Here is a 288,358-nt window from a genome sequence, read left to right on the forward strand (position 1 = left end):
AGATTCCAGATGGTGGGGTGACACATTTCCTCTAGTGTCTTAGCCTCCTAGGGCTGCTATACCAGACGCACCGCAAGTAGGTGGTTTTAAAGAGCAGAAATGTGTTTTCTCGCCATTCAAGATGCTGCAAGTCTGAATTCAGGGCTTCGGCTCTAGGGGAAGTCTCTCTCTGTCCATTCTGGGGGAAGATCCTTGTTTCTTTTTGGCCTCTGTTCCTCAGTTCTATGTGGCCTCAGTATTTCTCCATTTGTGCTTCCTTCTCTGTGCCTGATCTGTTCTTTTTATATCTCAAAGGTGATTGGCTACACTGAGGCAGTCTCATTAGCATCCCAAATGGGATCACATCCACAGGTGTAGAGGTTTAGGATTTACGACACATATTTTGGGGGGACTCAATTCAATCCATAACGTCTGTAAAGGGAGAATAGGTTGCTGAGCAAAGGGGAAGTAGGCCGGGGACCACCAGCCATGAATGGGATCCTGGGAACATCCCTGGTTAAGGAAGAGGACACGTGGAAGATGAGCGTCGGCAAAGTTAGCACCTCACGCCCCTGTTCTCTGTGTCCCTTCCAAAGTCTCGGTGTAACTTGAAGACTGCTGTGCTGCGGCACATCCATTTACACTGGATTTGACTATTTACCAAGCAAGTTTGCAACCGAAGTAACGCTGGGAAGGGCATAGTAAACTGAGCCACCCTCCTTGGCCTCTGTGGATGGAAGGGGGCTGCCTGCTGGGGGGAGGCTGAAGACGACGGAAATGGTGTCCCTGAGGCGGGCTGTTTGGGCTCCAGTTGAGAAGTAACTCTTCTTACCTCCAGAAGCCCAAAGTCGTTGCCATTGGGTCAATTCCGACTCCTAAGCAGTCTTTACAGAAGCCGACTACCACACCTTTCTCCTGCGGAGCAGCCAGTGGATTCAAACCATCAGCTTTCAGTTAGTAGCTGAGCACTTAACCACTGCACCACCAGGGCTCCTTCTTACCACCCGTTGCCATCAAGTTAATTCCGACTCACAGCCACCTATAGGACAGAGTGGAACTGCCCCATAGAGATTCCGAAGAGTGCCTGGTGGATTCAAACTGCCAACCTTTTGGCTAGCAGCCGTAGGACTTAACCACTATGGCACCAGGGTTCTAAGCACAAGAGGTGGAAAACGTCTCTTCCGTTGTCCCTGCCTGCTGAGTCCTGAGCACAGAGGGAATGCAGCAGGTGGAACATCGGGAGGTGAGCGTGTGGCCAGGGACGCCATTCCTGGTCTAACTAAAACGGGCAACCAGTGTTGGGCAAAATGTATTAAAGGGTGCAAACCGGAAGGACCAGCAGTTGAGGGGGCAAAGCATGCATCTGCGCTCTCCTGGTTGGTTGAGCCCTGGCCACCTGAATTCCCGTGGCAACTGCACCCAAGGGCCAGCAGCTTCCCAGGCCAGGCGCCCTCTCTGCCACTGCCAGGCCGGCCCTGCGGGGAGGGGCAGCACCGTGCGGAGTGGTTCGCTCTAACTTCTCCACCTGGGCAGCCAACAGTCTTTTTTTTTTTTTTTTTTTTCTTTTACTCACTGGCTTCAAAATCTTATGAAATCCGAGCTAATTTGAGCCCATGTTACAAGTGTATCTTTTTTTTTTTTTTTACAAGTATATCTTGCTGTGTTTCATTCATCAGAACCCTTGCCAAGGTTTTTATTTTTAAGTGCAGAACTTAAAGTCTTTTCTCCGTGGAGAGCCAACCAGTGGAAGCCAAAGTAAAATCAGGCTTCTCCAGAATGTATGGAAAGTCACCGCAGCCAGAACGGGGGAGGAATCAGAAAAAGAACGTTCTAGTACAAAAGTGAAAAACGCATCGATCACGTGGAACTAGGCAAGCTTCATGACACCATAGGCTATTTTCAGGAAGAGAATTTTTACACCGTGGAGAAAAGACAGAGAGAAAGGGAAAAAACGGCATTCGTGAAAATGGACCAACTGCCATGAGAGTCGGCCCGGACTCATGAGGGCCCCCTGCACGATGGAACGAAATGCTACCTGGTCCTGCACCATCTCACGATCAGTTGGGGATTTGGACCTTCTTGATCCACGGAATTTTCATTGGCTGATTTTCAGAAGGAGATTGCCAGGCCTTTCTTCCTAGTCCGTCTCAGTCCGGAAGCTCCGCTGAAAGCTGTTCAGTATCACAGCAACGCACAAGCCTCCACTTACGGACGGGTGGTGGCTTTGCATGAGGTACATTGGCCGGGAATTGAAGCCAGGTCACCTGCACAGAAGGCGAGAATTCTGCCGCTGAGCCCCCACCGTCTCCAGCCATAATTAGCATGTAGCATTTATGTGCTGCTGTCATGAGAAGGCCGCTGCATGAATGAGCCCTGGCCCGGCCCTAAACGGCACTTTAAAGGAGTTCATTTTCTTTCTTGCGTGCTTGCAGTTTCCACCCTTCCTCCCTTTTCATGAGGCCACTGGGTCCTTTAAAAATTCTGATTTTATCACCAGACAGGGTATTGTCAACTAAGGTCACCTACATGCAAGGGCTTGGTTAGAGAGCTGAAGAGGCTTGAAAGATTTGTATTGTTCAGCGTCTTTCAACATTCTCTTTGTTTTTTCAATCTTTTGATTATTTAACCTAAAACACAACTTTACACGATTTCAGCATTCTCTTTTGCCCGTTCAGTGAATGTCGTGTTCGTTGTTATAATTATTAAAGATTTGACAACATATAGAATGACAAATTTTATGTAATGTTACTGGATGTTCAAATTTTTAGATGTATAATTTTGTTATTGTAGTTAGAGTGTCGTTTGAAAAAATATATATAAACAGGAGACCATTGGTCGTGTAGCTGGAGAGGTCCTAGATGAATATACAGTGCAGAAGTCTGTGTAATGGATAATTTTTATTCATCATAAAATTTTCAAATGCCTCCCAGACGTATTGCCAGCGCAGCTGGTCCGGACTAGGTAATGGCGCTCGGCTCTGACTCAGGGAGAGATTTTGTGCCAAGGAATTCTGGCAGTGACTGCAGTCCCCATGATATTCCCAGAGAGGAGATCATTCATCCCCCACAGGGGAGATGATGACAAACCAATAAAGGGCTGAACCAGGAGGAGGCTGGTGAAGAAAGAAGGCTCCACCCCGAGCACAGCGAGAAGGCTGTTTTCGGAGCTGCCTTTGAAAAGAAATGCATTGCCCTCAAAATTCTCAGCAACCATCACTTAAATCCGTTTCTGTTTACAAGGTCTGTTTCTCTCGAGGCAAATCAGAGTGCCGGTGGGCCCAAGTTCTCAGGTAGAACCGCAGTTTGGAGGAGTGCTCCTCCAGCCAGGGGTCCCCAACGCCCTCCCTGCTGATACAGAAAGGGGCTGTCTGAGATTCAACTGTGCGCCCATAAGATGGTCTGTCAGAACTCTGAGCATCAGAATCACCCAAGGGTGCTCGTTAAACTGCGGATTCCTGAGTCAGTTGGCCTGGGAGAAGGCTGTCACCTAACAAGCAAGGAGGCGTGTCTCACTCTCCCTGTTTCTGTAGGGAGAGCACCCCAGATCCAGGACCGGCTTCTCAGCAGGGTGGTTTCACCCTGGATTTTTCTAGGTGGTGTAGACTAGGCATGTTTTGTTGCTAGCTGCTATCTAGTCAGCTCTGACTCATGGTGACCCCGTACACGACGGGATGAAATGCTGCCCACTTCGGCACCATCCCTGTCATCTGTTTCAAATTGGCTATTGTGATCCCTAGAGTTTTTGTTGGCTGAATTTCAGAAGAAGATCACCAGGCCTTTCTTCCTACCCTTAGTCTGGAACCTCCACTGAAACCCATTCAGCACTGTAGCAACAAACAAGCCTCCACTGAGAGGTGGAAGCTGCACATGAGGTGTATTGGCTGGGAATCAAACCCAGGTCTCCCACATGGAAGGCGAGAATTCTACCACTGAAGCACCAATGCATCATAGACAAGGTATAGATGGGATAATTGTACGGTAGGGGTTGTTTTTGCAATTGGCGAGGGGGTCTCAGTCAACTGAGCAGCAAATGTTTATCTCTATGTCTAGCTAGTCTCAAGGGGACAAAGTCCTAATCTCAGCTAATCATTCATGAGATAACACCTGGAAGCTGGAGGGTCTGTGTCTGGCCTTGTGAACAGAGTCAGGCAAAAGGGGAATGGTTTGTGTCTGGTCTTGTCACAGGAAACGAGAAAGCATTCCTGAGTCTTCTGAGTGTCCTAAGAAAGAGTGGGCACCAACTGTTATCTAAGTCACATGGGGAAGAAAACCAAAACCAACCCCCTGCTGTGGAGCCAGTTCGAACTCATGACGGCCCCAGGTATTACAGAGTAGAACTGCTCCACAGGGTTTTCATGGCTGTAACCTTTATGGAAAAGAACGAACAAATCTGTCTTGGAAGAAGTACAACCGGAATGCTCCTTAGAAGCAGGGATAGCGAGACTGCATCTGACGTATTTTGGACATGTTGTCAGAAGGGATCAGTCCCTAGAGAAGGACATCATGCTTGGTAAAGTACAGGGTCAGTGGAAAAAGAGGAAGACCCTCAATGAGATGGATTGATACAGTGTCTGTAACAATGGGCTTAAGCATAACAATGATTGTGAGCATGGCGCAGGCCCAGGCAGTGTTTCATTCTGCGGTACACAGGGTCTCTATGAGTCGGAACTGACTCGACGGCACCTAATAACAACAACAACAACAACGATGTTTATGGAAGCAGATGTCTAGGTGTCTCTTCTGTGGTGCCCCTGTGTAGGTCTGAACCACCAATCTTTAGGTTAGTATTCCAGCTCTAGCTGCTTGTGCCACCCAGGGGCCTTCATCGGGGGAAGGGTGGAACACAAAAGGGTGGGGAATCTTGTTCTGTAGAAGAATCCTGATCAAAAAGAGGGCAATGAAGAACAGAATTTAAAATTTTCCCAGAATCCAGACGTTATGAATCCACAGATGCCGGACGACATCCCCAAACTATTGCCCTCAGATAACCTTTAAGCCTTAAATCAGGAATATCCCCTGCCACTTTGAAATGTGGCGTCTGGGGTCTTAAATGCTAACAAGCGGCCATCTGAGATGCATCAATTGGTCTCAACTCACCTGGATCGAAGGAGAATGAAGAACACCAAGGTCACACGATAACTATGAGCCCAAGAGACAAAAAGGGCCACATGAACCAGAGACTTACATCATCCTGAGACCAGAAGAACTAGATGGTGCCCGGCCACAACAGATGACTGCCCTGACAGGGAGCACAACAGAGAACCCCTGAGGGAGCAGGAGATCAGTGGGATGCAGACCCCAAATTCTCATAAAAAAGACCAGACTTAATGGTCTGACTGAGACTAGAAGAATCCCGACGGTCATGGTCCCCAAACCTTCTGTTGGCCCAGGACAGGAACCATTCCCGAAGACAACTCATCAGACATGGAAGGGACTGGACAATGGGTTGGAGAGAGATGCTGACGAAGAGTGAGCTACTTGTATCAGGTGGGCACTTGAGACTGTGTTGGCATCTCCTGTCTGGAGGGGAGATAAGAGGGTAGAGAAGTTTAGAAACTGGCAAAATCGTCACAAAAGGAGAGACTGGAAGGAGGGAGCGGGCTGACTCATTAGGGGGAGAGTAAGTGGGAGTATGTAGTAAGGTGTATATAAGCTTATGTGTGACAGACTGACTTGATTTGTAAACTTTCACCTAAAGCACAATAAAAATTACTAAAAAAAAAAAAAAAAAGAAAATCCCCTGAAGTCACCTGAAAACTGAACAACAATTTAACTGAACTAGTGGAGAACGTCAGCCTTGAGCATCGTGCTCTTTTAAGATCTTTCTATAGGGATCAGATTAACAACATCAACTCAAAAGATTAGATAGAAACCTTAGGGGGAAGTGAGTTTGTGTTAACTGGGGAGGAACAACTCAGAAACGGAGGGTGAGAATGGCTGCCCAACTCCAAGAATTTAGTCAATGTCACTGAGTTGTACATGTAGAAATTTTAATTGGGGTATATTTTTGCTGGGTATATTCTCAACAACTAAAACAAAATTTTTGAAAAGGATGGAGAATCTTAGAAAATGAAGGATTCGAGGTTTTTATTAAGTATTTGCTGTTTTCTGGGAGCACGAGGCTCCAGAAACGTTCAACAACATCTGCCAATAATCTGCACTTTTGACAAATACCCCAGTGACCCAGGAGGAGGTAGAACTGGGCCACTCTGCTTTCGGGTACCCCAAGAGGTGCAGGCCCTGACCATGTTACCCCAGGTAGCATTGTTGGCATTTCCAGTTGACGTCAGGTAGATCACCATAGATGCCAAGTGTGGCCCGGGTATGACCAGGATGCCTGGACATCACTGATCCTTCTGCAGGAAGTCACGATATTAATTTTTCATGTTGTAAACCTTGACCCTATGATGGATGAAGAGCCTGGCGATCCCAGGACATAAAGGGTCCACAGAGGGTATTGTTCCCCTGCCCAGCAGCCTCAGCCTTCCTTCCTCAGTGACCTCTCCTGGCCTAATCCCCTTCACCTGGAGTTGGTCTGACTAGAACCAGCTTGGGGGTGGAGGAGGGTATCCCTGTGACAACCATCAGTGCTGGGCAGGCAGCAGCGGCTCCCAGGCCCGGCCGCCTTCCTGGTGCCCTGGCTACTTCCCTCTCTGCCATCCTGTGCATCAGTCAGGGGCCCCATGACACAGCAGGCACATGCAGGCCAAGCAGTCTGAGGGCACTTCAATCAGGAGCTGCTTCCAAGGTGGGCGGAAGGAGGCTGAGGTTTCCTGGGTCAGGAAGAGCAGAGGTCACCTGCTGAACCTGGAGAGGAGGGTGTGAGTGCCCTGGGGGTGCCTTAACAAAGGGCCACACCATGGGAGCCTATAAGAACAGAAAGTGTCTCACAGTCCAGGAGGCTAGGAGTCTGAGATCAGGGCGTTACCATGTGGATTCCTTCCAAGGCTCTGGGGGAAAACCTGTTCATGCCTCTCTCCCAGCTTCTGGTAGCTCCAGGCATTCCTTGGCTGTGACAGCATCACCTGGCATCCTTCTTCTGTCTCTCTGTCTGTGTCTCATCTCCTCTTCTATAGGGACACCGGTCATATAGGATTAAGACCCATCCTGCTCCAGTATGACCTCATGTTAACTGATCACATCTTCAAAGACCCTATTTCCGTCACGATTGTAGTGAGCAAGACTTCAACATATCTTTTGCGGGGACACAACTGAATCCATGTTGTTGTTGTTAGGTGCTGTTGAATTGATTCCAGCTCATAACAACCCCATGTGACAGAGTAGAACTGCCCACAGGGTTTTCTAGGCTGTAATCTTTGTTTTTTTTTCAATCTTTGTGGGAGCAGATCGCCAAGTCTTTCTCCCGCAGAGCTTCTGGGTGAAACTTTCAACCTTTCTGTTTAACTGTTGTGCTACCAAGGTGGGAACAGTTACTAGAACTCAGGGAGATAGCTGAGGGACACTGCACCCATGGGGCGCTGGGGATAAACCCCTGCCCTCACTTTCCTCCCACCCTCTGAATTCTTATAAGCGCCTCCCATCAGCCAAACTGGACTGGAAGACAGAAAGAGAGGGGCCCAGGGGACAGCCCCTCAGGGCACAAAGCAAGAGGAAGAAGGGCTAAGGTGGGCCTAGAGCATGGGCTTTTCCTGTGGAAATCAGTGCCAGCCTTGCTCCTTCACCTCAAACTGATTTAAAAAAAAAAAAGACCAACTGCCATCAAGCCAACTCACGGTACCTTCGTGTGTGTCACAGTAGAACCGTGCTCCATACGGTTTTCAAAGATTGACCCTTCAGAAGCAGATTGCCAGGCCTTTCTTCAGAGGTGCCTCTGGCTGGACTCAAACCTCCATCCTTTTGATTAACTGCCGAGCGTGTTCACTGTTTACGTCACCCAGGGTCTCTGCCCAAAAGTCAGAGCACCTTAAAAGTGAGACTGAGGGGGTGTTCACATATTGGCATCTATATGTGAACTTTTCATTTATTTACTTGTGCATATTTACTTGCTTCTATATTTGAACTTTTAGCAATCAGTGTATTATTGGACAATAAAATCTAATAAGGCTGTTTTAGAATATAAATACATAAAAGTGGTAATAAAGGGGGAAACGCAAGAACGGCTGATGGTCTGTGTCTCACTCAGGGCTTGCTGGCATTCAGGTGCATCCAAAGGGGAAGAGCTCAGCACCCTGATTCACGCACTGCTTGTCCGAGTTTGAGGAAGAGTCCCCTCAGTCCCCAGTCTCCCCTAGAAGGGTAGCTGGGGATTCTGCATTGCCTGCATGATCAAGGGGAGGGAACCTAAGGGCCCCTGGAGACTGTGGTGAGACCAGGGGGCCCTGTTGTAGGACTGAGAGTGACCAGGTAACTCTGGGCTAAACACGCTTGGGTCCCTCAGCCTTCCCTGAGGTCCTCACAGACCCAGGGAAATCCCCAGTCTTAGTCACCCAGTGCTGCTGCAACAGAAATACAACAAGTGGGTAGCTCTAAAGAGCAGAATTTTTTTTTTCACAGTTCTGAAGGCTAAAAGTCCAAATCATCTCTCAGACATTGCTGTTTCCTTCCTTGTCAGTAGCCCCAGGTGTTCCTTGGTTCCTTGGAAATCCCCACATGGCATCTGTCTCTCTTCCCCCATGTGTACATCCCTGTGACTATTCTGCTGTTTTCGTAACTCAGAAGTGATTATATTTAGAGTCCACCCTACTCGGTATGGTCTAATTAACATAGTAAAGAAAACCCTATTTCTAAACAGGATCATATTTGCAGGATTTCAATATAGGCAACCCTGGGATTATGATGGAGCTCCACTCCTTTTGAACGCAAGTTGGAATACTTAGTTACCGTTTGTATCTAACAGTTAGTCAAATGTTTATCTTAGTATATAGTATACAGTGTACCTTTCTATGCATAAAATACATTACAGAAACATTTTCAGATACATTAAAACATCTTTAACATAATAATATATTAATAATAATAACGTTTTGGTGAGAGTCACAAAGTAGCGCCCATCTGTTACTATGAACTGTCTTAGTCATCTAGTGCTGCTATAACAGAAATACCGCAAGTGGATGGCTTCAACAAAGAGAAACTTATTTTCGCACAGTCCAGTAGGCCAGAAGTCCAAATTCAGGGGGTCAGCTCCAGGGGAAGGCTTTCTCTCTCTGTCAGCTCTGGAGGAAGGTCTTGGTCATCAATCTTCCCCTGGACTAGGAGCTTCTCTGCGCAGGAGCCCAGGGTCCAAAGGACAAGCTCTGCTCCCAGCGCTGCTTTCTTGGTGGTATGAGGTTCCCATCTCTCTTTGCTGCTTCTTTCTTTTATATCTCAAAAGAGATTGGCTTAAGACACTATCTAATCTTGTACATCTCATCAATATAACTGCTGCTAATCCATCTTATTAACATCATAATGATAGGATTTACAACACATAGGGAAATCACATCAGATGACAAAATGATAGACAATCAAACAATACTGGGAATCATGACCTAGCCAAGTTGACAGGTATTTTGGGGGGCACAATTCAATCCATGATATTAACCAAAATGTCGACGGTCCAAACCCACCAGGGGCTCTGTGGAAGAAAAAACCTAGCAACCTGCTCCACTAAAGATTTCAGCCTAGGGAACCCTATGGGGCAGTTCTATTCTGTCCTATAGGGTCCCCATGAGTCAGAATCAACCTGACAGGACACAACAACAAACAACACCAGCAACAATTTCCGTACAAAATGGAATTAAAACATTTACCCCAACTGAAGTGAAATAACATGGTATCTGGGATTTGCCTTAAAATACTTAACCTGGGGGGGAAAAAACTGGGAAATAGATGAAATAAGATTGGCAATGTGTTAATAATTGTACAGCTGAATGATGGGCACACAGAGGTTCATTATACTCCTCTCTCTACTTTTCTGAGTGTGAAAATTTCCAAAATAAAAAGTTTTTTTGAAAATACCAATAATACCTGCCCCCACCTACCTCCCAAGAAAGCAGTCACGTTAAGTGCTGTCCTTGGAACACCTTTTGGTCCTTGGAGAAGGAGGCGACATAAATATAAAATATCATTACTCTGTGGCCCCAGAACTATTGCATCACACCTTGAGGTATTGTTGACAAGGAGACAGAAAATAGATTAGAACCCATGGGAAGAAACAGCTATGAAAGAGAAAGATAAGACTTCCAAAGCATGGGATGCTGCACTGAGAATTTAATCTGGGTATGAAAAGCTGGAAGTCCATCTGGGTAAATGGGTGAGGTAGGAAATAAATTTGCAATATATCAAAAATATGTTGCCCCATAGCTGACAATTTATTTCTGGAGTTCCATATGTGTAATATTTTCAGTCTCGTAAATGATAAATAATAAATTTTTATTTATAAATCACTGGTTTCCAGAGGCAGAGAAGAGCACAGAATGAAAATAAGCTCTTGACTCACGTTAACATGTTTCGGCTTACTGGGTTAGGGAATTAGTGAGTCAATGATAGAAGCCAACAAATTTAGGAAGCTGTGCCTAGTACACTGTGAACTCTATACTGTAAAAGGCAGAGTGCGAGTTGTATTGAATGCTAGAGCATCTAAATATGTTTTGTAATGGTGTGCCAGTTATTACAAAATAATAACCACGGTCTTGTCCTTACTTGGAAGAGAGTATATTTGAGAATAGATTACTGTTGGCTCTTTGCAAACCACTGAGCTGTCTGTAATCATGTAAAGAGGATTATTTGAAGACCAGTCAACAAATCTGCAGTAAAAAGCCAACGTCTGAGTCATCTACTGCTGCGATAACTGAAATAGCCCAAGTGGAGGGCTTTAACGGAGAGAAATTTATTTCCTCACAATAAAGTAGGTAAAAGTCCAAATTCAGGGCTTCAGCTCCAGGGGAAGTCTTTCTCTCTCTGTCAGCGCTGGAGGAAACTCTTTGTCCTCGATCTTCCCATTGTTGAGGAGCTTCTCAGGTGCGGGGACTCTGGGACCAAAGGATGCGCTCTGCTCCCCGTGCTGCTTTCTTAGTGGTATGAGGCTCCCCACTCTCTGCTTGCTTCCCTTTCCTTTTATCTCTTGAGAGATAAAAGGTGGTGCAGGCCACACCCCGGGGAATCTCCCTTTGCATCTGACCTGCATAAGGGTGGTGTTATAATCCCACCCTCATCCTTTTAACATAAAATTACAATCACAAAATGGAGGACAAGCACAGGATACTGGGAAGCATGGCCTAACCAAGTTGACACATATTTTGGGGGGACACAGTTCAATCTACGACTACCAAGAAAGGGAAAGGAGGTTTCCTCGCCATGTCAATGACGTTTTCTGGAAGAAGACCCTCAGAAATGTGGCTGTGTGGTGGGCTGCATAAGCATGGGGACTGGCTAAGAGTGGAAGGAGAAGAAAGTTTCAGTCCTTTGTGCCTCTTTTAGGAAACCACAATTGTTTAGAGACGCAATAATCATTAAAAAAAAAAAAAAAAAAAAGGCAATATAGATCTTGCTGCAATTGAAAAAAAAAAAATACCAAAAATTATTCTGTAGCTCACTGACCCCCATTTTCTTTTTCTAAATGTAGAACATGCATATTTGGAAGTCCTTGTTAATTCAGGAAACCCTGGTTAAGTGCTACAGCTGCTAACCAAAAAGGTCAGCAGTTTGAATCCACCAGGTGCTCCTTGGAAACCCTATGGGGCAGTTCTGCTCTGTCCTGTAGGGTCCCTATGAGTCGGTTTGGTTTTTGGTTTTGTTAATTCAGGACTGGCAATGATTGAAACAAGACAGCCACTGGTGTTCATCTTTGCTTAGTAAACTCTTTGGTTATGTGATAATAACCAACCAAAAAACCAAACCCCCTGCCGTCGAGTTCATTCTGGCTCATAGCAACACTATAGGACAGAGTAGAACTGCCCCATAGAATTTCCAAGGAGCTCCTGGTGGATCCGAACTGCTGACCTGGTTAGCAGCTGTAGCTCTTAACCACTATGCCACCAGGTTTTCCTTGGGATAATAAAGATGGTGTAAATCTTTATTTACTCTCAACAGTAAGAAAATACTTTTCAAAGGTCTTTGCCAACTTTTTACAAATAATTAGTAAGTGCTAAGCTTTTTTTGCAATGGGTTTTTAAGCTAATTATAAATTATATTCACCTTGTCATTTGTTATGGATGGAATTATGCTCCCCAAAAAGACACATTGAAGTCCTAAACCTCAGTACCTGTAAACATGACTTTGTTTGGTAATAGGGTCTTTGGAGATATTTTCGGTTAGGATGAGGTCATACTGGAGTAGGGTGAGTCCTAATCCTACGTGACTGGTGTCCAGAGAAAAGAAAAGAGACAGAGAGGGAAGATGGCCATGTGATGACAAAGGCAGTCATTGGAACGATGCCGTAACCGCAAGCCAAGGAACCAGAAGCTGGGAGAGCCAAGAAAGGACCTTCCCCTGGAGTCTTCAGAGGGAGTGTGGCTCTGCAGACACACTCATGTGGAGTCCCAGCCTCCAGAGCTGTGAGAGAATAAAGTTCTGCTGTTATAAGTCATCCAGCCTCTGGGATTTTGTTACGGCAGCCCGAGGGAATGAATACAGCCTTAAACAAGCCTCCTTGTTCATACTGCAAGTAATAAACCCATTACCTGGTGAAGTGTGAAGGGCACTAGCCTGGAGCAAGGGGGACCTTGTGGGTCTGAGCTAGTCTTGCACATGTTTGCATCAGTTCTTCCCTCTGTAAAAGGACCTGCAGAGGTTCCCTTCAGCTCTATAACCCCTGAACGCTTCTGTTTTCCATTCACGATTCTGTTCTTTAATCTTTCCACAGATCCTGACTAATATTTGCACACATAAAAAGTGCATTTATTTGTAAATACCTGAGCATACATGAAAGCAGGGACGGCGCATACTGTCCTGAGCGGCAGGCAGGAAGTGTGATGGACAGCAGGTGGCCACCAGAGGGGGGCGCTGCCCTCAGCAAGTCCCCCAGGCCCACCCGGACTGTTGCTTTTTTTTTTTTCTCCTTGAAAAAAAATGTTACAGACAGAGAAACTCTGTTCTTTGATGTCTGGAGAGATGACAAACATTCGTTTCAGCAAGATCAGGAAAACAGCCAAGAATGAGAGGGCAAGGAGAGGGAAAGGTTTTGGCTTTACGCTCCCATTTTGTGCTCATTCTGTGCGTTTCCAGAGCTCAGGAAGGATCCGTGCCAGCTCCACCTCCCTCTCCCCACGGCTGAGCATCCCTGTCCAGCCACCTCCCTGGAGGACCAGAGCAGGTCTGAATCCCTGGGCAGGCCTGGTGGCCAGGTGGAGGGCAGGTGGGTGGGGAAAGGGGCCTGCAGCCAGGCCCTGGCTCTCCCTTAGGGAAACTATCTCCACCCCTGCACCCCTCCCCATCTTTTCCACTCCTCCCTTCTCCAACCTATGCCTCCTCATCCTCCCCACCCCTCCCCACCTCTCCTCATCCCTCCCCATCCCTCCTCATCCCTCTCCATCCCCCCTCATCCCTCTCCATCCCCCCTCATCCCTCCCCATCCCTCCACATCTCTCCTCATGCCTCCCCAACCCTCTCCATCCCTCCTCAGCCCTCTCCACCCCTCCCCAACTCTCCTCATCCCTCCCCATCCCTCCTCATCCCTCCCCACCCCTCACCCCTCCCCTCCCCTCCTCATCCCTCCTCATCTCTCCCCATCCCCCCATCCCTCCCCATCCCCCATCCCTCCCCATCCCCCCATCCCTCCCCATCCTCCATCCCTCCCCACCCCTCCCTATCCCCATCCCTTCTCATCCCTCGCCATCCCCTTTATCCCTCCCCTGCCCTCCCTACCCCCCCTCATCCCTTCCCATCCCTCCTCACCCTCCCCATCCCTCCTAAGCCAGACCTGGGTCAGAGCCCTTCCAGGTCAGAGTGTCCAGGCCCTAGGGCCCTGTGGGGTCAGGCAGGTAACCTTCCCCAAGGATGCGGACTGCTGTGGGCAGATGGAAATTGGAAACCATGTTTAAGTGGCCCATCCTCACCTGCACAATCCCTTAGGAAGAAGCATGGGCATGTGGCCAGCCTGGACCATGGTCTTCCACGGTCTTTCTGAGGTAGCTTGGCTGTGCACAGCAGGGAAGGAGCAGTTGGATCATATATAAAGGGTTCATAGCCATTCTCGTGACCACCTTACTATGCCGTTCTAAGAGCTTACACAGAGACCAAAGCTCAGGAAATCTCATCCTGCCAGCGCTACCATGGCTGTGTCCAGGGCCTGCTGTACACCCTCATGCCACCTCATAGTTCTTGCTTGTTGTGCCTCTTTTAACATGGCTGAGTATCAGCTTAGCACCCATCCTCAAAGTGGAAAATGTACTCGCCAGGTTCAAGTCCCGTTGTCTCTCTGTTGCGAACCTCAAGCCTCTGTTTGAGTGTCCTGGGGCTGCCATGACCAAGGACCACACACCAGGTGGCTTAGAAACAGGAAAAATTTATTCTCTCACAGTTCTGGAGGCCAGAAGATTGAATTCGGAGTATTGGCAGGGCCATGCTCTCTCTTTGTAGGCTCTAGGGGAGGGTCCTTCCCTGTCTCTCCAGGTTTCTGGTAGCCCCGGGCATTCCTTGGCTTGTGGCTGCAGCAATGCCCCTCTGCTCCATCTTCATGTGGTTGTCCTTCCTCTGTGTGTCTATGTGTCTCTTCATTAATAAGGACACACGCCATAGAGTTAGGAACCCGCCTACTCCAGTAAGACCTCATGCTGATTTAGCTGATAATATCTTCAAAGGCCTTGATTCCAAACAAGGTCATCATCACAGGTACTCGGGGTAAGGACTTCAACATGTTCTTTTGGGGAAACACGACTCAAGCCTTCTTTTCTTTGTTTCTGCACTGTCCCCTGGCCCTTTGTGCTATAGCTTGTTCTCCACGGCTGACTTCCTGTCCCACGTTAGTTGTCAGGTTTCCACTGCTCATTGACCTTGTCAAGAAATTTTATCTGTAAGGACCTGCCTTTTATCAGAGTAGAGAATTGAGTAATTTAGTGAATTGGTGGAGTGTTCACTATATTACAATATTTGAACAGCTTCTGGTACATGGTGTGCATGAAACTTCGGAGGAGTGTGTAAAATTGAACTCCACTTAACATGAAAAACAGAAGGCGGCTCAGGCAAGTGTGCACTGAACACAGTACAGGACCCTGCACCTCACTGGCTCTCAATAACAAATTAATGAATCAATTAATGATGTAAGGAAGAAAATAAGACTCTAAAAAGAGATCCTGCAGAATAACTAACCAGGAATCAACCCAAAGAGCTTCATTCTTCTGTATAATATTAAGGCCTCAACCAACTACTCTGAAAGCGTGGTCCAAGCCCCTGAGGGTTCTCAAGACCCTTTCAGGGAGTCCTCAAGGTCAAAGCTCTTTCCCTAATATGGTTGTTACTGTTGTCAGCTGCTGTGGAGTTGGCCCCTGACTCGTGGGGACCCCATGCATGACAGGGTTTTCATTGGCTGATTTTCAGAAGTGGATTACCAGAACGTTCTTCCTAGTCCGTTTTAGTCTGAAACCTGCTCCGCATCACAACAACGTGCAAACCTCCAACAACAGACGGGCGGTAGTTGCCCATAAGGTGCACTGGCCTGGAAGCGAACCTGGGTCTTCCACACAGAAGGCAAGAATTCCACCACTGAAACACTAGAGTCCTCCTTCACAGTAATACCAAGGTGTTATCCGCCTTCCTCACTGTGCTGGCATGTGCTGTGATGGTCTGAAAGCAACGGAGGATAAAACTGCCGGTATCAGCACATACAAAGCAAGGCAGTGATAGCAGACCACCAGGCGCCACTGTGCTCTTCCTCTTTATGCTGTTAAAAAAAAAAAAGGGACAGTTTCACTGGAGAATGTCCTCCATGAAGCATTAAAGCTTACTAATTTTATTAAATTTTGGCTATTGGCTACGCAGCTTTTTAATATTCCATAGAGTCCTTCTGCTGCCTACCAAAGTATGACGGACGCTCAAGGAGAAGGCCTTGGGCCCCTGTGAGAACTGCGGGCGGAACTAGCTGTTGGTTTTTTCCGTCTTTACCAGGAAGAACAACAGACAGACAAACTATGTATATCCAGACGTGGGTGCTGGCAGCTACTTCTCAAAAATGAACAAAGCGAGCCTGTCACTTTAAGGAAAACAACTGACAACACTTGCTGTCAATGATAACATTTGAACTTTCAAGTGAAAATGAGAATTCTGGAAGACTTGTGTCTGTCACTGTGAGACTGACAGCTTCCCAAACTTAAAGACCTCTCTGAGGAGGCAGGCGGTGACATTAACAAATGTGATCTTCTCTAATGAAATGTGTCAGCACTTGCCAGATCTGTATAACTTGGTGAATCCGTACTTCCCAAATGACCAAGCAGCCGTGTTACAAAATTAGGTGTGGGTAAAAGATCCATTCAAAGCGCCAGTTAGGCCAGTGGGTGTCATATAATTGAGTGAAGGAAGTTCGCCCACATGGGGGCAGAGTCCACATTGCAACAAACCTTTAAGAAGTATCCACGTGTTGAGTTGTGGTGAAGTATCTAATTATGTGAAAAAATGGTTCCAACTCATAACGACCCTATAGCACAGAACAGAACTGCCCCATAGGGTTTCCAAGGAGCGCCTGATGGATTCAAACAGCCGACCTCTTGGTTAGCAGCCAAATGCTTAACCACTGGCCCCACGAAGGCTCCAAATTCTGTGAAGGCCTGTGTAAATACTTCTCCCTTCTCCAAGTGTACAGTCCCCTGGGTGGCACAAACAGTTAAGAGTTTAGCTGCTAACTGAAAGGCTGGAGGTTCCAGTCCACCCAGAGGTGCCTCAGAAGAAAGGCCTGGCCATCTACTTCCAAAAAATCAGCCATCGAAAACCCTATGGAGCACAGTTCTACTTTGACACTCATGGGGTCACCACAAGTCAGAGATGGCTCACTGGCATTTTTTTTTCTTTTTTAATGTAGGTATCTCTGAGAAGCCAAATTTATTATGTATCATCCAAAACAACAGATCACAGCAGACTGAAGGCAGAAGCAGATATGAGAATCCAGCCATCTTTTATTCAGTTGGACATTAGAGAGATCTGCAAACATGTGAACGATGCCCGTTTTCTCACTATTTTTTTTTTTTTTTTTTTTTTTTAGAAAATGGCTATTTTTCTTTAACTATGTTATTCCTGTTATCATGAACATGGAGTGGGTTTGTGATTCTAATTTTTAAATGAATAAAACAAATCAGAATTTTTTTAAATTTATAATATCATAAATATCAACAGATAATACAACTCACATAAACAAAAGCTCTTTGGGGTCCCAATAATTTTTAAGAGTGCAAAGGGGTCTCGAGACCAAAAAGTTTGAGAATGGCTGGCCTGCACAGTAAAGTAAGACGCAGTGAACAAGAAAAATAAGGCATAAAAGCACAGAACAGTAGAAGGATGTCTACCTGTGTTCTATCAACTGTGCAAAGGCATTTGCTGTGTGGATCATAACAAATTGTGGATAACATTATGAAACATGAGAATTCTAGAACACTTGATTGTGCTCAAGCTGAACCTGTGGGAAAAAAAATTTTTTTTTGGAACCTGTACATGGATCAAAAGGCAGTTGTTCGAATAGAGCAAGGGGATACTGTGTGGGTCAGCATTGGCAAAAGTGTACAACAGGGTGGTATCCTTCCACCTTAATTATCCATTCTGTATGCTGAGCAAATAATCCGAGAAGCTGGACTATATGAAGAAGAACGGGGCATCAGGATTGGAGGGGGGTTGATTAAAAACCTGCATTATGCAGATGACACAATCTTCCTTGCTGAAGGTGAAGAGGACTTGAAGCACTTGCTAATGAAAATGAAAGACCACAGTCTTCAGTATGGATTACACCTCAACATAAGGAAAACAAAAATCCTCACAACTGGACCAATAAGTAACATCATGATAAACGGAGAAAAGATTGAAGTTATCAAGGACTTCATTTTACTTGGATCTGCCATCAACACTCATGGATGCAGCAGTCAAGAAATCAAACAAGGCATCGCATTGGGCAAATCTGACAAAAAAAAAAAAACCTCTTTAAAGTTTTTAACAGCAATGAAATGAAAGTCACATTTCACGCAAAGATGTCACTTTGATGACTAAGGTGCACTTGAACCAAACCATGGTCTTTTCAAATTGCCTGATACGCATGCCAAAACTGGATGATGGAAAAGGAAGACAGGAAGAAAGGCCTGGTGATCTGCTTCTGGAAAGTCAACCATTGAAAACTCTATGGAGCACAGTTCTATTTTGATACACATGGGGTCACCATGAATTGGAATCAATGCCACGGCAGCTGGTGTTTAAAAAAAAAAATTCCTTATTGTGACAGGCTATCCTGTGCATTGTAGGAATGTTTAGGGCACTCCTGGCCTCTACTCACAAGAGCTGTGACAACAGAAATTTCTCCAGACATTGCCAAATGTCTTCTGGGGAGAAAAGCTGCCCTCTCAGTTGAAAACCAGTGCTATAGGGTGATTTTCTAGCTGCCTTTGACTTGTTTCATAAATATCGTTCCTTAACAAACTAGGATATTGTTGTTGTTAGGTGCCATCAGGTTGGTTCTGACTTATAGCGACCCTGTAAGACAGAGTAGAACCCATAGGGTTTCCAAGGAACGGCTGGTGGATTTGAACTGCCAACCTTTTGGTTAGCAGCCAAGCTCTTAACCACTGTGCCACCAGGGCTCCAAACAAGGATGTAGTTGCTTAAAAAATATTGCTCACAGAAAAATGTATGACCTCATTTACATCTAATTGTGTGGAGTAGTTTTCACTTGTTACTGAGCAGGAGACAGAGTGAGTGTAAGACTACAGAGATTTGTACCTTCAAAATTACACCTTTCTATAATTTTTAAACAATTCATATGCACTACTGTATAAAACAAAAAGACATTGCAATAAAAAATAGTAACAAATTGCTTAGAAAAAGGAAGACAGAAGGAAAAATTGATGCATTTGAACTGTGGTGTTGGCAAAGAATTTTGAATAAACCATAGAATTTCAGGAGACAGAACAAATCAGTCTTAGGATAAACGCGATCAAAATGCTCCTTAAGAGTGAGAATGGCGACGCTTCAGCTTGCTTACTGTGACAGCTAATGTTATGTGCCAACTTGGCTAAGCTCTGATTATCAGGTTTGCCAGGCACTGGACTGGTTGCTCTTACATAGTGTAATACAATGTAATCACTTTCCATGATGTGATCAGCCAATCAGTGGAAAGGGGTGTGGCCTGTCTCCCGTATATAAACGGATGTTCTGGCCAAGCTCTCTCTTCCTCCCCCCAGCTGCCCTATGCTCTTTTTATCCACCTGACCTCTGGTTCCTGGGAAGTAAGCCTGTGGAAATTTCTGGTGGCAACCTGACCTTCAGATTTTGGAGTCACCAGCCTCTACAATCCCATGAGCCAGCAGAGGTCTCTGGCCTGCTGCCTGACCTACAGATTTGGGACTTGTCAGCTTCCACAATTGTATGAGCCATTTCCTTGAAATAAATCTCTTTTTCTCTCTCTGTGTGTGTGTGTGTGTATATCCCACTGGTTTTGCTCCTCTTGGGAACCTAGATGTACTTCAGACATGTCATCAGGAAAGACCAATTGCTAGAAATGGACATAATGCTTGGTAAAGTAGGGGGTCAGCAAAATGATGGAAACCCTCAACAGCTGCAGCAAAGGACTCGAACATACCAATGATAATGAAGATGGCGTGAGACTGGACAACATTTCATTCTGTTAAACATAAGGTCACCACGGGCTAGAGACAACTTGATGGCAAGTAACAACAACAATCCACGTGGGCCCAATGTAATCACAGGGTCCTTAAATGGAGAAGAGAAGGAAGTAGAGTCAGGATCAGGATGATGTGAGGTGAGGTCTCGGTCACCATTGTTGGCTCTGAAGAGGGAAGGGACTACCAGTCAAGGAATGCGGGTGCATCTGGAATCTGGAAAAGACAAGGAAACGGAATCTAGAGCCTCCAGAAAGGAACATAGCCCTGCCCACCCCTTGATTTTAGCCCAGTGGGACTCATTTTGGAGCCCCGGTGGCTCAGTGGTTAAGAGCTCCGCTACTAACCCAAAGGTTGGCAATTCGAATCCACCAGCTGCTCCTTGGAAAGCCTATGGGGCAGTTCTACTCTGTTCTATAGGGTTGTTATGAGCTGGAATCAACTCTATGACAGCGGGCTTGGTTTTCTTTGTTGTTTGTTTTGGAGACCTATTTAAGACTTCTTACCTCCAGAACTGTACAAGAATAAATTTGTGTTGTTCTGAGCTGCTGAGTTTTGATAATTTGTTCCAGGAGCCATAAGAAACTAATACAATGTTCAACAAATGATTTTTTTTTTTTTTCTGAGTGAAGGATAAGATACAGTAGTAGTGCATAGTTTCAGGAATATTACAGATGGACTTTTTAAGTAAGCCTTTCTTCTGCATTTAAAATACTGCAAGCTTTTTTTTTTTTTTTTTTTTTAAGCTTATTGGCTACTAACAGCCATGGGATTTATGAACTGCTTTGCCAATTTTTGCAGATGTTTCTAGTTTCCTCAGCCATCAGCACTCGAGGCCTTTTGATGAGAGAGGAGGGCTTCATGGACCATCTCTGCTTCTGATTCTCTTAGAGCACACTGGAGCCTCCCACGTCCTCTTTAGCGGTCAGCACAGAGCCAGGTGACAGGCTGTGGGAGGCTGTTGTTAAGGAGAGGGGCACTCTGAGCCACGCGGCTGCCAAGTGACTCCAGCAGCTGGGCCCCAGCATTTCCACACGCCAGAGCCAGCGGGGAAGTGTGACAGCGGGGTGTTGCGGAGGGACTTGTTTCAGCCCTCTGGGGAATTTCAGTCTGAGCTTCACGGTTCTTCATAGTTAGGAAATTCCTTACCTTATAAATTTAACCTCTTGAGTGTTTCAGGAGGTGACAGAGGGAAGAGAGAGAGAGAGAGCTAAAGGAATTTGGAATCAAAAGGGATCTTAAAGGCCGTTGACTAGCTCTGTGGTTTGATTTTACTGAGAAAACAGAGGTCAGGGGGGTGAGGTGGCTTGGTCGAGTCACATGGGATGAACTGGGCAATCCAAGTCTGAGGCTGTCGATCTCAAGCCCAGGCCTCTTTCCTTGATATTTTTAGTGAGTGACTGTGGGTTTCTGGCATGTGGAGGTGCCCCACAGCTGGTGTGGGGTGCTGCCTGTTTCCTAATACAGTCTGCCATGACGAAGCACCACACACTGGAGGCTTACGGCCACACAAATTTATTTTCTCACAGTTCTGGAGGCCAGAAGTCTGCAATCAAGGTGTGGTCAGGGCTGGGCTACGTCTGAAGCCTCTAGGGTAGGGTGCTTTCCTTGTCCCTTCTAGCTTGTAGTGCTCCTAACATTCATTCTTCGGCTTGCGGCCACATCACTCCAATCTCTGCCTCCATTTCTACATGGCCATCTTCTGTCTGTGTCTCTGTGTCCTCCTCTCCTTTTCTTACAAAGACATCAGTCATTGGATTAGGGCCCACCCTACCTCAGTATGACCTTAAGTAATTACATATGCAAAGGCTCTTATTTCCAAAGAAGGTTACATTCTGAGGCTCCTGGTGGATGTGAATTTTGGAGGGACACTATTCAACCCATTACTCTGACCATTTATTAAGTTACTTTTTTTTTTTTTTAGCATCTTGGGTTATCACATTACAAGCAGCGATCAGTGACTTTGTTTGTTTGTTTGTTTTTAGCTTCTTGGACCCTGGAGCCCATCCTGCCCCTAGCTCCTACCCTCTTCCCTCTCTTGATCGTCTTCTTTCTTTCCTTCTGTGTAGAAATCCTTTTCTAGAAGGGGGTCTTCAGCAATGTTTAAAATGCATTGCTTATAGTAGCAAACAACAAAGACTGGCTCAACTCTTTGCTTATTGATTTCTTTTCTCAGATCAGTAAGTGGGAGCACACACAGGCTGGAGCGACTGCTCAGAGCTTCCGGGAGAGAAGGGCTCTGTCTACCGACCTCCCTGACTCCCTGTGCTGGTCTGCGGGATGTAGAAAAAAGCTGGCTTGGCCCTGCAAAGGCTTTTGTTGTTGTTACTTTTGTAGCTTCAGAGGGAAAAAGATTTTTACAAAGAGGACAGGATAGACAACGTGCATTGACTATGAGTGTAGTTAAGAACTGAGCTAACCATAAGGAAATTGAAACAGCAACTCGTTTCAAAACGTTGCTGATTGCAACACAGCAGTGAGGTCGCTCTGCTGTTCGCAGCTCCTGGAGCCCAGGGAGGTCTGCTCTGGTCTGGCCCCATTCTCCTCGGGGGCAGTACTGACCTCATGGGCCTGTCCTTTAACTGTGGTTTGAACAGCCATTGGGGTGCGGCTTGGTGGCCGAAGGCAGGAAGAAACAACTGCTGTGTAACCGGAGATGCAGGCAGGCACTTCTCCCCATCAAAGCAGCTGTTCTGGGGCAGGGGGATGGGTCCAACTGCAAAAATCATCCAAAGTCCTGTGCAGTCAGGGATCACAACTCCATGATGTGAGCACTGGGGACAAGGGGCCACCTCAGTGCCCTTTCCAAAGTAAACCCACTGCCAGTGAATCGATTCCAACTCACAGCAACCCTACAAGACAGAGCAGAACTGCCCCATAGGGTTTCCAATGAGCAGCTGGTAGATTTGAACTGCTGGCCTTTTGATTAGCAGCCAAGCTCTTAATCATTGTGCCACCAGGGCTCCCTTTCCAGAGTACACCCTCAATAAACATATTGTTGATGAACAGATTTTAAATTAATGGCTGTCTTAGTTACCTAGTGCTGCTGTAATAGAAATACCACATGTGGCTGGCTTTAAAGAACAGAATTTTTTTTTTTTTTTCTCACAGTTTGGGAGGCTAGAAGTTCGAATTCAGAGCACCGGCTCTACAGGAAGTCTTTTTCTGTTGGCTCTAGGAGAAGATCTTTGTCTCCTTCAGCTTCTGTAGCCCTGGTTCCGTGGCAATCCTCACGTGGTCTCTATGTCCCCCATTTGTGCTTCCTTGTCTCTGTGTGTACGCTGTTCTATCACTCAGAAGTGATTAGGTTTTAGACACACCCTGTACTGGTATGGCCTCATTAACTTGACATATAGGATCGCATCCACAGGTATAGGGGCTCAGATCCTAACACATATTTTGGGGAGCGGGGACACAATCCAATCCTTAACAACGACTCTCTGCTAACAAGTATTTATCAAACACACAGAGGATTAGACAACCCCTCTCTCTTAATAAGAAAGATAAAACCTGCTGCCTTTTTTTCAAGTAGATTCCAACTCATAGCGACCCTATGGGACAGAGCAGAACTGTCCCATAGGGTTTCCAAGGAATGCCTGGTGGATATGAACTGCCGACCTTTAGGTTAGCAGCCGTACCTCTTAACCACTGCACCACCAGGGTTTGTAAAGCAAAAGTTAGAAAAACCAAAAAAAAAAGATAAATTTAAGGAGAGCAATGGCTTAGGTTTTCATCTCTAAATGAGATCATGCCCATGTGCTTTGTAAACAGTAAAAGCACTCTGCAAATCCCAAGGCCATTCTCTTAACCCCATGAGCTGTACCCAGTATAACCGACAGCAGCTCTGGGACATGGGTGGAACGTGGCAACCAGTCATGAAGCACAGCTTCCCAGTGGACTGAGGACCATCCCTTGGTGTGGGTGCACATGAGTGGAACGTGGCGACCAGTCATGAAGCACAGCTCCCCAGTGGACTGAGGACCATCCCTTGGTGTGGGTGGACATGGGTGGAACGTGGCGACCAGCCATGAAGGACAGCTCCCTAGTGGACTGAGGACCATCCCTTGGAGTGGGTGGACATGGGTGGAACGTGGCGACCAGTCATGAAGCACAGCTCCCCAGTGGACTGAGGACCATCCCTTGGTGTGGGTGGACATGGGTGGAACATGGCGACCAGCCATGAAGCACAGCTCCCCAGTGGACTGAGGACCATTCCTTGGTGTGGGTGCACATGGGTGAAATGTGGCAACCAGTCATGAAGCACAGCTCCCCAGTGGACTGAGGACCATCCCTTGGTGTGGGTGGACATGGGTGGAACATGGCAACCAGCTATGAAGCACAGCTCCCCAGAGGACTGAGGAACATCCCTTGGTGTCAGTAGAAACGGGTGGAACGTGGCGACCAGCTATGGAGCAGATCTTGCCAGTGGACTGAGGACCATCCCTTGGTGTGGGTGGACATGGGTGGAACATGGCAACCGGCCATGAAGCACAGCTCCCCAGTGGATTAAGGACCATTCCTTGGTGTGGGTGGACATGGGTGGAATGTGGCAACCAGCCATGAAGCACAGCTCCCCAGTGGACTGAGGACCATGCCCTGGTGTGGGTGGACATGGGTGGAACGTGGCAACCAGCCATGAAGCACAGCTCCCCAGTGGACTGAGGACCATGCCCTGGTGTGGGTGGACATGGGTGGAACGTGGTGACCAGCCATGAAGCACAGCTCGCCAGTGGACTGACGATCATCCCTTGGTATGGAAGGACATGGGAAGAACGTGGCGACCAGTCATGAAGCACAGCTTCCCAGTGGACTGAGGACCATCCCTTGGAGTGGGTCGACATGGGTGGAACGTGGCGACCAGCCACGAAGCACAGCTCCCCAGTGGACTGAGGACCATCCCTTGGTGTGGGTGGACATGGGTGGAACGTGGCAACCGGCCATGAAGCACAGCTCCCCAGTGGACTAAGGACCATTCCTTGGTGTGGGTGGACATGGGTGGAATGTGGCAACCAGCCATGAAGCACAGCTCCCCAGTGGACTGAGGACCATGCCCTGGTGTGGGTGGACATGGGTGGAACGTGGCAACCAGCCATGAAGCACAGCTCCCCAGTGGACTGAGGACCATGCCCTGGTGTGGGTGGACATGGGTGGAACGTGGTGACCAGCCATGAAGCACAGCTCGCCAGTGGACTGAGGACCATCCCTTGGTGTGGGTGGACATGGGTGGAACGTGGCGACCGCCACGAAGCACAGCGCCCCAGTGGACTGAGAAGCATTCCTTTGTGTGGGTGGACATGGGTGGAAAGTAGCCACCAGCCATGAAGCACAGCTCCCCAGTGGACTGAGGACCATCCCTTGGTGTGTGTGGACATGGGTGGAACGTGGCAACCAGCCATGAAGCACAGCTCCCCAGTGGACTGAGGACCATCCCTTGGTGTGGGTGGACATGGGTGGACTGTGGCAACCAGCCAAGAAGCACAGCTCCCCAGTGGACTGAGGACCATCCCTTGGTTTGGGTGGACATGGGTGGAACATAGCCACCAGACATGAAGTACAGCTCCCCAGTGGACTGAGGACCATCCCTTAGTGTGGGTGAACATGCGTGGAACGTGGCAACCAGTCATGAAGCACAGGTCCCCAGTGGACTGAGGACCATCCCTTGGTGTGGGTGGACATGGGTGGAACATGGCGACCAGTCATGAAGCACAGCTCCCCAGTGGACTGAGGACCATCCCTTGGTGTGGGTGGACATGGGTGGAACATGGTGACCAGTCATGAAGCACAGCTCCCCAGTGGACTGAGGACCATCCTCACCTGTGGGTGAGTAAGGAGCACAATGAGAATTCTTGAACCACAGGATCCGGGCCATTTGACTGGACCAGAGCTCAGGCCCTATGATTCCCCTGACAATTCCTCCAGCCAGCTGTGCTTCTAGGTTAGGATTTTCTCAACAATTAAACCCAGATTTCACAGTGTAAGGAAATTTAGGACAAGCAAAAAGGAATACTGAGCATCTCCAATGGGAAACTATACATTCTTGAGAACTTGCCCTTTTAGGTTATCTGATTCGAACTTTTCATTAACTTTGAGCTATTGTACAATCTATGAATTGTAGAGAACTGCCTTAGTCATCTTAATCATCTAGTGCTGCTATAACAGAAATACCACAGGTGGATGGCTTTACCAAAGAGAAATTTATTCTCTTAGAGTTTAGGAGGCTAGAAGTCCAAATTCAGGATACCAGCTCCAGAGCAAGGTCCTCGTCATCAATCTTCCCTTGGTCTAGGAGCTTATCCATGCAGAAACTCCAGGTCCAAAAGATGCATTCTGCTCCCAGAGCTGCTTTCTTGGTGGTATGAGGTCTCCCTGTCTCTCTGCTCACTCCTCTCTTTAATATCTCAAAAGAGATTGACTTAAGACACAACCTAATCATGTAGATTGGGTCCTGCCTCATTAACATAACTGCCGCTAATCCCACCTCATTAACGTCATAGTGGTAGGATTTACAACAGGTAGGAAAATCACATCAGACGACAAAACGGTAGACAATCACACAATACTGGGAATCACGGACTAGCCAAGTTGACACTTATTTTGGGGGGACACAATCCAATCCGTAACAAGAACTAAGTGCAGCCACCGCCCATCTGTTAGTGGAGGCTTGTGTGTTGCTACGATGCTCAACCAGTTTCAGAGGAGCTTCCAGACTAAAATGGACTAGGAAGAAAGACCTGCTGATCTGCCTCCAAAAATCAGTCAGTGAAAACCGTGTGGGGCACAATGGTCCAATCCTGCTGTGCATGGGGTCACCATGAGTAAGTGGTCTACCTGGGGGCAGCTAACAATAACAATGACAATGCAAATGATTTTTTCCTATGGACATGTAAATGGATTCTGCACAGGGTAAGGACAACCTTCCCCACACCCTCCACTAGCTAGTTTTGCACAATTTGCAAGTTAGTTCCAGTACTCTGTTCTTTGCATTTTCCTTCGAACTGGCTCTAACATCTTACCAGTTTTCCCACGTAAAGAATGAGTTCAATAAAACATTTGCCACATGTTCATCAGTGAATGACAGTAAAATTCCTACTCATGTGATGAGTAAAGTCTAGTGTTTATGCGTGCTTGCCTGCGTGTGTGTGCTGTTTCGGACAACAGACGGAACAAATAAGTTAGTTATACAGCGTTATAGATTGAATTGTATCCCCCAAGAAGATATGCTGAAGTCCTGATCTCCAGTACCTATGAATGTGACCCTATTTGGAATTAGGGTCTTCGAAGATGTCATCAGTTACGTTAACATGAAGTCATACCGGAGTAAGGTGGGTCCTAATCCTCTATGAGTGATGCCCTTATAAAAGAATAGTAGAGACAGAAAGAAAGACACAAGAAGGATGGCCATGTGAAGACGGAGGCAGACATTTGGAGTGCTGCATCTATAAGCCAAGGAGTGCCTGGAGCTAACAGAAGTTAGGAAACCCTGGTGGGATAGTGGAAACCCTGTGGTACAGTGGTTAGGAGCTTGGCTGCTAACCTAAAGGTTGGCAGTTTGAATCCACCAGGCACTCCTTGGAAACTCTATGGGGCAGTACTACTCTGTCCTATAGGGTCGCTACGAGTCTGAATCAGCTCAATGGCAATGGGTTTGGGTTTTTTTTTTTTTTTTTGGTGGTATAGTAGCTAAGAGCTACAATTGCTAACCAAAAGGTCAGCAGTTCAAATCTACCAGGTGACCTGTGGAACCCCTATGGGGCTGTCCTATAGGGTCATTATGACTCAGAATCCATTTGACGGCAATGGGTTTAACAGAAGTTGGGAGAGAGGTACGGAATAGATTCTTGCTCAGAGCCTCTGAGGAAACAACATGGCAGACACAGTGACTTGGACTTCAAGGCTTCAGAACTGAGATAATAAATTTCCGTTCCTACAAGCCACCCAGTTTGTGGTACTTGCTAAGGCAGCCCGAGAAAACGAATACATATAATAATTACACAGTATGTCAGAAGTACCTGTACAAACCCCATGGAGAAGAAAGCAGGCTGAGGGAATGTTACGGATTGAATTGTGTCATTCCCCCCCCCCCCCCCCCGCATTTGTGCTGTGAACCCTTAACCCTGTAGTGGTCCTACTTTGTTCTATAGCATTGCTATGAGTCAGAATCCACTTGACCACACGGGTTTGATTTGGTTTTTGTAGTGGTTATAATCCCATTTAGGAATGGACTTTCTTTGTTATGTTAATGAGGAAGTATTAGTGTAGGGCATGTCTTAAATCAATCTCTTTGGAGATATAAAAGAGATTAAACAAGCAATCAAGAAATGGAGAGTGAAAGAGAATCTCAAAATAGACAAGGGACTTCCCCAAGCGCTGACAGAAAGCCTTGCTCTAAAGCCAGCCCTCCCCCGCCCCCAAATTCAGACTACTAACCTCCTAAACTGTGAGAGAATAAATTTCTGTTTGTGAAAGCCATCCATCTGTGATATTTCTGTTATGGCAGCACTAGATGACTAAGACAGGGAGATAGGATTTATACTGGGGACTTACAATTTTAAACCTGAGAAACTGATATTGAAGCAAAGGCTTCAGGGAGGTGAGAGAGAGAACCATGTGGATATGTCTGGGAAGAGTGCTTCAGGCAGAGGGAACATGCAGTGCCAAGGTCCTGAGGCAAAGCAGGTCTGGTGTGATCAAGGAGCAGCAGGGGGACTGATTTGATGCGAGCCGGTGAATGAGGAAGGTAGTGTGGGCACTGGGGTCAGACAGGCATGGTGGCAGGGAAAGATCACATAGGGTTTGGGGGTTACTGTGAAGACTCTGGAAACCTTGGTGGCATTGTAGTTAAGAGCTACTGCTGCTAACCAAAAGGTCTGCAGTTCAAATCCACCAGGTGCTCCTTGGAAACTCTGTGGGGCAGCTCTACTCTATAGGGTCGCTATGAGTCGGAATCAACTCGACGGCAATGGGTTAATGGTGAAGAGATGGGAGCTCTGCCTGGGGGGGAGGAGGGTTGTTGAGAGGAGTGGGATAGTCTAAGACGTTTTTAAAAGGATCATCCCCTACTAATTGCTGGTGCTCCCCAACTGACCCAGGCGAACTGAAGCAGTTTAAACATCAGCCAAACTGGCCATCTTGATAAGCAGAAACCTAGCCCTTATTTTTAAGAGGCTTTCTCATTCATTTTTCTTCCCTAAGCCTCTCCAAAAGGTCCCCAGGTGGGGCAAATGGTTTTCCCTCAACTGCTAACTTCAAGGTTGGTGGTTCAAACCCACCCAGTGCCACTGTGGAAGAAAGGGCTGGTGATCTGCTTCTGGAAAGATTACAGCCAAGAAAACCCTACGGGGCAGTTCTACTCTGTAACACACAGGGTCACCATGAGCTGGAATTGACTCTATGGCAATGGGTTTGTTTTTTGTGGTTGTTTTTAAGCCTCTGCAGATCCTAAGCATCTGTTAAGGACAAGCCATGCCCTTATTCCTGGAACTCTGCTAGGCCATCAACCTTGTGATGCAGCACATGGGGGTACTGGGCCTTGCTGGGGTCGCGGATGGCGCTTGCACTGGATTTTCAGCTCTGCACAGGGCCCGAGTCTTACCTCTCTTTTATGTCCTTACCAGCCTGAGGCAGGGTTGGGCAGTCAGTAAGGCTGGCACATTCCTGTGGTTTCCCTCAAAGTGCTCACCAGTGTTCCTGTCGGCTCTCACCTAGCATGCCACCTCCCCCACCATCTCTGGGGCCACATCTGCAGGAGATGATGGGGAGAAAAGAAAAGACGCAGCAGCCAGAGAAGGCTCCTGCTGGACATACCAGAGAGCTCTGAGGCCAGACGGTGGGGTGGACTGGGCCTGGGCCTCAGTTGGCCCCTGGGCTTTCCAGCAATAGTTTGTACTGGGTTCTGGGTGACTGAAGACACCCAGGTCCTGCGGTTCTGAAGCCCCCACTGCCTTAAAGGCTTGATGGGAACCAAATAAAAGCTACTGACGAGGGTGAGGCAGGTGATGGCAAGGCTGGGCTCACAGCACAAGGCCCCTTGCTTATGCAATGCTCTGCTGTTGCCATCTTGGAATTCATACTAATTTTCTGAACAAGGGACCTTGAATTTCCATTTTACGCTGCACCTTGACAGTTATGCCACCAGTCTTGACTACTGAGTTTTCGGGGGGCCTCTTTGCGTATTCCACCTGCCTCACTCACCCTGGCCCCTGCTCTGCTACACTTTGTCCCTGAAAAATGCATTCTGCATGTGGTTTCATGGTGTCTGTGGACCCATGCAGCCATATTAAGAATCTTATCCCTGCTGTTCATGCCTGGTCCACCTCAGTCATCCTCCAGCAAGTTCCCCATTCTGGGCCCTGGAGGAGGTGGGTGCAAGCTGAGCTGCCCTTCTTTACCGCTGTGTGTGGACTTAATATCGAGGTCCGTCCTGGGTGGGCCGTTCTAGAAAACGTTCATAGTCAGACAAACAATGTGCATTCGCACTGGGGAAGGAGCTGCCCTTTCCTTAGGCTCCTGGAGTGCTGCGGCCCGTGGGAATGGTCGGTACCTTGTAAACAGGCTATGCTGGGAGGCTGGCCCCTGACAGTACAGGCGTCCTCTGCCAGCGGAGCTCCGATGTTACCTTGACACAAGGGCCTGCTGGGGTCTTCTGGGCGGAAAGGTACGCTGACACCATGTGGACGGGAGACCCGGCGGACCCGGGGGCGTGCCTGCAGTTTTCACCCAGCCCACGCCGCCAGTCTCGTGGCCGGAAGGAAGCCCTCGGCCGAGGGTCGATGGGGGCCACCCATGCCGCAGGTCCCATCGACAGCGACCCCAGACGCTGAGCACAGCCTGCTGCCACGGGTTTGGGGCGAAGCGGGGCGCGCGCAAGTGCGCTCCGCGGTCTCATCCTAGCCTGGTAGAGGGGCGCACCGCAGACAAAGGGGGAGCCGCGCACCCTGGGCGGGCCCGGTGCCTGCAGGCCGAGGGGGCCGGCGGCTGCATCCTCGGATAGTACAGCCCGGGCCTCCCTGCCTGACCGCGGAACATGGTCTCGCCCAGCCCGGAGCTGCGATCCCAGAGCCTCTTCCAGTGGCAGGGACGGCGCGGCGGGGGCGTGGCGCGCGCACGAGGCCACGCCTATCGCTGCATAGTCATAAGGCCAGGAATCCCTGCCTGCGGGGCGGGCCGCTCCTCGCGCCCGGGCGCGGCCAGCTGGGGGCGTAGCCGGGCTGGGCGCGAGGCGGGGCGGAGCCGGCAGCTGGCCCACCCCCGCGCCGGGCCCCGCCCCCAGCCCCCGCCTCGCAGGCCGCGGGGCGGGGCCCGTGGCCGGCAGGCTCCGCCCCCGCGCTGAATATTGATGTGGCGCGCGTCGGCGTCGCCCTCCTCCCATTGAGCGAGGCTGTGTCGCGTGGCCCAGCGTCGGCGTGACGGTTGGACGCGGGCGCGGCACTGCGGGTCCCGATTGCTGCAGCCGCTTGTCAGTGTGATGAAGATTGGCACCCAGGTAAGCTGTCACTCAACCGCTCCGCCGCCGCCGCCGCAGCTCTCCGCCGCCGCCATCCCTATCAATCACGCCGGCCGAGCCGCCGCAGCCGCCACCCCAGCGCCGCCGCCCGGGTAGCGGCGGGCCGGCGGCGCCGAGGGGAGCCCACCCTTGACCCGCCACCCCGGGCAGGGGGCGGGAGGGGGCGCGCGGGCAGCGGGTGGGGGAGGGGAGCTGGCGGCTGCCGGGGCGGGGGCGCTGTCCGTCCGGAGCCGACGCGGGGTCGCGCCGAGTTTGTTTTTGAGTGTCGGTTTAGGCAGAAGGAAATTTCTGGAAGGCGCCGCCGCCGCCTCGCTGGGCCCGCTGCGAGGCGCGCGCTCTTAACCGTCCCTTTCGGAGCGCGGCGCGCGCCCCTGCGCGGGGCGGGGGCGGCAGTGGGGGGAGGGGAGCGGGCCGCGGGGGCGCGCGGGGGCGGGGCTGAGCGCGAGGCCGCGGGCGCGCGCGTGCCGGGAGGGGCGGGGCTGGAAACCGGAGGCGCGCTGGGCGGGGCGGGGCTTGAGGTCGCGGGGGCGCGCGCACCGGAAGAGTGGGGGGGCTAGGGCCGCGGGGGCGCGCGCCGGGCGCGGGCGGAAACGGGCTGCGAGGTCCCCGGTTTCTGTCGCGGTCGCGGGGGGACAGGTGCACCAGGCGGCGGGTCTCCGGGGCTGCCGGCGGCGGGGCTCGCGCGGTCCGGGAGGCGGGAAAATGGCGGCTGCGCGCAGGCCCGGCTTGAGGCGGGGTCGGGCCGCTCTGAGGGGGCGTCCCAGCCGCGCGGCGCTCGGCGGCGCCCTGGCCTCGTGGAGCTGCTCCGGGCTCGCGGGGCGCAGGCCGAGCCCTGCCGACCCGGGGTCCCACACGCCGGCCCCGCCGCGGGACCCGTGCTTCCGCGCCCCGCGACCGCGCAGCTGGTGAAGGGGCGACCCCAGGGTGACCGGGGGACCCGAGCGCCCACTTCCGAGGGGCCGGCGCGGCGTTCAGACGGCCTGCGCCTGGGCTGTTTGCGGAGGGCTGGGGTTCCCGTTTGTAGGGAATTAGTTAAAAGTGTATTGTTTATACTAAATGGCAATTTTGAAATAGATGGCTTTGGAAGTCTTTGGCGTGGTCTGGCCGCTCGCAGGATTTTCACATTCCTTTAGAGAAAATGAGTCACTTAAGAAAAATCAAGTCTGCTTTCTTTCCTCCTAGTGGCTCTGGAAATGCCCTATTTTGACAGTGGCTCTGAGACTTGACCCGTTAGGCCCTTCATTTGTCATGGTTGACTCATAAAATACGACTTAGAATTTATTGATAGAAGCGATGAGGGCAGAAGTTACAGATACTTCGGGGCTGTGTGTGCGCGCACCAGCTTGTACATAAGTGGACATTCGATACATTTGATGGTGGACTTGCAACAATCCAGGCTATATTGGACATGTTAGGGCGTGAAGAGGAACTCTGGTTGTGCAGTGGTTAAGCGCTAGGCTGCTAACTGAAAGATTGGAGGTTCAAACCTACCGGAACCCACCATCCGCTCTGCGGGAGAAAGATGTGGCAGTCTGCTTCTGCAAAGATTACAGCCTGGGAGACCCTATGGGGCGGCTCTTCTCTGTCCCATAGGGTCCCTGTGAGTCAAAATCAATTGGATGGCAACTTTTTTTTTTTTTTCTTAAGGGCGTGATAATTTAGTTTTTTAGATAGTAAGAATTGGCTTTATGTAAAATTGACTTTCCTTAGGAAGTAGATACATTCCACTTTAGTGTGGGAAAAACAACAACGCATCTTAAGTTAAGCATCATTTCATAGTTTTCCCTGGTATGTTGGAAAAGTGGACTTCACTAAGTATTACAGGGAAGCATTGAGGTGAAATGTAAAACTCTTTGGCAGAATAGTTATTGGTGATATTCTCGAGTTGTAGATACATTGGTTTGGAAGACAGCTGACAGACTACTCAACCTTGCCTTTCATTGTTTTCCTTTCCCGTAATTTACTCCTCTGGCTGCCAGCTTGTAGCAGCACATCTAATTAGCATGGAGAATGGTACCTGGATCATCTAGTTACAGTGTTTCATTGAATCTAAAATGTACCTTTTGATATGCCACTCAAAGTGCTCACACTTTTAACCCACACAGTGCTGTTTTAGCATAGCAATGGACTGAGGCTTCCCGGGTCACATTTAAAGTGTGCTCGGGTTGATGGGCGGGGAAATGCTACGGGCTTGAAACAGTAACGTTTTATGCCGATGACTTAAGTGTGGAACAAGCTACACTGTTGACGACACAGGGTGCAAAAGTATCTAGTCGGGAATTGTGTCGTCTGGTTCAGTGTACACATTTCTGTGGCCGTGGATTATACTTCTTAAGGGAAGTACTGCACGTGAATACCGTGGTAGCTGTTCACAGCATTCACATGTGTTACAACTGTAAACGGGGTGCAGCTGTTGAGGAGAAAAGGCAGCAAACTGCCGAAGTGTATGCCCTGGGGGAGTCTTAACCTTTCTTGTGCCCTCTGACCTCTGCAATCATAAAAATGTTTGTAATAAAAATAGAATCAAGGAGGAAGCTAACTGTATTGAAATAGTTATCGAAATATCAGAAAACAAATTGGTGATAAAATAGTATAATGGTGCTCTTTATTAACTGAGTAACCTGAGCTAGCTAACAGCGGGTCTAATAGTTACTGTACTTTTGAAGTAGTGATGAGAATAACTGATATTTTGAGATTTCTGTAACAACTGTAATGTTTTGTGAAAATATGTGTGATGCCCATTGGGGAAAAGGTCACCGGTACTGATAAGATAAAATTCCAGTACTGACAAGCCGGGGTTTATTGCCTGCATTCATACTGGTAGAAATGCTGAATTTTGGCTAGAGGGTATTGCAGATACAGAGCCGATGTTTTTTTTCTCATTCAGTTTCACAGATACCGAGTTAAGAACCTGCACTAGAAGTCAGATTACTCTCAGCCCACGGGTTATTAGGAATACGTGTGTGCCCTGCTTTTTCCCTCCTTCAGATGATTATATCGATTGCAAAGCGGGCAGAATTGACAGGAAGTAGGAACCAAGCATATGTGAAACTTAAGCTTAGCAAGTCAGGTCGTCGTTGGGTGAGGTGGACAGCGGCGGCTGCTTCCAGAGCACACCACTGGTGACCGACCACACATCAAGGTTATGTTTTGTATAAAGTGTTTAAGAAGCCACGCAAAGTGGTGATATATTTTAGGGAGTTCCTGGGTGGTGCAAAGGGTTAAGTGCTCAGCTACTGGCTGAAAAGGTTGGAGGTTGAAGTCCACCCAGAGGCAGCTTGGAAGACAGGCCTGGTAATTAGCTTCTGAATGGTAACAGTCTTGAAAACTCTATGGATCTTAATTCTACTCTGCACACATAGGGTCACGATGAGTCAGAATTGACTCAGTGGCAACTAACAGCAATATATTTTAGGAACTGTTCAATCTGGAAATTGTTAAAACACTTAAGGGCTGGCTGCAAATGCAACCCTGGGCCTTGGTTTTCTTGTTTGTTAAATGGGGCTAATTATACCTGCCCTTCTGTCCTGGTGGTGGAGTGGTTAAGCACTTGGCTGCTGACCAAAAGGTCGGCGATTGGAACCTACCAACTCCTCGGTGGGAGAAAGGATCTGGCAGCCTGCTTTGCTAAAGATTTACAGCCTTAGAAACCGCGTGGGACAGTTCTGCCCTGACCTGTAGAGTCACTATGAGACGGGATTGACTCGATGGCAGTGCGTTTTCTCTGTTGTCATCTGTCATCAATGTATGCAGAGTACTGAGCCAGCTGCCTGGCCCTCAGCAAACATTAGTCCCTTGTTTGGGATTGGCACTGGTTTAACGTCATTGTTGCTGGAAAATTCATACCAAAGGCAACGTGATATTACGGCAGACATCGGACGCTGTGGTTTAAAACTTTCTCTGAAGCTCTGAGGAAGACTTGCGTTAGGGACTTGGCAAGGGGACAGATCAGTCTCCTCGCTCAGGTCCATTTTATATCTATGAGGGTCCACATTAAGAGTTTGCAGGGAAAAGGTTCTACAGCTTTTTAAAAACTTGAAAACCACTGATGTAGCAGGTCAGGAGATTGATGGCCTTTGAGTTAGTAAAAATGCTGGGTCCATCTTACTGTCGTGGCCTTTCTAGGGTGATAACGCTGTGGTTGGCCCACCAGGTCCAGCCTCTAGGCCCCCTGCCTTCTTCCTGGGATGAGCTCTTCAGTGGGAGTGTTGGTGTCCCTTTCTGTGCCATTATTTGTGCCCTGTGATCCTGCCGCCTTTCAGGCCTCGTCATTTACAGAGCAAACCTCCATTCAGGCAAGCCGCAGAGGGCAGGGTTAGAAATGCTGCTCTGGCTGCAGTCTGACCAGAACTGAGCGGCCAGGAGTGGTGTCTCTTTTCTTCAGGCTCACTTCAGATACCGAGTAGGGATCACACAGGAATAAGGACAATGGGAATCTAGTGGGCTCTCGGAGACAGCCACGTCGCTGGGCCTTGTGCAGAGGTTTGGGCTCTGGAAGGACCCAGCTGCCCACCAGGGTCTTGGTCTTCATTGTTAAAGTGAACTATTCTCCACAGCTCAGCTTGCATGTTCTCTGCCTCCTCACAGCCCTGTCCCTGCTTCTGCCTTGAAGCCCTTTCCTAGTCCCCTCAGTCCTCCTGCCTGCTCCTCTGCGTTCAGTGCAGAGAGAGTGAGTGACTAAGCTTGCGGTCCCTCCACTCTCCTCCCAGGTGCTGCCTGTGGGCTGGGACCTGGCCTGGCCAACGAGCTGTGCCCCAGAGGGTGGACACCTGCCACCTGCACCACGCCCTCTCAGCAGTGGGCCAGTCTCTGTGGGTTGGTAGGCACTGTGATTGACATTACCAGAACAACCTGACCAGACTTTTCTAAAAATAATGCCTTAATAATGGTAAGAGCTTGGTAAGCACTCTGTATATTTTGTTACATGTAGTGTGATATATTTTATCAAAGTTTTTTTTTTTTTTTTTGAGTTTAAAAATTAGGAATTTAACTTTATAGGAAAAATGAATGTAATAAACATTAAATTGTGCTAAATTTTAATTTTTTCTAAATTTGTAAGTACTGAGGCCTACATTTTTACGCATATAATTAGTAAGCTGTTTTGGGTTGTATTTTTATATTACACTTTATATATATTTCATGTATTTACATAGTCCACACATTTCTCATTTTAAAAATATCTCTAAGCTCTCTCCTCACACCACCGTTGTGATTCTGTTCTTTTGTATTATGTTGTGGCTATGCCAGAGGCTGCAGACAGCCTTTGAACACTTGGATTTTGACTTTTTCTGTTTATTTTTCATCCGAAGGCTGGTCTCCTCTGGCCTCCCAGGCTCCACGCTAGCTAATTAGGTGGGGTGTTTGGACAGGAAACCCTGGTGGTGTAGTGGTTAAGCATTGGGCTGCTAACCAAAAGGTCGGCAGTTCAAATCCACCAGGTGCTCCTTGGAAGCCCTATGGGGCAGTTATACCTTACCTTACAGGGTCTCTATGACTTGGAATCCACTTGACCGCAACGGGGTTTTTTTTTGGTAGTAGATAGGAAAAGTCTGAGCTGCTGGGTGGAGAGAGGGCTTGGCGGTGTCAATTTCTGCAGACAGTGCTAGAAACAAAAATTGTCGGTGAACAGGCCTTATTCTGGAAGGCTTGAGGTTCCTGTTTTTCCATACAACGTGAGCATTGACCTTGGATAACAAGTGCATCCGGAAAGTTTTGAGTGTCAGATTTTAATGATGCCTTTACCTGTGAGGGAAACCCTGGTGGCGTAGTGCTATGGCTGCTAACCAAAGGGTCAGCAGTTTGAATCCGCCAGGCGCTCCTTGGAAACTCTATAGGGCAGTTCTGCTCTGTCCTATAGGGTCGCTATGAGTCGGAATCGACTCGACGGCCCTGGGTTTGGTTTTGGTTTGGTTACCTTTGAGTTACTGAGAGAGGTCTTCAACGTGGGAATTTAAATTCTAGCAGCTGTAACAGACCGTCCAGCTCAGAGGTTGTTAAGACAGGTTCTAAAACCCTTAAAATACCCTTGTTACTAGAATTTTACTTTGTCATTAGTGGATGTGTGCAACCTTTGGGCTTGGAATTTTTTTTTTTTCTTGTACAGAAATTTTGTTTTAACAGGATTTAGTATCTGTGATTTTATTTAAAATACTAAGCTTCAGGTGGCACCCTTTTCCTCCGAAACTTGTTTAAAAAATAAAGTGATTTCTTGACCAATCATTTCCTCGGGATGAATTACTGGCTTAGTCTCTCTGGGGCAGGGGGTGGGCAGGTGGATAGAAGACAATTAAGATGCTGAGGTTCCTGAGAGCAGAGCCGGGGATATCGCACCCCCGGTGACAACTCTGTGAACTGTGGTGATGTGTACCTAGTGACCTGAAGGGTATCTTGGAGAAGGTCTCTTTTTTGAATATAGAATTTTAAGAGGCTTTTTTCAATACTTTAACAGTTTCCTCAGGTTTATTAATAAACAGTTTTAGTTTGGGAAAGAATCTTCAAGTGTTCCCTTTTTAGGAGGATTAGTGACCCCCATTCCTCTCCTTGCCTTCCCAAGTCTAGAGGTAAGGGTTTGCAGTGTCTGCTGACCTGTCTTGCAATTTCTTGTCTCCAGTCCTTCTTCTGGCTTCAAAACTGTCTCTTGATGCTACTTGTTGCCCTACAGATGCTAAAATTACCCTAAATTTTCCTGCATTTCTGTCTTAGTGGAATTGTGAACACTCGTTAGAGCAGATTTTGATAGCAATGAGGAAGTTATTCTGCTGGGAAAATCAACCTTTTATGAGGTGTGGCAGCTTGATAGTTGGATGGAACTGTTAGTACTGTTATCAGCAGACAAGGCAGCATTTAATATATTAAACTAAAAATGTAGATGACTTGATAGCACCAAAATTGGGTCAGAGAACAAATTTTAAGTGGACTAAAAGAAGTACAGTTATGTTTTTGAAGTATAACATGTCTCTTTAAACAGCCATACTTTAGGCCAGGGGTTGGCAAACTACAGGCCTACGGGCCAAATCCCACTGCTGCCTGGTTTTGTGTGGTCTTCCAGCAGAGAATGCTTTATACATTTTTAAAGCTTTTTTGTTTTTATAGGATAGTATGCAATAGACAGTATATGGCCTGCAGAACCTAAACTGTTTACTCTCTGGCCCCTGCTCAGATCTTAAACGAATTGAAGTAGATCTGGAACCTAAATGGGATCAAATACGCAGAGCTCTGTTGGGAGAATGATATGAATAATACATGGAGAATAGGTAAGGTTTTCCCTCAGTGAATGAATAATACATGGGGAATAGGTAAGGTTTTCCCTCAGTGAACTCAGACCTTGCCGTGTTGGGCTTGTAGAGCTTGTACATAACCATTAAAAAGCATAAGTAGAATTACAAAGGAGTATCTGTGAATAAACGCTAAAACTTAAACCCGGAAATCTTTGCTGTAGTGCATGCGTGGTTCCCATTGGCTCATTGTTCTTTTGTTTTTTGCTTTTTCTTGGCATTGGAGCAGAGCTCTGGCAAGCTCTGCTTTGCTGCTGGAGTCCGCAGTAGGGTTAGATTTTTTCGTAGGGGTTACACCTCACCCAGGGGGACTTATTCTGGACACCCCAGATGCCGCTGCGTAAGCAAGGAGGGCCGGGGCCTGCAGCTGCTCTTCCCAAGCTTCCCGTGGGCTCCCTGCCTGGGGCTGGGGGCGGGGGGGGGGGGGATAAGGTGAAGAAGTGGGGGGAGGGGAGAGTGGGAGGGCTGCATTCTTTAGTTCTAGAATCTCCTGTTCCCTCCCACCAACCTCAGCATTTCTTCAGTAAAAGGAATAAAATAAAAAAAAAGACTGCTCACTTTTTCAGTATTCTTTTTGAGACTCTTGTTCTCTCCTGAGCCCTTTGGCTTTTCAGGATAATGTTTTAGTTAACTTGCCTGGGGATAGACTTCTTGTTTATTTAAATATTCATTTCTCTGTTTCAATTTTAATGTCACTTCAATACATCCTAAGAATATAACCTGTAACTATTTTAAACTTTGAAAAGGCCTCCAGTTTTATGTATATTATTTTTCCTTTATTTAAAAAAAGATATTTTATGTCAGTTACGTTCACATTTGTTTTCATGGAGTAGAATACATACCATGGAATCTTCCCAGTATCTCTGCCTTCGAAACTTAAAAATTCTTTCTAATGAAATTTTCTCATATATTAGATAATACTGAAAATGACGACTGTGGTACAAATAGACCATTTTAATGATTTCCCTGTTTAGCTGTATTCCTGATAGGATATTATTAAAATTATCCAAATTCTTTTCTAGACTAATCAAAATAATCGGATGCTAAAAAACAACTTGGTTAGTTGGACACAGACCCCTGTTAGAGGGAGGAGTCATACTAATGTGTGGGTGGGATGGGTGTATTGGGTATCAAATGTGTACAGTGTGTGGTACTTCACAGGCTGTATGCTGTCATTGGGAGTGAAGCATTACAGCTAAGTGAACGCACAGATACTAATGCTTAACCCTTAAATGCCCTAAAATTAAATTTTTTTTATTGTGGTAAAATATATGAATTATAAAATCTTCTATTCTTTTTTATTCTAGCCATTGTTAAGTGTACAATTCAGTGGCATAAGTTATATTTACAATCTTGTGCAACCATACCCGCTGTTCATTTCTGAAAGTTTTATCATCGTCGCAAACAAACTACCCATCAAAGTCACTCATTGCTCCCTTTCCTCAGCTCCTGATAACCACTGATCTACTTTCTGTCTTCATGTAATTTTTGCCTATTCTGTATAAGTGAGATCACATAATATGCGTCCTTTTCTGTCTGGCTAACTTCACGTAACGTAGTGTCCTGAAATTCATTTTAAGGATTTAAAAAATTTTCTAAAATGACCCTAGATGTGTTTGCCTTCCCAAATTGTTGTGCACTATTAGCACTTAACATAGAAAGATGAATAAATTACGGTTCCTGCTGTTCAGGAGCTCAAATTCAAGTTCAGGAGTATAATACATGTGATTTGATGTTTAATTGAACATTTAGGGATTGTTATGGAAACTGCTTTGGATATAGGCATTGTGTCAATTTTAGGTAGTGTCAGTAAACACTACAGTGAAGATAGGATATGTAATTCCCAAAGAACCAGAGGGAGGAAAATGGAACAAAGAAAAAGTTAATCATTTCAGCAAAAGGGAGGTAAGCAAAAAGAAGAAAACTGTAGGTTTGACATAGACATTAAGTAGATAATTTTTTTTTTTTTTTTTTTAAGGCCTGGATAAGCCCAGCTGTGTCAGTAACCACAATAAACATGAAAAGGCTAAATCTCCTAGGTAATACAAATTTCCAGATTTAGTAGAAAAACAGTCTAGCTAAATGTTATGCATAAGAGATAACATCTGAAACACAAGAAGGTGCAAAACAAAAAGGAATGGAAAAATGTATCAGTCCTAACAACCACAAAAAAAATGTTTAGTAATATTATCTGACAAAGCAGAATTCAAGGTTAAGAGCATTAAGTAAAATAGAGAGGTGTTTCATATTACTCAAAGGTACAGTTAATCATGAACTTTTATATACCTAACAATAAAACTTAGAAATACATACAAAAACACTGATAGACATAAGAGAAATTGACAGTTTAGTACATATAAAAGCCCAGTGCCATCGAGCTGATTCCGACTTAACTTTAATGTGACTCTCAGTGATATACGAACCGTGTAGACCAAAAAGAAGTAAAGGCATAGAGCAGCATTTCTCGGTTCTGTCACTGTTGACGTTTGGGATCAGTCCTCTCACTACTGATCGTTTGGTGTCATTTGTGAAGAGTTACCCTGCGCAGTGTAAGATCTGGACCAGCGTCCCCAGCCTCTACCCACTAGATGCCAGTAGCTACCCATCTCCCTTACTGTGATAACCAAAAACGTCTCCAGACACTGCCGCATGTACCCTGGGGGACAAAATTTGTTCCATTTGAGAACCACTAAATATAGAGGATTTAAATAACATGGTTAATATGTTGGACATGATGGACTAAAATTTGTGTACCAAATTTGTGCTCAGCAAACCTAAAATGTTTCAGTTCCATGACATGGAACAACATATAACAGAAACTGGCCATATATTAGGCCACAAAGAAAACCTCAGGTTCCAAAAGGTACATCTTGTCAGCTAGAGTCTCAGACCACAGTGCAACGAAGTTAGAACTTAAGAGCAAAAGGATAGGTAAAAAGATAAACCCGTAAATTTTAAGACCCCCTTCTCTGTATCTTTGAGTTAAAGAGGAGATCAAAATGCATATATAGATTGTGTTATTGTTAGGTGCCATTGAGTTGGTTCCGACGAGTTGGTTCCGATTCATAGCAACCCTATCCATGTGCAACAGAACGAAACACTGCTCAGTCCGGCACCATCCTCACTATTGTTGCCATGTTTGAGCCTATTGTTGGAGCCGCTGTGTCAGTCCATTGCATTGAGGGTCTTCCTCTTTTTCGCTGACACACTACCAAGCATGATGTCCTTCTCCAGAAACTGGTCCCTCCTGACATGTCCAAAGTACATGAGACGAAGTCTCACCATCCTTGCTTCCAAGGAGCATGCTGGCTGTACTCCTTCCAAGACATTGTTCGTTCTTCTGGCAGGCGTGGTATGTTCAGTATTCTTTGCCAACACTATAATTCAAATGAATCAATTCTTCAGTCTTCCTTATTCATTGTCCAGCTTTCACATGCACATGAGGCAATTAAAAATGCCATGGCTTGTCAGGCACACCTTAGTCCTCAAGGTGACATTTTTGCTTTTTAACACTTTAGTGAGGCCTTTTGCAACAGATTTGCCCAATGTGGTGTATATAGGCACTGTAAATGGAAGACAGTAAGAGAGCCACACATCACAATTCTTGGGATGGCATAAAGAAGGTTCTCAGAAGAAAGTGTATGGTCTGAAATATACTTAAAAGAGCATAAGAAAAAGAAATGAATTCAACTCAAGAAATCAGAAAAATAACCCAAAGGAAATGGAGCCAAATCTTTTAGATTTTGGCAAATCTGATTAAGAAGAAATAAGAACACAGTTGTTTGTTTTTTTTTTTTAAGTGAAAGTTTACAAACGAAGTCAGTTTCTCATGTATAAACTTATATACACCTTACTACATACTCCCATTTACTCTCCCCCTAATGAGCCAGCCCGCTCCCTCCTTCCAGTCTCTCCTTTCGTGACGATTTTGCCAGTTTCTAACCCCCTTTACCCTCCCATCTCCCCTCCAGACAGGAGATGCCAACATAGTCTCAAGTGTCCACCTGAACCAAGTAGCTCACTCCTCGCCATCATCCCTCTCCAACCCATTGTCCGGTCCAATCCATGTCTGACAAGTTGGCTTCAGGAATGGTTCCTGTCCTGGGCCAACAGAAGGTTTGGGGACCATGACTGCGGGGTCCTTCTAGTCTCAGCCAGACCATTAAGTCTGGTCTTTTTATGAGAATTTGGGGTCGGCATCCCACTGCTCTCCTGCTCCCTCAGGGGTTCTCTCTTGTGTTCCCTGTCAGGGCAGTCATCGGTTGTAGCTGGGCACCATCTAGTTCTTCTGGTCTCAGGATGATGTAGTCTCTGGTTCATGTAGCCCTTTCTGTCTCTTGGGCTCATAATTACCTTGTGAGCTTGGTGTTCTTCATTCTCCTTTGATCCAGGTGGGTTGAGACTCAATGATGCATCTTAGATGGCCGCTTGTTAGCATTTAAGACCCCAGACGCCACACTTCAAAGTGGCATGCAGAAATGTTTTCTTAGTAGATTTTATTTTGCCAGTTGACTTAGATGTCGCCCGAAGCCATTGTCCCCAAACCCCTGCCCCTGCTTTGCTGACCTTCGAAGCATTCACTTTATTCGGAAACTTCTTTGCTTTTGGTTTAGTCCGGTTGTCCTGACCTCCCCTGTATTGAGTCTTGTCCTTCCTTTCACCTAAAGTAGTTCTTATCTACTATCTAATCAGTAAATAACCTCCCACCCTCCCTCCCTCCCTCAGAACACAGTATTTTAAAAGAAGAATTTAACTACAGTTATGAAGATTCTAAAAATAAGAACACACCAAGTACAGCTTACTGTAATTTGAGAATGTATGGAAAGTTTATGAAGCAAATACAAACGACCAAAATTGATCTGTAAGGTAGAAAACCTATATAGACCAGTAACTTTAGGTGAAATTGAGAAAGAAGTCTAAGATTTATCTCAGAAAAGGCACTAATCACAGATGAGTGAGCTAGGTCAAACTTTCATGGAACAAGTAACTGCTGTGTTTTATAAATTATGGCAGCCATTTATTAAGCAAAACATTCCTGAGCTCTGCTGTACCAGGCATTGTGATAACTGCTGAGAAGATAATAGTGAATAAAACCAGGCAGGGCTCTTGCCTGCCAAGAAGTAGGAAAGGAAACAGGTTAATAAGATACCCATCAGAGTAGATGTAAAATGACAGCTGTACCAAGGACTATAAAAGGGAAGAAGCTTTTGCTTTGAGAATGTAGATCAGAGGTCAGGAAAAGCTCTCTTTAGACATGGATGGCTGGCTGATGTCAACTCTAGAGGGGGAGTGAGAGTTTTCTAGGCCATGAAATGCAGGAATGCCATCCTAGATACAGGTGGGCTCAGTGTGTTCCAAGGCTTTGTGGGGGCAGAGAGCACAGAGCTCGGGAGGAACCAGAGAGGTATGGGTGCAGTGTAGAGAATGGGGGAGAGGGAAGGGCCCAGTCATGACACTGTGAGCATCCTGGGCTCTAGGAAGATTACAGTCTTTATCTTGAAAGCAATAGGAAGCCCTGAAGGGCTTTAATCAGGAATGTGGCAGGTTCAGGTTTCCAGAAAGTCACTTGAAAGACAGGAAACAAGTCCATGTTCATCAGCAGGGGACTGGTTGGATAAACTGTACATCCAGAAAGTGGAGAACCGTGCAGCTTTAGACAGAAGCGATGGTGTTCTCTCAGCCCTGCTGTAGAGTGTCTCTGGGGTAAAATACATCAACAAAGTAAGGTTCAGAACTGTGGGTGAAGTGTGCCACTTTAAGAAAACCATAGGAATATTTGCTTATGAAAAAAAAAGGAAGGCTAAACCCGAAACCAGCAGAAATGGTTCCCTGTGAGGGACAGGTTGTGTCCAGTAGAAGTGGTTCTCTGGGAGGGACACACGTCATCTGCATATCACAGGTTGTTAACGAGTCTTCCCCCAATCCTGATGCCTCATTTTTTCATATACTCCAGTTTCTCAGATAATTTACTCAGCATACAGATTAAATAAGTATGGTGAAAGAATACAACCCTGATGCACACCTGTCCTGATTTTAAACCATGCAGTGTCCCCTTCTTCTGTTGGAACAACTGCCTCTTGGTCAGTGTTCAGGTTCCTCATGAGCACAATTAAGTGCTCTGGAATGTTATCCATAATTTGTTATGATCCACCCAGTCCAATAACTTGGCATTGTCAATAAAACACAAGTAAACAACTTCCTGGTATTCTCTGCTTTCATCCAAATCCACTTGTCATCAGCAGTGGTAACCCTCGTTCCATGTCCTCTTCTGAATCCGGCTTGAATTTCTGGCAGTCTGTTTTGAATCATCTTCAGCATAAATTTTATTTGTATGTGATATTAACGATATTGTTCCATACTTTCCACTTTCCATTGGGACACCTCTCTTTGGAATGGGCACAAATACGGATCTCTTCCAGTGGGTTGTCCAGGTAGCTGTCTTCCAAATTTCTTGGCATAGATAAGTGAGGGCCTCCAGCGTTGCATCTTTTTTGTTGAAATATCTCAGTTGGTTTTGCATCAATTCCTGGAGCCTTGCTTTCACCAATGCCCTGGTTCTTGTAATGTGACCTTGTTTGGAAATAGTTTTTGAAATTAAGCTAACATAGGGCCACACTGGAGTAGGTTGAGTCCTAATCCAATATGAGTGGTGTTCTTATAAAAGGAGAAGAGACACAGATTGCAGTGATCCTGCCCCCAGTGTAGCTTGGACTTCTCCTCAGCACCATAGGTTCTTGCCCATATGCTACCTCTTAAAATGGTTGGACAGCAACCAGTTCTTTTTGATATAGTGACTGTGTATTCCTTCCATCTTCTCTTGATGCTTCTGCATTGTTCAATTTTTTGCCCGTAGAATTCTTTGATACTGCAACTCAAGGCTTCAAGTTTTCTTCAGTTCTTTCAGCTTGAGAAATGCCAAGTGTGTTTTTCCCTTTTGGTTTTTTAACTCCAGGTCCTTGCACATTTCATTATAATACTTCTAGTTTGTCTTCTGGAGCCACTCTTTGAAATCTTCTGCTCAGCTCTTTTACTTCATCATTTCTTCCTTTTGTTTTAGCTACTCTACATTCAAGAGCAATTTTAGAGTCTCTTCTGACATCCATTTTGTTCTTTTTTTTTTTCTTTTTAATGATCTTTTGCTTTCTTCATGTATGATGCCCTTGATGTCATCCCACAGCTCTTCTGGTCTTGGGTTGTTAGTGTTCACTGTGTAAATATATTCTTGAGATGGTCTCTAAATTCAGGTGGGATATACTCAAGGTCATACTTTGATTTCATGGACTTATTTTAATTTTCTTCAGCTTCAACTTGAGCTTGCATATAAGCAATTTATGCTGTTCCACAGTCGGCCCCTGGCATTGTTCTGACCGATGATATTGAGCTTTTCCATCTTCTCTTTCTACAGATGTAGTTGATTTGATTTTATGTATTCCATCTGGTGAGGTCCATGTGTATAGTCACCAATTATGCTGTTGAAAAAATGTACTTCCAAAGAATAAGTCATTGTTCTTGGACAGTTCTATCATGCATTCTCCTGTATTGTTTCTATCGCTAAGGCTAACCTTGCTTGCTGAAAGTGAAGAGGACTTGAAGCACTTACTGATGAAGATCAAAGACTACAGCCTCTGGTATGGATTACACCTTAACATAAAGAAATCCTCACAACTGGAGCAATAAGCAACATCACGATAAACGGAGAAAAGATTGAAGTTGTCAAGGATTTTCATTTTACTTGGATCCACAGTCAACACCCATGGAAGCAGTAGTTAAGAAATCAAATAACGTATTGAATTAGGCAAATCTGCAAAAGACCTCTTTGCTTTTTAAAGTGTTAAGGTGACCCATTGGAGACTAAAGTGTGCCTGACCCAAGCCATGGTATTTTCAGTCACGTCCTGTGCATGTGAAAGCAGGACAGTGAATAAGGAAGACTGAAGAAGAATTGATGCCTTTGACTTGTGGTGTTGGAGAATAATATTGAATATACTATGGACTGCCAAAAGAACGAACAAATCTGTCTTAGAAGAAGTACAGCCAGAATACCCCTTAAACGTGAGGATGGTGAGACTTCATCTCACACACTTTGGACATGTAATCAGGAGGGATCAGTCCCTGAGAAAGGACTTCATACTGGGTGAAGTAGAGGGTCAGCAAAAAGGAGGAAGACCCTCAGTGAGGTAGATTTACACAGTGGTTCCAACAGCATGCTGAACATGACAATGACTGTGAGGATGGTGCAGGCCTGGGCACTGTTTTGCTTCTGTTGTACCTGAGGTGGCTATGAGTTGAAACCGACTCGACAGCATCTAACAAGAAGGACATGAGGGGCAGAGGGGATAGTGTTACAGGCTAGACTTATGAATGTGCCTTATATAGTGTTGATCACGGAACCGTGTGAATGTTTTATATGCTTTAAATATGCAGCTAGATCAGAACAGAGTAAAAAAGTAGTCCATAAAAATTGAAAGCAAAATGAAACCAAAAAATATAACTTGGTATTGAGTTGGTGGCTTCAGTACCCAAAAGAATTGTACATCCTATTGGGATACATCTTAAAGATGAAGGAACTACAGGGAAATCTAGTCAGTTTTTAGTACTTATGGTATGAGTACTAATATTCGTATTATTATTTTTAAGCTATTATGTAATATTTAGTAATAAGTTATTATCTTACTGTCTTTAGGAAGGAAGATTTTCAGGGTAAGAGAAAAGATGCACAAATATGAAATCAAAACAGTTAGGTAAATTCCCCGTAATCCTAAATGTGAATTGGAAATATCAGTGGTTAACTTATATTTTAAGATTTTTTAATGAGAAACTATTTCCTACCTTAGTTTACTGTAAAGACATAGAAATAGTGATCAACTAGTAGTACTGAGCATCCATGGCACCTGGATTATGGTTTCTAAATACCATTTCATACCGAAAGGAATCCGAGCTTGAATAAATGGCCATTTCCAGGTTTGGGGCAGGTAATGAACAGACAATGAACAGAGTTGAAATATCTCATTTTACCTGAAAGCAAGGAAGCTGTGAAGAATTACTAGGGTTATGTTAAAAGAATATAGAAGCTAGCTGAAGAAGCTTTCGTTGGCCAAAGATAGGATAATTTTGAGCATTAAAAAATATATATATACATATGTATAGAACCATGCTTATTTAAAAAAAGTTCAAATCCATGAGATTGTAATGTGCTGCTCTCTACAGGAGAACCCTAGGGAACCAGCATGTTATTCTGACCACTGGCAAACAAAGGGTAGAAGCAGGCATTAACAAAACAAGTCATTGGGGCTGCCTTTGTGGTGAGTGGGTTTGCTGGGTGGGTGGTTGGGAAGAGAGGCTGTAGGAGAAAGATCAGGAGGTGATGCTGGGGTGCAGGAGAGGGAGACTTGATCCACTCTTCCATGATGCAGTGGAGTCTTTCTGCAAAATCAATTGTTAAAACTTAGATGACTGTTCTCCAAAGCGTAATTGTGGAAAATACTCTTCACTACTGCAGTCAGTGTCTTTGTTGCCTAGTATTTTAACCCTTATATACTCATGGGTGGTATCAGAAGTTCTTAATATACTATCAGTATTCATTTGCTACTTCATGTATTTCTTATACTTGTTCATGGGACATGAAGGAAGATGACTCCTTTCCTTTTCACTAAGTTGTGGTATGGTATTTTGGAGAGATGCCTGACTTCTAAACCTTCATCATTGTTTTCGGTTGATGTTTGTGTCCCCCTGAAAAGATATGTTGAAGTCCTAACCCCTGGTTCTTGTAATGTGACTTTGTTTGGAAATAGTTTTTGAAATTAAGCTAACATAGGGCCACACTGGAGTAGGTTGGGTCCTAATCCAATATGAATAGTGTTCTTATAAAAGGAGAAGAGACACAGACACAGAAGGAATACAATCAAGTGAAGACAAGCAGAGACTGGAGTGATGCTGCCACAGGCCAAAGTATGGGCTACCAAAAACTGTAGGAGATAAGACAAAATTCTCTACTAGTGCCTTCAGAGAGTGCGGGGCCTTACTGACACCTTGAATTTGGACTCCCAGCCTCCAGAACTGTGACAGAATAAATTTCTGTTGTTTTAAGCTACCAGGTTTGTGGTCATTTGTTATGGGAGTCATAAAAAACTCATATATCTATAACCAGGAGATGCCACTTGTGCAAATAAGCACCAGGCCATCATTTTCTGTAGATTCTTGTTAATGTTTATATAGCAGAATTACACATTTGTGCAACAAAAGCTACATTTGTCCTTTTCATGACTGAAAGTCACTCATGGTGTTTCCTTGATGGATCACATTGCTCCTCACCATCTCTTAAACGATGTTTCACGTTTTGCATAACACCATAATTCAACTGAATGGATGAAATTGACATTTTTAGGCGCCAATACTTCTGAGTTCTACAGTTATCTTAGAAATAGTAACAACATTCTCAGAGATAGTGTTGTATACAAGAAATGTCAGGGCTTTGGAGCCAGACAGACTGACCTCACAAAGTCCTTTTACCTTTGTTTCCTCATCAGTAAAATGAAGAGAATGAACCCAACCTCATTGTTACAAAGCACCTGCTGTGCTGTCCTGCTTACTACTGGTGTAAACCGAACTACCCCAACGTTAGTGGTGTAAACCGAACTACCTCAGCCTTAGTGGTGTAAAGCAACCATTTTATCATGCCCACAGATTCTGTAGATCGGGGACTTGGAAAGGGCGCAGTGGAATGGCCTGTCTCTGCTCCACAGTGTTTGGGTCCTCAGCTGGGAAGTCTTGGAGACTGGGGTGGCTTGTGGCTGAGGACTGCCACCCACTGGAGGCATTTTCTCAAATCTGGTGGTGGATGCTGTCAGCTGGGACGTCATCTGGGGCTGTTGAACAGACACCTATGTGTCGGCTTTCCATGTGGCTTGGACTTCCTCACAGCATGGCAGCTTCCTGGTAGGCAGACGTCATAGGCAGGGTCAGGGCTCCAAAAGTGAGTGTCCCTGCAGACAGGAGAGAGGCAGCACCATGGAGTCACACACCATCACTACCACTGCATTCTGTTGGTTCCAAGTGAGTCAGGAAGGTCACCCCAGATTCAAGAAGAGGGACAATGACCCACATCTTGATGGGAGGCATGCCAAGGAATTTCTGGACATGTTTTCAAAGTGCCCCAAATTATTGGTCTAGAAGACTCTGAAGCCATTTCTCCCCTCAATTTCTCTTCCCTCCCCTCAGTAAGTCCTGAGTTTCTGCTGGCAGCATGAAATGAAGCCTGAACCACTGAGAAGAAACTTCTTTCCATAGCTCTGCATTAGCGTGGGCTACATGAATAAAACTATGACACAGAGCTTTGAAACAATGTTATTTCCAAATCTCTAAAGATTTTATTTTCCAAGTGCTCTTTGCTATACCTAGCCCAGTTTATGAAGAATTCATTTATCCCTGTGGACCACAGAGAACATGACTGATGGCACCGACAGTGTGGTGGTGAAGCAGCCCCCAAATACCAGGCTCTCCAGGAATTGATTGTGTTCTGAAATATATTTTTGTAGAAGTATCAAAATTCCATAGCTTCATGAATTTTTGGCATGTTTTTCAAGTCCTAGCAAGTCTATAATGTCTTATGTTTTCTGTTTCATTGGTCTGCTTATCTGTTGTTGTGCCAGTACCCACTTTTTTGTTACTGTGGACTTGTAGACTATTCTGAAATTTTTATTTCTTGACAGTTTTAAGAGTACTTTTGCTGTTCATGGACCTTTATTCCTCCATAAACATTTTAGACTAGGTTTTTTGAGTTTCTCAAAAAACAGGGTAATTTTAGTAGGAATTACATTTGCATGATTTGTAGACAATGACTGATAATCTACTGAGAACCCCAGTAGAATCTTCCTAAGCTCTTAAGAACTATGTGAAGGTCCATCGAAGTTGGCAGGTGCAAGGGCAGTCTGCACAAACCAGTGGCATTTCTTATACCAGCAGTCCACCAGAAAGTGTAATTACAATACGATACCTTTGACAGCAACAATAAAAACCGTAAAACATTTAGGTATTAACCAAGAATGCAGAAGGGCTCCATGAAGAAGACCATCGAATTTAATAAAGGATGTAGGAAAGGATCTGAACAAACGAGGATCCCAGGCTCTTGGATGGGAGGCCCAGGTTTTGTAATGATGCCTCTTCTCCCCAAATTCATCCACAGATACTTTTAAAAAACTATTATAAAGTTGTTTCTTGACAGCAGGGACTTCGGCTTGTTTGCTGCTCCACCTTCAGCGCTTAGAGCCAAGCCTGGCCGAGAGAAGACCTTCAATAAATATTTGTGGGATGGATGGAGGGATGGAGGGATGGCTCAGTCAAATGCATATAGAGTTGTGTGTCTTGCCTTCCTACATGACATGTTACCGTGAACTCTTATGCTGTTTTTGGATTTAACCTTTGTGTTTAGTGATCGCATGGTAGATGGTTGTCATTGATTTCACTGGTCCCTTGTTTCTATAGCTAGTTTCTGTTTCCGTTTTTTATTATTGTAGATAAAAGGCAGCTTTAGCATCTAGCTTTTCTTGCCATGAGCTTTTAATACCCTTTGAAGGGAGGCTTATGAGCACAGAAGATATTACTTGAGGTGATTACTTTTTAAATTGACATTAAGGCTACAAATTCTAGGCCTGGTTTTTCTCTATTTTTATGTAAGATTTATAAATCTTATTATTTTTGTAAATTTAGTAAATTTTAATCCTCACCTTTAAGACAAACTTTGATCACCTGAAGTTGACCAGACTAAATGTACTATCTTTTCTGATCAATTTCATTTACAACTTAAATTCACTTACATATTGTGAACCATGGTTTTAAATATAGTAGATTTGGTTTTCTTTCTAAGCACTTTAAGTATCTGACCAAAAAACTAAAACCTTCTCAAGTAGTTAAATAATTAGTATATCTAACAAGTTAAGATTATAGGGATAGTGAATCTCAAATTCTTAAACCTTCCAAACCTGTCTACCAGGAAGTGAGCTTTGTGGGGTCAGGAAACATGGCTTTTTGCTCACTGCCTGTTCCCAGCACCTAGAATGGTGTCTGGCAGTCAGTAAACTTGAATAAATGAAGGAATGATTGCAATCTTAGTAGACTTCTCTTAACTCCTTTCAACTTAGAAAAAAATATACCTAAAATCAGTAACTCAATTCCAAACCCAAACTCACTGCCATCAAGCCAGTGCTGACTCATAGCAACCCTGCAGGACAGAGTAGAACTGCCCCCCAGGATTTCCAAGGCTGTAGTCTTTACGGAAGCAGACGGCCACATCTTTATCCTGCAGGGTGGCTGGGGGGCTCAAACCGCAGACCTTTCAGTTACCAACCAAGCACTTAACCACTGCATAACCAGGGCTCCATAGTAGCTCAGTTAGACATTTTCAATCAGAATCAAGACTAAAATCAAAAATTAACTTGCCAAATTTTCTTAAATATTACATACACCTTAAATGCCAAGTACATAAATTATTCTGAAGCTAAACACACACACAAAATTAAACTCTAGACCCCAGAGGGGTAAACACACCACTAAGGCAATGATTAAATCATCTCCGACAAGGAAGGGTTCCCGTGTCGGGTGCACACGTTGGCTGGAGGTCTGCGTCGGGCGAGAGGAGCCTTGGCCCTGTGGACCTGGGACTGGCATCATGCCTGCTTCCTGCCTCAGGCCTGTACTGCGCCTACTGGGGCTTTACAGCCAGCTCAACATCCCGGAGTTAAGTTGAACCTTTCCCAGGTTCATCCATCTGATCTGAATAAAGGAAAGACTTTACCGCCTAAGGGATTCAAACAGTCTGTTTGTATCTGGTTCTTCACTGAAAAAAAACTTCTGTTCTTCCAGTCTGCCAGGACTAGAATGCTTAAGAATATTAAAGTGCCAGCCTGCTCAATTCTGCCCATATTTTGTGCCTTTGACTTTAAGGTCATAGCATTAAAGTTAAATTCTTAGGTTGATTTTGAGAGAGTATAACATTTTTTTGTCCCGAGGTGGCAAGAACAGTTAAGCTCTGGGCCACTAACTGAAAAGTTGGCATTTTCAATCCACACAGGCCTGGTGCAGAAGAAAGGCTTGGTGATCTGATTTGGAAAGGTCCCAGCCCTGAAAACCCTGTGGAGCACAGTTCCACTCTGACATACAGGAGGTTGCCATAAGTCAACTCTGACAACTGGCTTAAAACATTTTTCATGGCTAACAGTACATATTGCTAAAGTGCCTTCCAAACCAGTTATATGGTTTACAAGTCATAGTAATCCTACAAAGAGTTCTAGTTTTTACTTCATCTCTGCTAGTAAAGTACCTTACCATTGTTTCAAATTTTATAATTGCTAGATGAAAAAGGAAAACCCGGTGGCATAGTGGTTAAGTGCTACGGCTGCTAACCAAAAGGTCGGCAGTTCAAGTCCACCAGGCGCTCCTTGGAAACTCTATGGGGCAGTTCTGCTCTGTCTTATAGGGTCTTAATGAGTCGGGATCGACTCGACAGCAGTGGGTATTTGGTTTTGGAGGTGAAAAAGGATATCTTAAAATTTGTATTTCTTTAATTGCTAGTGAGTTTGTGTACATGGAGGCTGGAAAGTTGTGTTTTCTTCATTTGTATTAATCTGGATAGAACTCTTGAAAGGATACCGAAGTGACAAAGAACGTCAATAAATGATGCATCCTTTCCATTATTGGGTGGAACTGTAGAATTAAAGTAAACAAAAACTATGCCTCACACTTAAACACCACAGTATACATTGGGTTGGTAATTATCCACCTTGGATTTTAGAGCCCCATGTGATGTTAAGAAATTAACACCCTGTTCTTGCTTTTGAACGTAATACCAAAAAAGACCAAACTCATTGCCATTGAGTCAATATTGACCCGTGGCGACCCCAAGTGTTACCGAGTGGAACTGCTCTTTAGGGTTTTCTTGGCTGTGATCTTTATGGAAGCAGATTGCCAGGCCTTTCTTCTGCAGTGCCACTGGGTGGGTTCAAACTGCCGATCTTTAGGTTAGTAGTTGAGCACAAAAACTTTGCACTACCCAGGGAACTTTGAATAGATGCTTACTTTTGGTGTAGTGGGGAAAAAATAGGGATTGTCTCTCGCTCTCAATTGAACCTTTGGTTTTTATATAATACCTAATAAAACAGTTTTTGATAAACAAAAATGAGCCTGCTGATCATTCCCCCTTGAGCTGGATGCTTTTACCTGTTTCCCAATTAATGATAAAAATTGTACTTAATTATTCACATTCTATCTTGGGCTTACCTGTGGCCGGAGACCTGAGATCACCTAGACCCGAGCTGATGGACCAGGCCTTGGCCAGAACACACATTATCTCCAGTAAACCTGAGAAGTCATACCAGGATGGCAGCTGCAGGAGTGTGCGGTTTGCCTGCCACAAAACGTTGTAGCATTTTGCTGGAGAGTGGAATTCAGAGAGGACCTCTGCAGTATGAGCAGCGAATTGGCCGGTGGCCCGTCCCCGCTGGTACCCTTCCATGTCTGTACCCTACCCCGCCTGTACCCACTCCGTGCCACTCCTTCAGCCGTCTTGAGTGGACAACAGCATTTACTCGCGCATTTCTCCATCTCTGTGTAGAAATGGTGGCCACCCTGGTTCTCTGCCCCTCCCCTTTTTAAAGGTACTGATATATGTGAGTCATATACAGTTGCCTCTTTTTTAATTAAATTTAATTCCCTGCACAGTGTTCCATTGGATGGAGACACGTTTTCAAGGGTTTTGACACAGATTTCAGATTTTTCCTTTAGAAAGATTGTACCAATTTACATCAGCTATTGAAGCCTTAAGGAGCCCTGGTGGTGCAGTGGTTAAGCACTTGGCTGCTAACTGAAAGGTCAAGACCTGGCGATCTGCTTCTGGAAAGATTACAGCCTAGGAAAACCCAGTGTCCTATAGGGCCTCTGCGTTGGAATCTGCTCAGCAGCACACGACAGCAGCATAGAAGCCTTAGCCAGCTTGGGTAGAGGGAAGGACTGTATGTAGAAGTATTTGAAACAAAATTTTTGACTTTTCCCTAGTTCTTTATTATGAACATTTTAAAACACGGAAAAGTTGAAAGAGTAGAACGGTGATTAGCTACTACCTAGATTCCACAGTTGTTGACACCTGGCCACTGTTGAGCCGTGTGTGGTTTTGTTGACCCATCTTAAAGCAAGTTGTTTAAGTCACGATCTTACCCCTAAAATTCTCAACAGGTGCTCCTCAAAATGACAATATAGCCCACAAGTGTAACATTATAAAAAATACACCGTAAAAATTGCACTTGTTTTTGTTGTTAGTTGCTGTCAAGTTGGTTCCGACCATGGCGCCCCCACACGTGCAGAGTAGAACTGCCCCACAGGGTTTTCAAGGCTCTCACCTTTCAGAAGCAGATCCCCAGGCTAGTCTCTGATGCACCTCTGGGTGGATTCAAACTGCTAACCTTTCGGTTAGTAGCCCAGAGCTTAACAGTTTGTGCCACCTAGGGGCTCCTGTATCTCTAATATTACCTAACGTCAACCTTATGTTCATGTCTCCCCAGATTTCCCTAATCTGCCTTTTCCAGCCTTTTTATTTTTAAACCTGTATGTAATCGAAGGTCACATGTTACATTTGGTTGTTGTCTCTTTAGCCTTTTTTAACGCAAAGCAGTTTCCTCACCTTTCTTTTTAATTCTAAACATTTTAAATTTCAAGGTGCTTTTCACTTTGAATTTCAGACTTACAGAAAAGTTGCAAAAATTGTACAGATACTTCCCCAAATGCTAGCATTTTATCAAACTTGCTTTATTACCCAAGATTTTATGTTCTCTTTCCATATATATCTTTTTTTTTTTTAACATTTGTGAGAGTAAGTTGGAGACATGATGGCCCTTTTTGGCTAAATACTTCAGTATGTGCTTCAAAGCGAGGACTCTCTCTCAGTTAACAGTAGCACAATTACCAAATCAGGGAACTGACGTTGGTAACGTTCATACAGTATTACTGTCCATCTTCTGATCCTCTTTAAATCGTGACAGTTGTGTCTCTTCTCTCTTTCTCTCTCTCTCTCACGCACACACACAGACACACAGACACACACACAGACACACAAAACCCTTGCTGTGGAGTCGATTCCAACTCATAACAACCCTATGGGACAGAGTAGAACAGCTCCATAGGGTTTCCAAGACTATAATCTCCATGGAAGCAGACTGCCACATCCTTCTCCTGCAGAGCAGCTGTGGGTCAGAACCGGATGGCAGCCCAGAGTTAACCACTGCACCACCAGGGCTCCAGTAGTCTCACTAATGAGCTTTATAGAGAAAGAAACAGTCACGTGTTTGGGGTCTAGAACCCACTTCAGGATCACGCACTGTTCACTCATCATTTCTCTTGAATCTGGAAAGGTTCATTAGCTTACTTTTGTCTTGATCTTGACACTCATGGGGAGGACTGGCCAGTTATTTTGTAGCACGCCCCTCCATTTGGGGTCATTGGCTGCATCTTCAGGATTAGATTGATGTTCTGTGTTTTTGGCAGGACGGCACTGAGGCGATGCCGTGTCCTTTTCAGTGGATCAGATTGGGAGACCCAAGATGGGAGTTTGTCTCCTTACTGGTGCGGATGTTCATCTTTAACCTTTGGGTAATGTGTTTTCTGCCTGCCTGGTTTCTCCACTGTAATGTTACAGGTTCCCTTTGTGATTAATAGGTATCTGTGGGGAGATATTTTGAGACTATGTACATTTCCTGTTTCTCATCATACTTTGACCCCCTGCTTCCAGCCTCCCTTGAGGAATCTTGCCTGAAGCGGTCATTCCCGTGGTGGTTGCAAAGGGTCGCGTTCCTTGGACTTCCAGCATTCCTTCTCTGCATATCGGTTCCCCTCATGTGTTTTTTCATTTATATATGTATAAATCAGTATGAACACATGGATTCTTATTTTATTCCCAGTTACTGTTATTTACTTATTGTTCAAATTGTCCCAGAATTGGTCAGTGAGAGCCACTGCAAGCTGGTTCTTCTGTCCTTTTAACAAGCCCCTGTTGTCTTCTGAGTACTTCTTTACTTTCTGACACAACAAGTTTCAGGCTCATCTTGTACTTTCTGTGCCTAGCCCTGGAATCAAACTGGCCATTTCTCTAAGGAGCCTTAATTCCTTTTATTGGAGAACGATATTTAGAACCAAGATTTAGGTGCAGGGTGCTCACTGCTAATGGATGTCATTGCTTCTAGGCCCTCTCAGTGGGCAGAGCTGGGAAATTGTGTGCACTCGCATGTGTGTGTGTGTTTTCACACAGTATATATGTGTGTGTTCGTATATGTGAAATGTACACATGTATCTGTCTCTGTGTCTCTATGTATTAAAACCACGAATTCCTGCTGACATCTTCATTCCAACACCCAGGATTAGTTCTAACCTTTGCTCTCGCATATTTGTTAACTCCCTTCTCTGTCACTGAGAGCCCTGGCCCTCACTATCCACTACATACTTAGGTATTAAGCTGGAACAACTCTCCCAGTCTTCAAAAAATCTGCATATTTTAACCTTTAAAAAACTAAAAACAAAACTCAAGGAAATACCCTTTTTTAATCTACAAGTCTCTTGATTGTTGTAGGAAGATCTCTGTAGGTGTTCTTGCCAGGACACACCTGGGTAGAATGTTCTGTCCATCAGGCATATTTGTGATTCAGTGCCTGCAGGAAATGACGAACCTGTTCACTTTAAGAAGGAAGGATGTCAGAGTGGAGCTTGACGTGCCCTGCGTGTGTGTCGGGGGATGACATAGAATCGAAGCAGTGCTGTCTAGGTTCCTCCGTGCTTTCACTTTGCCGTTGAACATCACGTCTGCCTCCAGTATAATAGTGGATATGTGTCTGGGGTCTGTGTGGGGTGCGGTGTGGATGTGTGCCTGTACAGGTGACTTTGTGCCCTGACAGGGCACACGAGCTGTCTGCATCAGCGCTGGTTCCTCATGCCCCAGTCCCCCGTGGGGCGACGCGCTCGGGGCCAGAGGTTCACCTGCACTTGAACCACAGGAGAAGGATCTGAAAAGAGGAGACTTGGAGCTTGTACAGGACAGCTGATTGTGGGCCCATCTTCCCCTTTGGAGAGAAAGAGTCCTTTAGTCTGGAATGGAAACAGGTCTTCTCTAGCTTCCCTGCTGCGTGTGGACATGTGGTTGGGGGTGGTCTCTCCATCGCTCCTGAGCAGTCCACTAGCTCTGGCTTCCCAGGCATGTTGCTGCTCAGTCATCCTCTAACCCAGTTTGGTCAGAAAGCCGGGCAGTGAGAGACTTGAAGATATTTATAGAGAATTGTCTTCCAACAGAGGGACTCTGACTTTATTGTGGCTCTGTCTTCTCCATCTAGGCTGCCCAGGTGCTTATGCTCCCAGTCTACTTTAGTTGCAGCTGCTTGGGATACAGCACAGCTGCAAAGAAACCAATATAAGCGTTTGAAACCAGAAAGCCAGCAGATGTTGACTTCTTCAGCCACTGGTGTTGCTAGGCAGCATGACCTCTGGTGTGGACCTGTGCACCGTAGAGGTGAAGTCAGTGCCGGGCCGTGTCTTAGAAGATGACATCAGTGGGGTTAATAGAAGGCACTCATCACTTGGACTCTGTTCAGCATTGTCTGGGAAGGGGCTGCTCCACATGAGTAAATTTGTGCGTTTTGTTGTTGTTTAGTGTAGCCATTTCTTGAATGAAAATTTTTAAAAATATTTTTCTTTGCCATCTTGAAGAGCCTCTAGACTTTTCCTAAGATTTGCCCGGATAGCTGATGGACAGAAACCGCCATTTTCCGCCGTGCAGCTTTGGAAAGGCCAGTCCTTTGGTGGCCGAGAGCACCAGGATCTGTTTTGGTGCCATCATTTTCCTGGCGGGTTGGCCTGGCCTGGGCTGCCTGCTTTGTAAAATGGAGTTAAAAATATCTATTACGAGGATAACAAAGCAGCATAAAAGCCCTCCTTTTACTTCTCTGTTCAGTCCTAACACCAGCTGCCCATGTGGCGCTTCTTTCTCTGACCCTAGCCACCTGGAGCTAGGGTAGATCTCACAAGGTAAGAGGACCCTGAACAGGCAGATGCCGGTCAGAAGTTTGGGGAGCCCACAGGACACCCTCACTCTGCCCTGCTGGCTTTCACTGCTCCCTCAGGGTCAATTCGCTAGAATGGCTCACAGAGGGAAAGTACTCTACCTACGATTACAGCTGTATCGTAAAGAACACCTGTCAGGGACCGCAGAAGGAAGAGACACGTAGGGTGAGCTCTGGGAGGGCTCCCGACACGGAGCTTCCATATCCCAAAGAGAGTGCATCACCCTCCCGAGAAACAGGTGTTTTCACCAACTAGGAAATTTGGTGGCGATTTGGTATCCAGAGTTTTATTAGAGGTCTTCATTACATAATGTGGACTCTAGCCCCTCTCCCCTGAGGTGGGCTGATGTCACGAGGTAATCACGAGATGGCCTTCACTGCCCTGGCCACCAGAGTTAATCATCACTAGGTACCCCTGAGGTCAGTGGTTATCATGAGGTGATCTGAAGGCATCCTAGGTGGGGTTGTCTGCCCTGGCCACCAGAGTTAATCATTGCTAGGTACCCCTGAGGTCAGTGGTTATCATGAGGTGATCTGAAGGCGTCCTAGATGGGGCTCTCTGCCCCGGTCACCATGGTAATCATCATGAATTTGGTCCCTCTGGCCTGGCCAGCTGAAAGCCCAGAGGCGCTTCTTTAGCATAACCTGTCAGATTTGGAGTCCTTATCAAATTCCCAGAGCTCTAGGGATTATCTCTTAGGAACTGAAGACAAAGACCAGATTTCTTTGGGTTAAGTTAAATTCTAAAACTCCACACCTACTTATTGCCTTTCTGCAAGATTAAATAGCAGGTATAAAAGAGCCCATCCAGCACAGAGGGGCTGGAGAAACCTCACTTTTCCTGTCCTCTGCCCTGGTTCAGGTGTGAAAGCAAAGCTAGGAGGTCAGTGAGGTATTTTGAATGTCTGCTTATTATTCAAATGTTTACTTAGAGGAAAAGATGCCTTTTTTTTTTTTAACTTCGTTTTTTATTTTTTGCTTAAATAGACTGAGGACTTGCAGATTATTCCACAAGCCTCTTCTGACTATTTTTCAGTAACTAAAAATTTTTTTTATTGGGCTAGTGTTCTGAGCAAGCTGCAGAACCTCTCTGTGGAGATACGTGGTTGGGTCAGGCACAGACCCTGGCTTCAAGAGGCTTCCATTCCAGCAACCATTTAAATACAATAATAAAAATTAGAAAATGCTGTAAGTGGCACAAGGAGATGTGGGTGTCAAGGCAAGCAGAGCTGTCATAATTCATGTGTCTGAAAATCTGATACATCAGTGGTTAGTTTCAGGTCAAGCTTATGATTCATTCTTTTAAAGCCATTCTTATTTAGTGCCTACTAGACATCAGGGGTGGTTCAGTGGTGGAACTCTTGCCTTTATGCAGGAGACTGGGTTCCATTCGCAGCCAGGGCACCTCATGTACAGCCACCACCTGTCTGCCCGTGGAGACTTGCATGTTGAACAAGCTTCAGTGGAGCTTCCAGACTAAGATGGGCTAGGAGGAAAGACCTGGCGATCTGTTTCCAAAATCAGCTAATGAAAACCCTATAGATCCCAATGGTCTGATCCACAGCTGATCATGGAGATGACACAGGACAGGCAGCACTTCGTTCCGTTGTACGTGGAGTTGTCATGAGTTGGGGACCATTCATCATCACCTGATGACAGCAGACATCAAATACTCCACTAGTTGTTGGAGATGCAACCAGACGGGCCCTTGGCCCTTGAGGAACATCTAGTCTAAATAAGCACTTAAGGTGCTGCAGGGCTAAGTAAGTACAGGGTGCTATGTGAAGGCAGGGGAGACATGCTTAACCTGGGTGCGGGTGAAATGTGGGTATATCTCTAGGATCAGTTCCTGCAGGTGGAAATGTTGAGTCAAGGAAGTTCTCTCCTGCATCTGCCAACACCACTCCAAGTCACCAGCAGGCGGCGCTCAAACTCCTCTTGCTTGACCCTCATCAGCATTTACATGGCGGACCACTCCTTCCTCCAATGGCTTCAGTGGCACCACTTGGTTCTACCCTTGTCCAACTGGCCATTGCTGCCAATTCTTTGCCAGACCCTCCAATCTTCCTGACCTTCAGGCTGCCTTCCTGCGTGGTCTACCTCCTGTCTCCTGGGTGATCTCGTTGAGGTTTGGGCCTTTACACACTGTGTGAGTTCGCTGTGGCTGCCATACAGAAGGGTGGCTTAAAACAACAGAAATTTATTCTCTCACAGCTCTGGAGTCCAGAAGTCTGAAAGCAAGGTGTCGGCAAGGTTGGTTCTTTCTGGAGGCTCTGAGGAAAAACCTGTTCCACATCTGTCTCCTGGCCCCTGCTAATCCCAAACGTTCCTTGGCTTGTGGCTTCAGCTGCGTCACCCCAACATCTGCCTCCATTGTCACATGGTTGTCTTCCCTTTGTGTGTCTCAGACCTACCCTTCCTTTCTCATGTGAGGACACCAGTCATTGGGTTTAGGGTCCGCCCTAAGCCCTTGACGATCTCATCTCAAGGTCTTTAATGTGATTACATCCTCAAAGACCCTGTTTCCAAGTAAGGTCACGTTCATAGCTGCTGAGGGTCAGAACTTGGACGTATCTTTTCTTGAGACAAAGTTCAACCCACCACATGTGGTAAGAACACTCAGCTGATTAAAAGAATAATAGCAGGTTTATATTCCTAAAATGTCCTGACTCCTGCCTTCTCCCCAGGCCACAGAGTCTCTCTTTGCCAGTCTGCTCTTCTTTGAGAAACCCAACTCTACCCTGATGCTTGATGGGACCCGTGGAGCCCTCCTGACTCTTCCCACAGCCCACTTCCAGTCCCTCTGCAAATCCTGGTGGCTCTGCCTCTGGGCAGTGACTCCCTCATTCGTGTGACATCCATCCACAGCCTCCCCTGCTCCCCATTCTCAGCCCCACCCCCCAGTCATGCTGTCTGTTCTTCAGACAACAGCCAGGGAATCTCCCAAAGCATAGGCCTGTCAGTGCTGTGCTTACAGTCTCTCCAACTCAGAGGCTCCCACAGTCTTCAGTACGGTCCCCACTGTCACCCCTGCAACTCCTGCCACCCATGTCCCCCTACCTGTCTGCTCCACCTCACTGGTCTCCAAGCTGTGCCTCAGCTGCATTGCCCCCCTTCCCCTGGGCCTATACCAGCCCTCCTGCCCACAGCGTCCCTTCTCACAGGCCCCTTGGCCCTGCCCTCCAGTTATCCTCTCTCCTTGCTGCGTTGGCTACCTCATCTCATCACCTTCTCACTTGATTATCGTTGACAGGTTTGCGTCTGTCTCCCCACTTGAATCTAAGCTCTGTCAGGCCTAGGATTGTGTTTTTCTGCTGTGTTCCCAGGGTTTGGGACCACACCTGACACCTCAAACATTTGCTGAACAAAGGCAGGCATGAGTTTATTCCTCCATGTCTTTTTGTGAAGTTTCATGGCTATCCCTCCAACGTCCTAGCTCCTCAGAGGTGGGGCAGTGCTCGACCCCGGTGGGCGGTGGGGGCTCCGGAATGACACCTAGGTCAAAGCTGCTCTGCTCTCTTTAGCTCTGCAGCCCTGGCCTGTCCCTCAGGCTCTGCAGTCTGAAATGGGCTTATAAGAGAACATCCTTACTGGGCTGTCTGAGGAGGGCCCGAGTTAGGATGTAACATAATCAGACAACACCCCAGCATTTGCTGCCATTGTCACCCGCTGCTGTTAGTAGCCTGGATAACCCCGGTCCTGGGAGCTGTTTTGCCTGTGATGAGCTTCCAGTTCCTTCCCCGTCTGCTCACCGTGGGTTGGGTGTGCTTCAGAGAAGCATGGTCTCTAGGGTGACAGTTGGTGATCTTGCTGGTGCAGAGCAGGTAGGCAGTGTCCTGGGCCTGCACAGGCCTCTCAGCACAGCCCAGATGTATCACTCATGGTGGGTCACCCTTCTCGGTCTGGGCCTGGTATGGTCAGGCTGGACCTCTCCTGCCCCGTGCCAGCACTGTGCTCACACGGCGACAGTGTGTGCCCTGCCCGCATCCGCACCGCAGGAGTGTCTGTCATCCCTGCCGTTTTAGCTTCTGCCTGTCATCGGCCCATTAAAGCTAATGGAAGTGTTGTGTTGCCGCTAAGCAAATAAGCCATTGTGTGCATATTTATACTATGTTGAGGTGCTGTGAGTGTGCCTGCCTCAGCTACCATGAGCATACCCATCATCCTTCTCGTCCCAGGCCTCTGCACTGACCACTGTCTCTCTGTGGATACCGGCTTACCTGGTCTCAGCCTGACCCAGGCCCCAGCCCAACCCTGGTCTCAGTGTCACCCAGCCCCGGCCTAACCCTGGTTTCAGCCTCACCCAGGCCTCAGCCTAACTCTAGTCTCAGCCTCACCCAGGCCTCAGCCTAACCCTGGTCTCAGCCTCACCCAGGCCCCAGCCTGACTCTAGTCTCAGCCTCACGCAGGCCCCAGCCTGACTCTAGTCTCAGCCTCACCCAGGCCCCAGCCTAACCCTGGTCTCAGCCTCACCCAGGCCCCAGCTTAACCTCCATCTCAGCCTTACCCAGGCCCCAGCCTAACTCTAGTCTCAGCCTTGCCCAGGTCTCAGCCTCACCCAGGCCCCAGCTTAACCTCCGTTTCAGCCTCACCCAAGCCCCAGCCTAACCGAAGCCTGCCCTGACCACACAGCCCGGGAGGCCACCCTGTCACCCCTGTTGCGGCACTCCCTAGCATCTCCCTGGTTGTCTCGCTCCCCCTTCCCCTGTCTACTCCAGAAAGCAGAGGCCTCACTGTGTCCCAGGGCCCAGGTGGTCACTTGCAGGTGATGGTCATTTACTGTACTGTGGCGTCCTGAAGGCTGGACCAGCACAGTGCCCATCAGTGAGGTACTGTGGATTGGGGTTTGATTTATCAACGTGTTTTAAGGATGGCTTATTCTCTCCATATGACAATGTGTGTTTTTTTTTTTAATTGTGTGGATGCTGTGGAGTAGTAAGGGGGACAAAAAATGCTCTACAACTATTAACTGATGTTTTTCTGCTTTTGTTTTCCCAGACCGCATTTGCTTTTGACTCAAGATGATTTGATGTCTTGTAATAACACTCTCATTAACCATGATGGCTACACAGACATTAAGTATAGACAGCTATCAAGATGGGCAACAAGTGAGAGCCTTAACTTTATTCTTAATTGTAATCACAGTTAATAGACATAGTAATAAGACATGAAAAATGCTTCGTATGTTTATACTTCAGTTTCCTTGAGACTGGAGGTTCAGTTTAAAGTGTATTAAACATGTATGTGGGTGTTCAGAAAGATAAGCTATAGGATTGTTCAGATTGTTTTCTTAAGCAATATCACAATTGCCACTAATTTTGACTCCTCTAATTATGTGACAGTTTCCTGGGAATTTATCTTTTTAATGTCAGCGTTAATGAGGACTGTTGCTTTTAAGGGAAAGCTGCATGTTTTGCTAACCACGATTTTCACATTGACCAGCTGCTAGCCTGAGTGTCCTCCTTGATCATGTTCTGGCGAGAGTCCTGAGGTTTCCTGTGTTCCCTGGTGAGCACAAGGGAACCACGGTGGGGAGGGTACAGCCACACGCCTCCTTCGTCCACAGCCGAGTGCTTTCCATCTAGGGTGGTAGGGAAGGATGGAATTGTTCTTACCTGTTTGGATGGAGTTCAAGCCTAGAGAATTTTGGTTCCTGTTTTTGTTTTTGGCTAGCATAATTTAAGAAATAGAGCTATCGTTTGTTTTCATACCTTAGGCAAATAACTTCTTGTTTTCTCTTCTTTCAGTAACTGTGCCAGGCACTGTGTGGGGTATATTACATATGTTTCTTTTCATGAATAAGGTGCTCAGACAGCTGCCCAAGGGCCCAGAGCCTTGCCAGGGTGAAGTTGGGGTCAGAGCCCCTCTACCGGACACTACTTTGGGGTTCTGGGACAGGCATCAGGCCTGGAGGAGTAGTTGCCATCTAGAGAACTTTGTCTGCCCTTGAACAAAACAAGTCACACAGAGATCCCGTGTCGTACAATAGTAGCTAGTCATCTGTAAAAATTAATTTTGTTTACCGTATTTTCTGGCTGAAGCCAGAAAACTGAGTTATGTTTGTTCCTGCGGAGGAAGACCTTTCTATTAAAACTGAGTTAAATTTTTTTTTGATATGGGCAGCATTGTAGTCTTGTAGTGTGCTGAGCATCTAGTGGTAGAGAGCTGCTGGTGCCCCATTTACAGAGAAATAGACAATCGCAGAAAAAGGAGTTTTCTCCGTTGTGTTTGCCTTTTGGTTTAATATTATTTCAGTTTGTTCATTGATTCATCCAGCAGAGATGCTTTATTTCTCCTAATGTGTGGGACTTTGTGTTGAAGGTGAAGACACAGCCCTCAACCCAGGGGAGACAGACAAGCAGATAGTGTGATAATGACAGTGCAGACAGGGGCAGGGGGACCCCTGATCCAGCCTGAGGGGAGTGGGTTAGCTAAGGGGGGCAGTAGTAGTCAGAGAAGCTCTCCAGAAAGTTAGATTAGTTAAGGGGGGGGGACAGTATTAGTCAGGGAAGCTTGCCAGAAAGTTGGGTTACTTAAGGTGGGGGGGGGGGGTGGGTGATACTTAGGGAAGTTTCCCGGGATGTTGTCCTGGAGACTAGGCTTAAGGTAGAGGAGGGTCAGGTGAGGCACTGCTGACCACTCAGGGCGAGGGGACAGCACATCCAAAGGTCCAGAGCAGTAAAAATCATGTTGCATTCTGGGATTTATAGACAGATCAGCCTGAGTCATGACGAGCTGCTGGTTGCCCAGCTCTGGGAGGTGCACTGTGGTCTTTGTTAGTGGTGCCTTGTGGGTTTACCCAGACACTGGGGCGTGGTGGTGCCCCTTGGTTAGAAAGGCCCCAAAGGATCTGTGAGCTCAGCATCCCCACTCAGTTCAGGGTCCCCCTGGAGCATCCTTGACAGCCAGTATCTAGACAGTGCTCTCCATGGTCCAATAAGAGGGTAGAAAGACGAGGCTAGCTGGGTGTTGTTATCAAATAATGTTCTTCAAGGGGGCCTCATGGGTACCATATTCCTTGAGTTCTTTCATGTTTAAAAATGTCTTCCTGTTGCTTTTTTACATGACTGACATCTTGACTGAGGGTAACTTGCTGACATTAAACTTTTCCGTGAAACCATTGCAGACATCTCTCATCGTCGCCTGGCAAAGCTGCCATGGGAGAGTTTAGGCCAAACTGAGTTCTCCCTCAAAATATTAGTTTTGTCTGAGTGGGTGCCTAAGGAATTTTTTAATCCTTTAAGTTTAGTATGGAGCCGGGCTGTGCCCCACGTTGTACTTTCTGTATCAGATTACCTTGGAGCGTGGCACGCGTTTGATCCATAGACTTAATTCTTTCTCCATTTCAGGAAGCTTCTGCACTGTATCTCTGAAACTGCTGTGTTCTCTGCCTTAGACGTAGCTGTCCTGAGGTCCGATGTGTTTGTTTTCTATATCAGCTACCTTTTCTTTAATTGCCTTGATTTCTTTGACTTTTTCATCTCTGGATTGTATCAGATTTTTCCTCTGCGTGAGTAATTTAATTTTCACTGGTATCTCTTCTGTTTTTCCTGTGTCTGATTTATCTGTTAGTTCTAGAATGATGTTTGGACTTCATTTTTTCCATAGGACCATAAATTGTTAACCTCCCCCCTTTAAATCTCAATCAGTTCTTTTATCAATTTAACATGGATACCGATAGTATGAGGCAATTATGAGGAATTTTCTTTTGCTTTTTCATGTATGGTTTCTTCAACGTTGTTTTGTGTTTGTCTTTTGCTAGCTATGTCCTTGTCCCTCCAGTAATACAGGTAGCATCTTTTCACTACTCTGTCCTTTTACCTTGCTGGTGCCTGGGCCTGGGCAGTCTGTTTTCTCTGATGTCATGGGGGTGGCTCCTTGACTATCTTCCCACCAGATCTGAGACTTTGTTTTCCTTGATGCCACTGTGGCAGCCTGAGTGTTTTGTGTTATGTGACCTAGAGGAGTTGGGGAGCAGGGGAGGCCACAAGGGAAGCCTAGCGGAGGCACCACACAGACTTTCTTAGACCACCAAGGTTTTGGTGAATGCTCCAGGAAATTCTTAGTCGGGGTTCATTCCCCAGCAGGGGGTTTGGCTCATTACCCCTCTTGCCTAGAGTCCCATTCCTATTGGGAGATTCGCCACCCACTGTTTGTTTCCCGTGGACCAGGGTTGATTACATAGTCAGAAGGGGGATGGGATGAAAGGGTGCCCACACAATTTTCTTCTCCATACTTGAGGGTTTTTGTGAGAATGGTCAGGATTGGGGCTGATGCACTGGCTCTGACCGGCATACCATTCCTGTGTGGTCCTGGGGTGGTGCGCCAGGAGCCAGCCAGGCCTCCCCGCCTCCCAACTCTTCTTTCTTTCCTGGCTTGCCAGTTTTATACCTTCCCTGTGGCACAGATTTTTGATGACTTTGTGTTTTTTTTTGCTTCTTTTGCTAAAAATTGAGGGAAGGAGATTCTTTGACATTGTTTCAACCCCTCTTATCCAAGGGATTTTTTTTTAAATGCAAATCTAATGATGTCCTCCCTCCTTGAACCCCCCAGTGGTTCCGCATAGATCTCAGGGAAAGTCCAGACACTACCCTGCAGGGCCCCTGCTGACCACCCACAGCTCAGCACTCACCACTCCTAAGCCTATTCAGTCCTGTGACTTTCCCGGAGTCCCTGGAGCTCTGCCCTCCTCCCTCTTCCAGCCGTTGGTGTGCCCCCACCTCTCCTGGGTGTGCCCCCACCTCTCCTGGGTGTGCCCCCACCTCTCCTGGGTGTGCAGCCTCAGCCCTGGCTGCTCCCTCTGCTCGTCTTTGCCCAGCATTAACTCGGCCTTCAGGTCTTTGCTTAGCTCCTACCTTCCAGTGAAGACTCCACCACTCCCTCTCCTTCCCCCGCAGTTCACCCTACAGCCTGCATCCCATCCCCCTCCTCAGGTCCTGATTCTCTGTCACAGCAAGGACCACCTTGTGATGTGTTCCATCTCAGGCTCATCTTCTGTGCTTACTGGTTTTGGCATCTTCTTTGGGGACATCAGCTCCCCAGGGCAGGGCTGTGGCCAAGCTGGTCTCTGGTTTGGCTGAGTGCCCCCTGCAGTGTCAAGCACGAGAAAAATGCATCTTTATATAGTTAAATGCTTTCCCATGACATGGAAAACTTTTTCTGAGCATTATTTTGAATAAACATTTAACATTCTACAGTATAGATATATTTACTTACCCATTCCTCTGAGGTTGAATATTTTTTCACGATCATTAAAAAAATACTGACATAAATCTTTCAAGGCTGTTTTATACATGTGGTCAGATCGCCCTCCAGAAAGGTTGTGTTTGATGGGCTTTAGGTTTTTTTGTTTGTTTTTTAAGAGAGAGAAAAACAGTTTCCCAAGTACATTATACAGTTTAAAGGAGACACCTCCTCCACCACAGAATGGAAGTCGTCTTGGCTACTCTAGAGGTTAGGGAGAAGAGAACAGATGGCTGGAGTGAGGCCCTCCCCCTGCCCCCACCACATTGAGCTCCCCTAAAAGGCTGCTTTCCTGAGGGCAGGAGCCTGGCCGCCTGGGTGCCTGACACCCTCGCAGGCAGTGAGGCACCTCCCTAGAGAAACGAGTGGGGAGTCTCTGCTTGCCGATGATTAGAAGCTCACTGTAGCAGCTTTGTTTTTTATGAGCCTAAACATCCTCTTCATGTTTAAGGATTTGACTAATTTTTAACCTCAGTAGCAAAGAGCTTATTTAAAGCTGTTTAAGTGATCATATCTCTAAGGCTTTGTCTTACGTTAACTTTAACAAATACTGCTTCTTTAGACACAGCTGCCCTTTACTTTCTGAACCCAGAACTTTTCTTACCCTTTTTATAGATGTGTATTCCTGAGGTTTGAGAGTAGGTAAGAGAATTCCAGCCCTGTCACCAGTATGCAGCATATTGACTTTGAAAACTGTGTGACGAGATAGGAAAAGCTCAGGTCGTTTATCTTTCCATTGTTATATCACGAAATGAGAAGACATATGGCAAGAGGAGACAGGAGCAAGATTGCGTATGTGCAGATCCCTCAAATAGTGCATAGTTATTATGATTTTAAAATTCATAAACATTTCACTGATTCTGGTTATCTCAGTTCTTAGATGGTTCAGAGTTTGACCTTTATTTTATCCACTTTAAAAGCGTATTCAATTCTGCTGGCAGTGTTCTTTCTGTATAGTTACCAGTCACACAGTTGTCTGTCAAGTTACCATTTCTGTTGCATTTCTCTTTGAAAATAGGATGCTCAGTAGCAGCTTATCTTATGTTTGGTAACAAAAATTATCCCCCTCCTTTTACAGATGCAAGTAATAACAGAGTTAAAAACAGAGCAAGATCCTAACTGCTCTGAGCCTGATGCAGAAGGAGTGAGCCCGCCTCCCGTGGAATCTCAGACGCCGATGGACGCAGACAAGCAGGCCATTTATAGGTAGCTCTCGAGACATGGCGCGGTGGGACTTTAAGGGGAGCGAAGAGAATAGAAGACGTTGTTAACTGCAACACTAGAGCTGTTAACTGGAGTCCCTGGGTGGTGCAAATGGTAACACACTCGGCTGCTGACCGAAAGGTTGGAGGTACCAGCCCACCCAGAGGCACCTCGGAAGAAAGACCTGGTGATCTACGTCTGAAAAATCAGCCATTGAAAACCCTATGGAGCACAGTTCTTCTCTGACACACATGGGGTCACCATGAGTTGGAGTCGACTCGATAGCAACTAGGAAAGAAAGCTATTAACTAGGCAGGAGTGGTAAGGGACTGTTATGTGATAACTGTGCTTGGATAAAAATTTGCTCAGAGCAGATATTATCTCTAATTTTTTTTTTTTTAAGTTTTGGAATATAAATCTGTATTTTAGATAACACTGTGAAAAAGAAATCTTCAGGCCTGGATTGTTTTACTGAAGAATTCCACCAAACATGTAAAGAAGACTAAAACAGCAAGTTAGCACAACCTCCTCCAGAAAAGAGAAGAGGAGGGAGCTCCCAACTCATTTTATGAACCCAATGTCTCTTGGATACTAAAACCAGGCAGACAATACAAAAAAAGACAACCATAGACAAATATCACTCATGAACATAGTCATAAAGATCCTCAATAAAATATTAACAAATGAAATCCAAGAATATATAACAAGATAATACATGAGAACAAATGGAGTTTATCCCAGGAATGCAAAGCTGGTTCGGTCCTTGAAAATCAGTCAGTGATTATATCAGTTGGTACAGAAAAGTCTTTGAAAATTCAACATCCAGTTGTATTAAAAACTGTCAACAAAGTAGTAATAGAAGGGAGCTTTCTTCACTTGTTAAAGGACACCTACAAAAACCAAAGCTAACATCATACTTAGTGGTGGAAGCCTGATTGCTTTCCCCCTGAGAAATGGGGGCATTGCTGATCAATAAATAGGTAGAAGACAATCTAGGCAATACATGCTGTGGGTACTGCTGGCTGTTTGGGAAGAAAGGATGGTGATAGGCTTACCTCATTGTGCTCACAAAAATGAATTCCAGTTAGATTCAAGATCTAAATGTTTATAGGATTAAAAGTATATAAGTGATCTGAAGAAGATAAATACACACAACTCTGAGTTGCGGAGGCATTCTTAAATTAAAAAAAAAAAAAAAAACCAACAAAAAATACTGATGAATTTAAGTAACTCAAAACAAGCAAAAAACAACTAAGAAAAGCAAAAAACAAAGCCCACCACTTTTATAAGACGAAATACCATAAAACAAGTTAAAAGACAAGTGACGACGGACTGGGAGGAAAACTGAGTAACAAACAACATATTAACACTCTGAATGTTTAACATGGTCAGTAAGAGAAGAGAAGCAGCCCCAAGTAAGAGTGGACTAAGGATAGCAATAGGCAAGCCCTTGAAGAGAGCATTAAATGATGAAGCGCATGAAAAAACCCAGAAGTGAGATCCATTTTTTGGCCATCAGCACGCCCAGAGTTAAGATGAGTCACAGCAGTGCTGGCCAGAGTACATTCCTTTTCGGAGAGCAATTTGGCCCTCTAAGAAATTTTATAATATTCCTGCAGTTGTTTCTGGGTATATCTCCCAGCAGGTAATTGCATATATACGTATGCTAAGGCTCTCGGCATAATATACACATAAATATTGTAGATGTTAAGAGTAGGGAGAGGCTGCCCTGCTGACACTTTCATACTGTGGTGTACCATGCAGCAGTAGAGAACGACAGACTTCTGGGAACTGATATGGTCAAACTCTTAAGCAGTACTGACTGCATAATTTATGGGACCCAGTGCAAAAAGAAAATGCAGGACTCCTTGTGCAAAAAGTATGAAGAATTTTAAGATGACATTAAACCAGGTGTGGGGCTCTGTGCAACTGCCCAGGTCCTGTACTCTTGAAGCCAGCCCTGCTTCTATGACGCATTTGGAAGAGCAAAGCAAAGTATGGAACCATGTGAGTCTACAGTGTTCTCTGGAAGGGAATACACTCCAAGGTATTAACAGTGATCACCTTTAGGGGAGAAGAGAGGATTGAGGGGGGAGTGCAGAGTGGTATCCCAGAGGACTTATGCTTAATCTGTATGGTCTTAATTTTTTGCAAGAGGATTGTATTCTTTTATTTGTGTAATTGATAATAAATACCAGAGATACTACTTCATACCCACTAGGATGGCTGTTATCAAAAGGACAGAAAATAACAAGTGTTGGCAAGGTTGTGGAGAAACTGGAGCCCACCAACACTGCTGGTGGGAATGTAAAACAGTGCAACCGCTTTGGAAAACAGTCTGGCAGTTCCTCAAAACGTTAAACATATGATCCAGCAATTCTTGTAGGTATAAACTAGAGATGATTGAAAACATATGTCCACACAAAGACTTGTACATGCATGTTGATAGCACTGTTCATAGTAACCACAACGCAGACCAAATATTCACCAGCAGGAGAATGGATAAATAAAATGTGCTATGTGCATGCAATGGACTATTATTTGGCAATAAAAAGGAATGTTATAATGTGGATGAACCTTGAAAACATGCCGAGTGAAAGAAGACAGACACACAAGACCACATATTGTATGATTCCATTTGTATGAAAATATCCAGAATAGGGAAATCTATAGAGACAGACAGTTGATTAGCGGTTGCCTGGGCCAGGAGGAATGGGAAGACTGGCGTTCACGGCTCAGAGGTACAGGGTTTCTTTTTGGGATGATGCAAATGTTCTGGAATTAGACAGTGGTGGTGATCGCCCAACTCTGGGAACATACTGAAATCCCTGGACTTGTACACTTTGAACGGGCGAATTATACGGTATGCAAGTTTTATCTCAACAGGGCTGTCGAGTAAAACTATAAACATGTACATGCATATGTGTATTCACATGTACCGGAATGTTCTCGTGGAAAGGCGAAACATTCGTTCTTTCTTCTCCTCCCCACCCCCCAGGCACCCCCTGTTCCCACTGTTAGCTTTGTTGTTTGAAAAATGCGAGCAGTCTACCCAGGGCTCCGAAGGCACAACTTCGGCCAGTTTTGATGTGGATATTGAAAACTTCGTAAGGAAGCAAGAGAAGGAAGGAAAACCGTTCTTTTGTGAAGATCCGGAAACTGACAATTTAGTAAGTAAAGGAAATGTTTTATTTTTTATTTCTTCTACACTTTAAAACCTGCTCATGAAATTTGAGACTTTTCATTAGACTTCAGATGGTAGTTCTCTAGAAGGAAGAATGGTGCTGTTGCTGCGCAGCTTACGGGATCGAGGGTAACCGGACTGTCTCAAGTCTTCCCACTCTCTCTAGTTACCCTGCCTTTAATATGCAAATGAAGTGATGCATGCCTCCTTCCCAGGTGGACTCTGGGAAATCCAGCTCCCCCCTGAACTCCTAAAGGTTTGTTGGGGCTGGGTGCCACAGGCCCTGCCTCCCTCTTGTCATGTCTGTGACAAACTAGGCTTATCCCTAGACCTGGACACAAAACTGTGATTTATTCTCCGAGAGAGCACACTGTCTCTAGGTGGCCCCTGTATATGGGGGTTGACGAAGCTTTCCTGAAGACTTGGGGGCAGGAGGGTGCTCAGCGTAACTGAGCATGCGCGGGCACTGAGCAGGAGGTGGCTGGCAGCGCTCTCCAGAGGAAACAGAAGATTCTTGAAAGTTAGATCATGATGCCCTTCACAGGAGCCGTCCCCTTGGTCAGCCGCACAGCGCAGCACAGTGAGCCCCTTGTCTGGAGGCGCTGGCTTACATTGGGCTCTACCTGGTGTGACCATGTGTCCTCCTCCAGGTCCAGGTCAACACCCTTGACAACATGAGGAGCCACGTTAGGCTCCTTCACCAGCTTGCCTCTGAGGGCCTTCCTTAGTAGTCCTCAGTCAAAATCTTAGCCAGGGCCCTTATCAGCAGAGAAATGTCAGAAAATCTCATGCATGTATTCTAAAACCCCACAGCATTTGTCAGGTCATTAGGGATGGGAGGACGGAGAGTGTTTCCCGATAGCAGTATGTCTTAAGGCCACTGGGAAGTCACAAACCTGTTGCCATCACGTCAAGTCCAACTCATCGTGACTCTATAGAGGGAAGAGGCTCTTGTCAGGTGTGGGTGTAATGGCAGAGTGGTAGCGTGTTGTTCCCACTTAGCAACATTGTAAAACTTCTGTTATTAAACACTGTTACTGTTAACAGTATTACTCTTACGAACGACTTTGAAGTTTTCATAAAATCTAAGTTGCGTTTACTTTGTGGCAATTTAGGATGTAAAATATTTTTTGTCTTCAATAGATGAGTGATTTAGTTGTGATTAATAAGAAACATAACTGATAGTAACAGAGTAAAATTATCATAGACGACAAGCGTGCACAAGGTGCCCCGTGACAGCGAGAGTGGGTGAGCAGCATGGAGTGGGGGAGGGTGTCTAGATCCTGAGTACAATTTAAACACAAAACAACCTGAACTTACACATTGGCATAGTAAATATGCTGATTTTGTTTCATTTTATGATTCATTTTCCACAATAGTTGATCTGACCATTCGTTATTTAGGAATTCACACTGGGAATTAAAAACAAGCAGCTGTGGCCCTGCCCCTGTCTACGCTCTTCATGTTATGCTCTGTGAGACCTTGTGACAAGTGTAGACCCGTTAGGTGTAGGGGGTTTTGTGCCTTTCTCTAAGGAAACTTTTAAATATTTATTATTAAACTTTTAAGTATTTATTTTAAAAATATTTATTAAATATTTAATCTGCTTTATTGGGACTATAAGCAGGAGTTTGGTTTATTTTGACTTGTAGGGATTGGCACGTCTGCTTTAAACAATTACTAGTTCTCCCCCCAACTCTGGGTAAAATGGGAGAAGAGCTTCAAGGCCCTTGGGACCAGGTGGAGCAGGGCTCTACCCTTCTTAGCAGGAGGCTGTGGAGCCACAAAAAGGTCTGCAGTTGGGAAGGGGGCTTGTGGTGACACAGTCACTCTCTGCTCATGTCGTTCTTACCACCACTCCCCACCCTGCACAGCCAGAGCTCACAGAGACCAAGTGGGTGCTCCCTGCGGGCTCCTTTTTCAGCGCTGTACCTGTCCCAGCATGCTAATCCACACCACACCCCAGAAGGTGGCAACAGACTGACCCCTGGTTATAGAGAAGGAAACAAGAGCAGAGCGAGGCTGCATAACTTGTCCAAGGCATTGGATCTGGGGTGGAGCTGGGCTCGAGCCTAGGGCTTCATCCCTGACCTTTGAGTAGTGTGTTTCCAGCACGCCAGACGGGGCCACATGCAGGCGTATGCAAACGAGGAACCAGACCACATGTTGGCTTGTCTGATCTTAGATGTCACTCTGCATCTGTTGGTGGCAGTGAAGAGGGCATGGCTGTGTAGATTTCAGCTAAGAATAGTGATGTGGAGGTAAGTGTAACCCGGATAATACTGTATTTTTCTTGTCTGAAAGTCTTCATTTTCTCTGCTTCCAGATGGTAAAAGCAATCCAGGTTTTGCGTATTCATCTTCTCGAGCTGGAAAAGGTTAATGAACTCTGCAAAGATTTCTGCAGCCGATACATTGCTTGTCTAAAAACGAAAATGAACAGTGAAACTCTGTTGAGTGGAGAACCCGGAAGTCCATATTCCCCTGTACAATCCCAGGTATTTATGTTTGGGGTCTGCCCTGCTTCCCAGTTACTGTAGCTCTGATTCCTGGGACCGGCAGCCATGCAGCTATAAGAAATAATGCAGAGAGATCCCGTGTACTCTTTACCCAGTTTCCCCCAAAAGTCACATCTTGCAAAACTGTAGTCAGTGTCATACCAGGATATCGATGGTGACACCGTCACAGAGCAGTTGCATCCTCACAGGATGCCTCTCGTTGCCCTTTTACAGCCACATCCACTTCCCTTCTGTCTCCCCCTCCTTAGTCCCTGGGTCACTGTCTGATCTCCTTTTCTATAATGTTGTCCTTTCAAGAGCTTTATATAAATGGAATCATACAGTATGTGACCTTTTGAGATTGGCTTTTTCGCTCAGCTTAATTCTCTGGAGATCCATCTCGGTCATTTTCGTGTATCAATAGTTCCTTCCTTTTTATTGCTGAGTAGTAGTCTGTGGTGTGGATGGACCATAGTTTGTTTAACATTCACTTATTGAAGGACGTCTAGGTAGTTTGCAGTTTATGGACTGTTAGAAATAAAGCTGCTATGAACGTACATCATGGTTGCATGTTCAACTTTGTAAGAAACTGCCTGGCTGTTTTCCAGAGAGTCAGCACCATTACACATCCCACCAGCAATGTCTGTCTGACCCAGTTCCTCCACAGCCTTGTCAGCATTTGTGTTATAGCCGTTCTGATGGTGTGTAGTGAGCTCTCACTGTGGTTTTAATATGCATTTCCCTGGTGGCTAATGATGTTGAACATCCTTTTATATGCTCTTTTGCCATCTGTATCTCCTTTTTTGGTGAAATGTCTGTTCATGTCTTTTGCCCATTTTCTAATTGGATTGCTTATTTTTTTTTGCTGTTAAATTTTGACAGTTTTTTGTATAATCTAGATTATTAGTCATTTGTTGGATATATGGTTTGCAGGGAGTCCCTGGGAGGTAGGTGCAAACAGTTAATGTGCTCGAGTACCAACTGAAAAGTTGGAGGTTCAAGTCTACCAAGAAGTGCCTTGGAAGAAAGGCCTGGAGACCTACTTCTGAAAAATCAGCCCTTGAAAACCCTGTGAAGCACAATTCTACTCTGACAAACATGGGGTTACAATGAGTTGGAGTCAACTAGGCAGCAGCTAATTTTATGGCTTGTGAATATTTCCTCCAAGCCTATGCGTGTCTTTTCATCCTCTTAACAGGGTCTTTCACATAGCAGATGTTTTTTATTTTGATAAAATCCAATTTATCAACTTTTCCTTTCCTGAATTGTGCTTTCATTGTCAAGAATTCTTTCTCTAACCCTAGATCCCAAAGATTTTCTCCTGTGTTTATTTTCTAAAAGTTTTATAGTTTCACATTTAAATCCGTGATCTATTTTGGGTTAATTTTTGTAGGAAAGTGTGAGGTTTAGGTTGAGGTTCATTTTTTTGTCTTTGACTGTCCATTTGCTCCAGTACCATTTGTTGAAAAAGCTATCCTTCCTCCATTGAATTGCTTTTGCACCTTTGTTAAAAATAAATTTGGCTTATGACATTTCTGATCAGCATCTGATCTCTAAAATCTACATGATATTGCAAAAACTCAACTACAAAAAGACAAATAAACCAATTAAAAAATGGGCAAAAGATAGGAATAGACACTTCACTAAAGGAGACATTCAGGTAGGAAAAGTTCACGATCATTAGCCATTAGAGAAATGCAGATCAAAACTACAAAGAGATTTCATCTCACTGCAACAAGGCTGGCATTAATCCAAAAAACACAAAATAATAAATGTTGGAGAGGCTGTGGAGAGATTGGAACACTACTACACTGCTGGTGGGAATGTAAAATGGTACAACCACTTTGGAATACATTTGGCACTTCCTTAAAAAGCTAGAAATAGAGCTACCATACGATCCAGCAATCCCACTCCTTGGAATATATCCCAGAAAAATAATAAGAGCCTTTTTTACACGAACAGATATATGCACACCCTTGTTTATTGCAGCACTGTTTACAATAGCAAAAACATGGAAGCAACCAAGGTGCCCATCAATGGATGAATGGATAAATAAATTATGGTATATTCACACAATGGAATACTACGCATCAATAAAGAACAGTGAGGAATCTGTGAAACATTTCATAACATGGAGGAACCTGGAAGGCATTACGCTGAGTGAAATTAGTCAGTTGGAAAAGGACAAATATTGTTTAAGACCACTATTATAAGAACTTGAGAAATAGTTTAAACCGAGAAGAAAACATTCTTTTGTGGTTAAGGGTTGGGGAGCTGGGAGAGGGGCATTCACTAATTAGACAGAACTACTTTAGGTGAAGGGAAAGACAGCACACAGTACAGGGGAAGTCAGCACAACTGGGCTAAACCAAAAGCAAAGAAGTTTCCAGAATAACGTGAATGCTTTGAAGGCCAGCGTAGCAGGGGCAGGGGTCTGGGGACCATGGTTTCAGGGGACATCTAAGTCAACTGGCATAATAAAATCTATTAAGAAAACATTCTGCATCCCACTTTGAAGAGTGGCATCTGGGGTCTTAAACGCTAGCAAGCAGCCATCTAAGATGCATCAATTGGTCTCAACCCACCTGGATCAAAGGAGAATGAAGAACCCCAAGGACATAAGGTGATTACAAGCCCAAAAGACAGAAAGGGCCACATGAACCAGTGACTACATCAGCCTGAGACCAAAAGAACTAGATGGTGCCTGGCTACAACCAATGACTGCCCTGACAGGGAACACAACAGAGAACCCCTGAGGGAGCGGGAGAGCAGTGAGATGCAGACCCCAAATTCTCATAAAAAGACCAGACTTAATGGTCTGACTGAGACTAGAAGGACCCCGGTGGTCATGGCCCCCAGACCTTCTGTTGGCCCAGGACAGGAACCATTCCTGAAGCCAACTCTTCAGACCTGGATTGGACTGGACAATGGGTTGGAGAGGGATGCTGGTGAGGAGTGAGCTTCTTGGATCAGGTGGACACTTGAGACTATGTTGGCATCTCCTGCCTGGAGGGGAGATGAGAGGTGAGGGGTTAGAAGCTGGCGAAATGGACACGACAAGAGAGGTGGAGGGAGAGAGTGGGTTGTCTCATTAGGGGGAGAGTAATTGGGAGTGTGTACCAAGGTGTATAAGGGTTTTTGTGTGAGAGACTGACTTGATTTGTAAACTTTCACTTAAAGCACAATAAATATTATAAAAAAAATAAATTTGGCTTGTTTGTGGGGTCTACTCTGGTTTCTCATTTCTGTTCCATTGACCTGTGTGTCTGTCCCTCTGCTAATACCATACAGTCTTGATTGTTGTACCTATATAATAAGTCTTCAAGTTGGGTGGACTGATTCCTCCCACTTATTTTTTATTTTCAAAATTGTTTTAGCTGTTTTGTTTTTCAAAATTGTTTTCCTTTGTCTTTCCATATAAGTTTTAGAATAGTCTTGCTTATATTTACAAAAATATCTCTGGGATTTAGGAATTGTATTAACCCTGTATATCAATTTGGGAAGAATTGATGTCTTTATTGTGTTGTCTTATAATTCATGAACATGGTATGTCTCTCCATGTATTTAGATCTCTGATTTCTTTCATTAGTATTTTCTGGTTTTCATCATATAAGTCTGCATGTGTGTTTTTGAGATTTATAGCTAAGTATTTCATTTTTTTTTGAGTGATTGAAAATGGTATTGTATTTTAAATTTCAGTTTCCAAGTGTTCATTGGACATGATATACAATAATTGTACATAGAAATCGTTTTTATATATTTGTCTTGTATTCTGTGACCTTGCTGAACTCATTTATTCTAGTAATTTATTTGTAGATTCCTTGGAATTTTCTACCTAGATAAACATGTCATCTGCAAATAGGGACATTTTCATTTCTTCCTTTCTGATCTGTATGCTTCCTGTTTCCTTTTATTGCCTTATTTCACTGGCTAGAACGTTCAGTACTATGTTGAGTAAGAGTGCTAAGTCGAGATCCTTCCCTAGCTCCATATCTTAGGGGGAAGACATTCAGTCTTTCACCATTAATTATGATGTTTTTGTAGGTGCTCTTTTCAAATGCAGGAAGTTCCTTTCTATTCCTATTTTTCTGAGAGTTTTTTTTTTTTCGTCATAAATGGGTGTTGAAGTTTGCCAAGTGCTTTTTTTGCATTGATTGATACGATCGTGTGATTTTTCTTCTTTAACTTGTTAACATTGCTTGATTTTTTTTCTTTCGATTTTGAATCAGCCTTATATTCCTGGAGTAGGCTCCACCTGGTCATGGTATGGAGCCCTGGTGGCACAGTGATTAAGAACTTGGCAGCTAACTAAAAGTTCAGCAGTTCAAATCCACCAGCTGCTCCGTGGAAACGCTATAGGGCAGTTCTACTCTCTCCTGTAGGGTTGCTATGAGTCGGAATCAACTCAGTGGCAACAGGTTTGGTTTTTTTTTGGTTTGGTCATGGTACATAATTCTTTTTATGTATTACTGAGTTCTATTTTTTTATTTGTTAATATTTTATTGAACATTTTTGTATCTAATTTATGAGGTATATTGGTCTGTAGTTTTCTTTTTTGTATTGTCTTTGTCTGGTTTTGGCATCAGGTCATATTAGCTTCATAAAATGAATTAGAAAGTATTCCCTCCTCTTCTGTTTTTTGGAAGCAATTAATGTTAATTCTTCTTTAAACATTTGGTAGAATTTCCCAGTGAAACTATCTGGGCATGGAGATTTCTTTTGGGGTAGCTTTTAAATTACGAATTCAATTTTCTTATTAGTTATAGGGATAGTCAAATTTTTTCATATTGCATGAATTATGGTAGTTTATGTTTTTCAAGAAATTGGTCCATTGTATCTAAGATATCAAATTTATGTGTATAGAGTTGTTCTTACTATTTCCCTTCTTATCCTTTTGATGTCTGCAGGATCTGTAGTGATATCTCCTGTGTCATTCCTGATACTGGTAATTTGTGTCTTATCTTTTTCTCTGTCAGTCTTAGGGGAGAGGCGTGTTATTTTTATTGACCTTTTCTAAGAGCCAACTCTTTGTTTTGTTGATTTTCTCTGTTTTCAGTTTCATCAGTTTCTGCTCTTTATTATTTCCTTCCTTCCTTCTTACTTTGGGTTCATTTACTCTTTTTTTCCCCCTAGGTTCTTCATGAGGGAGTTAAGATCGTTGATTTGAATGGCTTAACTTTTAATATGACCAAATTAATGTAGCTGATTTAAAACATAGCTATCAAAACTCAAACATCCAGCATGATGTTGTGGCCAGCAGAGTACTCATGTCCAGTTACAGCATTTAAGCGTTTAACCGCTCAGAGTGCCTGCAGTGTGCCAGGCCTCTGCTGATTGCCCCCTCCCCCAGCAGTAACAATAAATAGATGACTCAAGCCCGTTTGGGCCTAACTTAAGGTGGGTAGAATCTCCAGTGTTAAATTTACAAACACCGACATGGAGCTTGCTGCAGGCCAGGCCCTGTTTCAGCCTCTCCACCGATGTGAACATGCAGGTGGTCCACATGTGGGCACGACACGCGGTAGAGGGGAGGGCAGACACAAAGGGCCGGGACAGTGGGAATGACCTTCCAACACCGCTCTGAATGTCTTTGGATCTGGTGGCTTTTGGTTGCCTCCCGAGCCTTTGAATGTGCTCAGTGGTTGTCTTTACCCTGCCTGTAAAGGAAGATGTGGTTCATGAGAATTCCGGAGTCCCTGGAGCCAAATCTAATGAAAAAGGTGGCTGATCAAATTGGGCAGTTTTGGTCAGATAGCAGCATCTTCATGGTTACATCTCCCAGGCTTTGAGATGTTCTTACCATGGTGATGAAGTAAGAGATAATCTTTTGAAAGCCACATCACAAACTAACCTTTTAGTATTGACTGTTGCGTTTAATACACAGTGAAGTTTGCATCTCTCCATTTTCATATCTGCAATGTATGCTTTATGATGAATGTTACCTTTTCTTTATTAATGACATCATCATGTCCCTTACTTTGAAGTTTAAGCCTGGGTTTTCTTTAGTCTAATAACGACTTGTATTTGCGTGCTTCACCTTACAGCAGATCCCGAGTGCCATCACGGGTACGCTCAGCCCCCAGGGAATCGTGGTGCCCGCGTCCGCCCTGCAGCAGGGAAACGTAACCATGGCAACAGTGGCAGGTATGTATGAAAAAAAAGTAGACAGCTTTTCCTTGAGTTTTTGCAGGGAAAAGTCCTTTCCCTTAGAACTAAGAAGTGCATGAACATAATTTTTAGTTGCTGCCTTGATCTTCAGTTCCTGATATGGCAGTACCAGAATCCCAGACTCTTTGAGTGCCTGTTTCTTGTTAATTTTCCCTAACAAATATTTTATGCCCGTTGTTTTTTCTTACCAAAGAAATGTTGAGGGGAGGAGGTTTTATGCAAGAGTGGAAAGTATATAGCAAAAACCAATTGTAATTTTCAATTTACGTATTTTAGTTGTGCTGGTAATAGCCCCTGGAAAATCTCAAGCTGTGTCATTCACTGATGGCCCTCACGTAAAACTGCAGTCTTAGTATTCCAATTGTTGTTAACACTTAAAGAGCACGGCCCAGGGAGAGATACTCCGTGGGATTCCAGGCTGTCCCTGTGGTTTGGAATATTTGTGTTGTGTCTTTATCTCCTGAGCCACCTCTCCTCTTGGGTGGGCTCACCTCCCCAGCCCCAAAAGTGTGCTGGGGTTCCTCTGCCAAAATGATCAAGAAACGGGGACTCTGTGAAGGAGGGGGAGGAAGAAATGGGGTGGCAACGCTGGAGAGAGGTGTGCCTGGCCGAGGGGTCTGCCTGGGGTAGCTGAGATACTGGGTAAGAAAGCATGGGCTCTTAGAGGGCTTGGCCAAAGGCGCTGGACAAAAAATGCTTTTATTATAATTATCTTTTCCGATCAGCTGGACTTTCTTCTTCCTGTGGAGTTTCCCTTTTTGCTATTATGTTTTTTTAATGTAAATTTCTGTCCCTCCTTCCATCCCTCATTTCATTTTCATGGTGGTTTTATATTTGCAACGTTCTAGATGCACCAGGGAGCCCTGGTGATGCAGCAGTTAAGAGCTCGACTGCTAAGCACAAGATTGGCAGTTCGAATCCACCAGCTGCTCTCTGGAACCCTATGGAGCAGTTCTACTCTGTCCTATAGCGTCGCTATGTGTCGGAATCAACTCGATGGCGACGGGTTAATGGGTAGATGCACCAGCTCTCAGCTGCCATTGAGTTGATTCTGACTCCTAGCCACCCTATAGGACAGAGTAGAACTGCCCCACAGAGTTTCCAAGAAGAGCCTAGTAGATTCGAACTGCTGACCTTTTGGTTAGTAGCCGTAGCACTTAACCACTACGCCACCAGGGAACTCTGGAATCCATCCCTTTCATGTAATTGTTTGTGTTAACACATGATATGTGCCCACTGTAGGAAAAATAGAAAACAGAGGCGAGCAAAAGGAAGGAAATTCCAAAACCCCGTGTAAATCAGCGGCTCCCTGTGTTGCATGTTATGTAAAGGACTCCATGAGGAGTGATGTGTGCTGCCATGGCCATCGTAGGCACTTGAGCGCTGCTTGTCAAACGTGCTTGTTTAGTAGCCTACAGTGACGAGCCAAATAGCAAAGAGGGTTGTCGGTCATGTCAGATGATTAAGAAAGCTCATCAAACTAGAGATTTTATTTCTTCCATAAGCATATCGAGAAGAATGGTTTTAAGTAGTTAAGACTGTAGCTTAAAAGTAATTTAGTTTGTCTCTGCTTTCTTTTTGAGGTGGCACAGTTTACCAGCCTGTCACAGTGGTCACTCCACAAGGTCAAGTAGTGACACAGGCGCTGTCGCCAGGAACGGTTAGGATCCAGAATTCACAGGTGTGTGCTCCATCTTTATGGGCTCGTGTCTGGGCGCATGTATGTGTACCTGAGGGTGTGAGCATGCACAGGTATGGGGTCTGCAGCCATGTCCTCCTCATGATGGTCACGTATCTCAGACTGGGCTGCCGTGTAGCAGTTTTCCATTGATCTAAATGTTAACGTTTCCCTCCCTTTTTCATTTTTACTCTTCATCTTCCTCATTGTAGAAATTTACAGAGTTCAGAAAAGCCTGAATAAGCAGGAACAAAATCACCACTACCCAGCAGCAACCGCTGTTATAAAACATCCCTGTCTGCGTTGGGTGGTTATTTAGATTGAGGTCTGTCAGGATGTTGAAGGTCATGTGAATGGGCTCTTTATGGGGCCCACCTGGAGGCTTGCAGAGAACCACCTCGGAAAGTTGTCCAATCGTGCCAGGCCCCACCCACACCTACGGGTTGAGAATATGGGTGGGCATAGTCCTGCATGCCTTGCAAAGCTTCCCAAGGCCATTCTGATGTGACCCTCCTGAGCCAGAGCTGCCTAGGGGCTGGCCCTAGGTATCTTCCAGAACACGTCACTTAAAGCGCTTACAGACTCTCATCAAGAAGTCTGAAGGGAGGTTTAAAGTAGTAACTCTCAGCCTTCCCCTTTCATGTGGCCGGGTGTGGAGCCCTGCTCCAGGGGGCTGCGGCCCAGGGTCTCATCCCTCCACCCTGTGGCTGATGTCAGGCACCAGTAAGAGAAGGGCACCCATGGGAAGAGTCTCACACGACAAAGAGGCAGCCCCACCAGCAGAAGGGACAGGGCTAGAAAAGCCTGTGGCCTTGGGGTTGTCCTGCCCTCTCTGAGTGCCTTTGTGGTCAGATGAGGAGGTGCACTCAAGGTCTCTAAGACCCCTTTACATTCTGGTTTATGTGTGTGTATGTATGTATATATATATATATATATATATATATATATATATATAAAACGTGTGAATGTGTGCGTGTGTGTACATATATACGTGTATACTTTGAGGCTCACATCAGGAAGACAATGTTTATGTTGCATGTTCTTGTTCTAAGAATCTGTCTTCCTTCTGTATGCTAGTTCTTTGTCTTTGACCCACACGGATCTTTCTGCATCCTTACTGCAGGTTTTGGGAATGTTGGCATTGTACTCAATAAGGTAATAGAGAAAATAACGTAACAGGCAGACTGGTGACCGTCTTTGATCTTACCACAGGTTGAGCTGGACAAAGTCTCCTGAAAGAACACTGGAGCTGGGGCAGGGCCAGGTCTGCTGATGGGGTGGGGGACCTCATAGATCATTTAAGGGCTGCAATGTGAAGTGACTTCCTCCTCCTTCTTCCCCTCCTTCCCTTCCGCTCCTCTTCCTCTTCCCCTTTCTGCCTAAGGTTTGAGTTCTTGATGTGTTGTTTTAGATAATGAGAGCTTTCTATGTTTTTGTGTCAGAAACTATTAGGGTTGGATTTTGACAAAGAAATTGGTGGTGCTCCATTATGGATTACACTGTCAGTTTTTCTTTAACTTAGAGCACTGTCACGGGTGACTCTCATCATCACTGTAGGTGTAGGTGGTGGTGGAAGTATGGGTAGTGGTGATGGAGGTGTGGGTGGAGGTGGAGGCGGCGGTGCTGGTAGTGGTGATGGAGGTGTGGGTGGAGGTGGAGGCGGCGGTGCTGGTAGTGGTGATGGAGGTGTGGGTGGAGGTGGAGGCGGCGATGCTGGTAGTGGTGATGGAGGTGTGGGTGGAGGTGGAGGCGGCGGTGCTGGTAGTGGTGATGGAGGTGTGGGTGGAGGTGGAGGCGGCGTGCTGGTAGTGGTGATGGACGTGTGGGTGGAGGTGGAGGTGGCGGTGGTGGCAGTGGTGGTGGAGGTGTGGGTGGAGGTGGAGGTGGCGGTGGTGGTGATGGTAGAGGTGGAGGCAGCGATGGTGGTAGTGGTGATGGAGGTGTGGGTGGAGGTGGAGGCAGCGGTGGTGGTAGTGGTGATGGAGGTGTGGGTGGAGGTGGAGGCGGCGGTGGTGGCAGTGGTGATGGAGGTGTGGGTGGAGGTGGAGGTGGCGGTGGTGGTGATGGTAGAGGTGGAGGCAGCGATGGTGGTAGTGGTGATGGAGGTGTGGGTGGAGGTGGTGGTGGTGGTGGTGATGGAGGTGGAGGCAGCGGTGGTGGTGGTAGTGGAGGTGTGGGTGGAGGTGGAGGCGGCGTGCTGGTAGTGGTAATGGAGGTGTGGGTGGAGGTGGAGGCGGCGGTGGTGGTAGCGGTGATGGAGGTGTGGGTGGAGGTGGAGGCGGCGTGCTGGTAGTGGTGATGGAGGTGTGGGTGGAGGTGGAGGCGGCGGTGGTGGTAGCGGTGATGGAGGTGTGGGTGGAGGTGGAGGTGGCGGTGGTGGCAGTGGTGATGGAGGTGTGGGTGGAGGTGGAGGTGGCGGTGGTGGCAGTGGTGATGGAGGTGTGGGTGGAGGTGGAGGTGGCGGTGGTGGTGATGGTAGAGGTGGAGGCAGCGATGGTGGTAGTGGTGATGGAGGTGTGGGTGGAGGTGGAGGCAGCGGTGGTGGTAGTGGTGATGGAGGTGTGGGTGGAGGTGGTGGTGGTGGTGGTGATGGAGGTGGAGGCAGCGGTGGTGGTGATGGAGGTGGAGGCGGCGGTGGTGGTAGTGGTGATGGAGGTGTGGGTGGAGGTGGTGGTGGTGGTGGTGATAGAGGTGGAGGCAGCGGTGGTGGTGGTAGTGGAGGTGTGGGTGGAGGTGGCGGTGGTGGTGACGGTAGAGGTGGAGGTAGCGATGGTGGTGGTGGGGATGAAGGTGTGTAGGTGGAGGCGGCGGTAATGGTGGCAGTGATGATGGAAGTGTGGGTGGAAGTACTGGTGGCGGCAGTGGCCTGGGTGGCAGCCATAAAGAAACCTGGGTAGCTGGGGCCCTGTACCATTTCTCATCCTGCCGCACAGGGTGGGGCCCTGCCTAGTGTCTTGCCAGGTCACATGGAGTCACATGGACTGGGGTGCTTCCATGGGGTGCTTCTAGCCCAGCGTTGTCATGCTCCCACAGGAGAGAACCACGTAGTACATCTTTATTGCAGAGTGTTTCATTCTACTTCTAGTACAAACCCATTAAATTTGGGGGGGGGGGGGAGGTGAGATTTCATTGATTTCCTTTCCTACCACCCCTTTCCCAGTGGTCTTATTTAAAATACCTAACTGTTACTTAGGTATTTTAGTTTTTGCCATGGTTTTGGCTGGTGACATAAGGTTTTTGCCTCCATTTTACTTTTTACAGTAATTGTTATCTTTTGATCAAGTTGATAAATGTCATAACTCAAAACTGCCAATAGTGCTGAAAGGCGTATAACAAATGATTACCGCTCTCTGCCCCACCCTTCACGCCCCCTCCCCCGCCCTGAGGTGAGCACTCTCAAATCTTCCAGCCTTTCCTTCTGCTGATGACCTCCATGTTTCTAAGTATAAATGGCGTTGTTAGGTGCCATGGATTCTGACTCGCAGTGACCCCATGTAACAGGGTTTTCTAGGCTGCAGTGTTTATGGGAACTGATCGCCAGGTCTTTTCCTTTCCAAATAGGATTGACAGCATGTAATCTAGTTTTTTTTATTGACTTGAAGGAGTCCATATCTTTAGTGGCTACTGAGGTAGTCAGCCTTAGCCCTTCTGCCTTTTAACCCCTTTTTGTCTGCTTTTGTAGTTTTTCTATTTCTCTCCTCCCTGTCAACTGGCAGGTCTTAGTCTAATTAGTGCTACTTTCCAGCTTCCCTCGCATTGCCCGTTTGTTGCGTGGAGTCTGTTGGAGGCTAGGAATTGAGAGGCTATCATGTATGTCCCTAAAGGAAGCACAGGTCAGAGTAGCCAGTCAATGGCAGGACCAGGGATGCACCTGTCTGCTTGGGGCCTGGCCTCTGTCTGTGGGGCCCCAAGACTTTCCCGCGCTCCCTTGGCTCCATCCCCTTCCATTGCCCTCGCCAGATGGGGTTATCGTTTGTTATACGCCTTTCAGTACTATTTGCAGTTTTGAGTTGTGGCATATATCAACTTGATCAAAAGATAATAATTACTGTAAAGAGTAAAGTGGAGGCAAAAACCTTGCATCTTCAGCCAGAGGTTTTAATGCTGAAACTAGCCTGGACAGGGTCCCAGCGTATGTGCCGTGAACGTGGGCAGTCATTTAAGCCTGAGGTACTTGTCATTGGCTCCAGCTAAAGTCAAAAGCTGCTTGGACATGTAGTGATGCTCGGTTGCTTCCTAACAGTATTTTTCCATTGTTTAACAGCTCCAGCTGCAGTTAAACCAAGATCTCAGCATCTTGCATCCAGACGACGGCTCGTCTAAGAATAAGCGGGGTGTCCTGCCAAAGCACGCCACAAACGTGATGCGGTCGTGGCTCTTCCAGCACATCGGGGTAGGAGTGCACGCAGCCTCTGCTGAGGACCTGCGAGGCTGCTCTTGGGCTCATGCACCATGGGAAACTCTCACGAAGATGGCCCTCAGTGATCTTAGCACCAGTGTGTTCTTGCATGTCCATAGTTTGTGGAGCAAGATCAGAGGGAGGGTCATCAAAAATGAGGACATTGTCTCAAGAAACTTGAAATATATAGCAAGGAAGACCACTAGTGAGCAGGGAATGAATATCTCCTATTAATGCATAAACACTTGTGAGAGAAACCCTGGCGTGAGAGGGGCGGGGGCGAGGAGAGGCGGACTAGTGAGGTGGAAACAGAAAAGAAGCATTTGACCAAAGTCTTGAAAATGTTAACGGTAAGAAAAGAAGCTGCTATGGCGTTGAGGACTGAGATGTAGAGTTGGGACATTGAGGGTCAGCAGATGATTTGATAACTTGAAACTTACTCTGGCCCAGAAGGTCATACCAATGACTGGTTCAGTGGGTACGTCTGTGTGCACCTGATCTTACCTGGGCTGTAAGCTGCTTACGGAGGAGGAGTCACAGCTCCCACACGTACAGAGGAGTCTCCGAAGGCCCAGGGAGGTGGCAGCACCAGGCTTCTCTCCTCTCCCTACTCTGGTCTTTTGTTCTTTCCTCTCCTCTCCATCAGCTAAGGCAGTCACAGTGCGTGCCAAGAGAAGGACCAGTGTTCTCTCTGAGCCAGTGCGACCCTTCTACGGATGTGCCCTCAGAGGCAGTTCACCAGGAGACAAAAAGCACTGTGTGTTATAATGATGGAAAACGAATTGGTCAGTGAGTTAGGGCATCTCAGCTTGATGGACTATTAGACAGCTGTCTAAAATGATAGACGACGGCTGCCAGCACCAGGGCACTTCAGGAAATGATATTAAGTGAAAAAAGTAGAGTATGTGTGTTTTCAAATATATATGTTGGTTACAACCAATGAATGTATCTTAATAGAATGATTAGAATGCAACACAAGTAAGTGGTGAAATTGTTGTTCTTAGGTGCTGTCCAGTTGGTCCTGACTCATAGCAATCTTGTGTACAACAGAATGAAACACAGTCTGATCCTGCACCATCCTCAAAATCATTGTTATGCTTGAGCCCATTGTTGCAGCCACTGTGTCAATCCATCTCATTGAGGGTCTTCCTCTTTTTCACTGACCCTCTACATTTCCAAGCATGATATCTTTCTTCAGGGACTGGCCCCTCCTGAGGACATGTCCAAAGTATGTGAGATGAAGTCTTGACATCCTTGCTTCTAATGGACATTCTGGCTGTACTTCTTCCGAGACAAATTTGTTCATTCTTTTGTCAGTCCATGGTATATTCAATATTCTTCACCAACACCATAATTCAAAGGCATCAATTCTTCTTCAGTCTTCCTTATTCATTTCCCAGCTTTCATGTGCATATAAGACAATTGAAAACACCATGGCTTGGGTCAGGTGGACCTTAGTCCTTAAAGTGGCGTCTTTGCTTTTCAACACTTTAAAGAGATCCTCCTTTGCGCAGACTTGCCCAGTGCAATGCATCTTTTGATTTCTTGACTGCTGCTTCTATGGTGTTGATTGTGGATCCAGGTAAAATGAAATCTTTGACAACTTCAGTCTTTTCTCTGTTTATCATGATGTTGCTTATTGGTCCAGTCGTGAGGGTTTTTTTTTTCTTCTTTTTTGTGCTTTAAGTGAAAGTTTATAAATCAAGTCAGTCCCTCATACAAAAATTTATATACAGCTTGCTATATACTCTTAGTTGCTCTTCCCCTAATGAGACAGCACACTCCTTCTCTCTACCCTCTGTTTTCATGTCCTGTCGAGGTGTAATACATCCAGAAGTGGTCTTTGATCTTCATCAGTAAGTGCATCAAGTCCTGTTCACTTTCAGCGAGCAAGGTTGTGTCATCTGCATAACGCAGGTTGTTAATGAGTCTTCCTCCAATCCTGATGCCTTGTTCTTCTTCATATAGTCCAGCTTCTTGGATTATTTGCTCAGCATACAGGTCGAATAGGTATGGTGAAAGGATACAACCCTGACACACACCTTCCTTGACTTTAAACCACACAGTAGCCCCTTGTTTTGTTCAAACAACTGCCTCTTGGTCTAAGTACAGGCTCCTCATGAGCACAATTAAGTGTCCTGGAATTCCCGTTCTTCACAATGTTACCCATAATTAGTTGTGATCCACGCAGTCGAACGCCTTTGCAAAGTCAATAAAACACGGGTAAACATCCTTCTGGCATTCTCTGCTTTAAGCCAAGATCCATCTGACATCAGCAGTGATATCACTCGTTCCACATCCTCTTCTGTGTCCAGCTTGGATTTCTGGCAGTTCCCTGTCGAGGCACATACTGCTGCAACTGCTTTTGAATGATCTTCAGCAAAATTTTACTTGTATATGGTATTAATGATAGTGTCCAATAATTTCTGCATTCGGTTGGATCACCTCTCTTTGGAATGGGTACAAATATGGATCTCTTCCAGTTGATTGGTTGGCCAGGTAGCTGTCTTCCAAATTTCTTGGCATAGACAAGTGAGCACTTCCAGCGCTGCATCGGTTTGTTGAAGCATCTCAGTTGATAGTCTGTCAATTCCTGGAGCCTTGTTTTTCTCCAGTGCCTTCAGTGCAGCTTGGACTTCTTCCTTCAGTGCCATAGATTCTTGATCATATGCTTCCTCCTGAAATGGTTGAATGTTGGTTGGGACAGTGACTCTGTATATTCCTTCCATCTCCTTTTGATTCTTTCAGCATCATCTAGTATTTTCCCCACAGAATCCTTGAGAATTGCAACTTGAGGCTTGAATTTTTTCTGCAGTTCTTTCAGCTTGAGAAATGCTAAGCATGTTCTTCCCTTTTGGTTTTCTATCTCCAAGTCTTTGTACATTTCATTATACTTTGTCTTCTCAAGCCAGCCTTTGAAATCTGTTCAGTTATTTTACTTCATCATTTCTTCCTTTTGCTTTAGCTACTCTGTGTTCAAGAGCATTTTTCAGAGTCTCTTCTGACATCCATTTTGGCCCTTTCTTTCTTTCCTGTCTTTTTAATGACCTCTTGCTTTCTTCATGTTTGATGTCCTTGATGTGATTTCACAACTTGTCTGATCTTCGGTCATTAGGGTTCAGTGTACTAAATCTATTCTTGAGATGGTCTCAATTCAGGTGGAATATACTCAAGGTCATACCTTGGCTCTCATGGACTTGTTCTAATTTTCTTCAACTTCATATTGAACTTGTATATGAGCAATTGATGGTCTGTTCCACAGTCAGCCCCTTGTCTCATCCTGATTGATAATGTTGAGCTTTTCCACAGATGTAGTCAGTTTGATTCCTGTGTATTCCATCTGGTGAGGTCTACATGTATAGTCTCCATTTATGTTGTTGAAGAAGGGTATTTGCAATGAAGAAGTCATTGGTCTTGTAAAATTTTGTCATGTGATCTCCAGTATCATTTCTATCACCAAGGCCATATTTTCTAACTACCAGTCCTTCTTCTTTATTTCCAACTTTCATGTTCCAGTCACCAGTAATTATCAACGTGTTCTGATTGCATGTTTTGTCAATTTCAGATTGCAGAAGTTGGTAAAAATCTTCAATTTCTTCATCCTTGGCCTTCGTGGTTGGTGTATAAATTTGAATAATAGTCATACTAACTGGTTTTCCTTGGAGGCATATGAGTATTACTCTAGCAACGTCAGCATTGTACTTCGGGATAGATCTTGAAATGTTCTTTTTGACGATGAACACAATGCCATTCATTTCAATTTGTCATTTCCACCATAGTAGATCATATGATTGTCTGATTCAAAATCACCAGTACCAGTCCATTTCAGCTCACTAATGCCTAGGGTATCGATGCTTATGCATGATGTTTCAGTTTTGAAATTGGGTGAATCTTTTTCCTTTTAAGTTTCCTTTAGTGTTGTATTAATTTCTAGAACAATAAACCCTGCTCATGAGGTTCTATTAAAACGCCGCATTTTCTCTCTCTTCTTGACCTCATTTCTTTGAAATAATATCCCTGCTTGTATTTTTTCTAACACCCTAGGACAGCATTTATCATGCTGTTCTGTTTTCCCTGGGCTGTGTGCTTATGCTTCCCCGTCTTTAGTTTGATGAGCTTTTTAAGGGGCAGGAACAATATTTATATTTCCATATTGTCCAGTTTGGGACCACGCACCTATCTGTTGAATCAAATTGAATTACAGTTTGAAAGGAAAAATAGATTGGTGCTGAGATAAATCCAGTGCTAATCCAGGTTTACCACGGTACATGCAGTGACTTTTTCTGGACATACTGAGTGTTCACTTAAAGACAAACCCAGCTCCTCCTTATTTTGTCAGGAGCCCTGATAGGACAGTGGTTAGTGCTTGGCTGCTAACCAAAAGGTCTGCGGTTCAAGCCCACCAGCCACAGAGAAAGATGTGACAGTCTGCTCCTGTAATGATTACAGCCTTGGAGACCCTATGGGGCAGTTCTACTGTCCTGTAGGGTCGCTATGAGTTGAAATCGACTTGAAGACAGTGGGTTTATTTTGTTGATGAGCTCACTCTCTGGGGTCCAGGTGGTCCAAAGCAAGGAACTTTGGTGCATGTGGGTGTTAGAGTCAATGTCTTACTGCTGGCTACATGTAGGCAAGAATAAAGCTTGGCAAAACTGTTTATTACCATAGGTAGACTTTATTTTCCATTGGTAATATTTTGAATCATATATAAAAGAGAAAGTAACGTATGCACACCCTGTCCCAGCCCTCAGCTTGGCTTTTTACTGACAGCCACGCTAACCTATCAGAGACTTGTTCCAGAGAGCACACTTAGGGGTCAATTTATTCTTGTTGTACCGATGATAGGAATGTGGCACCCGCCTGTGACAGGCCCGAAGCAGCTGCCTCGTGTGTTTACCACCTCCACCCATTTCACCAGCTGTGGGACAGGGGAAAGTCTGCAAACTCTCTGTGCCTCAGTTTCCTCATCTGTGAAACGGTGCCTGCATCTGCTGCAGGGGGTGACTATGAGGAACCTGTGGGTCAGTGTGGAGGGCACCCATCTGCTGCAGGGGTGACTGTGAGGGTCCAGTGGGTCAGTGTGGAGGGCCCGCATCTGCCGCAGTGGTGACTGTGAGGATCCAGGGGGGTGACTGTGAGGGTCCAGTGGGTCAGTGTGGAGGGCCCACGTCTGCCACAGGGGGTGACTGTGAGGAACCTGTGGGTCAGTGTGGAGGGCCCGCATCTGCCGCAGGGGCGACTGTGAGGAACCTGTGGGTCAGTGTGGAGGGCCCACGTCTGCCGCAGGGGTTGACTGTGAGGAACCAGTGGGTCAGTGTGGAGGGCCCACATCTGCCGCAGGGGTGACTGTGAGGATCCAGGGGGGTGACTGTGAGGGTCCAGGGGGTCAGTGTGGAGGGCCCGCGTCTGCCGCAGGGGGTGACTGTGAGGAACCTGTGGGTCAGTGTGGAGGGCCCGCATCTGCCGCAGGGGCGACTGTGAGGGTCCAGTGGGTCAGTGTGGAGGGCCCACGTCTGCCGCAGGGGGTGACTGTGAGGAACCAGTGGGTCAGTGTGGAGGGCCCACATCTGCCGCAGGGGTGACTGTGAGGATCCAGGGGGGTGACTGTGAGGATCCAGGGGGGTGACTGTGAGGGTCCAGGGGGTCAGTGTGGAGGGCCCGCGTCTGCCGCAGGGGGTGACTGTGAGGAACCTGTGGGTCAGTGTGGAGGGCCTGCATCTGCCGCGGGGGTGACTGTGAGGGTCCAGTGGGTCAGTGTGGAGGGCCCGCATCTGCCGCAGGGGTGACTGTGAGGAACCTGTGGGTCAGTGTGGAGGGCCCGCATCTGCTGCAGGAGTGACTGTGAGGAACCAATGGGTCAGTGTGGAGGGCCCGCATCTGCCACAGAGGTGACTGTGAGGATCCAGGGGGGTGACTGTGAGGAACCTGTGGGTCAGTGTGGAGGGCCCGCATCTGCCGCAGGGGTGACTGTGAGGATCTAGTGGGTCAGTGTGGAGGGCCTGCATCTGCCGCAGGGGTGACTGTGAGGATCCAGGGGGGTGACTGTGAGGGTCCAGGGGTTCAGTGTGGAGGGCCCGCATCTGCCGCAGGGGTGACTGTGAGGATCCAGGGGGGTGACTGTGTGGATCCAGGGGGGTGACTGTGAGGAACCTGTGGGTCAGTGTGGTGGGCCCGGGGCTGGTAGAAGTGGGCTGTGTCTTGATGTGGTGGAGGTTTCACGAGTAGAAACTCATCCATTTGTATACTTGAAGTGGAGGCAGTTTGTTAACAAATTATAGCTTAATAAAAGTGATACACAAAGTATAGATGCAATAGAGGGTCCCAGATAGAGCTGGAGAAAAATGTAGAACAAAATTCTAACTCACAGAAGAAGACCAGACTTACTGGCCTTACAGAGACGGGAGAAACCTGGAGATATGGCCCCTGGACACCCTTTTAGCTCAGTAATGAGGTCCCCAGGTTCACCTTTCAACCAAAGATTAGACAGACCCATAAAACAAAATGAGACTAACGGGGCTTTAAGGCAGGAGGGGACAGGAAGCCTGGTAATAAGGAACCCAGAGTCAAGAAGGGAGAGTGTTGACATATCGTGGGGTGGCTAACCAATGTCATAAAACATTATGTGTGCTAAGTGTTTAATGAGAAAGTAGTTTGTCCTATAAACCTTCATCTACAGTAGTATATATGTGTGTGTGTGTGTGTGTGTGTGTGTGTGTGTATACAGTCTAGCTGGTTTCAAGAGCTCAGACCAGTGCCTGGCACAGAGTCAGCCCTCAGGGGTTAGCAATGCAATCGCCATTGTCACCACCGAGGAGCCTTCAGACGTTGTGTGATGGACCTCATCTCAACCTTAACGGTTCCTACACCATGAGTGTGTTCTGTAGGATACCCTTTTGCCTGGATAATTGTGATTCCCTTTTTAAAACCTGAAGCCCATAGTGACCCTTCTTCTTCTTCTTCTTTTTTTTTTTTTAGCATCCCTATCCTACAGAGGATGAGAAAAAACAGATTGCTGCTCAGACCAATTTGACACTACTCCAAGTTAACAACTGGTAAGACGCCCAGCTCTCTTGATAGCAGAGCACTTGGAAATATTGACGCTAATTGTCTTAGTGCTACTGTAACAGAAGTACCACAAAAACCACAAGGAGGCTAGAAATCTGAATTCAGGGCGCTGGCTCTAAGGGAAGGCTTTCTCTGTGTTGGCTGTAGGGGAAGGTCCTTGTGTCTTTTCAGCTGCCGTGCCTTGGCTTCTTGGCGATCTTCATGTGGCCTGGCATCTGTCTTCCCCCATCTCTGCTTTTTTCCTTCCTTGTTTTATCTACTCTTTTATATCTCAAAAGAGATTGATTAAAGGCACACCCTATACTAATACTGTCTTATTAACATAACAAAACCTGTTCCCAAATGGGATCATAACCACAGGGATAGGGGTGAGGATTTACAACACATCTTCTGGGGGACACAGCTCAATCCATTACACTAATTAAACAGTAAGACATGGTAGAAAGTGTGTGAGTTCTTTTAACTAGCAACACTCAGGAATTGGTGCCAAGATACCTAAGAATAAACCAACACACACTTTGAACTTGCATTGTCCACTGTCAGCACCTCACTATGGACCTTTCATCTGCATGCCACTTGCCTGCTTAGGAAGGCATCTGTGGCCTTTTACAGCCAGGCCCCATGGTCACACAAACACGGGCTGTCTTGTGGGTGCACATTGGGTGGTGGGCCTTGAGTGCTGTGCCCTGACCGCCCCGGGACCTCTGCTGCCCCCCGCTTTTTGAAACCTAGCATGGGGGAGGGAGGGGCAGTGCCTCTGCCATTTGTGCAGGGCTCCTGCTCGCGGCAGGGCATGGGAGCCTATGGGGAAGTGCCCAGGGGACAGTCACTCCATGAGAAATCGTCTTGGCCTAGTTCTGGGGTCCAACATTGCTGTGGACTCTTTGACTGTGACCACGTGGTTTTTTCCTTAAATAAGAGTTTATAACCATCATGACTGGCATTCAGGTTTGGAGATGGATCTACACTTTTTTCTTTGACCACTTGTCTCATTTTTATTATTATTCAGATGTAGAAAGCTTAATAAAATTGACATGCCTGAAAGAAAAGGAAGGTACAAATTGTACCACTTTTAAGCATTATCATCTTTTTATTTTAACTGTGTTAAAATGTGAACTTACTGAAGGTGGAGTAAGTTCTGATAGAAATGATAAAACCTATGCTTTGTGCAGTTAAAAGTGTCGGCCGAGGTGTGCTTTGGCATTGCATTAAAACTTCCTGTTAGCTGATGTCAGGGCCACTGTTTGTTATTTGAGTAGCAATAATGGGCCATACTGCTGAACCGTTTCCTGTGAAATCTTTAAATAGAGTATTAACAAACATGTACAGGTTTCCAGTCTATTGTGGTATGATAAAAATACTGGTGATATATTGAGCATGTCCTTGGATGTTTTCGTGTGGTCTTATGCTGACACTTCATGTTTTGGTTTAGTCAGAATCATGATTGATGGACTGCTTGGGGGGTTGAATGAAGATACAGAGGGATGTCTTTGGTCGTTCTGATGCCACTGTTCAGCATTGTCTTTACCTTTCCTCCTTTATGACATCTTTGTTGTGTTAACAGAACTGTCTCATCTAGAAGATATGTTAACTTTTAAAATTACTAACAATTTAGTGACATTCCTTTATTTTAATTACAAAATTCTAAAATCTTTTAATTAATATTTGCAGCAACTTTTATCCTTTGTGGCCTTCTTTCCTTTTATATTCACAAAAATTACATCTTGAAATGAGACCGAACCCACCATCATGAGCTGTGCCTTTGCTAGTAGCAGCTTGAACGAGGGAAAAAGACACAGATACTGAAACCAGCAGTGGGACTCGCCTTCCAGACTCTCACTGGCAGAAGATGGAGGCACTGTGACTTTTTTCATCCAGAGTCTGTTCTCCACTGCAGACCTGCGCTCCAGGGACCAAATGTTTACACTACATGAAGCATCGTGACATCAGTTTAGTTCGTTTATATTATGAGAGTGCATCCTACTAAAATCTTAGATGTTCTTGAATCTTTGAACTTGAAAGTTGAGCAGCCTTAGAGTTGACTTGGTCCTGGTTCTGGATCTTCACTTTGCTGAGGAGGGCACTAAGGATGGAGAAGTTGTCCACCTGTGACCAAACCTAGAGTAGAACTGAGTCTAAAGCAACACTTTTATTTCCACTGTACCATAAACATGGCTACTCAGTGTTCCACTAAGACCCAGCTTTTGATAGTTTTGGCATGTGGTCAGCTAGCAAGCAGTTAGCTGGCTTACCACTAGTACTACTGAACAAAGAACATAGCAATAACGTCTTAAGCTGGGTTGGTAAAGCTCTTTCTTCACTGGGTTAGGAATAATGTATGCATATGAACAGGTTTGATTTGACTGGAGCTTTTATGGGGTGACTGTTGTTTTTCCTTCCATCAGAGTTCACCTGTATAGCAAAGTAGCCTTCTGGTGTGGATCAAGTGGGCACAGTGAGTGTGCAGGTCTAGAACTTTCTCTGGTGCTCTGTAGCTGCAGGAACATTTGGGCCTCCCTTGTTGCCTCCCCTGTCCTTCACGTCCTCATAGTCAGAGGCGGCAGCTGGTGACTCAGGGAGGGATGGAAGCTGAAGAAAGCAGTCTTCTCTCAACGTGCTGTAAGGTTATTATCTGCATTTATGTTTATACAGAACTACGTCCAGCCTAAGCCAGTATCTTGTCCTTTTCCCTGCTGTCTTTGTATATGGGTTCATATCACAGAAGTGAGTTTCTAGTCCTTGAAAACAGCTACAACCAGTGAAGGATCTTATTACTGCCAGGTGCACAAGTACACCTGCTGCTAGCCAGGTATCTGTGGCAGTTGACTAACTAACAACTTGGGTGTCCAAGAGCCAGCTAATCATTTTGGAATAGGTTTTTGAGAAGGTGAAACTCTTAACTCAGATCCCTGCTTTGGGGCGAACCCCCACCTGGAGGTAGCCATCAGACATTGCTGTGGCAGGCTTGGGTGTACCCTGGTAGTGCTTTTCAGAGAAATGCCACTTAAAAAATACTCAGTCAGACCTGATGAGACTACATACAGTTTTTCTATTTGGATGTTTTTCTCCTTAGAAGCTTCTAAGAAATTCACAGTCATGGAATAAATCAGTTGAGGTTTAAAAAAAAGGTACCATGGAAGAGTTGGTCCTTATTTAAATGAATTATTTTAAAAACAACACGGCCTTGTTTTTCTGGACATTTAGATTATATGCTTGTCTTTACTCAGAAATGCTCATGCTGGAGAATTGGAGTTACCCTTATTGTTTTTAGTATGGTTTATTAAGCTTGTTTCTGGTATGTATTTGTGATCCTGCGGCGGGCCATGTAAAAGGCCACTTTAATGTAAAGTTTTCCTTGTCGGTGCTCAGGTTCATCAATGCTAGACGACGGATTCTTCAGCCAATGTTGGATTCCAGCTGTTCAGAAACTCCAAAAACAAAGAAAAAAACTGCTCAGAACAGACCAGTCCAGAGGTTCTGGCCTGACTCCATTGCGTCAGGAGTTGCCCAGGCACCACCGAGTGAGCTCACCATGTCAGAAGGTACGGGCTAGGACGCACAGGGCTGAGACCCAGTTTCAGGAGTCACGTCACGTAGTGAAAGCACATGGGGAAAGGGGACACGTCCCGTCACGTAGTGAAAGCATGAGGGTGCAAGGGGACACGTCCCATCAAGTAGTAAAAGCACACGGGTGAGAGGGGACACGCCCCGTCACGTAGTGAAAGCACAGGGTGGGGGGACACATAACATCACGTAGTGAAGGCACATGGGTGAGATGGGACATGTCCTGTCATGTAATGAAAGCACACAGGGAAGGGAGACACATAACACCATGTAGTGAAAGCACATGAGTGAAAGGGGACATGTCCTGTCACATAGTGAAAGCACACGGGTGAGGGGGACACATCCTGTCACGTAGTGAAAGCAGACAAGGGTGAGAGGGGACACAGCCTGTCACATGGTGAAAGCACACGGTGAGAGGGGACATGTCACATCACGTAGTGAAAGAGCACAGATGAGAGGGGACATGTCCCGTCACGTGGTGAAAGCACACAAGGGTGAGAGGGGACACATCACGTCACGTGGTAGAAGCACATGGTGAGAGGGGACACGTCATGTCACGTGGTGGAAGCACACGGTGAGAGGGGCACGTCACATCACGTAGTGAAAGCGCACAGGTGAGAAGGGATACATCCCATCACGTGGTGGAAGCGCACAAGGGTGAAACATTTTCTGACACTCCCCTCCCCCCGCCCCCGCCTTCCAGAAAGTTTTCACACAGTTCACTGGTCTTCTCTCATTTTTTAAGATTCTTTTCTGTCCGTTTGATCGTGGATAGTTTTTGTTGCTGTTCTTTCCGCTTCACTAGCCTTTCCTCCTTCAGTGTTTACTCTCTTAACCCATCCAGTCTGTTTTTCATCTCAGCCATTGTAGTTTTCATCGCTAGAAATTCCATTTGGGTCTTTCTTATATCTTTAAGTCTCCATAAGTTTTTGAACAGATAGGATTTGGTTGTAATAACTGTCTTCTGTCCTTTGCTGCTGCTTCTGTCGCTTCTGGATAGGTTTCAGTTGACTGATCTTTTCGTCTTCAGCATGGGGTGTGCTTTCCTGCCTCTTTCTATGCCCGGTTAAACCTTGGTTCTGTCCCAGACACTGGGGGTTGACCTGGTTGGGTGCTGGCTATTTTTGTATTCCCGTGTCTTGATCTTTGTTCTGGGATGCAGGTAAGTTACTCAGAAACCATCTGATCGTTTCGGGTCTTGCTTTTATGATGTGTTGGGCTGCAGTGCTCCCTCGGGAATGGATGCTTCCCCATAGCCGAGGTGAGACTTCCTGAGTCCTCCCCCAAAGGCTTGTGAGTTTTGAGTTTTCCCATCTCATTGTGAGCACCAGACAGCTCTCTCTGATGCTCTGGGATGCCTCCCTCCCGCCGCAGGCAGCGTCCTTCCAGCGCGTGCTGGTCAGTCCTGATCCCCCCTACACTTGGCGGAGACCTTTCCGGGGAGGTGCTGGCTGTGACGGGAGGATGGGCCTGGCTCACGGTGGGCTGTGAGTCCCAGTCATCTTGTTTCATTTAATCTCCCTGCATGAGCTAAGTTTTCTCAAATACTACTTTGGCCTCTTCATTTGGGTTTTGAGATGTAATAGTCTCGTGTCCATGTTTAAATAAATTATATTCTCAGTGTTTGTTTTCTCTTTTAATCCAATTATTTAGAAAGGCGTTATTTTTTCTCTCTTGGAAAAGGCAATGCCTATTGACTGGGGAAAGAATTTCAAACAAGAATAACTAGTGAAATGTAAATCCTGACTTCTAGTTATTGCTGCCAGTTTCTAGAATGTCCTTCCAGTGAAATTCTCGGCAGAGCTCTCTCAAAAATTTACCCAAATAGTAGCATATGACAGTGTCTCCTTTCATCATGTTAGTATGCAGTGAAGGCTTTCACAAACTAACGTGCAGATCTGCCTACCATATTGCGCTTAATAGCTGCATAGTGTTCCCATTGTTAAAAGCATATTTAATTTGTGCTCTGTTCATGGAGAGTTAGTTACTTTTTAGTCTTCTGCTGTTATACATTGTTTCCATTTTTTGCAGGCCTGGAAGAACATTTTAAAATTTCCAAGTAGACGTGTGTTTTTTGGTGACAGAGGGATGATTTAGTTTGTTTAGTTTTCGTTTAACTATCCTTTTATTAATTTCTGGAGCTGTGGTGGTGCAGTGGTTAAGAGCTTGGCTGCTAACCAAAAGGTTGGCAGTTCAAATCCACCAGCCACTCTTGGAAACCCTATGGTGCAATTTTTCTCTGTCTTATAGTGTTGCTATGACAATGGGTTTTTTTAATTTCTGATTTTATTGCATTATAGCCCATATGATTTTCATTTTTTAGAATTTGCTAAAATTCTGCAACTTGTAGTACATTTTGTGCAGGTTGCACGTACGTTTTAGAAGACCACATGTTCTGCTCCCGAGTACCGTGGCCTGTTTCTGTCAGGAGCCTCGCTAAATCCTCATTTCTTTAATCCGTGACCCATTTCTCAGACGTGTGTCATTTCCTCCCATTGTAGTGGCACATATCTGTGTTTTTCCAGTTTTACCTTCTGTATTTAGAGATTTTATTGTGAAGTGCATAAAGATTTGTGACCGTATTGGCATAAAATTTCCATCTTTGCCCCTTTTAGTGCTTGTCATCTGGAGTTGCCTTTTCTCTGAGGTTGTTATTTCTCACCTGCTTCAGTGGGCTCAAGCGTTTTAACAACGATTGTAAGGATGGCACAGGACTGGGCAGTGTTTCGTTCTGTGGTACACGAGGTCACTATGAGTCAGAACCAACTCGATGGCACCTCACTTCTCTATGTCAGCATTTCCTGGCGTACCTTTTTTTTTTCATCTTTTATTTTTAACCAAGATTCTTAATCTGTCATTTAATTGGGGTGTGTTTTTTGGTAACAACTTTAGTAAATTTTTAACTCAAATCATGAGGCCATTGAGCTAATATAAGAATTTGATCTTTTCACAAGTGTTATAATTATTGATTTAGCCTTTCCTGATACCGCTATCTTTCCCCCTATATTTTCTACTTATGCATTTAGTTGAGAACACTACAGAAGTTTTGACCCTGCCTGGTTGATGCCATTCCCAAGATCAGTATCACCTGGGTCCCCCTCACACCTCTGATAGCTCCAGGCGTCTCTGCTCTCCCTGGCAGGCACCCCTCTGTCACGCCCACTGTACCAGCTGCAGGACTGGCTGCAAGGAGTACAGTTTAGATTCTGAAAAAAGAGGCAGAAAAAGTCAGATTGATTAGACAAGGCTTTATTAGGGAACTTACATACAGAGGTTGGTTCCAGGATTCTTGCAGTGGACATCAGAGGCAGAAAAAGCTAGGTTGATGAGATTTAGCTTTATTAAGGAGCTTATGGACAGAGTTCAGCCTAAGATTCTCGTGACAGTGACGTGCAAAGAGACGTAGCCATCTGGTGGGGTGCGATGCCCTCCCTCTGCTGAGCAGAGCCCCAGCCCCAAGGCTGCATCCACTTCTTTGGCCTCCCTGCTGGTTGAGAATGTTGATGGTCCTCTTTTTGGTCTTATGGGAAACGTTTCTGAATCAGTCTTGCATGTGTGGAGCTTTTTTCAGTGCATCTAGCTGGCATCCGTCTCCTCCCTAAAGAAAGGTGGGGGGATTCAGGCAGCCCCTCCATCAGTGACCGATAGAGCAGCATTGCTGAGACGCTCCTGGTACTTGACTGAAAACTGACAGCATGGGGTCTTGTGGTCAAAATTGGCATGAGAAACCCTTTGTCCAAAGTCAGACCAGGGGCAAGACGGGAATTGGCACGTTCCAAGGTTTTAACCCTTGTCCTGTCTGACTCTGTCCTCCTTACTCCTTCATTGTCCCCTTTCTGCTCCCAGTGTCCCCTCTCTCATCACCCTGTGTGTCTTTCTCCTGTGTGCACTGCTTTCCTTTGTCCTCCTTGAAGGCTTCTACGTTTGTTTGCCAACCACACCCTCCCCCAAAAGGTATTTTCATAAGTGCCACTATGCCAGTTTTTTTTACATGTCAATGTAAAAAGATTAGTATAGAACACTTACAAATACACTGGGAGGGGGGCAGGGGGAGGGAGGGAGGGATTTTGATTGGCAAACGAATGTAGAAGGAACACATTTTTTGTATAAAAAGACAGTGTTCATTGCTGGTGGGAATGTAAAATGGTACAATCACTTTGGAAATCAATTTGGCGTGTCCTTAAAAAGGTAGAAATAGAAGTACCATACATATGATCCAGCAATCCCACTCCTTGGAATATATCCTAGAGGAATCAGAGCCCTCACATGAATAGATATATGCACACCCATGTTCATTGCAGCACTGTTCACAACAGCAAACAGATGGAAGCAACCTAGGTGCCTGCCCATCAGCAGGTGGATGGATAAATGCATTATGGTGTATTTACACAGTGGAATACTGTGCAATGATAAAGAACAAAAATGAATCCATGAAACATCTCATAACATAGATGAATATGGAAGGCATTATGCTGAGTGAAATTAGTCTCAAAAGAAGACATATTGTTTAAGACCGCTATTATAAGAACTCAAGAAAAGGTTTAAACACAGAAGAAAATATTCTTTGATGGTTACAAAGGCGGGGAGGGAGGGAGAGGTGTATTCACTAACTAGTTAGCAGAAAAGAATTATTTTAGGTGAAAGGAAGGACAACACACAATACAGGGGAAGCCAGCACAATTGAACTAAACTAAAAGCTAAGAAGTTTCCTGAATACAACCAAACATTTTGAGGGACAGAGTAGCAAGGGCAGGGACCTGGGGACCATGGTTTCGGGGGACATCTAGGTCAATTGGCATAATAATGTTTAATAAGAAAATGTTCTATATCCCATTTTGGTTGTGTGGAGGCTGCTGTCTTAAAAGCTAGCAAGTGACCATCTAAGATACATCAATTGGTCCCAACCCACCTGGAGCAAAGGAGAATGAAGGACACCAAAGACACAAGGAAAATATTAGTCCAAGAGACAGAAAGGGCCACTTAAACCAGAGACTCCATCAGCCTGAGACCAGAAGAACTAGATGGTGCCTGGTTACCACCAATGATGGCCCTGACAGGGAACACAACAGAGAGTCCCTGACAGAATAGGAGAAAAGTGGGGTGCAGAACTCAAAATCTAGTAAAAAGACCAGACTTGATGGTCTGACTGAGACTGGAAGGACCCAGGAAGACATGGCCCCCAGAACTGAAATCATTCCCAAAGCCCACTCTTCAGACGAAGATTAGAGTGGACTATAAGACATAAAATGATACTCACGAAGAGAGTGCTTCTTAGCTCAAGTAGATGCATGAGACTAAATGGGCAGCTCCTGTGCTGAGGCAAGATGAGAAGGCAGAAAGGGATAGGAGCTGGGTGAATGGACACGGGAAACCAGGGGTGGAAATGAGAAGTGTGCTGTCACGTTATAGGGAGAGCAACTAGGGTCACATAACAATGTGTGTATAAATTTTTGTATGAGAAACTAACTTGAGCTGTAAACTTTCACTTAAAGCACAATAAAATAAAGACAGTGTCAGACCTAGACCTTATTTCCATGGGCTGAGCTTGGTCTGAGGCAAATTCTAGAGCTAGTTTCTTAAATGCCTGTTGAGCATCCTTGGTGATAGCTCAGGTAAGCAGACAGCACCAGGGCAGTCACGTCACGTTTTTCTCTGCGAGTATGTGTGCCAGTGATGCCATCCTATATTCTACCAGGAGCCGTTGTCACGATCACCACGCCCGTGAACATGAACGTGGACAGCCTGCAGTCCCTGTCCTCGGACGGGGCCACCCTGGCGGTGCAGCAGGTCATGATGGCGGGCCAGAGCGAGGACGAGTCTGTGGACAGCGCGGAGGACGATGGGGGCGAGCTCAGCACCACTCACATCAGTGGCCTGGTCTTGGAGAACAGCGACTCCCTGCAGTAGGGCCGGCGGGGGCGGGGGGGCACACGGCAGCCAGGACAAGGAGCAGACTTGCCTGACTTTTTATAGTTTGCACAGCAAACGTTTTACACAAGTTTTATTTCTAATATGTTTTATATGTAGATATAGAAGAGTGCACTTTTGTATTTCATAGTAAGCTTAAAGAGCGTCTTTGCTGGTTCAGCGACTTCTTTCAAACGTGTGTGTGTGAGTGCGGGTGCGTGTGTGTGTTTAATTTTAAGAAAATTCTTTAAAGGTTTAACGCTAGGAACGCGGTGAATGAGACACCCCGGGCCCGTAGATTAAGGAAGTGCCGCCACGTCCTAAGCTGCGCAGCCTGGCCCGGGCCGTGTGCTGACCTGTGTGCCCACCTGTGTGAAAGAAGCCCCTGCACCTGAACGGCCAGCGAGGTGGGTGGCGACCCAGCAACCAGCAGCGCCTGAGCGCGCAGTGAACGCGTGGTGGTCGGCCTAAGTTTAATTTCTCTCGCATTCACTGAGCCTGTTTCCTTTGGTATATATGAAAAGAAACGCCTATTTTTACCTTGCTGGAATTATTGGATAAAAAAAGCTATTTTTATAAATTCGCTTTGAATTGGATTATGACTATACTGAGGATGAAATTTCTAGAGAAGAAACAATACACGTGTAGTACTTCAATTTGGACCAAATTTGATGGACCTGCCTAAAGTTAGCTAGCATTCCACGGTTCTCCGCTCTCCCTGGCAGTGACGTACATTTACTGCCAGAAAAGAAACCGCTCTTCGGTGCAGTTGCGGTCTCTCCCAATTTCGGTTTGTACGCAGCGCTCAGACTGCATCTTTCACTTGATGTAATCACATTTCTGAAGGTATTTGCTAATAGGACTGCAGGTAAGGTAAGTGAAAATGGCAGCCAGTAATCAGTTCAAAGCTCTTACCATTCATACGCTTTCAGTCTAATTTAAATCTGACCACAGTTAATGGTCATCTTTAACTGCGTGTGGTTTGAGAGTTTTTAAGTCAATCATACGTTACGCGTAGAATGTTTATAATCAGTAACAGGAAATGTCCTCTACTCAGAGCTGGTGTAAGTAACAAATGTCCAAACTGTCACACAATCACAGACACCCAGGAAGTGACAGGGATGAATTGAGCTGTGACAACGGGGTGACGAAGATGCCCCTCTGCTGGACGGGGTGACGAAGATGCCCCTCCACTGTGGGCTCACGCACACATGCTGCTGGCCTTGATGTCACTATTTCCTTGCGTTTTTTGCTTTGGAATTTCCAGGGTCCCCTGCTCTGACACGACCATGCGGGATTTGGAGTAATCTCACAGCCATGTTTTCCTGGTAACAAAACCAAAGGAAACCCGCTGCCGTCAAGTCGGTTTCACCTCCTACTGACCCTGTAGGACAGAGCTGAACTGCCCTACAGGGTTTCCAAGGCTGTCACCTTGACAGAAGCGGGCTGCTGCGTCTTTCTCCCGCGGAGTGGCTGGTGAGTTCGAACCACTGACCTCATGGTCGGCGGCTGAGCACTTAACCACTGCTCCACCAGAGCAAGACAAATCAAAAGAGTGCTGGGTTTTGTTTTCCTTGGCTTGCTTCTGTTTGTTTACTGGGGAGTGGAGCTTCTCTCTGCGAGAAAATAAACAGGCCGCCTTGTTTCACAGAGAATTTCCTTCTGGAATCTTAAGTGGAATGCCCCAACTTCAGTTTGTTTATAAATGATGGTTTTATGGTTGGAAGGTCATGAGTTCTTGAGATTCAGCAATAGTAACTGACTATTGGACCAAGTTTACATGGAAGGAGTATTTTGGGCTAGCGCAGATTTTTTTCCGGAAATGATTTTTTTTTTCCCCAAAAGACATATTAATTAAAATTAGTCATAGGACATTACTTCTTAGATAACTTAGATGGGGCAAGAAATACATAGAAAGTTGTTTTTAAAAATTTCAGGAGCTTTAACTACAAGAGATACTTGGCTCTAACTCTTTGGGGGAAGAATAACATTTTTAACCAGCCATTGCATTCCTTATTTATAATGTTTTTACTGTTTTAAGTCGGGCCTACACAAGTCTAAAAGGTGATGTTTCATTTTAACTTAAATTCCACTTTGTTAGGCTTCTTATAACTAGCAGCTGTGGGTGCCAGCCCGCCCTCCCTTCCTTCCTTGCTCCCTCTGTCCCCTTTTCACTGCCCTGCCCACTTGTTTGGATGAGTGAAAACGTGACTGGACTGGCACCCATGTACAGGCCACTCACCTCCCCCACCAGGAATCATGTTCGCAGACTGCTGTTCCCCAGGGCGCCCTGCGGCGCCGGCGGCAGTGAGGCCTGTGCTGTGTGCACGTTCTGGCCCCCTGCTGAATGACAGGCGTGTGCTGGGGACAGCTGACGGCAGCCTCCTGGCGCCATCAGTTCTTACTTGCTAAATTCAGAGGACTAGGAGAAAGATCATGTAGAGAAGTCACGGTGGACGAAGCCCGAGGTTCCTGTAACCTCCCCCAGTGGAGAACTAGGTGCTTTAAGTAAGCTCTCCCTGGCAAGCCCTTTTTGATTCACGAAACCATTCCTGGCATGCTTGCTGCCAGGCTTGCACCTTAAAGACGCTGATTTTCCAGTCCTCAGACCGTCAAGAGAATTTGTGAAAGTACATTCCCATTGGGCTCGCATTTTTAAATCGTCAAATTAAATCCCAGCTTTGTTCTTATTAAATTCTTTCCTTATGAAGGATCCTTTTGAATGTGTCTTGAGACCCATATTAAGCATGTTGCTATTTTTTCTTCTGCTCAGTGGTGGAGCAGATCACTAGACTGGCTAGACAAGCTCCAGCCAGTGGACTAACTCAGCTTTCGATTTGTTGATTCCAGATAGTAAAATCAATTTAAATATTTATCCAGTTGGCAAAGTAAAGTACGAAGCCAGCAGGCTCACAGATTGCAAAGCAATGTTGCTAAAACATGATACCTAAGGGTTGGGTGAATAATTTCCGTGTTGCCTGTTGAATGATCTGTTTCTTGTGCATCAGAGCACTTTTCCCTTTGAAATGAACTCCAAGGTCCCGGTAAGGTGATCTACCCGAGCTGCGGAAGGCCGTCTCTGGCAGTTGGTGACGGCAGTAATTCCACCATCCTCCTTTGCTTTAGTTACATTTGGTCAATGAAACTGACAATCTTTAAAATGTGAATACTGTAACAATATGTTTTTCTTGGATTGTTGTCTTTAAAAGGGATTTTTGTGAAGCAATTGATTTATCAAAGCAAAAAAAAAAAAACAAATTAAAAATAGAAACATGCTTTATGGATGTTGTATTTTATAAGTCATGTCACGGAAAGCGCCCCTTTTCCCTTCATCACACTGGTCCCTTGGCCCACGTCCTGCCTCTGCAGTGAGGAAGACAGACTGTCTTGACGCAGCTCTTCAGGACTCAGTGTTACTGAATTAAATGATTTAGTAAGCATTTCCTATGTAAACAGTGTTTAGGAGGCATTGTGGTTAAGAGCTACGGCTGCTGACCAAAAGGTCGGCAGTTCGAATCCACCAGCTGCTACTCTGTACTATAGAGTCACTACAAGGTGTTATCCACTTGATGGCAGGGGGGTTTTTGGTCTAACACAAATGTTTCCTCTGTTATGTTATTATTTAAATTAACTCAAGACTTCAGCTCTTTGTTTTTATTGTGGTATGTGTGAATTTGAACTACGCCATAGGGTTTCCTGGGCTGAAATCTTTAGGGAAACAAATTGCCAGGTCTTTTCTCCTGTGGAGTGGCTGGTGGGTTCCAACCACCAACCTTTCCCTTAGCAGCCAGATGCTTAACCGTTGTGCTACCAGGCCTCCTCTTTAAAAGCCATCATATCAGGAATTCTTCTATCCCAGTATGTTTGATATAGAGTATTTTAATGATGTTGATGGCCTTAATCACATAGACATTTTTAGAAAATGACTTTTAGAAAAAAATGAGGTACATTTTAAAATATTTTGCTTTATATGAACTTAATTTTTTTTTCCCCATATTATCTTAACGCAGCAATCCATGTCCAGAATAAGTTGTGGAGCCCTAAATAGTTGGTGCTATTTTTTTTTTATCTTATATGTTAATGTAGACTCGAGTTTTCAAAACCATAGCTCTTTCCACCTTGTGTGTTAGAGTCACAATTGTTACTGACCCCCGTCCTCTTGAATCAGCTGATTACTCCCAGGATGATACATTCATTAGCTTGGATGACAAGGGTACCAAATACACTTAACTGATCATTTCTTTAACAGGCCCTGGCGGTGCACACAGCCCACTGTTTCTTTCCTCCTTGTAGCTGTGTTTTCCTTTACATGCTTAAGTCTATGAGATTCATGATACCTGTCTTAGGATCTTTGCCTACTACTTCCATGATCTCTGCCATAGCCAGGCTTGTTTCTTTTGCCTGCTTTTTCTCCTGGTTTTGGGTCATAGTGTTTCTTTGTATGGTTGGTAATTTTTGATTGAAAGCTAGACATTGTGGATTTTACATTGTTGCCTTCCTTTACAGTGCTGGATTTACTCTGGCATACAGTCAAGTGTCTTGTGGGTAAATTGGATCTCTCTTAGTCTTTGCAGAGCAGTTTTATCCTGAGACTTAATATAGCCACCCCACCAGTAAGTGTGATCCTTCTGAGGACTCTACCATGTGTCCCTTACAAGGTCTCCCACTCTGGCTGGTGGGAACACGACCTATTCCCAGCCCTGAGTGAACTCTGGAAATTCTTGGGCTACTGCTTTTTGGTGCAGCTTCCTCAGCCTGGAGGAGTTTGCTGTCAAGCTTGCACAGATCAGCCGCTCAGCCAGACTCACGTGGACACCATTGCAAACCTCTGAAGCTATTCTCTGGCCAGCTCCTCCCTCTATAGGACTCTGCCTCCCCAGAACCCTCTGGAACTCAAATTCGAGGCATCCCAGGCTCCAGGAACTCCAGTCTCTTTCCCCTCAACTCAGTGAGCTGTGCACTCTGCTTGGGTCCCCCTCCCTGAGCTGCAGCCTAGCGATGCCTCCAGCAGTGCACTGGGCAGCGGCAGGGCTCCCCTCACTGCTTCCTGCATGGGTCCACTCTCCTGCTTGTTTAATTCTGAGAAAAGCTTCATGTGTTTGTCCATTTTTCTAATTTATGGCAGGTGGGCAAAGCCCATAGAGGCTAGTCCTTCATGCAGGAATCAAAGCTTACGTAGCCTGCCTCCATATTTTAAGAGTTCTGTATGTTAAGGAAAATGTACACAATGAGAAACACAGTTTTAGCCTAACAGTACTGAGGGTAGTGGCGAGTTATTAAAGCATCTCACGTTTATCTTGTAAGTTAGACTGGTAACTCCATTTAACAAAATGTGAAAGCTGGAGTCTCAATGATGCTTAATTTTGGGATGTCTGAAAACTTGGGAACCCTGACCTTACCTTATACTAGTCCTTATAAATGGGTAAGTACTATTAATATGCTAATGCAAAATCTCAGAATTATACTTTACATAATTTGAGTTACAAGAGCTTTGTGCCTTTATGATGACTAGTGAGCAGGATCCTCTGATACAGTGGTAGCCATGGAGTGGAGAGGAGCAGATAGAATTTAGCTAAACTTTGGAGGTGAGTTAACAGGATTTGTTGATTGATTGGATTAAGATAAATGGTGGAATCAAAGATGTCCCTTAGGTGATGGGCTTGAGCATCTGTGTGGACTGTGTGTCATTAACTCATTAGCTGATAAGGAGATGACTGAATGATTGGGGTGGCGTAGGGAGTAGGGAGCGTGTCTGGAAGGAAAAAAAAATTACAAGTAAACACTGAATTTGTGATGCTATGCGGGAGAGAGGTATAGGCTGGATATAATATGAGCATCCTCACCATAAATTAAATCCATGAGAATGGGTGAGATTGCCTTGGGAGGAAGAAAGTGGCTCAGGTGTGAGCCACAAGGACCACTAATATGTAGAGTTCTGTTAGAGGTGAGCAGCCAGTGGAGTTGGAGAAAATGCTCAACTGGACTGTACCAGATAAGCCAAGAAAGGAGTGTTTCTAGGAAAAGGGAGCAATTGAGCGTGAGGATTGCTGCTGAGAGGTCAGATAAGATTGGACACTGGATCAGGCAACCAGGAAATCTATAATTCGTGGCTTTGCTAAGAGCAATTTCAGAGAAGTGGTAAGGGGAGAAGCTCACAGGGGGAATGACTCTGAAGCTGGTAGAAGGTGATAGGGGAACTTCTCGTTGTTACCTTGGGGTGAGAACAACCTTCTTTTAAGACCCCAAAGGCATAAATCATAGGACAAAAGATTGGTGGATTTGACCTAATCAAAATTAAGGATTTCTATTCAATGAAGGACACCATGGACTATTAACAGAGAGAGAAGTGTTTGCTTTTTTAAGAAACATCTGAAGCTGACAAAGAGTGTTTAGAATTAAGGAGCGGGAGGGAATCCTGCACTTCAACAAGAAAAAGACTGGAAATCAATGGGAAAGCGACAATATTACTAGGTAGTTCACTCCAAGGGAAAATGAAATGGCCAATACGCACATGAAGAGGTGCTCAGCTTCACTATGAACAGAGATATATAAATTAAAACCACATTTTGTCCAGTAGGCAAAAATTAGAAAGGGGATATTGAAGATTTGTAGAAGTGGGAACTCTCATACTGCTGAAGTATTACAGGCTACAGCCATTTTGGAGTACATATAATAGTACTTAATGAAATTAAGTATTCTTATACTCTGTGGCCCTAAAATCTCACCCCAGAGAAATTCTTTTACAGGGTCACGTGAGGACTTGTATGCATCATCAGGAAAGACTAGTCACTAGAAAAGGACGTCGTGGTTGGCAGAGGGTCAGCAAAAATGAGGGAAGCCCTCAATGAGGTGGATTGACACAATGGACTCGAACATACCAATTATCATGAAGATGGCACAGGACTGGGCAACATTTTGTTCTGTTGTACATGGGGTCGCTGTGAGTTGGAGCAAACTCGACGGCAACTAACAACAGCAACAAAGATATTCACTGCAGTGTTGTTTGTGATAGCTTGGAGATACAAAAGCAACCTAAGTTTCCATGACTAGGGAAATGGATAAGCAATGCGGTAGATGCATTGGTCTCGATTACTGTGCAGCATTTGGACACAATGAACTAGATGACATGCGGGTCTGGTTTTGTTGACTGCTTTATCTCTTGACAGTAGGTTGTTTTTTTCTTTGTTGTGTGTCTCATAGTTTTTGATTGAATGCCAGATATGTGTAGAATAGTAGAGACCAAGGTTAATAGTATCTGTGTCCAGAAATGGGCACACCCCTCTGATGGGCCATTAGTGTGGGGGGTGAGACAGTCTGTTCAAAAGATGAGCTGGGTTTAGTTCTGTTGTTGCTGTCATTACTTTCAGCACACCACAGGCTTACCATTTTTCCAGCCGTGGCAGCTGCTACCTTGTGCTTACTGTGATGGGTCAGAGAGTTCTCCACATCCCTCCACCTCCAGCTTTCAGGAGGCCCTGCACACTTGTGCCACAGAAGCCATGAAGCCATCTCTCTCTGGGCTCCTACCTCCTCCCCAGCAGGAGATTGCTGTTGCTGGTTCTCCCGGACCTCAGAGGCCAAGCCTTCTCAGTGCTTCTGCCCATCCCAACCCCCTGCTGCTGCAGCCAAACTATGCCTTAATTCTATGTAGGGTCTTGGTTAGGAGTGTGCTTGGGATCAGCGCAGGATCCTGGGCTCTGAAAGGTTTTCTGCCCCTCCCTCTGGGGAAATGACTTTTGCTTCTACCCCTTCCATGGAAGCAGTGGATCTTCACCTGCGGCGGGGCGGGAGGGCGGGGGGGAGCGGACAGGAGGTCCACTGTGGAGGCTCTCCATCTTCCTCATGAGCATCCAGAGAGGCCTATGGAAAGAGGCTGGGCCAGAACGCGGCTTCCACACTAGGCTGCTAATAATTGGTGAACATTTTACCTATGCTGTGGCCACTGCTCATCCTCCTGTGCTCTGCCAAAGGTGAAGCAGTTTGCACGCCCCTCCTTGGAGGGCATTATGGATTGGATTGTGTCCCCCCAAAATACATGTTGTAAATCCTAACCTCTATGCCTGTGGTTATAATCCCATTTGGGAGGAGCAGATTGTCTCTGTTAAATGCTAATGAAGCAGGGTTAGTGGAGGGTGTATCTTGAGTCAATCTCTATTGAGATACAAAAGATTATTAAACAAGCAAGCCAGCAGAGGTGGGAGAAAATAGACGACACAGCACATGAAGATGGCTCAGTGGCAGAAGCTCAAAGAGATAAGGATCTTCCTCCAGAGCCAGCAGAGAGAAAGCCTTACCCTGGAGCTGGCACCCTGAATTCAGACATCTAGCCTCCTAGATTGTGAGAATAAATTTCTCTTTGTTAAAGCCATCCACTTGTGATATTTCTGCTACAGCAACACTAGATGACTAAGACAGAAGGCTTGTCCCTCTTTGGAAGAATTCTGTTCACCTGGTTCCCTTGCAACCTCAGCTATCTGATGAGTTCAGGAACAGTTAGGATTTTTTGTTTGTTTTTAAATAATACTGTGTTTTCAGTGAAAGTACACAGCAAATTAGGTTCCCATTTGACAATTTCTGCATAAATTGTTCAGTGACATTAGTTACATTTTTCACAGTGTGTCATTCATTTTGTTTATTGTTTTCTGAGTGCCTTATATCTTCCTTGACTTTTTATTCTGTTTTTAGCTGCTTTTTTGCGATAAGCTTTATTGATTTCTTCCTTCTGAGTGTTTTTTTTAGGTGTTTTCTTAGTGGTTACCACAAATATTACACAACTTGAAATTGCAACAACATTTAACATACAAACAACAAGTAACAGACAATATTAACATACTAAAGCTGTCCCTGTTCTGCTCCTCCCACCACCTTTCTGTTGGTGGGTCTCCGCTGACAACACCGTACATCCGGTATCTGATAGGTTTCATTTGTCCTTATTTCTCCTGTTACTTGATGTTGTATTGAGGAACAGTGAAGGCTTTGTAGACCGTCCAGCTTTCTCTCTGTTAGTGGGGCAGCAGTGTTCCGGCTTTCTACATCCTAAACGGAAGCTAAATCCTAGAGTGACTGTTACAAACAAGATTTTAAAATAGGTTTGAGTGGAGAAAAAAAGAAGCGGGGCCTGATCTACAGCCTTGTCCCGTCCAGGTAAATGAGAGATGCACAGTACACTTCCTTGGTCCAGGACAGATTTATACGTCCAAGGGTGGAGGCCTCTGGGGGCAAGGCCACTAAGAGTGGGGAACAAGAGGGAATCTTAACCAAGAACGGAGCCTCGTCCACACCAGTGCCGGTGGTGGGTCCTGAGCCCCAGAGAATGCGTAACTGAGCTCTTAGCTGAGTGCCAAAGGGGCACCCGTTTGACTGGGGTGGGAAGATGTGAGAAAAGTTAGGCTTGAGAGAGAGCTTTGAGAAATTGGGCAATGGGAAGGATGCAGGTGAAAGACAAAGGCCATCACTAGACTAGGTGTTCTGGGAAGGGAAAGGGTCTGAGCTCAGAAGATGGACATCACCATTGTAAGTGGAGGTCAAGGTAAACTTAGATCAGCTTGTGGGTGTGGGGCTGGGAAGATGAGGTATTTCAGAAAGGCCTGGTGATCTGTTTCTAAAAATTAGCCAGTGAAAACCTTATGGATCACAACAACATTGTCCAACTGGCTTGCTTTGGGCACGTCATCAGGAGGAATCATTAGAGGAGAACATCATGTTCGGTGAAGTAGAGGGCCAGTGAGGGTGACGGAGACCCTCAGTGGGATGGATTGGCTCAATAGCTGCAGTAATGAACTTGCCAGCGACCATGAGGAAGACACATGACCAGGCAGCATTTCATTCTGTTGTACACAAGGTCACTGTGGGTCGAAGTTGGCTCAACGGCATCTAACAACAATAAGATACTCAGGGCCCAGGAGCCCAGAGCTGGCCAGGCACTGGCATTTGGTGGAGATCCTTCAAGGTGGGGGTGGGGTCAATTGTGGGGTTTCCTGTTCTCCAATAAGCCACAGCCAAGGGGTGCAAAGTCACAAATGCTGCAGAGGTTTGGGAAAGACATGTTGAGCAGGCACAGGAGGGTTTTGTCTGTGCCCACCCTGGCTCCGTCTGGAATCAAGGCCGTTATGGATGGATGTGTGAGATGTGGACTGCACAAACTCAGACACCACACCCATGAGAGTCTACCACCTGGGGGCCCACACATACAGTGCCCCAGGGTGGACATATTCAGCTTCCCCTGCTTTCAACATTCCCAGACTGCCAGGGCCAAGGACCCCAGACACTGTGGGAAAAGCTTCCTAGGATCTGGGTGCTTCCATCTGCTCTGTCAACCTCACCTGGTGCCGGAGCTTTTCCCACCTGCACTCCTGCTTCCACCAAGCCACCTGGGTGGTCCTTTGAAAATGTGCTCAGTGTATAAGCGAGTCCTGACAATGGCCCATGAGGCCCTGCTGTCTTCCCCTCCCCTCCTACCCCATTGTTGTTGTTCAGGTGCCATCGAAGTCGGTTCCAACTCATAGTGACCCCATGGGACAGAGTAGAACTGCCTCGTAGGATTTTGTAGGCTGTGGTCTTTACAGGAGCAGATCGCTAGGTCTTTCTCCTGTAGAGCCACTGGGTAGGTTTAAACCGTCAACCTTTTGGTTAGCAGCCGAGCACCGCCAGGGCTCCTTCCCCACTCCATTATCCACTGTTATGGGTTGAATTGTGTCCCCCAAACAGAATGTGGCCTTGTCTGGAAGTAGGGTCTTTGCAGATGTGACTGCTTCCCCCAGGGCTGGCCTAACCTCTCTGGGCACAGAACTCTTCCCGCTGAGCAGCCGTTCATGCCTTAGGAGCCCCTCTGTTCGTAGGAGCAGTGTATTTGGGCGGCTGCTTCACACAGATGGAAATTATTGCTCTTAACGGTGATCACGTTTTAAAGCAGGCTTTCTCTAAGAACTTAATCCATCGTGATTGGGTTAGAACATTCTGGGTTCCTGGGTTCCCATTTGTTAATGATGAGTGGGAGCAGTGAACACAGTAAGTTGTCTTAGGAATAGATACTTTGAAATCTCAGGCTCCAGAGTTTAAGGAAATCTTTCCTCAAACAACAAGCTTTTGGAACTGCTCCCGGTGGAGGCTGAATTGAGTTCAATATGTGAGATGACATTTTGATGTAAGTCTAAATGGCATGTAGGTCCTGGGAGCAAGCACATGTGTGGGTACGTGTGTACATGTGTCTACACACATGCATGTGTTCACGCTTGTGCGTGTGCGTGTGTGTGTGCTGTGAAGCCTGGAAGGAGGGGCAGATGGGGAGAATGTGACAACACTAGTTACAGAGACTGGTGGGGTCCAAGTCTAGTTCTTTTTGAGCTTCCTTGTCTGGAAGGAGGTAAGGCCTGGCCATCTAATTCCAAGAAAATCAGTCATTGAAAACCCTATGGAGCACAGGTCTACTCTGACATACATGGGTCACCATGAGTCAGAGTCGACTCAACAACTGATAACTTATAGCCATGGAGTTGGAGATAGATTGCCCAAGGGCACCGGCTAGCGTGTGGCAGAGTGAGGACTCACGTCCAGGGGGAGCTGGGCCAGGAACAGTGCCTTTGGCCAATAAGGACACAGACGCTAGCTAGTGCTGAAGGGCTGAGACATGGACGGTGATCCTAACCCTGCTCCACGCTTGGGGATCCTGAGGCGTTTCATGGAAGCGACGACCCACTGTATTCATTCATCCCTTTAATAAATACTTCTTACCGAGTACCAAACGCATGCCAAATGTGTGTTGCAGGCACTGGGGCTGCAGCAGTGGACAAAACAGGTGAAGTCTAAGGGGCTTATCTTCCAGCACTATATTAGACAACATTCTCTTGTGATCCCTAAGGTTTTCATCGGCTACTTTGTAGAAGTAGATCCCCAGGCCTTTCTTCAGCCTGCTAGCTCCACTGAAACCTGTCCACCATGGGTGACCCTGCTGGTATTTGAAATACTGGTGGCATAGCTTCCAGCATCACAGCAAGACAGAAGCCACCACTGTATGACAAACTGACAGATGGGTGGTAAATGAAATAAACCCACGTTATTTATGCAGCAGTGTTATATGTGAGGTGCCGGGGGGTAGGCGAGCTGCACAATGACTCCAGATTGTGACCCCTGCCTTGGGGAATCAGTGTCTGTGCAGGAGCCGTTCAGGAAGGAGGTCTGTCCCACTTGCTACCAGGGGCACCAGGGACACTTGGAAAGTGGGAAGTAAGGTCACATGTGCTGAAGCCCTCCTAGGGTCCCGTCATCCTCCTACGGTCTGGCCCTCACCTAGCTCTTGCCACTCCTCATCTCACTCTCTTAGATCCAGACGTAAATGATTCTGAATCAAATTTTGTGGAAAGACAGCTATCTTAGGGCTTTCTAGAGAAATAGTACCAATGAGGCATACATGTATATTACAGAGATTTACTTTCATAGGTCAGGTGACAGGCTGAAGACTCCTGCAGCCTTGCATCCCAATTCTGGAGACAGGAATAGTGCAGAGTAAAGTTCCTCCAAAATAGCTACTTATATTCTGGAGGCAGAACACACCCTAAGGAAACTCCCTAATTAACTGATTGGTTTATACTAAATTACGTTACGGAAAGTGATTACATTGCCTTTAGATTACATTACGGAACAGCAACTAGAGTAGTGTTTGGCCAAACCACTAGGAACCATAGCCTAGCCAAGCTGACACATAAAATTAACCATCACACCAGCAGCCCACAGTTGAGTTCTGCCAACACCTCCCTGAGGCACAACGGCCCACCAAGTGACACCGATGGAGCCTCCATGGGCCATGTGCCATCCCCCCCGCCACCGGCCATCACTGTAACTGTGAAACTTTCTACTCAAATCCAGAGGAGGGAAAGAGCTGGGGGTTGGGGAGACCATGGGAAGTAACTCACTTGGAATTTCAAGGTTAAGAAGGTTCCTCTCATCACGCCTGGAAGGCAACTGTCCACATTCTGTCCAATGGCTTCTGCCCCATTCCCTTCTTCCCCATGCCCTGTGTACCCAGGTTTGTTTGCTTCTCTTTGTATTGCCCCTCCTTCCCCCATCATGAAGCAGCTACAGAGACTGACCCGTTTCTAGGGATCTGGTTCTGAAGTCAGGCCTGGTCACAGCTGGCAGCCATTTTGAGAGCATGAGGCTGGTCCCAGTCTGGAGCTGGCTGAGGCTGATGTTTCCAATGATGGCTATCTACAGTTCTTCCTCTACCTGTCTGTGTGCAGCTCCTCCCACAATGAGGCAGAGCCTACTTCCCCCTGGATCTAGGCCAAGAGTCCCTGGGTGGTGCAAACGGTTAGCTTGGTTAACTCAGTTACTTGCTTGGCTGTGAACTGATCAGTTTTAGGAACGTGCACCACCTCTTGGCCTCTCTTCTTTGGACAAATTCTACTGTGAGGATAACCCTTTTAGCAGCTGGCAGCTAAGACTGGACACAGTGCCTGCCCCGTCACCTCGCATGCTATGGACTCGCTATTTCTACAGGTGAGGATAAAGTGGGGTCTGCTTTAGGAGCTGGGTCACATGGTCAGCCCGGAATGACCTTGTGAGTACTGTAACCCTTCCAGGGTTTTCTCAGAAATGGTTGCAGACAAGGTCCTGGCGATTTACCATTTAACACTAGATGAACTTCACAGTGATCTCTGGTCCACCCTGCTATTGGCGTGGCCTGCCACTGCCGTCTTTGAGGTCCATCTGAACTTTTTGTGTGTCCTGCATGGTGTCAGCAATTGCTCCCAGCTTTGTGCTTCCTCAAGTCTGATTGGCAGACATTTACCTGAGCTGTTGACAAAAAAGATAAACGTCATGGAAACCAAGACCTCAGCCTTTGGTGTACAGAGACCCTTCCAGGTGTTCCTGAAAGTCCCACTGAATGCTTCATCTGCCACCTGAGCCCCCAAGCCAACCTCGATGAGTGAAGAGAATGGTGTCAGAGGAGACAAGAGGGGGAGGAGGAGACAGCAGTGTGCGGACCAGATCCTTACAAGGAACTGGAGGAAGGGGAGGCAAGAGGCAGCTACTGAGTGTCCCACATCAGGGTATGGACCTGGGTTCCTCCTCATGTTCTCAATGACCACTTATCCCAGAAATTGACTGGAGTATAAGAATGATTTATGGAAGCAGGTCCCCCACCTCACAATGGAGGAGCAACACGCTCCTACCCCTGCCCAAACTTTGTTGTTTTTTCTGTTGCCGTCAAGTTGACTCCAACTCATGGCGACCCCATGTGTGTCAGAGTAGAACTGTGCTCCATAGTGCTTTCAATGACTGATTTTTCACAAGTGGATCTCCAGGCCTTTCTTCCAAGGCAGCTCGGGATAGACTTGAATCTCCAACTTTCCGGTTAGCAGCCAAGTGTGGTACCACCCAGGGACTCCAACCCTAACCTTGCCCGTCCAAAAAATTACCCAAACCAAACTCAGAGAATCTGCACAGCAGGTCTGATGCTTCACTACAAACTCAGGCGTGCAAGAAAGGGCTCCTCCTTCTTCTTCATTAAACAAACTTAATTTCCCCTCTGAGCACTCACTGTGCACATTCTCTCAGGAACACAGTCGGGTTCCGAGATCTCCAAGGGCTCTGAGAAGGCCCCGGCTCCTCAGCCCCCAGCTGTATGTAACTCTGCAGGCCCTGCCCCTGAAGCCCTCTCAGCTCTGGGCCCTGCTGCCCTTTGCCTGGGCTGGGGTGATGCAGCCTTCCTGTGGGGTCTGCCTCTTGGTGTGACAACCCAGGCCTCAGGATCCACCTCTACCTCCAGGACCTTTGGCCATAGTGGGCTTGGGTTTGTGGAAACCACTGTTGGCTTCTGCCTGGCCTCGAACCTTCCCAGGGGTGAGGAGGCATGGAGCAGCTGCCCACTTGCAAAAGCCTGGGGAAGGGGCACATGGAGAAGCAAAGCAAACAGTTCTCTGGAAGAGTCTCCCTCGGGCAAGCTCACTCCTGGGAGAACCACATTTTCCCCTCTGCCTGCCACTGGCCCCCCATGGCACCATCCTTCTGTGATGGCGTTCCCGACATGCCCTAAACCAAGACCCACTGAGGAAGGTCACAGGACCCGTGTGTTTATTTTTTTCTCTGTCCTTTGAGGTCAGGGTCTGGCGTCCAGAGGGTCAGTCCTTCTGGGTGGGGACCTGGGAGGAGAAGGGGGTGTCTGGCCCAGGCGAGGTGCCAGGCATGGACTCCACATGTAGACGGTGCTGGCTGCCCTGCCCAGCACCTGGGGGCTCTGTGGACTCACCGGACCCTGCCTCTCTGCATTTCCTGCTCTGGGAAGCGGGACCTGAGCTCCCAGCAGCCCTGCCCTCCCTCCTGCCCCTCTTCCTCAATCCAGCCCATGACTCTGGACTGTTAAAATGTGCCGATTGCTGGCTGTCCAGACGCCAGCTCCAAAGACAGGCACTGGGCTCCTTGCCTGCCTCCTAGGGCCACCTCAGCACTTGACATGCAGTGGGCACCACATAACCACCGCCAATGGCTCAGGGAAGAGACCCCAAACCCTCTGCGCAGGCAGTTGGACCTCCCACCTCAAGTGCTCACAGACCTGATGCTGTGTGTGATGGTTAATTTCATGTGTCAATTTTGCTAGGCTGTGGAGTCCGGCATTTTGTCAAACGCTAGATGTCATTATGAAGTACTTTACTTACCAGTTGCTATCGAGTCGATTTCAAGTCATGGTGACACTGTGTCAGAGCAGAACTGTGCTCTGGAGGGTTTTCAATGGCTGATTTTTGAGAAATAAATCACCAGACCTTTCTTTCGAGGCACTTCTAGGTGGGCTCCCACATCCAACCTTTTGGTTTGCAGCGAGCAAGTTAACCGTCTGCACGGCCCGAATCAGTTGGCCTCAAGCAAAGCAGATCACCCTCCACAGTGCGGGTGGGCCTCAGCCAATCAGTTGAAGGTTTTAAGAGCAAAAAGAGAGTTTCCCTATGGTATGCTCTGCCTCCAGGCTATAGACATTTTGCCGTTACTCCCTTGTTTTTCCTATTGCCAGACCTCTGGATTTTGGGACACAAGCCTGCAGGAGTCTCCGGCCTTTTGCCTGACCTACAGATTTTAAACTAACCAGTCCCCCACAACTGTGTGAGTCAATTCCTTGAAGTAATCACTCTCTCCCTCCCCCCAATATGAACTTGTTGCCATTGAGTTGACCCCAACACATGGCAACCCCAAGTATGTCAAAGCAGAGCTGTGTGCCATAGGGTTTTCAATGGGTGGTTTTTCCAAAATAAATCATCAGGCGTTTCTGGGCAGACTCAGTCAACCTTTTGGTTAGCAGCCAAGCTTGTTAACCATCTGCATTGCCTAGGGTCTCTCTCTGTATATATATCGTGGGTTCTGTTTCTTTAGAGATTCCTAGGACAGTGTCTTTCAATGCCATCCTGGCCAGTGGGCAGGGCACCTGTCACCTTCTTTGTGTAGAACAAGGACTAGCAGCTGGTGGCTAGTGGGCAGGCTGACTTAGCGGCCTGAAGGAGCAAGATTAGAAGATTGGATGAGGCCCGGGCTGAGCGATGTGGCCAGAGTGCTGAATGAACACAGATGTGAGGACCTTTGTAACACATACTGACACCCACCAGAGGGCACCTTGTCCTGCCAGCCATCAGATCCTGAAGCCACATTTCAGTTGGGGAAGCCACAGTGCCCCATTGTGGGTTGAATTGTTTAACCTCCCTCTCCACCACCATCAAGGAAAAAAAAAAAAATACGTTCAGGTCCTAATCCCTGTACCTGTGAATGTGACCTTGCTTGGAGATAGGGTCTTCACGGTTGTACTTAGTCAACACGAGGTAACACCAGCGTGGGGTGGGTTCTAATGCTAGATGAATGATGTCCTTACAGTAGAAGGAGAGACAGACACAAAGGAGAAGGTGACATGAAGACAGGCAGAGCTGGGGTGATGCAGCCACCAGCCAAGGAACACCAGGAGCCACTAGAAACTGAGACAAGAAAGCGTCTTCCCCTAGAGCCTTTGGAGGGCACATGGCCCTGTGGACACCCTGAATTTGGATTTCTGGCTTCAAGAATTGTGAGACAATGAATGTCCGTTGTTTAAAGCCACCTAATTTGTGGCACTTTGTCACAGTGGTCCTGGGAAACCAGTACACCACCAAATAGGGACTCCAGTTCATAAGCACATTCAATCAGGTGTTTTTTAGGCAGAACGAAACCCGCTCCTAAAGGCCACCACCTCCCAGTCTCCGTGAAGACTAACAGAAAGCATGACTGGTGGCCTGGGAAGCCAGAGGTCCTTCCTGGCTGGCATGTTTCCCCAAACCCTGGGCAGTTCAAGAAAAGTCCTGCACTGACGGTCCCCTCCAGCCCCACTCCTGAGAGCCTGACACTGACATTGGGGGCAGATCAGCACACGAGTCCCCTTAAAAATTACAGCTAAATCAAAATGACCCATGGCATATCAGAAACACATTGCCTGCCCGCCTGCCAGCCCTGGAGTAGACACCACAAACATCTCAGTCTCCGATGGCCCACCGCCTTCAGAGACGGACACCAACTCCATCACCCCTTCGCTTGATGTCTGAGATCATTTTCGCTCATGGTGCAGTTTTCTTTCATTTCCTGTTTATTTTTGTTAACAGAAATTACAAGTAAGAAGCAGTTCCCTGTTCACAAAATGTGTGACAACAGACTCCACCACCGTCCCCTCACCCTCAGGCTAATTTCTGTTTGTGTTCATCCGAAGCACGGCCACCTGCCCTCGGAACAGGAAGGAGGGCATTCAAAGGAAACACTTAAATTAAAAAATCCCTCAGTGTGGCCCAGTTCTGCTGCTGCTTCCCCAGGAGAACTCAGACGGTGCAGGGAAGGCTTTGGGGGTCAGCTGGACTCCAGACTCGCCCCCCAGAACAACACAACAGCCAGGTGTCCACCCCAGGACTGAGGCAAGGCGGTACTGAGGCAAAGGTCTTCGCATTCAGGGAGTGAACGCGCTGCAAGAGCAGCCTGTGGGATTTTATACCTGTCAGCTCTCAGGACTCCCTTACCCTCCTGGTTCTGAACTTTCCAGAAAGTGATTCCTTGGTCTCTCCCTTCTTCTGCCATTCTCAGGAGTTCTTATCCAGGACCAGTGGTGCTCTCTGGCCAAGGTGATGGCCCATTCCTTCTCATAATGCTGAGCGGCCCTTTTCCCCTTCCCCACCACCCCCCGGCACAGACTCCAGAGCCCCTCATGGATCTGCATTCACGGCCCAGATCTTTACCCTCACCTTGCTGGGGCACAGCAGGGGGCCTCACACCTGGGGGGCGCCCCACCCACCCACGGCCAAGACTCTAGACCATCTGTCAGTAAATCACGGCCATGAACCCAATCCAGCCCAACGCTTGCTTATCTGTAGCCCACAAGCTTACATTTTTAAGTGGTTTAAAAAAAAAAAAAATTTACGTGGAATTCATATTTCAGTGTCCATTAATAAAAGTCATTGGACCATCACCACACCTGCTCACATGTTGTCAGGGCTGCTGTCAGGCTACGTCAGCAGAGCTGAGTGGTAAAGCCTAAAATATCTACTAAACAGTTGCCATCAAGTTGATTCCGACTCACGGCAACCGCTTGTGTGTCATGGTAGAACTGCACTCCCCTGGGTTTTCAATGGCTGGTTTTTCGGATGTAGATGGCCAGGTCTTTCTTACGAGGCACCTCTGGGTGAACTCAAACCTCCAACCTTTCGGTTAGCAGCTGAGTGCGTTAGCCATTTGCACCACCCAAAAACCTGTTGACATTGAGTCGTGTCCGATTCACAGGGACCCTACAGGACAGAGTAGAACTGCCCCCATATGGTTTCCAGAGAGTGGCTAGTGGATTTGAATTGCTGACCTTTTGGTTAGCAGCTGAGCTCTTAACCACTGCGCCACCAAGCACTGACATGAAGGTCCTAATTCCAACACCACGACATCACTGAAGCTTGCAGTATGAACCAAGGCAATGCCTACTTCTAAGCTTAAAGAGAGAAAAAGTGTCACAGGAAACTGATAGGAGCCATTGGCTTTAAGAACAGGGTGGACGGAAGTTCCTATGGAAAGGGTTTCTGGGCACGGCACCCAGATGGCCGTAGCACTGTCCAGGGTAGTGTTTTGTGGGCACGGAGACACCCAGGGGTTACCATTATGATGGGCATGACTGACATGGTTTGATGAGAAAGAAGAAACAGAGTTGGGGTATTATGGATTGAACTGTGTCCCTGTGAAACATGAGTTGGAATCCTGACCCCTTTTTCCTAAAAGGGTTTTCTTTGTTATGTTTATGAAACCATGTCAGTGCAGGTGTGTCCAAAACCTAATCACTTCCGAGTTATCAAAAGAGCAGATGAGACACATAGACAAGCTCAAACAGGGGAGACAGAGGCCAGGTGAGGATTGCCCAGGAACCAAGGATGCAGAGACAAGGACCGTCCCCCAGCACCAACAGACAGCCTTCTACTAGAGCTGGTGCCCTGAATTTGGACTTCCAGCCTCAACTGTGAGAAAATAAATTTCTGTTTGCTAAAGGCACCCACCTGTGGTATTTCAGTGAGAGCAACAATGGGAGACAAAGGCACTGGGTGTGGAAGCATGGCGGGGAGGCACTCGTTGTAGCTCCACAATGAGCAAGGGTCAAAACCCACGAACCAACCCCACCCCAAGGGAGATGCTGCCCATGAGAAAGGGCATGAACCGGTCCACATTTCCCCAGCCTCCCTTCTATTGTCCCCTGTCTCCATTCTTCTCCGGAAAAAGCACTTTCTTCTTCCTCGATCCTTCTGCCCCAATCTTTGTATGTGTTCACCCACTTGACTATCTTCTCTTCTAATACAACTTCCTTGTTAAATCGTTTTTAAGAGAAAGTCAAAGAAAAACGCCTTTCAGTGATTAAGACATAAAATAGATTCATTTCAGTCACAAGCACTGACAAAGGGAAGCAGCAACGTTTCTGCTGGCCTGACTCGGCTCCGGGCTACCTGTCGTTGATAAGCAATGAGAAATCATGGATTTGCCTAGTGTTTACGAAAGCAAGAGAATGGACCCTGAGTAGGAAGAGGGCTAAGAGTGGAGAATTCACTGCTGGCCTGGCAATCCTGGGTTTAGCTTTGTCTTCTGGTTCCGTTCACGGGCAGCCACAAAGTTCAGCAAGTCAATGGCAGTGACGACCCCAAACACCATCTGCTTCTTACCGGACTTCTCCTGGCTGTGATCTGAAGAGAGAACAGCGAGGCAGGCCGTGAAAAGGTGCCTCCGCTGGGAGCTGACCTGAGATGGTCGTGCCCACTCCCAGAGCCCCTTCCCTGCTGAGCCCCCCCGGGTGCCCACAAGCACCGGGGACCACAGAACAACAGGGCAACTCCTCAGGGAACTCAACAGTAAACGTGGTCTTCTCCTGACAGGGGCTGCCCCGGCATCTGGGCCAAGCTGCAGAGCAGAGCCTACACCAGGACGAGGCAGCATCCTGCTCCAAGCCCACTCCCCCCAGTGAGAGAGACATCCAGGACATCACCCTGGAACAAGCCCGTGGGGCATCTCTGTGCCCAAGGATGAAATTCAAACACTGCCCCATGGGCAAAATGCAACTCAAAGTTCTGCCCTACGATTCTGCCCTCCAAGGCCAAGTCCTCCCAGATGACTCGAGTTTAGAACAACGCCTGCCCTGGCCTCCATGCCCTGGAGCAGAGAGCGTGGTTAGAACCCCAGGCCTGGGGCAAACAGTGGCTAGGACCCTACCCCCCCCCCCCTTCGGGGCAGAGAAGCAAATGAGAAATACCCAGGTCAACCCGTGGGATCCCTTTTCCCAGCACTGTGACCATTCCTGCACCCCCACTCCTATCTTTGCTAGCAGAGGTCAGTTGGGCATGGGTGGTGTGGGGTGGGCAGAGGCAGGCTCCCCCCACCCCACTTGGGAGACTGCACTTCCCGTTGGGAAAAAGCAGGGAGCAGAGAGATCAGGACACTGAGGGCAACGTTGGCGACTCCAGGGCTGAGATGCTCAACCTCAAGTCAGTGTGAGGCTAAGGGAGCAGGGATGGGTTACCCAGTAAGCAAGGTACCCACAGGCTTACCTGTGCATACTTACTAATCTGTAGGGCACAATTTCACCTGTTTTTCACCGCGTCAACGGTGTGACACCCATGTGAAACTGTGCACTACAGATTAGTAGGTAAACACATTAAGGACCTACCCTGCTCACTGGTTAATCTACCCCTGAAGGGGAGGGATGCCTCCCTCCCTCCTTCCCCACCCCCTCCCTGACCCCTACCCCAGGGGAGCTCACAACTGCCCAGTGGTGAGGGTCAGCCACAGAAGCTGGGGAGCCCAGACACCCTCCTTGGTCCTCAGCAGCCATGTCTAAGTGTGGGCGAGGTCACGTACGTACCTGCAGGCCCCCCCACTACGCCTGACAAGGCCTGGTCCTGCGCTGCGGAGCCAAGGGCAGGAGAGGGGGTTAGAGGGAGACCAGCCCTCAGCGGGGCTGAGCCACCGCACCCACCATGCCCACTGTGCACAAGGCCGGGGTGGGGGCTAGGGTGGGTGGGCTCCAGGGCCCCCCAATTCCTTACCATGGGCCCAAGGGCAGAGGCTGTTTGTTCCACTCTCAGAAAATGAGAATCCTGCCTACGGAGAGGCTCTGAGGATGACTGAGAGGGGTGACTTCATGAGCACAAGTTGGTTACAAGCCCCAGGAGCACTCTGAGATTGGGTGGGCCCTCTGAGACCTACCCAGCCCAGGAGTCCCTTGAGAGACAGCCTGGAGCCCTGACCATGGGGTAGTAGGGAGGAGGCCAGTAGTCTGGGAGCTGCTGAAGGACATGCAACCTTGATGATGATACAGGGACATCACCAGTGTCCAGACTTGTGACTATTCCAGTGCCAGAGGCTAAGGGCCTCAACACCTGGAAGCTAAGGGCCTCAACACCTGAGTCTGTGCACTCTGCACAATAAGTCCCACCCAGAGCAGAAGACCCTCCCTCCTCGGTGTGACCTGAGCCCCTGCCCCATGCACAGCCCAGCCTCCGAACCTCCCAAGAGCTCAGGCTGCCTCTTCATTACAAAGGTGCATCAACCCAGGGCCTGGGGTCGGAGATCAAAGGAGAAGGTTGAGCTCAGTGACAGATGGAGGGGCCTCACTGCTGTGCAGACCTTACATCTGCTGGAGGCGCTGCCCACATCATGGGGGCTGGTATACGGGAGGCAAGCGTGCCCAGCTGCCGCGGCCTTGCCTCTACCGGCCAGCAGTGCCCCCCTGCTCCCTTGAACTCCCCACCAGCCTGGGCCTGCACCGGAGCCCCACTCACACTGAATCTGCTCATGCACCACCAGGGCAAAGTGGTCCATCTCCAGGATGTGTGAGAGCTGGCCCAGCGGGTCTGTCAGGCGAATCTGCAAAAGAAGCGGCAGCCAGGCTCACTCACCTGCCCCAGGGGAGAACCAGGCCTCTGCTCCTGAGCCTGAGGTCTGCTGCCCCTGGTGGCCGCCGCCTGCCACTGCACTGGAGGCCCGGGGAGGGAAGAGGGGGTGAGGAGGAGGAACTTCCAAGGGGAAACAGCCCCACCGCAATGCCCCAGGAGACTCCTCCTTCAGCCTTTTGCTCTGATTTAGAAGCTGAAAGTAAGAATCGAGATAATACCACCCAGGTAGAAAGACAAACCTTAAATAATAAAAAGAAAAAGGAAGAAGCCAGCCTGAAAAAGCTAATACTGTAGCTTCCAACTACCACTGTACGCGTTGGGGAAAAGGGAAAATGTTAGGGACAGTGAAAAGATGGGTGGTTTTCAGGGGCTCGGGGGAGGGATGAATGGGGGGGGTACAGGGCATGTTCAGGGCAGTGGAACTGTTCTGTAGGATGCTGCGATGGTGGACACAGGGCATTGTGGTTTTGTCAAAACTCACAGGACTGTACCGCCCAAAGAGTGAACCTTAATGTGAACATGGAGTGTAGTGAATAACAACGTATCAATATTAGTTCATGAGCTGTAACAAATGTACCACAAGAGGGCAAGACGTTAATAATAGCGCCAACAGTGTGCAGGGTTTAGGGGAGGGAAAAGGGGTATGTGGGAACCCTCTATACTGTCTGCTCAATAGAAAAATTATTATAATTTCTAAGGAAAAAGAAGACACTTAGGGTCCATCTTTGCAAGTCAGATACAGCTGGACTCTGCTGCAGCCTCACATAAAGGACTTTTGAATGGCTCCCCAGAAGGAGAGGAAACCTCGGGCAGTACAGAACGGTCAGAGAAAATTAGGAAAGGGAGAAGAGGAAAGACCAGCCAAGACCGGGGACCTTGACCTTCACTGAGAGGTGAGGAGGAGGAGGGGGGCCAAGTAACCTGCCCTGGCTGAACCTTCGTGTGAACACTGGTCCCGTCACCCCACTCCATCACTAAATCCACAAGCCTGTCATGAGGATGGACAAAGAGAAGACAAAGGCGGCGGGACAGAAAATGAGGCAGGCAGAATGGAAAAGGGGGCCCAATCCAGGACCTCACTGTTGCCCAGTTGCATGGAGATAGGATGCCTGGGGAAAATGTTTGCTAGTGGCAAGAGGCTTAACCTGCTCCAGTCTTCAAGTCTCCGTATTCTTAAAAATGCCGTCAAGTTGACTCCAGCTCATGGCAACTCCATGTGTACCAGAGTAGGGTTTTCAATGGCTGATCTTTCATAAGTAGACAGCCAGGCCTTTCTTCCAAGGCACCTCTGGGTGGACTCAAACCTCCAACCTTTCAGTTAGCAGCCGAGTGCTTACCCATTTGCACCACCCAGAGACTCTCCATATTCTTCTGGAAATCTTATTTAAGGAGCTTTCCCAATGATTTTGGGGGAGCCCTGCTGGAGGCAGACACAGCCTCCCTGACCCACGGGGAGTTGTTAGCATATTTCCAGCACTCCAGGTGTCAGATGGCTCGATGTCAGGTGAGTCCAGGGAGGAAGAAACTGTCCCCTCCTTGGGGAAATCAGATTGGAGGAGACAGGAGGTGATGCCTCTGTAAATCAGTCTCATTTGAAGCCCTAATTTCATTAATAAAGATCTTTCTAGTTTTAAATGATCCAGGCATTTCAAAAGAAAAGGGAGAGAAAAACAGTAAGGTAAGGAGGTATGGGGGGGGCAAGGTAAGCTTACCTACTCTTAGCAATTTAAAAAAAAAAAAAAACATTTGAGCCACCTAGAACCTACCCATAGGACTTTCTTACCACCTGGTTAAATCAAGAGGTTAATTACAGACAGGTGTTAGCAGCCCGGGGGCCAGGTGTTACTTGGTGTTAGTTAATAAGCGTGGGGTTCTCTGTTTACTGCCTGCCTGGGCCTGGGGACAGGGGTCATCCAGCCTCAGCCTCCATCAGCTCTGAGAACGGGAAGTCTCTCCCTCACCTGAAGCCCTTTCCACCTCTGGAAGTTCCCCCCACACACACCCTGAGGCAACACCAGCCCTTGTGACTTCACCTGGGGTGAGCATGTTTCCAAGGCACTCCCAGGATAAGGGATCCTGTTCTAGGAAACCACTTTGGAGTCCACCTGCAGCCTCCTCATCCTCAGTTCCCTGGAGGGGGTTACTTATCAGACACAAGTACCAAGCCCAAAGGTGATCTCTAAACCAGACGTTTGCTGGTGCCCAGCAACACCCAGACCCAAGCCAGACAACAGGCAGCCCTCCCAGCGACCCCTCAGGCCCATGCCAGGAGGCCCTCCCAGTGACTGCCCAGGTCCGTGCCGGGCGGCCCTCCCAGTGACTGCCTAGGCCCACGCCGGGTGGCCCTCTAGGTTGACTCTGGCAGTAGAGGCCATTTTCCCTTTGAAAAACGTGAGTTCAAAGGTCCAAGAGGAAAAGCTCTAGCATTGCTCTCCATTGCATAACTGTGCAAACTGGACTCAGATCGGGTGCAGACACAGGTGTCAGGGTCATTCAGAGAAAGCCAAATGCAGTTAGAAGACCAAAGGAGGGTGTACTTCGTCCCTGGGACTCAGGTGGCCAGAAAATCCCCAGCGAGCACCGAAGTGTCTGGACCTCCCTAGGCTGGAGAAGGGCTGCTTTATGGCAGGGCAGTACGTGTGTACAGCAGAGGGGAGCCACCACGTTTGTCATCGTTGTCATTATTATTTGCATCCATCACCACCATTTATTTCCAAAAACTTTAGATCACCCCAAACAAGAAACTCGACACCTATTAAGCCATTAGTCCCCATTCCTTCCCACCCCCAGCCCCTGGAAACTACTAATCTTTCTATCTCTAGGCATTTGCCTACCTTGGAAATCCCATATAAGAGGGATCACACAATACTTCTTTTATGGCTGCCTTCTTTCACTCAGCATGATGTTTTCAAGGTTCGTCCATGTTGCGGCAAGCATCAGGACCTCATTTTTCTTTATGGCTGAGTCATATTCCATTGTATGTATGTACCCTGTTTTGTTTATCCATCTGTCTGTTGATGGGCACGTGGGCTGTCTCCACCTTCCGGCTATCGTGAACAGTGCTACAATGAACACTGCTATACAAGTATGTTTGCTCCCCTGCTTACAAGTCGTTTGGGTACAAACCTAGGAGTGGACGTGCTGCGTCATTTGGTAATTCTGTTTAACTTCTTGAGGACCCAGTTGACAATTTTTAGGCGGTGGTGCCCTACATTCTCCTCAGGACAGGCTGGCATCTGATCTGGCCCCAGGGAGGGATAGGAGGCCTTCAGGAGAAGGGTGTCCTGCCTTCTGCCACACTCATGTGATGCCCTGCTCCTGCCAGCCTGGCCCAGAAGCTTTGTCGAGAAGCCACAACCAGCAGGAAGCGGGGCCACGGGTCCCCACTGCCTTTGGAGTGGGGGTGTCACTGGGGCCTGAGTGGACTCTAAAGGACAGAACAGGGCACAGAGTCAGGCATTGCACTGGCGGTCCCCTTCAGCTCCCCCAGATTCTGCCAAAGCCACACCGACAGCAGACTCAGTGTGTTAACGCGGCAGGAGAGCTGGTGGGAGCCTCCGGGAGTCCACGCAGGAGCTGTGTGTGTGTGTGAGGCTATGTGTGAGCGTGAGTGTGCATGTGCATGTGTGTGTGTGTGACGGGAAAGAGAAATTCTAATTCTTAGATTTGGGCTCAACCCTCAAACATTGATGTGTGTCGTGGATTGAATTATGTCCCCCCTAAAATGTGTGTATCAGTTTGGCTGGGCCACGATTCTGGGTATTGTGTGATTTTCCTATGTGTTGTAAATCCTGCCTCTGTGATGTTAATGAGGAAGGATGGGTAGTAGTTGTGTTAGTGAGGCAGGACTCAGTCTACAAGATTGGATTGTGTCTTAAGGCAATCTCTTGGGATATAAAAGAGAGAAGCGAGCAGAGAGACAGGGGGACCTCATACCACCAAGAAAGCAGCACCAGGAGCAGAGTGTGTCCTTTGGACCTGCGGTCCCTGCAAGGAGAAGCTCCTAGTCCAGGGGATGATTGAAGAAAAGGCCAACAGAGAGAGAAAGCCCTCCCCTGGAGCTGACGCCCTGAATTTGGACTTTTAGCCTACTTTATGTGAAAGAATAAAGTTCTTTTTGTTAAAGCCATCCACTTGTGGTATTTCTGTTATAGCAGCGCTACATGACCAAGAGAATACGTAAAGCAGCATGTGTGGACGCCATTCCCATGCACTGGAAGGTTGGGATGAGGATGTGCTGTGAAATGTCAGCTGCTCCAGGACCACCTGAGACGTGGGTACCCTGACTCTACCCCCCTGCAGGGACACCACGCAGGCCCCGGCTCATGGGAGGGTGGCAGTGTTCTTCACTGGGGCTAGAAGCCTCAGGACAACTGCTGGGGCTGACTAGCCAAAGAGCCACGTGGGTGTCTCCCAGACCGTTCTAGTCCTTTTAAAATAAGTAAACACACTAGGCATTCTTAAACAAACACACCCACAGGAAGAAATCAGGCTGATGATTACCAGAATGACCAGATTCCCCTGCACGCCTGAGCCACGTGCTGCCTAAGGGGGCTGCTAATGACTCCAGGTCGTGCCATCATCTGGTTACCGTTGGGTAGCCCTCCCCAGCGACGGCTCCTCACTTGTGGAGGAAGCGAACCTCAGCTTCCCAGGGCCCACAGTGATGTCAGCATTGGCCTGGCTGACACCGAATGGCCAATGAGACAAGGACCCACCTGGCCTCACTGCTCGCAGCCCACCACACGTGCCTCACCTGTTTGAACTGCTTGTAGATGACCTTGCGGACTTGGTCTGAAGGCTGCACCTTCCCGGCCAGCAGGGATGACAGCATGTTCCCTAGAGTGACCATCCCCAGGATCATCCTGGAAGAAGACGGGGAGTAGGTGTCAGAGGTCTGAGCATATATCTCACCACCTCCCCCAGACCACAGAATATGCCCAGAGCCACCTTTAACGCCACAGAGTTGGCCCTTGGGCCAAACACTGAATTCCTCTTAGAATTGAACAAGCATTTGCCCACGATGTCAAGGGAATACAGCAGGTGACCTGCTCGGAGCTGACCTTTCTGTCCTGAAAACCTCCTGAAAGAAGGTTCAAGACAGGTATTTAGGGCAACCAGCCACTTGGTTTCCCGGGCTGTGGGACGGGTAGCCACCTTGGTGTCTGACGTGAATCTGCCTGGGCTGTGGGACGGGTGGCCGCCTTGGTGTCTGACGTGAATCCCCTTGGCAGACACATCCTCAGCCAGATGTTGGTTATTGTGGGTTGAATGTGCCCCCACAATAGATATGTGGAAGTCCTAACCCCTGTACCTGTGAATGGGACCTTACCCAGCTTGGAAATCTGGTTTTTCTTTGTTATTAGTTAATTAATGAGGTCATACTGGAGTAGGGTGGGTCCTGATCCTAACTGAGTGGTGTCTTAATGGGAAACAGGCACAGATAGACAGGGGAAGACAGACACCATGTAAAGAGGCATCTACAAGCCAAGAAATGCCTGGGGCTAAGGAGCCCTGGTGTAGAATGGTTAAGCGCTCTGCTATCTGAAAGGATGGTGGTTCAAACCCACCGAGCAGTGCCAAGGGAGAAAGACCTGGCCATCTGCTTCCGTAAAAATGACAGCCTAGAAACCCCGTGGGGCAGTTCTACTCTATCACATGGGGTTGCCATGAGTTGAAAATCACCTGCAGCTGAAAAAGATAAGGGGAGACCCTTCCTCTAGAGTGGACTTCCAGCCTCTAGAGCTGTGAGGCAATAGATTCCGGTTCTTTAAAGCCCTCCACTTTGTGGTGCTTGGTTCTGGCACCCCTGGGAGTCTAAGACAGTTATCTCTAATTGCCTCCCAGACAGGGGCCAAAGATAGCCTGGGTGCAATGGAAATGGGGGGTGGATGGGTGGGTCATAGGGTCTAAGGCCCAGAGAGCCAATATGCCTAGCCCACTGCTCCAGCCAGGGTCAGGGAAAAGACTTCCAATGGGTGGGTCAAGCTCTGGACATCATATGCAAAGTGACCAAGGGTCAGAGGTCAGCCATCAGCTATAGGTCCTCAAGGCTGCACCACCCAGTGCCTCTGAGGAGGGAGAGGGGGAGGAATGTGAGGCTGGTGCAGAGTCTGATGGTGGGGGGGCGCCAGCTGAGACTGACCCCGCCTCATCGACCACGGGTGCCTGGTCGAAGCCCTTCTCCCGAAGGATCTCAATGGTATGCTCGCAGGTGACCGTCGGCAGCACAGTCAGTGGGGCCGACAGGCTCAGTTCCTGGACTCTGAGGTGCCACCACCTGAGGGGAAAGCAGGCGTGGTAGCTCTGAGTCAGGGACATCCCAGGCAAGGTCCAGGGGGTCCTACTTGAGGCCACACCACACAAGAAGGCCCACAGGGCAGTGCCCACCAAGGCTGCCCTCCCTGCCCTGTCCCCGTCAGGTGTGGATGGGCCCCGGGGAGGCCCCACAGGCCACGGGAGGTGGCTGTGCTGGAGTCGGCCTCTCTGCCGGGAGGCCCTTACCATGGCTTCTTCACCACCATGTCCTCCTCCTTCATGAAGCCCTTCTGCAGCATCCAGCGGTCGCTCAGGAACTTAGACCTGAAACCCCAAGGGGCAGTCACCAAGGTGTCGGCCCTTATCATTGTCTCTGCCCCCATGCCCCCCTGTCAGCAATGTGGCTGTGCTCAGAGAGGGCCCAGCACCATCTCCCAGACCCCTGGGATACACTGCATCCAGGCTCCAGGGGAGAGGCTGAGGGCCAGGCTTCAGAAAGCTCGTTGAGAACTGTGGACTGATAGGGCATCAGGTCAACCAAGGAACATGTGTCTGAGGCACAGGTGTCAATCTGAGTACATGTGTCTGGGGCACAGATGTCAACCTGGGTTTATGTGTCTGGGGCAGAATGAGCTCAGAGCTCAGGACATCCTCTCTGGAAACCTCTGTGATCAAGCCCCTTTGTGGGCTCCCCTATGGCCTCTCTTCCACCCAGAATGAACAAGAGTATGCCCCTGGGACTGCTGGGAACCTGCCTTAAAGTAACAGACCAGGGACAGAGGATGGGGGGAGGAAAGAGTGACCCACCACCCGCTGCCAACACACACTCACTCATACTCACACATACACACAACACACACATTCATGCACACACACGTACATACGCATAGCAGGCAGCCCAGTGGATGGAGACAGACATTTCTCACCCTCAGCCAGGGGAGGGGCAAGCTGTACTCAGGTCATTGGCAGTGAGCACCCAGACGTGAGTCACCCCATGCCTGAATCCAGCTTTGAGCTCCCACAGCCATGCCTGGCATCAAGGGCAGCTGAGGTCACCACAAATATGCACACCCCAGGTGGGGCCTCATGAATGTGGGATGGGGGGTGTGAGCCCTGGAAAGAAATCATAGCTGGAGGCTTGGACCTGCCATGTGGGAGCCAGGGCTGTCTGTGTGTCCCAACACAAACACACACACATTGAGCCACACCAGAGCTGAGGAGGGGCCAGAGAGGCTGCTGGTCAAACATCTCATGGCCCAAGAAACCCAAGTTTGAAGAGTTGTGCAGTCACACTGTGCTGAGCCCACTGACCTGGGCCACTAGCTCCAGCCAGGGCTCTGTCCCTGGTCTACACCTGCTGAGGGCCAGCAAACTGCAAGTGCAGTAAGGGGGTAGGGTAGGGGTGGGGCATCACTTAGGCCCAAGGAGGGAGCAGGAATGGGGTGGCCAGGGAGGAACCCAGGGTGGGAGGGAGAGGCCCCCTGCAGGAAGAGCTCATTGGTCATGTGGGGGCTGTCACTGTGTCTAGAAGGCCCAAGATGGGGACCAGGCAGCCAAGGAAGCAGGAGTTCCCAAGACCTGGAAGAGGACCCTGAAGGCCAGGAGGGTGAAGGCAGAGCTTGTGGGGCCCCTTGACCCTTCTCTCTGCTGTCAGAACCTCAAGTGACAGCACCCAAAGAAAGAGAAGGGTTCATGGAAGGAGGAGGAGGACCCGAGAGGAAGAAGGAACCTCAGCTCACATGTAGTTCCTCACAGAGTCAGGCAGGATGACCACACAGCGCTGGCCCTCCTGCAGCTCCTGGGCAGCCTTCACAGCGATGGACATGGTACTGCCCGCACTGCCACCTGCCAGACAGATGGCCTTCTGAGACCCCTGGGCAGCTCATGCACGCCCGTGCCTGTGTGTGTGCACATGTGCATTATGCACGTGTGTGTGTGCGTGCAGATTCGGACATGCTCTGGAAGGACCTGCGGGAAACTGCCAGCTGTGATGGCCTCTGGGGAGAGCAGCTGGGCTCCGAGTACTGAGAGGACCCTCAGGGGTACCGGCAGGACAAGCTGAGGCTGGACAAGGCTGGTTTTGTGCTTGCTAATCCAGTGTTCTTGGGGACTTTACAGAACGTAACTGCCGTGGACTAGGAGAATTGGCTGTAACATAAAGTGCGTGGGGCTGCAAGGGCACTGTAAGGACAAGGACATGATGTGACGGAGGGTCTGGGGGGTCAAGAGGTACCCTCGGTGCACACCGTCCAGCTGTCTCACATCTGAATGAGTCTCTGTGTGTGCTAGGACTGCAACAGGCAGAGGGCAGGGACTTCATCTGTCCTCCACCGCTGACCCTGCACGACCACTCACCACACAGGAGCCCCTCCTGGGCGATCAGCATGCGGGCAAAAGCGAAGGAGTCCTCGTCGTTGCTTTTGAACCACTTGTCCACCACCTGCGGGGGACAACAGACTGACCACTAGTTATCATGGAGGGGCTACCTGGCACAAAGCTGCGTCAGTACTCAGACCCCATAGCACCCTCATGGGGCAACCTCCTATCTGGGGGCAAGGACCCCCAATAGACAAGGGCAACCTCCAGCAGGCAAGGATCTCCAATGGACACTGGGCTAACTCTCATCCCGGGATCTAGGACCCATGTCAACCAGCCTGGAACTCTCTGTCCTTCCCCTGCTTCAATGGATTCTGTGCATAGCAGCGAAACCCACCCCATAAGCTCCCGCTATGCAGCCCTATGTCCCTGCAGTGGTCTCTTTAGACTCTAGTCTCTACCCTAGGTCCCTTGGGGTCTGCTGAACTGAGTCCCCCTAACCCCGGTACCTGTGAATGTGACCTCATTTGGAAACAGGATCTTTGAAAATGTAATTAGTTAACATAAGTCATACTGCAGTAGGGTGAATCCTAACTCAGTGTGAATGGTATCCTTATAAAAAAAAGAGACACAGAGAAACGGAGGGAAGACAGACACGTGAAGACAGAGGCAAAGACTGGAGTGATGCATGCACAAGCCAAGAGAACGCCAAGGGCTGCCGGCAACATCAGCAGCTGGAAGACACAAGGAGGGATCTTCCCCTAGGGCCTCAGAGAGAGCGTGGCCCCGGGGACACCCTGATTTTTACGTGAGAGGATAAATCTGTGGTGTCCTAAGCCATGTACTTTGTGGCAATTTGTTACAGCAGCCCTAGGAAGCTAATATAGAATTCTTTAAAGAGAGAGCAAGTTTTCTGGGGCTCTGGACTTCCCTGCGTTTGCCTTGTGGTCACCTGCACCCCAGGCCCCCCAGCTGCCTTCCTCTGCAGGTGCCAAAATACCATCCTTGCTGAAGTCCAAACTGTGCCACCAACCTCCTCAGGTGCTGGGACACGATGCCGCATTTGTCTCTCCTGAGACCTGCTCAGACCACGGCCAGTTTCCCACTCAGGGGCTGGCAAGGTAAGGAGGAGGCCCAGCCCTATCCAGGAGTTCCAGCCCACACCCACCGTTCGGTCCAACACCGTGGGCAGGAAGTCATAGCCAATACCCTCCACTTCATAGGCTGTTTGGTCCGTTTGATTGAGTTCCTCCGGCTCGGCGAGAATGGAGCCCTCAGGGTCCACCCCGATGATCTGCACAGAGGGATGTCCTAGGGCTCACACCTGGGCAGTCCCACCTGGACACCCTAGACATGAGCAGTGCGCCCAGACCATGCTGACCTGCCCACAAGTACACAGGCCTTGTCCCAGGCCTCAGGGGCAAGACCAGGAACCTGGAAACCAGGCCAGAGTGTGCGATGAACACAAAGTACAGTAAGTGCCATGCCCAGCCCAGAGTACCCCAAGGAAGCAAGCCCCCTGAGGAGTTCCGCATGAGCAGGGCACCCCAGGACAGCCCCAGACCAAGGCAGTGGGGAGCAGTGACCATGTCCTGGAGGGCAGAGGGAGAAAAGGGCACTAGCCACTACCAGCTGGGTATTTACCATGAGCCCCTCCCCAGACCCCAAGTAACACCATGTCCTGGCTCACTTAAACCCGTCAATGCTGCACCTTGAAGCAAGCTGGGAAATACTAAGCAGGGTGTGGACTCGGTATAGAATGTTCTGTAATGACTCAGAGGCCACCCAAAGCAATCCCCCAGCCCCCCCTCCCCTTTAGCACAGGAAGCTCCTCTAGGACATGGGCCAGGAGTGGCCCCCAGCCCCAGCTCATCAGGTCACTGGGTCAGAGGTGGCTGGTTCCAAAGCATCTCTGGTCATCAGACAGACACAGACACCTGGGCCTCACACCTCATTAAGACAGTCATACTGCTGTGTATGCAGGGATCAAAATGAGAACGTTCAGCTCTAAGGCAAAAAGGCCACTCTGCAGGCTTTAACACCAAGGGGCTTGAAGATCATACTCCAGCTGGGATTCAGGCCCCACAGGTGAGAGATGCCAGCACACTAGGCCCAGGGCTCTGAGGGACGCCAGAAGGAGCAGGGTGGCAGGTGGCCTGGTGTGCCTCCCCTGCCCCTGGTGGCACCAGCAGGTCACAGTCACCTTGCACCCTGGACACTTCTCCTTGAGCTTCCTGGCGATGCCTGTGATGGTGCCACCTGTGCCAGCTGAGGCCACCAGCATGTCCAGTTTCCCTGTGGGGGGAGAAGGTGGGGTCAGTGGGGGAACACGCTTGGGCCACAGTGCTTCCAGTCTACACTCTTCTTTAAATAATAACAGGTGAAAACATAACTCAGCTAAAATTCAAGCAGGTGATCCAAAAATTCAAAAGAAAAACATTTTAACAACAACAACAAAAAAAAACCCAAGCCCATTGCCATCAAGTCGATTCTGACCCATAGTGACCCTATAGGACAGAGTAGAACAGCCCCATAGAGTTTCCAAGGACAGCCTGGTGGATTTGAACTGCCGACCTTGAGGTTAGCAGCCATAGCTCTTAACCACTATGTCACGAGGGCTCCACAATTTTAACAGAGAGTCTCAAATTTTGAAGGCTCTAATCATGGTCCCTTTTCTTTAAAAAGGCATTCACAGGAGCGGGGCCAAGATGGCGGACTAGGTGGACGCTACCGCGGATCCCTCTTGCAACAAAGACTCGGAAAAACAAGGGGATCGATCACATACATAACAATCTACGAACTCTGAACAACAAGCACAGACTTAGAGACGGAAAACGAACAAATACGGGCAGACAGAGACCGTTTTCAGAACCAGGAGCCAGCATACCAGTTTCCCAGTGATGGCTCGGAGACAGCAGTCCATATCAAACCACATAAAGAAACAGACCATGACAGCTTCTCCAACCCCCCAAACAAAAGAATCAAAATCTTTCCCAAATGAAGATACAATCCTGGAATTATCAGATACAGAATATAAAAAACTAATTTACAGAATGCTTCAAGATATCACAAATGAAATTAGGATAAATGCAGAAAAAGCCAAGGAACACACTGATAAAACTGTTGAAGAACTCAAAAAGATTATTCAAGAACATAGTGGAAAAATTAACAAGTTGCAAGAATCCATAGAGAGACAGCATGTAGAAATCCAAAAGATTAACAATAAAATTACAGAATTTGACAACGCAATAGAAAGTCAGAGGAGCAGACTCGAGCAATTAGAATGTAGACTGGGACTTCTGGAGGACCAGGGAAACAACACCAACATAGCTGAAAAAAAATCAGATAAAAGAATTAAAAAAAATGAAGAAACCCTAAGAATCATGTGGGACTCTATCAAGAAGGATAACTTGTGAGTGATTGGAGTCCCAGAACAGGGAGGGGGGACAGAAAACACAGAGAAAATAGTTGAAGAAATCCTGACACAAAACTTCCCTGACATCATGAAAGACGAAAGGATATCTATCCAAGATGCTCATCGAACCCCATTTAAGATTGATCCAAAAAGAAAAACACCAAGACATATTATCATCAAACTTGCCAAAACCAAAGACAAACAGAAAATTTTAGAAGCAGCCAGGGAGAAAAGAAAGGTTTCCTTCAAGGTAGAATCAATAAGAATACGTTCAGACTACTCAGCAGAAACCATGCAGGCAAGAAGGGAATGGGACAACGTATACAGAGCACTGAACGAGAAAAACTGCCAACCAAGGATCATATACCCAGCAAAACTCTCTCTGAAATATGGAGGAGAAATTAAGATATTTACAGATAAACACAAGTTTAGAGAATTTGCAAAAACTAAACCAAGACTGCAAGAAATGCTAAAGGAGATTGTTTGGCCGGATGACCAATAATATCAGGTACCAGCACAATACAAGGTCACAAAACAGAACGTCCTGATATCAACACAACTCAAATAGGGAAAGCACAAAAACAAACAAATTAAGATTAATTCTAAAAAATAAATAAATAAACAAAATAATACACACAACAGGGAATCATGGAAATCAATAGATAAACGATCACAATAATCAAAAAGAGGGACTAAATATAGGAGGCATTGAACTGCCAGATGGAGAGTGATACAAGGTGATATAGAAGGATACAAGTTAGGTTTTCACTTAGAAAAATAGGGGTAAATAAAAAGGTAACCACAAAAAGGAATATCAATTCCATAACTCAAGAAAAAAGCCAAGAAAAACGTAACGACTCAATAAACACAAAGTTAAACATTATGAAAATGAGGATCTCACAAGCTACTAAGAAAAACGTCTCAGCACAAAAAAGCATGTGAAAAAATGAAATGGCCAACAACACACATGAAAAGGCATCAAAATGACAGCACTAAAAACTTACTTAGCTATAATTACGCTGAATGTAAATGGACTAAATGCACCAATAAAGAGAGAGTCACGGACTGGATAAAGAAACACGATCCATCTATATGCTGCCTACAAGAGACACACCTTAGACTTAGAGACACAAACAAACTAAAACTCAAAGGATGGAAAAAAATATATCAAGCAAACAATAAGCAAAAAAGAAGAGGAGTAGCAATATTAATTTCTGACAAAATAGACTTTGGACTTAAATCCGCCACAAAGGATAAAGAAGGACACTATATAATGATAAAAGGGACAATTGATCAGGAAGACATAACCATATTAAATATTTACGCACCTAATGACAGGGCTGCAAGATACATAAATCAAATTTTAACAGAATTGAAAAGTGAGATAGACACCTCCACATATATAGTAGGAGACTTCAACACACCACTTTCGGAGAAGGACAGGACATCCAGTAAGAAGCTCAATAGAGACACGGAAGACCTACTTACAACAATCAACCAACTTGACCTCATTGACTTATACAGAACTCTCCACCCAATTGCTGCAAAATATACTTTTTTTTCTAGTGCACATGGAACATTCTCTAGAATAGACCACATATTAGGTCATAAAACAAATCTTTCCAGAATCCAAAACATTGAAATATTACAAAGCATCTTCTCAGATCACAAGGCAATGAAGCTAGAAATCAATAACAGAAAAACTAGGGAAAAGAAATCAAATACTTGGAAAATGAACAATACCCTCCTGAAAAAAGACTGGGTTATAAAAGACATCAAGGAGGGAATAAGGAAATTCTCAGAAAGCAACGAGAATGAAAATACTTCCTATCAAAACCTCTGGGACACAGCAAAAGCAGTGCTCAGAGGCCAATTTATATCGATAAATGCACACATACAAAAAGAAGAAAGAGCCAAAATCAGAGAACTGTCCCAACAACTTGAACAAATAGAAAGTGAGCAACAAAAGAACCCATCAGGCACCAGAAGAAAACAAATAATAAAAATTAGAGCTGAACTAAATGAATTAGAGAACAGAAAAACAATTGAAAGAATTAACAAAGCCAAAAGCTGGTTCTTTGAAAAAATTAACAAAATTGATAAACCACTGGCTAGATTGACTAAAGAAAAACAGGAAAGGAAACAAATAACCCGAATAAGAAACGAGAAGGACCACATCACAACAGAACCAAATGAAATCAAAAGAATCATTGCAGATTACTACATAAAATTGTACTCTAACAAATTTGAAAACCTAGAAGAAATGGATAAATTCTTGGAACAATACTACCTACCTAAACTAACACATTCAGAAGTAGAACAACTAAATAGACCCATAACAAAAAAAGAGATTGAAAAGGTAACCAAAAAACTTCCAACAAAAAAAAGTCCTGGCCCAGATGGCTTCACTGCAGAGTTCTACCAAACCTTCAGAGAAGATTTAACACCATTACTATTGAAGGTATTTCAAAGTATAGAAAAAGACGGAATACTACCCAACTCATTCTATGAAGCTACCATCTCCCTGATACCAAAACCAGGTAAAGACATTACAAAAAAAGAAAATTATAGACCTATATCCCTCATGAACATAGATGCAAAAATCCTCAACAAAATTCTAGCCAATAGAATCCAACAACACATCAAAAAAATAATACACCCTGATCAAGTGGGATTTATACCAGGTATGCAAGGCTGGTTTAATATCAGAAAAACCATTAATGTAATCCATCACATAAATAAAACAAAAGATAAAAACCACATGATCTTATCAATAGATGCAGAAAAGGCATTTGACAAAGTTCAACACCCATTTATGATAAAAACTCTAACCAAAATAGGAATTGAAGGAAAATTCCTCAACATAATAAAGGGCATATATGCAAAGCCAACGGCCAGTATCACTCTAAATGGAGAGAACCTGAAAGCATTTCCCTTGAGAACGGGAACCAGACAAGGATGCCCTTTATCACCACTCTTATTCAACATCGTACTTGAAGTCCTAGCCAGGGCAATTAGGCTAGACAAAGAAATAAAGGGTATCCAGATTGGCAAGGAGGAAGTAAAGCTATCACTATTTGCAGATGACATGATCGTATACATGGAAAACCCTAAGGAATCCTCCAGAAAACTACTGAAACTAATAGAAGAGTTTGGAAGAGTCTCAGGATATAAAATAAACGTACAAAAATCACTTGGATTCCTCTACATCAACAAAAAGAACACCGAAGAGGAAATAACCAAATCAATACCATTCACAGTAGCCCCCAAGAAGATAAAATACTTAGGAATAAATCTTACCAAGGATGTAAAAGACCTATACAAAGAAAACTATAAAACTCTGCTACAAGAAATTCAAAAGGACATACTTAAGTGGAAAAACATACCCTGCTCATGGATAGGAAGACTTAACATAGTAAAAATGTCTATTCTACCAAAACCCATTTATACATATAACGCACTTCCAATCCAAATACCAATGTCATACTTTAAGGGGATAGAGAAACAAACCACAAATTTCATATGGAAAGGAAAGAACCCCCAGATAAGCAAAACATTACTGAAAAAGAAGAAGAAAGTGGGAGGCCTCACCTTACCTGATTTCAGAACCTATTATACAGCCACAGTAGTCAAAACAGCCTGGTACTGGTACAACAACAGGCACATAGACCAATGGAACAGAATTGAGAATCCAGATATAAATCCATCCACGTATGAGCAGCTGATATTTGACAAAGGACCAGTGTCAGTCAATTGGGGAAATAATAGTCTTTTTAACAAATGGTGCTGGCATACCTGGATATCCATTTGCAAAAGAATGAAACAGGACCCATACCTCACACCATGCACAAAAACTAACTCCAAGTGGATCAAAGACCTAAACATAAAGACTAAAACGATAAAGATCATGGAAGAAAAAATAGGATCAACCCTAGGAGCCCTAATACAGGGCATAAACAGAATACAAAACATTACCAAAAATGATGAAGAGAAACCCGATAACTGGGAGCTCCTAAAAATCAAACACCTATGCTCATCTAAAGACTTCACCAAAAGAGTAAAAAGACCACCTACAGACTGGGAAAGAATATTCGGCTATGACATCTCAGACCAGCGCCTGATCTCTAAAATCTACATGACTCTGTCAAAACTCAACCACAAAAAGACAAACAACCCAATCAAGAAGTGGGCAAAGGATATGAACACACATTTCACTAAGGAAGATATTCAGGCAGCCAACAGATACATGAGAAAATGCTCTCGATCATTAGCCATTAGAGAAATGCAAATTAAAACTACGATGAGATTCCATCTCCACACCAACTAGGCTGGCATTAATTCAAAAAACACAAAATAATAAATGTTGGAGAGGCTGCGGAGAGATTGGAACTCTCATACACTGCTGGTGGGATTGTAAAATGGTACAACCACTTTGGAAATCCATCTGGCGTTATCTTAAACAGTTAGAAATAGAACTACCATACAACCCAGAAATCTCACTCCTCGGAATATACCCTAAAGATACAAGAGCCTTCACACAAACAGACATATGCACACCCATGTTTATTGCAGCTCTGTTTACAATAGCAAAAAGCTGGAAGCAACCAAGATGTCCATCAACGGACGAATGGGTAAATAAATTGTGGTATATTCACACAATGGAATACTATGCATCGATAAAGAACAGTGACGAATCTCTGAAACATTTCATAACATGGAGGAATCTGGAAGGCATTATGCTGAGCGAAATGAGTCAGTTGCAAAAGGACAAATATTGTATAAGACCACTAGTATAAGATCTTGAGAAATAGAAAAAACGGAGAAGAACACATACTTATGTGGTTACAAAGGGGGGAGGGAGGGAGGGAGGGAGAGGGCTTTTTATTGATCAATCTGTAGATAAGAACTGCTTTAGGTGAAGGGAAAGACAACACTCAAAACAAGGAAGGTCAGCCTAATTGGACTGGATTAAAAGTAAAGAGGTTTCCGGGATAAAATGAAAGCTTCAAAGCTCAGCGAAGCAGGGGCTGGGGTCTGGGGAACTTGGTTTGAGGGGACTTCTAAGTCAATGGGCAAAACAATTCTATTATGAAAACACTCTGCATCCCACTTTGAAATGTGGCGCCTGGGGTCCTAAATGCCAACAAGCGGACATCTAAAATACATTAATTGGTTTCAATCCACCTGGAGCAAAGGCAAAGGAAGAACACCAAGGTCACACGACAACTAAGAGCCCAAGAGACAGAAAGGGCCACATGAACCAGAGACCTACATTATCCTGAGACCAGAAGAACTAGTTGGTGCCCGGCCACAATCGATGTCTGTCCTGTCAGGGAGCACAACAGACAACTCCTGAGGGAGCAGGAGACCAATGGGATACAGACCCCAAATTCTCACTAAAAGACCACACCTAATGGTATGATTGCGACTAGAGGAATCCCAGAGACAATGCTCCCCAGAACTTCTGATGGCACAGGACAGGAACCATCCCCGAAGACAAATCATCAGGCATGAAAAGGACTGGTCAGTGGGGGGGAGAGAGATGCTGATGAAGAGTGAGCTAATTAAATCAGGTGGACACGGGAGAGTGTGTTGGCAACTCTTGACTGGAGGGGGGATGGGAAGATAGAGAGAGAGGGAAGATGGCAAAATTGGCACGAAACAAGAGACTGTAAGGGCTGACTCAATAGGGGGAGAGCAAGTGGGAGAAGGGAGTAAGATGTATGTAAACCTACATGTGACAGACTGATTGGAATGGTAAATGTTCACTTGAAGCTTAATAAAAACTAAAAAAAAAAAAGGCATTCACAGCTCGGTGGCTCCTCGAAAAGTTAAATACAGAATTATCATGTGACCCCAAAGAATTAAAAGCAGAGGTTCAAACTGAAACCTGTACACTAAGGTTTCCAGCAGCATTTGGAAACAACCCAAGTGTCCACCACCAGATAAATGGACAAATAACACGTGGTCTAGCCACACAAGGGAACTTCACTCAGCCATGAAGAGACACGAAGCCCTGCTGCAGACTACGACATGGAAGAACCTTGAAAACGTCATGCTGAGTGAAATAAGCCAGTCACAAAAGACAAACATTATATGATCCCGTTTGCATGAAATGTCTAGAATAGGCAAATACACACAGACCAAAGTTTATTAGCGGTTACCAGGGGCTGAGGGTTAAGTAGAGAGGGGAAGTTATTGTTTAAGGAGGAAACCCTGGTGGTGTAGTGGTTAAGAGCTACTGCCGCTAACCAAAAGGTCAGCAGTTTGAATCCACCAGGTGCTCCTTGGAAACCGTACAGAGCAGTTCTACTCTGTCCTATAGGGTCGCTATGAGTCGGAATTGACTTGATGGTAATAGCATTGGGTCCAGGAGTTACTGTTTTTTAAAAAAAAAACAACCCATAGCCATGGACTCCATTCCAACTCGTAGTGACTCTATAATAGGACACAGTAGAGCTGCCCCAGAGGGTTTCCAAGGAGTGCTGGTGGATTTGAACCACTGACCTTTTGGTTAGCAACCAAGCTCTTGATGAAAAACTTTCAGAAATGAATAGTGGTGATGGTTGCATTAAACATGGTGAACATAACTGATGTCACTGAATTATATTATAAAAATGACAAAATTTTGATACTGGTGAGGAGTGAGCTTCTTGGATCAAGTAGACACATGAGACTATGTGGGCAGCTCCTGTCTGGATGGGAGATGAGAGGGCAGAGAGGATCAGAAGCTGTCCGAAGGGACACGAAAATACAGAGTGGAAAGGAGTGTGTTGTCTCATTAGCGGGAGAGCAACTAGGAGTATATAACCCAGTGCCGTCGAGTCGATTCCGACTCATAGCGACCCTATAGGACAGAGTATATAGCAACGTGTATATAAATTTTTGTATGAGAGGCTGGCTTGATTTGTAAACTTTCACTTAAAGCACAATAAACATTTTTTTTAAATGACAAAATTTTGTGTTACTAGAAATTTTGTTTTATCATACACACACAAAAAAGAATAGACACGGAACAACCTATAAAAAAAAAAAGTGTTCACAGTAGCAGGGAGTTTTGTGATCCTTCTCAGTGCTTTTAGACTCACTTAAAATTGCTCAAGTCTTTGCTAAATGGCAGGCAAACACTTAGGTCCCTATTGGGTTGAAAATCCCTCAAGGAAGTACGGAAGGGCAGACAAGACACAAGCCAGGGGCAGGGCAGAGGGAGGCTCCTTACCCACTTTTTTTCTGGATGAGATGAACAAATAAGTGGAATTAAATAAACTAGAATAAACCATTTGGCTTCCGCCCAGACATATCCACAGTGCTCTCACACCACGTGTGGTCACTTGCCCAGGCACTGACAAGTCTGAGCCCAGGTGGACTCATGAAGCCGGGCAGGGTGGGTGCTGAGTGAATAGAGGCACTGTCTGTCAAATGAAAGAATTTTCACTCATAAAACCTGAGCTAGTCAGGGCTAGACTGCACTGCCTGGCTCCTGGGCACGGACTAAGGTTACATCAGTCCAGGCTAACACCAGATTCCACACAGGAAGCCAAGGCAGCCGAGTTCTTCCCAGCCACGTCTCCCTAAGGTGATCTCCTAGGAAAACAGTACAACCAACCACTGCAGGGCCTGGCGCAGATGCTCAGAAAAATTCCAAGGAGCCTCATGCCCACACAGAAAGCAAGCTAATCACAGACATCACCGCCCCTGCTCTGGACTTAAGAAAATTTGATATCGGATTCAGTGCCCAAGTTGGGGCTTGATCCCAACTGCCATTCAGCAACAGGAAGCCCTGCTGTGAGCTGGGCTGAGTCCTCACGCTCAGGAAGTCCAATAGGTCAGGAGAGGAGACTGCTGTGTGATTAAACACGATCACGTGACATTTGGCGTTTAGGTGAGGGACGGGCAAAGACAGCACAAAGGAGGGAGGAAACAACTCTAAGGAAATTCTCCAGAAAGCATTTCACAGAGGGGACATTTGAGATGGGTTTTGAAGGGTGAATAGTTTACCAAGGAGAGAGTAAGGGCCTTAGACACTCCCAGGCAGTCAGGGATAAACACAGACAGCAGAGTCGGTGTAGAGGTACACACCATCACATTGCTGCAGGATCTCCTCAGCGGTGGTATCGTAGTGAGCCAGGGGGTTGCTGGCATTGCGGTACTGCGTGGAAAAAGGGCAAACAAAAGGCTGTGAGTGAGGTCAAATACACAAAACCAGCAGTGGCCACAGAGCGTGGGGCCAACAGCTCAGTGCAAGCCGGAGAGGATCCCAGCGGTTCAGGATGAAGGGGCCGGTCACTGAGACCATTCTAGGAAACTCAACAGTCGAGGACTTTAAACCTAGGCCCGAGAGCATGCAGTTTCTGGAGTAACCCAGAGGCAAAGCACGCAAGATCTTCCAGGGAGCAGGTTTTTATGCGTTTTGGCCTGTGGAGAGTTTCCAGGGACCTCTGGAAGGTCATTCCAGCCAAGCCGAGAGGGGCTGCCTGCCAGCCTTCACATGAACTGTGGAGAGCCCAGGGTCCACTGACCGCCAGGCCCGCGGCAGCAGGACCTCAGCAGACCCAGGGCACACCCAGCCTGCTGAGTCCCAGGGCTGTCCCCTCTGAAGCCACTGCGCGCGCTGCAGGATGGGCCCCCCCCAATCCCTAACAGAGACCCCCAGGAAAGCATCCCCTTTATGTGCAAACCTCTCAGCACAAACCCAGAGTCCCGAACCTCTCACCTGGTCTAATATGTGAGAATTGGGGATTTCGTTCTTCAGCCTCCAGGCCACGCCCACATGGGACTCGGGAGAGTCAAACCTGGCGTTGGTGGGCGTCCTCACGATCTCGGCCCCCAGGGCACGCAGGACATCCACCTGCACCCAGGGAGAGCCGCCCATACGGGTGTACCACCAAGCCCAAGCGGGGAGGGAGTCTGGGTGAGGGGCACTGGGTGCCCCCAGGCTCCGCCCCCACCCCCACCTGCCCCCCGCCCACCTTCTCGGTGCTCATCTTCTCGGGCATCACGATGATGCAGCGGTAGCCCTTCACAGCCGCGGTCAGCGCCAGCCCGATCCCTGGGGGCAGCAGAGCGGGGTGAGAGGGGCCGCAGAGCCCTCCAACCCTGCACAGGGCAGCTGCAACCCAGTCCCACCCGAGGAAGACACCGAGGACGAGGCACTATGGGGTTCCAAGGACACGCAATGTTGTCCCCTTCTGCCCCCAGTGAGAGGCAAGAAGGGAGAATGCGGGGAGGGGGAGGGGGCTCAGAATACTGAGGCTCCCAAAGCGAGGGTGAAGCTTCACCGGCTTGCATGGGGCACTCACGCCCTTACTGGGCGCCCTGGGAGGCCGCAGCAACGATCCTAATAGCCCCCTAGGGCTGCCCTGCTTGCCGGGCCCTCCCCCAGGGAATGATCCTGCAATAGAACAGGGCCCACCAGAGACACAGCCGCCGGGTGTGCCCAGTGTCACGTGGCACCAAAGGTGGAAGCTGCTAACAGGCTCACCTCTCCCGCACTAGGGAGCACGCAGAGTGGCAAAGGCGGGGACACGGTGACAACCAGACCGCCCTCCTAGCTCACGCCTGCCCCCTCGCCCACCTGTGTTCCCTGACGTGGGCTCAATGATGGTGTCCCCAGGCTTCAGAGTCCCGGCCCGCTCCGCATCCTCCACCATCCGTAGGCTGATGCGGTCTTTCACGCTCCCACCCGCATTGAAGAACTCACACTTGGCCACTGCAAGCCAGAGGGGAGTCACAGAAGGGAAAGGACCCTCCCCTCCTTTCCCACGTTGCCCAGGAGGCAGAGAGAGGCTTGGTCTCTGCAGATTCTGTAAATCATTCCCTCTCACTGCGACCTCCACTCCACCATTCCAGCCCTCAACACCTGGACAAGGCTCTTGGAGCTTCTCACCTTGCCCACACCAGCCCATCCTCTGGCCCCAGCAGATCACATGGCAACCTGGTGTGAATGAGAAACAGGTGCCCCAAGGGAGCCTCCACTAGGGGTTGGAAGGGTTAGAAAAAGCCCCCCACCCTTATGTCCCCTCACACAGGTACTTCGGTGGTAACCACCTGGGCGTGCACGGGCAGTGGGTTTGTGCCAAGCAGACTATCAGCTGTGCCCAGCGGTCCTGGTGTTGATCCCTGAAGCTCACCGCCCTATCACACCCATACTGGGTCTGATCAGACCCTCAAACCCTCCATGTTCTCCTCTCCCAGTAAGAAGCCCCACACCCCAGGCTACGCACCAGGTGAAGAAGCTGTCTGCTGTCCCCCACAACACGCAACATCTTTTCCTGTGCCACTCTGCTCATTTGAGGGTGAATAGAGACAGTTAACCAAAAAAGTCGGCAGTTCAAATCCACCAGCTACTCCTTGGAAACCCTATGGCACAGTTCTACTCTGTCCTATAGGGTCACTATGAGTCAGGATCCACTCAATGGCAATGGGTTTGGTTTAGAGACCAGTAACTAGTACCCCACAGACCTGGCTCTGTGATAACCACCCTTCATATGCTGCATCTAAACCAGATACTGACCCCTGATGCAGGTTTTAGTATGCCTATCTTTCCGATGGGCAAGACCAAGGCTCTGATTGATTATGTGGCTTGCCCAAGGCCATCAGTGGTCAGCGGCTGAGCAAGGATCTGGACACCCTGCTGGCCTTCCCAAAGGAGGGCAGCAGTTAATGAAATAATTCACAATAGGGGCTGCGGAGAGGTCCCGGAGTGCAGCCTGCTGCACATCCAGGCATCTGGGCCCCACACCCCCAATGCACACACTATTCCAGCAGGAGCGTCTGCCTAGTTCTAGGGAGTGAAGCTCTCAATCTGTCTAGTGGAGGAAAAGCCAGAGGGGAGGTTGTTTTGTGTGGGTCCTTTGCATCACATTTGGCATAGCCCAATAGCTCCCTTTATTCCATAACCAATAATTTTTAAAGAGATGGATAGAAGGACCTGTCATAGAAAAAGACTAGCATAGCCATTGCTCTGCCTCCACAGGCCTCCCACGCACCCACTACCTTGGGTGGAAGGCTCTCTGCTCAGGCCTGGTCTCCAGTGTTTTCTCAACCCTGCAGACCAAGTAACTCTTCAATATGTAAACCAGCCACTACTTCTCGCTCTACAACCGCCGTGGGGCTGTCGTCTTAGACTAAAATCCTGGGGATACCTGTGGGGCACCTGACTTACCTCTGCACTCATCTGTCCCTGCACACCCATCTCAAATGTGCCAAGCTTGTTCCCACCGCAGGGCCTTTGCACCTGCGGTTTCCTCTGTAACGATGCTGAGCTCTGCCCGAGCCCTGTGCTCCTGAAAAATAGTGGCCCTAGGCTTTGTGTCTGGGAAACGCTTACCACAACTAATTCCCCTCCCCATGACCTAGGTAAGGGGATGACTCCTAGTTTATCTACAACAAGGCCAGCTCTCAAACCAGACCAAACCAGCTGCCGCCCAGTTGACCCTGACTAATGGCGCCCCCATAGGCGTCAGAGTAGAACTGTGCTCCATACGGTTTTCAGTGGCTGATTTTTCAAAAGTAGATTGCCAGGCCTTTCTTCCAAGGTACCTCCAGATAAACTTGAACCTCCAACCTTCCAGTTAGCAGCCAAGTGCCTTAACCGTTTGTACCACTCTGGGACTCCAGGCCTGATACAGACCCACCAAATTCCTATTCCTTGGTTCATAAATGAGCAAATAGCTGAACTGTTTGTTGTCCTGAAACTTGACAGAGATAAGCATTTCCTGCCCAGCCGACTACCTGACACTCCCAATTGCAAAAACAACCCCCACCGTAAAATCGACCCATCTATACCCGAAAATTAGCCAACGAAAACCCTACAGATCACAACAGAATATTACTCAATATCATGCTGAAAGACTGAGCCTTCTAGGTTGAAAGGCACTCAAAAAATACACAGTGGTTGCAACAATGAACTTCGAACACACCAACAATCAGGAAGATGGTACAAATAGAGCAATGCTTTGTTCTGTTGTACATGGGGTCACCATGAGTCAGAGCAGACTCGAGGGCAGCTAAAAACAATACTGTATCTACTCTGTCCTAGAAAATCTGCGGCGAGATCACTCTGCCCAGATGTTGGTCCGGGGTCTGGGGTGCTTTCCCCATTGCAGTAGCTGAAAAAGATCCACCTCTTTACTTTTCTGGTCTTTGCCCTTGGCATCTGCCCAGAACACTCCTCCAGGGTCTTTCCCCAGACTGCGCATCACATGCAGGCCTCTGCTGGGAAGCCGCCTCCTCCCCCACCGTCAAAACTGGAGCATCCATCTCAGGCAGTCGGGTTTTTTTAACACAATTACCTGTGACTCTCCCCGACCCCCCTCCAGCAAGGAGCCCATGGCAGCACCCCCAGGCCCACCCAGCTTCGGTTCCCCGCCTACTCTGCAGAATGAATGGAGAAAGCCGCTCCCTGGAGCCAGGGTACTCACAGAGCTCACACTTCAGGCCAAAGTTCTTTCCAATCTTGTTGATTCTGACCATGGGGGTATTCCCAATTTTCTTCAGGATATCTGGCAAAATTTTGGGAGGTTTGGACCTAAAACCAAGAAATCCATGATTATTCTATGAAAGCAAAGAGGAGCACTGGCCTCGCCGGTCCCGACATGTTGTTTTAAAGAACTCAAGAATCAAAGAAGTGGCATCTACCACGGCCTCCACCAGACTGAGTCCAGTACAACTAGATGGTTCCCAGCTACCACCACTGACTGCTCTGACAGGGATCACAATACAGGGTCCCGGACAGAGCTGGAGAAAAATGTAGAACAAAATTTTAACTCAAAAAGAAAGACCAGACTTGCTGGCCTGACAGGGACTGGAGAAACCCTGAGAGTGTGGCCCCTTTCAGTTCAGTAGCGAAGTCACTTCTGAGGTTCACTCTTCAGCCAAAGATTGAACAGGCCCATGGAATAAAACGAGACTAAAGGGGTTAAAGGGGCACAACAGCCCTGGGGCAAAGACTGGAAGGCAGGACGGGACAGGAAAGCTGGTAATAGGGAACCCAACATCAAAAAAAGAGAGTGTTGACATGTCGTGGGGTTATCAACCAATGTCATAAAACAATATGTGTACTGTTTAATGAGAAACTAGTTTGTTCTGTAAACCTTCATCCAAAGTACAATAAAAAATAAAAATAAAAAAAATCAAAGAAGTGGCTTTAATGAAGGATTTGGTGGTGGTGGTTACAAAAATCTGTACATGGAATAAAATGTCATAGTAACACGCACACCTAAATGCCAATGAAAACCAGATCTTGCCTGTAGTTAAGCTCACAGCATTGTACCATCAGCTTTCTGGGCTGACAATGCGCCTTGGTTACGGAAGATGTTTTCATGGCGAAAGCTAGCTGAGGGTACCCAGGACCACTTAGTACTATTTTTGTCACTTCTTGGGAGTCTTAAATTATTTCCAAATAAAAAAGTTAAAACGAAAAAACAAACACTCACTTAAAACAACCACCACAGACCCTGGCCCAGCTTTTTTGAAAAAAGTCATTCCTGGGGAACTTCAATTTCCCTCATCTCTCGGCATGTCAGTGGCTGGGACACCTCCTTTTCTGTTCCATTTTTTGACCCCAAAAGTAGTGCAGACCCCAGGGCAGAGGCTCTGCGAAACACCCCACTCACAGTGACAGTGACTGTAAATCACACATCCAGGGGGTACACTGAAGACAGAAGGCAAAGAACGGGGACTTGTCATTTTTGCCCTGGGGGCCAGGGTCAGGGGGATTCCCAGGTAGAGTTCCAGGCTCAGAGCTGATTTCCTTCTACCGGGCTAACAAGCTCCATTCATGCTAATGACCCTCCCTCACCCCACATTCTTCCCACCTGACAAAGGAGGCCGATCTGTAGTGTCTGCCTGGGTGCAAACCACACAGGCACCTTCCTGAACGGACCCATGACGGAAGGAAGCCCCCCACGCCCCCACGCAGGTGAACGATGGAAATCTACTTTCTCAGAGTTCAGGAGGCTAGAAGTCAAATTCAGGGCACCAACTCCAGAGAAAGGCTCTTTCGGCTTCTATCCCTCCCTCCTTTGGTGGTCGTCCACATAGCGTCTGCCTCTCCCCCATGTGTCCTTGCATGTGCTGGCTTCTCTGTCCTGTTGTTGAGTGCCGCTGAGGTGATTCCGACTCAGGGTGGCCCCGTGGGACAGAGCAGAATCACCACATAGGGTTTTCTAAGCTGCTGTCTTTACAGGAACAGATCATCGGTCCTTCTCCTGAGGAGCCACTGGGTGGGTTCCGACCACCAACCTTTGGGTTAGCAGCCAAGTGTTTAACTGCTGTACCACCCGGGGGCCTTCTCTGTCTAATCTGCTCTTTTTATATCTTAAAAGTCATTAGGTTTAAGACACACCCTACATTGATACGGCTTCATTAACATAACAATGAAAACCCCGTTCCCAAGTGGGATTACATCCACAGGTATGAAAACCAAACCCATTGCCAAGTCAGCTCAGCCTCCTGGCTACCCCGTGTGTTACAGACTAGAACTGTGGGCCATAGGATTTCCTTGGCTGTAATCTTTACAGAAGCAGATTGACAGGCCTTTCAGGGAGCCAGTGGGTGCGTTTGAACTGTCAACCTTTAGGTTGGGAGCCACGTGCAACCTGCTTGCACCACCCAGGCTCCTTTTTCCACAGGAATGAGGGTTAGGATTCCAGCACATATTTATGGAGGACACAATTCAATTCGTAACACCAGGGACAGATGCCAGTTCCATGCCCCCTCCGCCTTTGTGCAAGGGGTGTACTCACCAAATACCTACCTGGGAACACACGCAGCCAACCTGGGTTTCAAATAATGCAATTGCTTCCCAGCACTTTAGAGTTCGCCTCTTCGAGATTCTCAAACAGGTGGCCCCCAAACACCTTCACAGGAGCCGATTAACTATGCATATTCCTTGGGCCCACCCCTAACACAGACTCAAAGGTCTGGGATGGGCCTAGCTCCTTGAATTGTGCACCCCTAAAATGTGTGTCAACTTGGCTAGGCCATGACTCGCAGTATTGTGTAGTTCTCCTCCATATCATGATCTGATGTAATTACTCTACATGTTGTAAATGCTAACCTCTACGATATTAATGAGGCAGGATTAGAGGCAGTTATGTTAATAAGGCAGCATACATTCTATAGGGTTAGGATACATCTTGAGTCAATCTCTTTTCAGATGTAAAAGAGAGAAGCAAGCAAAGAGGAGAGGGACTTCCAGCACCAAAAAAGAAGAGCCAGGGGTTCCGAAGCTGAGAAGCATCCAGACCCAAGGGAAAATTGATGACAAGGACCTTCTTCCAGAGCTGACACAGACAGAAATCCTTCCCCAGGAGTTGGTACCCTGAATTCATACTTCTAGGCTCCTAAACTGTGAAAGAGTAAACTTCTGTTTGTTAAAGCCATCCACTTGTGGTATTTCTGTTACAGCAGCACTAGATAACTAAGACAGGGGCTAAGGGCTGTTAAGCTCAGGCCCAAATTGGCAGCCCCCTGGAGAGCTGGGTGCCGTGTTCAATTCCGCCCATCCAAGGTGGCAGAAAGAGTTCTGCTTTGCCCCCAGGGATCCAGAGAGAGGAGCTAGGACAGACCCCCACCCCACATGGGAGGTGGGAAGGGCTCTCTCCCAGGCTGTCCTTTGCAGGGAGTAGATCTAGGCTCAGCAAGGTGAACAGAGAGAAGTCTGGGCGGGAGAGAGCCTGGCCCAGGAGGCAGAGTCCTGACCTGGGGCTCGGCTGGGGTGTTCATTAACTCAGTAAAAGCCAGAGAGGCCACAGAGGACGGCCCAAACCCTAACATGGGGGAGGGGAGGAGGGCTGATAGGAGGCTGAGTCATCCCCCATGCCCCTAGGGAAGCCAGGGGAGGAGGATGGAGGCAGGGGGTGGTAGGCAGTGGAGGACTCGGGTTTCCTGCCTTGGCCTGGGGCCAGTGGAGGGAAGTCTCCTAGGAGCAACCTTAGAGACAAGTGGCTTGCCGAAAGACAGAACCTGAACGCCAATCTTCCTGCAGCACTTACCACAATAGCCAGAAGGCGTCCATCAACAGATGCATGGGTAAACCCAACGTGGTCTATACATACCATGGAATATTACTCAGCCACAAAGAGAAATGAAGTCCTAATGCATGCTGCAACATGGACGAACCTTGAAAACATTCCGCTGAGCAGAATAAGTCAGTCACAAGAGAACAAACACCTCACTTACACGAAAGATACAAACACAGAGAAACCAAAGATTATCAGTGGTTACCAAGGTGGGAGGGAAGCAGAAAGAAGCTTTTGCTGAGGAGACACTGTGTTTCTGATGAAGGTGGTGGGATAATTTGGAAAGGAATGGCAACAATGGCTGCACAACATGAAGAATGTAATCAGTGTCACTGAATTATACGTGTAGAAATTGTTGCATTGGCAAATGTCTTGTTGCGTGTATTTTCGCCACACACACACACACAAAGAATAGCAAGTAGCAGGGGCGGCCCTGGAGCCTGCACATCTCAGTGTACTCTCACTTTGACCACCAGGAGACCTCTGGGAGGACAACCCACAGCATCTTAGAGCAAACCCAAACTCCTAACCAGGGCCGCTAGGCCTTCCAGAGCCTTCCTTCCACGGTCTTGCCCTACCTGCTCCCCCGGCCTCTCCCAAAGCCCACCTCAGCCTTTGCTGCATTGGAGTCCTCCAGCCCGAATGTTCACCTGGCAGACACTCCTGACTATGCTTGTACCAGCTCAGAGAGGCCTCGCTTAGCGCCTGACCCCACCCCCTGCCTCACCACCTTATCTGATGGTCTCCCATGGTGCTCGCTATCGATTATGCCCTATTTTAACTGTGCTGCCCTCTAGGGGTCTGTCCAGTGCATGGGGGTGTCCTCCTAGCAAACAAGCCGCAAGCCTGGACTTGGGTGGAGTCCACTCCCCACTGACTGTGGGCTCAAGTTTCAGGGCGGGACACCAACCCCTTCAGATTTCCAGGGGGATTAATCAGACTGTAGGAGCCTGGTGGTACAAGTGGTTTGCAGTCAGCTGCTGACCTGAAGGTTTGAACCCAAGGTGCCAGAGAAGAAAAGCCTGGTGATCTACTTCTGTCGGATATCAGCCAAGAGGCCCCAGGGAGCAGGTCTGCCCTGTAACACACAGGGCCTTCATGAGCTGGACGCCGACTCGACAACAGCCGACAACAACCACCAGACGGTACAGGAGGTGAAGGCATGACGTGTTTTACACTCTGACACCATCATTTCCCCCCACGCCCCAGGATCTGAGGCCTCCCTTCCCCACCCTGAACCCAACAACCCACGGTACTACCCTGGCCAGGCTTTCACTGCTTCAGTTTGTTTCAGCAGCAAGGGTTCATCCGTCTGGCTGGTTGAAATCCACTGAATAGCCCAGAACTGGATCCACTGACCAGTGCAGCCCCCTCCCCACCACCACTTGTTCTGCCTTTTAAATAAATGGGAGACCCTCCCCCCAATGCTGGTAGCAACAAGTATCAAACACCTACAAAGTCAAATTCTTGGGCTCATTTCTTCTACTTCTGAATGATTGCACCAAGGAACTAGTCAGAGACAACGTAAGATTTAGGGAGCTCCAGTTAAGTTTCAGGATGGGCACACCATACCCAAAAACTAACTCAAAATGGATCAAAGACCTATATGTCAAAATTAAAACTATCAAGTTCATAAATGAAAACATAAGGACAAAGCGAGGGGTCCCAATTTATAGCAAAAATAGATTATCAAACATAACTAAAAGTGCACACACAGCAGAAGATAAAGTAGATAACTGGGACCTCCCAAAAATGAAATACTTCTGCTCATCAAAGGACTTCATTAAAAAAGCAAAAAGAGGACCTACAGACTAGGAAAAATTTTTCAGCAATGGTATATCTGACAAGGGTCTAATCTCGAAAATATAGAGAACGCTTTGACATCTCAACAGTAAAAAGAGAGACAATCCAATCAAAAAATGAGCAAAGGACATGAACAGACACTTCCCCGAAGAAGATATTCAGGAGGCTAACAGACACACTGAAGAGATGCGAGCAATCATTAGCCATTAGACAGACGCAAATTGTGGCGTGATGGATTGCTTTATATGGCCTTCCTCATAACTCCCACCCAAGGGATTGATTGGGTGGGACTGTGTAAATGTAGTAGTTGTGGCCCACCAAGAGGGTTACCAGTTTTGTTATACTGCTAGGCTTAAAAGAGCCAATTTCAGAGCAGAAGGAGGATCCCACCACCACCAAGAAAGAACAGCCAGGAGTGGAGAACACGTCCTTTGGACCCAGGATCCCTGCACCGAGAAGCTCCTGGAACCAGGAGACAGAGAGAGAGAGAGAGAGAGCTCTTGAGAAGTGGTGGCAGAGAAACGATGGCAGGAAAAGTGTGGTGGGCTTCCCAGCCCATGGAGCCAGAAAGCTGAGTGCCTTTGGGCAGGAAACCTGCTAGCTGAGCAGGGTGCCTCTGGGCACTTATTGGCAGAGCTAAAAGCACATTGTAACACTTGCCCGAGCAGGGCAGAGGCTGAGGGGCAGAGAGGCATGCCTGCGAACACGGCTGGAAAGAGGTTGTCGGGATCGAAGAACTATATCTTGAGAGTTTCTGAACCTGAATTGTAACCTGTTAAAACCCACCAAATCCACTGCCGTTGAGTCGATTCCGACTCATAGCGACCCTATAGGACAGAGTAGAACTGCCCCATAGAGTTTCCGAGGAGTGCCTGACTGATTCGAACTGCGAACGTCTTGGTTAGCAGCTGTAGCACGTAACCACTACGCCACTAGGGTTTCCTGTAACCTGTTACTTCCCTAACAAACCCCATAATCATAACTATTGTCTGTGAGTTCTGTCTGGTCTTTCCAATGAATTATCAAACACAGCAGAGAAGTAGAGAGTGCTGTGAGAGGGACGATTGGTGTCAGAGTTGGTAAAGATGGCACAGAGGAGACATGTCTGACCTCCTCCTCATAGGAATCAGCCTTGGGCTGTTGATCTTGATTCTCCATCCCCCTTGTGAAGCTAGAAGAGGCAGACACTCCCTCCAACACCATTTTTATACAAATCAAAACTACAAGGAGATACCATCTCATCCCGGCAATAACGGCACTGATCCAAAAAACAGAAAACAAATGCTGGTGAGGCTGTGGGGAGATTGGAACTCTTATACACTGCTGGTACCTAAACCAAAACCCAGTGCCGTCGAGTTGATTCCGACTGATAGCGACCCCATAGGACAGAGTAGAACTGCTCGTAGGAATGTAAAATGGTACCACCACTATGGAAAATGGTATGGCACTTCCTTAAAAAGCTCGAAATAGAAAATATCATACAATCCAGCAATGGCATTCCTAGATATATACCTTAGAGAAATAAGAGCTGTGACATGAGTAGACACGTGCACACCCATGTTCACTGCAGCATTATTCACAACAGCAAAGAGATGGAAACAACATAAGTGCCTGTCAATAGATGAATGGATAAACAAACTGTGGTACATACACACCATGGAATACTGCACAACCCTAAAGAACAAAGATGAATCCGTGAAACATCTGACGACATGGATTCATCTGGAGAACATTATGCTGAGTGAAGTAAGTCAATCACAAAAAGATAGATATTGTATGAGACCACTATTATAAAAAGTCAAGAACTGGTTTACACACAGAAAGAAATATTCTCTGATGGTTGCCAGGGATGGAAAGGTGAGAGAGGAAAAATCACTAAATAGATAGTAGACGCGTGTTAATTTTTGTAAAGGAAAAGGCAATACACAATACTGGAGAAGTTGGCACAACATGACCAAGGCAAAGGAAGGCATTGAGAGGTACACAAGAATGAAGGACAACTATAATAAATACTATACCATATGCAATCCTACATCAACAGTAATGATAAACAATGATTTATGAGTGGATACACAGGTAGGTGTGTATGCTAAATAGGTGTGGGAGGTTAATTGGGAGTACATCATGTTCATACAAGGGTACAGTTGTGGATATTTCTACATAAATATCTATATGTGCTGTCTGTATACTCAGATATATACAATAGAACACATGGGGTACAGTTATGGAAACGTCTTAGACATAGCCAAACACTTCGAGGGACAGAGCTACTGGGCTTAGAGGCTAAGGACCACAGTCTCAGGGGACATAACATAGTTCATGAAGATAGTGTTCTACATCCTAGGTTGGTGAGTAGCATCTGGGGTCTTAAAAGCTTGTGAGTGGCCATCTTAGATACAGCTATTGGGCTCCTCCCACCTGGAGCAAAGGAGAGTGAAGAAAACCAAAGACTCAAGGGAGCAATTACTCCAGAGGACTACCGGCCCACACAGACCACAGCCTCTTCCACCCTAAGACCAGAAGAACTAGATGGTGCCCGGGTACCAGCACCAACTACTCTAGCCAGGAACACAGTAGAAGGTCCTGCCTAGAATGAGTGAAAAATGTAGAACAAAATTCAATTTCATAAAAAAAGATCAGACTGACTGGTGCGATAGAGACTGGAAGAACCCCTGGAACTATTACCCTAAGACACCTCTCCCACGCGGAACTGATGCCACTCCCAGAGGTCACCTTTCAGCCCAATAACAGATTGACCTGTGAAGAATGCTTTCCGTAAAACAACGAACTACACGAGACCAAGAGGGCAACATTTGCCCAAAAGGAAAGATAAGAAGGCAGGGAGGGTCAGGGAAACCGGACAAACGAAAACAGAGAACCCCAGACAGAAATAGGGAGAGTGTGGACACATTGCGGGGATTGCAACCAATGTCACTGAACAATCTGCGTGTAAATTATTAAATGGAAAACTAATTGGCTCTGTAAACTTTCACCTAAAGCACAATAAAATGTTCAAAAAAAAAAAAAAAAGTTTCAGGATGGGGCAGGGATTTTTATCTTTTTCTTTTTCCATAAATATATTCCCTAAACCTAGAAGAGGACACAAAATACAGTAGGTGCTTAATAAAGATGTGTCGATTAAATAAATGCACACCGTTATCTATGGCAGTTATTTCTAATAAGATCATTGCGATCGTCTAGAACACCCAGTGACCGAACACGAACCAGAACCCTTCGCCGTCACATCCACTCCAGCTCACGGAAACCCCGGGCTGCAGAGCAGAACTGCGCTCCACGGGGCTGTCAGTGGTTGTAATCTCTACAGAAACCATCAGGACCTTCCTCCCGCGGTGCTGCCGGGTGGGTTTGAACTGGCAACCTCTAGGTTAGTAGTTGAGTGCACTGTTTTCACCACCCGGGGATCTTTAAATACTTAGTTGTTGTTGGTTGCTGTGGAATCTATTCAGGCTCATGGTGACCTCACGAGTGCAGAATAGAACTGCTCCACAAGGTTTCCAAGGCAATAATTTTTCAGAAACAGGTCACCAGCCCTATCTTCTGAGATGCCTATGAATGGGCCTGAGCTGCTAACCTTTCGGCTAGTAGTTGGGTGCCTAACTGTTTGTGCCACTGAGGAACTCCACATAGAAGGCTTAAAAAATCATGGTTTATAAGTCAGACCACAAAAAGAGCCCACCCTAGAAAAATGCTTAATGATCAGAGAAGTGTTTGTGACCTAGAGTTTAGTAGAAAGCAGTCCTGTCCCCAGTACTGGAAGTCTGCATGTGCAAACCCCTGCTATGTGAGAACAGCCAGAGGGACCTCGGTCAGACACCTCCACCCCACCAGGCTCTCAGAGCTTGGCACTCAGCATATTGCTCATGCATTCTGCAAATACTCCCTGGGCCTCTGCTCTCTTGCAGGCACTGATGGAAAACACCTGGCCTCTCCAAGCCTTGGCTGGCTTATGCGTGAAGACAACCCACCCCAGCTCACCAACCATCCTGAGTCACTGGACAAGGTGATTATAGTGGGTCACTCCAGAGGTCCACATGGCCATGTGGCTTCAAGGTGGCTGTTATGAACTGAACTGTATCCCCCCAAAAATGGGTTGTAAATTCTAACCCCCATATCTATGGTGGAGCCCCGGTGGCGAAGTGGTTAAGAGCTACAGCTACTCAGTCCTATAGGGTACTGTGTCTACTCTGTCCTATAGGGTAGTTATGAGTCGAAGTCAACTTGACAGCAATGGGTTTAGTTTTTTTTTTTTTTGTACCTATGGTGAAGCCCTGGTGGCATAGTGGTTAAAAGCTCAGCTGCTAACCAAAAGGTCGGCAGTGTGAATTCACCAGTCGCTCCATGAAAACCCTATGGAGCAGTTCTACTCTTTCCTGTTGGGTCACTATGAGTTGGAATCGAATGGATGGCAACAGTTTTTTTTTAATACCTATGGTTATAATCCCATTTGTGAATGGGTTTTCTCTGCTGTGTTAATGAGACAGTATTAGTGTAGGGTGTGTCATAAATCAATCTCTTTTGAGATATAAAAGAGATTAAAGAAATAAGCAAAGAAGCAGAGATGGGAGCAGATCAATGCCATGCCACATGAAGATCACCAAGGAATAAGAACCTTCCCCCAGAGCCAACAGAGAAAGCCTTCCCCTAGAGCCAATGCCCTGAATTTGGACTTCTATCCTCCTAAGCTGTGAGAAAATAAATTTCTGTTTGTTAAAGCCATCCAGTTGTGGTATTTCTGTTACAGCAGCCCTAGATGACTAAGACAGTGATATACCTCGCCCTTCTGCTTGTCATGGCTTAAACTGTGTCCCTCCCAAAAAAGATGTGTTGAAGTCCTAAACCCTGTACCTGTGAACATGACCTTATTTGGAAATGCAATCTTTGCAGATGTTACCAGTTAACATGAGGTCTTACTGGAGCAGGGTGGGCCTACTGTGTGACTGGTGGGGTCCTTATAAATAGGAGAGAAGACACAGAGACAGAGAGGGAGGAGGATGCTGTGTAGTGCCGTAACTACAAGCCAAGGAACACCTGGAGCCACCAGAAGCTGGGAGACGGAGAGGCCTGAAATGGCTTCTCCTTCAGAGCCTTCAGAAGGAATCAACACAGCTGACACCCTGATTTGAACTCCCAGCCTCCAGAACTGTGAGGTCATGAATCGTTATTCTCACTCAGTTTGTGGCACTGGTTACCCAGTTGGTGGGACTCTGCTGTGGCAGCCCCAGGAGGCTCACTAAAGGGAATGCAGGACTGGTGTGATCACGAGGGACTTACGAGGTGACGTGGTGATGCGGAGACTGGGCGGCAGGCTTGCCCAGCTGCCAGGTGCACCTGCTTGGGGTGTTGGGCAGGATCCACAACTGCTCCTTCCCTTCCTTCTCCAGGCCTCTCTTCTCCGTGTGCACACTCGTTGGGTGGGGGCAGCCGGCGGCCTCCCATGCCATCTGGGGTGTCTCGTCAGGCATGCTGGGACCTGGCAAAGGGGAGAGATGTCAGTTCAGCTCAGTGCCAGCCTTGACACTTCCCACATAGGATCCCAGGGTTACTGCGTCAGGCCAGGTGTACCTCTCACCGGCTCCCCTGGACACAGGGGCCACTAGTCACACAGCCCTACAAGAACACAGTTCTGAAAACAGAGGCACCTCAAGATAGAAGCAGATGCAACCAAAAAAAAAAAGAATATATGGCTGGGCAGCCAAGGCAAGGCACGTCTCCCTCAGGCTAAAGGGGAACAGGCGTCCACCCTTATTTTCAGAGCCCAGGGCTGGATCCAAGCCCCTTCAGCCTCCTCCTTTGATTGTCCACATTCAACCGGAAGACGTCTAAGTCTACACCTAAGGGCCACTGTCATCACTCACAGATTTAGGACCGTGGCCATCCCCCAGCTAAAGGACCAAACCCACTGCTGTCAAGCTGATTCCAACTCATAGCAACACTGTTGGACAGAGTAGAACTGCCCCATAGGGTTTCCAAGGCTGTAAATCTTTACAGAAGTAGATTGCCACATCTTTCTCCCATAGAGCCGCCAGTGGGTTCAAACTATAGATTTTTGGTCAGCAGCCGAGCACTTTAACCACTGCGCCCCCACTAGAAGGCTAGAATTCTACAAAGATTGCATTGTGCAGAGGATACAGAGCCGAGGGAGGGATGTTGTCGTTAGCAGAGCAGTACCCCCTCCCAAAGATGTCCCTGGAACCTGGGAACATGGCTCCCTAGGTGGCAATAGGGATTTTACAGATGTCATTCAGTGAAGGGTTGTAGAATGGTGAGATGATCCTGGGTTACCCAGGTAGGCACAATGTCATCACGAGGGTCCTCGTAAGAGGGAGGTAGGAAAGTCAGCATCAGAGTGATGACATGTGAGGAAGACTTGACCCGCCCTGCTGTTTTGTAGATGAAGGAGGGGCCACGAGCCAAGGAATGTGGACAGCCCCTAGATGCTGGAAAAGTCAAGGACCAGATTCTCCCCTGAAGCTTCCAGAAGGAACCAGCCCTGCCGACACCTTGATTTTAGCCTGCTGAGGGGCTTCTGAAGTGCAGGACAATAACTTTGTGCTGTTTTAAGCCACTGAGTGTGTTGAGCAGCACAAGAAAATGAATACAGATGCGACGCCAGAAAAGTCTGCGTCGTTGAGGTGTTAGCTGGGCCCTGAGCCTGAGGCCTGGTGCAGGCAGGACAGCAGACACTGACCCCGGCGGAGGCTGAACTTGGACGCTGAGGACCACATGCTCGCGGGCAGGAGCGTAGGGTCAGGTAGGGGCAAGACGTCATAGTGTCAGGCAGGGGCAGGATTCACCGGCATGGCTGCTCCCTCCTCCTCCTCCCCTTCCTCTCCTCTCTGCAGCCCCGCAGTATTCTTTCCAGGGCACAACAGGCAGCTGCTGTCTCTGGTCTGAAACAGCCTCACTCTTAACCCAGAGAAAACGGAGATGCAGGAGAAAAACAAGAACAGAGACAAGAGCCTCACCCCTGGAGGGAACTTGGAAAAGGTGTGACCCTAACACCGGGCACTCCTGGGTGTTCGTCTTTTTAGGGGCTTGGCCCCCGTTGATGTCACCTATCTTATTCAGTCCACAAACATTTATTGAGCACCTACTATGTATCAGGTACTTTTCTGGACACTAGGAACAGAAATGGACCTGCTCTTAGTGAGCAAACACTCCGGAAGTAAACAAGAATAAGAAACAAGGAACCAACAAGAGAACTCAGATACATAGTTGGTGTTGTGCGGACCATTAAAATAGGATAACGGAGAGAGCCTAGGTGGCTCCACTGCAGTTTGGGACTTGAATGACATGGAGCCAGCCAGCCACGGGGGGGGGAGGAGGGACATTCCAGGCAGCAGGAAGAGCTCATGCAAAGACCCTGGGACAGGAACAGAGCTGGCATGCTGACAGAACAGAAAGCCAGCCAGTGCAGCTGAAGTGCCCTGGGCAAGAGAGACTGGTATGAGTGCCCTTAGACCAGTTACTCTGATTATATCCTGGGGAGAAGGGGAGGAGGGGTGGGCAAGGGGCTGACCAAGTAGGGCTCTGCACACTTAAGTAAACTTGGTTTTTGCCCTCAGAGTGGCGGGAAGCTGCTGAGTGGTTTTAAGTAGTGGTGTGCCATGCTCTGATTCATGTTGAGGACCCTCAGGAAGGCGGGAGTCCAGAGGGCCACCTGTGGCCAGGGGTTTCAGGGAGGGGTAGTTAAAGGTGCAACTGGAAACGCTTTGGCAGTAAAGTACAGAAGAGGTGCGGGTGCGGGGGTGAGGTTTCTGCCTTCAGCAGCTGGGTAGAAGGAACGGACACCTGGGGAAGGAACAAAATTTGTTTCTGTCTGAATTCTATTTCAGTCAGCTTAAGTTTCTGCTGTCTCCTAGACATCCATGTCAAGATGTCCAGAAGACAGATTAAAAAAAAAAAGGGTAGATTCCGAAGTCTAGAGCTTCTGCGGAGAGTCAGGGCTAGAGACTTCCCATCATTCATTCAAGGCGTCTTCCTTCAAAGAACCAGAATTATCCCAGAAGTCGTTGGTACACCCTGTCCCACAATGTGCAAAAATGACGACATTGGACCGGTTGGCTACTGATTGTAAAAATTTACAAACCAGAACATGGAACACTGTGGAGCCCAGCACAGTGATCAGATCCCACACCTATTAGCTGATGGCCCCAAGTAAGGGGCTTTGCCTTTAAGTTCTTTCCGCCTTTCAGGCAAAGGGAGATGACAGCTCTCCCCTCCGAGGGTGGTGTGAGGGTCCAACGTGCTGACGCACCAGCTGCAGGGGAGTGTGGGCTGTGGGGCGTGTGCTGAGTCTGAGAGGAGTCACTGGATGCTTATTCCAAGTTGGGAGCCCTGTAAGAGAAGTGTGGTTTCTATGGTTTTTAGCGAGAGGCAAGATGTCAGATTCTAGGTTCATTTCTATAAACGTGTGTGAAACTTTCATCTAGCAATCAAATAATTCCTAATTCCAGGGATGGAAAAGAAAAGCAATTTGAGCAACTTACCCCAATCACACTTAAATTACTTTGAATATATGGTGGATTATAAGAAATAATAGGTGCGGTCCCACCTGTGGGCACTCACGGCAGCACCGCCGGGGCTTCCTGAGTGAGCCGGTGACCTTGCCCTGTGGCCACAGCTACTGCTGCCTCTGCCCCGGCCACTGCCTCAGGCTTCAGGACCAGGGTCGTCCTCCACCACCTGGCGGAGAAGTGGTTCCCAGGCCTGCAGGAGAGGGCCTGGGCGGCAGGCCGGCTTGGGAAGCTGCTGCAGCAGGGGTACTACCGGGAGCCCCTTGCTGTCGCCGGCAAGGCGCTGTGAGCAGGGCCCAGCAACCTGACTCTGCAAATTTACTGAACTGAATCATATGCTGGTCTCTAAGAGTTTAAAGCAGCCATAGAAGATTTAAATGCAGTTCTCTCTCAACTTCCAAATTGGCCTGAGGTCTACTTCAGGAAAAGAAAAGTACTCCACAATACTGGTTTTTTTTTCGTTTGTTTGTTTTTTTAAATGATGCCTTACAACTATTTCTTCAGTTCTTAGCCCTGGATAAAGATTTTACAGCTGCAAAGCTAGAGGTAGAAAAGGTTTTGTGTAAGGTCACTAAAAGATATCCCCTGTGTGCTAAAAACAACCCAGACAGTGCCTCACCCCGCAGAGCCGGGGAGAGAGGAACGAACACGGGAGACGACTGGCAAGTGGATTTTACGGTGATGCCTTGAGCACCTGGAAACTTCAGGTATTTGCTGGTTTTTGTAGATATATACTCTGGGTGGGTAAAGGCTTTTCCTTGCCAGACTGAACAAGCCCGAGAAGTGACTAAGGCATTACTTAAAGAGATTATTCCCCGGTTTGGCCTGCCACTCTCAAATTCAGAGTGACAACGGGGGAGGCTTTGTGGCCCAGGTAAATCAAGAACTTAGTAAGGCTTTAGACATTAACTGGAAACTACATTCAGCTTGGAGACCACAAGCTACTGGAAAGACTGAAAAGATGAACCATACTTTGAAAAAGACTCTCGCCAAACTTTGCCAAGAAACCCACTCCACTTGGCTACAAGTATTAACCAATTACCCTGCTTAGGATTCAGGTGGCCCCTCGAAGTGGGCTTAAATTGAGTCCTTACGAACTTATCTATGAGAGACCATTCCTGAAATGGTCAACTTTCCCCAGCTCAGTGGGGAGAGATTGGGCCTGATCCTTAGGAGCAGTTATAAGTACCATTAACAAATATGCTTCTTCTCATTTTTCCTTCCCTTCTGATGTGCCTCTTCATAGGTTCAAGCCAGGAGATCGGGTCCTGCTAAAGGTTTGGAAAAATCAACATCCAGAAGACCAACTGACCCCATCTGGCTGGGACCCTATGAAGTCCTCTAACTACTCATTCCTCTCTGAAGCTGCCTGGAGTAACTGCATGGGTGCATCACACTAGAGTGAAGGTGGCCCCACCTCTTCAAGAAGAACCTAGCAAAAAGACTGAAGAATCCTCATATACCAGCACCCCAGTTCAAGGCCTGAGGTATAGATTCTCAAAGACTCAAACATGACTCTAATCCTTATTCTTTCTCTTTTCCAGGTCAGGCCTGCCTCGACCCAAAAGGAGTCAAGCCAGGCTCCTACAATTCTCCAGTCTGGAAGCACCTTGACTTTACAAGTAGGAGATATCCTGACACTTCCTTGCATTATCTCTTCTTTAACCCCTGTAGGTCCTATTAGGTGGATTCGGGAATCCCCGGGGCGGGGGGGGGGTCTCTAATTTGGGAAGTGGCTGGTGATTTTCCTCAAGCTCCCCCTATGACAGACACTACTCAGTCTAAAAATCATAAATTTAATAGTGTGTATTTGTGTTCCATGTTTTATAACAATCGTTGTTAAAGGAACCGAGACCACCTTAAAGGCAGGAACTATACTTGCCCTGGTTGGTCAGGGGATTCTCTGGTCAACCAAGGAGATGCTCAGGATTTGATTCACTTAGACACTATTGCCTTCCATGCTACCTCTACTTCTAACCCACACCCTAAATAAACATTTTCCAACTCCATGCCCCTCGTCAGCAGGAATTAGCCAGACTGAGCCATGCCCTGTTTCCCAAGATTGACAAACTTTCAGAAAAAGGGATTGAAGTAGAGAAAATATATTTTCTAGTGTTTTAGTAATTTTGAGTGTTTTAGTATCATTTATAAGCTGTGATTAATCTCTAGTCTTTGAAACATAATTACTTGCTTTGGAATCTGTCTCACAATTGTTCCTTTAAAGAAAAATAAGGTAATCAATTTTTTGTTGTTGATTAAACTATGTTCCTCTCTCAGGGGGCAAAACACACAGGACTGAGGTAACTGAACAAAACTCAGATCCATCTTGTGACTAAAAACAGGATGACGTGAAGAGACTTGCAAGACTCCAGCATGGCGTGAAGAGACTTGCAAAACTTCAATAATAGGTCGCTTTATCATTATGTCCACCTCAAAGAAGAATCAACATTCCTGGAATCTCTAAGCCCTGACCTTCTCCCTATAAAACCCTCCAGTTAGCCCTTTAGAGTTAGAATTTGGGAGGAACTTATCCCCTCTGTCTCTTGGATACCGGTATTCAAATAAAGCCTTTTTGCTGCTTACCTCCTCCTGTCTCAGTACTGGCTTTGCGGCAGGCAGCTAAAATCTGTGATTTGCGGTAACAGTATCACAAAGTCTGATGAACTGTCACAGCCAAGAGGAGCCTAAGAACACATGATGACTAAATATAATGTGGTGTCCTGGATGGGATCCTGGGACAGAACAAGGACACTGGGTAACAACTAAGGCCAGGAGCCAACGGCAGACCAGACCATCATCAATTGCTCATATGCAAGCTCAGTTGAAGCTGAAGAAAATTAGAACAAGTCCACAAGAGCCAAAGTATGACCTTGAGTATATCCCACCTGAATTTAGAGACCACCTCAAGAATAGATTTGATGTCTTGAACGCTAATGACCGAAGACCAGATGAGTCGTAGAATGTCGTCAGGGACATCATCCATGAAGAAAGCAAGAGGTCATCAAAAACACAGGAAAGAAAGAAAAGACCCAAATGGGTGTCAGAAAAGGCCCTGAAACTTGTTCTTGAACATCCAGTAGATAAAGTGAAAGGAAGAAATGATGAAGTAAAAGAGCTGAACAGAAGATTTCAAAAGGTGACTCAAGAAGACAAAGTAAAGTATTATAGTGACATGTGCAAAGACCTGGAGTTAGAAAACCAAAAGAGAAGAACACGCTTGGCATTTCTCAAGCTGAAAGAACTGAAGAAAAAATTCAAGCTTCGAGTTGCAGTAACAAACGATTCTGTGGGAAGAATACTGAACGATGTAGGAAGCGTCAAAAGAAAATGAAGGAATACGCAGAGTCACTGTACCAAAAAGAATTGGTCATCATTCAGCCATTTCATGAGGAAGCATATGATCAAGATCCAATGGTACTGAAGGAAGAAGTCCAAGCTGCACCGAAGGCACTGGTGAAAAACAAGGCTCCAGGAATCGATGGAACACCAATTGAGATGTTTCAACAGATGGATGTAGAGCGCTGGAGGTGCTCACTAGTCTCTGCCAAGAAATTTGGAAGACAGCTACCTGGCCAACTGACTGGAAGAGATCCATATTTATGCCTATTCCTAAGAAAGGTGACCCAACAGAATGTGGAAATTATCAAACAATATCATTAATACCACATGCAAGTACAGTTTTGCTGAAGATCATCTGAAAGCAGTACGTTGACAGGGAACTGCCAGAATTCAAGCCAGATTCAGAAGGGGATGTAGAATGAGGGATATCACTGCTGATTTGAGATGGATCCTGGCTGAAAGTAGAGAACACCAGAAAGATGTTTACCTGTGTTTTATTGGCTATGCAAACGCATATGACTGTGTGGATCATAACAAATTATGGATAACACTACAAAGAATGGAAATTCAAGAGCACTTAAGTGTGCTCATGAGGAACCTGTACATAGATCAAGGAGGGGCAGTCCTTCAAACAGAACAAGGGGATACTGTGTGTTTTAAAGTCAGGAAAGGTGTCTGTCATCATATTCATCCAATCTGTATGCTGAACAAATAACCTGAGGAGCTAGAATGTATGAAGAACAGGGCATCAGGATTGGAGGAAGACTCATTAACAACCTGGGATATGCAGATGACACAACCTTGCTTACTGAAGGTGAAGAGGACTTGAAGCACTTACTGAGAAAGATCTAAGGCCACAGCCTTCAGTATGGGTTACACCTCAACATAAGGAAACAAAAATCCTCACAACCGGGTCAACAAGCAACATCATAATATATGGAGAAAAGACTGATATTGTGAAGGATTTCATTTTACTTGGATCCACAGTCAACACTCATGGAAGCAAGCAATCAAGAAATCAAATGATGTAGCGCATTGGGCAAAGCTGCTGCAAAAGATCTCTTTAAAGTGTTAGAAAACAAAGCTGTCCCTTTAAGGACTAAGGTGTGCCTGACCCAAGACATGGTGTTTTCAACTGCCTTATATGCATGCGAAAGCTGGGCAATGAATAAGAAGACCAAAGAATGGATGCCTTTGAATTGTGGTGTTGGCAAAGAATATTGAATATACCATGAACTGCCAAATCTGTCTTGGAGAAAGTACAGCCAGAATGCTCCTTAGAAGCGAGAATGGTGAGACTTGTCTCATATGCTTTGGACATGTTGTCAGGAGGGATCAGTCCCCTGGAGAAGGACATCATGCTTGGTAAAATAGACGGTCAGTGAAAAAGAGGGAGAGCCTCAATGAGATGGACTGACACAAGTGCCTGCAACAATGGGCTCTAGCGTAACAATGATCGTGAGGACGGAGTAGAACTCGGCAGTGTTCCGTTCTGTCGTACATAGGGTCGCTCCGATTTGGAAGGGACTTGATGATGCCTAACAACGACAAGGAAATCTGTAGGGCACCTGGGGGTTCAGTGATAGAATTCTCACCTTCCATGCAGGAGACCTGGGTTCCATTACTGACAAGTGCACCTCATGTGCAGCTAGCACTCCCTGTCATGTTAGCTTGCGTGTTGCTATGATACTGAACAGGTTTCAGTGGAAGAACTTCCGGACTGAGACTAGAAAGAAAGGCTTGGCAATCTACTTCCTAAAGTCAGCCAATGAAAACCATATGATCACAAAGAACCTAATCCGAAATTGATCACAAGGATGGCATAGAACCGAGCAACTCGGGGGCAGCTAACAAGGAAATCTGAATAAAGCATGGACTTTAGTTAAGAATAACGTATGAATATATGATAATGGATCAATACATGATAATGTATCAGTATTGGTAATGAAATACATTAATAATAGGGGAGACACTGTATGTGCGCATGTGTTGGGGGGGATATATGAGAACTCTGTACTTTCTGCTCAGGTTTTCTGTAAATTAAAAACTGCTCTAAAAAATGAAGCCTATTTTTTAAAAGTTCCTGGAGCCCTCTGGGTTTGGAAAGTCCCTGCAAGAAGCTCACAGTCAAGGGAGGCGGCTCAGGGTGGTCTCTGAGCTCAGACTCAAGGCTCCTCCCGTGGCAGGTGGGACCCCTGTGCCTCCTCGGCTCCGGAAGGCAGTTTTGCTGCGAGTCCAGTGGGAGCGTCATGGGCTGGGCTGAAGGGGCACACGGCTCCTCCCTGGGATCCTCCCTCGGGACTTGTAAACCCAGGCTCGTGGACCAGCTCACGTTCTCCGAGTCCGCCCTGCCCAGGCCGCACCGTGTCGCCCGCCATCGCAGCAAAGGCAGAGGCTGCTCAATTTCTCCCAACTCAAAAAGAGGCCAGCTGTAAACCAGCCCCCAGCAGAGTCACAGGCCCTGGGCAGAGGCCTTGGGCGGGCGAAGGCGACACACGCTCACCCCTCCCGCCCACCCCTCCCGCCGCCATCCCTTTGTAATTCACCAGGCCAGCAGCCAGAGGGTTTCCGAGTGGAAATCTACCGCTCCGCGCTAAGTGTCCTATAGCGGCGGTTCTTGCAAAATTTTGCGAATCAGGAGGCATATTGGACCCTCCATAAAAAAAAAAAAAAAGAAAGAAAAAGGACCGATTTTCAGAGGCTTACGTTCCCCTGAGGCCACTCAAGGATACCCCACGTCCCTCTTCCCCAACCTCTTAAATAGCCTTCGCCGTAAGTCGAAAAACGCCTTCCCTCCTTCGTGCGCCTAAGGCGTCTGCAGGAGGGCGATAATCTTATCTCGCAAAAGAGCCCCTGTCCTAACCCTCCCTCCGGTCACAGGCGACAGGTCGGAGGCGCCCTGGCCAGCACTGGCCTGCCGAACTCGCTAGATGCGCCTGTAGACCCGTCCCAGCAAAAGGGGGCGGTGCCGCGCCTCCTCTTTGTCGTTTTGCCTCTCCCGGGCGCGGTCTCCGGAAAGGTAAGGAGCTGCCGGGAAGGCAGATCGAAACCTGGACAAACCTCCGCAGAACCCACAGGCGCTCGGCCGGAAGCTCACGCAGCGACCCTGGTCGGGAGCCAGGCCCGGCGGCAACAGCGCCAATGGGCAGAACGCACGTGCGCCGCCGCCGCCCCTCGGTGGGTCCTGGGAGACGCGGTCACCTGGCGCCACTGGGTCTGTCCAGCAGCACCTTAAACGGCAAGACCCTTCTTGGGTCACGACGCACCCCAAATGCACCCCAGCACTCGCGCGCACCTGTAAGCCCAGAAGAGGCCAGCGAGGATTAAGGATGCGCAAAGTAGCGAGCCCCTCTTTTAAAGGAGCAGTTTGCAGTGGGAAACCAAGACCCTACAGAAGATTCGGAGACCGCCTGGCCACTTGCCTTCGGAAGGAGGAGTCTGGGACAGTTTAGGACGAACACGCCCCAGGTGACCCGTCGGAGGGTCCCAGTTTCGCGCACCGCCCCTCCCCCGTCCCCTCCACTTGCCCGGGCACAGCCCCCGGGCCTCGCCTCCAGCCGGGGGAAGTGGAGGTGGCCCTTTCCCTCCAACCTCCTGGAGAACCCGAGACAGCGCCTGGGTCAGGGCCTCGCATGCCCTGCGCCCTCCCCCTCCCGCCTTCGTAAGGTCCGCGCAACGACAGCAGTATTTACCCCGCCGCACTCGAGCATTTTGCGCAAGAGCCCTTTCCCATCCAAACGCCGCGAAAAATCAGCGCTCGGCACCGGGGCAGCGCATCTCGCCAAACTTTCCACCCGGCCGGGCCCGCTGCCCCAGAGCTCGCGGCCGCCGGTGCTGGAGCGGGGACCCGACCCACGTGGTCACCCGGGCCCAGCAGGAGGACTGTCCGGCAGCCTGGGGAGGGAGGGGAGAGGCGACCCGCGCAGCGCCAGAGACCCGGCTGGGTGTGGGGCCAGTCGAGGGGGTTGCGCGCAGGGAAGCGGGGTCTAGTTGAGGCTGCGCTGACCCGGGGGCGGGGGGCCGCGATTCAAGGGGAGATGATGCAACTCCGCGCGTAGGGCGGGTGGGGCGACCCCGGCGCCAGTCCGAACTCCCTTCTGCAGGGGCGGGCGCGAGTCTCAGCCAGGGCCCGGGGCTCACCTGGACGGGAAAGGCGAACAATAAAGAGAGCTCAGTGCGTCCAGCCTCGGCAGCTGCAGGTAAGGGGAGACCGGGACCACCGGCTCGCAGCTACCCCGAACTACGGGAGGATAATGGGCGGAGGGCGATTGGCCGAGAGGCGGGGGCGGAGGCCGGGCCCGGCCAATCCCGAGTTGGAGACGGTCCGGCCCCCGGCGACGCCCGCCCCTCCCCCGAGATGCCCTCCCCCTACACCCTGGCCCCAGGCCCGGGACCCGGGTCGGGATCCCGGACCCCCTCAGGAATCCCCGCGGGCCTCCGGGACCCTGCCAGTTCCAGGAACCTGGCCTGCCTGCGGGATCCTTGCTTGTCTCCCGGACCCTCCCCAGGGTTGGGGACCACCCCCGGGACCCCAGCCAGCGGGACCGCCACCAGCCCCCATCCGCGGGACCCCCACCCACCCCCACCTCCGGGACCCCCGCTCGTCTCCGGGACCCCCGCTCATCCCCATCCGCAGGACACCCGCTGGCCTCCAGGACCCCGCCCACCCCCATCCCCGCGACCCCCGCGAGAACATACCAAATACAGCTATCGGCGGCGTGGGGGGTGGTCTGCCCCTGGTGATCCGGGTCCTGGTTTACTTCGGAAACTGCTTGCTCTTGGCGAGTTTAAGAAATTGTACGCTTTTAGTAAGAAAACAAACAAACAGGGGAAGGACTGTGAGGCCTTGAGGACTGGTCCTCAGCAAATATTTGTCGCTCGATCTGAGAGAGGTGGAGCTCTGCTCCGCGGGCCCCCTCCGTCTGCCGCCAGCCTGGGTCACTGCGGCGCCCTGGGCAGAGACCGCGGCTTCTGCAGGTTCGATTCCGACGCTGAAGCTCCGCGCCGGGGCGGGGGGGGGGGGGGGGGCGCGGTATTTCCGCAGGTTCTCTTACACCTGGCCGTCGGGGGACCTAATACGTGCACCGTGCGCGGTATTCGAGTCGAAAAAGGTAGACCCTTATGAGGATTTACTGCCCGGGGCCCTCGTGGTCTGCACGCCTGTCTTTTTCGGATGGCAAAATCTGTTCGTAGCTCCCTGTCTGCTGGATGGTCACCGCTTACATTTTACAGGGAAGGAAACTGAAGCTCAGAGAAGAGACTTGGTCAAAAGTCAGAAAAGCAGATAGGGCTAGTGGTCTGCACCGCCGGCTTCCCACCAACCAAACGGGCCCCTGAGGGCTGATGGGCCTAGGGGGGCCCTTGGTCAGGGGAGCCCCCGGGGTCACTGGGAAGGCCGAGGCATCCTTGGAGACAAGGGAAAAAGGCCACAGCCCGTAGCGATAATCCAGACATTTTTCAGAGGCTAAATCTTGACGTCCCCGGAGGTGAGAGGAGAATCCCTGAGGCTGGAGTTAATCCCGAACCTGTAGAGAGTGATAAGCCAATGGAGGCGCCCCAAGACCCTGCCCCCGCCTTGGCCAGAGACATAGCACTGGGATAGTTGCCAAGCATCTCCTGCTCTACCTCATTCACCAACCCTTTTTTTTTTCTTAATTGTGGTAAATATGTAACAAAACATTTGTCATTTCAACAATATTTACAAGTACACTTCAGTATTTATGTTCATCATGTTATTCGACCATCACCCTCATCCATTCTCAAATCCTCCTCATTCAGCAGTTCTTTATGGAGCATCTAGCAGATGCTGGGACTCCCAGGATGGCGGAAATGCTAACCAAGAGGCCGGAGATTCGAGTCCCACCAGGCGTGCCTCAGAAGAAAGGCCTGGTGATCCACGTCTGAAAAACCAGCCACTGAAAACCCCGTGGAGCAGTTCTACTCTGACGGGGAGGGGGTATGCCATGAGCCGGGGTCAACTCCACGTGCCAGCGCTTGTACCTGGCCCTGGAGATGGAGTAGGAATCACAGCCAGACATGGTCTCCGTCCATGTGGTGCTTACATTCTAGGGGCAGGCTATGGGGTAGCAACAGACAAGACTTAGAGAACAAACGAGCATATAATACCGTTTCCACTAATGAGAGCTGATACAAAAAAAAAAAAAAAAAAAAACTGGCTAATGTGCAAGGTGTCCCTGAATGGCGAAAATGGTTAAGCGCTCAGCTACTAGCCAAAAGGTTGACGGTTTGAACCCACCCAGTGGCAGCTCACAAGACAGGCCTGGTGATGTAAAACCCTATGGAGTAGTTGTAGTCTGTACACATAGGATCGCCGTGAATCGGAATCGACTTGATGGCAACTAAGAACATTTACTTGGAGCCACAATCAACACCCATGGAAGCAGCAGTGAGGAAATCAAACAATGCATCGCACTGGGCAAATCCCGCTGCAAAAGACCCCTTTAAAATGTTAAAAAGCAAAGATGTCCCCTTGGAGACTAAAGTGCATCTTGCCAAGTCACAATGTTTTTTTCAATCACCTCATATACATTGGAAAGCTGGACAGTGAATAAGACCAAAGAATTGATACCTTTGAATTATAGTGTTGGCGAAGAATATTGAATATACCCTGGACTGCCAAAAGAAAGAACAAACCTGTCTTGGAAGAAGTGCAACCAGAATGCTCCTTAGAAGCAAGGATGGCGAGACTACATCTCACATAATTTGGACATGTTATCAGGAGGGATCAGTTCCTGGAGAAGGACATCATGCTTGGCAAAGTAGAGGGTCAGCAAAAAAGAGGAAGACCCTCAACGAGGTGGACTGACACAGTGGCTGCAACAGTGGGCTCAAGCTGATTTAGGAAATAATATTGGAGTGATTATTCCCTGTCCTTGAGCATAGAGAATGTGACCCAGCTGGAGCTGGACTCACAAGGACACGTCCACTGGGCACTGAGGTATAAAGACAATGTTGTTGTTGTTGTTGTTAGGTGCCGTCGAGTCGGTTCCGACTCATAGCGACCCTATGCTCAACAGAACGAAACACTGCCCAGTCCTGAGCCATCCTTACAATCACTGTTATGCTTGAGCTCATTGTTGCAGCCACTGTGTCAGTCCACCTCGTTGAGGGTCTTCCTCTTTTCCACTGACCCTGTACTCTGCCAAGCATGATGTCCTTCTCCAGGGACTCATCCCTCCTGACAACATGTCCAAAGTATGTAAGACGCAGTCTCGCCATCCGTGCTTCAAGGGAGCATCCTGGTTGTACTTCTTCTAAGACAGATTTGTTCGTTCTTTTGGTTGTCCATGGTATATTCAGTATTCTTCGCCAACACCACAACTCAAAGGTGTTGATTCTTCTTCGATCTTCCTCATTCATTGTCCAGCTTTCACATGCGTATGATGAGATTGAAAATACCGTGGCTTGGGTCAGGCGCACCTTAGTCTTCAAGGTGACATCTTTGTTTTTCAACACTCTAAAGAGGTCCTTTGCAGCAGATTTGCCCAACGCAACGCATCTTTTGATTTCTTGACTGCTGCTTATATGAGGCTGATTGTGGATCCGAGTAAAATGAAATCCCTGACAACTTCAATCTTTTCTCCATTTATCAGGATGTTGCTCATTGGTCCAGTTGTGAGGATTTTTGTTTTCTTTATGTTGAGGTGCAATCCATACTGAAGGCTGTGGTCTTTGATCTTCATTAGTAAGTGCTTCAAGTCCTCCTCAGTTTCAGCAAGCAAGGTTGTGTCATCTGCATAAGGCAGGTTGTTAGTGAGTCTTCCTCTAATTCCGATGCCCCGTTCTTCTTCATACAGTCCAGCTTCTCAGATTATTTGCTCAGCATACAGATTAAATAGGTATGGTGAAAGAATACAACCCTGACACACACCTTTCCTGACTTTAAACCAATCAGTATCCCTTGTTCTGTCTGAACAACTGCCTCTTAATCTATGTAAAGGTTCCTCATGAGCACGATTAAGTGTTCTGGAATTCCCATTCTTCTCAATGTTATACATAGTTTGTTATGATCCACACAGTCGAATGCCTTTGCATAGTCAATAAAACACAGGTAAACATCCTTCTGGTATTCTCTGCTTTCAACCAGGAACCGTCTGACCTCAGCAATGATATCCCTAGTTCCATGTTCTCTTCTGAATCCGGCCTGAATTTTTGGCAGTTCCCTGATGGTATATTGCTGCAGCCACTTTTGAATCATCTTCAGCAAAATTTTGCTTTCATGCGATGTTAATGATATTGTTCAATAATTTCTGCATCCAGTTGGATCACATTTCTTAGGAATAGCATAAATATGGATCTCTTCCAGTCAGTTGGCCAGGAAGCTGTCTTCCATATTTCTTGGCATAGATGAGTGAGCACTTCCATTGCTGCATCTGTTTGTTGAAACATCTCAATTGATATTCCATCAATTCCTGGAGCCTTGTTTTTCACCAATGCCTTCAGAGCAGCTTGGGCTTCTTCCTTCAATATCATCCATTCCTGATTATATGCTAAAGACAATAAGCTAGGATAATCTTGGAAAATATCTTTCAGGGAATCTTTCTCATAAATCAATCACCCAAAACACAAAAGACTTTCCACTCTTATCTTTTTCTATAAACATTTAGTGAATAGAAAATTTGTTGGACCAATTAAGACCCTCCTGACTGTCGTTCCTGAAACCTGTACCCATGATTGTTAAGAAAGATGATTCAAACTGCAGGATCACAGTGTCTAGCCAATATACGAAGAGGTGAAGCTTTCAATAGTTTTGCCCACTTTGTGGTATTAATATATACTGGTCATTCTGTAATAGTTCATTGGACTCGGGCAGACATGGCTGTGGCAGCATGCTTGTCCATTTTCCCATTCTTGCCTGTTCTGAAGTATTCCTTGGACTTGGTCAGACGTAGCTGTGGCAACATACTTGTCCATTTTCCCACCTTTGCTTATTCTGTAATTTCCTTGGATTTGGGCAGACATTGGCTCTGGCAGCATGCTTTCCCACTTCCCACTTTTGCTTTTTTGAATATATCCAAATAAAACTTTCTTTTTGCTTTACTAAAGTTTGTGATTTTTTTTTTTTTTCCCCTACAACAAACCATAACAACCATGCTGAGGATGGTGTAGAACCAGGCAGTGTTTTGTTCTGTTGTGCATAATAGGGTCACTATTTTTTTTTTTTTTTTTATCAGTCAGAGCCAACTCCACGGCACCAAACAACAGCAACAACAATGTGCAACAGAGAACAGAATAGGAGCTAGCACTGGTCAGGAGGTCAGGAAAGTCTCTGGACTGCAACATTTGAGTAGGGACTCAAGTTCTGGGAGAAGAGTGGTGGGGGCCGAGAGCTGCAATTGCAAAGGCCTGAGGCAAGAACAGGTTCAAGGTGTCCAAGGAACCAGCCAGAAGTTCAGCATGGCTGGAGCATAGGAGCCTAAGAGGCTGAGATAGTGGGAGGAGGGGCTGCCAGCCAGGCAGGACCTGTAGATTGAGGACGGGGGTTGGGATATAAGCCTGTCTGATGGCAGCTGTATTCATTTCCTAGGTTTGCTGTACTGAGTTTCCACAAAGGAGATGGCTTCAAATAACAGAAATTTATTCTCTCGCAGTTCTGGAGGCCAGAAGTTCGAAATCAGGGTGTTGGCAGGGCCGCGCTCCCTCCAAAGGCTCTAGGGGAGAATGCTTCCTGTCTCTTCCAATGTCTGGTAATGGCCAGTGTTCCTTGGCTTGTAGACACATCACTCCAGTCTCTGCCTCTTTCTTCACAAGGTGTCCTCCTTCTGTATCTGTCTCTGCGCCTCTCCTTTTTTATAAGGACACTGCTCAGATGGGGTTAAGACCCACCCCATTGCAGTGTGACCTCATAGTCAATTAATCTGACTGATCACATCTCAAAGACCTTATTTCCAAATGAGGTTCTGTTTACAGGTGCCAGAGGTTACAACTTCAACATGCCCCTTTTTTAAAAATTATTATATTGGGGGGGGCAAAATTAAATCCGTAATAGGAGCCATCAAAGGGTTTTGAGCCAGGTCTTCTGGAATACGTGCTGAGATATTTTTTATTATTGTAAAATTTTGACATGATTTCAGGCTGTCAGAAAAGAGGCAAATAGTACAAAAAAATTCCCAGATACCTTTTACCCATCTTTCCCAAATGTGACATTTGCTTTGTTCTCTCTTACTTCATACTTTTTTTTCTGCATTATTGAAAAGAAAGTTGCAGACATGATGCTACATTACCCCTAAATACTTCCCTGCCTAGTTCATAAAAGCAAAGGATTATTTTCCATAGCCACAATACAGTTGTCAAAGGCAAGAAATGAGCATTGACTCAAAAATGTTAACTAGCCTACAGACCTTATTCTGGGTCTACCAAAAGTTGCAAAAACACCCTTCTTTATAGCCAATCCCTGAGAGTGCGCTATATCCAGCAATCACGTCTTCTTAGGCTCTTTAATCTGAAACAGCTCCCGAGTCCTTCTTTATATTTCAAGACACAGACATTTTTGAAATGTACAGGCCAGATCTTTTGTAGAAGTTCCCTTAGTTTGGATTTGCCTGAGGCATCCTGCTGATTTGACTCAGGTGACGCTGTTTGGCAGAAGCCCCTGGAAGTGATGCTTAGTTAGCGTCCACTCATCATATCAGGGAGCCCTGGTGGCTCGGTGGTTAAGAGCCACGGTTCCTAACCAAAAGGCTGGCAGTTCAAATCTACCAGCAGTACCTTGGAAACCCTATGGGGCAGTTCTACTCTGTCCTATAGGGTTGCTAAATCGGAATCGATTTGATGGCGACACGTTTGATATTTTTATTTTGTTTTCATCATATCAGGAGGCGTGTGCTGCCTATTTATCTCATCACTGGAATGTTAACTTTGATAACTTGGCTGAGGCTATGTTTGCTGGGCATCCCCACTAAAAAGTTACTATTTCATTCTTTGTAATTAATAAGTATCTCATGAGAAGATACCTTGAAACTATGTAAAAATCCTGTTACTTCTCAAGCTTTCACTCTCTAGTTTGTGTCTAAATCCATTTTTATTAAGATGGTGGCCAACTGGTGATTTTTCTAACTGCCTCGTTCTTTTTCATTTATCATGTGGCATCCTACTTACTATAAGATTTTCCCTTGCCCCCACTGATTTATTCATGTATTTATATCAGTGTAGATCCATAGATTCTTTTTAGAAACCAGCATACATCTTACCCATCTAAACTGTACAACCCTATGGTTTTTAGGGTGTTCACAGAGTTGAATCTAATTTTAACATTCTTCTCACCTCAAAAAGAAACCCTAACCCATTAGCGGTCACTTCCCATTCCTCTTCCAGCCCTCCAGTCATAGGTAACCATTATTTTGTGTTTTTATTTATATGAGTGTGGGTTATAATCTTTTACTATCATTATTCTTGTGTTATGCATCCAAATTATGCTGGCAAAGAACACTGAAAATACCATGACTGCCAGAAGAATGAACAAATCAGGCTTAGAAGAAATATAAACAGAAAGTTCCTTACAAGTGAGGATGGTAAGATTTTGGCCCACTTACTTTAGACAGGTCATCAGGAAAAACCAATCGCTAGGAAAGGGTGTTATAATTGGTAAAGTAGAAGGTCAGTGAAAATGAGGGAAACCCTCAATGAAATGGACTGTTGCAACAGCCAAAGCAAGGAACTCAAATACCATAAAGATCATGAAGATGGCATAGGACTGGGCAATATTTTGTTCTGTTGTACATAAGAAGGCCATGAGTCAGAGCTGACTCAACAGTGACTAGCAACAATATAGTGGTGTTAAAATTGCCCCACATCAGGGTTCAAGCTGGATCTTGAGTCTTTTTGTCATTCCCACCTCATTCCTTGAGTGCCTCCTTACTCTTGTCACAAGATGTTCTAGATTCATCTCAACTTCCCCTGTCCCAGCCCTGTGACCAGGCATTTCTCCAATGGGCTCTGTTTCCTTTTAGTGGACTATGACCTTCAAAACCAACATCTGGCCCTAGATGTGCTCATTGCTTCTGAGTGCCCTTGTTCTCAGCCCTCTGAGTGAACAGAGCTGGAAAATTAATGCAGATCTATACAGACACGCATACACACATGTGTGCGTACACCAAACAAGGATACATACGTATGCACACATACCGACACACATCTAACTGTTAATTCTCAGACTTTCAACATCTAGTTTGAGCATCCGGTGACGATTTGTGTCTGAATTCATTCTTATGAAGATGGTTGTCAAATGGTGATTTTTGTACCTTTAGAGCTGTTAGATAACCTTCTCTATATCCAGCAGTCCTGGTGGTGTAGCAGTTAAGAACTACAGCTGCTAACCAAAAGGTCAGCAGTTCGACTCTACCATGCACTGCTTGGAAACCCTGTGGGGCAGTTCTACTCTGTGCTATAGGGTCGCTATGAGTTGGAATGGACTTGATGCCAACGGGTTTGGCTTTTTGGTTTTACATATAGTAAAACCCACATGTGTGCACTGAATTCTGTCAATAGCAAATCAAACAGCAGAGTCCATTCTAGCCTCCCACCTTTCCATATTTATAACTCCCTTCTCCAGCTGTGAGAAATCTGGCCCCCATTTTCCATGATATATTTACTTATTTGCTCAGTCCTAGAATGTACAGAAATTAATGTCAATTTCTAATCCACTCCGGACACCCTTTTAACTCAGTATTGAAGTCACTCCTGAGGTTTACCCTTCAGCCAAAGATTAGGCAGGCCCATAAAACAAAATGAGACTAAAGGGGCTCACCAGCCCAGAGGCAAGGATTAGAAGGCAGGAGGAAAGCTGGTAACAGGGAACCCAAGGTCAGGAAGGGGAGAGTGTTGACATGTTGTGGGTTGGTAATCAATGTCACAAAACAATATATGTACTAATTGTTTAGTGAGAAGCTAGTTTATTCTGTAAACCTTTATCTAAAGTACAATAATTAAAAAAAGAAAAATAGTAGATTAAAAAAATGTATAATGAAGTCACCCAGCTTTAATAAACATATTTGTATTTCTCATATTTGTATGTTTTTTATCGAAATAACACTATAGATACAAAAAAAAAAAAAAAAAAAAGAATTCCTAACCCATGCCTCCAAGAAAAACATGCCTCCTAATTAGTGTTTAATATTTGTTTAGAATTCTTTTCTCTTCAGACTGAGGGCGTGATTCAAATATTGGGTTCAGAAGTTACTTGGAGTAGTTCTTCCCCCCTCTCTTTCAAGTATGGTGATGTTCATTTCAAATAGAGTTGAAATATTTTTTTATTCAGTTTCAGGGCTTCTCCATTACATTAACTTCCTATTCCTGCTATAGCAAATTATCACAAATTTAGTGGCTTCAAACAACACCAATTTATTACCTTAGCCTTCTAGAGGTCATAAGTGTGAAACGGGTCTCGCTGGGTACTACGGATTGAATTGTGTTACCCCCAAAACGTGTGTTGGAATCCTAACCCTATACCTGTGGGTGTCATCCTGCTTGGAAATAGGGTTTTCCTTGTTGTGTTAATGAGACCGTAACAGTGTAGTGTGTGTTCTAAACCTAACCACGTCTGGGTTAGAAAAACAGCTGAGTCTAATCTGCAAGCACACACTGGGGAGGACAGATGCTGTGTGAGGATCATAAGAACCAAGGAGGACCCGGGGCAACCAACAAGGAAGGGATGGGCAAGGCCAGGGTCCTGATGTGGACTTTTAGCCTCCTCAACTGTGACAAAATAAACTTCTGTTCTTTAAAGCCACCGGCTGTGGCATTTGTGCTACACAGCACTAGCTTACTCAGACAAGGTGTTTCCTTTTTTGTAACTTTTTTTTTCTTTCTCCTTTTTTTTTTTTTTTTTACTTTTCATTGTGCTTTAAGTGAAAGTTTACAAATCAAGTCAGTCTCTCATATAAAAATTTATATATACCTTGCTATATATACACTAGTGGGAAACCCTGGTGGCGTAGTGGTTAAGTGCTATGGCTAACAACCAAGAGGTCGGCAGTTCAAATCCACCAGGAGCTCCTTGAAAACTCTATGGGGCAGTTCTACTCTGTCCTATAGTGTCACTATGAGTCGGAATCGACTTGACGGCAGTGGATTTGGTTTTGTTTTTATATACTTCTAATTGTTCTCCCCTTAATGATACAGCCAGCTCCTACCCTCCACTCTCTCTTTTTGTGTCCATTCAGCCAGCTTCTGACCCTCTCTACCCTCCCATCTCCCCTCCAGATAGGAGATGCCAACATAGCCTACTTGGTCCAAGAAGGTCATTCTTCACCAGCATCTTTTTCTATCCCATCGTCCAGTCCAATCCCTGCCTAAAGAGTTGGCTTTGGGAATGGTTCCTGTCCTGAGCCAACAGAAAGTCTGGGGGCCACGATCACCAGGGTCCTTCTAGTCTCAGTCAAACCATTAAGTTTGGTCTTTTACGAGAATTTGGGGTCTGCATCCCACTGCTCTCCTGCTCCCTCAGGGGTTCCTTTTTTGTAATTTTTGATGGATGTATAAAATATATACAGAAAAGTGAGCATATTGCACTTGTACAACTCAGTAAGTGGTGCAATGTGCAGAAAGAAGAATGGGTAAGGCTGTCACCTGGAGCATGGGGAGCAGGCTGACTAGGGAAATGTGTGTGGTGGTGGGAGTAGTTGGTAAATACTAAGGACATTGGGCAGGACCAAGGGCATCCTTCAAGTTTGTAGCCATTAACCTTAATGGAGATCAGGCACGTGGTTGTGCCTTTCTCTGCTATAGTCCATTGCTTGGGTGCAGGTGTGGAATAGGTGAAGGGAGTTGGGTTTATCCAGGTGTGTAGATTGTAATACTTGTTTACAACTCTTCCTCTCTCCCTGCCATTCTCAGGATTCACTGTGGGTGGTGTATACTGCCCTACACCTTTGACTTTGGGCTTATGCAGGTGGTTTGCTTTGCCCTGTTGGCATATGGCAGAAGGTAGAGTGTGTCTGCTCCAAGTAGAGACTTTAAGGTGTCTTACGGGCTTCCATTCACCCCCTCTTGCATTCTGCCCTAAAGAGCACACTCAGGTAGTTGCTGGTCCTTCACCCTGCATCACAGAATGAAGAGGATACGTGTGAGGCAGCTCTGGATCCAACCTGTAGCCCAGAACAGAGCCCAGCAGAGCCATGAGCAGGAACTAAATGCTTATTGTTGTAAGCCACTGCAATGGGGTGCTGTTTTTGATCACAGCAAAGTCTGACTGATGTACAAGAGAGTGGCTGTAGTTATGAACCATGAAATCTAAGCTGGTAAGGAGGGAAGTGAAGGCAGGAGAGAGTGAGACAGTGAGAAATCCATTGGTGCAATAGATGGGAAGTGTCAAAGGAAATAAAGAATTGCCGAGTGGGGAGTGCTAGAATAAGGAGCTGTGAAACAAGAGTTGGCTAAGAGTAAAATGGTTAAGCACTCAGCTGCTAACCAAAGTGTTGGTGGTTTGAACCCACCAGCCACTCCACAGGAGAAAGATGTGGCCATCTGCTTTCATAAAGATTACAGCCTAGGAAACCCTATGGGGCAGTTCTACTCCGTCCTATAGGGTCTCTCTGAGTCAGAATCAACTCGACAGCACCTAACAGGAGTAGAATATTTATAATTGCGACCTCTAAGCAGCTGCTGTTATTAATGATGGGAGTTTTGAGTATGAGAAGAGAGGCGACTGACTGAGGTGGGAGGAGGACAAGATCATTCTGAGTGGAAAGATCAAGGCACTGAGAGGTCAGGGTCAGTCTCAATGTGGATACTGAATCACAAGCAAAAGTAGTAGGAGTGGAGCTGGAGAGAATGATGGCAAATCAAGAGCTAAGGCCTTCAGAGAATGAGGGGGGTGACAGAGGATGGCGTACCATTGTGACTTGAGGGGTTAGTGGCAGGGTTACTTTTTTGTTGTGCTACATGTCCAGTGTAAATTGTCTTTGCAGGAATTCAGGGACCCAGGATGATGGAGGTGCCACCTCAACGCTTGGTTCTCTGTGACAGGGAAGGGGGTCCAACAAATTCTGTGCTGGCCCTTAAGGCTCTCACATAGAGGGAACACATGTCACATCCTTTCATACTTTATTGGCCAAGACAAGTCTCTTGGTTGTCCTAACTTCAAAGGTGTGGAGAAGTGCATTCCCACCATGAATCAGAAAAACTGGAACATCTGCAGGCCTCCCCAATGGACCACAGGGGCATAGTCTGGTGGCACAGGCTGTGGGGGCTGTTGTTCTTGTTGTTGTTCTTAGTTGCTGTCAAGTCAGCTCTAATTCATGGCAACCTTATGTACAACAGAAAACATTGCCCAACCCTGTGCCATCTTCAAGATCATTGGTATGTTTGAGTCCATTGTTGCAGCTCTTACGTCAATCCATCTCACTGAGGATTGCCCTCATCTTCACTAACCCTCTACTTTACCAAACATGGTGTCGTTTTCTAGCAACTGGTCTTTACTGATGATGCGTCCAAAGTAAGTGAATCAAATTCTCACCATCTTCGCTTCTAAGGAGCATTCTGATTGTATTTCTTCTAAGATTGATTTACTTGTTCTTCTGGCAAAACCCCCCAAACCTATCGCCATCAAGTCAATTCCAACTCATAGTGACCCTATAGGACAGAGTAGAACTGCCCCATAAGGAGGCAAAATAGGGATATCGGAGGAAATTTTAGCTTCTGACATGTACAGCTACAACAAAGAGTAAGCACAGTCAATGTGAGGTTTTATGTTTATCTGTCCAGGAGTTGCATTGGTGAAAAACGAGGCTCTGGGAATTGATGGAATATCAATTCAGATGTTTCAACAAATGGATGCAGCGCTGGAGGTGCTCACTTCTCTATGCCAAGAAAAATGAAAGACAGCTTCCTGGCCAACTGACTGGAAAAGATCCATATTTATGCTATTCCCAAGAAAGGTGATCCAACTGAATGTGGAAATTATAGAACAATATCATTAATATCACACGCAAGCAAAATTTTGCTGAAGATCATTTAAAACCGGCTGCAGCAGTATATCGACAGGGAACTGCCAGAAATTCGGGCCAGTTTCAGAAGAGGACATGGAACCAGGGATATCATTGCTGATGTCAGATGGATCCTGGCTGAAAACAGGGAATACCAGAAGGATGTTTACCTGTGTTTTATTGACTATGCAAAGGCATTCAACTGTGTGGATCATAACAAATTATGGATAATGTTGTGAAGAATGCGAATTCCAGAACACTTAATTGTGCTCATGAGAAACCTTTACATAGATCAAGAGGCAGTTGTTCAGACAGAACAAGGGGATACTGATTGGTTTAAAGTCAGGAAAGGTGCGCGCCAGGGTTGTATTCTTTCACAATACCTATTCAATCTGTATGCTGAGCAAATAATACAAGGAGCTGGACTATATGAAGAAGAACGGGGCATCAGGATTGGTGGAAAACTCATTAACAATCTGCATTATGCAGATGACACAACCTTGCTTGCTGAAAGTGAAGACGACTTGAAGCACTTATTAATGAAGATCAAAGATCACAGCCTTCAGTATGGATTGCACCTCAACATAAGGAAAACAAAAATCCTCACAACTGGACCAATGAGCAACATCATGATAAACTGAGGAAAGATTGACGTTGTCAAGGATTTCATTTTACTTGGATCCACAATCAACACCCATGGAAGCAGCAGTCAAGAAATCAAAAGATGCATTGCATTGGGTAAATCTGCTGCAAAGGACCTCTTTAAAGTTTTGAGGAGTAAAGATGTCACCTTGAAGACTAAGGTGCGCCTGACCCAAGCCATGGTATTTTCAATCACATCATATGCATGTGAAAGCTGGACAATGAATAAAGAAGACCAAAGAAGAATTGATGCCTTTGAATTGTGGTGTTGGCAAAGAATATTGACTATACCATGGACTGACAAAAGAACGAATAAATCTGTCTTGGAAGAAGTACAATCAGAATGCTCCTTAGAAGCAAGGATGGTGAGACTGCATCTTACAAACTTTGGACATGTCGTCAGGAGGGATCAGTCCCTGGAGAAGGACATCATGCTTGGCAGAGTACAGGATCAGCAGAAAAGAGGAAGACCCTCAATGAGGTGGATTGACACAGCAGCTGGAACAATGGGCTCAAGCATAATGATTGTAAGGGTGGCGCAGGACTGGGCAGTGTTTCGTTCTGTTGTGCATGGGGTCACTATGAATTGGAGCCGACTTGACAGAACCTAAGCAACAACAACAACAAAGACCTATTTACCTGAGTTCCTTTTGTATGGCACATAATGCTTGGCTTTCAACAAAAAAATTACAAGATATGCTAAAAAAGCAAAAAAGACTGATGAGTTAGAGCAAGCATCAAAATCATACTCAAATATGACACAGATTTAGAAATTATCCCATGGGGCATTTAAAATAACAATGATTAATATGCTAAGGGCTGTAATGGAAAAAGTGGACAACATGCAAGAACAGATGGGTAATGTAAGCAGAGAGATGGAAACTCTAAGAAAGAAATGCTAGATGCAAAAAAACATCAACAGAAGTGAAGAACACCTGTGATAGTGTGGAGTAAGGGACACGGTTTTACCCTCAGTAAAAATCTTTTGTCTTTGGCTCCAGAGAAATAACTCTTGGAGAACTTGGGGTACCTTGGTCTGGGACTTCCAGGCCACACCTGAAAATTTGTGCTAGCAGGTGGGGCTGATCAGACCAGAAAAGATTCACCTGGGAGGCTGATATCAACTAGCCTCAGCAGGCATGATTTAGCCTGTAATGCAGGACTGGCTGATAAAAGCCCAGAATATGGAAGTTCAGAGAGCTTCCTGGTTGAGGAGAACATCTGCTCTTAGGAGGGTAGTGTGTCCCTTGGGACATGGAAGCTCCATATTGAGAACCCTCCCAGACCTTGCCCTGGGCTTATGGCTGGCATCTGAAGTCTCCGGCAGACTGGGCATCTGGAGGACTTTGTCCTTTAACTTGTGAGAGCTAACTACAGAGCGTCAAAATGCACAAGGCAAAAGCTGATAGAACTGCAAGGAGAAATAAATCCACTATTATAGCTGGTGTCTTAGTCATCTAGTGCTGCTATAAAAGAAATACAAGTGGATGGCTTAAACAAAGAGAAATCATTCTCTCACAGCCTAGTAAGCTAAAAGTTCAAAATCAGGAGATCAGCTCCAGGGGAAAACTTTTGTCAGCTCTGGAGGAAGATCCTTGTCATCAATCTTCCCCTGGTCTAGGAGATTTTCAGTGCAGGGACCACGGGTCCAAAGGATGCGCTATTCTCCTGGCTCTTGCTTCCTAGTGGTGTGAGGTCCCCCATGTCTCTCTGCTTACTTCTATCTTTTATATCTTGAAAGAGATTGGCTTAAGACAATATCTAATCTTGTAGATCTCATCAGTATAACTGGCACTAATCCATTAACATCACAGTGATAGGATTCACAATATATAGAGAAAAAGCTGGTTGTTTGAATAGCTCAACCTCTAGCCACGTTAACCAAGAAAAACAGAGAGAAGACACAAATTATAATATCAGAAATTGACACTTGATTCCATGGAATTTTATGAACAACTCTATGGCTACAAATTTGATAACTTAGGTGAAATGGACCAATTTCTTGAAAGTCATAATCTACCAAAACTCACACAAGGAGAAACAGAAGATCTAAATAGGCCTATATCTATGAAAGAAATTGAATTAACGATCAATAACCTTCCGAAATAGAAAGCACAGGGCCCAGACGGTATCTCGGATGAATTTTACTAGCCATTTAAAGAAGAAATGATACCTATTCTCTACAAGCTGTTCCAGAAAAATAGAACCAGAGTGAATACTACCTAACTCATTCTATGAGATCTTCTTCACACTAATACTCAAACCAGACAAAGACCTTACTAGGAAGGAAAATTACAGACCAACATCTCTCATGAATATAAATACAAAACACTCCGGAAAGTATTAACAAATCAAATCCAATAATGTATAAAAAATTATACACCATGACCAAGTAAAATTTATTCCAAGTATGCAAGACTGGTTCAGTATTAGAAAATCTAATAATGTCATTCATCACATCAACAGGGTAAAGAAGAGATATCACATGATATTAATAAATGCAGAAAAAGTATTTGACAAAATCCAACACTCATTCATATGAATACTTCAGCAATTTAGGAATAGAGGGAAATTCTTCAACTTGATAAAGAGCATCTACAAAATCCTATAGTTAACATCACACTAAATGGCGGAAAAATAGATGTTTTCCTCAAAAAGTCAGGAACAAGGCAAGTATGCCCCCCTCACCACCCTTATTCAATATTATACTAGAAGTTCTGACTAATGCACGAATAAAATATAAATAAATAAATAAAAGGTATTCAGATCGGGAAGGAAGAAACAAAAATGTCTTTGGCAATAATATGATTGCTAATTGTTGTTAGTTGCGGTTGATTCAATTCAGACTCAAGATTCTCCCATGTATGCAGAGTAGAACTGCTCCACAAGGTTTTCAAGGCTGTGGCCTTTCAATTGCCAATTAGAAAATCCCCCCCAAAATTGACAAAAGAACTCCTGGAACAGTTTGAGGTCAACATACAGAAGTCAATTGCTTTCCTATCTACCAGCAATGAATGATTGGAATTTGAGATTAAAAGCACAACAGCATTTACATTAGCAACAAAAAAATTAAAAAGGAAATACTTAGGTGTGAATCTAACAAAATATGTACAAGAGCTACATAAGGAAAATTACAAAACACTGATAAAAGAAATAAAAGGTCTGAATAAATGGATATTCTATGTTCATGGATAGGAAGACTTACTATTATCAAGATGCCAATTCCTCCCAACTTAATCTGTAGATTCAATGCAATCCCAGTCAAAATCCTAGCAAGTTATTTTATATATATTGACAAATCGATCCTAAAGTTTATATGGAAAAGGAAAAGGCCCAGAATAGATAAAACAATATTGAAGAAGAACAAAATTGGAGAAGTGAAACTACCAGACTTCAAAACTTACTATAAAGTTACCATGATCAAGATAATGTGGTATTGGTTGAGTAACAGACAAATAGATCAATGAAACAAAATGGTGAGCCAAGAAATAGACCCATGCAAATATGGCCAACTGATTTTTCACAAAGGAACAAAAGGAGTTCAATGGAGAAAAGAGTCTTCTCAACAAATGGTGCTGGAATAACTGGGCATCACATGCAAAAATATGAATCTAGGCATAGACTTTATACCTTTCACAAACATTAACTCCAAATGGATCACAGATCTATAGACCTAATGTTAAATGCAAAACATTACAACTTCTAGAAGGAAACATAGGAGAAAGTCTAAGTGATCTTGGGTTTGGCAATGAGTTTTCAGAGACAGCACCAAAAGCATGATTCATAAAAGAAAAAATTTGATAAGTTCCACTTTATTAAAATTAAAAACTCCTTCTTCTGTTGGCCCAGGACAGGAACCATTCCCGAAGCCAACTGTTCAGACATGGATTGGACTGGACAATGGGTAGAGAGGGATGCTGGTGAGGAGTGAGCTTCTTGGATCAGGTGGACACTTGAGACTTTGTTGGCATCTCCTGCCTGGAGGGAGAAGAGAGGGTAGAGGGGGTTAGAAGCTGGCAAAATGGACATGAAAAAAGAGAGTGGAGGGAGAGAGCGGGCTGTCTCGTTAGGGGGAGAGTAATTGGGAACATGTAGCAAGTTGTATATAAGTTTTTATGTGTGAGACTGACTTGATTTGCAAGCTTTCACTTAAAGCACAATAAAAATTATTAAAAAAAAAATTAAACACTCCTGCTTTGTGAAAGACACTGTTAAAAGGGTGAAATGACATGCCTCAGACTAGGAGATAATAGGTGCAAACCACATGTCTGATAAAGGACTTGGATCCAAGATATACAAAGAACTCTTAAAAGTCAACAATAAGAAAACAACTCAATTAAAAACTTGGCAAATGATCTGAACGGATACCACACCAAAGAAGATACACAGATGACAAATAAGAATATGAAGAGATGTTCAATGTTATATATTATTGATTTTACCTGCTATTGAGCTGGCTCCCAATTCATGGCAACCCCATGGACAATGGAACCAAATGCTGCATGGTCTTGTGCCAGACCCATGATCAGTTGCAAATTAGATCACTGTGACACATAGGGTTTTCATTGGTTGGTTTTCAGAAGTAGATTGCCAGGCCTTTCTCCACTGTAACTTGTTCAGCATCATGGTAACAGGAAAGCATATATCGTTGTTTTTGTTAGGTGCTGTTGAGTTGGTTCTGACTCATAGAGACTCTGTATACAACAGAAATGAAACATTGCCTGGTCTGGTGCTATTCCCACAATCATTACCCTGTTAGAACTCATTGTTGCAACCATTGTATCAATCTATCTCCTTGAAGGCCTTCATCTTTTTCACTGACCCTCTACTTTACCAAGCACGATGTCCTCTGAAGGGACTGTTCCCTCCTCATAACATGTCCAAAGTATGTGAGGTAAATTCTTGCCATCCTGGTTTCTAAGGAGCATTCTGGCTGCAGTCCTTCCAAAACATATTTGTTCATTCTTCTGGCAGTTCATAGTATATTCAGTATTCTTTGCCAACACCATAATTAAAACACACCAATTCTTCAATCTTCCTTATTCATCATCCAGCTTGATCATGCATATGAGGCGATTAAAAATACCATGGCTAGTAAAACATTACTGAAAAAGAAGAAAGTGGGAGGCCTCACTCTACCTGATTTTAGAACATATTATACAGCCACAATAGTCAAAACAGCCTGGTACTGGTACAACACAGGCACATAGACCAATGGAACAGAATTGAGAACCCAGATATAAATCCATCCACATATGAGCAGCTGATATTTGACAAAGGACCAGTGTCAGTTAACTGGGGAAAAGATAGTCTTTTTAACAAATGGTGCTGGCATAACTGGATATCCATTTGCAAAAAATGAAACAGGACCCGTACCTCACACCATGCACAAAAACTAACTCCAAGTGGATCAAAGACCTAAACATAAAGGCTAAAACGATAAAGATCATGGAAGAAAAAAAAGGGACAACCTTAGGAGCCCTAATACAAGGCATAAACAGTGTACCAAACATTCCTAAAAATGACGAAGAGAAACCAGATAACTGGGAGCTCCTGAAAATCAAACACCTATGCTCATCTAAAGACTTCACCAAAAGAGTAAAAAGACAACCTACAGATTGGGAAAAAATTTTCAGCTATGACATCTCCGACCAGCGCCTGATCTCTAAAATCTATATGATTCTGTTAAAACTCAACCACAAAAAGACAAACAACCCAATCAAAAAGTGGGCAAAGGATATGAACATGCACTTCACTAAAGAAGATATTCAGGCAGCTAACAGATACATGAGAAAATGCTCTCGATCATAAGCCATTAGAGAAATGCAAATTAAAACTACGATGAGATTCCATCTCACTCCACAAGGCTGGCATTAATCCAAAAAAAAAACACAAAATAATAAATGTTGGAGAGGCTGCAGAGAGATTGGAACTCTTAGACAGTGCTGGTGGGAATGTAAAATGGTACAGCCACTTTGGAAATCTATCTGGCGTTTTCTTAAAAAGTTAGAAATAGAACTACCATGCAACCCAGAAATCCCACTCCTCGGAATATACCCTAGAGAAATAAGAGACTTTACAAGAACAGATAAACACATACCCATGTTTATTGCAGCACTGTTTACAATAGCAAAAAGCTGGAAGCAACCAAGGTGTCCATCAACAGATGAATGGTTAAATAAATTATGGTATATTCACACAATGGAATACTACACATCAATAAAGAACAGTGACGAATCTGTGAAACATTTCATAACATGGAGGAAGCTGGAAGGCATTATGCTGAGTGAAATTAGTCAGATGCAAAAGGACAAATATTGTATAAGATCACTATTATAAGATCTTGAGAAATAGTATAAACTGAGAAGAACACACACTTTTGTGGTTACAAGGGTGGGAGAGGGTTTTTTACTGGTTAGTTAGTAGATAAGAACTACTTTAGGTGAAGGGAAGGACAATACTCAATACAGGGAAGGTCAGCTCAACTGGACTGGACCAAAAGCAAAGAAGTTTCCGGGATAAACTGAATGCTTCGAAGGTCAGCGGAGCAAGGGCGGGGGTTTGGGGACTATGGCTTAAGGGGCCTTCTAAGTCAATTGGCAAAATAAATTCTATTATGAAAACATTCTGCATCCCACTTTGAAGTGTGGCGCCTGGAGTCTTAAATGCTAACAAGCGGCCATCTAAGTTGCATCAATTGGTCTCAACTCACCTGGATCAAAGGAGAATGAAGAACACCAAGGTCACACGAAAACTATGAGCCCAAGAGACAGAAAGGGCCACATGAACCAGAGACTTACATCATCCTGAGACCAGAAGAACTAGATGGTGCCCGGCCACAACCGATGACTGCCCTGACAGGGAGCACAATAGAGAACTCCTGAGGGAGCAGGAGATCAGTGGGATGCAGACCGCAAATTCTCATAAAAAGACCAGGCTTAATGGTCTGACTGAGACTAGAAGAATCCCGGCGGCCATGGTCCCCAAACCTTCTGTTGGCACAGGACAGGAGCCATTCCCGAAGACAACTTATCAGACATGGAAAGGACTGGACAATGGATTGGAGAGAGATGCTGATGAAGAGTGAGCTACTTGTATCAGGTGGACACTTGAGACTGTGTTGGCATCTCCTGTCTGGAGGGTAGAGGGGAGGGTAGAGAGGGTTAGAAACTGGCAAAATGGTCACCAAAGGAGAGACTGGAAGGAGGGAGCGGGCTGACTCATTAGGGAGAGAGTATGCGGGAGTATGGAGTAAGGTGTATATAAGCTTATATGTGACAGACTGACTTGATTTGTAAACTTTCACTTAAAGCACAATAAAAATTATTAAAAAAAAAATACCATGGCTTTGGTTGGATGCACCTTAGGCATCTTTGCTTTTTAACACTTTACAGAGATCTTTTGCAACACAGATTTGTACAATGCACTATGTCATTTAATTTCTTGACTGCTGCTTCATGGGTATTGGTATCGATTGTGGATTCAAGTAAAATAAATCTTTGAAAACTTCAATATTTCTCCATTTATCATGATGTTGCTTATTGGTCCAATTGTGAGGATTTTTGTTTTGTTTATGTTTAGATATAATCCAGACTGAAGGCTGTGGACATTGATCTTCATCAGTAAGTGCTTCAAGTTCTCTTGACTTTCAGCAAGCAAGGTTGTATCATCTGCATATCACAGGTTGTTAATGAGCCTTTCTCCAATCCTGATGCCCCGTTCTTCTTCATATAGTCCACGTTCTTGGATTATTTGTTCAGCATACAGATTGAACAAGTGTGGTGAAAGAATACAACCCTGACACACATCTTTCATGATTGTAAAATATGCAGTATCCCCTCATTCTGTTTGAACAACTGCGTTTTTGTCTACGTACAGATTCCTCATGAGCATAATTAAATGATCTGGAATACCCATTCTTTGGAATGTTTTCCATAATTTGTTATGATACACAAATTGTATGCCCTTTTCTGAGATATTGGCTGAGGCAGCATCTGAGTCATCATCTGGGGCAGGTCTGATTCATTGCCTGGGGCATTGCCTGAGGTAGATGCCTTATAAGACATTACCGAATGTTCCCAGGAGCAACCCCACCACTTGTTTTTGCTTCTAGAACTATAACTAGATTTGAGTCCCAATAGCCCCAAAGGGTGAAGTACAAAGTGTGATCTGGGAAGAGGTATGCTACACTCCAAAAGAACTGGTTGATTTTTCTAGTATGTACAAAAGGAACCTGGGAAATATGTGTGGAAATGGCTATTAAGTGTGCAGGAAAATGGTGCAAGGAACATAAACTTGGATTAATCTGAGTTTATTGATATGGGTCCACTAAGCTCAGAGTCTTTATTCAGTGTTTCAGCTTGAGAGATCAGGAAAGGCTCTAATAGTTTATTTGGTCAGTTCATTGAAGCATGGATTATGCAGTGGCCTACACTAAATCAAGTGGAACTGCTAGACCTGCCTTGGTGTGCTGTAGAAGAATGTATCTAAAGAGTTAGGGAAATTGGTATGTTAGAGTGGATTTATCATGTTAGACCCACAGACCCACACAGGGAGTGCCCAGAGGACACATATTTTACCACAATGGTGAGGAACAAATAAGTGAAGGGAGTACAGTATCTTTAAAGGCTGCTGTGATTTCCTTTTTATGCAAGTTAGATTTGACAGTAGGAAATACCCTAACTCAATTTAGACATCTTACTACAATGGGGTTGATTGGACCCTGTGGTTGTTTTTAGGTGCCATCGAGTCGGCTCCAACTCATAGCAACCCTATGCACAACAGAACGAAACACTGCCCAGTCCTGCACCACCCTTACAATCGTTGTTATGCTTGAGCCCATTGTTGCAGCCACTGCGTCAGTCCATCTCATTGAAGGTCTTCCTCTTTTCTGCTGACCCTGTACTTTGCCAAGCATGATGTCCTTCTCCAGAGACTGATCCCTCCTGACAACATTCTTACCATCCTTGCTTCTAAGGAGCGTTCTGATTGTACTTTCCAAGACAGATTTATTCGTTCTTTTGGCAGTCCATGGTGTATTCAATATTCTTTGCCAATGCCACAATTCAAAGGCATCAGTTCTTCTTCAGTCTTCCTTAATCATTGTCCAGCTTTCACATGCATATGATGTGATTGAAAACACCATGGCTTGGGTCACGTACACCTTAGTCTTCAAGGTGACATCTTTGCTCTTCAACATTTTAAAGAGGTCCTTTGCAGCAGATTTTCACAATGCAATGCATCTTTTGATTTCTTGACTGCTGCTTCCATGGGTGTTGATTGTGGATCCAAGTAAAATGAAATCCTTGACAACTTCAATCTTTTCTCCGTTTATCATGATGTTGCTCATTGGTCCAGTTGTGAGGATTTTTGTTTTCCTTATGTTGAGGTGCAATCCATACTAAAGGCTGTGGCCTTTGATCTTCATTAATAAGTGCTTCAAGTCGTGCTCACTTTCAGCAAGCAAGGTTGTGCCATCTGCATAATGCTGGTTGTTAATGAGTCTTCCACCAATCCTGATGCCCCGTTCTTCTTCATATGTTCCAGCTTCTCATCTTATTTGCTCAGCATACAGGTTGAATAGGTATGGTGAAAGAATACAACCGTGGCACACACCTTTCCTGACTTTAAACCAATCAGTATCCCCTTTTTCTGTCTGCACAACTGCCTCTTGATCTACGTAAAGGTTCCTCATGAGCACAATTAAGTGTTCTGGAATTTGCATTGTTCACAACGTTATCCATAATTTGTTATGATCCACACAGTTGAATGCCTTTGCATAGTCAATAAAACACAGGTAAACATCCTTCTGGTATTCCCTGCTTTCAGCCAGGATCCAACTAACATCAGCAATTATATCCCTGGTTCCACGTCCTCTTCTGAAACCGGCCTGAATTTATGGCAGTTCCCTGTCGATATACTGCTGCAGCCGGTTTTGAATGATCTTCAGCAAAATTTTGCTTGCGTGTGATATTAATAATATTGTTCTATAATTTCCACATTCAGTTGGATCACCTTTCTTGGGAATAGGCATAAATACGGATCTCTTCCAGTCAGTTGGCCAGGAAGCTGTCCTCCATATTTCTTGGCATAGAGAAGTGAGCACCTCCAGTGCTGCATCCGTTTGTTGAAACATCTCAATTGATATTTCATCAATTCCTGGAACGTTGTTTTTCGCCAATGCCTTCAGAGCAGCTTGGACTTCTTCCTTCAGTACCATTGGTTCCTGGTCATATGCCACCTCTTGAAATGGTTGAACATGGACTAATTCCTTTTGGTATAATGACTCTGTGTATTCCTTCCATCTTCTTTTGATGCTTCCTGCGTCATTTAATATTTTCCCCATGGAATCCTTCAGTATTGCAACTTGAGGCTTAAATTTTTTCGTCAGGTCTTTCAGCTTGAGAAACGCCGAGCGTGTTCTTCCCTTTCGGTTTTCCATCTCCAGCTCTTCGCACATGTCATTATAATACTTAACTTTGTCTTCTTGAGCCGCTCTTTGAAATCTTCTGTTCAGTTCTTTTACTTCATCAATTCTTCCTTTTGCTTTAGCTGCTCAATGTTTAAGAGCAAGTTTCAGAGTCTCCTCCGACATCCATCTTGGTCTTTTCTTTCTTTCCAGTCTTTTCAATGACCTCTTGCGTTCTTCATGTATGTCTTTGATGACATTCCACAACTCATCTGGTCTTCGGTCACCAGTGTTCAATGCGTCAAATCTATTCTTCAGATGGTCTCTAAGTTCAGATGGGATATGCTCAAGGTCATATTTTGGCTCTTGTGGATTTGCTCTGATTTTCTTCAGTTTCAGCTTGAACTTGCATATGAGCAAATGATGGTCTGTTCCATAGTCAGCCCCTGGCCTTGTTCTGACTGATGATATTGAGCTTTTCCATCGCCTCTTTCCACAGATGTAGTCAATTTGATTTCTGTGTGCTCCATCTGGTGAGGTCCACGTGTATAGTCACCGTTTATGTTGGTGAAAGAAGGTATTTGCAATGAAGAAGTTGTTGGTCTTGCAAAATTCTTTCATTCGATGTCCGGCATTGTTTCTATCACCAAGGCCATATTTTCCAACTATTGATCCTTCTTCTTAGTTTCCAACTTTTGCATTAAAATCGCCAGTAATTATCAATGCATCTTGATTGCATGTTCGATCAATTTCAGACTGTAGCAGCTGATAAAAATCTTCTATTTCTTCATCTTTGGCCCTAGTGGTTGGTGCGTAAATTTGAATAATAGTCATATTAACTGGTCTTTCTGGTAGGCGTATGGATATTATCCTATCACTGACAGCGTTGTACTTCAGGATAGATCTTGAAATGTTCTTTTTGACGATGAATGCAACACCACTCCTCTTCAAGTTGTCATTCCCAGCATAGTAGACTATATGATTGTCTGATTCAAAATGGCCAATACCAGTCCATTTTAGCTCACTAATTCCTAGTATATCAATGTTTATGTGTTCCATTTCATTTTTGATGATTTCCAATTTTCCTAGATTCATACTTCGTACATTCCAGGTTGCAATTATTAATGGATGTTTGCAGCTGTTTCTTCTCATTTCAAGTCGTGCCACATCAGCAGATGAAGGTCCCGAAAGCTTTACTCCATCCACATCATTAAGATCGACTACTCTGAGGAGGCAGCTCTTCCCCAGTCATCTTTTGAATGCCTTCCAACCTGGGGGGCTCATCTTCCAGCACTATATCAGACAATGTTCTGCTGCTATTCATAAGGTTTTCACTGGCTAATGCTTTTCAGAAGTAGACTGCCTTGTCCTTCTTCCTAGTCTGCCTTAGTCTGGAAGCTCAGCTGAAACCTGTCCTCCATGGGTGACCCTGCTGGTATCTAAATACTGGTGGCATAGCTTCCAGCATCACAGCAACACACAAGCCCCCACAGTACGACAAACTGACATAATAGTGGGGGGACCCTGTGTGGTAGCGACCAAGTGGTGGCACTCAATGGACAAAGACAAGGTGAGTGTGGTTGCTGCAATGGACAACAGAGTCAAAGAAATATTCGAAATAGTCTGTCACATGTGGATTTATGGCATTGGCTACTTAGCCATGCTGTCCTTAGGAGGGAAATAGATGGGAAATATTTACGTGATCTGTACAAGTGAAAGAATTCTAGGTGAACTAAATGGCAATCTGACTCGAATCACTAGAATAAACAGTCACAGCTCCTCAGTCAATTCCCAGACTTGAGCTAATTTACAGACCCATAACCCTTTGAAGGAAGGGGAAGCTGGTCCCCTTGAGGAAGGACTCCCACTAAAAACAGTGAAAATATATACTGTGAATCTTTCTCCCAGTCTTTTCCAAGGGGATCTACAGCCTTTTATGACAGTGCCTGTTCACTGGGGAAAAGCAAATAATCAGACTCTTCAGGGATTCCTGGGCACTGTCTCTGAACTGACACTAATTTCAGGAGACCCAAAATGTCACTACAACCCACCAGTCGGAGTAGGGGCATATGGAGGTCACATTATTAATGGAGTCTTAGCTCAGGTTTGTCTCACAGTGAGTCCAGTGGGTCCCTGAACCCACCCTGTAACGATTTCCCACGTTCCAGGATGCGTAATTGGAATAGACATATTCAGCAACTAGGAGAACACGAGCATTAGATTCCTGAAAAGTGGAATAAGGGTTACTGTCATGGATTGAATTATGTCCCCCCAAAACTGTGTGTATTAACTTGGTTAGGCCATGATTTCCAGTATTCTGTGGTTGCCCTCCATTTTGTGATTGTACTTTTATGTTAAAGAGGCTTAGGGTGGGATTGTAACACCCTTAACAGGTCACGTCCCTGATCCAATATAAAGGGAGTTTCTCTGGGGTGTGGCCTGCACCACCTTTTATGTCTCGAGAGGTAAAGGGGAAGGGAAGTAAGCAGAGATTTGGGGACCTCATACCACCAAGAAAGCAGCACTGGAAGCACAGTGCATCCTTTGGACCTGAGGTTCCTGCACTGAGATGCTCCCAGACAAGGGAAGACTGGTGCAACACAAGGACCTTCCTTCAGAGCCAACAGAGACATAAAGCCTTCTCCTGGAGCTGGAGCTCTGAATTCGGACTTTTAGCCCACTGGACTGTGAAAGAATAAAGTTCTCTTTGTTAAAGCCATCCACTTGTGGTATTTCTGTTATAGCAGCACTAGATGACTAAGACAGCTATTATGGTAGGAAATGCCAAGTAGAAGCCATTAGAACTGCCCCTACCTAGGAAAATAGTAAACCAAAAACAACACTGCATTCCTGGGGGGACTGCAGGGATTACTGCAATCAAGGACTTGAAGGACGGAGGGGTGGTGATTCTCACCATATCCCCATTCAACTTGCCTATTTGGCCTGCGCAAAAAACAGATGAATCTTGGAGAATGACAGTGAATTATTATAAATGTAATGAGGTGGGAACTCCAAACGCAGCTGCTATTCCAGATGTGGTTTCATTGCTTGAGCAAATTACTACATCTCCTGGTACCGTATATGCAACTATTGATCTGGCCAATGCCTTCTTGTCAGTTCTGGTATCAAAGGAACACCAGAAGCAGTTTGCCTTCAGCTGGACAGGCCAGCAACACACATTTACTCTCCTAACTCAGAGGTATATCAACTCTCCAGCCCTATGGCATAATTTAGTCTGCAGAGACATTGATAGACTATCCCTTCCACAACATGTCACACTGGTCCATTACACTGATGACATTACATGGATTGAACTTAGCAAGAAAGAAGTGTCAATGACTTTGGATTTATTGATAAAACATTTGCATGCTAGAGGGTGGGGAATTCAGGACCCTTCTACCTCAGTGAAATTTCCAGGAGTCCAGTGTATGGGGCATGTTAAGATAGTTCTTCTAAAGTGAGGGACAAGTTGTTACATCTGGCCCTTTCTACAACTAAAAAGGAGGCACAACAAATCTTTGGATTTTGTAGGCAACACATCCCTCATTTGGTTGTGCTACTCTGGCCTACTTATTAAGTGACTCAAAAAAACTGCTAGCTTTGTGTGGGGCCCAGAATAAGGGAAGGCTCTGCAACAGGTCCAGACTGCTGTGCAAGTCACATTGTCACTAGGGCTATATTAGGTGCCTGGTCCAGTGGTGCTCGAAGTGTCAGTGGCAGAGAGATGCTGTTTGGAGTCTTTGGCATGCCCTTATTGGTGAATCACAGCGCAGACCCTTAGATTTTGTAGTAAAGCCCTGCCATCCTCTTCAGATAACTACTCTCCTTTTGAGAACATTTTTTGGCTTGTTACTGGGCCTTAGTAGAGACTGAACGCTTAACCTTGTGCCACTAAGTCACCACGTAGCCTGAGCCACATGAACTGGGTGTTGCCTGACCCATAAAGTCATAAAGTCACATGTGCACAGCAGGAGTCCGTCATTAAATGGAAGTGCTATATGTGAGATTGGGTTTGAGCAGGACCTGAAGGCACATGTAAGTTGCGGAAGAAAGTGGCCCAAAAGCCCATGGTCTCCACTCCTGTCACATTACTTGCACCTCTCCCAGTCTGCACCTATGTCCTCATGGGGAGTTCCTTATAATCAGTTGACTAAGGAAGAGAAAACTCGTGATTGGTTTACAGATGGTTCTGCACAATATGCAGGCACCATTTGCAAGTGGACAGTGGCAGCAATACAGCCCCTTTCAGGGACCTCCCTAAATGACAGTGATGAAGAAAAATCTTCCCAATGGGCAGAACTTCGAGCAGTGCACCTAGCTGTTCACTTTGCTTGGAAGGAGAAATGGCCAGATGTGCAATTGTATACTGATTCATGGGCCATGGCCAATGGTTTGGCTGGATGGTCAGGGACTTGGATGGAATATGATTGGATTATTGGAGACAAGGAGGTATGGGGAAGAGGTGTGTGGATAGATTTCTCGGAATGGGCCAAAGGCGTGAAGATATTTGTGTCTCAAGTGAATGCTCACCAAAGGGTGACCTCAGCAGAGGAGGATTTTAACAACCAAGTGGATAGGATGACCGATTCTGTGGCAGACAGTCTTCCTCTTTCCCCAGCCACTCCTGTCATTGCCCAATGGGCTCATGAACAAAGTGGCCATGGGGACTGGGATGGAGGCTATGGATGGGCTAACCAATATGGACTTCCACTCACCAAGGCCGGCTTGTCTATAGCCACTGCTGAATGCCCAGTCAGCCAGCAGCAGAGACCAATACCGAGTCCCCAGTGTGGCATCATTCATGAAGGCAATCAGCCAGCAACCTGATGGCAGTTGATTACATTGGACCACTTCCATCATGGAAAGGGCAGCATTTTGTTCTTACTGGAATAGACATTTACTCTGGATACGAATTTGTCTTTCCTGCATGAAATGCTTCTGCCAAAACTGCCATCCATGGATTTACAGAATGCCTTATTCACCATCATGATATCCCACACAAAATTGCGTGAAATAAACCGAATCATTTCACAGTAAATGAAGAGAGGCAATGGACCCACAGTCATGGAATTCAGTGGTCTTAACATGCTCCCCACCATCCTGAAGCAGCTGGCTTTCTAGAACAATGGAATAGCCTTCTAAAGACACAATTACAGCACCAACTAGAGGCAATGCTTTGCAGGGTTAGGGCAATGTTCTCCACGAGGCTACATATGCTCTAAACCAGCGTCCAATATATGGTGCTGTTTCTCCCATAGCCGGGATTCATGGTTCAGGGAATCAAGAGACAAAAATGGGAGTGGCACCACTCACTATTAGGCCTAGTGACCCACTTGTAAAATTTTTGCTTCCTGTCCCTGTGACCCTGTACTCTGCAGATCTACAGGTCTCAGTTCCAAAGGGAGGAATGCTCCCACCTGGAGGCACAGCACAAATTCCATTGAACTGGAAGTTAAGAATGTCACCGGGCCACTTTGGGTTCCTCATGCCTCTGAATTAACAGGCAAGAAGAGAATTACCATATTGGGTGGTGTAATTAATCATGCCTACCAAGGGGACTCATACTGGTTTACCAAGGGGAAATTAGCCTTGTGTTGCATAATGGAGATAAAGAAGAGTATGTCTGGAATACAGGAGATCCCTTAGGGCAACTCTCAGTACTACCATGCTCTGTGGTTAAAGTCAATGGAAAACTACAGCACCCTAGTTCTGACATGACTACTAATGGACCACACCCTTCGGCAGTGAAGGTTTGGATCACCCCACCAGAAGAAGAACCAAGAGCAGCTGAGGGTAAAGGGAATACAGAATGGATGGAAGAAGGTAGTTCTAAATATCAGTTACAGCCACGTGACCAATTGCAGAAATGAGGACTGTAATTGTTATCAGTATTTTGTCCTTGTATGTGTGTGTCTTAGTTATGTAGTGCTGCTATAACAGAAATACAGCAATTGGATGAGTTTAACAAACAGAAATTTATGCTCTCACAGTTTAGGAGGCTAGAGTCTGAAATCAGGGTGCTGGCTCCAGGGGAAGGTTTTTTTTCTCTATCAGCTCTTGGGAAAGGTCCTTGTCATCAGTCTCCCACTGGTGTAGGAGCTTCTCAGCACGTGGATCCTGGGTCAAAAGACACCCTCCACTCCTGGCTCTTGCTTGGTGGTGGTAATGAGGTCCCTCTCCTCTCTGCTCACTTCTCTTTTATATCTGAAAACAGATTGATTCAAGATACTACGTAATACTGTAAATTATGTCCTTCTTCATTAAATAAACTGCGGCAGTGGGTTAGTGGGTTTAATCTTGCCTCATTGACATAATAGAGGTTAGGATTCACAACACATAGGAAAATTACATCAGATCACAAAATTGAGGACAACCACACAATACTGGATATCACGGCCTAGCCAAGATGACACATATTTTTGGGAGACACGATTCAATCCATAACAGTGTGCATCAAATATTTTTCTTTTCTTCACTTATAAAATATAAGATGTAAACAGGGCTAATGCATTTTTGGTTTTAAGCATGTTAGGTTTGTCATGCTAAGCACAAGCATGACTGTGTAATTGTCTTTATTTAGAGATTGTGTATGGTTTAAGGAGATGTGCACAGGTGCAAAGTTGAAAAGGGGTGGACTCTGATGGTTAATGTTGTGTATCGACATGGCTGGGCCTTATTTATCAGTGATTTGGTAGTTATGTAATAATGTAGTCATCCACCTTGATGCAATCTGATGTGATCATCCAATCAGCTGTAAGGGGAGTTTCTTCAAGGATATGACATGCATCCAATATGTGTATGGACATTCTGGCAAAGCTTGCTCGCTTGCTCTGAATCTTGCAACTAGCTCATCATGATCTGATCTCCAGTTCTTGGAACTTGAGCCAGCCACCTGCCATATTGCCTGCTGATCTTGGCTTCATCAGCCTCCACGGGCTGTGAGCCAGCAGCCTGCTGCCTTGCCTGCTGATCTTGGGTTCCTCAGCCAAGAGCAAGTTTCAGAGTCTCTTCTGATATCCACTTTGGTCTTTTCTTTCTTTCCTGTCTTTTTAATGACTTTTTCTTTCTTCATGTATAATGTCCTTGATGTCATTCCACAACTTGTCTAGTCTTCCATCATTAATGTTCAATGTATCAAATCTATTCTTGAGATAGTCTCTAAATTCAGGCAAGGTATATTCAAGGTCATACTTTGGCTCTCGTGGACTTGTTTTAATTTTCTTCAGCTTGCATGTGAGCAATTGGTGGTCACTTCCACAGTTGTCCCCTGGCCTTGTTCTGATGGATGATATTGAGCTTCTCCATCATCTCTTTCCACAGATGTAATCAATTTGATTCCTGTGTATTCCATTTGGTGAGGTCCACATGTATAGCCATGACTGTAAATTGCAAATTAAAACAACAATGAGATATCACTCCATACCTATTGGAATAATCAAAATCCAAAACACTGACATCACCAAATGCTGATGAAGACGTAGAGCAGCAGGAACTCCCATTCACTGCTAGTGCGAATGCAAAATGGTGCAACCATTTTAGAAGACAAGTCTGGCAGTTTCTTACAAAGCTAAACATAGGCTTATCATATGATCCAGCAACCATGCTCCTCAGTATTTACCCAAATGAATAAAAAACTATGTCTAAGCAAAAACCAGCACATGAATGTTTGTAGCAACTTTATTCATGATAGCCAAAATTTGGAAGCAAACAGGATTTACTTCAATAGGTAAATGAATAAACAAAGAATGGTACATCCATATAATGGAGAGTTACTCAGTGATAAAAGGAAAAAGCTATCAAGCTATGAAAAGATATGGAGAAACCTTAAATGCATATTGCAAAGTGAGAGAAGCCAGTCTGAAAAAGCTACATACTATATGATTCCAACTATATGACATTCAGAGCCCTGGTAGCGCAGTGGTTAAAGCACTTGGCTGATAACTGAAAGGTCATCTGTTCAAACCTACCAGCTGCTCCAAGGTAGAAAGATGTGGCAGTCTTCTCTGGTAAAGATTACAGCCTTGGAAACCCAATGGGGCAGTTCTACTCTGTCGTACAGGGTCGCAATGAGTCAGAATCAACTCAATGGCAATGGGTTATGTGACAATCTGGAAAAGGCAAAAACTACACAGACAGAGAAGAGACTGGTGGATGCCAGAGTTCAGGGAAGGGGAGCAAGGATGAATAGGAGGAACACAGGGGACTTTTAGGGCAGTGAAACTGCTCTGCATGATATTGTAATGGTGGACACATGACATTATGCTTTGGTCAAAACTCATAGGATTGTACAACCCAGAGTGAACCTTAATGTAAACTATGAACATTAGTTAATAGTAAGGTATCAGAATCAATTGTAACAAATATACCAGACGAATGCAAAATGTTGATAATAGGAAAAACTGTGCTGGGTGGAGGGAGTACTTTCTGTAAATTTTTCTGTATACCTATAACTGCTATAAAAAATAGTGCGCTAAAAAAAATCCTGGGATTTGAAGTAGATACCTGAATGTATATCCATCAGATGCCAGGAGATGGAGGCTTTCTGAGTCTAAGCATTTGCTGCTTGTGGCTTGAATGTATTCTCCAAGGAAGCTCCACTTATAATTGAGCCCAGTACACATATGCACGCCTGGCACTTTCTGAGCAGTGTGTCCTCAGATGGAGGACTCCTGTTTTGGGTTGGGAGCTCTTCTCCTTACTCTAAGGGTAAGTTCCAAGAGGGAGGAAGGGAGAGGTTTCCTCCCTAAGAGCCACCACATACCATCTCCTGGAGGAAACCATCCCCAAGACAGGCTTCCTCTGAGGGCTGGACCTCACGCGCTGGTACCGACAGGTCTCTGAGCACGGGCTGTCTCCTGAAAGGGCTGTGTGAACTTGTTGTGTTTGTCAGGCTTGTCGGGCTGCCCCTGGAGCAGGTGCAAGGGAAAACAGATGCCTGGCTGGTCTCAGGATTGGTTGAGAGAGTTCCATTACATAAGGTGTGGTGGAAGGAAGAGATCTGAAACTTGAGTATTCTGAACTTTAAAGAGGGGAAAGAGATTTCAGCTTTGGAGTGTTTTCTCTTAGAACCTGACAATGGGAGCAGGGTCATATTTTACAACTTCGGATAGTTTTAGAGGGCTGGCCTTTTTCTCATTTGGTTTCTTGCACCACTGCTGGGGAGTTGCATTGGACAACTGGCTGAGCACTGTGTGTGATGGGAAGAGGAAGAGGGAGTGGAGTTTCGGCTTGGACTCAGGGTGGCCTTTGAGTTTCTTTATTGTATTGCTTTCCCCTGTTTCAAAACCTTCTTGGGCGCAGAAACCAAGTGTCCATCAGAGAAATCAGGAGGGCCCCCTCAGGAGCTGTGGCTGGGATGGAGAAGTGGTCTATGGAGGAGGGAGGATGGTCTTGACAGACGACTGATTCCCTCCCAGGCTGCTCAGGGTGACCACAGGTTAAGCCAAGTGAACTTAGAAAGAACACTGAGGAATCCTGGGAGTAGGGATCAGGTGTGGTGCTCCTTAAACTCCAGTACCGTGTTTATATGAGGGGGGTGGTATCCACTGAAGTAACACTCCTAGTATCTCTCCTTCCCTCCCCTCCTTCTCCAGGAGAGAGATGTGGATTGTCTTGAGTGCTGATGCTGATGTTGACTAGTCCATATATCTTGATTGCAGGGGCTGATCTGTATAAAATGTGCAAGCCCTGGGGGCTTACTCTCTTTTCTTCCTCTTCCCCAGTCTAGTGGGAGGCTGCCATGCTGGTGACTGTACTTACTCAGCAGACCCAAACTGTCCTTCAGATGGGCTGTTCCAAGGATAATTCATGAATGGAGATGTGTCTTAGTCTCTTAGGGCTGCTGTAACAAAAATACCACAAATAGGTGGCTTTAAAAAACAGAAGTTTATTTTCTCACAGTTCTGGAGGCTACAAGGCCAAAAATGAGGGCCTTGGTTGTGCTGATTCCTTTCTTGGTAGGTTGTTGTTAAGTGCCATCAAGCTGGATCTGACTCTTGGTGACCTTATGAATAACAGAACAAAACACTGCCCAGTCCTGCGGCATCTTCCATTGCTGTGGTTATTGTGTCAATCCATCTCATTAAAGGTTTACCTCATTTTTGCTGACTCTCAACCAACCATGATGTATTTGTCTTTCCTGATGACGTGTCCAAAGTAAGTGAGCCAAAGTCTCACCATCTTCACTTCTGGGGAACATTCTGGTTTTATTTCTGGTTATTTGTTCTTCTGAAAGTTCATAGTATATTCAATATTTTTTTTTTTGCCAAACCACAGTTCAAATGCTTCAATTTTTCATTCTTCTTCCGTCTTCCTTTTTCATTGCCTCAGCTTTTGCGTATGTACGAGGTGATTGAAAAGACCATAACTTGGGTCAGGCAGACCTTAGTCATTAAATTGACATTCAAGGCATCACAGTGTGACAAACTGACAGATGGGTAGTGGTCCTTATAGATAGCCCTGGGCATTCCTTGGTTCCTTGGCTTGTAGACAATTCTCACATAATGTCTTCCCCACCCCCCCCAGTGTGTGTATGTCTAATCGACTCTTTTTATAACTCAAAAGTGATTAGCTTTAGAACCCATCCTACTCATATATGATCTAACTAGCATGCAAAAAAAAAAAAAAAACTATCCTATTTCCAAATAAAATTACAGCCACTGATATAGGGGTTAGGATTTCAAGATATATTTTGGGGGACGACACTTTAATCCATACTAAGGTGGTACAAACAAGTTCTATGCACCTTAAAATCTAAATTCATGTTCCCTAATCAGCTTTATCAGTAATAAAGTTGATAAAGACAAAAAACTTACCAAGGTTGAAAATTGTAGATGCCATCTCAAATGGTCTCTTTCACATTCCGCATCTGACCTACCGGCAAATCCAAATAGTTTTCTATTCATTCAAAATACATGCTAGGCACAAGGATATACAAAATACCAATAGACCAGAAGAGAATCCAGAAAAAGGCCCAGCTCTATCTGTATGGTCACTGGATTCACCACAAAGGCCCAACACAGTTCAGTGGGGAAAGATTTTTTCTTCAACAAATATTGCTGGAGCAATTGGATAACCATGTGGAAAAAACTAATCTCATGCTATACACAAAAAAAGATTGGTGACAAGTCATAGACCTAAATGTGAAACATAAAGCGGCATAAAGTTCTTGGCAAAATATAGAAGAATATCAGCAGGGCGTTGGGGAGGTGGAAAAAATCTAAAATACTACATAAAAACACTATAAAAGAAAGATTGATAAATTGGACTACATTAAACTTAAGGACATTTGTTCATCAAAAGACACTGTTAGAGAAGGGAAAGGCAAGCCACAGGTTGGGAGAAAACATTTGCAATAAACATAATCAACAAAGGACTCACAGTCAAACTATGTAAAGAGCTTCTACAAATAAATAAACGAGAGCATTGGTGTTCAGTAGTAGAATTGTCACCTTCATGAAGGAGACCCAAGTTCAATTCCTGGCTGTCTTAGGCAGGGTTCTCTAGAGAAGGAAAACCAGCAAAGCATATGCTGTTGTTTTTAGGTGCCGTTAAGTCGGTTCCGGCTCATAGCGACCCTATGCACAACAGAACAAAACACTGCCCGGTCCTGTGCCATCCTTTCAATCGTTGTTATGCTTGAGCTCGTTGTTGCAGCCACTGTGTCAGTCCACCTCGTTGAGGGTCTCCCTCTTTTCTGCTGACCCTGTACTCTGCCAAGCATGATGTCCTTCTCCAGGGACTGATCCCTCCTGACAACATGTCCAAAGTATGTAAGACGCAGTCTCACCATCCTTGCCCTTAAGGAGCATTCCGGCTGTACTTCCTCCAAGACAGACTTGTTTCTCCTTTTGGCAGTCCGTGGTATATTCAATATTCTTCGCCAACACCATAATTCAAAGGCGTCAACTCTTCTTCGGTCTTCCTTATTCGTTGTCCAGCTTTCACATGCATATGATACGATTGAAAATACCAGGGCTTGGATCAGGCGCACCTTAGTCTTCTTGACTGCTGCTTCCATGGGTGTTGATTGTGGATCCAAGTAAAATGAAATCCTTGACAACTTCAATCTTTTCTCCATTTATCATGATGTTGCTCATTGGTCCAGTTCTGAGGATTTTTGTATTCTTTATGTTGAGGTGCAATCCATACTGAAGGCTGTGGTCTTTGATCTTCATTAGTAAGTGTTTCAGGTCCTCTTCACTTTCAGCAAGCAAGGTTGTGTCATCTGCATAACGTAGGTTTTTAATGAGTCTTCCTCCAATTCTGATGCCCCGTTCTTCTTCATATAGTCCAGCTTCTCGGATTATTTGCTCAACATACAGATTAAATAGGTATGGTGAAAGAATACAACCCTGAAGCACAACTTTCCTGACTTTAAACCAATCAGTATCCCCTTGTTCTGTCTGAACAACTGCCTCTTGATCTATGTAAAGGTTCCTCATGAGCACAATTAAGTGTTCTGGAATTCCCATTCTTCGCAGTGTTATCCATAGTTTGTTATGGCCCACACAGTCCAATGCCTTTTCATAGTCAATAAAACACAGGTAAACATCCTTCTGGTATTCCCTGCTTTCAACCAGGATCCATCTGACCTCAGCAATGATATTCCTGGATCCACCTCCTCTTCTGAAATTCAGGCTGGTTTCAGAAAAGGACGTGGAACCAGGGATATACTGCCAGAAATTCAGGTTGGTCTCAGAAGAGGACGTGAAGCATATACATATATATAAAACCAAACCAAACCCATTGCTGTTGAGTCGATTCCAACTCATAGTGACCTTATAAGACAGAATAGAACTGCCCCATAGGGTTTCCAAGGAGCATCTGGTAGATTAGAACTGCTGACCTTTTGGTTAGCCGCTGTAGCTCTTAACCACTATGCCACCAGGATTTCCATATATATATATAGAGAGAGATTTGTCTCAAGGAAGTAGCTCATGAGGCTGTAGAGGCTGGCAAGTCCCAAGTCCATGGGTCAGGCCTCAGGCGGGAGGCTTCTCTGACTCATAGAGCTGCAGGGGCTCAGGAACCCAAGACTGGCAGGTAAGAAGCTGTGGAGGCTGATGAATCCCAAGATCAGCAGGAAATACAGCAGGCAGCTGGTTCAAGTCCCAAGTACTGGAGGTCAGATGATGACAAGCCAGATGCAGGATCCAGAGCAAGCAAGCGAGCTTTGCCGGAATGTCCATATACATATTAGATGCCGGCCCCACCCCCAAGAAAACTCCCTTTACAAATGATTGGCTGATTACATCAGATAACATCATGGGGGATGACTACTTCATTACACAACAGGCAAATTACATTATTACATACCTGACCAATTCATCATTACATAACTACAAAACTACCTCTTGCTCATATCTTCTTATCATCAATATTCCAATTGTGTTCCTTCCAGCATGGATTATGCCAAGAGGCAGCACTGAATTGACAATGACAGGGTGGGCATGTTTACTGTAATGGACAGAGGAGTCAAAGAAGTGATCAAAATAGTCTGACTTATGTGAACTTATGGCATTGGTTACTTAGTCATGGTGTCCCTAGGAGTGAATAGATGGGACATCTACTAAACATTTCCTTGATCTGTACAAGTGGAAGAATTCTAGGTCAAGTGAGCAGCTATTTAACTCAAATCGCCAAAATTGAGAGTCACGGCCCCTCAATCAATTCCCAGACTTGAGGTAGTTTACAGATCACAACCCCAAGAATGAAGGGGAGGCTGGTATGTAAACCTTACAACTGAGGAAACTCCATTTGCAACTGAGTAGCTGATCACATCAGATCACATCATGGAGGATGGCTACATCATTACATAACAGCCAAGCTACACCATTACGTAACTGCCAAGCCACTGAGAATCATGGCCCAGCCAAGCTGACACACAACTTGAACCATCACACCAGCCAATGCACCTCGTGTGTAGTCACCACCCATCTGCCAGTGAAGATTTCATGTGGTTATGATGCTGAACAGGTTTCAGTGGGGCTTCCAGACTAAGACAAACTAGGAAGAAAGGCCTGGTAATGTAATTCTGAAAATCAAACAATGAAAACTCCATAGATCACTATGGGTATGACCTATAATCCCTCGTGAGGATGGTGTAGGACTGGGCAGCATTTTGTTCTGTTGTGCATGGGGTCACTATGAGTTGGGGTCTCACTCAACAGGAGCTGACAATAACAAACGAATAAGAAAAAGACAAACTGTCCATTTTTTTTTTTTTAATGGGCAAAAGTCTTGAATAGGCACTTCACAAAGAAGATAAGGAAATGGTCAGTTCTGAGGAGGTGCTCAACCACAGTAGTAATCAGGAGCATGCAAACTAAACCACTGTGACCGATCACTGCACCCCTACCAAAAGAGCTTAAAAAGAAACAAACCAAAACGATCTATCCTAGACCCAGCCACCTGGCCCACCTGTCTCTCCTTCCTGGTCCAAGCAGCCCTCGTCTCTTGCCTGGACCATAGCAGCCATAGCTTCCACATTGTTCTTCTTCCCTCCACTGCATCCTTAGTTTAGGCTCCACACTGTAGCCGTATGCTCTTTAAAAACTTTAAGTTAGAACATATCACTCTCCTGCTCAAACCCTTCTCCTGTGTCTTAGTTTCTTAGTGCAGCTATAACAGAAATCCCACAAGGGTGGTTTTAACCAACAGAAATTTATCCAGTCACAGTTCAAAACCCAAAAATTCCGAACCCATTGCCGCAGAGTCAATTCCAGCTCATAGCAACTCTGTAGGAGGGAGTAGAACTGCACCGTAGTGTTTCCAAGGAGCTGCTGGTGGATTCGAACTCAGACCCTTTGGCTAGCAGCTGAGCTCTTAACCATTGTGCAACCAGGGCTCCTTGTCACAGTTCAGGAGGTCAGAAATTCGAATTTAGGGCATTCGCTCTAGGGGAAGGCTCTCTCTATGTCAGCTCTGGGGGAAGATCCTTGTCTTAGCGTCTCTAACCCCAGTGTTTCTCAGGTCCTTAGTGATCTCCATGTGGGCTCTAACTTTCCCCCGGGTGCTTACTTGTCTCTGTGTCTAATCTGCTCTAATCTCAGAAGTGATTAGGTTTAGGACACATCCTATACCCACATGGTCTCGTTAACATAACAAAGAAAGCCCTATTCCCGGGTGGGGATCAACGTATAGGGGTCAGGATTCCAGCACACAGCTTGGGGGAACACAATTCAGTCCGTACCATCATGACTCAGAATAATGTACAGCTCCTTACCCAGGCCCACAAGACCCTGTCTACCCTCTCCCTGACTCCCTCTCCAACCTCTTCCTGACTCTCTTCTGCCTTCTCTTTCTGGCATACTGCGTCTTGAACACACCGGTAGATTTTACTGCTCCACCAGTATTTCAGGACCCTGCTATCTGGCGTCTCTACCTGCTGAACTGGATCGTCTGACTTGCTTGACCAATAAAGCATAGAAGGAACTCACAATCAGGTTCTTCCCTTTTGTTCTGCCTGTAGGCTGCCACTGTCCCAGGTGGAGGCTGCCCTGTCAGTCCTCTGCTCCAGTGAAGACGGATAGCGTGTCAGCCGCAGCAGGCCCTTGAGGGACAAGTAGGGCGTGCAGGACACAAACGTGTGTTGTTGCAAGCCCCCAAGATTTCAGGATTATATGTTTTTACAGAGCAACCAGTCCTAGTCTATCCTGCCTGAATACCACCAAGCTCATTCCTCTGCCTCAGGGCATTTGTACTTACCATTACCTCTGCCAGGTTGCACCCTCCTCCCCTTCCCTCTTCTTTTCTTCGGAGTTTTGCTCAAAATTCATCTCCCCAGAGAGATCTGTTTTTGGCCATGCAATCCAGTAGTATCCCTTTATCATTCTCTATTCCCTATCCTTGTTTATTTTTATAGTGCTTAGAACTATATTATCCAATGTTATGTCTTATTACCTAACAATATTTCTGTAAGTGCTATAAAATGTAAACCAGGATAAAGGGAGAGAGAAAACTTGATTTTTATGGAGAGAAGGACCTTGGCTTGTTTAGCCACTATTGTATCCACAGTTCTTAGGATGGTGCCTGGCACATAGTAAGTATATTAATGCAGGTCCTTGTGGCCCCTAGGTGGTGCAAATGTTTTGTGCTTGACTGCTAACCTAAAAGTTGGTGATTTGAACACACCCAGAGATGCCATGGAAGGAAGGCCTAGCAATCTGCTTCCATAGAGATTACAGCCAAGGAAACCTTACAGAACAGCTCTACTCTGTAACACAGGGCTTCGCTATGAGTTGGAATCAACTCAATGGCAGCTAACAACAACAACAGCGGTGGTTTTAACAGATATCCACGAGTTCTTCAGTATGCCTCCCTTCAAAAAGTAGAGCGCAATTCCTCACCCCTTGCACATGGACTGGGGGCAGTGACCAACCTCTAGCAAAGAAAGTAAAGCAGGGATGGCTGTGCAGCTTTGGAGACTTAGTCATAAAAAGATATTACTTCTGTCTTGTTGGCTCTTAGATGACTCACTCTGGAGGAAGTCAACAGCATGACATAAGCACGCTCGAGCACACTACGGAGAGACTCATATGGTGAGGAACCGAGACCTCCAGCCAGCCATGTGAGGAAGCCATCTTGAAAGCAGATTCTCCAGCCCCAGTCAAGCCTTCGGATGACTGCTGTCTCAGCCACCGTCCTGACTGCTGTCTCAGCCACCGTCCTAACTGCTGTCTCAGCCACCGTCCTGACTGCTGTCTCAGCCACCGTCCTGACTGCTGTCTCAGCCACCGTCCTGACTGCTGTCTCAGCCACCGTCCTGACTGCTGTCTCAGCCACCGTCCTGACTGCAACCTCATGAGACATCCTGAACCAGAATCATCTGGTTAAGTTGCCTCCCAATTCCTGACCTGCAGTAACTATGTGAGATAGTAAGTGTTTGTTGTTTTAAGTTTCTAAGTTTTGGAATAATTTGTTATGTAGCAATAGATAACTAATACAGCCTCCTCTTTATTTTCTCTCTTTCTGGGTTACCTATTCATTAAATGCTGTTCCTTCTGGATTTATTCTCCCCCCACCCCATTATTCTTAATGTATTTTCCACCTCTGTTTTATATTCTGGGAAGTTCCTTAATTTTGCTTTCCTTTTTTTTTTTTCTTAAATTTTGTTTTCATTTTACTGAGTGTCATGGATTGAATTATGGCTCCCCCAAAAAGTGTGCATCAGTTGGTCTGGGCCATGATTCCAGGTATGGTGTGATTTTCCTGTATGTTGTAAATCTTGCCTCTACGATGTTAATGAGGAAGGATGGGCTGCAGTTGTGTTAGTGAGGCAGGACTCAACCTACAAGATTGGATTGTGTCTTAAGGCAATCTCTTGAGATATAAAAGAGAGAGGTGAGCAGAGAGGCACGGGGACCTCATGCCACCAAGAAAGAAGCACCCGGAGCAGAGCATGTCCTTTGGACCTGGCGTTCCTGTGCAGAGAAGCTCTTAGTCCAGGGGAAGATTGACGAGAAGGACCTTCCTCTAGAGCCAACAGAGAGAAAGTCTTCCCCTGTAGCTGATGCCCTGAATTTGGACTTCTAGCCTACTGGATGTGAGAAAATAAATTCCTCTTTGTTAAAGCAGCACTAGATGACTAAGACACTGGGTTTCTTATTTTAACATTTATATATACTTTTTGCTTAAAAATTTGTGAAAGATGGCATACATACAGAAACATGTGTAAGATATAAATGTAGTGTTTGGCAAATAATTGTAAAGCGAACAACTATGTAATCACCAACGAGGTCAAGAAATTGACTATTGCCACCACCCAACTGCCCGTGTGCCTTTCCCTGATCATTACATTTTCCCCATCCCTAACAGTAACCACTACTTTTACTTTTGTGATAATTATTTTCTCACCATGTATGAATTCACTAAACAATATTTTAAATTTTGTGTACATGGAATCATGTTGTATGTGTGTCTTTAGTTCAACATTATGTTTATTAGATTCGCCAATATTTGTGTAGATATAGTTCGCTAATTTTTTGCAACTTTATACTATTGTATTAGACAGCTATATTGACATTTTATTTTTTTCAGTCTATTTTAGTGTAGATGTAATTTGTGTTGATTCCAGTTTGGGGCTTTTATGAACAAAGAAAGAAACATGTCCAGCTTTGCAGTCAGGAAAGGTTTCAAGGTACAGCATCTAACCCTGGAACCTGAAACCAAAGTGGGACTTGGCCAAAGGCGACGGGGAAATGGATGGTGGTGACGGGAGGGGGGCAAGACTGAGGGGTGGTGTCAAAGGTCGGAGAGAGCGTGCTGTGTTTCCGAGCAGGCTGCAGAAGGTTTAACAAACAAATAAGACAAACCCGCTGCTGTTGAGCTGACCGTGACTCATAGCGACTTTTATAGGACAGGGTAGAACTGCCCCATAGAGTTTCCAAGGAGCGGCTGGTGGATTTGAACTGCCGACCTTTTGGTTAGCAGCTGAATGTTTAACCACTGCACCAACAGAGCTCCACTGTAGAAGATAGGTGCTGTTAAAATATGGGGACGGATGACCACCCAAAAGCCTCATCTAAGATAATAAGAAAGGAAAAGGAGAAGGAGCCATCGGTTAATAGACTCATTAACATATGCATGTTCTACAGCCCACATTTTAGCACCTAGAAATGAGCTATATATCCAATCTCAATCATTTCCATCTTCTACCGCCCGTTTCACGTTCCTTTTGCCCTCAGCCAACGTTTCCCCTGACTAGAATTCAGGACCTGGTACCAGATGCTATGGAGTCAACCCTGACTCGTGGTGACTCCATGTGTGTCAGAGTAGAACTGTGGTCCACTGGGTTTTCAGTGGCTGGTTTTTTGGAAGTAGATCACCAGGCCTTTCTTCCAAGGTGTCTCTGGATGGACTCAAACTTGCATTTGTACCACGCAGGGACTCCTCGGTACCTGATAGGGTCATTCTTTCATTCTGAAGGGTCTGTTTCCATCGTGGTCCTGCCCTCAGTGGGATGCTATAGTCTTTCATTGATCTTTACTCTTGGGGATGGAAGTGCTAAGAGTACTAAGAGGTGCTCCCATGAATTCCCTGAGCCCAGGCAGTCTTCTCGGCCTCCATTTTGTAGCAGCAATCCAGCTTTCCCGTGGTGATCAGGATCGAGCATCCTACCCAGCACAGTAACTGCCTCTCTGACACATAGTCCAGTGGTATGAGGAGCCCAAATAGACAGGTGGCAGTTCAACTTCTGCTTTAGGGACCATGGTTGTGTTTCCTGGTAGAAGGATTTTTCTCTTGAACCCAAATAGAACCCTAGATTTTGCTGTAGGGGAAAAAATATCACAAAATTTAGTAAAGCAAAAAGAAAGTTTTATTCGGCATATGTTCAAAAAGGCAAAAGTGGGAAGCAGACGAGCATGCTGCCAGAGCCATGTCTGCTGAGTCCAAGGAAATATTACAGAATGATCAAGAATGGAAAATGGACAAGCATGCTGCCACAGCCATGTCTGCCCAAGTCTAAGGAATGTTACAGAATAAACAAGAATGGGAAAACAGACAAGCATGCTGCCGCAGTCATGTCTGCCCAGGTCTAAGGAACGTTACAAAGTCATCAGTATATGTTAACACTACAAAATGGGAAAAACCATTGAAAGCTTCACCTTTTCACAGATTGGTTAGAAACTGTGATCCTACATTTTGAATCATCTTTCTTCACGATCATTGGTACAGGCTTCAGTAATGACAGTCAGGAAGGTCTTCATTGGTCCCACAAATTTTCTATTCACTAAATGCTAATAGAAAAAGATAAGAGTGGGAAGTCTTCTGTGTTCTGGCTTATGTGAAATTTTCCCTAAAAGATATTTTCCAAGGTTATCCTATCTATTGTCTTTATACCTCAGGGCCCAATTGATGCATTCTTGTGAGCCCAGCTCCAGCTGGGTCACATTCTCTATGCTCGCGAACAGGGAACAATGATTCCAATATCACTTCCTAAATCAATTTTGAGAACGGGAAGCAAAAACTCTGTAAGTAGATTATTAGGTGTAATAGTGAGAGAAGCCACTCCTACTTCCTTCCTGTGGTACCTGGACTCATGCATTCTGGCTACAGAACTGGAAACATAAAAGGGTTGCCGATCCAAGGCATATACAGCATCTCGTAGAAATGCACTTCAGTATCTTGGAGTGTTTTCTCCCACCTCTTGCCATAACTGAGTCTTCATTAGGCCATTCCACTATTTTATCAGGCCACCTGCTTCTGGATGACAGTGAACTGATAAAACCAAACCAAACCTGTTGCTGTTGCGTTGATTCTGACTTGTAGTGACCCTGTAGGACAGAGTAGAGCTGCCTCGTAGGGTTTCCGAGGAGAAGCTGGTGGATTGAAACTGCCGACGCTTTGGTTAGCAGCCAAGCTCTTAACCACTGCACCACCAGGGCTCCTGTGCACCTGCTAAGACTGGTGAATTTCATAGGCATGAGCATGTTATTATACTTCTCTTCCAATGAACTCTGTGCCTGGGTTCTAAGCAATGTTCCGTGTGATATTCTTATGGTTAATAAGGCATTTCATAAGTCTGCAGATGGTGCTGTTGGCGGAAGCATCACAGGCAGGAACAAATTACTGTCCACTTCATGATGAACTGGTTGTATGTGATGGTTAAGATTGTGTGTCTACTTGGCTGAGCCGTGATTCTCAATGTCTTGGCAGTTGTATAATGTTGTGATCACCTTCCTGTTGAAATTTGGTATGTGATCACCCATGATGGAATCTGTTGAGTAGTACCATCAGGGATGGGGCCTGTGGTGGCTCACTGCCTCCTCAGCCTTCATCTCCCTGTCCTCCTTGGCCTACTTCCTTCCTGCTGGCCTTGCGGGGGCTTTTGCTTGTTCCCAATCCTGCAGCTGGTTCCCGATCATCTGGCCTCAGGTTCTTGGGACTTGGGCTAGCAGCTTGCCAGCATCTTGTCTGCCGATAATAGATCTTCAGAGCCTATAGTAGCACTGCTCTTCGGCCTGCTGATCTTGGGTTCCGCAGCCCCTGTGGCTACATGAATTAGGAGAATTTTCTTCCCTGCCTCAGGGACTTGGGACTTACAGCTTCTAAAAACCACAGGAGCCATTTCCTTGATATAAATCTCTCTTTATATATATACACACTTTACTGGTTTTGCTTCTCTAGAGAACCCAGCCTAAGACATTGTACTATGATCAACCTGCCACTAGGTGGCTGGTGAATACCCCAGGGAAAGGTGCCATACTGGAGACTCAGCAACGGTCTTTGCTTTGGGCAGGTTGAGCATTCAGCAGAGATGGAGCTTCATCAGGCTCTGAGAGGGCAAAATCAGGTTGTTGAATTCATGCATGGTTTCCATACCCACCACTTTGGCTACTTAGCGTCTGGGCCTATTGAGCAAGCCCCAGGGTGGTTGGGGAAAGAGGCCGAATGACATCCATGAGATGGGTCATCTTGTACATTTTATTACTGAGAGCCCTGTCAGCAGTGAAAGCCCACAGCATTCGTCTGGAACATACATCCCTCACTCTGTATTCATTCCGAAGGACTCATCCACATACCTCTTTCTAGACTTCCCCAATCTTCCAAACCCATTCTTTCCAAGTTCCTAACCGGTGGGCCAAAGCATTAACCACAGGCTACGAATGAGTGTATATCTCCGCTTCTGGCCATCTTGCCTTCCATGCAAGTAGACGGCCTACTGGACAACCAAACTTATGCCCGTTGGGGGAATTTGCCTGCGGCACAGTCCTTCAGGGCCAGCCCTGAGTGGGTCTGTGCTGCAACAGCAGTTCATTCTCAGCTAATGACCTGTAGCCTCCATTAGCGGGTCACTGGAAACTTCTCATGAGGTCATAGGTGTGTGTTGAAGAAGGAGTGGCAATGCAGCAGGAATCAGTGTTGAGAGCTCACGCAACTTGCTGTGTCTTCATACCTGCTCAAATCCACTCCCGTACATTCCACTTCCATTTGGTAATGCACTGCTGATGCACGGACCAACTCTGTGATTTGATTGATCAGACAGCATCCAGGAAAATCACAGAATCAGTTGGTGTCCCTGGTCAAACATTCAGTCTCTCAGGTCCAAGCCACAATCCCATATCCAAAGAGTCTCACCAATCACTGTGACTCTTTGTTAGTCATAAGTACTGCAAAGTATAGCAAATTTCTTCTCTCTTGAGAGAGATATTTTGACATGCCACAGACGAATGGCCCCAGACATCTCACTGACGTGGAGGCCCCTGGACGTCTGTGGGGTTTCTCTTTCCTTTCTGGCACACATATCTTACTAAGGCATCTGCGATGGTTGCTACTTCCTGCTCTTGAAATCCAACCAGCATGCTGTCACCATGTAGTGGACCAGCATGATGTCCTATGGGATGTCTGGATGACCAAGTTCACTGCATTTATGATGTTTGTTGGGGCTGCACTCATCGAAGGCTTGACTGGGGCTGGAGGATCTGCTTCCAAAATGGCCCCCTCACATGCCTGCTGGCAGGAGGCCTCAGTTTCTTGCCATGTAGACTTTTTCTGTAGGACATCTTGAGTTTCCTGTGATATGGCAGCTTGCTTAACCCAGAGTGGTCCAAGAGAGAACAAAGCAAAAACCGTAATATCTTTCATGACCAAGCTTTGGAAGTCATGCATCTTCACTCCCACAATATCCTATTGGTTACATAGGTCAGCCCTATTCAATGTAGGTGGGGATTACCTAAGGGTGTGGATATCAGGAGGTGGGGATCATTGAAGTCCATCTTGGCAGCTGGCTATATGAGTCATTGTGCCCACCTTGTCTCTGACATTGATGTGCCAAATCTATCTGTCACTCCTGAACTTATCATTCATATTGAAACCAGGAAGCCCATTTCAATGGAGCATCTCCCACCATTATCTCTCGGTTACGGAGGATAGTCATGCTGAAATTTTTATAAATGCTGGTGTTACCCAGACTAATGTAGGGACCATAGTAGAGAGGAGGTGGATGGGTTGCACATAATAAATTCACTCCAAATTCTCATCTTCCCAAGCCTTTGGATTCCTTCTGCCACATTGTCTTAGTTATCTACTGCTGCTGTAACAGAAATACCACAAGTGGATGGCCTTAACAAAGAGAAATTTATTGTCTCAGTCTAGGCTAGAAGTCTGAATTCAGGGTGCCACCTCCAGGGGAAGGCTTTCTTTTTCAGCTCTTGGGGAAAGTTCTTGTCATCAATCTTCCCTGGTCAAGGAGCTTCTCGGCACAGGCACTCTGCGCCCGAAGGACGTGTTATTCTCCTGGCTCTTGTTTCTTGGTGGTATGAAGTCCCCGTGTCTCTCTGCTTGCTTCTCTCTTTTGTATCTCAAAAGAGATTGATTTAAGACACAACCTAATCTTGTGTGTTGATCAAGTCCTGCCTCATTAACATAACTGCCTCTAATCCTGCCTCATTAACATCATATAACACATAGGAAAATCACATAAGATGACAAAATGGTAGACAATCCCACAATACTGGGAATCAGGGCCTAGCCAAGCTGACACATGTTTTGAGGGGACACAATTCAATCCATGACACACAGTATGCTAGGGAAAGTCTAAAATCTCAGCCTCGTTGATATAGACCACAGTTGAACCCAAGCTTTAGTCAGTCAATCAAGCAAACTGCTAGAGTTGCCCCAGGCTGCTCTAGCTAGAACATCAAATTTAACTTTATTCGACATTATATTCTACCCTCTTTTGTCTAACACTCTTAGAATCCACTCCTACAGAGGGTGCCAGGTTCCTAACTGATACCAACTAGTAAGATCTTCCAATTCCTTTGGGGTATACCAATTTCCTCTTACAGTATAGCTTGCTGTCTGTCTCTCAATCCCCCAGGCCATGCAGGGGTTTAACTCGTTACAGGTCTGGAGGTGTGGTAAAATGCAGGGTGGTGAGGATAGTCTTGGGAAAATTAGGAACCTCCTTATAAGGCAAATACCAGACATAAGACCATTGGAGTCTTCAAGCAAAGGAAGGCTAGTTTCCTTAGATTGGGAAGGAGGAGTTGCTTCTACTGCGAAAGGCATCTTGGTGGAATTTGAGAGTACAAGAAGAGCTTTGCTCACATTTACCCAAATGTTCCCATCTCATTTCAGGGTCCTCCTGCTTTCCCCACTAACCTTAACAAAAAGACTTGGTGACATTGTGTGTTCGAACTGTATTAACATTCTGCAACTGCACAGATTCTGGGCCAGTCAAACCATACCTGCCCTTTGCCTCAGAAGGTAAAAAAGGTGATTCTAGGGCCACCACAGTTTTCTGGTTTTACCCGTACCTCGATCTGCGAGTTAAAAGCCCTGAGCTTATTATTTGCTCTCAGTAAACTCTCCATCCTAGAAAGCAGCAGCCAGCCCATTGCACCATCCTCTTGCAATCATCGTTACTACCCCAGGTTGAGTGCAGCAGCTGCTTCATTTCCCAAGCCTTGCCTTCCACCAGCACTGCACCCCAAACTACCACAGGGGTTGATTTTTAAATAATCCCGATTCTTCTGCATGCTGTAGGTGACTACTATTCCATTTTCCACCTGCAAATGTCTTCACTGTGATCATGCTCAACCAGGTGAGAAATGCAGCTGGAGCCGGACACCTCTGGGCTCTTCCGGTTATACAAGCCAATCTGTCTTTCTGTTGTTGAAGCTGGTTGTGATGTTGTCTGATACTCACAGCTAATAGCACACTGGGGCACGCTGGTCAATATTTTGATTCTGCTGTAAAGTGAGGCACCTTTATTCCTCAAAGGGTTAACTGAGACTAATATGCATTTAAAGAGCCTGATCCAAAGGGTCCCTTCACTTTCTGCTTCATCCCATGTCAGCTACAGCTCCCCTTGCCCGAGTTTGGATTGGCAGGGAAGGGCATTGAATCTCTTAGGTCCAGTTCCAGCTCTGCTACTTCCAAGGCCCCTGAGATTCTAATCCCCGTGCTCCCTCACCTGGCCTCTCCTGGACTTCTTCCCAAGTTGGTTCTCTGGACCTAAGAGTTTTCACAGCAGCAGGTTTTCTAACTCTAACTGCCTCTTAACCAGCCATTGGAAACACGTGAGTCAGAGCTGGCTCACTGGCAACTAGTTTTGTATTCAAGCATATGTTTCTCAGGGGTTCAACTCCTTGCTTGTTTTCATACTGAAATGCCAGCAGGAAGATTCCAAGAGCTTTCAAGGCGTTTATTACGTTTTTGCTCACCACTTCTGGCAAGTACATAACTGCCGCAACATCCAGATGGTGCTGGCTAAGCCTTCGGTTCCAAACCTCTGACGCCAAGAAAATACGTAAAATAAGGCACTGTAGGGAGTTTTTCATAAAGCTAAACTTATTCAAAAGCTGTCCTTTCCTCCGAGGGGAGGAAAAAAGTCCTTATTTGTGAGACATACAAACTTAAAACATGTACAATTAAAGTATCTGGGGCTTCATTATAATATTCTGTATTTCTGTGTATGTTGGAAAATTTCCTTATTAAACTATTAACATGCTCTTTGACAGTGAAACTTAATGAGAGAAGGTTTTTAAAAGTCCCACTTGGCAAACTAAGTGTTGGGAATCCTACGTTGACCACCAGGTTTGTTTCTGTGAAATCAAATCTGGGAACCACTGAATTAAACCAAGTGAAACTCTTATTATGGCCAGGAATACATAATAGAGTCCTTTATGACATTTTGGGGCAGACCCAGGGCCTTACTTTCCATTACAAGGGCTCTAGAATTTGTAATGCTTTTCTTTGTTTTCTGTCTGTAGTTTGAATTGAGACTCTTCCTTTTTAAATAAACCATGTTAAATAAGTTTTATTCTCTTTTGGTAAATAGGCAATCCTGCATTGAGAAGTGAGGAAGAGATAATTAATCACCAAGTTTACGTACTGTAATTACCATGTCACCAATCCTTTGTCCAATACTCAGTTCATTCAGAGGAAACAAGCCTCCAATTAGCAGGGTAATTGTGACCCTATTAATACACGTTTTAGAGATATAAGTGCTCAACTGCTAATCTAAAGGTCAGCGGTTTGAACCCACCAGTAACTCTGCAAGAAAAGACCTGGTGGTCTGCTCCTGTAAAGACCATAGCCTAGGAAGCCCTGTGAGGCAGTTCTACTGTTCTGTACTGTCGCTATGAGTCAGAATCGACTTGACGGCCCACAACTATAACCAAGCCAAAACCAGTTGCCATTGAGTGGTTTCTGACTCAATGGCGACCCCATTTGTGTCAGAGTAGAACTGTGCTCCACAGGGTTTTCATGGCTGCGACCTTTTGGAAGCCAACAGCCAGGCCACCTTTCCTCTGAAACTCCTCTGGGTGGGTACAAACCACTGAACTTTTAGTAGCCAAGTGCTTAACTGTTGATGCCGCCCAGGGACTCCAAAACTACTATCCACACACGCATACAGTATGCTTGTTTGATGTGCTCAACTCAAAACAGCAAGTAAAAAGATGCTGCGAAGTAGTAAACAATAACTGAGGGAGGTAATTCAACAGAAGTGTTGAATTAAACTTATTGGTGCCTTACTTGGAAACCCTGGTAGCGTAGTGGTGAAGTTCTATGGCTGCTAACCATGGGGTTGGCAGTTTGAATTTGCCAGGTGCTCCTTGGAAAAAATGGGGCAGTTCTACTTTGTCCTATAAGGTCACTGAGTCGGAATTGACTCGATGGCAGTGGGGTTTTTTTTTGGTTTTAGTGCCTTACTTAAAAATTTATTTTAACAGCTGTTCTCCATTTGGTTTCACAGTCTTAACGTCTGTAGCACTCAAGGACAAGAAATACTTTATAGTAACATTTAGTCCTGAATTCACTACAAATCAGTTATTTCCAGTGGCTCTTTTTTCCCCGTTTTATAAAAATCTGCTTGGACCTAGGGGAAAGTCACCTTTGTATTTCCTATTGATACCCTGCACAGGCTTCTTTTATCGGGCTGCTCTTTATCAGTTTATATCCAAGCAAACCCAAAACACAGCAACGTGGTATGGGGACATCTTTGGAACAAACTGGCTTCATTGTCCTTTTCTTCCAGACTTTCCTTAGGGGCACACCAGAAGGGAGGCAGTGAGTGAACTCCTGTTGTACTTTGTAAGCTTAAACTTTCTTACTTCCGTGACGATTTTAAGAGGGACGTTAGCCTTTTGAGGGGATGTTCATTTACATTTTAGAGATTTTCTGAGTTAAAGCTGATTCGAATCCTCTCCCTAAGTTTGACCAAACCTAGGGTAAAGAGAAAAAAAAAAATTCTTAACAGTATACGTATTGTTTTATGACGTAACAAAGAGAGATTTGTACTTTTTTGGGGGTGTGGCAAGTACAGGGATTTAAGCAAAATTACCTGGATCACCAACTAAAAATTGCCAAAATCACCTACCTACTACAAAAAAATATATGGACCATTTTCTGCACAGCCCAAACCTGGACCAAACCACTGTCTCATTAAAAGAACCATGTTTTAGGGTTCTATCACATATGTACTTTTGTGGAAGATACCGGTCGAGTAGTGTATCCTCCCAAATTGTCATTGTGTAGTTACAACAGTGTTACTTCTTCCTACACCAACGACAGGATTTTTAACACTCATTTACTGGAGCCCCGGTGCACAGTGGTTAAGCACTCGGCTGTTAACCGAAAGGTGGGCAGTTCGAAACCACAAGCTGCTCTGTGGGAGAAAGATGTGGCAGTCTGCTTCTGTAAAGATTTACAGCCTTGGAAACCCTATGGGGCAGTTCTGCTCTGTCCTATAGGGTCGCTATGATGGCAGTGGGTTTGGTTTCGTTTTGTATTTACTGAACCAGCTGGTGGGAGTAACCAGCTACACAAGAAAGCAGTAGAGATCATGTACAATACTCATCACCTGGTAATGCTTTCAGATGGTGATTGGGAACCATGTTTTGGTTTGCTTTACAGCAACTTCACTTCTAGGTATGATGAAAAACTTTGAGAAAATGCTCCCAGTAGGAAGTCATAGTTTTAAGACCGAAAAAAGTCAACAGCCGACTTTCAAGTATTCAGTTACCACCTGCCGTAATTTTATCACCAGTACAGAGCTCACCTGACATCCCTATAAAAAGCTGATGGGAGTCACCCCAGGCAGAAGAGATCCTTTAAAAACATGCAGATCCCCACAGTAGGGATTTCCTGTCTGCCACTTATCTAGTAGATTAATGATGTTGTGATCAGTTACGAGACACTGAAATGTGCATGGTGGCTTTTGTGTTGCACTGAACACATTTGTGGGTTAGGTATCACACAGGCTTCAGGAGTACTGTGCATGGTACCTCTTAAAAAACACAGAAGACTCACGGATAGGTAATAAAAAGATTACACTGCTAAGTGTCCACAGACCGCATTTTTATCAAGACTGTTGTTAGGGGCCTTGGAGTCAGTTCCGACTCATAAGGACTCCAAATGCTGCCTGGTCCTGTGCCATCTCCACAATGGTAGGTATATTTGAGCCCGTTGCTGCAGCCATCAACCCTGTTGAAGGTCTTCCTCTCTCTTTTTACAAACGCCAGAATAGTCTACAGACATACGGTACATTCAAAGGAGTTATATCTAAACATTTGTTTATCAGCTAGTGAACAGGAGACCCTGGGTGGTGCAAATGGTTAGCATGCTCAGCTGCTAAATGAAAGGGTGGAGGCTCGAGGCCACCCAGAGGTACCTCGGAAGAAAGGCCTGGTGACCTATTTCCAAAAAACCAGCCACGGAAAACTATAAAGCACAGTTCCACTTTGATACACATGGGGTCACCATGAGCTGGAGTCAACTCCATGGTAACTGGAGTAAGTAAATGGGCTTCACCCAGGCTGTCTCTGCTAGTCTACCGAACAGCACTACAGGAGAAATTCTGGATACTTGCTAACATGTGCGTAACTAGAAACAGATTTGACTTTTTTGCTGCATGGATTCTCCCTCAAATGTTTTATTTTATGCCCCGGGTTTAAAAACATGGTTTCATTTATACCCAAAGTGAGGCATGCATATCGATCTTCACCTCGAGGAATACTGAGCTGGCAGGTTAAGAGAGAAAAAAAAAAAAACTTTACACAAGAGATAAGCCACACCAAGAATACTGTATCACTACAAATTTTATTCAGAAACCCATCTTTGTGTTTTTTTTTTTTTGTTTTTTAAAAAAAATTCCCATTTATGAACTGGTTTGGTCAATCAACTACAACACTTTCTAGCAGACATACGGTAAAAATGGCATGGCTCAGAATCGCCCAGATCTCTCACGGTCTCTCGATCGCCGCCTATCACGCTCCCGTCCCCCACCACCTCCGCCGCCGCCGCCACCTCCACCACGACCACGGTCTCTCGATCTAGACCGACGTTCACGAGACCGGGACCGAGATCTATGCCTGCAGACAGGGAAAGAGACAAAACGGTTTGCACGAGAAGTCAAAATGTAAAACGAAAAACCAATTACTGCCTAACGCTTGAAAATACCATCTCTTGTTGAACTGATGACACCAATAAAGAAAAAAAACCTGCCAACTACAAGCCCTAACTGTATGATGTGCCTCAATTTCAGATGCTGAGATGCCAGGGGAAAAGGGTACATCTTAGAACCGAAAAGGTATGGCATTCCCCATCCTCTCTAGTGTCAACTCAGATGACATGAGAACTTGTAATCGCAATAAGAAAACAACGAACCTGACACACAACCCTCGCCTGGCAGTTTCAGGCTGCTCTGCAGCCCGGCCCTCTCCTCAGGTACTCAACAGCTAACGTGCAGATCAGACCTCTGTTTGGGGCAGGAAGAGCAGGGTCCTCCTTGTGTGTGCTTTTTTGTGGAAATAAAGCAGAATCACCAGTAACGTCTGTATTTCCTAACACACGTGTAAAGGAGGGGCGAGAATCCCTCTGGGCCCAGAACTCAATCTGACTGTGCAGCGACTGACGACACTCGCCGACTCCGTTCCAGACCACACAGGCATGGATGTGGTACCAGACCCTGCCTGGGGGTTCACAGTGAGGATGTCAAGGTTCCACCCACCCCTGAAACAAAATAGCCACCAAATACCAAACAAAAACCTCAACTGCAAACACACAGTATTAAAATTATACCCATTTTGTTTGGCAAACAAGGCACCGCACAGCCAAGGCCTTCCCAAACCTAACTGCATTTCTGTGGGCGCCTTATCCAAACTGCAGTAACTTCCGCTGAGCTAGTCCTCTGCTTAGTGCCGGGCTGCTCTCTGCTTGAGGAGAAGAAGGGGGCAGGTATCCGTGTGCACGTGAATGTTCTCCAGAGAGAACACTTTTACATTTTAAAATATGTACCATGTTCTATCTTTGAATAAAAACATTGGAGGGACACCTAGCCTGAGCTTTATGCTTAATCACTAACAAAAAAATTAATGAAGCTCTGCAAAGGGGGCGCTCAGGTACTCACTTCTTGCGACGGCGCCCGTACAGCTCCCGCCGCAGCTCTCTGGAAATGGGCTTCAGATGCATGAAATTGCAGAAGCCTCCCCGTGTACACTCTCTGCGGACAGAAACCAGGCGGTTACCACCGTGCACACACGCGCCTACGCGCACAGACTCTCCTGCGCCAGCGCAGCCTCCCAGCCCGACTCACCCCATTTCGTACTGGCGGCAACAGGCTTCTCTAAAGTCAGTCACAGGGGAGAGCTCCGCGTGAATCGGCTGTCCGTTAAACCAGCGGTTATTTAAGTCAATCACAGCCTTTTCTGCGTCCTCTTCACGGCGAAACTAAAAAGACAACACGCAAGTTTACTACCAATATTTTCAATTATTGATCCAAACACGTATCATCTGTTTACTCAGGTCAAATAAATACGGTGGAATTTAAAAACTGGAGAAAGCTTTATTTACATTATTGAATTTTATGATTGTTCAGGATCATGCCAAATGCTGCCTTTGTCTCAAATTCAATCAGCTAAAAGAGCAAATGTAATCGTGTGTAGGCAACGCACATTTTATTTAGAAAGAAAAGGAAAAAGCAATGAAAGATAAAAGGAAACTAACTCCTCCCCACTCTGAACAGGCTCAAACCAACAGTTATTAAAATATCCTTCACCACGGCAACAACGAACAGGGCATACAGCCCCTCCTTCAAATACTGGTGATGGGCTGTCACAGGCACACTGGATGCAGCTCATTAGAATTCAGAAAGAAGCACCCAACGGCCGAAGCACCCAACGCCCCGAACATCAGGGCTAATGGCAAAAGGGCAGCGGGCCGTTATTCACTGATGATCAGTGTTGGCCAGCCAGCACTGGGAGCTGGGCCTGTCATCTTCTTCCTACCTTGACATACACATTTCCAACTAGATGGTCTCCAAGATTATCGCAGACGTTCATCTCCTCAACTTCTCCGTACTTCTCCTCCATTTCCGTGAAAACCTCCTGAAGGGGGGCAAACAGTGGTTCAAGGGTCATTAAAGACAAAACACGGAACTGAATCTGAACTCATGTTTAATAAGCATTTAATGGTGGAAAAGCTGTGATCCTTTCTAGACACAAAAGGTTAACAGGTCCATCAGTTTCAAGTAGCCATTATCTCACCTCAAAAAACTCATCATAGTGTTCCTGCATCTCCACGTCGCTCACGGCACCTGGAAACGACAGAGAGCTTGCTGGTTAGAACACGGAGGGCGGAGAAAGCTCTCGTGCTAAAATTCAAACTGCTACAGTAACACACATTAGCTTATCTATAGAGAAAACACAACAAAGTTTCACTCTACTGGAGTGCTGAAGACACTTCAATACACAACTAATGGTTAATATTTGAAAATGTGATGCGATTTTAAAATGTCCCTCCTGACAGTCTCGATTCTGGCTATTAAGACAGTAAAATCACACCAAGTTTTAATCAGCATCAAAGGGCCACATTTTTGAAAAGTGTGAGGAAAGAGCTGACTCTCAAATTAGGACAATTTTAAATGAGAATCTTCTTCCTTTTTAAGATTTAGGATAGAGGCCAAGTAATCACACTCATTTCTTTCCTTTATTAGGGTAAAGTGAAGGCTGAAATCAGGCCCAGTGACTAAGAGCTTATGTTCCTAACTAGTTTATTTACAGATGAGCAGCCATACAAATGCCCTAAGATTCTTTCTGATGCGATTAAAACTCCAACAAGAGACTTAGTAGGGTGTAATTACCAGGTACCACTGACAGGATTTTGGATGTCCCTGAGTAAAGGGAAAGTTATGATACTTTGATGAAGAAAGCATTATCTCATATTCCAAAAATTATTGTCATCAGGGTTCTTCTTGGCAGTCCCATGTGGAATCAAGTCCATGGCTTGGGTAGATTTTGCTAATTGACATTCTATCCCCATTATCATTCTACCAAGTGTTATCATTTGAATTCTAGGGTTGTCTTAACCTAAATCTGAGAAATCACAAAGTGGGCACGGCTATAAGCTGATGTCCCAAATAATTGGACCAGGGATCCTACAAAGGCCGGCCTGCTCCCATGTTGGGCCAAACTAGTCTTCCCCGCTTTACGTCCCACAGGCCAGGCTCCTGTGTGCCATCAAGGGCCCTGGGACAGGCTGGGAGGCCCCTTGGGGCTCACCAGGAGGGCATGGAACCCTTGTGGCACAGTGCTCTCATTGAGGCTGTGCTACCTGTGAGCAACTTCCTATCTCTTGAAAACTTTGTTATCCTTAAAGAGAAGAACTAACCTCAATCTTCTGGTTCTGAGAATGACTTAAGCTCACTTTATAACCTAGTGGGGGGTGGGGAGTTGTTCTTTCTACATTTTAGTTATTTCTGAATTTCCAGGAATCTAGACTCCTTTAAAATCCGAACCTTACTGACTGCATTAAAAACAGTTACTACTGAAGGTCAACCAATGGTATGACAATAGGCCCAAATTTGAAACGTATCACAAACTTATCTCCTTCCTTCAGTGGACATCAAGTTATCAAAATGGAAAAGCTAGCCAAGAGAAGCAGACTCCTAAGGGCAGATTTCAATGCTTAAAATTCATTTCCAGGAAGCCTGTAATTTGAAAAATGCTTGACAGTGGGTAGATTTTACCTTTGATATTCTGCAATCAAAACGACTTGAAAGGCAGAAGTACATTAAAAATGGATCAACTAAAACTTATTTTAATGACTTAATATATTTTAGATAACAGAACTAAAAATGACTCCCAGTTTTCTTACAGAAACATTTCTAAAAATCGAGATTCATATCTACACTTAACTCAAGCATGTAAACTTATTTTTTAACACACGAAAGGGTGTGTTAGAAAGATTTTACGAAATCGAACTTGGCTGGTTGAAATTTTATCAGAAGGGTCTGTTGCCAAATACCTCAGGTTCATCAGCTTAAACTGCTTTTCTTCCTACACCATAGAATTAGAATTTCACTTACTTGGATAAGCTGGGCCCCAGAATTTGGATATTTAGGAATAGCTAAGTTTTTATTTTATAGCATAGGCAAAACAAGAGTGCTGCAAATTGCAAATGAAGACAAAGAAAACTAACACAACATTCTATTGTCAGTAATACACACACAGTCCCCAAGTAAAACAATGCGGGCAAAAAAATCATTATTACTCAGTTGTCTGCTTTTCATTCATTTTGCCTCAGGGCAGGGTTTTTACAAAAAATATTTAGTAAGTCCATACACAAACATTTCCCTCTACCTACTGATCTTATGTCTTTAAAAAACAGAACAAGACAAAAAATGGGTATTTGAAACCAAGGGTTACCAAGTAAATCCTGCTGCCATCAAATCTGGGGAAACAGATTAATTCTCTACTATGAGGTCAGGAGCTCTGGTGGTACAATGGTTAAGCGCTCAGCTGCCAAATGGAAGGCTGGCGGTTCAAACCTTCCCTCCCCACCCCCAGTGGCTCTTCGGAACGGGAGAAAGACCTGGCAAACTGCTCCTGTACAGATTACAGCCTAGAAAAACCTATAGGGCAGTTCGACTTCGTCACATGGAGTCACTGAGTCAAAATTGACTCGACGATACCTAACAACAACTATCAGGTCAGTATTAACATCGAAAAACACTTCGTGTCTCAGCAGGAAAAATGACAAGAGACCCCACCCCACACGGAACTGTGCACACACATGTTCGTGGCTACACACCCGGCAGAGTCCCCCAGTCTGTGGGCCTGCTCAAGAAGCAACGGCCACCGGGACCATTTCACCCTGGGCAGGTCACCCTAAAAACTGAGGGCTCCGATTCGAGGGTATATCCAATTTAGGTACCTTCTAATAGCACCTCCTACTAACTTTTAGTGCTTTAAAACAAATTGGTGAATGAGGTGTATCAATCTTTTGGTTTGGACCTGTTGACTTTAACAGTTCAGGTTGTTCATTTCAATTTATCCACAGATGACTCCACTCCAACGCTTCTATAGTTGAATAGTTATAAAAACTAAATTTTAGTTTTTTTTAACTCTCCAATGATAGTAATCTGCATCTTGTTTTCTAAAAACTACCACCCAGTCAACCAGTCAATAGTCAAAACCAAATTTCCTACCTCCCAGTATAGCAATAAATTGGTAATGGCGAGGAAATGTCCAATTGCGATCTGTTTCCCCACCAAATACCCTGTATTTTCCAAATGTAGTAAACCAAATCTTAAAGCCGGAGAAGTACTTTTTGGAAAACAAAACAAAACCCAAAAAACAAAAATGGTGTGCTTTATCAGGGTATAGGGCTGATGGTTGAGAAAAATTCACGGGGCAATGTAACTTGGAGGACCCTCTTTTTGGAAATATTCTTAAAACAAATTCTCATGATTAAAGTGTGACTTCCAAAATGGTGTTTAAGGAAAAAAAAAAAGTTTAATCTAGAAAATAATTTCAAAAACAACATATGTTTACAAGTACCCGGAAGTGAGATCAGCTTTCAAACACTACTGTCCTTAAGAGGGAAGAGTAACTCCAAGTCTATGGTCCCTCTAGAATGACAGTCAAAGGGAAGGAAGAGCAGTGGTAGCTCCCAACTCTTTGAGAGGGCACCATTTCCAGTCTTTTTTTTTTTTTTCTCTTTTAAATATAAGTGGGCAGGAGTTCAAACACCAGAGGTTTTCGTGGGATGGGGCAGGGAGGATGTAAACAGGACAAAAACTTCTTGCCACCTTTAACAAAATGTGGTCCTTTACACTACAACGCAGACCAGACCGAGTTGACACTGAGCTCTGAGACGCAAGCCCAGGGAACCAGGGAAGGAACTTGTAGGAACTTACAGCGCAAACCGTCAGCAGACTGGGAAGAGTTTTGAGGGTTACGGTAAATGTTCAAGAGGGCAATGGTCTGAAATACAAAACGCAACAACTTTATATTATGGAAAATTAAATTTAAACACTTCACCGGTTTCCTTTGGCGATCGCTTCAGTCGAGACTCAGTGCTGAAAAAAGAGCAAGTTATTTTCTTTGGAAGCAACGATGTTTTCTCTTAGTCGATGGCTGTCTTGAAACACCCTAACACTGCACTGTAACAGAGATCTCATGATATGCTAATACTGTATTTCTGTTTAACGTAAACATTCCATTTCACAATTCTAATCCGTTGTGAGTGCAATTTGCCAGACAACTACCAAAATACTCAGATGTTACAGAACTTCTAATGAATCGAGAAAGACTGCCTGTATACAGCTGATAAAATACTGTATTAGTGAAACACAGTAATTACATACCATGAAATCTCTTCTTCCTAGAGAAAAAATGATAATGGTGAAGTAAAACCCACACTTATTGGGCAACTTACCTTTTTGATTCCTAAACACTCCTAAGATTTTAAATCTTTACAGAAAGAACTTAATAAATGCCACGGGTTCAGTCACTGTAAAGTTCAATGATGGGCTAGGACGTTAAAGAACATCTCACCTGGGCAGGCCACCTCCCATTCTACAAATGTCGCTCCACGGGAAGAGGCCTGGCTAGTGAACTTCCCCAGAAAAGCCTCCTGAACGTGGCCAAGTACCAAGTTCTTGCTGTGTGCACCAAGGAGTTCCATCACCTTGTCCTGTCTGCCACAGCTCTATGTCAGCAGCTCAGAAGCCAACATGGTTTGTCTCAATTAAGAGTGGGCTCTTTAACATCATTCTTTTAAAAAAATTTCTCCAACTGTGGGACTTACAGTGTGAGCCGTCAGCCGTCTGTGCACTGTTTTGGGGATTACGATAGATGTTTTGAATCAAGATGGTCTGCGGGGAAAAAAAAATAAAAAGGGGAATTCTACTGGCTGCTGTGCACATATTAGACAATTGCAAAGACAACTTGTTTGCAAATGGCTAAACGCTGGTTGTTTTTCCCGCAAGTCAGCCATGTGTCTTCTGAAGAGTCCACCAAACCATCATATTATGAAAACAGAGTTTGTGCAGTGACTTAGGTCAAGTCAGCCAGCAACCAAGAAGAAACAGTAATTGTCATGTTGAGTAGTCCCACACTGTTCCTATTAAAAGTGTTTTAACACAAGATAAATAATAAAACACTAACATTTTCTTGTACTTCAAGCTTACAGACACTAATATGTCTAAAAATTCACATTATAATCATATTCCCCACACAGAATTATTTCTTTTTAAACCAAATGCATAACTCAACTGTATGCAACACGTTCACGTTCTCTGGTCTGTTACAGAATAGGCACACCAAACAAGTCTCTGAACTGTCGACTGGATACCTGATTGTCTTATTTACACTTTCTTGGTGGGATCTCTGTTTACATAATACAATAGCTTAAAATATTTGCTCTTTTCCGATCCTTCTTTTAAGGAAAAAAATCCTTTTAGCCCTTGTGCTTTAAACTGGATCAGGCAGACTTGAAACCTTACATTGTACCGTTCTTCTTAAAATCAAGTTGTCTGAAAAAACAAACCATGTTTAAGTTAGTAGGCTAATATATTACATGAATCTTAATGTCCATATCACTGTAAGAAGCTTAAAAAAAACCCACACTGAATTATGCTAGAAATTTATAAACTGAACGAACAACTGCATGATTTAAAAGGAAATTAAATGTTCTTTCTCCCACAATATGTATGTAAAGCTTTCTAAGTGGTTTTACAAAACCAGTCAGTTCAACTCCTAGCTATGTCGAAAGGTGCGTGGCTGTGTGAGAACTCTGGCTGACCGGAACCTCCCCCAGCAGGTGGAGATGGGTGCACACCTTGACTCACATGGACTAATCTGACCCTTACCTTGGGCCCCGATGCGGCCCGCCCCTCCTCCAAGCTACAAAGTACTGCCCCAGAGCCAACTTCACTTAGGCGATGTTTAACTGGAGTCCCGGAAGGTGACAACTCCAATGAAAAGCTGTAAGAGCCCGATTAGTCAAAGGCAGAATGTATTTAGGTCTCACTCAGGGAACTAGGCAGTGAATATTTAATGAAAGGAACTTCACTTAAAGTTCCAGTATCATCAGGGGTGGCTAGGATTACCTAAAACCAACCAACCAATCCAGAGGAGCAAATCAAAGTAAGATGCTGAAGATGCACACTGACCTCACCAATGAACGGAACATTTAATACTCTGAGGCAACAGGTAGCTCAGAAAAAATGAAACCCAGTGCTCAGGGCTACTTTAAAGAAAACTTTGTTAACACTGGACAGTTTATCTCTCTCTCAGCCCAACACAGGCGTATCTGTAAGTAATCTCAAAAAATCAAAGTGGGAGCATTTGAGGTGCTTGGTTGTTGCCCAATGTATGGCCACTGGCATAGCTGGGGTGACCTGTTTCATAAATTAAGCACTATTTCCTTTTACAATTGGAATAAACAGAAAATTTAAAGCAAGTTCTCCAATATTCTGAAATTCACACACGCACACAAAAGATATGGTCAAGGCTACTCAAACATTGATTCTTGCTATATTAACTACTTGGTAATCAGGAGTAACTGGGGGAGGGGAGTCACCGCCCCACTTCCATCTAAAAACACATTATTTGGGAGGTTTTCTATGGGCTTAATTGGACATGACTAATGTCTTTCTTCCAACTTGCTTATACCAGTTGTCAGGTTTTCCTAAATCCCTTCAGGGACACAAGAAATATCTATTCTGGTAGAAGGATAAAATAAACAGAAGGAAGTGTGCTCAAAGGCAGAGTCTGGCAGCTCTCAGGGGTTACAGACAATAGATGTCCAAATGTTCAGGGACTGCACATCCAGAGGTGGGTTAGAAGGTGTTCAACTGTCCTCAGCCTGGAAACACTCAAGCATAAATTTTCAAATTCCCAGTGTTCTATGGACCTTAGGAATCTTCTACTACTGGAGGTACTTTCTCCCTTTAATTAGTGATCAGTGGGGGATGCAAACCCTTACCTTTGCTTTAATTAATCAAAAACTTTTAAAACCCACAATCATTGACTGAACTGAACTCAGAGCAGATATAAGCCCAAGATAACACCCATCTCTCAATTAATCGAACCGATCTGCTATGAACAATTTAAGGCAATTACTCATCCTCTAATGTTAAGCTTCATTTTTAAGGTTTCCATGAGTGATGCAACCTGCTGTTTCCTCAACTAGGGGTCTACGAGAGGAGAACACACCCAAAATACTAGAGACCCCTAAGGACACAGCATGACGGATCAGGTGACAGATAATGCCGCCAGCACCTCCTGTAAGGTGGCTGTGTTACCCCCACTGAGAGCAGAAAGCCACTCTGCACCTCCTGGTGTGTGGGAGAGAACCTGAGCAAGTCCAGGCTAGCATGGCCACCCTTCTCTGGACACATGCCATGTAGAAGGGGGGAGGGGAAGGCCAGGGCAGTTCATTTCAGTTACTGCCAATGTGCAAATACTAAAAACTGTGCCAGCTAAAGCAGAACTTCTCTTGCAAGTTTCTCTCACAAGAAAAATAGGGAATAATGCTCTTAAACCCTCCATGGGGCTAGGTTTTTTTTTTTTTTTGTAGGGGGCCGTTCACCTGCCTCATACAAACTTAATAAAAAGGACCACTCACTGATGGTCTCAAACGGAAAATAAAACAACTTGAGTAAAAACAAAAATACTTGCTTAATATATGCAAATTATGAACTACCTCCAAAAAGGACACCAAGTTTTGACATTTTACATGAAAACAGGAAAAACAAAAAAAAAGGAAAAAACAAACAAACCTGGCTAAAGGTCGGTTTATTGTGCAACCGAGAGCATCTGTCTCCATGACGACATGCTCCAATTTTGAAATAAAATGAACAGTTGACCCTGTAAGGGAAAATAAGAGCTGATTATTTTGCTGAGAAAATACAAAAGCAGATGGGAATTTATAACATAATATGTACTATCAAACTACTTTTCTCTGACCTCACAAAAACATAAGCATACCATTTTACATAATGGGAATCTTGCTGGTAGAAGGCACAGTCCCCTTCCTTGCAGTGTTTGAAGATGACTTAAATTCCACTTCCCCTTCTACAAACACGCTACTCTTTCAATGAAAAGAGCACTCTCACTCTAAATCTCCTCACTCCAATCCCCTCTGCTTTTCACTTACACTTTCTCTGCTCTATTTTCTCCTCAACTGAGGATTGAGTTAGTCTAAAACTAAATGTAACCTAAGACATGTCTCCTTGCCTCTCCCACGCTGACCCCCTCCTCTCTTTGGACAGCAGCACGATGAGTGCAGGTCCCGGGTCCTGTCATCTGTAAGACGAGAAAAATGCCAGGCTGGCACTGTTCCGAGAACCATATATAATGGATGTGTGTTCATATACAGTGCCCATTAAATGCTACCATTATTTAAAGAAAACGGAAAACAAAGTTTAGGTTCTCTCACTCATATCAGACCAGGAGGAAATTTCCAAAAATAGATCTGAAGTAAGTAACTCAGGGGAACTCAACTGCCCTTAGCAGCTACATAAGGACAACTGCCTCTGTCACCAAGCCCTCCCTTAGAAGTTTTCAAATGACCTGACTGTGCAGATGAAATCAAAACGACCAACCAAGCAGCATGGCAGCAACACCAGCTGGTTTAACTGTCCTTTAGCAGAGGTGGGAAGGCCACCCTGCAGTTTCAATTCTTTAGCAAATGCCGCGGTTAGACAACCAACCCAGAGTTAACACTGAAGAGCCTCAACCAAGTCTGACTAATCATAAAGTTTGCCTAGCCCCTGATTTATATTATTATCAAAAAAGAAAAGTTTAAACCAAAATCCTTGATTTAATAAACCAAACAAACAAACAAAAAAAACCAAACCCATTGCCATCAAGTTGATTCTCACTCATAGAGACCCTACAGGACAGAGCAGAACTGCCCCATAGGGTTTCCAAGGCTGTAATCTTTACCGAAGCAGACTGCCACATCTGTCTCCCACAGAGCGACTGGTGGGTTTGAACTGCCACCTTTGGGTTAGCAGCTGAGCACTTACCCACTGAGCCACCAGGGATCAGGCAGCAATAAAGATGGGAAAACCTCAATTTATACAGAGAGAGAACTGGTTACAAATATTTGTAAATTTATCTTGTAAGTCTTACTTTAGATTACCTAACTTGATTAACAACAATACTGTATCTTTAGGGAGTCATCTGAAAATGAAGAGCACATTTTGGTAGAGAACTATATTTTACTTCCATCTTAAATGGGGGGGGGGGGGAGTTAACAGGAACTACCATCTTCATTTTTGAGGAGTCGATCTTGTTTCCTGGAAGCTAAAACCCCACGTCTCCTTGTAATGAAGCAGGAGTGACCTAGATTGATCAATCAACTTTTCTCACTGTTTAGTTTTTCCATCTAATCTGATTATTAAAATGTAATTTAAGAAATACAATTCATTACGATAAAGTATTACAGAATAAAAAATCAACTTTCCTAAACTAAAAACATGACTTTCCCAGTACAGCCTTAATCAGGTTGTAATGTGGTCATTTATAACAAGATTAAAAAAGTTACTGAAATAGACCTCTAAAGGCAGAGTGACAGAGACCTAAAGAAGCCATCTGTTAGCCTTTCACCAGAGCAAGAAACAAAGCACATGGGACAGGATTCAGGGCAACACAAATATAAACTAAGGGGTGAAGTTAACGATGCCTGACCCTGCATATCATGTTCTGCAGTCTGGAAGCCTCTTGGATCCAAGAGAGCTGGCCTACTGATCCACCAAGATCCAATTTGGAAGCAAGTTTCCCAGAGACTTCCTGTGGTCCCAAAGCATTCAGGGCATACATCTCTCCCACCAGATTTTACTTTAATGAATTTTACTTTAATTATCCTTTACACCTACTCCTTTGTAAGTTCCCCGTGTCGCCGATCAGTTCCCTAAGGCAACAACCAAATTCTATCCACCTTGGAGTACACCAAAGTTGCATATTGTTGACACCCAATGTTTCTGGAGTGACTATGGCTGATGACTTTGGCTATGGCTTTGTCAGAAATAAAATATAACCCCCTCTTCAAATAACACAGGAGATCCTATCACATGTAAAGATGACATTTTACAAGATACCACCCTGGAAAAAAATATTTTAAGGTGCTTGAAAAAGTGGTTTTAAAAACATTATCCATGACTGATTTAAGGATTTATCATTAAAAATATATTATTTGCGTAAGTTTTCTAGAACTCTGAAGAATCCCAAGATGGTAACTACTTACTCAGAAAGGACACTAAGCCAGACACTTAGTCTCTAGGTTTTCAAAGTAAGAATTGCCCTTCCAATTGTCTGAAGATAGACCCTTTAGTCTAAACTTCATCCACCCAGTGGAAATTAATGTGTCAAGGTGACAATCGAACAAAGGAGAGATGAAATACTTCCAATCAGTAACTGGTTAGGAAATGAATGCAATAAAAAAAAAAAAGCTTTCCCCTTATATTGAAATTGCATCCTCGAATATTTTAAAAGCAGGCATTGCCATTTACGGTTAGATAGCTGATCCGAAAATTTCCAATGATTCAAAAGAATCACGTCTAATATCCTACAACAGGGCCGATCACCGCTTAAACATCCAAGAGACTTGGTAAGTGGACGAAACCCCAACTATTAGTGTCCTCAATTACCTAGCGATTTAATACTGGCGAGGTTTGCTCAAAGCGACATTACACACTGAAAGTTGAAGAACAAGTGCTAACATTTAAGAGACTAAGATGCTTCAAAGACAACTTCTCCACAACTCGGAACGGATTCTGAGAGCTTTCGAGCGCGGAGGCCCGGGGCGCCGAGAAGTCGACTTGGACAGCCAGCCAGTGGGCGACCAGAAAGCGGGAGAGGCCGCGCAGGGTCGAAAAGGCGCCGCAGCCCCGGAGCCGCCTCCGCGCCGCCTACTCCGACCCAGCCGCGCCGCTAGCACCCAGTCCCGCCCGCGGCGCCTCGAGGGCGGAAGGGGCCGGGCGGGACCGTGGTGACAGAGCCTTCTCCTCCCGCCGCCCATGCCACCGCGCCCCATTCATCCGCGCGAGCGGCCCAACGAGGCCGTGGCTGCCCTCAAAGTGCGCGCGGGGCCGGAAGGGCCGCCGTGCCTTCCCGCCGCCCGCTCCCCTCCCCCCACCGGCCGCGCCGGCCCGGCCTTCCGTGGCCTCCCCGGCCCGCGCAGGCCCTGCCTCTCCGCGCTGGAGGCCCCGCCCGCCCGTGCCCCGCCGCCTCCTCGGCCCCGGAGCCCCGGCCGCTCTCACTCACTTGTCTTTCTCAGTGCCGAAAATGGAAGCCAAATACTCCGCCATTTCCCACCCGCCGCCGCCGCCGCCGACACTGCTGCCGACGCCGACGCCGTCGCCGCCGACACGGCCCGACGCTCACGAGAGACGTCACCCAAACGCGACGACGCTCTCCCCGCCCCCGACGGCGTGGCTCAGCTGCCCAATCGGGCGAGGCCATGGCTGCGCGTAGGCGGGAGTTGGCCGCGGAGGCCCGGCCCCCCGGCCCCGTGCGCCCGCGCGCCCCCTACTGGGGCTCTGGTGTCCTGCTCACCACGCTGGTCGCCCGGCTGCCGGGAAGGGCATGACGCGGGCTCCGGCGGGTAGGTGAGGGCCGGGGCGCCGACCGCGCGAGTTTAAAGTTCGGGGAGGGGAAGGGGTAGCGCGTGTGTCCTGGGACGAAGCGGGGCCCGCGTGGAGCGGTTCCCTGCAGAGAAGACGCGCAGACGCTCCAAAGGGCAGTCCCCATTCCCGCGTCCTCTCTGTGTGGGGACCCCCCTCCCCCAGAACCTTTCCGGTTGCACGGTGGTTAGGAGCTATCGCTGGTAACCGAAAGGTCCGCACTTGGAATCCACCAGCTGCTCCTTGCAAACTCTATGGGGGCACTTCTCTGTCCTGTAGGGTCCGTAGTAGTCGGAATTGACCGGTCGGCAACGGGTTGGTTTCCTTTTTGGGTTTCCACGCGCCCACCCCTGCAGAGTTAAGTTCCGGGCGCCCCATGCTGCTGCCCTTCGGTCTCGGGAGAAGCGGCCGCGCCTCGCTTATACTTGGAATGAACACGGTTTGAAAAGGTTTTAATCACCGCAAGAGAGATCACGCAAGAAGTCTTAGGGCGTGTTCCTAACAGATGTAAGCCAAGGGGTCCTCAGACCTTGCAAGACGTTAGAATTGGTGTCTGAATCAGGCAGCTCTGGGGAGATGTTCGTGGCCATGGTGGCTTCTGAGGCGGGAAGAAGGAGCCCTACACACCATGGGGGTTACTCCTTGCTATGGATTGAATTGTGACCCCCAAAATATGTGTTCTAAATCCTAACCCATGTACCTGTGGATGTAATCCCATTTGGGAATAGGGTTTTCTTTGTCATGTTAAGGAGGCCACATTGGTATAGGGTGTGTTTTAAACCAATCACTTCGTTTTTTTAAATTGTACTTTAGATGAAGATTTACAGAACAAACTAGTTTCCCATTAAACAGTACACATATTGTTTCATGACATTGGTTAACAAGCCCACAACATGTCAGCACTCTCCTTTTCTCATCCTTAGGTTCCTCATTACCAGCTTTCCTGTACCCTCCTGTCTTCTAGACCTTGCCCTTGCCCCAGGGCTGGTGTGCCCCTTTGGTCTCATTTTGTTTTATGGGCCTGTCCACTCTTTGGCTGAAGGGTGAACCTCATGGACTTCATTACTGAGCTGAAAGGGTGTCTGGGGGCTACACTTTCAGGCTTTCTCCAGACTGTCAGGCCAGGAAGCCTGGTCTTTCTTTTTGAGTTAGAACTTTGTTCTACGTTTTTCTCCAGCTTTGTCTGGGACCCTCTATCGTGATCCCTGTCAGAGCAGTCAGTGGTGGTAGTCAGGCACCATCTAGTTGTACTGGACTCAGTCCAGTGGAGGCTGTGGTAGATGTGGTCCATTAGTCCTTTGGACTAATCTTTCCCTTGTATCTTTAGTTTTCCTCATTCTTCTTTGCTCCCGAAGGGGTGAAACCAGTAGAGTATCCTGGATGGCTGCTCACAGGATTTGAAGACCCCAGACGCTACTCACCAAGGTAGAGTGTAGAACATTTTCTTTATAAATTATGCCAGTTGAGCTAGATGTTCCCCGAGGCCAGGGTCCCTGAAGCCCTCAGCCCAGCAGTTCAGTCCCTCAGAAAGTTTAGATGTGTCTGTGGAGCTTCCATGACCTTACCTTTAAACCAATCACTTTTGAGATGTAAAAGAGCAGATTAGCCACAGAAGCAAGCACAGATGGGGGAAGACACATGCCAAGCCACCTGAATATCGCCAAGGAACTGAGGGGCAGAAGCCAAAAAGAGACAAGGACTTTCCTCTAGAGCCAATAGAGGGAGATAGCCTTTCCCAAGAGCTGGTGCGCTGAAGCTGGACTTCTAGCCTCCTAAACTGTGAACCCGTTGCCCTAGAATGAATTGATTCCTAGCGACACAGTAAGAGTGGAACTGCCCCACAGGGTTTCTAAAGTTGTAAATCTTTAAGAGAGCAGACTGCCACATTGTTCACCCTCTGAGTGGCCGGTGGGTTCGAACCATCCACCTCTTGGTTAGCAGCCAAGCACTTTAACCACTGCACAACCAGGGCTCCTGTTCTTAAACTGAGAAAATAAATTTCTGTTCATTAAAGCCACCCACTTGTGGTATTTCTATTACAGGGACACTAGATGACTAAGACACTCCTTTATTGCAGTCCCCACTCCCTCCCTATTGAAATTTACAGATACACACTGAGGTCCAAAGTGACCAACCCAGGGTCACCTGGGAGCAGAGCTGAGGCCAGAAGGCCAGTGATCTGCTTCCAGGGTACTCTCTCAGTTCTCTAGGGCACGAGGTGGCAAGTGTTCCATCAGAGGAATCAGGTTCTTCCCTCCCATATCTGAACCCCAAGAGCAGGCTGAGTAGAGCTGACAGCAAAGAAGCCAACATATACCAGCCAGTGGTTTGTTGGACATGAAGCAATGTAGAATACACCTGGAAGAACTGAACTTCAAAGGTTGAGTGTGAACATTCAGAAAGTTGGCTGTGGAAATTTGAAAGAGGTGGCATATCTGGATATCTGTGGTGGAAAAACTGCTGATCATGGAACGAGTGAAAATTACAGCGATGAATTTGCCAAGATCATATCCGTTGAAAACGTTGTTAGCTGCCATGAAGTCAGCCCCTGACACATGGGTGGAGATGGATTAACCAGTAAGCGAGGTATGCACAGGCTTATGTTTATTCACTAATCTAGTGAACAATTTCCCAGGGGTTTCACCACATCTTTGCTGCTTCATGGCTTGGGACTCCCTCCCTGGCCCATTCCCCATGCCCACCTCCAACCAATGGCCCTAGTGATGCAGCCCCACTGTGCCCTCTTCCCCAAGACCCACGGATAGGCAGATGAAGGTGTACATACTGGTATGTAGCTTCGCTCGAACCTGCATGCTTTACTGAGCATTTTCCTCGGGAACAAGAAGTACTAGAAAATTTAGTCCGTAGTTATCTCTGCCAGGTGCTCCTTGGAAACTCTGTGGGGCAGTTCTACTCTGTCCTATGGGGTCGCTATGAGTCGGAATCGACGGCACTGGGTTTGGTTTTTTTATTTTTTTTTTTATGGTTATCTCAATTATTTCCTGGACCCCAGTATATTTCTATGTAAATAAGCTGGAGGCAAGCTGTAATACTGCTTGTGGAATATTTATCCTACTTGTAGTTGTTGTCGAGCCAGTTCTGACTCACAGAGACCCTGCGTACAACAGAACGAAACACTGCTCAGTCCTACGCTGTTATCGCACTTAGCATGATGAACTTGGCCACAGCAAATGCTAGAGTATTTGAGATGTGGAGTCCTACCCCAGGCCCCTGCTGGGGCTTATACCTCGTATATGCTCTTATTAATTCTTTCAGTTCTAGAAATTTTGAATCCCAGAGCACATCAGGCTGGAGGATTCCGATGGAACTTTCTGGGCCTGGTACATAAAGGGCACAGAGGAGAAGTTTGCTGAGTGAATGAAGGGGAGTAAGGAGTCACTGCAGAAAGACCCTCTGATGGGACAAAGGATGACCCAGGCCAGCCCCTAGGCAGGGGAGGGGAGTGGACAGAGGGAGCAGGGAAGAAGCCAGATCACCCAATCCCTGTACTTGACAACGATTCTTGTGGACAGAAGGTACAGAGGGGATGCCTTGATGGGACTGAATGTTTCTACCAGACTATGCATACTCCGAGGGCAGTGCTGAGGTGAGGTTTCCACCCATGGTGGAAAGATTTCAGTGTAGCTTCCAGACTAAAGCAGACTAGGAAGAAAAACCTGGCGATTTACTTCTGAAAATTCAAAACAAAAACCCATTACTTTGCAGCGAGTTCTGAGGCAGGGAACCTCCTCCTTTGCCTTCCCTGGCACCACAGAGGGCAGTCTTCCAGCGATCCCATTGGGGACACCCTCAGTGACTTGCCCACCACCCACTGGGCCACGCTGTACCTATCCCAACGGTCTGATGGGGGGCTCTTCCTTGGGTGCTCCATGTCAGCCTAAGGGCCCTGTGATTGTGAATTTTACTTGTCAGTGTGGCCAGGCCGTAGTGCCTGGTGGTTTGGTCAAACACGGGTGTGGATGTTGCTGTGAAAGCATTTATGTGCAATTAGTATTTAAAACAGTTGACTGTCAGTAAAACAGATGACCCTCCGCAGTGTGAGTGGATTTCATCCAATCAGTTGAAGGCCTTAAGAGACAAACTGAAATTTCTTGGAGAAGAAGGAATTCTTCCTCAACACTGCAAAATAGAAATCTGGTTGAGTTTTCAACCCACTGCCTGGCCTGTGGATTTCGGACATACGACTGCCGGTGTTTCCAACGTGTCACCTGACCTACGGAGTTTGGACTTGCCAACCCCTAAAATGGAATGAGCGAATTCCTCAAAATGCATCTATCATCTATCTCTTTCTGTCTTTCTGCTTATCTGTCCATCGTCTGTCCATCCATCCCTATCTATCTGTCTGTTCATCCATCATCTATTTATCATCTATCCATCCATCCATCCACCCCTTTCTATCATCTATGTAACTATATCTATCTCTAGCTATATATCTCTATTTGTATCTATCTATCTACTATCTATCTATCTATCTACCTACCTACCTACCTGTCTGTCTATCTGTCTATCTATCATCTATCATCTATATCTATCTATCTATCATCTATCTGCCTACCTACTTTTCTCTCTTTCTTTCTGTATTGAAAACAAACCGGTTGCTGTCGAGTTGATTTCAGCTCATGGTGACCCGATGGTGACTATATTGCATAACAAAACTGTGCTCCGTAGGGTTTTCAAGGCTGTGACCTTTTCCAAGCACACTGCCAGGACTTTCTTCTGAGGTGCCTCTAGGTAGGTTTGAGCTGCCAACATTTGGTTAGTAGCCCAGGGCTTAAATGTTGTGCTACCCAGGGACTCTATACCTGTATGTTTAAGTCTAGGTCAAGATACCTATATATCTCCTGTTGGCTCTCTTTTTCTGGAGACCCCGACTAATGCAACATGAGAGTGGGAGAAGGCTTTTCTTCTGCAGCACTGCTGGGTAAGTCTGGAGCACCAACCTGTAGGTTAGTAGTCAAGCACAAACCATTTGCATCACCCAGGAACCTAACATTTCAACAAAGGGTCTATTTCCAAATAGGGTCACATTCACAGGTTCTGGGGTTAGGACTTCAACATATCTTTTTCTGGGGACATAATACAATCCGTAATACCCCCTTGCTTATTTCCCCATGTGGCTTCTTGAAAGCACCCTCCCTGGCTGGCAGTAGGGGAACTGTCCACATACAATGTCCCAGCCAGGAGGGGTGCTGAGGCCATGGCTGCCTAGGGTTTGGCAGTGCCTTCACAGTGAAGCAGGCGGATCGATGCGGGCGTGCAGGAGCCACACAGGAGCAGCGGGCACTCCCTTCCTGCAGGACGGAGTCTCTGTGCTACCCAAGAAGAAAAGACAAGCAATCAGGCCTGGCCATTGCTTCCCGACACTGTGTTTAGACACCGTCAGCGCAACTGCCGCTAGCTCTTGAGGATGGTGTACATCACCCCTGGGTGTGTTTACTTTTGGTTGCTAAGCACCCAGCGTGGCCATGGAGATCTTGTCCCACAGCTGGGCTCAGTCTTCACATCCAAGCATGTCCTGCTCCCATTGCTTCTCACTGGATTACTTCCATGCAGATGGTGTTAAAGATAAGATTGTGCACATAAGGTCAAGGGAGCTAAGCGTGTGTATGGGGTGGGTGAGGAGTCTGGAAACCCGACTGTGACAACAGGCAACACAAGGGTAATATTATCCAGGAAAGCAAAGGGAGAAATTTTACCCTAAGGCCATGAGAGACAGGATAGCAAAGTGGTGAGGTTAGCTTTGGCTCAGCCCCTTGTGGGCTCTGTGAACCGCATCCTTGTTACTTTCTACGCCTCGCTGCTGCTTCTGACACGGAGGATTATCGTTGTTCCAACTTGGCTTAGAGCTCTCATTCATGTTGTTAAGAATAATCAAAACTGAAAGACACTAAGATGTAGGTTTATTCTGAACACATTCTATATGTATATAGAGAGACCATTCTGATCCTAAAACAAAGCAAATGGCTCAAAGTAGGCTGGTTACAAGGAGACTTATAAAGAGAAGAGGAGACAGAAGAATAGAAGATCAGCTACTGGCTAATCTTAACATGATTGATTGAGCCCTGCCCTCCCCCTTTTACTGAAATAAACTAATAGCAGGCCACAAGGTGGTCTCTGGCTGTAAAAATGCCCTGACAGAGGCGCCTGAGCTTTTCTAACTTTCACAAGCAGGAAGGAGAATCAGGATCAACAGCCCAGTGCTGATTCCTATGACGGGAGGTCAGACATGCCTCTTTTCTCCGCCATTTTTTAGCAATTTTGACACCAGCTGTCCCTCCCACGGCACTCTCTACTTCTCCACTGAGTTCAATAACTCATTGCAACGGGCACGCAGAGCTCACAGACCATACTCACAGTTATGGAGTTTATTAAGGAAGTAACAGGTTCAGGAATGAGCTCAGGACACAGTTCTACCATCAGGACAGTCTCTTCTTAGCCCTATCTGCCAGCAGGTCCCTGGCCCTGGCCCCTTGGCCTGACCTGCTTGGACAAGAGTTACAAAGCTCTTTTAGCTCTGCTGTTAAGTGCTCAGAGGCACCCCACTCCACCAGTAAGCCTTGCCTGAAGGCACTCAGTTCTAGCTCCACCAAATGTGGAGGCACCCTACTCCAGCCAGCAAGTTGCCTGCCTGAAGGTGCTCAGCTTTCTTGCTCCGGGGGCCGGGAAGTCCACTGCATTGTCTCCCGCCTCTGCTGCCACTGGCTGGCACCACTTCTCATTGCCGTCGGTGTTACAGCTCTCTCTCTCCATCTCTGGGTTCCAGGAGCTTCTCAGTGCAGGGATTCGAAGTTCAAAGCATGCGCTTTACTCCTGGCTCTTCTGCCTTGGTGAGATCCTCCCCTATGCTTCAAATGGCTCATTTTAAGCCTACTGGGATGACAAAACTGGCCAGTCCCTTTTTTAGGGTTCCATATACCTTATCTGAGTAGCCCTACTCAATCACTGTGTGTGAGTCACAGGGCCATATTAGGTAATTTATTGCACAGCACTGGCCCTCCACCCACCTGCAGCCGCGATACCTTTCGAAATTTAAATTAAGCAAGCTTGGCTTTGAACAGGAAAGAAAAGATGAGCAACTTTAGGTGGAAAAAAAAACAGCCACTGACAGGGTCAATTTTGGGTTAATATTTGGTTTAGTGGGTAAGAAAAACCTTAAAATAAAAGTCAGATGTCTGTTACAAATTTTTCTCTTTGACAGTGTAAACCATGTACCACATACCTGGTGCAGTGACAACACTTGTGAATGTTTGTTCTTATTAATGTGTGTTAACATCCTTTTCAGATCTTCAGCTTGACCCAAATGGAAGAGGTGGCTAAGTTCACGTTCATGTGTGGTTTATCAAAAAGTCCTCTCCCTTCATTTTAGCCTTTCTCCCAGGAATTTGTTTTTCTTTTTTATACTTTTTATTGTGTGTCACACTGGGTCTCTATGAGTTGGAACTGACTCAATGGCACAGACCAACAACAACAAGGAGTTCTCTGTTCTTCAGTTTGTTCTGCTTTTTGGTCTGATCCAGTTTTAAATCTACTTTGACAACTTTTTTTTTTTAATAATTTTTATTGTGCTTTAAGTGAAAGTTTACAAATCAAGTCAGTCTCTCACACAAAAACCCATGTACACCTTGCTACACACTCCCAATTACTCTCCCCCTAATGAGACAGCCCGCTCTCTCCCTCTACTCTCTCTTTTCGTGTACATTTTGCCAGCTTCTAACCCCTCCACCCTCTCATCTCCCCTCCAGGCAGGAGATGCCAACATAGTCTCAAGTGCCCACCTGATCCAAGAAGCTCACTCCTCACCAGCATCCCTCTCCAACCCATTGTCCAGTCCAATCCAGGTCTGAAGAGTTGGCTTTGGGAATGGTTCCTGTCCTGGGCCAACAGAAGGTCTGGGGGCCATGACCACCGGGGTCCTTCCAGTCTCAGTCAGACCATTAAGTCTGGTCTTTTTATGAGAATTTGGGTTCTGCATCCCACTGCTCTCCTGCTCCCTCAAGGGTTCTCTGTTGTGTTCCCTGTCAGGGCAGTCACTGGTTGTAGCCAGGCACCATCTAGTTCTTCTGGTCTCAGGATGACGTAGTCTCTGTTTCATGTGGCCCTTTCTGTCTCTTGGGCTCATACTTGCCTTGTGTCCTTGGTGTTCTTCATTCTCCTTTGATCCAGGTGGATTGAGACCAATTGATGCATTTTAGATGGCTGCTTGCTAGCGTTTAAGACCCCAGATGCCACTCCTCAAAGTGGGATGCAGAATGTTTTCTTAATAGATTATGCCAATTGACTTAGATGTCCCCTGAAACCATGGTCCCCAGACCCCTGCCCCTTCTACGCTGGCCTTTGAAGCATTCAATTTATTCAGGAAACTTCTTTGCTTTTGGTTTAGTCCAATTGTGCTGACCTTCCCTGTATTGTGTGCTGTCTTTTCCTTCACCTACAGTAGTTTTATCCACTAATTCGTGAATGCCCTTCTCCCACCCTCCCTCCCTCCCCGCTCTCATAACCACGAGAGAATGTCTTCTTCTCAGTTTAAACTATTTCTCAAGTTCTTATAATAGTGGTCTTATACAATATTTGTCCTTTTGCAACCGACTAATTTCACTCAGCATAATGCCTCCCAGGTTCCTCCACGTTATGAAATGTTTCACAGATTCCTCACTGTTCTTTATCAATGCGTAGTATTCCATTGTGTGAATATACCATAATTTCTTTATCCATTCATCCATTGATGGGCGCCTTGGTTGCTTCTATCGTTTTGCTATTGTAAACAGTGCTGCAATAAACATGGGTGTGCGTATATCTGTTCGTGTAAAGGCTCTTATTTCTCTAGGATATATTCCAAGGACTGGGATTGCTGGATCGTATGGTAGTTCTATTTCTAGCTTTTTAAGGAAGCGCCAAATGGATGTCCAAAATGGTTGTACCATTTTACATTCCCTCCAGCAGTGTATAAGTGTTCCAATCTCTCCACAGCCTCTCCAACATTTACTATTTTGTGTTTTTGGAATAATGCCAGCCTTGTTGGAGTGAGATGAAATCTCATTGTAGTTTTAATCTGCATTTCTCTAATGGCTAATGATCGTGAACGTTTCCTCATATATCTGTTAGCTACCTGAATGTCTTCTTTAGTGAAGTGTCTATTCATATCTTTTGCCCATTTTTTAATTGGGTTATTTGTCTTTTTGCAGTTGAGTTTTTACGGTATCATGTAGATTTTAGAGATCAGGTGCTGGTCAGAAATGTCATAGCTGAAAGCTTTTTCCCAGTCTGTAGGTAGTCTTTTTACTCTTTTGGTGAAGTCCTTGGATGAGCATAGGTGTTTGATTTTTAGGAGCTCCCAGTTATCTAGTTTTTCTTCTACATTCTAATGTTTTGTATACTGTTTATGCCATGTATTAGGGTTCCGAACATTGTCCCTATTTTTTCTTCCATGATCTTTATTGTTTCAGATTTTGTATTCAGGTCTTTGATCCATTTTGAGTTAGTTTTTGTGCATGGAGTGAGGTATGGGTCTTGTTTCATTTTTTTGCAGATGGATATCAAGTTATGCCAGAACCATTTGTTAAAAAGACTGTCTTTTCCCAATTTAACTGTTTTGGGGCCTTCGTCAAGTATCACCTGCTCATATGTGGATGGGTTTATGTCTGGATTCTCAATTCTATTCCATTGGTCCATGTATCTGTTGTTGTACCAGTACCAGGCTGTTTTGACTACTGTGGCAGTATAATAGGTTCTAAAATCAGGTAAAGAAAGGCCTCCCACTTTGTTCTTCTTTTTCAGTAATGCCTTATTTATCCGGGGCCTCTTTCCCTTCCATATGAAATTGGTGATTTGTTTCTCCATCTCATTAAAGAATGTCATTGGGATTTGGATCGGAATTGCATTAAATGTATAGATTGCTTTTGGTAGAATAGACATTTTTATGATGTTAAGTCTTCCTATCCACGAGCAAGGTATGTTCTTCCACTTACACAAGTCTCTTTTGGTTTCTTGCAGAAGTGTAGTGTAGTTTTCTTTGTATAAGTCTTTTACATCTCTGGTAAGATTTATCCTAAGTATTTTATCTTCTTGGGGGCTACCGTAAATGGCATTGATTTGGTGATTTCCTCTTTGATATTCTTTTTGTTGGTGTAGAGGGATCCAACTGATTTTTGTATGTTTATCTTGTATCCCACTACTCTGCTGAACTCTTCTATTAGTTTCAGTAGTTTTCTGGAGGATTCCTTAGGGTTTTCTGTGTATAAGATCATGTCATCTGCAAATAGAGATAATTTTACTTCTTCCTTGCCAATCTGGATGCCCTTTATTTCTTTATCTAGCCTAATTGCTCTGGCTAGGACCTCCAACACAATGTTGAATAAGAGCGGTGATAAAGGGCATCCTTGTCTGGTTCCAGATCCCAATGGGAATGCTTTTAGGCTCTCTCCATTTAGGGTGATGTTGGCTGTTGGCTTTGTATAAATGCCCTTTATTATGTTGAGGAATTTACCTTCTATTCCTATTTTGCCGAGAGTTTTTTTTATCATGAATGAGTGTTGAACTTTGTCAGATGCCTTTTCTGCATCAATTGATAAAATCATTTGATTCTTATCTTTCGTTTTATTTATGTGGTGGATTACATTAATTGTTTTTCTAATGTTGAACCATCCCTGCATACATGGTATGAATCCCAGTTGGTCATGGTGAATTATTTTTTTGATATGTTGTTGAATTCTATTGGCTAGAATTTTGTTGAGGATTTTTGCATCTACATTCATAACGGATATAGGTGTATAATTTTCTTTTTTTGTGGTGTCTTTACCTTTTTTTTTTTTTTTTTTTAACCTGATTTTGGTATCAGGGATATGGTGACTTCATAGAATGAGTTTGGTAGTATTCCGTCCTTTTCTATGGTCTGAAATACCTTCAGCAGTAGTGGTGTTAACTCTTCTCTGAAAGTTTGGTAGAACTCTGCAGTGAAGCTGTCTGGACCAGGGCTTTTTTTTGTTGGGAGTTTTTTGATTACCTTTTCAGTCTCTTCTTTTGTTATGGGTCTATTTAGTTGTTCTACCTCTCTTTGTGTTAGTTTAGGTAGGTAGTGTGGAATTCATCCATTCTTCTAGGAATTCATCCATTTCTTCTAGGTTTTCAAATTTGTTTGAGCATGGTTTTTTCACAGGAATCTGATACAATTCTTTTAATTTCAGTTGGGTCTGTTGTAATATTGCCCATCTCATTTCTTATTCGGGTTATTTGCTTCCTCTCCTGTTTTTCTTTTGTCAGTTTGGCCAGTGGTTTATCAATTTTATTGATTTTTTCAAAAAAGCAGCTTTTGGTCTTGTTAATTCTTTCAATTGTTTTTCTGTTTTCTATTTCATTTAGTTCAGCTCTAATTTTTATTATTTGTTTTCTTCTGGTGCCTGTGGGTTTCTTTTGTTGCTCTCTTTCTATTTGTTCAAGTTGTAGGGATAATTCTTTGATTTTGGCCCTTTCTTCTTTTTGGATGTGTGCATCTATTGATATAAATTGGCCTCTGAGAGCTGCTTTTGCTGTGTCCCAAAGGTTCTGATAGGAAATGTTTTCATTCTCATTGGATTCTCTGAATTTCTTTATTCCATCCTTAATGTCTTCTCTAATCCAGTCTTTTTTGAGCAGGGTATTGTTCAGTTTCCAAGTGTTTGATTTCTTTTCCCTGCTTTTCCTGTTATTGATTTCCACTTTTATGGCCTTATGGTCAGAGAAGATGCTTTGTAATATTTAAACATTTTGGATTCTGCTAAGGCTTGGCTTATGACCTAATATGTGGTCTATTCTAGAGAATGTTCCATGTGCACTAGAAAAGAAAGTATAGTTGGTTGCTGTTGGGTGGAGTGTTCTGTATACGTCTACGAGGTCAAGTTGGTTGATTGCGGTGTTTAGATCTTACGTGTCTTTATTGAGCTTCTTTCTGGATGTCCTATCCTTCACCAAAAGTGGTGTGTTGAAGTCTCCTACTATTATTTTGGAGCTGTCTATCTCACTTTTCAATGCTGACAGAGTTTGTTTTATGTATCTTGCAACCCTGTCATTGAGTGCATAAATATTTAATATGGTTATATCTTCTTGGTGTATTGTCCCTTTAATCATTATATAGTGTCCTTCCTTATCCTTTCTGATGGATTTAACTTTAAAGTCTATTTTGTCAGAAATTAATATTGCCACTCCTGCTCTTTTCTGATTGTTGTTTGCTTGATATATTTTTTTCCATCCTTTGAGTTTTAGTTTGTTCATGTCTCTAAGTCTAAGGTGTGTCTCTAAGTCTAAGGTGTGTCTCTTGTAGGCAGCATATAGATGGATCTTGTTTTTTAATCCTTTCTGCCACTCTCTGTCTCTTTATTGGTGCAATTAGTGCATTTACATTCAGGGTAATTATGGATAGGTATGAATTTAGTGCTATCATTTTGATGTCTTTTTTTGTCACTTGATTTTATGTGCTGAGTAGATTTTCTTTATATATTGTCCTTTCCTCATATTTGTTGTTGTTGATTTTATTCCTGCTGAGTCTGTGTTTTTCCCCTGTATTTTATTTTGATGAGTAGGATAGTTTGTCTCTTTTGTGGTTACCTTATTATTCACCCCAATTTTTCTAAATTTAAAACTAACTTTTATTTCTTTGTATCACCGTATCTTCTTCTCCATATGGAAGGTGTACGATTACATTTCTTAGTCCCTCTTTATTATATTAATGTTGTCATCTTTTATATAATAACATCGCTGTTACCCTGCTTTGGGCTTTTTTTTTTTTTTTAAATAATCTTGCTTTGTTTTTTTGGATTTCCCTGTCTGGGTTGACTTCTTGTTGCTCTGCCCAGTGTTCTAGTCTTGGGTTGATACCTGATATTGTTGATTTCCTAAACAAAGAACTCCCTTTAGTATTTCTTGTAGTTTTGGTTTGGTTTTTACAAATTCCCTCAACTTGTGTTTATCTGGAAATGTCTTAATTTCACCTCCATATTTAAGAGACAGTTTTGCCGGATATATGATTCTTGGCAGGCAATTTTTTTCCTTCAGTTTTTTAAATATGTCATCCCATTGCCTTCTTGCCTGCATGGTTTCTGCCGAGTAGTCCAAGCAGATTCTTATTGGCTCTCTTTTGTAGGTGACTTTTCGTTTATCCCTCGCTGCTCTTTATCTTTGGTTTTGGCAAGCTTGATTATAATATGTCTTGGTGACTTTCTTTTAAGATCTACCTTATGTGGAGTTCGATGAGCATCTTGGATAGATATCTTCTCATCTTTCACAATGTCAGGCAAGTTTTCTGCCAACAAATCTTCAACAATTTTCTGTGTATTTTCTGTTATCCCTCCCTGTTCTGGTACTCCAATCACTCCTAGGTTATTTCTCTTGATAGACTCCCACATGATTCTTAAGGTTTCTTCATTTTTAAAAATTATTTTATCTGGTTTTTGTTCAAATATATTAGTGCCATGTGATTTATCTTAAAGTTCAGAAATTCTAGCTTCTATTTGCTCAACTCTGCTCCTCTGACTTTCCATTGAGTTATCTAATTCTATAATTTTATTGTAAATCTTCTGAATTTCTGATTGCTCTCTGTCTGTGGATTTTTCTAGCTTATTAAACTTTTCATTATGTTCCTGAATAATCTTCCTGATTTCTTCAGTTGCTTTATTGGTGTGTTTCTTGGCTTGTTCTGCATATTGCCTCATTTGCTTCCTGATGTCTTAAAGGGTTCTGTATATTAAACTTTTGTATTCTGGCTCTGGTAATTCCAGGAATACACTTTTATCTAGAAGATCCCTGGATTTTTTGTTTTGAGAGCCTGTTGAGGTGATCATGGTCTGTTTCTTTATGTGACTTGATATTGACTGTTGTCTCTGAGCCATCTAGAAGTTATTGTATTAGTTTGTGCTTGCTTACTGTGTCACAGCTTCTTGCTTTGTTTTGTTTTGGTATACCCCTATGGGTTGCTTGAGTGAGCTAGCTTGATTATTTTCACCTTTGGAGCTCTGGTGTCCTGTCCCCAGCTGGCTAGAGCAGTTATCAGGTATATCAGTCTAGGATTCCATTCAGTTTTCTTGTATGAACTCAGCTCAGGTTTCCAGGTAGCTGATCATCACGTGTGTGGTACAGGCTCTGTCCTACAGTCTTAGAGGGGCAGGGGCGATTGGCATATATACCAGTATCTGATTGCAGCAGAGGGTCACACTCTGAACAAGGCAGGGGGCTGAGAACTGACCCCCAAGTGTCTCTGAGGAAAACACGTCTCTGTTCCCTAGAGTGTGCTGGTGGGTGGGTTCTGCAGAGTGACCATGAGCACCCAAAGTTTTTGGTTGTGAGGACTGGGAGGTACCAGTTATCTTTGGACCCCTGTCATGGGTGGCTGGGTGACCTGAGTGGAGCTACCAGTCCTTAGGTCCCTGATGTGGGTAGGTGAGGACCTTGTTTAATAGGCAAAGCAATGTCAAACGTCAAACACCCACCTCTCCATTGCATAGCTGAAATGGTTGGAGTTTGCCAACAAGGGCCTATTCTCCCAAAATAGGCCCACACAGGTCCATGCAGAAGGGAAAGGTGCGGAAGGTCCACGGACGGTTTATTCCTGTACAGGAGCTGCTTCTGTCCTGAACTCCCCCCGTTAATGGAGCTAGCAAATTATCTTTTTCCCCCAGTTGCTATATTTTTCCTTCCCCGAGGCTGGGAGGATGGCTTTAGGTGCTCACCAGGGTCTATCTCAGGCCCTGGGATTCAGCCACTGAAGCCAGCTTGGGGGTGGGAGGGGGGGCGCGGTAAAATATCCGCGAAGTACTTAGCTTTTGCCAAGAGGCCCGTTCTCCTCAGGTTTCGGAGGTGTGAGTGGGCTGTGTGGCTGGCTGCTTCTCCCTGAGGAAACTGTGGCCAAATGCTAGTACCAGCCCGCTGCCTCCACTCCGGGAATGGTGCCTGAGGGCTCCCCACGATTCAGGTCCAATAACTCCTCTCCACTTCTGACCGGCCTATTTCTTCCCCTGCCCCTCAGTTCATTGTCTAAGCTTGCCTTTGATGCTCTGGGCTCCCAGCTTGTCACAAATATACTCGTTTCACTTGTTTTTTCGGGTCTTTGTTGTAAAGAGGGCTCGACGGACGTGTCTGTCTATTCTGCCATGCTGGCTCTGAATTTTTGTTTTATTTATTGTGTTTTAGATGAAGGTTTACAGAGCAAACTAGCTTCTCATTAAACAATTAATACACATATTGTTTTGTGACATTGGTTACCAACCCCAGGACATGTCAACACTTCCCTTCTTGGCTTCAGGTTCCCCATTACTGGCTTTCCTGTCCCCTCCTGCCTTCTTGTCCTTGCCCCTGGGCTGGTGTGCCTGTTTAGTCTCATTTTGTTTTATGGGCTTGTTTAATCTTGGCTGAAGGGTGAACCTCAGGAATGACTTCATTTCTGACCTATAAGGCTGTCCGGGACCATACTCTCGGGGCTTTTCCAGTCTCTGTCAGACTAGTAAGTCTGGCCTTTTTTTTTTTTTTTTTTGAGTTAGAATATTGTTCTACATTTTTCTGCAGCTCTGTCTTGGACCCTCTATTGCGATCCCTGTCAGAGCAGTCGGTGGTGGTAGCCAGGCACCATTTAGTTGTGCTGGACTCAGTCTGATGGAGGCTATGGTAGATGTGGTCCATTAGTCCTTTAGACTAATCTTTTCCTTGTGTCTTTTGTTTTCTTCATTCTCCCTTGTTCCAGACAGAGTGATACCCGTGGAGTATCCTAGATGGCCACTCACAAGCTTTTAAGATCCCAGACACTATTCACCAAAGTAGAATGTAGAACGTTTTCTTTATAAACCATGCTATGCCAATTGAGCTAGATGTTCCCCGAGCCCATGTTCCCCACAGCCCTTAGTCCAGTAATCTGTCCCTCAGGAGTTTGGATATGTCTATGGAGCTTCCATGACCTTGCCTTGGACAAGTTGTGTTGGCTTTCCTGGTATTGTGTACTGTCTTACCCTTCATCAAAGTTACCACTTATCTATTGCCTACTTAGTGTTTTTCCCTCCCCACCCCTCCCTTCTGTCCTAACCATCAGAAACTGTTTCTTTTTGTGCATAAACCTTTTCATGAGTTTTTATGGTAGTGGTCTCATACAATTATTTGTTCTTTTGGATTGACTTATTTCATTTAGCATAATACCCTCCAGATTCATCCATGTTGTACAGTGCTTTGTAAATTCATCATTGTTCTTTATCATTGCATAGTATTCCATTGTATGTATGTACCATAGTTCGTTCATCCATTCATCTGTTGATGGATACCCTCCATCTTTTTGCTACTATGAACAATGCTGCAATGAACATGGCTGTGCATATGTCTATTCATGTCACAGCTCTTATTTCTCTAGGATATATTCCTAGGAGGGGGATTGCTGGATCATACCATATTTCTATTTCTGTCATTTTCCAAAATGGTTGTACCATGTTGCCTTCCCATCAACAGTCATAAGAGTTCCAAGCTCCCCGTAGCCTCTTCAGCATTTGTTATTTCCTGGTTGTTGTTTTTTTTTTATTTTGATTTGTGCCAGTAATGCCGTCTCCGGGAGTTTTTAGTTCCTTTGAACGTACCAGATGTCCAGGACTTAAGCCTATGTTACTTGTCTCTAATAATTTTTGAATCAGGGTGGTATAAAGATAAGCATATAAATAAACATTTAGTCAAGCTCTGGTGTCTTACTACAGAACTGTCTGCATAACTTCACTTTTGTTTGAAGTTTTTTGAACCGAGGGGGAGTAATAGACTCCTGCCTAGGAAAGGTTGTCCGTTCACGCCAACAATTCTCTATAAAGAGCCTGAACTGGCTCATCAACTAAGCTGATAAAGTTTTAAAATGCAAAGATGTCACTTTGATGACTAAGGTGTACCTCACCTGTGCCATGGTCTTTTCAATCATTTCATATGCATGTGAAAGCTGGACAATGGAAAAGGAAGACAGAAAAAGAATTGATGCATTTGAATTGTGGTGTTGACAAAGAATATTGAGTATACCATGAACTACCAGAAAAATGAACAAATCAGTCTTAGAAGAAATACAACCAGAATGCTCCTCAGCAAAGATGGTGAGACTTTGGCTCACTTACTTTGGGCATGTCATCAGAAAATACCGACCACTAGAAAAGGACAATTGATGGGTACAGAGTCAGCGAAAATGAGGGGAACCCTGAATGAGATGGATCAACTCAATAGCTGCAACAATGGACTCAAACATACCAACAGTCGTGACTATGGCACGGACCTGGGCAATGTTTGTCCTGTTACACATAAGGTCGCCATGAGCTGGAGCTGACTCAGCGGCAGCTGACAACACCAGCACGTCTTACATGCTTACGTCGGAGAAAAGACAATGATTAACAAGTAGGTATGTAACAAGTTTAGAGACTTAATACCAGAAGAACCCCAGAAGACATGGAAGAACGAAAATAGTGAAAAAATGAGCAGAAATTAATAAAGTAGAAAACAACATGCTACAGAGAGCCAAAAATTGAAAAATCTAATAAAATTGATGTACCTCTCCAGGTTAGTCAAGCAAAAAGGCAAAGTAGTATAAATAAACGACAATGAATAAAAAGAGGCTATTTTTTTTTTTTTATAACTACATGCTCTGCTCATAATCCTCAGCAGAAACTGAAAAGCAAATCAGAGGACGCAATGAACAACTTCATGCCCATACACTTGAATATGTACACAAAGTGGTAATTAAAAAAAAAAAAAATGAAGGGAAATAACAACTTGCCAAAATTGACTCAGGAAAAAAAAAAAAAATCAGAAGTCCTTAACTAAAAAAAAAAAAAAATTGAATGAGTAGTAAAAAAATGTTTCCAAATAGAAAACATCAGGTCTAAATGTTTACGGGTGAGTCGTACCACCAATATTTGAGGAGCGTATAGTTTCATTTTTATACAAACTCTTTTGGAGGAAAAAAAAAAGAACATAAGCCCCCTTAATTTATGACGTAATCATAGCCTTGATTCCAAAACCAGATAAGGACATCACGAGAAAGAAAAAGTATAGGCCGATTGCATTCATAAACATAGATACTAAATGTTGTTGTTATTGAGGATGGTGAAGGACCTGGCGACATTTTGTTCTGTTATACTTAAGGTCGCTATGAGTTAGAGCTGTCTCGATGGTAACTAACTAATAACAACAACAAGAGAGAGTAAAACGACAATACACAAACTGAGAGAGACATTTGCCTCCACATCATTGAGGAAGAATTACTATCTAGAATAAATAAAGAATACCTACAAAGCATAAGAAAAAAAAAAAAAAAGATAATCCAGGAGAAAAAAAGCACAAAAACATAAACAGGCATCTTTATACATTCATGGCAGCATTTCTTAAAACAGCAAAACAACAAGAACAATAAGAACAAAAGCAGAAACCAAAGTACAACAACAAAACCCCGCAAACTGGAAACAATCCCAAAGGCCACCAAAGGTAGACTGAATGAAAGCCTTGTGGAATATTCATATAATGTATCATGACATAGCTGTGAAAATGAATGAACTATAGGGTGCATGCATCAATATGGATGTATGTCAAAACCAATTTGAACGAAAAATTTTAAAAAGCCGCAAAATAATACCCACTATATGATTCCTTTCATATGTAATGCAGAAAGAGGCAAAACTAAAGAATGCATTATTTCAAGACACTGACACGTAGGGGCCCTGGTGCTGAAGTGGTTAAGAGCTCAGGCTTCTAACCAAGAGGTCGGCAGTTCAAATCCACCAATCGCTCCTTGGAAACCCTACGGAGCAGTTTTACTCTGTCCTATAGGGTTGCTATGATTTGGAGTCGACTCAACGGCACCCAACAACAACAACAACAACAAATGGTAAAACAAGAAAGTCGTGGGAGAGATAAACAGAAAATTTAAAGGGTATGGTACTGGAGAGAGCACATGGAGTTTTGGAGGTCATGTTGTTGTTCAACAATTCTGACTCATGGCGACCTCACGTGTACAGAGTAGAACTGCTCCATAGAATCTTCAAAGCTGTGATCTTTCAAAAGCCGATTGCCAGGGCTGTTGGCTGAGGCACCACTGGGTAGGTTCAAACCATCAACCATTTGAGTACTTAACTGTTTGCACCACCCAGAGACTTCTTTTGGAGGTCTTAGGGATGTTCCATTGCCTTAACCTTTTAAAAAACTCTTATGTGTGTAGGCCATGCTTCATAATTTAAAAAGATGGTAACGAGTAGTGGAAGTAAATGGGTTGAGTGTGTCCATGAGGTGAGAGAATTGTTGAGGGGACCGAATGTATGGGAAGGTGGGGTTAGAACATGGGGTGTTAGAAACTGAGATCTCAGAGGTGATGGTAAGTCCAAGGTAGGACCACAGCAGGGTGACTGGAAATACTTACGGAACAATCATCCTGCTTGTCCTATTTTCACTTAGCATCAGATCATCAGTATTTCTCTATCATCTATCCATCCGTCTGTCCGTCCGTCCGTCCATCCATCCACCAGTCATCTTTCCATCTGTCTCTCTCACTCTCTCTAATCTATTTTATGCCTGTCTTTAATCTATCTTATCCATCCATCCATCCATCCATCCATCCATCCATCCATCCATCCATCCATCCATCCATCCATCCATCCATCCATCCACCCATCCACCCACCCACCCACCCACCCACCCACCCACCCACCCACCAGCCAGCCATCTCGTCTATCTACCTAACCTATCTCCTTGAACACATGATTGGAAATGGCTGTGCAGCGTTCTTGGGAATGGATTTTTCAGCTGTAACAGCGGAATCAACTCGACGGCACTGGGTAGCAGATTCTCTTGCTCTGGTATGAGTGAATCGGCTTAGGGCGGCTGGCATGTGGTTTAGGCAATGCTGCCCCCTAGAGGTCCTCCGTGTGTTTTGGTGGACGACCTTCAAATAACCAGAGTCAGGGCCTTCTTGGTGGCCAGGGCCTTTTCAGGGACCCTGAACCCAGATCCCAGTCACCACTGGATTTGTCTGGGGCCAGGAGCCCCAGGGACATGAACTTGAATGCTCTTCTCATTGGGATCTCAGGCATGTACACCCAGTCTGAGGGATTGGGGATGCCCAAAGGAAGCCGGGGCAGAGTCAGGGAGGGGAGTGTCTATCAGGACTCATAATTGGATAGGTCCTAGGACATTTAGGTTGCTTATATGCGTCGGAATTGACCTGACAGCACTAGGTTTGGTTTTGGTTTATAAGAATATCCCTGGGGATTCTTGGAAATATTGGGGTTCAGTTTCTGCTAAGAAGGTAGAGTCTGGGAGCAGAAGACTGAGGGGTCATCTTGAATGTGGCATACTGAGTCTACCGGTGACACACTGGTAATTTCAGCCACATCTATTATTGGATGTTCCAGCTGTTTCTATGGTTTTGGCCATTATGAATGATGCTGTAGGGAACATCCTTGTACTTACTTAAACCCCTGAGTATTTCCTTGGGCTAAATTCAGTGTCAATGTGGATTTTGTCTGGGGTTGAAAGAGGCTGGATAGGGGATAGGGACTGCAAACCAGAGCTGGGGCTGGCAGCCCCTGGGGAAGTTACTACCCCACCCCACACCTCCAGGAGGTGCAGCATCAATGCCCTCCTCCCCCTCTTCTCACCCTCTTTGGGCTTAGGTGACCATGTGATCCAGTGTGTTCTGGACAGACCTCGTTTACAGCCATTGACCCGGCATCACAATACCCTTTTCACTCCCAAAATAGCCCTGCCTGGGTAAAAGAAGATTATATGGGTCTCCCATGCCAGTGGGAACTCAGAAATGTAAAGGATTGTCTTAGATCTATAGGGGTTGGGGTGGGGGTAGAAGTGGAGTGTCATTTGAACAGAGGCCTTCAGGAGACATACTTCTCTCTCCTAGAACATTTCTTTCCTGTTCTTTTTCTCTCTCCATCCCCAGTATGCTCACCCCACAACTAGTCTCTTGCTCCTCCTTGTCTTCAGAAGTAGGTTTGAAATTCCAGAAAACACCCATGAGGTTGATTCCTCTCTGGGAAAATGTGGGCTAGCCCAGTGGTGGAGGGTCCTTAAGTGCTTTGGGGCTCTTTTAATTGTCACCTGGATCAAAGGTGGGTTCCCAGTTTGTAAGGCTGTCCGAGGGTGGTCCCCACACCCAAACAGGGCAGACAGGAGGACTGGGCTCCATTCTGGGGTCTGAGGCCAGTGGGAAGAACCCCAGAGTAAGGGAATGCAAGAAGCTCCTCTGTGGTTTGGCCTCTGATGCGCTGGTGCCTCTCACCCCACAAATGGGAATTCCCAAGGGCACTGAGGGTGAGCTCAGTTATCCAGGATGGCACGGGAGGGAGCAGACCCCTGCCCCTGCCTCAAAGGGGCCCCATTTCAGCCCTCCAGGATCCTTTACTCTTTAGCTTAAGCCTGAGCTTAAGACAGAGGTCCCCAGGCTGTGGAAAATTCCACGGACCCATAACATTTCATTAAAATCCTGGTTTCCTTCTGCTTAACTGCTGCCCAAAACTAGAGGAAATTGGTGGAAAGTAGTTTAGTTGCCATGGTCACATTCAGGATAACCTTTTAGGCCTAACACATAGTAACTTCCCCACCTCTGGTGGTGTTTAACTGCCATTTTCTGAACGCGTGATGCATGAAGTTATATGTAAACCCCATTGCACCTACATAGCATGGTTAAGAATGTTGCTGATGTAACTTGTATGAACTTCTTACTTGTAAACCCATTAAAAGTAATTTCCCCCTCACCCTTGCTGAGAAGTCTTGATGGCAGCAGTTCCGACTGTTCATTTCCTTGTGCAATGAAATAAAGGTGCCTTTCAACTCTCCCACCTTGGTCCCTCATTTATTGGCTGAGATAGGTTGCACCAAGCAGAGCCTGGGGCTTCCACCGAGCAACAAGCAGACCCTGCTACCTTTCTTGGGGACTCACCTGGTCCCACTGGCCTGGTACTCTCACCACCCCCAGAGAATTGCTTCAGAAAATTGTAAAAGTAGTTCCAAGATTGTGGCAAACGGTTTAGGAAACACACGCATTAACTGCAGTAATGAAGGGGCATGGTGGGCAGATCCCACCGTCATTAATAACTGCATGGTAAGGATCGACATGAATCTAGCTCCCACCTGGAAGCGGATTCAGTCCTCCCCTTCCCATTTCTCTATTCTTGTCACCAGCCACTCCAAGCGGCACAATCTCCTACCTCCAGCCATCCAGAGCTGAATTGGCCCTAACAAGTTAGAAGGATTCTGTCCTTCAAATCAACTGCCCACGCAGCCTTTCTCAGACCTCCCAGCCACCCAGAGCTGTGTCTTTACACAAGTTAAAAGGACGCTGTCCTGACTGCCTAATGGGCAGATGCCAAGTCCTGCTGGCTCATTGCCCTCTGTGGGCTCATTACTTCTCCAGAATGTTAGTTCTGTAGAATGGAGATTACCAGATACTTACAGTTACCCATTTATTATCACCAGGAAGGGTGCAAATGAAGAGATGCATCAAGTGAGGCTCAGTAGGGGTCCAGACAAGGGGCCTTTAATTTCCCCAGGGATGTGCCACCCTCTCCCGTCCGTGAATGCTCTTACAAGCCAGGAAGCCCATCAAATTTCCATGTTGGGGCCTTTATTGGCTTTTGCATAGTCATGACCCAGGCCTCATTGCATACATGTCCTCATTGAATTGATGAATATGTGGGATTGATTGCAGGTTAGTTGCAGGTGGTCTGTGTAGTGCCTGCTCATTTGCACCCATTTTAATGAGCTGTCCAGAAGTTTTCCATTATAAAGACATCTTGATTGCTGGGGAATTCTGAGGGTTCTTTTCAGGAACTAAAGACGAAAGCCACTCATGGTCCCACTGCCCCAAATAGTCACTGTTAGCATTGGTGCATCTTCAGTTAGTTTTTATGAGAACGTATCTACACAAAAAAATAAATAAAATTTGGGCCATGCTTTATTAATGGTTTTGTACCAGACTTTTTCAGATATAGTTATGACCTCTTCAGTCCCACTCCCGACGTGTCTGTCAGTTTGTCGTACTGTGAGGGCTTGTGTGTTACTGTGATGCTGTACGCTATGCCACCAGTATTCAGATACCAGCAGGGTCACCCATGGAGGACAGGTTTCAGCTGAGCTTCCAGACTAAGACAGACTAGGAAGACGGACAAGGCAGTCTACTTCTGAAAAGCATTAGCCTGTGAAAACCTTATGAATAGCAGCAGAACATTGTCTGATATAGTGCTGGAAGATGAGCCCCCCAGGTTGGAAGGCACTTGAAAGATGACTGGGGAAGAGCTGCCTCCTCAAAGTAGAGTTGACCTTAATGACGCGGATGGAGTAAAGCTTTCGGGACCTTCATTTGCTGATGTGGCACGACTTGAAATGAGAAGAAACAGCTGCAAACATCCATTAATAATTGCAACCTGGAATGTACGAAGTATGAATCTAGGAAAATTGGAAATTGTCAAAAATGAAATGGGAGACATAAACATTGATATCCTAGGCATTAGTGAGCTGAAATGGACTGCTATTGGCCATTTTGATCGGACAATCATATAGTCTACTATGCTGGGAATGACAACTCGAAGAGGAATGCTGTTGCATTTATTCTCAAAAAGAACGTTTCGAAATCTATCCTGAAGTACAACGCTGTCAGTGATAGGATAATATCCATACACCGTATGGATATTATCCTATCACTGACAGCGTTGTACTTCAGGATAGATTTTGGAAAAAAAAAAAAAAAATTTTTTTTTTTTTTTTTACAAGGAAGACCAGCTAATATGACTATTATTCCAATTTACGCACCAACCACGAGGGCCAAAGATGAAGAAATAGAAGATTTTTATCAGCTGCTACAGTCTGAAATTGATCAAACATGCAATCAAGATGCATTGATAATTACTGGCAATTGGAATGCAAAAGTTGGAAACTAAGAAGAAGGATCAGCAGTTGGAAAATGTGGCCTTGGTGATAGAAACAATGCCAGAGAGCGAATGATAGAATTTTGCAAGACCAACAACTTCTTCACTGCAAATACCTTCAGACCTCACCAGATGGAACACATAGAAATCAAATTGACTACATCTGTGGAAAGAGACGATGGAAAAACTCAATATCATCAGTCAGAACAAGGCCAGGGGCTGACTGTGGAACAGACCATCAATTGCTCATATGCAAGTTCAAGTTGAAACTGAAGAAAATCAGAGCGAGTCCCACCTGAATTTAGAGACCATCTGAAGAATAGATTTGATGCATTGAACACTAGTGACCGCAGACCAGATGAGTTGTGGAATGTCATCAAGGACATAATCCATGAAGAAAGCAAGAGGTCACTGAAAAGACAGGAAAAAAAGAAAAGACCAAGATGGATGTCAGAGGAGACTCTGAAACTTGCTCTTGAGCATCGAGCAGCTGAAGCAAAAGGAAGAATTGATGAAGTAAAAGAACTGAACAGAAGATTTCAAAGGGCCTCTTGAGAAAACAAAGTAAAATATTATAATGACATGTGCAAAGAGCTGGAGATGGAAAACCAAAATGGAAGAACATGCTCGACATTTCTCAAGCTGAAAGAACTGAAGAAAAAATTCAAGCCTCGAGTTGCAATAGTGAAGGATTCCATGGGGAAAATATTAAATGACGCAGGAAGCATCAAAAGAAGATGGAAGAAATACACAGAGTCGTTATACCAAAAAGAATTAGTCTATATTCAACCATTTCAAGAGGTGGCATATGATCAGGAACTGATGGCACTGAAGGAAGAAGTCCAAGCTGCTCTGAAGGCACTGGCAAAAAACAAGGCTCCAGGAATTGATGGAATATCAATTGAGATGTTTCTACAAACAGATGCAGCGCTGGAGGTGCTCACTCGTCTATGCCAAGAAATATGGAAGACAGCTTCCTGGCCAACTGACTGGAAGAGATCCATATTTATGCCTATTCCCAAGAAAGGTGATCCAACCAAATGTGGAAATTATAGAATAATATTGTTAATATCACACACAAGCAGAATTTTGCTGAAAATCATTCAAAACCGGCTGCAGCAGTATATCGACAGGGAACTGCCAGAAATTCTGGCTGGTTTCAGAAGAGGACGTGGAACCAAGGATATCATTGCTGCTGTCAGATGGATCCTGGCTGAAAGCAGAGAATACCAGATGGATGTTTACCTGTGTTTTATTGACTATGCAATAAATGTTTTATTTATTTGACTGTGTGGATCATAACAAACTATGGATAACACTGCAAAGAATGGGAATTCCAGAACACTGAATTGTGCTCATGAGGAACCTTTACATAGATCAAGAGGCAGTTGTTCAGACAGAACAAGGGGATACTGATTGGTTTAAAGTCAGGAAAGGTGTGCTTCAGGGTTGTATTCTTTCACCATACCTATTTAATCTGTATGTTGAACAAATAATCCAGGAAGCTGGACTATATGAAGAAGAATGGGGCATCAGGATTAGAGGAAGACTCATTAATAACCCGTGTTATGCAGATGGCACAACCTTGCTTGCTGAAAGTGAAGAGGACTTGAAGTACTTACTAATGAAGATCAAAGACCGCAGCCTTCAGTATGGATTACACCTCAACATAAAGAAAACAAAAATCCTCACAACTGGACCAATGAGCAACATCATGATAAACAGAGAAAAGACTGAAGTTGTCAAGGATTTCATTTTACTTGAATCCACAATCAACAGCCATGGAAGCAGCAGTCAAGAAATCAAAAGACGCATTGCATTGGGTAAATCTGCTGCAAAGGACCTCTTCAAGGTGTTGAAGAGCAAAGATGTCACCCTGAAGCCTAATTAAGGTGTGCCTGACCCAAGCCAGGGTGTTTTCAATCACATCATATGCATGTGAAAGGTGGACAATAAATAAGGAAGACCGAAGAAGAGTTGACTCTTTTAAATTGTGGAGTTGGTGAAGAATATTGAATATACCATGGACTGCCAGAAGAACGAACAAATCTGTCTTGGAAGAAGTGTGGCCAGAATGCTCCTTAGAGGCAAGGATGGCGAGACTGAATCTTACATACTTTGGACATGTTGTTAGGAGAGATGAGTCCCTGGAGAAGGACATCATGCTTGGCAGATTACAGGGTCAGCGGAAAAAAGGAAGACCCTCAACAAGGTGGACTGACACAGTGGCTGCAACAATGAGCTCAAGCATAACATTGATTGTAAGGATGGTGCAGGACCAGGCAGTGTTTCGTTCTGTTGTGCATAGGGTCGCTATGAGTTGGAACCGACTCGACGGCACCTAACAAGAATAACAGTCCCACTGCTGAAGTCTATGCAGCAATAGTCATGGCCTCTGATTGAGAATATTTCACCTCTGTTTCTTCTTACCATAACCCTGCAGGGTAAGTGGGATTGTCATCAAATGAAAGGGACCTGCTCAAGCTCATGCAGCTGTAAACACTGAACCGGGATTCGAACCCAACACTGTTGGCTCTGTTTGACTTTCCTCCCAGGACATTCTGCTCCCTGCATGTGCGGGACCTTGGGGTCTGTCATGGACCTTCCCTTTGGGTGTGAGCTGGGGCTTGGGGTGGATCTGGGGGCCAAACTGACAGCATTTGTATCTGGGGCCTCTTACCTCTGAATTCCTAGGGGGTTGGGCTGGGGAGTGGGATGTGCCTTTAAGGCCCTTTACTTGCACTGACAGGTAATAGATGGGGAGCAGATCTTTTCAGTATCCAAAAGTGATGAAGGACTAATACATAGATATGCAAAGAACTGTTGCAAATCAACACACACACAAAACCAAAAAACCCAATAGAAAAATGGGTGAAGGAGATGGGGGAACCCAGAGAGGAAACAAGAATGGAGGGAGAGACAAACTCCCTTTAAACAGAGAAATGAAAAGCAACATTTTATTACACCCCTGCCCTCCCCAAGCAAACCCACACACCCATGCACACGTGCTTGTTGCCAGGTTCTGCTCGTCTTAGCCAATAAATGAGAGACCAAGGTGGGAGAGTGGAAAGGTATCTTTATTTTGTTGCACAAGGAAAGGAAACAGTACGGGCTGCTGCCGCCAAGACTGCTCAGTGAGAGCAAGGGGGAAGGGTACTTTTAAGGGGTTAACAAGGAGGAAGTTCCTACAAGTTACATCAGCAACATTCTTAATCATACTGAGCAGGCGCAGTGGGGTTTATATATAACTTCATGCATCGAGTGTTCAGAAAATAGTGGTTAAGCTCCACCCAGAGGCAGGGAAGTTACTATGTATGAGGTCTAAAAGGTTATCCTGAATGTCAACATGGCACCTAAACTGGTTTCTGCCGATTTCCTCTAGTTTTGGGAAGCAGTTAAGGAGAGGGGAACCAGGATTTTAATGTAAAGCTACGGGGCCTGCCAAGCAAAGGAATCAGGATTTTAATGTAAAGTTATGGGCATATCAAGCAAGCTGCTTGAGGCAGTGGAATTTTCTGCAGCCTGGGGACCTCTGTCTTACACTCAAGGAGATGACACTTTACTCCCGTGGCAAAAATCCTTGATAATACCAAGTGTTGATGAGCAGAAGAACTTGCTGGAAACTGTGTTTTCAGACTATCACCCATGACCTAACCCTCCTGGCAGTTCCCAGTGTGCGTTTGTGGAACAAAATTACCTACAAATTCTTAAAAAGAGGATGATTTGCTAAATTAATGAGTGTCACCCGCAGACAGCTTTTGAAAGGCCTCTGTGGGTCTTCTGTGGCATCCACTGCCCTACCGCTATGTCCTTGCTCCTGCCTGGACCAAGGGCGGGACCTTGGTGGACCAGGCCCATCTGACCTGCTGACCTTGCCAAGGGTCATGTGAGGGTTTAGCCCCGGGCACATTCCCCGATGATCCCATGATAATGACCATCCGCCCAACACAGTGCTGATTTGTGCAGGGGCCACAGTGGAAACTCAGGCTGCTAGGCATTCTGGAAGCTGGTGACTGCGCTGGGCAGACCATTGGCATCACACAAATTCCTTAGATAAGATAAATGTCAGCCTTTGTGTGCAAAGGGCTGGTGTTTAGCTGGTATACATGGTATTGTAAAGCACTGAGAGCAGGCTTAAGCCGAGGCTCAGAGGACAATGTGAGAGGGGATGTGGACCCAGCTGCTCACGGGGGGCCACCCGTAAGGTCGCGTTTCCTGCCTACCGCAGGGCTTTGCACTGATTAACAAAATATCTGACCAGCCCAATTTTTTAGATATTAGAGGAAGGTGATCTCAGATACTGTGGCCTACGTCCCCACCCCACATACACACACTCACACACACACATGCACACACATACACACACCTACACGCACTCACACACATGTGCACACTCATACACATACACTCATATGCACACTTATGCACACACACGTATACCCTCATACACACATATGCACACATACAGACAGACATACATGCATACACGTACACATACATATGTGCACACAACACATACATACACATACACACATATTCTTACATACAGACACACAACACGCACATGCACAATGCATACCTATACATATGCACACATGCACACCCACCCACACATGTATGCACACATATATACACGTACGCACACATACACAGATGTATACAACTTACACCCACACATACACACACAAACGTATGCACACACATGGTGGACTCAAACCGCCAGCCTTTCGGTTAGCGAGAAGCAGTGAATTGTTTGTATCACCCAGGGACTCCCCTTTCTCTCTACGATGAAACTGTTTTCAATAGCGATCATGAAAATAGCCACGAATAATCGTTATTTTCTGATTTGCTCTCGAGTTTTAAAACAACAATGGACTATTAAAAAGAAGAATGCACTGCAATTTTAAAGACATTATTCAGATTCAGCGAAATATTTCACCCATGAACTCGCATTTGCACTAAATGAACACCCCGCCTCCCAGGCTGTGCTTGGTGTCACAGCTTTAAATTTTCGGCACAAATAAAAGCTCCAAGAGGTCACACAGAATGACAGATGGAAATAATGCCTGCTGCTTCTTCCTGTGGGCTGTCGGAGCTTATTTGAAATCTGTTTAGGCACAGGGGTACCCCCAACAGTGGAAGCTGTAGATATGAACCACCTCCCAGTTGTGCCTTCCCAACCCCCATCATAAAAACCTGCCCTCAAACCAGTGCTTGTAGCCAAGTCCACCTGTCTGAGTGACGGTATCATTGGGACTTCTCTGGATGGTTTCCGCATAGTGTGTAATGTTTATAAGAGGATAAGAAATAAAACTGTGCTAAGTTGAAGATTCTATCACCTGTCTTTCAGTCTGTTGTACTGTGGTAGCTTGTGTACACTGACCTTTGGGAAGGAGCCCTGGTGGTGCAATGTTTAAGCGCTTGGCTGCTAACTGAAAGGTTGGTGGTTTGAACCCACCAGCAGCTCCTGGGGGTGGAGGGGGGGGAAGACTTAGTGATCTGCTTTCATAGCAGATTTCAACCCATAGCGACCTTATACGACAGAGTAGAACTGCTCTGTAGAGTTTCCTAGGCTGTGATCTTTATGGAAGCAGATTGCTACATCTTTCTCCCTTGGAGCTGCTGGTGGATTCGAACCACTGGCCTTGGGGTTAGCAGCCAAGCACTTAACCATTGTGCCACCAGTGCTCCTTCCGTAAAGATTATAGCCTAGAAAACCCTATGGGGCAGCTCTATTCTGTCATGCTGGGTTGCTATGAGTCAAAATCGATGCGACAGCATACAACAACAACAAACCCTTCTTATAAGCAGGGTGTCCTGGGCACCGGGCTTCACCTTCTTAATCTCACTTCTGGTCTATTAAGGGAAGGTGACATTGAGACCTGCCTGATAGGGTGGCTATGAGGAATCACGAGGTCGTGATTAGTAGGTGCCCACACGGGCCTGCATAGGGGAGTGTCCCCGCCCCCACAGGCTTATCATCTGCACCCTAACTTGGGCGATTATTGCTGAATGTTCTGGGGAACTACTCCTCTGTCTTGTGGTCTCCTTGTCGTTGTGCAATTGTGAACACGCAGGGCCAAGACCCTCACTTAAAGTTTTTTTCAGGACCTTTTCTGCCTGGCTTGTGCTATGCACATAGTAGGCGCTCGAACACGCAGAGAGTAAGGATTTGACGTTGAGTGTGGAGATGTATGGGGAGCACTGCCAGATTTCCATTTTCAACACTTATCCCACTTTAGACCAGTGTTGGATGTAGTCCTGTTTAAATATGGGGTAAGCCCTGCTCCTCCATGACCTAAGTCCATGGCTCTGTCTGAGATACGTTTGCAAAGATTGCTAGGTGCTTTGGAACATGCATTAAAACAGTGAGCGAGTGAGGGGAGTGGCGATGGGTGTTTTCCCTTACTGTGGGTGGGTGTAAGTTAGCATGATTCTCCCCAGGTTGAAAAATTTCAAGATTCTTCAAACTTGGAGTAGCCTATGCCTCACCAAACACCCCTATATGCCCCCTACCACCTGGAACATACCCTGAGGGGATAACTGGACCAGGTGGCAGTCGGAGAAGCAAAGTAATTGCCAGGCCATGCCGACAGCAGTGACAGCGAGGACAAGTCAAAAGCCCGACAGGAGCAAAGTTGTCTAAAAACCCTAGCATCTGGAGCTTCACAGAGGAGGACGTATCTGTTGACCCGGATGGACATCCAGGCCAAGATGCACAAAGTAACATAGACACGGTGTTTCCATTGTTGTAAAGGTAACAGAGGGAAGGCCAAAGGCTTCACAGAGACACCAAGGCTCCCCTGGGTCTTCGTCTTGGGCTACTGTAATAAAATACCACAAACTGGGTGGTTTATAAGCACAGAAATTCCTTGTCTCACAGTTCTGGAGGCTGGGCGTCCTAGACCAGGGTGTCACCCATGTTGACAGACGAGACTTTGAGGTACTGAGGGAGAATGTGTTCCAGGCCTCTCCCTCCCAGCTTTTGGTAGTTCCAGGTGTTCCTTGGCTTGTAGAAGCAGCGTCATATGGTGCCCTTCCTCTGTCAGTCTCCCTGTGACTCTTCTTCTCTTCCATGAGGACACCACTCGGATTGAACTAGGACCCATCCTGCTCTAGTACGACCTCATGTTAACTGATAACACTTGCAAAGACCTCATTTCCAAACAAGGTCACATTTGCAGGTACAGGGGTTAAGGCTTCAACATATCTTTTTGGGGGGACACAATTCAATCCATAACTGTTCAAGTGCCAGGATTATAGGCACTTTCTAGTTTCTTCTCTGCACTTCCTGTCTTTCCTGAGACTTTGATGATAAGTATGCTGCTTTCTGTGTTGTTGTTGTTAGGTGCCATCAAGTCATGACCTTATGTATAACAGAATGAAACATTGCCCAGCCCTGCACCATCCTTATAATCATTGCTATGCTTGATCCTATTGTTGCAGCCGCTGTGTCAATCCATCTCGTTGAGGGTCTCCCTCTTTTTCACTGGCCCCCTACTTTACGAAGCAGGATGCCCTGCTCCAGGGGCTGTTCTCTCCTGATACATGTCCAAAGTATGTGAGATGTAGTCTTGCCATCCTTGCTTCTAAAGAAGAAGCACTCTGGCTGTACTTCTTCCAAGACAGATTTGTTTGTTCTTTTGGCAGTCCGCGGTATATCCAATACTCTTTGCCAACACCATAATTCAAACGCATCAATTTTTCTTAGGTGTTCCCTATTTATTGTCCAACTTTCATACACATATGAGGCAATTGAAAACACCATGGCTTGGATCAGGCGCACCTTAGTCTTTAAAGTGACATCTTTGCTTTTCAACACTTTATAGAGATCTTTTGCAGCTGATTTGCCCAGTGCAATGCGTCTTTTGATTTCTTGACTGCTGCTTCCATGGGTGTTGATTGTGGATTCAAGTAAAATGAAATCCTTGACAACTTCAATCTTTTCTCTGTTTATCATGATGTTGCTCATTGGTCCAGTTGTGAGGATTTTTGTTTTCTTTATGTAATCCACACTGAAGGCTGTGGTCTTTGATCTTCATCAGTAAGTGCTTCAAGTCCTCTTCACTTTCAGCAAGCAAAGTTTATGTCATCTGCATAATGCAGGTTGTTAATGAGGCTTCCAGTAATCCTGATGCCCCACGTTCTTCTTCATATAGCCCAGCTTCTCGGATTATTTGCTCAGCATACAGACTGAGTAAGTAACCAGTAACAAATAATGGAGGCAATTCTGTTTTAGAGAAACAGTGCCCTCTCACGCAGTAGCAGTGAGTTTGGGGGCCGGTTGCCTAACTTCTGTGCCTGTTTCTTCTCTGTGTGAGGCACCTAAGCACCACCTCCCAGGCAGCCATGAGAACCCCACAGGGGAGTGGACATATGGCTGTCTTGTGTGTCTGGCCCACAGTGCCGCCCTCCTGGTGAGTGGACCATGCGAGCCTTCATCATCAACCGGCAAGTGTGAGGTGGTAGAACCATGCAGAGAGCAGCCACTGGGAATGGCAGTCCTCCAGGTGGCCTGAGGTGCCCAGGCAGGCCTGAGCTGAGTCCAGAGTCATGCTGGCCAGTGCTACATCCCCATGGCTGGGATTGGTGGGTGCTCTGTCCATGCTGCTGCTCAGTCCAGCCCACGTTTCTGCTGACGGGGCATGAGCTCATGGCATTCCAGAGAAATCCCCTTAATGCCTGCATTCTATCCCAGGCGTATAAAGGGAGGCGCACATCCTACCTCCCCACTGCGCTGCCCAGAGGTCTCTGCCTGCTTCCTCACCAGCCTCCGGTCCTGCTGTGCTGACATGGACGTCACCATCCAGCATCCCTGGTTCAAACGGGCTCTGGGGCCCTTCTACCCTAGCCGGTTGTTTGATCAGTTTTTTGGTGAGGGCCTCTTTGAGTACGACCTGCTGCCCTTCCTGTCCTCCACCATCAGCCCCTACTACCGCCAGTCCCTCTTCCGCACCGTGCTCGACTCCGGCATCTCCGAGGTAAGACCCTCTGGCAGTGGCTGTCGGTGGGAGGCCCTGGGCCTGGGAGAGACAGAAGCAGGGATTTATGAGCACCCAGCCTGGGACAGGGAGGCGCCCACCCTACTGTTCCAAATGCTCCTGTAGTGCTCCGTGGAGCCAATGGCGCAGAGATGGGGCCATCTTCCACCCCCATCTGCTCATCTCACAGCCCAGGAGGGCCTGTGGGCATAAGGGGGCTGGACCAGAGCCCACACAACCCCAGCTGCCCAGCCACGCCTCTGGGAAGGGGGGTTGGAAGAGAAAGTCAAGCTGAGCCCAACGTTCTCGTTGCCTCCATCAGCTCATGACCCACATGTGGTTTGTAATGCACCAACCACATGCTGGAAACTCTAAGAACAACCCCGCCAAGGCAAGTCTGGTGGCAGACATGAACTTTCTCTGTTGAGCTGAATTCAATCCTTTCCCTTCTAAGCTGAGGGGGTCTGGGTGCAGGTGGGGGTGCGCTGCCTGGAGACCCAAGTAGGAGGGGCTTCCTCTTATGGCTATAGCAGAGCACAGCCCTCCTCCAGCCAGCACCGTGCAGGGTCCAGAAAGCCAAGGCCAAGGCGAAGGCCAAGGCTAAAAGGAAATGCCCCTCCTTCCCTCCCTTAGTCATGTGGTGACTTCCATTGTCTTGAAGGTGCTTAAGAAATAGAGAGCACCCCAGAGCTGATTCAATAACAATCAGCTCCAGGGGCCAGAAGAGCCTAAATGGATGTTCTGAGCAAGTGAAGCGGAGGCAGTGTGCAAGAAAGTGCTTTGTATGTATTTGGCAAAGCACAGGGCAGGCTGCCAGCCATTTTCAGGTCAATGTGAAAGACAGGGTCCGGGCTGCTTCCGTAGAGATAGGCAAAGCTGAGGGCAGTGTCCTGAGCCCAAATGCTTAGTCCAACCGACCATCCAATCCATAGCCAGTCAGCTAACCCAAAACCAGCCATCCAACCATAACCAACCACTCACCCAACCCATTATAAGCCACCTCACCCTTAACCAGTCACCTAACCATAGCCAAGCAGCCACTCAATCCATAACTAGCCAATCAACCCATAATCAGCCACCCAAACATAACCAGCCATCTAACCCATAATGAACAAATCAACCAAGCCATACATAACCAGTCATCTAACCCATAACCAATAAACCAACCAAGCCATAAGCAGCCACTTCACCCATAACCAGTCCCCCAACCATAACCAATCAGCCAGCCAACCCGTAACTAGCCAGCCTATCCATAACCAGCCTTTGAACCCGTTACCAACCAACCAGCCTACCCATAACCAGCCCCCAACCCACAGCCACACAGATGATCCACAACCCCCACTGCAGCCCTGGGCTTGGATGTCACATTGCTGGAGTGCCGGGCTACAGGATCCGCCAGCAGCCCCTGGAGGAAGAGGTTAGAGCAGAAGCCCAGCTTCCATTCTCATCACTGGGGAGTGAAGCCAGCCGCGCCCTCCCTGAAAGCTTACAGTCCCCAGGGGAATCCAAATGGGGTGTTTGCATTCCAGGTCCGGTCTGATCGGGACCAGTTCCTCATCCTCCTGGACGTGAAGCACTTCTCCCCTGAGGACCTGACTGTGAAGGTGCAGGATGACTTTGTGGAGATCCATGGCAAACACAATGAGAGGCAGGTGAGCTCAAGGGCCGTGTCCTCCCTGGGGGCCCTTGGCCTCATAGCGGGAGAGAAGCGGGAAGACCTCGAGGTCAGTGAATTGGGCCTGCTTCTCCCTAAGCAGAGCTAATCTCCCCGTGCCTGCTGGGTCACCCCTGCACACTTGGGTAGGCAGGTGGGGTGACTGGCTAGGGCCCTGGTGTCTTTGAGAGTCCAGCTGAGAGCCCTGGACTTGGCCTGTGTTCAGCTGTCACCAGCTCCATCCTGATAACAGGGTGGGACTAGAGAGGACTCCAGGAGTGCTCAGTGTCCAGTTGGCAATGCCTGAGCCAATGCACAGACAACACACCTTTCAGCAGGGAGGATGGGATGGCAGTGATCATTTATCCGTCTAATCAGTGCTCCAAAAGCTGTAGGTGCGCTGATGCTTCACGTCTCACCGCACCTCTGTGATCGGTGCTCTGAGTACTTCAATTTTGCCCAGCAGAGCTGAGACCCAGGAGGTATGGCCTGCCCGAAGCCACACAGCTCGTACAAGACAGAGACAGGTCTCCCCCAGTGATCACCCTCCCACTCACTCTGCCACATGGCCTGCCCTGGGCAACTCTTGCTTGTTTGGAGACCCCTGGCACCTCCATGTGCAGGGGTCGGGTTTGGCTTTGGGAGAACAGACACCAGTGTTTGTGAGATGGAGCCCCAGGCACTGGACTGGCAGGAAGCAGAATCTCAGAGCCAACAGCACAGCCACAGGTGTGCAACTTCCCCTGGTGGGAGGTGAGAGGGGGAGGCGGAGAGGCCCTGGCCAGAGAACATGAACACTGGTCTTCATTTCCTCTGGCCCAAGTCACAGGTGAGGATTTTCACCGTTGGAGAAGTTGGTGGTGCTGGGGTAGTGAAACCCAACTCTATGCCTGCTGCCTCTCTCTTATCCTGGGCCTGGTAAACCAAAAAAATCCGGTTGCCATAAAGTTGACCCTGACCCATGGCAACGCCATGTGTGTCAGAGCAGAACGGGGCTCCATAGGGTTTTCAATGGCTGGGTTTTTAGAAGTAGATTGCCAGCCCTTTCTTCCAAGGCACCTCTGAGTGGACTCAAACCTCCAATCTTTCAGTTAGCAGCCAAGCATGTTAACTGTTTGCCTGACCCTTGGGCCTGGTAAGCCCTTGATAATTCTATTTAGCCAACACAGTCTCAGGACTCCCTTCCTCATACCCTGAGATCTTGGCTTTCCCATCCAGCAGAGGAGGAGTCAGGACAGGGAATCCATCTGGGGTTTGGGCTATCTGGAGCAGTGGCTTTGTGACCCAGTGGATTGAATACAGAGAACACTTACCCTGAGCAGGGTCTGTGCAGGTCATGGGCAAGGGTAGTCTTGACGAGGCAGAGCCAAGTACAGATTGATCAATTTTGGAGTGAAATCGGCCAATCTGGAAAGCCAAGACCAAGGTAGTGGGTGGACCCAGGGAAGGCTTGGACCTGCTGTGGGTGGACGTTTTCAAGGTCCTCTCTCTTGAGAGGTGGGCAGGAGACGTGGCCAGGCTGATATTCCACGTGTGGGAGAGTGAGGAAGTACAGGCAGTCCTCATTACTCGTGGGTCCCTTATTTGCAAATCCACTTACTTGCTATAATTTATCTGTAAACCTGAATGGATCCGTGGTACTTTCATGAACATGCCAGGACATGCGCAGAGCAGCAGAATATTTGAGTTGCCCGAAGCGCGCGCTCCCAGCTAAGGCTGAATAAGGCGATGCTCTGCCTTCTTGTTTCAGCTCTTGTCCTGTGAGCAGGTGTTCTTTTCACGGTTTATGCAGTGCCACGTTTTCCCCCTTTTTGTGCTTTCTGTTCGTGATTTTGCTGTTTAAAACAGCTCCCAGGTGTAGTGCTGAAGTGCTGTGGTGTTCCTAAGTGCCTTACGGGAAAATACGTGTGTTGGATAAGCTTCGTTCAGGCATGAGTTGTGACGCTGTTGGCTGTGAGTTGAATGCTAATGAATCAGCAATATATCTTAAATAAAAACGACTTGCTGACAAGTTGACCCTGACTCATGACAACCCCACGTGTGTCAGAGTAGGACTGTGCTCCACAGGGTTTCAGAGGCCGATTTATCAGAAGGGTATTGCCAGATCTCCCTTCCGAGGCACCCCTGGTTGACTCTAGCCCCCAAAACTTTCAGTTAGCAGCTGAGCGTGTTAACCATTGGCACCACCTGTGACCTCCAAATATCTAAATAAGGTCTTTAAACAGAAATGCACGTAAAAGAAGGTTATGCACTGAGTGGTTGATGAAAATGTGACCAGAGGCTTGCCAGGATCTAACCGTGTATTTCCCCTAGGTGCAATGGTTCTGTATTCACTAATTCAGTGTTCGCAGTGACTTTATAGAACATAACTACCATGGATGATGAGAATTGGCTGTACCTCTTGGGAGGAGTACTTGAGATTGGGGGCTGTCCCCACCCAGCTCTGCCAGTGCACCCACAGATTTTATACCGTGTGTGGCTCAGGCAGGGCCTTCTCTGGCATGAGGACTGGCTGGCCACCTGCTGCAGGGGTGCCTCTGACTCTCCCTTCCCTTTTGCTCACAGGATGACCACGGCTACATCTCCCGTGAGTTCCACCGCCGCTACCGCCTGCCCTCCAACGTGGACCAGTCTGCACTCTCTTGCTCCCTGTCTGCGGACGGCATGCTGACCTTCTGTGGCCCCAAGATCCAGTCTGGCATGGATGCCAGCCACAGTGAGAGAGCCATCCCCGTGTCCCGGGAGGAGAAGCCCAGCTCTGCACCCTCGTCCTAGGTGTGGCGGCAGGCTGGGCTGCCACACTTGCAGCCCCCCCTTACACATCAATCCCGGGGAGACCGTAGAAAAGACAGGGTGTTTGTTCTTCCTCTGCTTTCCTTTCCTTTGTTTCTTTTCCATCTTCTCAAATGGGTTGAGGTTTGAGAGTAGCCAGTAGAGCTTGGGATCTTGGCTAGAGGTGCCGTGACCCTCAAGGTGACCCAAATCCCAACACCAGCCAGTAGTGGAAGTGACTGCCATCCACACTTCTATAGCAAACCTTTTTGTCCTCCTGGGGAGGCGGCTAGTACTACTTCTACCTGAGGCCAGAAGAAGGAGGTTTGACCAGCAAGCCCTTCGATAATCCCTCAAGAAGGGGACCAGCCTCTGTGGAGGTGGGGGAGAAAACAGCCACTTGCTGAGGCATCTCAGGATGGCTTCTGGGTTTCTAGCCAAGTTTATCTTGACACCAAAAGGGACACTTTTCCTTGGTGGTGCCTGTGTCAGGTCTAGGTGCACGCCTTGCCCAGGTGTGCCCAGGTGTTGTGAGGCTGACACGGGGCGGCATACTGGCAATCCGGGCTCTCGCTGCCTGCTTCTCTCAGACTGTCTTCCCTTGAACCTTCCTTCCTCTATATAGCTCTGCTCTGGGGGTACCGGTCACCTCATGAGCTCACAGCCCGGGGAGTCAATAAAAAACGGTGACACGCATCTGGGGTCTGTGCACTCTGTCCCCACCATGCTCGCTTGCAGGGTGGGTCCCCCTGCTTCTGTCCACCTCGCCTCCATGTCACTTCAGGCCATCTGCTTCCCTCCGAATCAGTGGATACATGGCTTTGGGGGAAGATGAGGGTTTCAGGGTCAAGGATATGCACTTCTAAGGGCTGGAGGGTGGGGTCGGGGGAGAAGGGGAGAGACCAGGCACTTCTCTCAGTCCTCCATGGGGCCCAGGTGCCAGGCTGCAGGGTGATGGGCCGTGGACCCAGGGCAGGGTAAACCCCCATCCTAACTGGCCCCTGTCTGGAGGGAAGGGGCTTCTGTTCCGGCTTGTTGGGGGTTGTGCTTTAAGGACGCATTTGCTTTCTCTCTGCCCCGACCCACCTCTCCCCAAAGACCCACCATTCCCTAAGGACCTACTACTTTTCAGGAACCCGCCACTCCTCAGGGACCCACCATTACCCAGGGACCCACCACTCCCTAAGGACCCACCACTCCCCAAAGACCCACCACTCCCCAAGGACCCATCACTCCCCAGGGACCCACCACTCCCCAGGGACCCACCACTCTCTAAGGGATGCGATTGACCTGGTGGTCAGAACTTGGCCACTCCCATTGGGATCACATCCTGGCTTGCCATGCTGGAGTGGGTTCTGGGTACACTCTGCTCCCTTCCTCCATGGACCAGACTTGGGGGCCTTGGGGACTTCTGGTGTGTGTGTGTGGGGGGGGTTAGTGTCCAGGAGCTATGCCTGCACCCCAGAGTGGGCCGGCCCGCCTGCCCTCTTCTTGATTTCCCACATGGGACAGGGACAGGAAGCCAGGCAGGACCTCCCACCCAAGAAGGGAGGAGGAGCTCTGAGTTTAGAGACAACGCGTAGCTCCCCATGGGGCCCTGAGGCTCCTACCATGGGGGACCAAAAGTGTGGCCCTGGAGGAGTGAGAGGGAGCAGGTGCCATGGCGTGGGTGGCACTGCAGCACCCCAAGGCCCAGGAAGGGCCCCCACTCCAGGGAGTCACGGCATGAAGGTTTGGACCCTAACAGGCAGCCCTTCCCCTTCCTGAAATGACAGTGGTGGGGGCCTGCTGGGAGAGAACCCAGAACACCAAGAAGCGGAACACAGGGGAGAAGAATCACAACAAATAGCCCCTGTTCATGTATGGTGAATTAGCGCTGTATTCCAACCGCTCCTTGGAAACGCCATGGGGGAGTTCTACTCCGTCCTATAGGGTGGCTATGAGTCGGAATCGACTCGAAGGCAACACTTTTTTTTTTTTTAATTTTTTTGTTTTAGGTAAAAAGCAACACACATACCCCCACTCAATTCACTCACACACACACATTCTCTCACATACTTGCTCACACACTCACACACACTTGCACACATACACGCACGTGAGCTCGCACACATGCATGCAAAGGTGCGACTAACGTCTGTTTTCATTACTCTGGGCATGGTCCTCACGGCAAGACAGTAGCTCTCACTGTGGGAGAGTCCTGAGACTCCCTGCCACCCCTCCCCCCACTCCCTCCCAATGTGTAAGGAAGGGGTGCCCAGTGCAGGCGGGAAAAGCCACCACTCCGCTTTGAGGCCTGGAAAGGATTTCTGGAACATCAGCGTCTCTGAGTCACCCTGCCCCTCCGGGTCCGCACCAGATGGGGGTCCTTAGTAGGCCCCTCCCCATGTCCCGCAGGGAGACTTGCCCCTCCTGAAAGCCTGGTGGGTGTGGGGTCCTGTCGGGCCGGGGGATGCAGCCATTGTTAGAGGCAGATGGCTTTTGTTTGCTGCCGTTGTTTGAAGATGTGGCCTTCCCTGGGAGACCACTTGGAGCAGTTCTGGACTACTGATCATGCACAGAGTGTGGGAGACAGAGAACTTCCCTCCGGGTGCAGACTGCTTACCTCCCATGTCCACCAGTTGGGTCTCAGGCTACAGGCTTAGGAAGGACTCGGGGTCCTCATCTCACCTGGTCCCTGAGACATGGCAGCTCTGAGCCCTCCATCCTCTCTCCCCAAGCCCCCGATCCAGCCTTCCTGGGTTCTCCATTCACACTCTGCCCAACATTTCTTAAACTTATGGGCACTGGAGGCTGAGGCTTTGTACCCCTGTACTGGCCCCAGGCTTCCAGGGTGGGGCTGATATGTCCTGAGAGCCCTTCACAGAGAGGCTGGCACTCCAAGAACAAGCCCAGCATGCCTGGTGCTCCCTTTTCTGCCTGCAGCCAGCCATGTCCATGCAGTCTAGGGCTCTGCTGTCCTGGGACAATCTCCCTCCACAGCCGCCACAGCGACTGTTGGGCCAGTACTTCCTGTTCTATGCTCCAGCACCAAACTGACAATCTCTCACCCTACTGCAACCCCGAGGTTGTCATCACTCTCCCCTGGTCAGCATCACTGTCCACTAGCTCCAGGCTACCCAGCCAGCCAGCCAGTGGCCAGGCCTGGAAGTACAGACCCCACCCAGGGTTTGTCTTCATGGGCCCCACAGGAGGCCCTGACTCTACAGGGTTGCAGGCAGGCATGCCTGGCACCAGCCCCAGCAAGAAGTCATGCTAAGGTGAGCTCAGAACTGGAGCACACAGCTCAGTCCATGCTGCTTGGCAGACCTCTGGGGGTCTGACCCACCTTCAAGTTCCCCTGACCATGCTCAGCACCTGCTCTCACCGAGTGTTGACCCCACAGGCTGCTTCAGGAAGAACTTGGTGCAAACAGTTAATGCACTCGCCTGCTAACCTAAAGGTTGGAGGTTTGCTTCCACCAGAGTTGCCTCGGAAGAAAGGCCCGGTGATCTACTTCTGAAAACATCAGCCACTGAAAACACTGTGGAGCACAGTTCTACCCTGACGCACATGGGGTCGCCATGAATTGAAGTGGACTCAACAGCAACTGTTTTGGTTTTTGGAAATCAAGAGGATTATCTGACTGCCCCTTGCCCCCTCTAAGCTCACCTCTACCCTCTGGTCCTGGCCCTGGAGCACCTCACCTGCATGATGGCACAGCATCCCTCTGGCCCTGCCGCCAGAGTCTCTGCCAGCCGGCACCCCCTCCTGTGTCTCACCCTCACTTCACCACTCTGGAGGACAAGGCTCCAAAGCTCTTATTGTGACTTTGCTCTGCTCCTCACTGCTCAGCCTGGCCTCCGAGGCCCCTGTGGTCTGGTGGCACCTACCTTTCTGGCATGCTTTTTGGCTCTGCTTGGATGAGTCCAGGTCAAAGGGACCCTCCCTGACAGCCCCAGACAGCCAGGGCCTAGCAGCCCACTCTAGGACATGTGGAGATCACCTCTAGAGAACCTGGAAAGATGGGATTGGTCAGTATTCCCCAAACCTGCCAAGGTGAACATTCCCCAGAGTGCTTTGTAAATATTTAGAGCTCTGTACCCTGCCCAGACCTTCTGAGTCAGAGCCTGGAGGCGTGGAGTCCAGGAATCTGTGCCTTCGATAATCCCTCTGGGTGATTCTTAAGATCAGGCCAATTGGGAACATGCTGGGGCCACTGAAAACAATAGCAGCAGCTACCTCCACTTGGGGTGAGTGGAGGGGCTGAGAAGTCTCGCTAGTTGCTGGATGTCAGATTCCAGATCTCTATGCAGGCACCTTCTGCTCCTGCTGGAATTACATGATCCTGGAGCAAGATTTATCCACTCCCTCTCCTGGAATCTCATTTTCACAGTGAACAGCAGTTATCATCATCATTCCCACCATCATCACCACACCACCATCAGCAGCTGAAAAAGCAGTGGCATTGACATCATCACCATCATCATCAGTACCGTCACCATCATGAGCAACACCGTCATCATCATCACTACCATCATCACCATCACCATCACCACCATCATCAGCATCACTACCATCATCACCATCACCACCATCATCAGCATCACTACCATCATCACCATCACCACCATCATCACCATCACCACCATCATCAGCATCACTACCATCATCACCATCACCACCATCATCAGCATCACTACCATCATCACCATCACCACCATCATCAGCATCACCACCATCATCAGCATCACTACCATCATCACCATCACCACCATCATCACCATCACCACCATCATCAGCATCACTACCATCATCACCATCACCACCATCATCACCATCACCACCATCATCACCATCACCACCATCATCAGCATCACTACCATCATCACCATCACCACCACCATCAGCGTCACCACCATCATCAGTACCATCACCACCATCATCAGTACCATCACCACCATCATCAATACCATCACCACCATCACCATCACCATCATCATCAGTACCATCACCACCATCATCAGTACCATCACCACCATCATCAGTACCATCACCACCATCAGCATCACCACCATCACCATCATCATCAGTACCATCACCACCATCAGCATCACTACCATCACCATCACCACCATCATCAGTACCATCACCACCATCATCAGTACCATCACCACCATCAGCATCACCACCATCACCATCACCACCATCATCAGTTCCATCACCACCATCACCATCACCACCATCATCAGTACCATCACCATCACCATCACCACCATCACCATCACCACCATCATCAGTACCATCACCACCATCATCAGTACCATCACCACCATCACCATCACCATCACCACCATCATCAGTACCATCACCACCATCATCAGTACCATCACCACCATCAGCATCACCACCATCAGCATCACCACCATCTCCATCACCACCATCATCAGTACCATCACCACCGTCATCAGTACCATCACCACCGTCATCAGTACCATCACCACCATCAGCGTCACCACCAGCAGCATCAGCATCACCACCAGCAGCATCACCACCAGCATCATCACCGTTGTCATCATCACCATCACCATCCACAGTGGCGGTGGCAGGTAAAGCATTAACTGAGCCCCCGTTGTGCTTTAGGCACCACGCCAACCACAGTAGCAGCTTGAGATCCTGATAGGAGCTGCTCAGCAGCCCACAGCATCAGTTCCGTTGTTTGGCGGGGAATCTGGGCCTGGAAGGTGGAGCTGCTGGCCAGCATCCCTGGCTGGTGAGGGCCTGGGCCAGAATTCACACCATCTGTTTGACTTCAAGGCCAGGTTCTGAACTCCTACTCGGTTTATTAAAATGTCGCACGAACAAGTAGGGGAGCACCGAGGGAACCAGGTCTGGTCCTAGCTCTAACGATGGCCTTCTGTGTGGCCATGGCCAGATGTCTCAGCCCCTCCGAGAATCGGGTCCCCCATACTCCCCAGTTAATCGAAGGTAGCGGATGAAATACTCCCCAAGAGCATCCAGCCCAGCCCCCAGCTCTTCTTTCCACCGACAGTCGGCGATGCCAGGACTCACCACCAGGTGGCAGCAGAGGCCGGGCCCAGCCACCAGGACCTAAGCTAGCAGGAGACTCCCAGCATCAGGATTAAAGGTCACCTTCATCTGTCAAGGGAACTGGAGACAGCTGCAACAAACATCCGCAAAGTGCCTGGTGCCAGGAGAGCTGCCGCGCTGGGGGATGTAGAACTACAGGAGACCCCTGTCCCCTTGACCTGATATCCGGCAGGGGAAGACTGAGGCAGGAAGCCACAGGAAGCAGCACAGTGGCTGGCATTTCTTTACAATAAGCATTTTGGTTTCCTTTGCTTATGAAATAATTTGAAAAGGGAGAGGTTGCCGCCTGTGTGTCTGTACTGTGCTGGGGTCCCCCGGGGCTCTGGCTGGGGTCTCCTCCCAGCGGAGTGGTGTCAGCTCTCCAGCTGGCCCTTTGCAGAGGTGACGTATTGCTTGTGGCCTCCCTGGACTCCCCCAGCACCTCTTCCTAGGAAAACTCTGTGAGGGCAGCCCCTGACCTGCCTACATTCAAGCCCTGTGGGGGCGGGGCAGGAGATGGCTGTGGCACGCAGCCCCAGGTCTTGACACAGGGTCAGGGGATCAAAGGTCCCTCACCCAGATGCTGCATGTGGCCACCTCAGGACAGGCAGAGACCCACATGTAGGGTTCCAGTTCTAAGAGCAACAGAGACTGTGCAGGCGCCCTGGAGATTGGGGCTAAGCTTGGGTTTGCTTTCTGGGGCAGGACCCCTCTGCCTGCAGGGCTGGTGCTGCCACCCAGAGCAGCCTGAGCCTTCTGGGGAGAGTAGGTGCTCGGAAGGGAGCCCCGTTCAGGCCAGCCAAGCAAGGTGGCCTGGCTAAAGACTGCAGCTGCCACCTGGCCCCCGACAGTGTGAGCTCCCGGCCACTGGGTGGCCAGCCCAACAGGCTGTGAGGCTTGGCTACAGCAGGGCTTCTTCCAAGACCCAGACCCAGGTTTGTGTCTGCAGGGTCAGGGGAGGCTGGAGGCCTGCAGCTGTGCTAGTAAAACAAAACAGAACAGAAGCTCACACAGGCATGCACACACACACAAACATATCCACATACATGCATGCACCTGCAAACATACACATACCACTCATGCACAAAACATGTGTGCACACACATGTACATACACAAACATGCACATACAAATACAAGGCACATAGTCACACAAACACCATAATGCACACAGGCACACACACATACATGGACACAGATATATAGGCACACATATACACAACGCAAATGTACACGTGTGCAGACAACGCACACACGCACGCATGTATGAACACATACAAACGTGCACACACATGTCAGCACACACACAAACACAATACACACATAAAACATGTTGCCTTCGAGTCAGTTTCTACTCATGGCGACCCTATAGCACAGAGTAGAACTGCCCCATAGGGTTTCCAAGGAGCGGCCGGTGGATTCAAATGGCTGACTTTTTGGTTAGCTCTTAACCACTCTAGCACCAGGGCTCCAAATGTGCACATACATGTACATAAAAGCCAATACAAACACATGCTCACACACACATTCACACACACACACACACACACACATGCATACACACACTTGCCTGTAAAGGCCACAGACCAGCTCTTCACTTTATCCCCACCCCTCATGGCACTGACTCCCTGTGTATCTGATTTGTACTCGAACTTGAAAGAAACAGTCACATAAAGACACTCCACCCCTGCTTTTCCTCCCTGAGGACACCATTTGGTGAACTGGCTGGCAGACCATTCACATCAAGGGGATTCCAGCGAGACCTGACATTCTGTGTGGTGCTCAAAGAGCATGATGTACCCTCCCAAAGGGTGAGATCGTCAAGGAAGGGGGCAGGGCGGCTGCCCAAGGGCGCCCCAAGGTCACAGGGAAGGAAGGGCTTGGAGGTACGGCAGTTAGTCCCCTGGAGCTTTCAGCTGCCCCGGCACCGAGGGGCCCCTCGTCTTTACCCCACCAGAAGTAAGGAACTGATAACAGTGATCACCTAGCTCAAAACTAGCTTTCCGCCACTCCCGAAGCCAACTCTTCAGACAGGGATTGGACTGGACAATGGGTTGGAGAGGGATGCTGGTGAGGAGTGAGCTTCTTGGGTCAGGTGGACACTTGAGGCTATGTTGGCATCTCCTGCCTGGAGGGGAGATGAGAGGGTGGAGGGGGTTAGAAGCTGGCGAAATGGACAAGAGGGGAGAGAGCGGAGGGAGAGAGCAGGCTGTCTCATTAGGGGGAGAGCAACTGGGAGTGTGTAGCAAGGCGTATGTGGTTTTTTGTGTGAGAGACAGACTTGATTTGTAAACTTTCACTTAAAGCACAATAAAAATTATTAAAAAAAAAAAAAAAAAGCCAGCTTTCCATGCCAGTGCTGGCCTCAGAGTTGAGTCAATGGTGTTTAAGTGGGGTTTGCAGATGACTCACACTGAAGGGGCGTGGAGGCAGAGCCTGGGGAGGACCCTCAGACCTGGAGGACCACGGACATCTGAAGCGAGTGGGTTGAGGACAGTCAGTCACCGTTCGCTCTGGCTCGTGGTGCCCCCACGTGTGTCAGAGAAGAACTGTGCTCCACAGGACTTTCAGGGGTTGATTTCGCAGAAGTAGATCAAGTAGCCTTTCTTCTGCGGCACCTTGGGGTGGACTTGAACTGCCCACCCTTTGGTTAGTAGATGAGAACTTAACCATGTGCGTCACCCAGAAACTCTGTGGGAAGACAAGACACCCAAGCTTCACCCACATTTATAGGACATCCAGATCTCCATGGCTCCCAGGGTGGCTTCCAGATAGAGGAAAAAGGAAGAGTCTGAGCTTGGAGGAGCTCTGAGTTCCTGGGAGAAGAGGGAGAGACGCCTCAGGGTGTGGAGGCAGAGCTCTCGGCTCACAGATTTCTGACGGTCCATAGTGGCCACATTACCTGAAGGAGGTCCTGCCTGGTGTGGCTCCTGGTCAATAAAGACACACTGAGGTGAGGAGGAGGAACGTTTATTGCAAGCACGCAGCCAAGGAGCAACGATTTGTATACCTCAAATCCAGCTTCCTGAACAAAGGGAGGCAGAGCCTTTTATTCCATCCTGCGCAAGGAAGTACATACGAACATCACGGACTACGTAGGTTATCACGGCAGAAAGGCACAGTGAGACAATTGCATTTTTCCCCTTAGTAAATACTGGTTAAGAGCTACGGCTGCTAACCAAAAGGTCAGCAGTTCGAATCCACCATCCACTCCTCGGAAATCTGTGAGGCAGGTCTACTCTGTCCTATAGGGTCGCTATGACTCGTAATTGACTCGATGGCAACGAGTTTGGTTTTTCGTTTTAGTATGTACAGAAAATGGTGGATAAGTCTCTCTCTGGGTGGAAATTTTAATATTTAGTTAGGTCTTAATGAGGTGTAGGTTACTTTGGGACACTTTTGAGGCTCGTAAATAGGGGTTGACTGGTTAAAGGCAGAAACTGAGCCCCACGCAGCGCTATGGCTTAAGGTCTTGATGATAACGGGCAGAAAGAAGGGACAGGTTTTGCTTGATAATGGCTGAGCAGCTGTTGGCTGTGCTTGCTGCCAGCTACATGTTGGGTCCTAATGTGCAGATCTGTGCTAGGTGTTCCCCATAACATCTCACCTATGAGATGCTCTTTTGCCCATTTCATACGTGAACAACCAAGTTCAATGACTGGTCAAGGACATATGGCCACCAGGGGGTGGTGCGGGGACTTGAATTCCAGACTCTTCTCTGAGAGACCGATGCCTCTCTCTTCACACACACATTTTCTGGGAGGGGCCAGCCCACGTGCAGCAGGATCACTAACACCCCAGGTGGCACAGCCCTCCACTTCAAGGACAAACTTGCTCATATACCAGCCCGTTTTAAAGAAGAAGAAACTGAGGCCCAGAAAGGCATAGGGCAGAAGGCTTGGGGTTCAGCCCTAGCTGGGCACATGGGGTCTGGCATTGTCCCTGGCCGACCAGAACCTCTAATCCATGAAGGGCACTGACACAGCCAGACATCATACTCAGACCACCAGCCTCCCTAACTGATGAAGTGAAGGTTCCTAAAGTCTTTTTTTTTCATGAGAAAATTTGGAGATCTTTTGATTTTCTGATCAAAGTGAGTGGCTTACAATGCATTGATTAAAAAACAACAAAAATGTAAACAACTCACAAAAACCAAACTTTTTCTGGGATGCTTCCACTTTTGAGAGGTGAATGTGGATGCATCCATTGGAGAGGTCTGGGCAAAGCTCCTGTGTTAGTCACCTGGTGCTGCTATAACAGAAATACCACAAGCGGGTGACTTTAACCAACAGAAATTTATTCCCTTGCAGTCTAGGACGCTAGAAGTCTGAATTTAGGGCTCTGGCTCCAGGGGAAGGCTTTGCCTCTCTGTCGGCTCCAGGGGAAGGTCCTTTTCATTAATCTTCCCTGGTCTAGGAGCTTCTCAGCACAGGGACCCCAGGTCCAACGGACGTGCTCCCCTCCTGGTTCTTCATTCTTGGCAGCAGGAGATCCCTCTCTTCTCTCTTTTATATCTCAAAAGAGATTGACTCAAGATACAGCCTAATTATGTAGATTAAGTTCTGATTCATTATCATAACTGCCGTTAATCCTGCCTCATTAACATCAAGTTGTTCTTGTTGTTAGGTGCTGTTGAGTCAGTTCTGACTCACAGAGACCCTATGTCAACAGAATGAAATACTGCCTGGTCCTGAGCCAACCTCAAAATCGTTGTTATCCTTGAGCCCATTGTTGCAGCAACTGTGTCAATCCATCTCATTGAAGGTCTTCCTCTTTTTCGATGATGCCCTACTTTACCAAGCATGATGTCCTTCTCCAGGGACTGATCTCTCCTGATAACATGTCCAAAGTATACGAGACATAGTCTCGCCATCCTTGCTTCTAAGGAGCATTCTGGTTGTATTTCTTCCGAGACAGATTTGTTCATTCTTTTGGCAGTCCATGGTATATTCATATTCTTTGCCAACACCACAATTCAAAGTCGATTCTTCTTTGGTCTTCCTTATTCATTGTCCAGCTTTTGCATGCATATGAGGCGATTGAAAATACCATGGCTTGGGTCAGGAATCGACTCGATGGCAGTGGGCTTTTTTTGGGGGAGGGGGTCAGGTGCACCTTAGTCTTCAAGGTGACATCTTTGCTTTTCAAAACTTTATAGAGGTCCTTTGCAGCAGAATTGCCCAGTGTAATGCATCATTTGAGTTCTTGACTGCTGCCTCCATGAGTATTGATGGTGGATTTCAAGTAAAATGAAGTCCTTGACAATTTCAATCTTTTCTCCATTCATCGTGATGTTGCTTATTGGCCCAGTTGTGAGGATTTTTGTCTTCTTATGTTGAGGTATAGTCCATACCGAAGGCTGTGGTCTTTGATCTTCACCAGTAAGTGCTTCAAGTCCTCTTCATGTTCTGCAAGCAAGGTTGTGTTGCTTGCATAACCCGCATTGTTAATGAGTCTTCCTCCAATCCTGATGCCCTGTTCTTCTTCATGTAGTCCAGCTTCTCAGATTATTTGCTCAGCATACAGATTAAATAGGTATGGTGAAATGATACAACCCTGACACACACGTTTCCTGACTTTAACCATTCAGTATATCCTTGTTCTGTTTGAACGGCTGCCTCTTTATCTAGGTACAGGTTCCTCATGAGCACAAAGAAGTGTTCTGGATTTCCCATTCTTTGCAATGCTATCCATAATTTGTCATGATCCGCACAGCTGAATAGTTTTGCGTAGTCAGTAAAACACAGGGTAAGCATCTTTCTGGTATTCTCTGCTTTCAGCCAGGATCCATCTGATATTAGTGATGATATCCCTGGTTCCACATCCTCTCCTGAATCCAGCTTGAATTTCTGACGGTTCCCTGTCGATGTACATACTGCTACAGCTGCTTTTGAATGATCTTCCCCGAAATTCTACTTGCATGTGATATTAGTGATGTTGTGCGATAATTTCTGCATTTGGTTGGATCACGTTTCTTGGGGATGGGCATAAATATGGATCTCTTCCAGGCAGTTGGCCAGGTTGCTGTGTTTGAAATTTCTTGGCATAGACAAGTGAGCACCTCCAGGGCTGCATCCGTTTGTTGAAACATCTCAATTGGTATTTCATCAATTCCTGGAGCCATGTTTTTTGCCAATGCCTTCAGTGCACCTTGGACTTCTTCCTTCAGTACCATCAGTTCCTGATTATATGCTACCAGGATTTACAACACACAGGAAAATCGCAACAGATGACAAAATGGTGAACAATCACACAATACTGGGAATCATGGCCTAGTCAAGTTGACACGTATTTTTGGCGGACACATTTTAATCTATAACAGCTCCCTTCTTCCCCCCTGAAATCTGACTTTGCTCTGACACTCGTGAGGCCCATGCTTCTGTTTCAACATTTTAGTCATCACCCCATGGGCGGTTCCATGCCCTTCTTCCGTCAATGATTCACCTATTAACAGACTCACAGGGCAACTGACTGGCCAAGCATGGCACCCAAAGGCCCCATATGCCCCACTGGGAACCAGGAGATGCTGTGG

At 46.2% G+C, this 288,358-nt stretch overlaps 4 protein-coding genes across 12 annotated transcripts; 2 read left to right on the forward strand and 2 right to left on the reverse strand.

The window, feature by feature from the left end:
* The first annotated feature begins 31,079 nt into the window (after positions 1–31,079).
* PKNOX1 (PBX/knotted 1 homeobox 1) lies at positions 31,080–111,235 on the forward strand. Of its 7 annotated transcripts, none has more exons than XR_010321071.1 (12): positions 31,080–31,202; positions 63,579–63,688; positions 68,902–69,029; positions 72,025–72,196; positions 74,537–74,707; positions 80,752–80,851; positions 82,459–82,556; positions 86,818–86,946; positions 93,928–94,004; positions 97,387–97,559; positions 103,277–104,964; positions 110,235–111,235. XR_010321071.1 is itself a non-coding variant. In XM_064279508.1 (11 exons), the coding sequence occupies exons 2-11, from the start codon at positions 63,638–63,640 to the stop codon at positions 103,486–103,488; spliced, it is 1,311 nt and encodes a 436-aa protein (XP_064135578.1). In that variant the 5' UTR covers positions 31,080–31,202; positions 63,579–63,637; the 3' UTR covers positions 103,489–106,753. The 7 variants fall into 7 exon arrangements, 5 of the variants coding, with proteins under 5 accessions (XP_064135578.1, XP_064135579.1, XP_064135580.1 ...); XR_010321072.1 differs by lacking the exon at positions 110,235–111,235 and having other exon boundaries at positions 103,277–103,895; positions 104,756–106,753; XM_064279508.1 differs by lacking the exon at positions 110,235–111,235 and having other exon boundaries at positions 103,277–106,753.
* Positions 111,236–122,465: 11,230 nt separating this feature from the next.
* CBS (cystathionine beta-synthase) lies at positions 122,466–171,790 on the reverse strand. Its single transcript, XM_010598669.3, has 16 exons — positions 171,722–171,790; positions 160,998–161,196; positions 150,300–150,406; positions 147,452–147,586; positions 146,847–146,926; positions 146,591–146,725; positions 145,957–146,026; positions 136,666–136,757; positions 135,631–135,756; positions 134,502–134,586; positions 133,886–133,991; positions 132,393–132,470; positions 132,034–132,168; positions 130,645–130,753; positions 125,775–125,859; positions 122,466–123,683 (listed from the first exon to the last, which is right to left on the reverse strand). The coding sequence occupies exons 2-16, from the start codon at positions 161,186–161,188 to the stop codon at positions 123,547–123,549; spliced, it is 1,671 nt and encodes a 556-aa protein (XP_010596971.1). The 5' UTR covers positions 161,189–161,196; positions 171,722–171,790; the 3' UTR covers positions 122,466–123,546.
* A 52,814-nt stretch (positions 171,791–224,604) lies between these two features.
* On the reverse strand, positions 224,605–238,189 carry U2AF1 (U2 small nuclear RNA auxiliary factor 1). 3 transcript variants are annotated; one of them, XM_003419029.4, is made up of 8 exons: positions 238,081–238,189; positions 234,591–234,678; positions 230,721–230,787; positions 227,068–227,117; positions 226,810–226,908; positions 226,119–226,252; positions 225,933–226,025; positions 224,605–224,895 (listed from the first exon to the last, which is right to left on the reverse strand). In XM_003419029.4, exons 1-8 carry the CDS (start codon positions 238,122–238,124, stop codon positions 224,748–224,750), a joined length of 723 nt encoding a protein of 240 aa, XP_003419077.1. In that variant the 5' UTR covers positions 238,125–238,189; the 3' UTR covers positions 224,605–224,747. The 3 variants fall into 3 exon arrangements, with proteins under 3 accessions (XP_003419077.1, XP_003419078.1, XP_064135583.1); XM_003419030.4 differs by lacking the exon at positions 230,721–230,787 and adding an exon at positions 231,614–231,680; XM_064279513.1 differs by lacking the exons at positions 234,591–234,678; positions 238,081–238,189 and adding an exon at positions 231,614–231,680.
* A 32,936-nt stretch (positions 238,190–271,125) lies between these two features.
* On the forward strand, positions 271,126–275,977 carry CRYAA (crystallin alpha A). Its single transcript, XM_003419031.3, has 3 exons — positions 271,126–271,332; positions 272,862–272,984; positions 275,552–275,977. Exons 1-3 carry the CDS (start codon positions 271,144–271,146, stop codon positions 275,759–275,761), a joined length of 522 nt encoding a protein of 173 aa, XP_003419079.3. The 5' UTR covers positions 271,126–271,143; the 3' UTR covers positions 275,762–275,977.
* Positions 275,978–288,358: the final 12,381 nt, after the last annotated feature.

This window comes from Loxodonta africana, chromosome 2 (genome assembly GCF_030014295.1).
Source record: "Loxodonta africana isolate mLoxAfr1 chromosome 2, mLoxAfr1.hap2, whole genome shotgun sequence".
NCBI classification, from domain to species: Eukaryota; Metazoa; Chordata; class Mammalia; order Proboscidea; family Elephantidae; genus Loxodonta; species Loxodonta africana.

Bases quoted from the DNA above. Each gene is read 5' to 3' on its own strand.
- PKNOX1 (XM_064279508.1), top strand. From the start codon at position 63,638: ATGATGGCTACACAGACATTAAGTATAGACAGCTATCAAGATGGGCAA. The intron at 74,708-80,751 runs GTATTTATGTTT...TTCACCTTACAG, and splicing joins ATTCCCCTGTACAATCCCAG to CAGATCCCGAGTGCCATCAC. The intron at 97,560-103,276 runs GTACGGGCTAGG...ATATTCTACCAG, and splicing joins TGAGCTCACCATGTCAGAAG to GAGCCGTTGTCACGATCACC.
- CBS (XM_010598669.3), bottom strand. From the start codon at position 161,188: ATGCCTGACGAGACACCCCAGATGGCATGGGAGGCCGCCGGCTGCCCC. The intron at 132,169-132,392 runs GTAAGGGCCTCC...CTTTCCCCTCAG, and splicing joins ATGGTGGTGAAGAAGCCATG to GTGGTGGCACCTCAGAGTCC. The intron at 125,860-130,644 runs GTGAGGCACGTG...CTTCTTTTGCAG, and splicing joins TCTACAAGCAGTTCAAACAG to ATTCGCCTGACAGACCCGCT.
- U2AF1 (XM_003419029.4), bottom strand. From the start codon at position 238,124: ATGGCGGAGTATTTGGCTTCCATTTTCGGCACTGAGAAAGACAA. The intron at 226,909-227,067 runs GTGAGATAATGG...GCCCCCCTTCAG, and splicing joins ACTATGATGAGTTTTTTGAG to GAGGTTTTCACGGAAATGGA. The intron at 224,896-225,932 runs GTGAGTACCTGA...CCCTGTCTGCAG, and splicing joins TACGGGCGCCGTCGCAAGAA to GCATAGATCTCGGTCCCGGT.
- CRYAA (XM_003419031.3), top strand. From the start codon at position 271,144: ATGGACGTCACCATCCAGCATCCCTGGTTCAAACGGGCTCTGGGGCCC. The intron at 271,333-272,861 runs GTAAGACCCTCT...TTTGCATTCCAG, and splicing joins TCGACTCCGGCATCTCCGAG to GTCCGGTCTGATCGGGACCA. The intron at 272,985-275,551 runs GTGAGCTCAAGG...TTTTGCTCACAG, and splicing joins GCAAACACAATGAGAGGCAG to GATGACCACGGCTACATCTC.